This window comes from Heptranchias perlo, unplaced genomic scaffold, assembly GCF_035084215.1.
Source record: "Heptranchias perlo isolate sHepPer1 unplaced genomic scaffold, sHepPer1.hap1 HAP1_SCAFFOLD_60, whole genome shotgun sequence".
In the NCBI taxonomy this organism is placed as follows: Eukaryota; Metazoa; Chordata; class Chondrichthyes; order Hexanchiformes; family Hexanchidae; genus Heptranchias; species Heptranchias perlo.
This window is the reverse complement of record NW_027139623.1, coordinates 1,968,844-2,183,855: the sequence shown is the minus strand read 5'-3', so window position 1 is coordinate 2,183,855 and position 215,012 is coordinate 1,968,844. Positions and strand designations below refer to the sequence as shown.

The 215,012-nt window shown below is 44.4% G+C and overlaps 8 protein-coding genes, 3 long non-coding RNA genes, 11 other non-coding genes and 2 pseudogenes across 24 annotated transcripts; 10 read left to right on the top strand and 14 right to left on the bottom strand.

Moving 5' to 3' along the window:
• Nucleotides 1-2,578: 2,578 nt before the first annotated feature.
• Nucleotides 2,579-10,985, bottom strand: LOC137316711 (zinc finger protein 229-like). Of its 2 annotated transcripts, XM_067980556.1 has the most exons (3): nucleotides 10,751-10,985; nucleotides 10,063-10,149; nucleotides 2,579-4,099 (listed from the first exon to the last, which is right to left on the bottom strand). In XM_067980556.1, exon 3 carries the CDS (start codon nucleotides 3,835-3,837, stop codon nucleotides 2,743-2,745), a length of 1,095 nt encoding a protein of 364 aa, XP_067836657.1. In that variant the 5' UTR covers nucleotides 3,838-4,099; nucleotides 10,063-10,149; nucleotides 10,751-10,985; the 3' UTR covers nucleotides 2,579-2,742. The 2 variants fall into 2 exon arrangements, with proteins under 2 accessions (XP_067836657.1, XP_067836658.1); XM_067980557.1 differs by lacking the exon at nucleotides 10,751-10,985 and having other exon boundaries at nucleotides 10,063-10,258.
• Nucleotides 10,986-18,825: 7,840 nt separating this feature from the next.
• Nucleotides 18,826-88,281, bottom strand: LOC137316677 (zinc finger protein 585A-like). Its single transcript, XM_067980523.1, has 5 exons — nucleotides 87,132-88,281; nucleotides 82,165-82,314; nucleotides 60,022-60,142; nucleotides 57,868-58,011; nucleotides 18,826-20,390 (listed from the first exon to the last, which is right to left on the bottom strand). The coding sequence occupies exons 1-5, from the start codon at nucleotides 88,196-88,198 to the stop codon at nucleotides 18,990-18,992; spliced, it is 2,883 nt and encodes a 960-aa protein (XP_067836624.1). The 5' UTR covers nucleotides 88,199-88,281; the 3' UTR covers nucleotides 18,826-18,989.
• On the bottom strand, nucleotides 34,945-35,342 carry LOC137316749 (histone H2B 1/2-like). The gene has a single exon (XM_067980608.1). The coding sequence runs from the start codon at nucleotides 35,340-35,342 to the stop codon at nucleotides 34,968-34,970; it is 375 nt and encodes a 124-aa protein (XP_067836709.1). The 3' UTR covers nucleotides 34,945-34,967.
• On the bottom strand, nucleotides 43,044-51,926 carry LOC137316775 (uncharacterized). The gene is made up of 3 exons (XR_010961598.1): nucleotides 51,729-51,926; nucleotides 51,269-51,355; nucleotides 43,044-44,325 (listed from the first exon to the last, which is right to left on the bottom strand). It is a non-coding gene; the product is annotated as an uncharacterized lncRNA (long non-coding RNA).
• Nucleotides 55,269-55,340, bottom strand: trnaa-ugc (transfer RNA alanine (anticodon UGC)). Its single transcript has one exon. It is a non-coding gene; the product is annotated as a tRNA-Ala (tRNA).
• On the bottom strand, nucleotides 55,806-55,877 carry trnaa-cgc (transfer RNA alanine (anticodon CGC)). The gene has a single exon. It is a non-coding gene; the product is annotated as a tRNA-Ala (tRNA).
• Nucleotides 57,494-57,565, bottom strand: trnaa-ugc (transfer RNA alanine (anticodon UGC)). Its single transcript has one exon. It is a non-coding gene; the product is annotated as a tRNA-Ala (tRNA).
• trnaa-cgc (transfer RNA alanine (anticodon CGC)) lies at nucleotides 59,322-59,393 on the top strand. Its single transcript has one exon. It is a non-coding gene; the product is annotated as a tRNA-Ala (tRNA).
• trnaa-cgc (transfer RNA alanine (anticodon CGC)) lies at nucleotides 60,250-60,322 on the bottom strand. Its single transcript has one exon. It is a non-coding gene; the product is annotated as a tRNA-Ala (tRNA).
• trnaa-ugc (transfer RNA alanine (anticodon UGC)) lies at nucleotides 61,710-61,781 on the bottom strand. The gene has a single exon. It is a non-coding gene; the product is annotated as a tRNA-Ala (tRNA).
• trnaa-cgc (transfer RNA alanine (anticodon CGC)) lies at nucleotides 63,399-63,470 on the top strand. The gene has a single exon. It is a non-coding gene; the product is annotated as a tRNA-Ala (tRNA).
• On the top strand, nucleotides 65,642-65,713 carry trnaa-cgc (transfer RNA alanine (anticodon CGC)). Its single transcript has one exon. It is a non-coding gene; the product is annotated as a tRNA-Ala (tRNA).
• Nucleotides 66,166-66,237, top strand: trnaa-ugc (transfer RNA alanine (anticodon UGC)). The gene has a single exon. It is a non-coding gene; the product is annotated as a tRNA-Ala (tRNA).
• A 2,710-nt stretch (nucleotides 88,282-90,991) lies between the features above and the next one.
• LOC137316779 (uncharacterized) lies at nucleotides 90,992-92,416 on the top strand. Its single transcript, XR_010961603.1, has 3 exons — nucleotides 90,992-91,070; nucleotides 91,589-91,685; nucleotides 91,853-92,416. It is a non-coding gene; the product is annotated as an uncharacterized lncRNA (long non-coding RNA).
• Nucleotides 92,417-94,081: 1,665 nt separating this feature from the next.
• Nucleotides 94,082-94,153, bottom strand: trnag-ucc (transfer RNA glycine (anticodon UCC)). The gene has a single exon. It is a non-coding gene; the product is annotated as a tRNA-Gly (tRNA).
• A 2,991-nt stretch (nucleotides 94,154-97,144) lies between these two features.
• On the top strand, nucleotides 97,145-107,064 carry LOC137316776 (uncharacterized). Of its 2 annotated transcripts, none has more exons than XR_010961600.1 (3): nucleotides 97,145-97,311; nucleotides 97,686-97,772; nucleotides 104,907-107,064. It is a non-coding gene; the product is annotated as an uncharacterized lncRNA (long non-coding RNA). The 2 variants fall into 2 exon arrangements; XR_010961599.1 differs by lacking the exon at nucleotides 104,907-107,064 and adding an exon at nucleotides 104,456-104,530.
• Nucleotides 107,065-108,928: 1,864 nt separating this feature from the next.
• On the bottom strand, nucleotides 108,929-109,338 carry LOC137316735 (histone H3-like; annotated as a pseudogene).
• Nucleotides 109,339-118,864: 9,526 nt separating this feature from the next.
• LOC137316739 (histone H2A-like) lies at nucleotides 118,865-119,266 on the bottom strand. The gene has a single exon (XM_067980597.1). It carries the CDS (start codon nucleotides 119,252-119,254, stop codon nucleotides 118,865-118,867), a length of 390 nt encoding a protein of 129 aa, XP_067836698.1. The 5' UTR covers nucleotides 119,255-119,266.
• Nucleotides 119,267-119,540: 274 nt separating this feature from the next.
• On the bottom strand, nucleotides 119,541-125,895 carry LOC137316748 (histone H2B 1/2-like). The gene is made up of 3 exons (XM_067980607.1): nucleotides 125,724-125,895; nucleotides 125,145-125,360; nucleotides 119,541-120,996 (listed from the first exon to the last, which is right to left on the bottom strand). Exon 3 carries the CDS (start codon nucleotides 120,608-120,610, stop codon nucleotides 120,236-120,238), a length of 375 nt encoding a protein of 124 aa, XP_067836708.1. The 5' UTR covers nucleotides 120,611-120,996; nucleotides 125,145-125,360; nucleotides 125,724-125,895; the 3' UTR covers nucleotides 119,541-120,235.
• A 2,596-nt stretch (nucleotides 125,896-128,491) lies between these two features.
• Nucleotides 128,492-129,106, top strand: LOC137316730 (histone H1-like). The gene has a single exon (XM_067980589.1). The coding sequence runs from the start codon at nucleotides 128,492-128,494 to the stop codon at nucleotides 129,104-129,106; it is 615 nt and encodes a 204-aa protein (XP_067836690.1).
• Nucleotides 129,107-131,404: 2,298 nt separating this feature from the next.
• On the top strand, nucleotides 131,405-131,815 carry LOC137316734 (histone H3). The gene has a single exon (XM_067980592.1). The coding sequence runs from the start codon at nucleotides 131,405-131,407 to the stop codon at nucleotides 131,813-131,815; it is 411 nt and encodes a 136-aa protein (XP_067836693.1).
• Nucleotides 131,816-134,410: 2,595 nt separating this feature from the next.
• On the bottom strand, nucleotides 134,411-134,785 carry LOC137316751 (histone H2B 1/2-like). The gene has a single exon (XM_067980611.1). The coding sequence runs from the start codon at nucleotides 134,783-134,785 to the stop codon at nucleotides 134,411-134,413; it is 375 nt and encodes a 124-aa protein (XP_067836712.1).
• A 35,910-nt stretch (nucleotides 134,786-170,695) lies between these two features.
• Nucleotides 170,696-170,767, top strand: trnag-ucc (transfer RNA glycine (anticodon UCC)). The gene has a single exon. It is a non-coding gene; the product is annotated as a tRNA-Gly (tRNA).
• Nucleotides 170,768-174,676: 3,909 nt separating this feature from the next.
• LOC137316706 (zinc finger protein 135-like) lies at nucleotides 174,677-176,169 on the top strand (annotated as a pseudogene).
• The last annotated feature ends 38,843 nt before the right edge of the window (nucleotides 176,170-215,012 follow it).

Below are 215,012 nucleotides of genomic sequence, written 5' to 3'. Positions count from 1 at the left end.
TCAGGCAGTGGATTCCAGATCAGAACAACTCGCTGCCGAAAAACATTCTCCTCATCTCCCTCTGGCTCTTTTCCCAATTCCCTTCAATCTGTGTCCTCTGGTTACCGACCCTCCCGCCAGTGGCAACAGTTTCTCCCCATCGACTCCATCAAAACCCCTCCTCATTTTCAACCCCTCTATTAAATCTCCCCTTAACCGTCTCTGCTCGAAGGAGAACAATCCCAGCTTCTCCAGTCTCTCCCGGGAACTGAAGTCCCTCATCCCCGGGACCATTCTGGTAAATCTCCCCTGAACCTTCTCTGCTCCAAAGAGAGTAATCCCAGCTTCTCTATTCTCTCCACATAATTATTATTATTATTAATTGGGTTGTGCTGGGTATCTGGAAGCTGTAATTCGGTGAGTAGAAAGCAGTGGGAGGATAAGTCTGCAGATTGATTTTGGGAGATGGTGAAGACGGTGATCGTGGATTCAGACAATGGAGGGAGGTGGTCTTTGAGACCGTCCGTGCTCTGTTGTAAGATCTCACTGTGTGTCTTGTTCCAGCCGTTCCCATTTGTACCTGTGACCTGACTGGCGGAGTCTGCGACCTCAACTGCTGCTGTGACCCTGACTGTTCCCCCGCGGACATCAATGTCTTCCCCACCTGTCTGCCGGGCAGTGAACCGTAAGTTTCTGTTCATGTGTTACTACATTGGCACCCGGTCCGACAAAGCTTCGATTTTAAGACCCTCGACCTCGTTTTCAAATCCCTCCATGGTCCTCGCCCTCTCCATATCTCTGTAACCTCCTCCAACCGATTTAATCTCCACCGACAACCCCATGTCACTCCAACCTATCATGGAATCGAACCCACCCATTTATCTCCTCCCACACACCATCTACACTCTGCGCACAGTCAGTGCTGGGACACTCAATCCTGTTAGACACATAGTCAGTGCTGGGACACTCCGTCCTGTTATACACACAGTCAGTGCTGGGACACTCAGTCCTGTTATACACACAGTCAGTGCTGGGACACTCAGTTCTGTTACACACAGAGTCAGTGCTGGGACACTCAGTCCTGTGAATACACACAGTCAGTGCTGGGACACTCAATCCTGTTATACACAGTCATTGCTGGGAAAGTCAGTCCTTTTACACACACAGTCAGTGCTGGGACACTCAGTCCTGTTATACATACAGTCAGTGCTGGGACATTCAGTCCTGTTATACACACATTCAGTGCTGGGACATTCAGTCCTGTTATACGCACAGTCAGTGCTGGGACAATCAATCCTGTTATACACACATTCAGTGCTGGGACACCCTGTCCTGCTATCAACACAGTCAGTGCTGGGACACTCAGTTCTGTTATACACACAGTCAGTGCTGGGACACTCAGTCCTGTTTTCACACAGTCAGTGCTGGGACACTCAGTCCTGTAATACACAGAGTCAGTGCTGGGACACTCAGTCCTGTTATACACACAGTCAGTGCTGGGACACTCAGTTCTGTTATACACACAGTCAGTGCTGGGACAGTCAGTCCTTTTTCAACACAGTCAGTGCTGGGACACTCAGTCCTGTTATACACAGAGTCAGTGCTGGGACACTCAGTCCTGTTACACACACTCAGTGCTGGGACACTCAGTTCTGTTATACACACAGTCAGTGCTGGGACAGTCAGTCCTTTTTCAATACAGTCAGTGCTGGGACACTCAGTCCTGTTATACACAGAGTCAGTGCTGGGACACTCAGTCCTGTTATACACACAGTCAGTGCTGGGACACTCAGTTCTGTTATACACACAGTCAGTGCTGGGACAGTCAGTCCTTTTTCAATACATTCAGTGCTGGGACACTCAGTTCTGTTATACATGCAGTCAGTGCTGGGACACTCAGTCCTGTTATACACATTCAGTGCTGGGACACTCAGTCCTGTTATACACACAGTCAGTGCTGGGACACTCAGTCCTGTTCTTCACACATTCAGTGCTGGGACACTCAGTCCTGTTAAACATACAGTCAGTGCTGGGACACTCAATCCTGATCTACACACAGTCAGTGCTGGGACACTCAGTCCTGTGATACACACAGTCAGTGCTGGGACATATTGGATATATTGACCTTGGAGGGGGTACAGTGCAAATTCACCAGAATGACACTGGGGCTTGAAGGGTTCAATTATAAGGACCGGTTGCATAAACTTGGTTTGCATTCCCTTGAGTTTAGAAGGTTGAGGGGTGATCTGATCCAGATATTTAAAATTATAAAGGGATTCGATAGGGTCGAAATAGAAACTATTTTCTCTCGTCGGTGAATCCAGAACAAGAGGACATAAACTTAAATTTAGAGCTCGGGTGTCTTGGATTGAAATCAGGAAACTCTTTCCCACACAAGGGTAGTGGAAATCTGCTCAGCCTGATTGAAGTGGACCGTGTGATATAATAGAATTTTCTGTCCTGTCAGAGTTGGACATTTGTCGATCCATCTTTTAAAATGGTGGAGGAACTCAGTTCTAAGATGGATTCCACTCACTTCATCATGAGTCCTCAAACTGCTTCTCTTATCATCAAGATATCAAGGACTGGACACACTGTGTTTGAAAGAAAGCTGATTAATTTGACACTTGTACAGAATATTAATAATCCCTTTAACTGGGCTGGAGTTTAACATCAGAAACAAACCCCAACTGTCAGAATGAACATGGTTCAGTCCTGGATGTGATTAACATCAGCAATAACAGCAGAATCCATCCCCTGCAGTCACATGTGAACTCGCTGGTGACTCAGCAGGTGGGAAGACTGAGTGAATCCCATCCCACACACGGAGCAGGTGATCGGCCTCTCCCCAGTGTGAATACGTTCATGTCTCAGCAGATCCCAAGTTCTTTTAAAGCTCTTCTCACAGTTAGAACATTTAAAGGGTCTCTTATCAGTGTGAACAAGTTGGTGTTCAATGAGGCCGGATGAACAAGTGAATTCCTTCCCACACACGGAGCAGGTGAATGGCCTCTCCCCAGTGTGAACTCGCTGGTGTGTCAGCAGGGTGGATGATTGAGTGAATCTCTTCCCACATATGAAGCAGGTGAACGGCCTCTGCCCTGTGTGAACTCGCTGGTGTGTAAGCAGGGTGGATGACTGAGCGAATCCCTTCCCACATATGAAGCAGGTGAATGGCCTCTCACCAGTGTGAACTTGCTGATGTCTCAGCAGGTGGGATGATCGAGTGAAACTCTTCCCACACACGGAGCAGGTGAACAGCCTCTCCCCAGTGTGGACTCGCTGGTGTGTCAGTAGGCTGGATGACCGAGTGAATCCCTTCCCACACACGGAGCAGGTGAACGGCCTCTCCCCAGTGTGAGTGCGTTGGTGTGTCAGCAGATCACTTTTTCTTTTAAAGCTTTTCTCACAGACAGAGCATTTAAAAAGTCTCTTATCAGTGTGAACAAGCTGATGTTCAATGAGGTGGGAAGATTGAGTGAATCCGCTCCCACACACGGAGCAGGTGAACGGCCTCTCCCCAGTGTGAATTCGCTGGTGTGTCAGCAGGTTGGATGACTGAGTGAATCCCTTCCCGCACTTAGTGCAGGTGAACGGCGTCTCCCCAGTGTGAGTGCGTTGGTGTGTCAGCAGATCACTTTTTCTTTTAAAGCTCTTCTCACAGACAGAACATTTAAAAAGTCTCTTATCAGTGTGAACAAGTTGATGTTCAGTGAGGTGGGATGACTGAGTGAATCCGCTCCCACACACGGAGCAGGTGAACGGCCTCTCTCCAGTGTGTCTGCGTCGATGTGTTTCCAGCCGGGATGAGTAACTGAATCCCCTCCCACAGTCCCCACATTTCGACGGTTTCTCCATGGTGCGGGTGTCCTTCTTCAGGCTGTGTAACTGGTGAAAGCTCTTCCCACAGTCAGTGCACTGGAACACTCTCAATCGGGTGTGTGTGTCTCGCTGCTATTGCAGTCACAGTGATGTTTGAAATCTTTTCCACAGATAGAACAGATCAACATTTCTCCTATATTTTAAGGCCGATAATCTTCAGGTGCTGGTGAATGGAGTCAGATCTTGACGTGATGTTTGGTTTGAGTTTCTCGTCTGCAAATCCGCCCCTTGTAATACCCTGTAAAAGGAGATAACAAAAGTCCTCACTGTGAATACAGGATAGAAATTCAGAACAGGCAATTCCAGTTCCTGTGGAACATTCTTCCCGCTCATTCCCCCAGACTGTAAATCCCCGTCCCACACACTCACCCTCCTCCCTCTGCTGGAACCCAAACCCATCGCACCACCTCCAACATTTTTCCTTCTATTTAAGTTTTCTCTCTCTCCTGAAGATCCCGACTGTGACTGGGTTCAGTTCTGCACTCAGTGGTTCCCCTCCCTCTCCTCCCCTGAAGGTGCTGACTCTGACTGGGTTCAGTTCTACACTCACTGGTTCCCCTCCCTCTCCTCCCCTGAAGTTGCTGACTCTGGTTGGATTCAGTTCCACACTCACTGATTCCCCTCTCCTCTCCTGAATATGTTGACTCTGGCTGTGTGTATATGCTCTGCCCCTCATTTCCACACAATGTCCCTCCCTATAGCTGCCTGTATGCCGTCCATCTGTGATATCTCCCAATTTTGGCAAAAGACTCTCCCTGACCAGTCACCATTTCTCCTTCACTTAAAGATTTTCCTTGACCTATCACAATTTCTCCTTCATTTTCAGACGCTCCCTGATCAAACACAATTTCTCCTACATTTATAGACGCTCCCTGACCCTTCAGCATTTCTCCTTCATTTGCAAACTCTCCCTGACCCGTCAGCATGTCCCTTCATTAATAGACACTCCCTGACCCATCACTTTTTGTCCTTCAGATGTCGACACTCCCTGACCTGTCAACAATTCTCCTGCATTTACAGACACTCCCTGACCAGTCACCATTTCGCCTTCATTTACAGACACTCCCGCACCAGTCACCGTTCCTCCTTCATTTACAGACACCCCCTGACCAGTCACCATTTCTCCTTCATTTGCAGACACCCCCTGACCAGTCACCATTTCTCCTTCATTTACAGACACCCCCTGACCAGTCACCATTTCGCCTTCATTTACAGACACTCCCGCACCAGTCACCGTTCCTCCTTCATTTACAGACACCCCCTGACCAGTCACCATTCCTCCTTCATTTACAGACACCCCCTGACCAATCACCATTCCTCCTTCATTTACAGACACCCCCTGACCAATCACCATTCCTCCTTCATTCACAGAAACCCCCTGACCAGTCACCATTTCGCCTTCATTTTCAGACATTCCCTGATCAAACACAATTTCTCCTACGTTTATAGACGCTTCCTGACCCTTCAGCATTTCTCCTTCATTTACAAACTCTCCCTGACCCGTCAGCATTTCCCTTCATTAATAGACGCTCCCTGACCCATCACTGTTTCTCCTTCAGATATCGACACTACCTGACCTGTCAACAATTCTCCTGCATTTACAGACACTCCCGGACCAATCACCATTCCTCCTTCATTTACAGACACTCCCGGACCAATCACCATTCCTCCTTCATTTACAGACACTCCCGGACCAGTCACCATTCCCCCTTCATTTACAGACACCCTCTGACAAGTCACCATTTCTCCATCATTTACAGACTCTGCCTCATCTGTCACCATTTCTCCCTCCTTTATGGACACTCCGTCACCCGTCACCATTTCGCCTTCATTTTTAGACACTCCCTGACCTGTCACCATGTCTTCTCCCATTTATAATATTCCCTTACCAGAAACCATTTCACCTTCATTTTCGACAATCCCTGACCTGTCACCATTTCTCTTTCATTTATAGATATTCCCTGACCCTTCACCGTTTTTCCTTCATGTATAGACACTCCCTTACCAGACAACATGTTTCCTTCATTTACAGACACTCACTAACCAAACAATTTTTCCTGGCACTTTACATGATTGTGGGGTTTATTCTGTATCTGTCAGTCTCTGATCCTGTACAAGAGTTTGGTGTTTATTCTGTATTTTTCACTCTCTGGTACTGTGTGTGAGTGTGGGGTTTATTCTGTGCCTGTCTGTCTCTGGTACTGTGTGTGAGTGTAGGTTTTATTCTGTATCTGTCTGTCTCTGGTACTGTGTGTGAGTGTAGCTTTTATTCTGTGTCTGTCTCTGGTACTGTGTGTGAGTGTGGTGTTTATTCTCTATCTGTCTATCTCCGATACTGTAGATGTGTTTGGTGTTTATTTTGTATTTATCTGTCTCTGGTACAGTATATGAGGTTGGGCTTTATTCTGTATCTGTCAGTCTCTGGTATTGTGTGTGAGTATAAGATTCATTCTGTATAAGTCAGTCTCTGATACTGTACATGAGTGTGAGGTTTATTCTGTATCTGTCAGTCTCTGGAACTGTGTGTCAGTGTGGGGTTTATTCTGTAATTGTGTGTCTCTGATACTGTCGATGTGTTTGGGGTTTATTCTGTATCTGTCTGTCTCCGATACTGTGAATCCCAAATTCACACATTCCGTATCTGTCAGTCTCTGGTACTGTATATGAGTGTGGGGTTTATTCTGTATCTGTCAGTCTCTGGTGCTGCATATGAGTGTGGGGTTTATTCTGTATCTGTCAGTCTCTGGTGTTGTGTGTGTGTGGGATTCATTCTGTGCCTATCAGTCTCTCGTACTGTATATGAGTGTGGGGTTTATTCTGTATCTGTCAGTCTCTTGAGCTGCAAATGAGTGGGGGGTATATACTGTATCTGTCAGTCTCTGGTACTGGAAATGAGTGTGGGGTTTATTCAGTGTATGTCAGTCTCTGGTACCTTGTGTGAATTTGGGATTCATTCTGTATCTGTCAGTCTCTGGTACTGTGTGTGAATTTGGGATTCATTCTGTATCTGTCTGTCTCTGGTACTGCAAATGAGTGTGGGGTTTATTCTTTATTCGTCTGTTTCTGGTACTGTATATGAATGTGAGGATTATTCTGTATCTTTCAGTGTCTGGTACTGTGTGTGAGTGTGGGATTCATTCTGTGCCTGTCAGTCTGTGGTACTGTACGTGTGTGGGGTTTATTCTGTATCTGTCTGTAACGGGTACTGTATGCGAGTGGCAGGTTTATTCTGCTTCTGTCTGTCTCTGGTGCTGTATATGAGTGTGCGGTTTATTCTGTATTTTTCAGTCTCTGATACTGTATATAAGTGTGGGGTTTATTCTGTACCTGTCTGTATCTGGTACTGCACATGAGTATGGGGTTTATTCTGTATCTGTCTGCCTTTGGTACTGTGTGTGAGTGTGGGATTCATTCTGTTTCTGTCTGTCTCTGGTACTGTGTCTTAGTGTGGGATTCATTCTGTTTCTGTCTGTCTCTGGTGCTGCATGTGAATGTGGGCTTTATTCTGTATCTGTCAGTCTCTGATACTGTATATGAGTTTAGGATACATTCTGTATCTGTCAGTCTCAGCCAATTTATCTCAGTCTGGGTTTTATTCTATAATTCAGTCTCTGAGACAATGTGCAAGTCTGGATTCATTCTGTGTTCTTATTTCAGTTTATATTATTGTATTTGAAACTATATCTTTAATACTTTAAAGTATATGCCGTTTTTTATCAAGTGTTTAATTTGTAAATATTGATACACTTTTGGATTTTCTTTAATCAAACAATGTTTGTGAGTGTATTACATCTTCATCTCTGAACTCTGTTGTGAATGATAATGTACCTTTCAATCTCTCCATGGTGAAATTATTTAACTGGTATATAATGTGTAGCTCAGTCTATAATAATGGAATTAATTCTGTATCTCAGTCTGACACTGAGATTTTTGGACTGGAATGTAATATATAGCTCAGCCTGCACTAATAGAATTGATAATGTATCTATCAGTCTGTTACTGTATGAGATTTTTGGACTGGTGTGTAACATGTAGCTCAGTACATGCTAATGGAATTGATGTTGTATCTTTGAGTCTGATATGGTCTGACAGTGTTGGACTGCTATATAATGTTTGGCTCAGTCTGCACTAATGGAATTGATACATTATCTTTCAATCTGACACGAAGATTTTTGGACTGGCATGTTGTGTGTAACTCAGTCTGCAGTGATTTGACTTAGAGATTCATTCTGTATTTGTTTGACTGTGGTACTTTGTGATTCATTCTGATTCTGTCAGCCTGTGGTACTGTGTGTGAGTGTGGGATTCATTCTATATATGTCAGCCCCTTGAACTGTATCTGAATGAGATTCATTCTGTTCCTGTCAGTCTCTGGCACCATGTGTGAATTTGGGATTAATTCCATATCTGTCAGTCTCTGGTGCTGCATGTGAGTGAGACATTCATTCCATTTCCATCAATCTCTGATACTGTATATGAGTGATATATATACTGTATCTGTCAGTCTGTGCTACTGTATGTTAGTGTGGGATTCATTTTGTATCTGTCAGTCAGTGGTACATTGTATGAGTGAGGGATTCATTCTTTATGTCAGTCTCTGGCACTGGATCTGAGTATGAGATTCATTCTTTATCTGTATCTAATTTGTATCTCATTTCACAGCATGGCATTCAAACCTGTATCTTTAATACATAAATGTATAAATAATTTTTCCCAGTGTTTAAGTGGTAAGTAATTATATACGTTAAAATGTGATGCTGTAGGTTATAATCAGAGAATCACTGCACTTTTTGGCTACGATTAAATCTGCATCAATGTGAACACAATTGTGATACAGTGTATCTTCCAAACTGACATGGTGACATGTTGAACTTATATACAATGTGTTGCTCAGTCTGCATAAATGGAATACTGTATATTTCAGTCTGAATCTGCATTGGTCTTTTGTATTGGTAATTAATATGTAGCTCAGTCTGCACTAATGGAATTGGTACTGTATCTTTCAACCTGACACTGAGATTTGTGGACTGGTCCCTAATTTGTAACTCAGCCTGCACTAATGTAGGTGACTGAGAGATTCATTTTGTATCTCTCAGTCCGTGATACTGTGTGGGATTCATTGTGTATCTTGTCAGTAGTGTGTTTGAGTTTGCGATTCATTTGATATATACAGTCTCTGATGCTGTGTGAGTGTGGGATTCATACTTTATCTGCCAGTCTCTGGTACATTATGAGAGTTTGGGATACATTCTCTGTCAACATTGGTACCATAAGAGTGTGAGATTTATTCTGCATCTGTCTATAATTATTGTCTCAGATTACATTATGGTGTTCAATACTGCAGCTTTAATATCTTCATGTTTAAATAGTTTTTTTCATTTAATTGGTAAATATGGATATACTTTAGGATTTGGTGCTGGAGGTTTTTAATCAGATAATTTGTGTGCTTTTTGGACTACTATTAAATCAATATCTTTGTGTACTATTGTGAATGATAACATATATTTCAAACTGATATAGTGATTTTGGAATTGGTATATAATGTGCAGCTCAGTCTGTACTATTGTAATCGATACTGTGCCTTTCAGTCTAATATTGTATGAGATTTTTGGACTGGTATGTAATGTGTATCTCAGTGTGCACTAATAGAATTGATACTGTGTATTTACATCTCATACTATGTGTATTATAAACTGGTTTCTCATTTGTTTTTCAGGTTCGACTGTCACAACATTTCTCAGTCTGATACTCTACATGAGTTTTGGACATGTCTGCAGTTTGTACCTCATGATACATTAATCGAATGGATACTGCATGTATTAAACTCACATTTGTGAGTTGTGGGGTGGTATTCAATTGGAATCTCAGGGTACATTATTGGGGTTCATTCTGTCCCTTTCAATCGGGTACCATGTGTGATTTCTATCTGGTATTTAATGTTGCACAATTGTGAGATTGACACAGTGCCTTTCAATCTGAGAGTGTGATTTTGACTGGGATTTTTGTATTTCCCTGTCAGCGGAACTGAGTTTGGGAGAAATGGAACAGTATCTACTTCACCTGCTCTGTTTGATGGTTGGATTGAAAATGTGTCTCTGGGTCTTGGGATCAGTGTGGTACTGACTACTTCTGCTATCTGAGACTGTGGAACTGATGACCTGTCTGTGACTCCGTGCTCTGTGTGTGTGATAATGTACTTACTGTGTGTGAGAAGGAGCTGGCTGCACTGTTTCTTTTGCCTCGGGTGGAGGAAACATCACATTTATTCTGGATCCTTCAAGGATTTGCCTGTGGAAAGAAAATTATCTCTTATTACTCAGGAACAGGTGAGGTAGAAAATACAAAAGTGATCAGTTTAATATCTCTGTTAATGATCATTTTGAATATCCACAAATGAAAACCAGTGATACAAACAGTGTCAATGTCTGACTCCACTGCAGTACTGCAGCACTCAGCTTCTGCACACCCGGTGTGTTGGACGATTTTATAACAATTTAGTGACATCCAGACACAACACAACCCCTGCACTGATCCGTGAATTGGACTACCCGATGGGGCAGGGACCTTTGTACAGGTCAGGTTTCTCAACTCCTCTCCCATGGGACTAGCCGTTCACCCCAAACCAAACAACCGCTGTTTAAAATGTGTCCTTCACACTTCTCACCTGATGCCTGCAATAGATACTGCTTGTATAACTCCCCACATCCTGACTGTTCACTGTCCAGTAACAGGGTGAGACTGGAACTAAACCAGGAACATTCACTACTGATTTGGGGAGAGAAAGCAGCAATGATTTTAAATAGCAGGTTCTTCCCATTCTGTCTCCCTTACCCTGGACACACCCTGTACACACACAGCCCGAGAATGACCTCTCCCTTCCCCCGCTCACTCCATGTTCCAGGACCAGTTCCTGATCCACTCCGCCTCTTACAAACAGCCCCCGGACTCCCCCTGACCTTCCCCCGGACTCAATGCCGATCTCTGAGCCCATCTGCGGACACGGTCCCGAAGCGATGAGCTGCTGTAACGAGGCTGCTCTTTGCTCCCTTCCCCCGGGGGCCGTGATCTCTCCATTCCCGGCTGTTTTAAACCATCTTCTTCCGCTCACTGAGGGAATGGCGCCCACAGGCCGAGCTGGGGGAGGGGAGCGCGCATGCGCTCTTCCGTTCACCGACGACCAGCGCTGGGGGCGGGGCTGAGTCACGCATGCGCAGATATCTGGTTTAATTCCCAATACAAAAATCGATGGAAACTTTCCCCAATTGGAATTTTTCCGAGTCTGAGCAAAGGAAGTGGGTCTGGGGGAAAGGTCAGAGGGAATGGGGTCCACAGGCAGTGCAGGAACAGGCACCAGAATGGAAAACAGATGGGATTCCACCAGTGCCTAACGCTGGAAATCAGACTGACTTTCCAATCTCTAACTATTAAACTAGATGTTTCCATCCCTGCTGTTTCTCTCGGTATCTTTTGATGGAAAAGAGTCTTTCAGAGATAAAGTGGGCGGCTGTGAAATGAGCCAATTGGTTCTGTTCATTCTTGGTCCCGTTACTGATAAAGAAACTTGTGACTCCGTATCTGGAGGCCGGATTCCTCCAACCAATCCTGGAGAATTGTAAACAATTTTACAACACCAAGTTATAGTCCAGCAATTTTATTTTAAATTCACAAGCTTTCGGAGGCTTCCTCCTTCGTCAGGTGAACGATGTGAAAATGAAATCCTCGAAATGAGAGGATTTCATCCTGGAGAAACATGGGAGGAAAGTGGGAGTCGGTGTATTTGCTGGGACCGTGTCGGATTAATATCTGACTGCTACAGTCCCAGTTTATTTCAATCGGAGTGAAACTCTCGGTCACTGAGAGAAATACAGAAGGGCCCTGAGCTGCAAAATTGCAGAGGGTACAACATGCAAGAGAGGGTTAAATGCGTGACACTGTCCCTGAGAGTGGGATTAATAATGTGTCTGTCTCAGAAATAATATCAGTGAGAGATGAGACTGCATCTTCTGTCACTCCAGCTTGGAATGGCAATTGGAATGGAGTATTTTCCAATTTGTTACTGGGTGAAAACGGGACATTGCAGGTCAGTTTTTCTCTCTCTTTTGTGCAACATATGAAGGTGGAATACTGCTGCTGAGCGTGAAACAGAGACACTGATGGGAAGCGTATGGCTGATACTCTGCCTGTCTGTATCTCTCTGGCGCTGTACACGAAGGTGGGATACTGTTTGCTGAGTGTGAAACGGACACACTGAGAGGAAGTGTGAGAATGATACTTTGTCTGTGTGCCTGTCTCTGTCTGTCTCTTTATCTGTCCGTCTGTATTTCTCTATCTCTAGCGCTGTACATGAGAGCGGGATAGTGTTATTGAACGTAATATGAACATCCTGTTGGAAGGTAAAGACTGATTCTGTGTCTGTGAACAGACCTCCGGTGCTGTTGTTGAGACGGTCACTGTCCCTTCTATTCTGTATGAGCCGGTCTGACGGTGCATTTATCAGTCTCCAGTCGAGTAAGGAAAGGTGGAGAGAAACAGCCTGTAACTGTCTGAAACTGGACTGCCTATGAATGTTGAATTTATTCAGTAACTGGGTGTTGAGAATGGGACGGATAGGACACCAGTTCAGGAGGAGGGAAAGAAAGACAGAGAGACTGGAGGAGCCCAGAGCGGATAATTTGTATTATCGTCTCAACCAAACATATTGCTGTGTGTGAATAATATAATCATGTAAAACCAGATATGGATAATCACATCCACAGCTGTGATTGGCTCCTGTCCCTGAATCTGGGGACCAGACACTGTGAGGAGCGCCGGCCTCAGAGTGTTTAACAGTTACTGAGCTGGGAAACTACAACTAACCCCCGAGAATCTGCAGCACAGGCCGAGCGGGGAGGTAAGCCGGTCCCGGGAATTGTCAATCTGGCGAACAGTTTGTCCTGTGAATGTGAAAATGTGAACATTGTGTCAGAGAGAGTGTGTTAAACGGGCGGGCGGGTTAGATTAATGTCACTGTGTTTGTGTGGCCGGTCTCATCGCCGGATTTCCAAGTCTATTTGGAGTAAAATAAAAAAAAATCCCTGTGAAAGGATCGCCCTCCTCCCCTGCCGAGCTCCGAAGTGGAAATTTAAGGTAAAGTTTCAGATCAATTCAAGATTTCAGCCGAAAAACGGAGATCATGTCAGCGATCGGGTGAGAGAGCGCGATCAGTGCAGCAATGAAACGGGTTTAAATCGAAACTGGTGCTTTTAATTCCGGTGAAAGTTTATCGACAGCAAACATACCGGTGTTAGAGATAGGAAGGGGCTAGTCTGGGACTCTGGAGTGCCCGATTTGAATTGGAATCGGGGAGTTTAAGAGGAGAGAGAAACACAGAGAGGCTGGAGGGGCCGGGAGCTGACAGCAGGATGTCTCCGCCCCGTCCGCTCTGTGCCTTTAAGTTGCTCTGTGCCGCCGCCTCTCGTTTCATTTCTGACCCAGCTCTGACTGTCAGAGAGATTTTCGACAGAGTCCCGGACATGACAGACACTGCAGCCGCAGAAACGGCTCCTCCTGCCGCCGCCGCCGCTCCACCCAAGGCTCCGAAGAAGAAGAAGGCGGTTCCCCGACCCAAGTCCACCGGTCCCCCGTTGGGAGAACAGATCCTCAAGATTGTGGGGGATTGCAAGGATCGCAAGGGGATATCCCTGGCCGCGATAAAGAAGGTTCTGGCTACCAAAGGCCTGAATGTGGAGAAGCTCCGGTCCCAGATCAAATTAAGTATCAAGAGAAATGTGGAAAAAGGCTCCCTGGTGCAGATCAAGGGCACGGGCGCCTCGGGCTCCTTCAGAGTCGCTAAGAAGGAAACCCAGGCAAAAGTGTTAAAGAAGGTGAAGAAACAAGTGACCAAGAAATCTCCCGGAAAGAAACCAGCGGCCAAAAAAACAGCCGTCAAGAAATTAACGGCCAAGAAACCAGCGGTCAAGAAATCGACCACGAAAAAGGCGGCGAAATCACCAATTAAGAAGAAAGCGGCGGCTAAGAAGCCCAAGACCCCCAAGCCAGTGAAGGCGAAGGCGAAGAAGGTGGAAAAACCGAGGGCCAAGCCCAAGCCGAAGTCAGCAAAGCCCAAGAAAGCAGCGGGCAAAAAGAAGTAAAAAGTCAAGTGCAACTTGTGACCATCTGAACCCAACGGCTCTTCTCAGAGCCACCCACGTCTCTCAGAAAAGAGCTGATCCCGGAATCAGATGATTCCTGTCCCGGGGCCGGGCTCAGATTTCAGATAGAAATCATTTCAAATAAACCCAGGGTCCTGGTGACTCGCTGACATTCGCTATTCCCGCCCCACCCCCACTGTCTGAAATAAAATAATTTTACAACACCAAGTTATAGTCCAGCAATTTTATTTTAAATTCACAAGCTTTCGGAGGCTACCTCCTTCCTCAGGTGAACATTGTCTCAAACTACACCGGTTCACAACACGTGGAGGGAAATTTTCACCATCGCTGGGGGCTGAACTGATAGAGCGCATCACCCGCCCCTTATAGAACATTCCCGATTTTAATTTCTGCTCCGTCAGTTTACCGCCCAAGCAGTGAAGGTAAAATTACCCCCTCCTTCTCTGACCCCAAGGTTCCACTGGTGTGTGGAAGACATCAGACAGTTTTTGCCAAACACTAACATGAATGTGGGTGAATGGATCGATGATTTCGAGTAAAAAGTGATAACGTCCCTCCACAGAGGCAGGACCTCTATACCATGGAGTCGAAGAGGAGTTCACCCCCAACAGCTCGGAAACAGAGGATGCTGTGCTGTGCGGGCAGTTCCTCTGAAACACACCGAGACAGATATCAACTGCTGCTGTAAGACAATCAGCTCGGTGAAGAAGGCCATTTGGTCCACCCGAAACCGACTGGTCTTCCAGCTGGAGGAGCACACTCCAAGGTCCAGGAATTCGTGCCATGGGACGCACTGAAGTGAGATGCGGCCTGTGACAAGGCTCCATGTTGGAAAGTCCACCTTGTAAGGCCATCCCACCTTGTATTGTACAGCATGTATTCGAAAATATTTTCTGTGTTTTCAATTTTAATAATGGAATCGGAGTGTTAACGATATCTATTCTATTGTTTTGAATTGGAATTGTGATATTTTGTGCACCCATGAATTTTATGAAATATAGTATATCTTCAAATATTGTAAACATTTTCTAGTCTCACCGCGTCTGTTATTGGACTGTGAACATAGGAAACATTGGCGGAGAGTAAAGATGAGGGGAGCTGTCGAAATAGCATCTATTGCAGGCACCAGGTGAGAAATAGGATTATTTTCTCAATGATGAGAAACTAGGGACTGCAGAGGAGCAAAGGGACTTAGGTGTCCAGGTACACCAATCACTAAGAGTTAGTGCACATGTAGAAAAAATATCCCAATTTGTGCTCATCCTGTGCCCCAGGAAGGGAAGACTCATCGTGGCGGGAGGACCCAAAACATCAGCTTTATGTGAGTTTGGACATTTCTGTTTTTCATTTCGAATATTGCATTTGCAATTTTTCTTTCTTTTTGTACATTTCCATTTTTATTTTATTCTTGCAGACTTTGCATTTTTAAACCAATTCTCCAAACCTTGTGAGCAGTGAGTGCTGAAGCCGCGCGCTTTGATTGACAGCTCTCACCTCCCAGCCACGCTCCCGGGCTGACACTTCCCATCACGTGCCACGCGGCAGCGTCACTCCTCTTTACGCGGTATCGTCATGACGCGAACGTCCGCTCCGGGCCGTGCGATGCCGCGCATGCGCCGTGTGGTCAGTGTGCCGCGTTCCCTCAGCAACAGGCGGCGCCGGGGGGAGGATGATGATGGCTGACTTGGGCCGGCGGGCGGGCGCTGCTGTGGGCGGGGGCGAGGCCGAGAGAGGGGAGGGCCCGCACCCGGGAGTGGCCTGAGAGGGGAGAGCGGGGGCGGGGGGGGGGGGAGACGGGGGGGAGTTACTCGGGGCCTCCTAAATCTCCACTCTGTCAGCGCCCGGTGTCGAGCTGGGCTCGGGGGGGAGTCATCCTCCCGCCTCCCCGTCAAACGGGCCGTGGGTCGGAGTCCAAAAGTGAGCGAGAATCAAACAGCACAGAGAGAGGCCGCTCGGCCCATCGCGCCTGTGCCGGCCCAGTGAAAGAGGCCGCTCGGCCCATCGCGCCTGTGCCGGCTCTGTGAAAGAGGCCGCTCGGCCCATCGCGCCTGTGCCGGCTCTGTGAAAGAGGCCGCTCGGCCCATCGCGCCTGTGCCGGCCCTGTGAAAGAGCGATCCCATTAGTCCCACTCCCCCTGCTCTTTCCCCACAGTCCCGCAAATTTCCCCCCTTCAAGGATTGAGCCGATTCCCTTTTGAAAGTTATTATTGAATCTGCTCCCACCGCCCTTTTAGGCAGCGAATTCCAGATCAGAACAACTCGCTGCCTAAAAACATTCTCCTCATCTCCCTCTGGCTCTTTTCCCAATTCTCTTCAATCTGTGTCCTCTGGTTACCGACCCTCCCGCCAGTGGCAACAGTTTCTCCCCATCGACTCCATCAAAACCCCTCCTCATTTTCAACCTCTCTATTAAATCTCCCCGAAACCGTCTCTGCTCTGAGGAGAACAATCCCAGCTTCTCCAGTCTCTCCCGGGAACTGAAGTCCCTCATCCCCGGTACCATTCTGGTAAATCTCCCCTGAACCTTCTCTGCTCCAAAGAGAGTAATCCCAGCTTCTCTATTCTCTCCACATAATTACTATCATTTATTAAGTGGGTTGTGCTGGGTATCTGGAAGCTGTAATTCGGTGAGTAGAAAGCAGTGGGAGGATAAGTCTGCAGATTGATTTTGGGAGATGGTGAAGACGGTGATCGTGGATTCAGACAAGGGAGGGAGGTGGTCTTTGAGACCGTCCGTGCTCTGTTGTAAGATCTCACTGTGTGTGTCTTGTTCCAGCCGTTCCCATTTGTACCTGTGACCTGACTGGCGGAGTCTGCGACCTCAACTGCTGCTGTGACCCTGACTGTTCCCCCGTGGACATCAATGTCTTCTCCACCTGTCTGCCGGGCAGTGAACCGTAAGTTTCTGTTCATGTTTTACTACATTGGCACCCGGTCCGACAAAGCTTCGATTTTAAGACCCTCGACCTCGTTTTCAAATCCCTCCATGGTCCTCGCCCCCTCCCTATCTCTGTAACCTCCTCCAACCGATTTATTCTCCACCGACAACCCCATGTCACTCCAACCTATCATGGAATCGAACCCACCCATTTATCTCCTCCCACACACCATCTACACTCTGCGCACAGTCAGTGCTGGGACACTCAATCCTGTTAGACACATAGTCAGTGCTGGGACACTCCGCCCTGTTATACACACAGTCAGTGCTGGGACACTCAGTCCTGTTATACACACAGTCAGTGCTGGGACACTCCGTCCTGTTATACACACAGTCAGTGCTGGGACACTCAGTCCTGTTATACACACAGTCATTGCTGGGAAAGTCAGTCCTTTTACACACACAGTCAGTGCTGGGACACTCAGTCCTGTTATACATACAGTCAGTGCTGGGACATTCAGTCCTGTTATGCACACAGTCAGTGCTGGGACATTCAGTCCTGTTATACACACAGTCAGTGCTGGGACACTCAATCCTGTTATACGCACAGTCAGTGCTGGGACAATCAATCCTGTTATACACACATTCAGTGCTGGGACACCCTGTCCTGCTATCAACACAGTCAGTGCTGGGACACTCAGTTCTGTTATACACACAGTCAGTGCTGGGACACTCAGTCCTGTTTTCACACAGTCAGTGCTGGGACACTCAGTCCTGTTATACACAGAGTCAGTGCTGGGACACTCAGTCCTGTTATACACACAGTCAGTGCTGGGACACTCAGTTCTGTTATACACACAGTCAGTGCTGGGACAGTCAGTCCTTTTTCAATACAGTCAGTGCTGGGACACTTAGTCCTGTTGTACACACAGTCAGTGTTGAAACACTCTGTCCTGTTTCCACACAATCAGTGCTGGGACACTCAGTCCTGTTATACATACAGTCAGTGCTGGGACAGTCAGTCCTTTGACACACACATTCAGTGCTGGGACACTCAGTTCTGTTATACATGCAGTCAATGCTGGGACACTCAGTCCTGTTATATACACAGTCAGTGCTGGGACACTCAGTCCTGTCATACACACAATCAATGCTGGGACATTCAGTCCTGTTTACACAGAGTCAGTGCTGGGACACTCAGTCCTGTTATACACATTCAGTGCTGGGACACTCAGTCCTGTTATACACACAGTCAGTGCTGGGACACTCAGTGCTGTTCTTCACACATTCAGTGCTGGGACACTCAGTCCTGTTAAACATACAGTCAGTGCTGGGACACTCAGTCCTGTTATGCACACAGTCAGTGCTGGGACACTCAGTCCTGTTAAACACACAGTCAGTGCTGGGACACTCAGTCCTGTTATACACACAGTCAGTGCTGGGACATATTGGATATATTGACCTTGGAGGGGGTACAGTGCAAATTCACCAGAATGACACTGGGGCTTGAAGGGTTCAATTATAAGGACCGGTTGCATAAACTTGGTTTGCATTCCCTTGAGTTTAGAAGGTTGAGGGGTGATCTGATCCAGATATTTAAAATTATAAAGGGATTCGATAGGGTCGAAATAGAAACTATTTTCTCTCGTCGGTGAATCCAGAACAAGAGGACATAAACTTAAATTTAGAGCTCGGGTGTCTTGGATTGAAATCAGGAAACTCTTTCCCACACAAGGGTAGTGGAAATCTGCTCAGCCTGATTGAAGTGGACCGTGTGATATAATAGAATTTTCTGTCCTGTCAGAGTTGGACATTTGTCGATCCATCTTTTAAAATGGTGGAGGAACTCAGTTCTAAGATGGATTCCACTCACTTCATCATGAGTCCTCAAACTGCTTCTCTTATCATCAAGATATCAAGGACTGGACACACTGTGTTTGAAAGAAAGCTGATTAATTTGACACTTGTACAGAATATTAATAATCCCTTTAACTGGGCTGGAGTTTAACATCAGAAACAAACCCCAACTGTCAGAATGAACATGGTTCGCTCCTGGATGTGATTAACATCAGCAATAACAGCAGAATCCAACCCCTGCAGTCACATGTGATCCCGCTGGTGACTCAGCAGGTGGGAAGACTGAGTGAATCCCATCCCACACACGAAGCAGGTGATCGGCCTCTCCCCAGTGTGAATACGTTCATGTCTCAGCAGATCCCAAGTTCTTTTAAAGCTCTTCTCACAGTTAGAACATTTAAAGGGTCTCTTATCAGTGTGAACAATTTGGTGTTCAATGAGGCCGGATGAACAAGTGAATTCCTTCCCACACACGGAGCAGGTGAATGGCCTCTCCCCAGTGTGAACTCGCTGGTGTGTCAGCAGGGTGGATGACTGAGTGAATCTCTTCACACATATGAAGCAGGTGAACGGCCTCTGCCCTGTGTGAACTCGCTGGTGTGTAAGCAGGGTGGATGACTGAGCGAATCCCTTCCCACATATGAAGCAGGTGAATGGCCTCTCCCCAGTGTGAACTTGCTGATGTCTCAGCAGGTGGGATGATCGAGTGAAACTCTTCCCACACACGGAGCAGGTGAACAGCCTCTCCCCACTGTGAACTCGCTGGTGTGTCAGTAGGCTGGATGACCGAGTGAATCCCTTCCCACACACGGAGCAGGTGAACGGCCTCTCCCCAGTGTGAGTGCGTTGGTGTGTCAGCAGATCACTTTTTCTTTTAAAGCTTTTCTCACAGACAGAGCATTTAAAAAGTCTCTTATCAGTGTGAACAAGCTGATGTTCAATGAGGTGGGAAGATTGAGTGAATCCGCTCCCACACACGGAGCAGGTGAACGGCCTCTCCCCAGTGTGAATTCGCTGGTGTGTCAGCAGGTTGGATGACTGAGTGAATCCCTTCCCGCACTTAGTGCAGGTGAACGGCGTCTCCCCAGTGTGAGTACGTTGGTGTGTCAGCAGATCACTTTTTCTTTTAAAGCTCTTCTCACAGACAGAACATTTAAAAAGTCTCTTATCAGTGTGAACAAGTTGATGTTCAGTGAGGTGGGATGACTGAGCGAATCCCTTCCCACATATGAAGCAGGTGAATGGCCTCTCACCAGTGTGAACTTGCTGATGTCTCAGCAGGTGGGATGATCGAGTGAAACTCTTCCCACACACGGAGCAGGTGAACAGCCTCTCCCCACTGTGAACTCGCTGGTGTGTCAGTAGGCTGGATGACCGAGTTAATCCCTTCCCACACACGGAGCAGGTGAACGGCCTCTCTCCAGTGTGTCTGCGTCGATGAGTTTCCAGCCGGGATGAGTAACTGAATCCCCTCCCACAGTCCCCACATTTCCACGGTTTCTCCATGGTGCGGGTGTCCTTCTCTCTCTCCACGTTGGAGATCAGTGGAAGTCTCGTCTGCACAGAGAACACGTGTCTCGTTTCTCCCCACTGTGAATGGTATGATGTTTCTTCAGGCAGTATAATTGGTGAAAGCTCTTCCCACAGTCAGTGAACTGGAACACTCTCAATCGGGTGTGTGTGTCTCGCTGCTATTCCAGTCACAGTGATGTTTGAAATCTTTTCCACAGATAGAACAGATAAACATTTCTCCTATATTTTAAGGCCGATAATCTTCAGGTGCTGGTGAATGGAGTCAGATCTTGACGTGATGTTTGGTTTGAGTTTCTCGTCTGCAAATCCGCCCCTTGTAATACCCTGTAAAAGGAGATAACAAAAGTCCTCACTGTGAATACAGGATAGAAATTCAGAACTGGCAATTCTAGTTTCAATAGAACATTCTTCCCGCTGATTCCCCCAGACTGTAAATCCCCGTCCCACACACTCACCCTCCTCCCTCTGCTGGACCCCAAACCCATCGCACCACCTCCAACATTTTTCCTTCTATTTAAGTTTTCTCTCTCTCCTGAAGATCCCGACTGTGACTGGGTTCAGTTCTGCACTCAGTGGTTCCCCTCCCTCTCCTCCCCTGAAGGTGCTGACTCTGACTGGGTTCAGTTCTACACTCACTGGTTCCCCTCCCTCTCCTCCCCTGAAGTTGCTGACTCTGGTTGGATTCAGTTCCACACTCACTGATTCCCCTCTCCTCTCCTGAATATGTTGACTCTGGCTGTGTGTATATGCTCTGCCCCTCATTTCCACACAATGTCCCTCCGTATAGCTGCCTGTATGCCGTCCATCTGTGATATCTCCCAATTTTGGCAAAAGACTCTCCCTGACCAGTCACCATTTCTCCTTCACTTAAAGATTTTCCTTGACCTATCACAATTTCTCCTTCATTTTCAGACGCTCCCTGATCAAACACAATTTCTCCTACATTTATAGACGCTCCCTGACCCTTCAGCATTTCTCCTTCATTTGCAAACTCTCCCTGACCCGTCAGCATGTCCCTTCATTAATAGACACTCCCTGACCCATCACTTTTTGTCCTTCAGATGTCGACACTCCCTGACCTGTCAACAATTCTCCTGCATTTACAGACACTCCCGGACCAATCACCGTTCCTCCTTCATTTACAGACACCCCCGGACCAATCACCATTTCGCCTTCATTTACAGACACTCCCGGACCAATCACCGTTCCTCCTTCATTTACAGACTCTCCCTGACAGTCACCATTTCGCCTTCATTTACAGACACCCCCTGACCACTCACCATTTCTCCTTCATTTACAGACACCCCCTGACCAGTCACCATTTCGCCTTCATTTACAGACACTCCCGCACCAGTCACCGTTCCTCCTTCATTTACAGACACCTCCTGACCAATCACCATTTCTCCTTCATTTGCAGACACCCCCTGACCAATCACCATTCCTCCTTCATTTACAGACACCCCCTGACCAGTCACCATTTCGCATTCATTTACAGACACCCCCTGACCAATCACCATTCCTCCTTCATTTACAGAAACCCCCTGACCAGTCACCATTTCGCCTTCATTTTCAGGCATTCCCTGATCAAACACAATTTCTCCTACGTTTATAGACGCTTCCTGACCCTTCAGCATTTCTCCTTCATTTACAAACTCTCCCTGACCCGTCAGCATTTCCCTTCATTAATAGACGCTCCCTGACCCATCACTGTTTCTCCTTCAGATATCGACACGACCTGACCTGTCAACAATTCTCCTGCATTTACAGACACTCCCGGACCAATCACCGTTCCTCCTTCATTTACAGACACTCCCGGACCAATCACCATTCCTCCTTCATTTACAGACACTCCCGGACCAGTCACCATTCCCCCTTCATTTACAGACACCCTCTGACAAGTCACCATTTCTCCATCATTTACAGACTCTGCCTCATCTGTCACCATTTCTCCCTCCTTTATGGACACTCCGTCACCCGTCACCATTTCGCCTTCATTTTTAGACACTCCCTGACCTGTCACCATGTCTTCTCCCATTTATAATACTCCCTTACCAGAAACCATTTCACCTTCATTTATGGACAATCCCTGACCTGTCACCATTTCTCTTTCATTTATAGATATTCCCTGACCCTTCACCGTTTTTCCTTCATGCATAGACACTCCCTTACCAGACAACATGTTTCCTTCATTTACAGACACTCACTAACCAAACAATTTTTCCTGGCACTTTACATGATTGTGGGGTTTATTCTGTATCTGTCAGTCTCTGATCCTGTACAAGAGTTTGGTGTTTATTCTGTATTTTTCACTCTCTGGTACTGTGTGTGAGTGTGGGGTTTATTCTGTGCCTGTCTGTCTCTGGTACTGTGTGTGAGTGTAGGTTTTATTCTGTATCTGTCTGTCTCTGGTACTGTGTGTGAGTGTAGCTTTTATTCTGTGTCTGTCTCTGGTACTGTGTGTGAGTGTGGGGTTTATTCTCTATCTGTCTATCTCCGATACTGTAGATGTGTTTGGTGTTTATTTTGTATTTATCTGTCTCTGGTACAGTATATGAGGTTGGGCTTTATTCTGTATCTGTCAGTCTCTGGTATTGTGTGTGAGTATAAGATTCATTCTGTATAAGTCAGTCTCTGATACTGTACATGAGTGTGAGGTTTATTCTGTATCTGTCAGTCTCTGGAACTGTGTGTCAGTGTGGGGTTTATTCTGTAATTGTGTGTCTCTGATACTGTAGATGTGTTTGGGGTTTATTCTGTATCTGTCTGTCTCCAATACTGTGAATCCCAAATTCACACATTCCGTATCTGTCAGTCTCTGGTACTGTATATGAGTGTGGGGTTTATTCTGTATCTGTCAGTCTCTGGTGCTGCATATGAGTGTGGGGTTTATTCTGTATCTGTCAGTCTCTGGTGCTGTGTGTGTGTGGGATTCATTCTGTGCCTATCAGTCTCTCGTACTGTATATGAGTGTGGGGTTTATTCTGTATCTGTCAGTCTCTTGAGCTGCAAATGAGTGGGGGGTATATACTGTATCTGTCAGTCTCTGGTACTGGAAATGAGTGTGGGGTTTATTCAGTGTATGTCAGTCTCTGGTACCTTGTGTGAATTTGGGATTCATTCTGTATCTGTCAGTCTCTGGTACTGTGTGTGAATTTGGGATTCATTCTGTATCTGTCTGTCTCTGGTACTGCAAATGATTGTGGGCTTTATTCTTTATTCGTCTGTTTCTGGTACTGTATATGAATGTGAGGATTATTCTGTATCTTTCAGTGTCTGGTACTGTGTGTGAGTGTGGGATTCATTCTGTGCCTGTCAGTCTGTGGTACTGTACGTGTGTGGGGTTTATTCTGTATCTGTCTGTAACGGGTACTGTATGCGAGTGTCAGGTTTATTCTGCTTCTGTCTGTATCTGGTACTGCACATGAGTATGGGGTTTATTCTGTATCTGTCTGCCTTTGGTACTGTGTGTGAGTGTGGGATTCATTCTGTTTCTGTCTGTCTCTGGTACTGTGTGTGAGTGTGGGATTCATTCTGTTTCTGTCTGTCTCTGGTGCTGCATGTGAATGTGGGCTTTATTCTGTATCTGTCAGTCTCTGATACTGTATATGAGTTTAGGATACATTCTGTATCTGTCAGTCTCAGCCAATTTATCTCAGTCTGGGTTTTATTCTATAATTCAGTCTCTGAGACAATGTGCAAGTCTGGATTCATTCTGTGTTCTTATTTCAGTTTATATTATTGTATTTGAAACTATATCTTTAATACTTTAAAGTATATGCCGTTTTTTATCAAGTGTTTAATTTGTAAATATTGATACACTTTTGGATTTTCTTTAATCAAACAATGTTTGTGAGTGTATTACATCTTCATCTCTGAACTCTGTTGTGAATGATAATGTACCTTTCAATCTCTCCATGGTGAAATTATTTAACTGGTATATAATGTGTAGCTCAGTCTATAATAATGGAATTAATTCTGTATCTCAGTCTGACACTGAGATTTTTGGACTGGAATGTAATATATAGCTCAGCCTGCACTAATAGAATTGATAATGTATCTATCAGTCTGTTACTGTATGAGATTTTTGGACTGGTGTGTAACATGTAGCTCAGTACATGCTAATGGAATTGATGTTGTATCTTTGAGTCTGATATGGTCTGACAGTGTTGGACTGCTATATAATGTTTGGCTCAGTCTGCACTAATGGAATTGATACATTATCTTTCAATCTGACACGAAGATTTTTGGACTGGCATGTTATGTGTAACTCAGTCTGCAGTGATTTGACTTAGAGATTCATTCTGTATTTGTCTGACTGTGGTACTTTGTGATTCATTCTGATTCTGTCAGCCTGTGGTACTGTGTGTGAGTGTGGGATTCATTCTATATATGTCAGCCCCTTGTACTGTATCTGAATGAGATTCATTCTGTTCCTGTCAGTCTCTGGCACCATGTGTGAATTTGGGATTAATTCCATATCTGTCAGTCTCTGGTGCTGCATGTGAGTGAGACATTCATTCCATTTCCATCAATCTCTGATACTGTATATGAGTGATATATATACTGTATCTGTCAGTCTGTGCTACTGTATGTTAGTGTGGGATTCATTTTGTATCTGTCAGTCAGTGGTACATTGTATGAGTGAGGGATTCATTCTTTATGTCAGTCTCTGGCACTGGATCTGAGTATGAGATTCATTCTTTATCTGTATCTAATTTGTATCTCATTTCACAGCATGGCATTCAAACCTGTATCTTTAATACAGAAATGTATAAATAATTTTTCCCAGTGTTTAAGTGGTAAGTAATTATATACGTTAAAATGTGTTGCTGTAGGTTATAATCAGAGAATCACTGCACTTTTTGGCTACGATTAAATCTGCATCAATGTGAACACAATTGTGATACAGTGTATCTTCCAAACTGACATGGTGACATGTTGAACTTACATACAATGTGTTGCTCAGTCTGCATAAATGGAATACTGTATATTTCAGTCTGAATCTGCATTGGTCTTTTGTATTGGTAATTAATATGTAGCTCAGTCTGCACTAATGGAATTGGTACTGTATCTTTCAATCTGACACTGAGATTTGTGGACTGGTCCCTAATTTGTAGCTCAGCCTGCACTAATGTAGGTGACTGAGAGATTCATTTTGTATCTCTCAGTCCGTGATACTGTGTGGGATTCATTGTGTATCTTGTCAGTAGTGTGTTTGAGTTTGCGATTCATTTGATATATACAGTCTCTGATGCTGTGTGAGTGTGGGATTCATACTTTATCTGCCAGTCTCTGGTACATTATGAGAGTTTGGGATACATTCTCTGTCAACATTGGTACCATAAGAGTGTGAGATTTATTCTGCATCTGTCTATAATTATTGTCTCAGATTACATTATGGTGTTCAATACTGCAGCTTTAATATCTTCATGTTTAAATAGTTTTTTTCATTTAATTGGTAAATATGGATATACTTTAGGATTTGGTGCTGGAGGTTTTTAATCAGATAATTTGTGTGCTTTTTGGACTACTATTAAATCAATATCTTTGTGTACTATTGTGAATGATAACATATATTTCAAACTGATATAGTGATTTTGGAATTGGTATATAATGTGCAGCTCAGTCTGTACTATTGTAATCGATACTGTGCCTTTCAGTCTAATATTGTATGAGATTTTTGGACTGGTATGTAATGTGTATCTCAGTGTGCACTAATAGAATTGATACTGTGTATTTACATCTCATACTATGTGTATTATAAACTGGTTTCTCATTTGTTTTTCAGGTTCGACTGTCACAACATTTCTCAGTCTGATACTCTACATGAGTTTTGGACATGTCTGCAGTTTGTACCTCATGATACATTAATCGAATGGATACTGCATGTATTAAACTCACATTTGTGAGTTGTGGGGTGGTATTCAATTCGAATCTCAGGGTACATTATTGGGGTTCATTCTGTCCCTTTCAATCGGGTACCATGTGTGATTTCTATCTGGTATTTAATGTTGCCCAATTGTGAGATTGACACAGTGCCTTTCAATCTGAGAGTGTGATTTTGACTGGGATTTTTGTATTTCCCTGTCAGCGGAACTGAGTTTGGGAGAAATGGAACAGTATCTACTTCACCTGCTCTGTTTGATGGTTGGATTGAAAATGTGTCTCTGGGTCTTGGGATCAGTGTGGTACTGACTACTTCTGCTATCTGAGACTGTGGAACTGATGACCTGTCTGTGACTCCGTGCTCTGTGTGTGTGATAATGTACTTACTGCGTGTGAGAAGGAGCTGGCTGCACTGTTTCTTTTGCCTCGGGTGGAGGAAACATCACATTTATTCTGGATCCTTCAAGGATTTGCCTGTGGAAAGAAAATTATCTCTTATTACTCAGGAACAGGTGAGGTAGAAAATACAAAAGTGATCAGTTTAATATCTCTGTTAATGATCATTTTGAATATCCACAAATGAAAACCAGTGATACAAACAGTTTCAATGTCTGACTGCACTGCAGTACTGCAGCACTCAGCTTCTGCACACCCGGTGTGTTGGACGATTCTGTAACAATTTAGTGACATCCAGACACAACACAACCCCTGCACTGATCCGTGAATGGGACTACCCGATGGGGCAGGGACCTTTGTACAGGTCAGGTTTCTCAACTCCTCTCCCATGGGACTAGCCGTTCACCCCAAACCAAACAACCGCTGTTTAAAATGTGTCCTTCACACTTCTCACCTGATGCCTGCAATAGATACTGCTTGTATAACTCCCCACATCCTGACTGTTCACTGTCCAGTAACAGGGTGAGACTGGAACTAAACCAGGAACATTCACTACTGATTTGGGGAGAGAAAGCAGCAATGATTTTAAATAGCAGGTTCTTCCCATTCTGTCTCCCTTCCCCTGGACACACCCTGTTCACACACAGCCCGAGAATGACCTCTCCCTTCCCCCGCTCACTCCATGTTCCGGGACCAGTTCCTGATCCACTCCGCCTCTTACAAACAGCCCCCGGACTCCCCCTGACCTTCCCCCGGACTCAATGCCGATCTCTGAGCCCATCTGCGGACACGGTCCCGAAGCGATGAGCTGCTGTAACGAGGCTGCTCTTTGCTCCCTTCCCCCGGGGGCCGTGATCTCTCCATTCCCGGCTGTTTTAAACCATCTTCTTCCGCTCACTGAGGGAATGGCGCCCACAGGCCGAGCTGGGGGAGGGCAGCGCGCATGCGCTCTTCTGCTCACCACAATCAGCGCTGGGGGCGGGGCTGAGTCACGCATGCGCAGATATCTGGTTTAATTCCCAATACAAAAATCGATGGAAACTTTCCCCAATTGGAATTTTTCCGAGTCTGAGCAAAGGAAGTGGGTCTGGGGGAAAGGTCAGAGGGAATGGGGTCCACAGGCAGTGCAGGAACAGGCACCAGAATGAGAAACAGATGCTGACTTTCCAATCTCCAACTATTAAACGAGATGTTTCCATCCCTGCTGTTTCTCTCGGTATCTTTTGATGGAAAAGAGTCAGAGATAAAGTGGGCGGCTGTGAAATGAGCCAATTGGTTCTGTTCATTCTTGGTCCCGTTACTGATAAAGAAACTTGTGACTCCGTATCTGGAGGCCGGATTCCTCCAACCAATCCTGGAGAATTGTAAACAATTTTACAACACCAAGTTATAGTCCAGCAATTTTATTTTAAATTCACAAGCTTTCGGAGGCTTCCTCCTTCGTCAGGTGAACGATGTGAAAATGAAATCCTCGAAATGAGAGGATTTCATCCTCGAGAAACATGGGAGGAAAGTGGGAGTCGGTGTATTTGCTGGGACCGTGTCGGATTAATATCTGACGGCTACAGTCCCAGTTTATTTCAATCGGAGTGAAACTCTCGGTCACTGAGAGAAATACAGAAGGGCCCTGAGCTGCAAAATTGCAGAGGGTACAACATGCAAGAGAGGGTTAAATGCGTGACACTGTCCCTGAGAGTGGGATTAATAATGTGTCTGTCTCAGAAATAATATCAGTGAGAGATGAGACTGCATCTTCTGTCACTCCAGCTTGGAATGGCAATTGGAATGGAGTATTTTCCAATTTGTTACTGGGTGAAAACGGGACATTGCAGGTCAGTTTTTCTCTCTCTTTTGTACAACTTATGAAGGTGGAATACTGCTGCTGAGCGTGATACAGAGACACTGATGGGAAGCGTCTGGCTGATACTCTGCCTGTCTGTATCTCTCTAGCGCTGTACACAAAGGTGGGATACTGTTTGCTGAGTGTGAAACGGACACACTGAGAGGAAGTGTGAGAATGATACTTTGTCTGTGTGCCTGTCTCTGTCTGTCTCTTTATCTGTCCGTCTGTATTTCTCTATCTCTAGCGCTGTACATGAAAGCGGGATAGTGTTATTGAGCGTAATATGAACACCCTGTTGGAAGGTAAAGACTGATTCTGTGTCTGTGAACAGACCTCCGGTGCTGTTGGTGAGACGGTCACTGTCCCTTCTATTATGTATGAGCCGGTCTGACGGTGCATTTATCAGTCTCCAGTCCAGTAAGGAAAGGTGGAGAGAAACAGCCTGTAACGGTCTGAAACTGGACTGCCTGTGAATGTTGAATTTATTCAGCAACTGGCCGTCTCTGGGTGTTGAGAATGGGACGGATGGGACACCAGTTACTATTGTCTGTCAGTCAGTTTAGGAGGGAGGGAGAAAGACAGAGAGACTGGAGGAGCCCAGAGCGGATAATTTGTATAATCGTCTCAACCAAACATATTGCTGAGTGTGAATAATATAATCATGTAAAACCAGATATGGATAATCAGATCCACAGCTGTGATTGACTCCTGCCCCTGAATCTGGGGACCAGACACTGTGAGGAGCGCCGGCCTCAGAGTGTTTAACAGTTACTGAGCTGGGAAACTACAACTAACCCCCGAGAATCTGCAGCACAGGCCGAGCGGTGAGGAAAGCCTGTCCCGGGAATTGTCAATCTGGCGAACAGTTTGTCCTGTGAATGTGAAGATGTGAACATTGTGTCAGAGAGAGTGTGTTAAAGCGGCGGGCGGGTGAGATTAATGTCACTGTGTTTGTGTGGCCGGTCTCATCGCCGGATTTCCAAGTCTATTTTGAGTAAAATTTTAAAAAATCCCTGTCAAAGGAACGCCCTCCTCCACTGCCGAGCTCCCAAGTGGAAATTTAAGGTAAAGTTTCAGATCAATTCAAGATTTCAGCCGAAAAACGGAGATCATGTCAGCGATCGGGTGAGAGAGCGCGATCAGTGCAGCAATGAAACGGGTTTAAATCGAAACTGGTGCTTTTAATTCCGGTGAAAGTTTTTCGACAGCAAACATCCCGGTGTTAGAGATGGGAAGGGGCTAGTCTGGGACTCTGGAGTGCCCGATTTGAATTGGAATCGGGGAGTTTAAGAGGAGAGAGAAACACAGAGAGGCTGGAGGGGCCGGGAGCTGACAGCAGGATGTCTCCGCCCCGTCCGCTCTGTGCCTTTAAGTTGCTCTGTGCCGCCGTCTCTCGTTTCATTTCTGACCCAGCTCTGACTGTCAGAGAGATTTTCGACAGAGTCCCGGACATGACAGACACTGCAGCCGCCGAAACGGCACCTCCTGCCGCCGCCGCCGCTCCACCCAAGGCTCCCAAGAAGAAGAAGGCGGTTCCCAGACCCAAGTCCACCGGTCCCCCGTTGGGCGAACAGATCCTCAAGATTGTGGGGGATTGCAAGGATCGCAAGGGGATATCCCTGGCCGCGATAAAGAAGGTTCTGGCGACCAAAGGCCTGGATGTGGAGAAGCTCCGGTCCCAGATCATATTAAGTATCAAGAGAAATGTGGAAAAAGGCTCCCTGGTGCAGATCAAGGGCACGGGCGCCTCGGGCTCCTTCAGAGTCGCTAAGAAGGAAACCCAGGCAAAAGTGGTGAAGAAGGTGAAGAAACAAGTGACCAAGAAATCTCCCGGAAAAAAAACAGCGGCCAAAAAAACAGCCGTCAAGAAATTAACGGCCAAGAAACCAGCGGTCAAGAAATCGACCACGAAAAAGGCGGCGAAATCACCAATTAAGAAGAAAGCGGCGGCGAAGAAGCCCAAGACCCCCAAGACAGTGAAGGCGAAGGCGAAGAAGGTGGAAAAACCGAGGGCCAAGCCCAAACCGAAGTCAGCAAAGCCGAAGAAAGCAGCGGGCAAAAAGAAATAAAAAATCAAGTCCAACTTGTGACCATCTGAACCCAACGGCTCTTCTCAGAGCCACCCACGTCTCTCAGAAAAGAGCTGATCCCGGAATCAGATGATTCCTGTCCCGGGGCCGGGCTCAGATTTCAGATAGAAATTATTTCAAATAAACCCAGGGTCCCGGTGACTCGCTGACATTCGCTATTCTCGCCACACCCCCACTGTCTGAAATAAAATAGAGAGAATGGGATGTCCGGGCCGGGCCTCACTGGAACTGGCGTGTGTTCGGCTCCAGTCCCAGTTCATTTATTCTCACAGATTCAGGGCGAGAGTCGGTGACAGGGTAAAACTGGCGGAGATCCGCCGCTATCACAATTCAAACCCCAACACAAGAGATTCTTCAAATCAGCTGGAATAAAGTGTTTGTAAACTGCTGAACCCGTCTGGGAGGGGATGTGTGGGGAGATCGAATCGGGTCTGGGACTGAAATGGAACGAGGCGGGTTGACTTATTATAGAAAGGACTGTATTTAGGCAGGAATATTACTGACTGTTAATTGTAACGGGGCTCATTTAAAAGCTCCGGGTTTCTGGGAATCCTTGAATATGAAGCCCGAGTCTGTAAGGGTTTGTGCAGAGCGCCGTGTTTCGGTTCAATTATCGATAAACGGTTTGAAATTGGCGGGTGGAGAAAGCTGGAGGTGGAGCTGGAAGATCAGTGGCCGCTTGCGGCTCTGTCCGTCACTCTGAATCTCTCCTCCCCTCTCTGTTTAATATCTCACTCTGTCTCCTCCCCTCTCTGTTTAATATCTCACTCTGTCTCCTCCCCTCTCTGTTTAATATCTCACTCTGTCTCCTCCCCTCCCTGTTTAATATCTCACTCTGTCTCCTCCCCTCCCTCTCTCACCCTGTGTCTGTTTCAGTCAGGTCGGCGCAGGCTGCATAAAAACGGAAGCAGCATAAGTTTGTTATTCATTCAGCAACGATTTGAGTGAAGAATCAACATGTCTGGCAGAGGTAAAGGAGGCAAAGGACTGGGCAAAGGCGGAGCCAAGCGGCACCGGAAAGTGCTTCGTGATAACATCCAGGGGATCACGAAACCAGCCATCCGCCGCCTGGCTCGCCGTGGCGGTGTCAAGCGGATCTCGGGTCTGATCTACGAGGAAACCCGCGGGGTGCTGAAGGTTTTCCTGGAGAATGTGATCAGGGACGCGGTCACCTACACTGAACACGCCAAGCGCAAGACGGTCACTGCCATGGATGTGGTGTACGCTCTGAAACGGCAGGGCCGTACTCTCTATGGATTCGGCGGCTGAACAACTCGACCCTTTCAAACCGGACACAAAACAAAGGCTCTTCTAAGAGCCACCCACCGCCTCACAGAGAGAGCACTGACCTGGGAACGGGAAGAGGAAAGATCTCGGGGTGGGGAAGCAGTTTCCGATATTTAATTAGTTTGGGGAGATTCCCCAACACTCGGTACAGGGAGATCAGAAACAACGGCCGGGGTTCTCGGCTATCCGGAGAGAAGGAGCGGAATTCCCGGTTTCACGGTATAAATGAACAGGCGGGGATACAGAGTCTTTCATCAGACATTACATTCTCCGCTCAGAGTAAAATCCCTCCTCACTCCCTCTCCCGCTGTGTCCTCTCTGCTCGGTCTTTATTTCCTGCCCTCATTCAATTATCAGTTCGATGTGAAGTTTCTGTTTGAGGAGCGGTTCACCGGGCCGGAACTGGCGGGATTTTTGAAATTGAAGCTGGACTTTGTCCCGTTCCGGAAAGCAATGACCGGGGCTTTATTCCCGCCCGTTTACAGACAGATCAGAGAATGAACCGGAATGTGAAACAGCCTGAGATTTGAGCTGAGGAGTGGGAAATAATGGAGATTATAAAGAGAGAGATTCTTAAATTGCTGGAGGGAAATTAGATTTTCTTGAAACTGTTATTTGATGCTCTGAAATTGCCGGGCTTTTTGAAATTGAAGATTAATTTCAGCTCAGCCAATTGGGGCCCAATACCTCCCGCCGTTTCGGTCTGACTGTTGGAGCTCGGATCAAACCTGCGAATCACAGTCCCTCCCTGACAGGGTGTGGGACTGAAGCCAATCAGTGGCCAGGGGCGGATCCCCTTAGACACTTTATAAGGCGGCCCCAGAGCTGACTCCGTATTAACAGTCTTTGTGTCTCAGGTTGTGTTGAGATCTGTTCAGAAAATGGCCAGGACCAAGCAGACGGCGCGTAAATCGACCGGCGGGAAAGCTCCTCGCAAACAGTTGGCGACCAAAGCGGCCCGGAAGAGCGCTCCAGCCACGGGCGGAGTGAAGAAGCCTCATCGCTACAGACCCGGCACTGTGGCTCTGAGGGAGATCCGCCGCTACCAGAAATCCACCGAGCTGCTGATCCGCAAACTGCCCTTCCAGCGCCTGGTGCGAGAGATCGCTCAGGACTTCTGACAGACCTGCGCTTCCAGAGCTCGGCCGTCATGGCCCTGCAGGAGGCCAGCGAGGCTTACCTGGTGGGGCTGTTTGAGGACACCAACCTGTGCGCCATCCACGCCAAGCGAGTCACCATCATGCCCAAAGACATCCAGCTGGCCCGCCGCATCCGCGGGGAGCGCGCCTAAACCCGACCCGGCTTCAGCACCAAGTGCAACAAAGGCTCTTTTCAGAGCCACCAAATCGGCGATGGAAAGAGCTGTGATCTCCTGGGTTGAAATGGCAGGGCCGTGAGCAATTTGCTTAAACGGGAAATGTATAAATGGGAGGGAGCAGATGTCAGACTGACAGGGACAGAATAAATACCTCACTCACATCCAAACACAAATTTCACACATTCTTTATTCAGTAATCGCTGACACAATAAACAACTGATCATTCAGCATCTGTTGTATACATCTGGGTAAAATAACAAACCGAGGCAGACTTGTCCGAGGATGGGACGGTAAATAATGACAAGCGTCCCTGGTATTTCTGCATCCCACCCACCCAGTTAACAATTCTGACGGTTCTGGTATTTTGTCTCATTCACCAGACAAACTGCAAATTTCAATCTATTGGAGGTTGGCGACATCTGCGGTCCGGAAGCGAATACTGCAACAGACCGATATGGATCATTTGTGTTTAACAAGTTATTGTTAGTTTCGCGAATCGGAATCAAGTCCTTTGACTGACAGTAACCAGCCCTTTCATAAATACAGTGGGTGGCTCTGAAAAGAGCCTTTGGGTTATCAGATTAAATCTTGGTCGCTTTATTTGCTCTTGGAGCTCACAGTGCTGGTTTTCTTCGGCAGCAGCACGGCCTGGATATTAGGCAGCACCCCGCCCTGAGCGATGGTCACCCGTCCCAGCAGCTTGTTGAGCTCCTCGTCGTTGCGGATGGCCAGCTGCAGGTGTCTGGGGATGATGCGGGTCTTCTTATTGTCCCGGGCCGCGTTGCCGGCCAGCTCGAGGATTTCAGCCGTCAGATACTCGAGCACAGCAGCCAGATAGACCGGGGCTCCGGCACCCACACGTTCAGCGTAGTTCCCCTTTCGCAGGTGCCTGTGAACACGGCCCACAGGGAACTGCAGTCCGGCCCGGGATGAGCGAGACTTGGCCTTGGCCCGAGCTTTACCGCCGGTTTTTCCTCTTCCAGACATTTCCACAATCTCACAAACACTTTCACAAAGAATGAAGAATGATTTCCGTATTTACCCTTCTTGTAGACTGAAAGGTCATCTGATTGGTTGTTCTTTAATACACCTCATTTGCCTATTTCATTAACCAATCAGATAGCTGGGAATCAGAAGAGGGCGGGATTTACCGGCCTCAACGGTCAGACAAGGAATTTGATGAATTTCAAAAAGCCCGCCAATTTCAGTGTAGTAAAGGACCGGATTTCGATCAATGTTCTCCCTGAGCACAAGATTTTAAACCCGTTCTTTTTATCTTGTCTTATTCAGCGCTACCCGTCACCAATCGCTGGCGCTGTTTTAAAATCTGCTTTAAATTATCGCTAATTTTATCATCGCTTTCAAACTGTACCGTTCGGGACGAAATCCCCATTCACAGCATTCCGTGAAGGGACACGTTTCAATTTAGTCTTTATAAAAGTGACACGTTATAGATTGGTCCCTTCTCACAGAGCCGAGAGTGTTTCTGTGAAAAGACGGACCCGGACGGAGTTCTCATTCTGCCCCGACTCCGCTGTGTTACTGCAAGGGGTGGGTTTGCTTTTAATGTGGGGAGACTGAATTCATAGAGATAATGGAAATGCTAAGGGGTCATTCAGGGTGTGTTCGTCGCCGGAATAGTAACGCTTTAAGAACAAAGCGAATGGGAAGGAGCGGATCAGAAACTCGTGTTCAGTTTATGGGTCAGAAATTTCAACGGCGTAGAGTATCAGTTTTCGATTGGAATAATATCGCGGTATTAAAAACATACTATGTAAATATATCGGAAATGCAGCTCCTTCAGAGAGGTTGTGGGTGGCTCTTAAAAGAGCCTTTGTGTTTATTTTTTTTCAGTACATTGTAGAGTTTTACTTGGAGCTGGTGTACTTGGTCACCGCCTTTGTCCCTTCCGACACGGCGTGCTTGGCCAGTTCCCCGGGCAGCAGCAGGCGCACGGCGGTCTGGATCTCGCGGGAGCTGATGGTCGCCCGTTTATTATAATGGGCCAGGCGGGAAGCCTCACTCGCGATGCGCTCGAAAATATCGTTCACAAAGGAGTTCATGATGCTCATGGCCTTGGAGGAGATGCCGGTGTCGGGGTGAACCTGCTTCATCACTTTGTAGACGTAGATCGAGTAACTCTCCTTCCTCGACTTTCTCCGCTTCTTGCCGCCCTTGGCTGGTGCTTTATTCAAGGTTTTCTTGGCGCCCTTCTTGGGAGCTGCTTTCTTGTCCTCAGGCATTTTCAAACTCAATTTCAGACCCAGAAATGACCCAAATCCGCTCCGAGCTCGGATTAAATAGGCAGCCCCACAGCCCTATGGTAATGAGGGATGGGGGAAGGTAATGATTGTGATTGGGTCACTGGGAGTGAAGTCACGATAATTATTAACTGTAACTCTCTGACTGGATATCTGAAGAAACCAATCAGATTTAATACCTGCCACCAATCACAAACACGCTCACACTGCACATTGTCCGGTTTCAGCAATTTGTTCCGAACTGTTGCAGTTCTGCTTCCGGCCAGTAGATGTCCCCAAACCCCGGGTCATTGAAGTTTGCAGATGAGAGAGGGACAGAAGATAAACTCATTCTTCACATTATATTGCACGAGTGGGGTTTAGAAAAACTGGGAATGGAGAACATTTTGTTGGACCAAACATGAGTTGGAATGCTGTATTAAATGCTTGTAATTAATTTTGGGGGTATAGCCTAAACTGAGGAAGAATGCAACAAAATACAAGAAGATTTAATAAGCTTGCTGAAAGGCGGAGGAAATGGACATTCAGTTACCAAATAGAAAGTTGTGAGGTGGTGCATTTTGCTCGGGGTAATAAGGAGGCCAAACACTGCTTGGAAAATAAGAGTCTAAATGGTGTAGAAGAGCAAAGTGATTTAGGGGTACAGATTGACAAATCGTTAAAAGTAGCAACACAGGTTGATGAGGCCACAGAAAGCAAACACAGCACTGGGGTTTATTTCTAGAGGAATAGAATTGATAAGCAGATAAGTTATGTTGAACTGTAATTTAAACTGTCAAACCTTCTGCCAAACTGTTAAACCTTCCCTTTCTGAAATCCGTGCTGACTATTCTTTGTTATATTTTCGGTTTCTAGATGTTTTTCTATTGCTTCATTGAGTAAAAGATTCCATGATCATTCCTACCACCGACCTTTAGTTAACTGGTCTATAGTTCCCTGGAATTGTTCTATCTCCTGTTTTAAATTATAAGAATCACATTAACTGTCATTCAGTCCTCTGGCACTATTCCTTTTTGTGATGATTTATTTCTATGTATGTAACAGTGCCTCTGCTATCTTTTCCCTTGCTTCATTTGATATGTGCAGATGGAATCCATCTGGACCAGGAGTTTAACCACCCTTTCTAACTTAAATGTCTTGATATCTTTATTGACCCCTTCCTCTAATATCATGTTCACCCTGTTAATCTCCCGGGTAAATACTGAGGCAAAGTAATAATTCAATATTTCTGGCATTTCACTGACGTTACCTATGAGTTTATTTTGTGAACACTTTGTGGCACTGAAGCTATTCTGATTGTCCTTGTATTATTTATGCATCTGTAGAATAATTTACTGTTTCTTTTGATATTCCTTGATAATTTAATTTCGTCGTTCCTCTTTGCTTCCCCAATTGTTCTTGTGAAATCTTCCTGACCGTTTCCTATTCTCTTTTGTCATCCTCTAATTTAATATTTATAAATGAGCAATTCCACCAGCTTGTTGTGTCTGTTCAGGGGCTGGTGTTTGGGAACTATTTATTGTCTGTGATTAAAGTACCAGAAACTCAAAACCCAAACTCCACAGAAACATTCTATTTGTCCCTCGTAGTGAACAAAGTGCTACAATGGTGAGCAGAGCTGCCTTCCAAACAGTTTTTTTTTATTCGTTCACGGGATGTGGGCGTCGCTGGCAAGGCCGGCATTTATTGCCCATCCCTAATTGCCCTCGAGAAGGTGGTGGTGAGCCGCCTTCTTGAACCGCTGCAGTCCGTGTGGTGACGGTTCTCCCACAGTGCTGTTAGGAAGGGAGTTCCAGGATTTTGACCCAGCGACAATGAAGGAACGGCGATATATTTCCAAGTCGGGATGGTGTGTGACTTGGAGGGGAACGTGCAGGTGGTGTTGTTCCCATGCGCCTGCTGCCCTTGTCCTTCTAGGTGGTAGAGGTCGCGGGTTTGGGAGGTGCTGTCGAAGAAGCCTTGGCGAGTTGCTGCTGTGCATCCTGTGGATGGTGCACACTGCAGCCACAGTGCGCCGGTGGTGAAGGGAGTGAATGTTTAGGGTGGTGGATGGGGTGCCAATCAAGCGGGCTGCTTTATCTTGGATGGTGTCGAGCTTCTTGAGTGTTGTTGGAGCTGCACTCATCCAGGCAAGTGGAGAGTATTCCATCACACTCCTGACTTGTGCCTTGTAGATGGTGGAAAGGCTTTGGGGAGTCAGGAGGTGAGTCACTCGCCGCAGAATACCCAGCCTCTGACCTGCTCTCGCAGCCACGGTATTTATATGGCTGGTCCAGTTAAGTTTCTGGTCAATGGTGACCCCCAGGATGTTGATGGTGGGGGATTCGGCGATGGTAATGCCGTTGAATGTCAAGGGGAGGTGGTTAGACTCTCTCTTGTTGGAGATGGTCATTGCCTGGCACTTATCTGGCGCGAATGTTACTTTCCACTTATCAGCCCAAGCCTGGATGTTGTCCAGGTCTTGCTGCATGCAGGCTCGGACTGCTTCATTATCTGAGGGGTTGCGAATGGAACTGAACACTGTGCAGTCATCAGCGAACATCCCCATTTCTGACCTTATGATGGAGGGAAGGTCATTGCTGAAGCAACTGAAGATGGTTGGGCCGAGGACACTGCCCTGAGGAACTCCTGCAGCAATGCCCTGGGGCTGAGATGATTGGCCTCCAACAACCACTACCATCTTCCTTTGTGCTAGGTATGACTCCAGCCACTGGAGAGTTTTCCCCCTGATTCCCATTGACTTCAATTTTACTAGGGCTCCTTGGTGCCACACTCGGTCAAATGCTGCCTTGATGTCAAGGGCAGTCACTCTCACCTCACCTCTGGAATTCAGCTCTTTTGTCCATGTTTGGACCAAGGCTGTAATGAGGTCTGGAGCCGAGTGGTCCTGGCGGAACCCAAACTGAGCATCGGTGAGCAGGTTATTGGTGAGTAAGTGCCGCTTGATAGCACTGTCGACGACACCTTCCATCACTTTGCTGATGATTGAGAGTAGACTGATGGGGCGGTAATTGGCCGGATTGGATTGTCCTGCAATCAGAGAGCTGTTTTATTCACCAATCAACAGCCGGCAATGAGAAAAGGCGGAAAATCCCGAAGTGAACCGTTTTTTTGAAATTTGAAAAGCCCGCCAATATATTTGTAACACAAGAAGCGGATTCAGTAAATAATGTCGCCTTAAGACAAAAGTTGAATAATTTCTCTCGTTTTACTCTGTTTTTCCACATTTCCCGTCACAACTTCCAGAATCTTTTACAATCCGGTTAAAATCCGCCTTCTTTCACCGTTCGCTTTCAATCCGGCGGGAATAAAGTCCCATTTTGAAACGGGACAGATTCCAGCTCAATCTTTGTAAAAGTAACAAACCACAGATTGTGGATTGATCCCTGTTCACAGGAGCTGCAGCGCGATCGAAACCGGAGCCGAGACTCCTGGTGTAAGAAGTCGAACAGTGACAGAGCCTTTAGACTATTCTGTACTCGGTGTGAATTCCCTTTCAGGGCTGCTGTTTTACAAAGGATTGCGGTTCTGAAAGTGATATTCCCGAATAATGAACAAACAAACGTGAAAAGGAGAATGAAATGACTGAAGTCTCATCCACCGCCTTAAAACGGCTCTGAAGGGGCAGATGCGGAGGAAGGGGTGGAAAATGAACGGGAATGAGAGGATCAGGGACACGTTTTTGGTTATTGGGACTAAATAAAAAAGCGACACACAGATTAAACCGGGCTGTGATTATGAGAATTTTCCAGAATTCAAGAGAAACTACAAAAACACAAGAGTTATCGAGAGACAGTTAGTATCAAACTATCTACAGTAAAATGATTCCATACAGGTGTCGGTACAGCGTCTTCAGAGAGACTGTGGGTGGCTCTTAAAAGAGCCTTTGTGTTTATTTTTTTTTCAGTACATTGTGGAGTTTTACTTGGAGCTGGTGTACTTGGTCACCGCCTTTGTCCCTTCCGACACGGCGTGCTTGGCCAGTTCCCCGGGCAGCAGCAGGCGCACGGCGGTCTGGATCTCCCGGGAGCTGATGGTGTGCCGTTTATTATAATGGGCCAGGCGGGAAGCCTCACCCGCGATGCGCTCGAAAATATCGTTCACAAAGGAGTTCGTGATGCTCATGGCCTTGGAGGAGATGCCGGTGTCGGGGTGAACCTGCTTCATCACTTTGTAGACGTAGATGGAGTAACTCTCCTTCCTCGACTTTCTCCGCTTCTTGCCGCCCTTGGCTGGTGCTTTACTCAAGGTTTTCTTGGCGCCCTTCTTGGGAGCTGCTTTCTTGTCCTCAGGCATTTTCAAACTCAATTTCAGACCCAGAAATGACCCAAATCCGCTCCGAGCTCGGATTAAATAGGCAGCCCCACAGCCCTATGGTAATGAGGGATGGGGGAAGGCAATGATTGTGATTGGGACTGATGTCACAATATTTTTCCTTTATCGATCTGATTGGATATCTGAAGAAACCAATCAGATTTAATACCTGCCACCAATCACAAACACGCTCACTCTGCACCTTGTCCGGTTTCAGCAATTTGTTCCGAACTGTTGCAGTTCTGCTTCCGGCCAGTAGATGTCCTCAAACCCCGGGTCATTGAAGTTTGCAGATGAGAGAGGGACAGAAGATGAACTCATTCTTCATATTATATTGCACGGGTGGGATTTTCAAAAACTGGGAATGGAGAACATTTTATGGATAAAACATTAGTTGTAATGCTGTATTAAATGCTTTTAATGAATTTAGAGGGTATTATCTATACTGACTTTAATAAGCTTGCTGAAAGGCGGTGCAAATGGCCTTTGAATTTCCATATAGAAAGGTGTGAGGTGGTGCATTTTGCTCGGGGGAATAAGGAGGCCACATACTGCTTGGAAAATAAGAGTCTAAATGGAGTCGAAGTGTGAAGGGATTTAGGGGTACAGATTGACAAATCTTTAAAAGTAGCAACACAGGTTGATAAGTCCATAAAAAGCAAACACAGAGGTTTGTTTCTGGAGGAGTAGAATTGAAAAGCAGATAAGTTATGTTGAACTACAATTTAAACTTTCAAACCTTCTGTCAAACTGTTAAACCTTCCCTTTCTGAAATCCGTGCTGACTATTCTTTATTATATTTTCGGTTTCTCGATGTTTTTCTATTGCAGTCATGATGTGGAGATGCCGGTGATGGACTGGGGTTGACAATTGAAAACAATTTTACAACACCAAGTTCTGGTCCAGCAATTTTATTTCAAATTCACAAGCTTTCGGAGGCTTCCTGCTTCGTCATTTTCACATCGTTCACCTGACGAAGGAGGAAGCCTCCGAAAGCTTGTGAATTTAAAATAAAATTGCTGGACTATAACTTGGTGTTGTAAAATTGTTTACAATTTTTCTATTGCAGCATTGAGTAAAAGATTCCATGATCATTCCGACCACCGGCCTTTAGTTAACTGGTCTATAGTTCCCTGGACTTGTTCTATCTCCTGTTTTAAATTATAAGAATCACATTAACTGTCATCCAGTCCTCTGGCACTATTCCTTTTTGTGATGATTTTTTCTATATATGTAACAGTGCCTCTGCTGTCCCTTCCCTTGCTTCATTTAATATGCACGGATGCAATCTATCTGGACCAGGATTTTACCCACCCTTTCTAACTTAAATGTCTTGATATCTTTATTGACCTCTTCCTCTAATATCATGTTCACCCTGTTAATCTCCCGGGTAAATACTGAGGCAAAGTAATAATTCAATATTTCTGGCATTTCGCTGACGTTATCTGTTAGTTTATCTTGTGCATCCCTTCGTGGCCCTCAGATATTCTGATTTTCCTTTTGTTATTTTTGTGCCTGTTATTTTGTGCCTATACTATTTCTTTTTGTATTCCTTGATAATTTGATTTCGTAGTTCCTGTTTGCTTCCCTAATTGTTTTTGTGACTTCTTCCTAACCTCTTTCCATTCGCTTTTGCCATCACCTTATTTAATATCAAAGAATGAGAAATTCCATCAGCTTGTTGTGTCTGTTCAGGGGCTGATGTTTGGGAACTATTTATTGTCTATGATTAAAGTGCCAGAAACCAAAAGGGAGCAATTCAGTCCGAAACTCCACAGAAACACTCTATTTCTCCCTCCGAGTGAACTAAGGTGCTATAATGGTGAGTAGAGCTGCCTTCCAAACAGTTAATTCCAACAGGTTTGAATCCCAGTTCGCTGAATTCAGAAACACCAAGACTTGAACCGAATTTGATGATGTTCAGAGCGATAGTGTTTCCAAAACACAAACGGGTCAAATTTACATAAAAATACTTTTAAAATTCATTTATTTCTCCCATAACGTTGAATTTAACTCTGATCCTTTGTATTATTATGTGCCCTGATCTGTACAGTGGATACGGAACACAATTGCCCGGATTCAGTGAAATTAATTGATTTTCTGAAGTCTTTCCCTCTGCTGATTCCCGTTCCTTGTTTCAATTATGTCGGATTAACCTTTCTGATCTATAGAAGGGTCATAGTCCTGAACCGTTAACCCGAGCTTCCCTTCTCCACAGATGCTGCCGGACCTGCTGAGTCTTTCCAGCATTTTCGGTTTTAATTTTTTCTATATTTTATCCCTTTCACTTTTGACGGTCGCCGTTGAAACTTGCAGATTTGCGCTCAGTTTTTATTTTGTGTTTCAGTTCGGTTTATTTGAATTAATATAAATCGAGTCCTGAGAAATCAGACAGAAATCTTGTGCAATGTCGAGTGAAACATAATGGGGCAACTTTCGAATGAGCAAAACAAAAACTTTATTATGAATCAATTGTCTAATTTTTCACGGACAAAATATGAAAAAGTACGAGAGTAGAAGTTACAGAGAGAAACTATTTCCTCACATTGCACATTGTCCTGAATCTGGAACGACGAAAGATAATGTGAATTTGTTCCACTCTGTTACAGTTCTCACTTATGGCCAGTAGATGTCAGACTGCATGTGAGTTTGGGATTAATTCTCTGTCCGTCAGTCTCTGTTACTGTATGTGAGTGTGATATTCATTCTGTATCCGTCAGTCTCCAGTACAGTCTGTGAGTGTGGGATTCATTCTGTATCTGTCAATCTCTGGTATTATATGTGAGTGTGATATTCATTCTGTATCCGTCAGTCTCCAGTACAGTCTGTGAGTGTGGGATTCATTCTGTATCTCTCAGTCTCTGGTACTGTATGTGAGTGTGGGATTCATTCTGTGACTGTCAATCTCTGGGAATGTGTGTGAGTGTGGGATTCATTCTGTATCTGTCAATCTCTGGTGCTATCTGTGAGTGTGGGATTCATTCTTTGACTGTCAGTCTCTGGTATTTTATCTCAGTTTGGATTCATTCTGTAACTCAGTCTCTGGGCAAAGTGCAAGTCTGGATTCGTTCTATATCCTTATTTCAGGTTACAGTATGGTGTTTCAAACTGTATCTTTAAGTCATTAATGTATGCAAATCTTTCATCTAGCATTAATTTGTAAATATGGATACAGTTTCGGATTTTATTTTAATCAAACAACGTGTGTGAGTTTTGTTGTCGGATTACATTTTAATCTCTGTGAAGATAATGTACATTTCAATCTTTTACTGTGAAATTATTGGACTGGTATTTATTGTGTAGCTCAGTCTGGGCTAATGGAATTGATATTGTATCTTTCAGTCTGACACTGTATGAGATTTTTCGACTGGTATGAAATGTGTGGTTCAGACTGTACTAATGGAATTGACACTCTAACTTTCAGTCAGACACTGCGAGAGATTTTTGGACTAGTTTCTGATGTGTAGCTGAGACTACACTAATGGGATTCACACTGTCTGTTTCAGTATGATGATGTATGTGAATTTTGGACGGTATATAATGTGTAGCTCAGTCTGCACGAATGGAATTCAGACTGTACCTTTCAGTCTGACACTGCACAATATATTTAGACTGGTTTGTAAGGTATAGTTCAGTCTGCACTAATGGAATTGATACTGTATCTTCCAGTCTGACACTGTGTGAGATTTTTGTACTGGTATGTAACGTGTCGGTCAGTCTGTACTAATCAAATCGATACTATATATTTCAGTATGATACTGTATGTGATTTTTGGACAGGTATCTAATGTGAACCTCTGTCTGCAGTAAAGGAATTGATATTTTATCTTCCAGTACGATACCTTATGCGAATTTTGGACTGGTATATAATGTGTAGCTCAATCTGCACTAATGGGATTGATACTGTATCTTTCAACTTGACACTGAGATTTTTGGACTGGTATGTGATGTGTAGCTCAGTCTGCAATAATGGGATTGATACAGTGTCTTTCAATCTGATACTGTATGAGAATTTTCGACTGGTATCTAATGTGTACCTCAGCCTGCAGTAAAGGAATTGAAACTGTACATTTCATTCTGACACTATGAGGTTTTTGGACATATGTGAGTCAAATATGGGTAACATCTGAACTGGTATCTAATTTATATCTCAGTGTACACTATTGTCATGAATATGGCATCTTTAAACTCATAATGTGTGTGAGTTGTGGGCTGGTATTTAATTTGAATCTTGGAGTACACTATTGTGATTCATTCTGTATCTATCGATCAGTACCATGTGTCAGTTCTACCTGGTATTTAATTTGCAGCTAAGGCTGAACGAATGTGAGATTAACACCGTGCCTTTCAATCTGATACTGGGTGTGATTTTGGACTGGGAAATATTTATCTGCCGGTCAGCGATACTGAGTCATTGTGAAATGGGAATTATGTCTTTCTCTCCTGCTCTCTTTGACTGTTGGATTGGGATCAGTGCGCGACTGACTATTTCTGCTGTCTGAGACTGTGGGACTGATGACTTGTCTGTGTCTCTGTGCTCTGTGAGTGATAAGGTACCTACTGTGTGTGAGAAGGAGCTGGCTGCACTGACTGCTCTTTGTGCCCCGGGTGGAGTAAACATCACACTGATTCTGGGTCCTTCAAGGATTTAACTGTAGGAAGAAAAAGTATGTCTTGTAATTCAAGAACAGGTGAAGTAGAAAATAGAAAACTGATCAATTGAATCTCTGTTAATAATCATTGTAATAACCACAAATGAAAACCAGCGATACAAAGTGTCAGTGTCTGACTCAACTGCAGTACTGCAGCACTCAGCTTCTGCACACCAAGTGTGTTGGGCTGTTTTACAACAATTTAGTGACATCCAGACACAACCGAACCCCTGCACTGATCCATGAATGGGACTACCGATGGGGACGGGACCGTTGCACACATCAGATTTCTAATTCCCTCTCCCTTGGAATGAACAGTTCAACCGAAACAAAACAGCCGCTGTTTAAAATGAGTCCTTCAAACTTCTCACCTGATGCCTGCAATAGGTGCTCTTTGTATAACTCCCCACATCCTTTCTGTCCGGCTCTGTTTACTGTTCAGTAACAAACAGTAAAGTTTAATGGACAGGTATAAAAAAATCAGATTTAATACCTGCCACCAATCACAAACACGCTCACACTGCACATTGTCCGGTTTCAGCAATTTGTTCCGAACTGTTGCAGTTCTGCTTCCGGCCAGTAGATGTCCCCAAACCCCGGGTCATTGAAGTTTACAGATGAGAGAGGGACAGAAGATAAACTCATTCTTCACATTATTTTGCACGGGTGGGATTTAGAAAAACTGGGAATGGAGACGAGCTCCAAGTACATTTTGTTTGACCAAACACTACTTGTAATGCTGTGTTAAATTCTTGTAATTGATTTCGGGGGTATTGTCAATACTGAGGAAGACTGGGACAAAATAAACTTGCAGAACGGCCGTGTAAATGGCCATTGAATTTCAATATAGAAAGGTGTGAGATGCTGCATTTCGCTACGGGGAATAAGGAGGCCACATACTGCTTGGAAAATACGAGTCTAAATTGGGTAGAGGAGCAATGTAAATCATCCTGAGAAATCAGAGAGAAACACTGCGCAATGTACAGTGAAATATAATGGGGCAAATTCACAACTATCGAATGAGTGAAAGAAAAACATTATTATGAATCAATTGTCTTCATGTTTCACCGTCAAAATGTGCAAAAATACGAGAGTAAAATTTACAGACAGAAACTTTCCTCACATTGCACATTGTCCTGTTTCTGTAACCATGACAGATAATGTGAATTTGTTCCGCTTTTTTACAGTTCTCGCTTACGTCCAGTAGAGGTCAGTTTTTGGTACTGTATATGAGAGTGGGGTTTATTCTGTATCTGACAGTCTCTGGTACTGTATATGAGAGTGGGGTTTATTCTGTATCTGACAGTCTCTGGTACTGTATATGAGAGTGGGGTTTATTCTGTATCGGACAGTCTCTGGTACTGTATATGAGAGTGGGGTTTATTCTGTATCTGACAGTCTCTGGTACTGTATATGAGAGTGGGGTTTATTCTGTATCTGACAGTCTCTGGTACTGTATATGAGAGTGGGGTTTATTCTGTATCTGACAGTCTCTGGTACTGTATATGAGAGTGGGGTTTATTCTGTATCTGTCAGTCTCTGGTACTGTATATGAGAGTGAGGTTTATTCTGTATCTGTCTGTCTCTGGTACCGTTTTTGAGAGTGGTGTTTATTCTGTACCTGTCTGTCTGTCTCTGGTACTGTATATGAGAGTGGGGTTTATTCTGTATCTGTCTATCTCTGGTACTGTATATGAGAGTGGGGTTTATTCTGTATCTGTCTATCTCTGGTACTGTATATGAGAGTGGAGTTTATTCTGTATCTGACAGTCTCTGGTGCTTTATGTCAGTGTGAGGTTAATTCCATCACTGCCAGTCTCTGGTGCTGTGTGTGAGTGTGGAATTAACTATGTACCTGTCAGTGTGAGTGGGATTCATTCTGTATCTGCCATTCTCTGCTGCTTTATCTCAGTGTGGGATTCATTATGTAATTCAGTCTCTGAGACAATGTGCAAGTTTGAATTAATTCCATATTCTTATTTCAGTTCAGAGTATCGTACTTGAAAATGTATCTTTAACACTCCAAATTATATACAGTTCTTTGTCGAGTATTTGATTTGATAATATGGATGCACTTTTCGATTTTCTTTAATCAAACAATGTGTGTGAGTTTTGGAGTGGTATTACCTCTTAATCTCTGAAATCTATTGTGAATGATAATGTACCTTTCAATCTGTTCACGTTGAAATTATTGGACTAGTATGTAATGTGTAGTTCAGTCTGCAATAATGTGATTAATTCTGTGTCGGAGTCTAACACTGTGAGAGACTTTTGGACTGGTGAGTAACATATAGCTCAGTCTAGGCTAATGGAATTGAAATTGTATCTTTGAGTCTGATATGTTGTGACATTGTTGGACTGCTATATAATCTGTGGCCCTGTCTGCACTCACGGAATCGATACTGTATCTTTCAGTCTAATATTGTATGAGATTGTTGGGCTGTTATTTAATTTTAGCTCAGGTGGTGTGAATAGAATTTAAACTATACCTTCCAGTCTGATCATTTATGGGGTTTGTGGACTCGAATGTAATGTGTAGCTCAGTCTGTACCAATGGTATTGATAATGTTTATTTCAGTATAACATGAGTATTACCAATATATCGAATATGCAGCTCAGTCTGCACCAATGGAATTGACACTGTATCTTTCAATCTGACACGATGAGATTTTTGGACTGGTATGTAATGCGCAACTCAGTCTGCAGTAATGTCATTGTGAGATTCATTCTGCATCTGTCAGTCTCTGGTACTGTTTGTGAGTGTGAGATTCATTCGGTATCTGTCAGTCTCTGGTACTGTATGTGAGTGTGAGCTTCATTCTGTATCTGTCAGTCTCTGGTACTGTCTGTGAGTGTGAGATTCATTCTGTATCTGTCAGTCTCTGGTACTGTTTGTGAGTGTGAGATTCATTCTTTATCTGTCAGCCCCTGGTACTGTGCATGAGTGAGATTCATTCTGTTCCTGGTATGGTGTGTGAGTGTAGGATTCATTCTATATCTGTCAGTCCCTGATACTGTGCGTGAGTGAGATTCATTCTGTTCGTGGTACTCTATGTGAGTGTAGGATTCATTCTATATCTGTCAGTCTCTGGTACTGACTGTGAGCTTGGTGTATATTCTGCATCTGTGAGTCTCAGGGGTACTATATATAAGTGATGGATTCATTCTGTATCTGTCAGTCTCTGGTGCTGTATGTGAATGTGGGATTCATTCTGTATCTGCCATTCTCTGCAACTTTATCTCAGTGTGGGATTCATTCTGTAATTCAGTCTCTGAGACAATGTGCAAGTCTGAATTCATTCTGTATTCTTATTTCAGTTTACAGTATCTTATTTGAAACTGTATCTTTAATACTTTAAATTATATATAGTTCTCTGTTGATTATTTAATTTGTAAATATGGATTTCTTTTGATTTTCTTTAATCAAAGAATGTGTGTGAGTTTTGGAGTAGTATTACATATTAATCTCTAAACTCTATTGTGAATGACAATGTACCTTTCAATCTGTTCATGGTGAAATTACTGGACTGGTATGTAATGTGTAGTTCAGTCTGCAATAATGGGACTAATTCTGTATCGGAGTCGAACACTGTGTGAGATTTTTGGACTGGTAAGCAATATGTAGCTCATCCTGAACTAAAGGAATTGATACTCTATCTATCAGTCTGATACTGTATGAGATTTTTGGACTGGAATGTGATGTGTAGCTCAGTCTTCAATAATGGAAGTGATACTGAATCTTTCAATCTGATTCTCTAAGATTTTAGGACTGGTGAGTAACATGTAGCTCAGTCTGTGCTCATGGAATTGATGTTGTATCTTTGAGTCTGATAGGATATGAGATTGTTGGACTGCTATATAATGTGTGGCTCAGTCTGCACTAATGAAATCGATACTGTATCTTTCAGTCTAATGTTGTATGGGATTTTCAGTCTTGTATGTATTGTACAGCTCAGGCGGTACTAATAGAATAGAAACTGTATCTTCCTGTCTGCTCATTTATGAGGTTTTTGGACTGGTATATAATGTGTAGCTCAGTCTGTACCAATGGTATTGATACTATTTATTTCAGTATAATACTGAGTATTTACCAATATATCTAATATGTAGCTCAGTCTGCACTAATGGAATTTATACTGTATCTTTCAATCTGGCACCAGGAAATCTTTGGACTGGTCTGTAAAGTGTAACTCAGTCTGCAGTAATGTGACTGTGATATTCATTCTGTATCTGTCAGTTTCTGCTACTGTATGTGAGTGAAATTCATTCTGTTCCTGGTACTCTATGTGAGTGTGGGAATCATTCTGTATCTGTCAGTCTCTGGTATTGTGTGTGGATGAGGGATTCCTTCTGTATCTGTCAGTCTCTGGTATTGTGTGTGGGTGTGGGATTCATTCTGTATCTGTCAGTCTCTAGTATTGTGTGTGGGTGAGACATTCATTCTGTATCTATCAATTTCTGATGCTGTATGTGAGTGATATCAATTCTGTATCTGTCAGTCTGTGCTACAGTGTGTGAATGTGGGATTCATTTTGAATCTGTGTCTCTGGTACATTGTATGAGTTTGGGATTTATTCCATATATCAGTCTCTGGCACTCTATCGGAGTGTGAGATTCATTCTTTATCTGTATCTAATTTGTATCTCCATTTACAGTATGGCATTCAAAACTGTATCTTTAATACCTTAATGTATGAATATTATTTCCCAGTCTTTAATTGGTAGATAATGATATATTTTAAAATGTAATGCTGTCAGATATATTCAGATAATGTGGGCACTTTTTGGACTTCTATTAAATCTGTATCGATGGGAACACAATTGTGAATTAGTGTATCCTCCAAACTGATATGGTGACATTTTTGAACTTGTATATAATGTGGAGCTCAGTCTGCATGAATAGAATACTGTATATTTCAGTCTGAATCTGTGTCAGTTTTTTTGTAATGGTTTTGAATGTGTAGCTCAGTCTGCACTAATGGAATTGATACTGTATCTTTCAATCTGACACTATGAGATTTTTGGACTGGTATGTAATGTGTAACTAAGCCTGCATTGATGGAATTGATACGGTATCTTTCAGTCTGTGACTGTGAGATTTTTGCACTGGTAAGTAATTTGTAACTCAGCCTGCACTAATATAGGTGACTGTGAGATTCACTTTGCATCTCTCAGCATCTGGTACTGCATGTGAGTGTGGGATTCATGCTGTATCTGTCACTCTCTGGTACTCTATTTGACTGTGGGATTCATTCTGTATATACATACTCTGGTACTGTGTGTGGGTTTTGAATTATTTCCATATATGCAGTTTCTCATAATGTTTGTTAGCGTGGGATTCATTCTGTTTCTGTCAGTCTCTGGTGCTGTGTGTGAGTGTAGGATTCATTCTGTATCTGTCAGTCTCTGGTGCTGTGTGTGAGTTTAGGATTCATTCTGTATCTGTCCGTCTTTGGTACTGTGTGTGAGTGTGGGATTTATTCTGTATTTGTCAGTCTCTGGTGCTGTTTGTGACTGTGGGATTCATTCTGTGTCAGTCAGTCTCTGGTACTGTGTGTGAGTGTGGGATTCATTCTGTATTTGTCAGTCTCTGGTGCTGTTTGTGACTGTGGGATTCATTCTGTGTCATTCAGTCTCTGGTACTGTGTGTGAGTGTGGGATTCATTCTGTATTTGTCAGTCTCTGGTGCTGTTTGTGACTGTGGGATTCATTCTGTGTCAGTCAGTCTCTGGTACTGTGTGTGAGTGTGGGATTCATTCTGTATCAGTCAGTCTCTGGTACTGTGTGTGAGTGTGGGATTCATTCTGTATCTATCAGTCTCTGGTACTGTATGCCTGTGTGTGATTCATTCTGTATCTGTCATCTCTCGTACCATACTTGAGTGTGGGATTGAATTTATGTCTGGCAACCTCTAGTACTGTATGTGAGTTTGGGATTCCTTCTGCCATCTGTCAGTCTCTGGTACAGTATGGTGAGTGTGGGATTCATTCTGTGTCTGTGTGTCTCTGTCCTGTATTTGAGCGTGACATTCATTCTGTATCTGTATGTAATTATTCTCTCAGATTATATTATGGTATTCAATACTGTCGCTTTAATATCTTAATATTTCAGTAGTTCTTCTCATTATTTAATTGGTAAAAATGGATACACTTTAGGATTTGATGCTGGAGGTTTTAATCAGATAATTTGTGTGCTTTTTGGACGAGTATTAAATGTGTATTTCTGTGATTACTATTGTGAATGATAATGAATCTTTCAAAATGATTTGGTGAATTGGTATGTAATGTGTAGATCAGTCTGCACTAAAGGAATTGATTCTGTAACTTTAAATTTTATTTTATAAGATTTTTGGACTCGTGTGTAATGTGTATCTCAGTCTGGACTAATAGAATTGATACAGTATCTTTAAATCTCATACTATGTGTATATTATAAACTGATATCTAATTTGTTTCTCAGGTAACACTGTCACAGCATTTCTCAATCTGATACTGTACGTGAGTTTTGGACCAGCAATTTGTATTCGAATGGTACACTATTTGAATGGATACTGCATGTATTAAACTCACATGTGTGTGAGAGTTCTGGGCTCGAATTCAATAGGAATCTCGAGGAACGTTATTGGGATTCAACCTGTACCTTTCAATCGGGTACCATGTGTGATTTCTATCTGGTGTTTAATGTTGCCCGATTGTGAGATTGACACAGTGCTTTTCAATCTAAGAGTGTGATTTTGGACTGGGATTTTTGTATCTCCCTGTCAGTGGGACTGAGTTAGGGGGAAATGGAACAGTGTCTGCGTCACCTGTTCTGTTTGACTGTGGATTGAAAATGTGTCTCTGAAACTTGGGATCATTGTGGGACTGAGTACTTCTGCGGTGTGAGATTAAGGAACAGATGACCTGTCTGTGTCACTGTGCTCTGTGTGTGTGATAATGTACTTACTGTGTGTGAGAAGGAGCTGACTGCACTGTTCCTTGTGCCTCGGGTGGAGGAAATATCACATTTATTCTGGCTCCTTCGAGGGTTCGCCTGTAGAAAGAAACGTATGTCTGGTAACTCAAGAACAGGTGAGGAAGAAAATACAGAAGTGATCAGTTTAATATCTGTTAATAATTATTTTGAATATCCATAAATGTAAATGAGCGATTCAAACTGTGTCAGTGTCTGACTCCACTACAGTACTGCAGCACTCAGCTTCTGCATAACAGGTGCGTTGGGCTGTTTTACAACAATTTATTAAATCTGGACACAACCCAACCCCTCCACTAACACATAAATGGGACTACGCGATGGGGCAGGGACCTTGGCACAGGTCAGGTTTCTCATCTCCTCTCCCAGGGGACTAACCGTTCAACTGAAAGCAATCTGCCGCTGTTTAAAATGTGTCATTCACACTTCTGACCTGGTGCCTGCAATAGACGATCTTTGTAGAACTCCCCACATCCTTCCTGTCCGGCTCTGTTTCCACTCTTCACTGTCCATTAACAATGAACAAGGTGAGACTGGAACTAAACCAGGAACATTCACTGCTGGTTTGGGGAGAGAAAGCAGCAATGATTTTAAATAGCAGGTTCTTCCCATTCTGTCTCCCTTCCCCTGGACACACCCTGTTCACACACAGCCCGAGAATGACCTCTCCCTTCCCCCGCTCACTCCATGTTCCGGGACCAGTTCCTGATCCACTCCGCCTCTTACAAACAGCCCCCGGACTCCCCCTGACCTTCCCCCGGACTCAATGCCGATCTCTGAGCCCATCTGCGGACACGGTCCCGAAGCGATGAGCTGCTGTAACGAGGCTGCTCTTTGCTCCCTTCCCCCGGGGGCCGTGATCTCTCCATTCCCGGCTGTTTTAAACCATCTTCTTCCGCTCACTGAGGGAATGGCGCCCACAGGCCGAGCTGGGGGGAGGGCAGCGCGCATGCGCTCTTCTGCACCCCACGTGTCAGCGCAGGGGGCGGGGCTGAGTCGCGCATGCGCAGATATCTGGTTTAATTCCCAATACAAAAATCGATGGAAACTTTCCCCAATTGGAATTTTTCAGAGTCTGAGCAAAGGAAGTGGGTCTGGGGGAAAGGTCAGAGGGAATGGGGTCCACAGGCAGTGCAGGATCAGGCACCAGAATGGGAAACAGATGGGATTCCACCAGTGCCTAACGCTGGAATCCAGACTGACTTTACAATCTCGAACTATTAAACGAGATGTTTCCATCCCTGCTGTTTCTCTCGGTATCTTTTGATGGAAAAGAGTCTTTCAGAGATAAAGTGGGCGGCTCGGAAATGAGCCAATTGGTTCTGTTCATTCTTGGTCCCTTTACTGATAATGAAACTTGTGACTCCGTAACTGGAGGCCGGATTCCTCGAACCAATCCTGGAGAAACATGGGAGGAAAGTGGGAGTCGGTGTATTTGCTGGGACCGTGTAGGATTAATATCTGACGGCAACAGTCCCAGTTTATTTCAATCGGAATGAAACTCACGGTCACTGAGAGAAATAGAGAAGGGCCCTGAGCTGCAAAATTGCAGAGGGTACAACACGCAAGAGAGGGTTAAATGCGTGACACTGTCCCTGAGAGTGGGATTAATAATGTGTCTGTCTCTGAAATAATATCAGTGAGAGATGAGACTGCATCATCTGTCACTCCAGCTTGGAATGGCAATTGGAATGGAGAATTTTCCAATTTGTTACTGGGTGAAAACGGGACATTGCAGGTCAGTTTCTCTCTCTCTTTTGTACAACATATGAAGGTGGAATACTGCTGCTGAGCGTGATACAGAGACACTGATGGGAAGCGTATGGCTGATACTCTGCCTGTCTGTATCTCTCTAGCGCTGTACAGAAGGTGGGATACTGTTTGCTGAGTGTGAAACGGACACACTGAGAGGAAGTGTGAGAATGATACTTTGTCTGTGTGCCTGTCTCTGTCTGTCTCTTTATCTGTCCGTCTGTATTTCTCTATCTCTAGCGCTGTACATGAAAGCGGGATAGTGTTATTGAGCGTAATATGAACACCCTGTTGGAAGGTAAAGACTGATTCTGTGTCTGTGAACAGACCTCCGGTGCTGTTGGTGAGACGGTCACTGTCCCTTCTATTATGTATGAGCCGGTCTGACGGTGCATTTATCAGTCTCCAGTCCAGTAAGGAAAGGTGGAGAGAAACAGCCTGTAACTGTCTGAAACTGGACTGCCAGTGAATGTTGAATTTATTCAGTAAATGGCCGTCTCTGGGTGTTGAGAATGGGACGGATAGGACACCAGTTACTTTTGTCTGTCAGTCAGTTTAGGAGGAGGGAGAGAAAGACAGAGAGACTGGAGGAGCCCAGAGCGGATAATTTGTATTATCGTCTCAACCAAACATATTGCTGAGTGTGAATAATATAATCATGTAAAACCAGATATGGATTATCACATCCACAGCTGTGATTGTCTCCTGTCCCTGAATCTGGGGACCAGACACTGTGAGGAGCGCTGGCCTCAGAGTGTTTAACAGTTACTGAGCTGGGAAACGACAACTAACCCCCGAGAATCTGCAGCACAGGCCGAGCGGGGAGGAAAGCCTGTCCCGGGAATTGTCAATCTGGCGAACAGTTTGTCCTGTGAATGTGAAGATGTGAACATTGTGTCAGAGAGAGTGTGTTAAAGGGGCGGGCGGGTTAGATTAATGTCACTGTGTTTGTCTGACCGGTCTCATCGCCGGATTTCCAAGTCTATTTTGATTAAAATTTAAAAAAAATCCCTGTCAAAGGATCGCCTTCCTCCCCTGCCGAGCTCCGAAGTGGAAATTTAAGGTAAAGTTTCAGATCAATTCAAGATTTCAGCCGAAAAACGAAGATCATGTCAGCGATCGGGTGAGAGAGCGCGATCAGTGCAGCAATGAAACGGGTTTAAATCGAAACTGGTGCTTTTAATTCCGGTGAAAGTTTATCGACAGCAAACATACCGGTGTTAGAGATAGGAAGGGGCTAGTCTGGGACTCTGGAGTGCCCGATTTGAATTGGAATCTGGGAGTTTAAGAGGAGAGAGAAACACAGAGATGCTGGAGGGGCCGGGAGCTGACAGCAGGATGTCTCCGCCCCGTCCGCTCTGTGCCTTTAAGTTGCTCTGTGCCGCCGCCTCTCGTTTCATTTCTGACCCAGCTCTGACTGTCAGAGAGATTTTCGACAGAGTCCCGGACATGACAGACACTGCAGCCGCCGAAACGGCACCTCCTGCCGCCGCCGCCGCTCCACCCAAGGCTCCCAAGAAGAAGAAGGCGGTTCCCCGACCCAAGTCCACCGGTCCCCCGTTGGGAGAACAGATCCTTAAGATTGTGGCGGATTGCAAGGATCGCAAGGGGATATCCCTGGCCGCGATAAAGAAGGTTCTGGCTACCAAAGGCCTGGATGTGGAGAAGCTCCGGTCCCAGATCAAATTAAGTATCAAGAGAAATGTGGAAAAAGGCTCCCTGGTGCAGATCAAGGGCACGGGCGCCTCGGGCTCCTTCAGAGTCGCTAAGAAGGAAACCCAGGCAAAAGTGGTAAAGAAGGTGAAGAAACAAGTGACGAAGAAATCTCCCGGAAAGAAACCAGCGGCCAAAAAAACAGCCGTCAAGAAATTAACGGCCAAGAAACCAGCGGTCAAGAAATCGACCACGAAAAAGGCGGCGAAATCACCAATTAAGAAGAAAGCGGCGGCGAAGAAGCCCAAGACCCCCAAGACAGTGAAGGCGAAGGCGAAGAAGGTGGAAAAACCGAGGGCCAAGCCCAAGCCGAAGTCAGCAAAGCCGAAGAAAGCAGCGGGCAAAAGGAAATAAAAAATTAAGTGCAACTTGTGACCATCTGAACCCAACGGCTCTTCTCAGAGCCACCCACGGTTTTTCTCGAGGTGAAGAAACCCTTTCCTGTCCTTGTGTGTGAAGGTGATGTGAGGACAAGAGGGTCTTTTCAAAATTCGAAACATAAAGCGTTTGGAGATGCCGGGGATTAAACCCGGGACCTCATACATGCAAAGCATGCGCTCATCCACTGAGCTACACCCCCACGAAGAAAGCCCCTCCACTTTAGAATAAAAAGTGGGCTTTCCGCTCTGTCTCTCCCGGAGAACACGATGCCCAGTCGTTCCACGTGCTCACAATGTTCAACCTCTGCTTCAGTTCACGGGGTTTCTGCTCCTCTTTACATTGAACTTTCCAAAAAAAGTCAGTGGAAATAAAAAAAAAAAATCGCCAATAGTTCGTGACGAGGCGGACATCCAATCTCTGAATCATGAAGTGAGATGGATGAATGACACATTGTCAAACAAGAGCTGGGACTGCTCGCTCGGCATTGCACCGTCACACATTCTGGTCAACCGGCGGCGACCGTGAGCTGAGCTGCTGAGGGGACCGTGAGATGAAGTCCTGCTCCGGGACAATTTAATGTTTGTGGAGCCTCAAAAGTTGGAACTCGCTGCGCTTCGAAAGCGCGATTCGCCTTTCCGTGCGTAATTCTGATGAAAATTTTTTATGGAGATGCTGGGGATTGAACCCAGGACCTCATACATGCGAAGCATGCGCTCTACCACTGAGCTACATCCCCAGATGAAATAAATCGCTACCCAAGGAAAGAAGAACTGATTGTCATCATTTTATGAGACCACCCATGGTGGGTCTGCCACGTGATAGATTATTTCCAGTTTCAAAGATTGGGGAGGAGCGGGGAACAGGCGTTCAGACCACACAGAGGTAAGAATAGTCTGGATGTTCGGCGGTTCGTTATTTCCCAGAGAATAGTGAGTCTCTGGAATGCATTGCCGGCTGGTGTGTTGGTTGCTGGCACTTTTTAGACTTGTCTTAAATTCGTCTCGTTTTCTGATGCTAGCAGACAATTTCAGGTGAAGTATGCGGACCTGATGCAACTGTGGGTGAACGGAAGAAACCAGGCCTCGGCACTTAGTCTGAAAAGAAAGCGGGAGTTGAGAAGAAAGGGTGGGAGAGGGGGAGAGACTCCTTTGGCTGTGCTGTCACCATCCTTACTATTTCAGGGCGCATTTTTCGAACGCTCCCGTTATCAGTCACTTTGCTTACGGTTGGACGGGACTAGAAATCCTCAGGCACATTGTGGCAGAGGCCGGCAAGAATATTTCGAGACCCTGAGCTTCAGAGCAGGGTAAGGTGCGACACAGACAGCATTGAGGATAATTTCACTGTCGACGGATGCAGGACTTGTCCCAGGTGTGGTTTTGTGTTGAAAGATCACTTCACTGAAAACACCTTGAGGATCTGGGGCTACAGACGGACATGATGGTCAGGAAAAGACCAGTCGGTTCATCAATCCTGTCCCACATGCCTGGAGCATCGTGACCAGACACTTCCTACCGACACCACCTGCCCCACCCACCGGAAACATGTAATCGCCTGGGAGCGGCGACAAACTAGAAACAAATCCAGCGCCAATAAGGAGGGGCAATTCTGGGAAATTCCTCCCCGACTCCTTCAGGCGATCGAATCGAGTTCAGTGGATCACACTGACCATGTGTAGGTTAACTGTAAAACCACTCACCTTCTATATGATGCGATCACTGCCTCAGTCAAGAACTGGTCCAGATCCATCCAGAAGGCAAAAAGACAGTCAGCACCCACCGCACCAGCCGGCAATGCATTCCAGAGACTCAGTACTCTCTGGGAAAATACGAACCGCCTCACATCCAGACTATTCCCACCTCTGTGTCGTCTGAACGCCCGTCCGCTGCTCCTCCCCGATCTGTGAAACTGGGACTAATCTATTTTTTCACTCAGAGGGTGGTGAACCTGTGGAATTCTCTACCACAGAAGGCTGTGGAGGCCAAGTCACTGAATATATTTAAGAAGGCGATAGATAGATTTCCAGACGCAGAAGGCATCAAGGGGTATTGAGAGAGAGCGGGAATATGGGGTATTGAGATAGAGGTTCAGCCATGATCATATCTAACGGCGGAGCAGGCTCGAAGGGCCGAATGTCCGACTCGTGATCCTATTTTCTCTGTTATTATGACTGGGCCCGCTCTCCAGCCCCGGGATGGGAGCCATTTCAAAGGCGCGTGCGTGCTTCCGTTGAATTTTACCGTGTGCAGAGCGTTCGGTTTTTCTCGAGGGAAAGAAACCCTTTCCTGTCCTTGTGTGTGAAGGTGAGGTGAGGACAAGAGGGTCTTTTCAAAATTCGAAACATAAAGCGTTTGGAGATGCCGGGGATTGAACCCGAGACCTCATATATGCAAAGCATGCGCTCTACCACTGAGCTATATCCCCACAGCCAAACTAGCTTCACTTTAGAATAAACAATTGAGATTTCCGCACCATCTCCCCGGACAACGAGATGCTCAGTCATACCACGTGCTCACAATGTTCAACCTCTGCTTCAGTTCACGGGGTTTCTGCTCCTCTTTACTTTGAACTTTCCAAAAAAAAAGTCAGCGGAAATAAAAAAAATACAATTGCCAATAGTCAGTGACGAGGCGGACATCCAACCTCTGAATCATAAAGTGAGATGGATGAATGACACAGCGTCAAACAAGAGGTGGGACTGCTCGCTCTGCATTGCACTTTCACACATTCCGGTCAGTCGGCGGCTGCTCTGAGCTGAGCTGCTGAGGGGACCGTGAGATGAAATCCTGTTCCGGGACAATTTCATGCTTGTGGAGCCTCAGAAGTTGGAACGCGAAGCGTAATTCTGATGAAAAATATTTTTGGAGATGCTGGGGATTGAATCCAGGACCTCATACATACGAAACATGCGCTCTACCACGAAACTACATCCCCAGATAAAATCAATAGCTACCCAAGGAAAGAAGAACTGATTGTCCTCATTTTATGAGACCACCCAAGTTGGGTCTGCCAGGTGATCGATTGTTTCCAGTTGCACAGATTCGGGAGGAGCAGGGAACAGGCATTTGGACCACACAGAAGTAAGAACAGTCTGGATATTAGGCAGAGAGATTCATTTCCCAGAGAGTAGTGAGTCACTGGAATGCATTGCCGGCTGGTGTGGTGGGTGCTGACACTTTGTATACTGGGCTTAAAATCATCTAGTTTTCTGCTCCAACCAGTCAATTAAAGATGAAGTATGCGAACCTGATACAACTGTGGGTGAACGGAAGAAACCAGGCCTCAGCACTTAGTCCAATGAGAAAGGGGGAGTTGAGAAGAAAGGCCGGGAAAGTGGGGAGAGACTCCTTGAACTGTGCTGTAACCATCCTTCCCATTTCAGGGCGCATTTTTCGAACGCTCCCGTTATCAGTCACTTTGCTTACGGTTGGACAGGACCAGAAATGCTCAGGCACATTGTAGCAGAGGCCGGCAAGAATATTTCGAGTCCTCCAGCTTCAGAGGAGGGCAAGGTGAGGCACGAACAGCATTGAGTCTCATTTCACTAGAGACGGCCAGGTGTGAGTTTGTGTTTGAAGATCACTTCACAAAAAACACCTTGACGAGCTGAGGTTACTGACGGACATGATGGTCAGGAAAAGACCAGCTGGTTCATCAATCCTGTCCCACATGCCCGGAGCATCGTGACTGGACACTTCCGACCGACACCACCCGCTCCACCCACCGGAAACATGTAATCTCCTGGGAGCGATTACAAACCAGAAAAAAATACAGGCCCAATTTTTGGAAAGTTCCTTCCCGACATCTTCAGGCGATTGAAACCAGTCCAGGACATGACAGTGACCATGTGTCGGTTAACAGTAAAACCACTAACCTTCGATATGATGCGATCTCTGTCCCAGTCAAGAACAGATCCAGATCCCTCGAGAAGGCAGAGAGAGAGCCAGCACCCACCACACCAGCCGGCAATGCATTCCAGAGTCTCACTACTCTCTGGGAAATGAAGAACCGCCTGACATCCAGACTATTCTTACCTCTGTGTAGTCGAAACGCCTGTTCCCTGCTCCGCCCCAATCTTTGAATCTGCAAATAATCTATCAAGTGGCAGACCCACCTTGGACGGGCTCATAAAATGAGAACGATCAGTTCTTCTTTCCTTGGGTAGCTATTGATTTTATCTGGGGATGTAGCTCAGTGGTAGAGCGCATGCTTCGCATGTATGAGGTCCTGGGTTCAATCCCCAGCTTCTCCAAAAATATTTTTTCATCAGAATTACGCACGGAAAGGCGAATTTCGCTTTCTGAGCGCAGTGAGTTCCAACTTCTGAGGCTCCACAAACATTCAATTGTCCCGGAGCAGGACTTCATCTCACGGTCCCTTCAGCAGCTCAGCTCATAACAGCCGCCGACTGACCAGAATTCAAAAGGTAAAGTGCTTGGGCATAGAAACTGAGACCTCATACACGCGAAGCATGCGGTTTATCACTGAGCTCCAACACCAGATAATAACGACCTCTAACCAAGTGTGAAAGGACTGAGTGCCTCACTTTCCTTAGGCTACCCGAGGATTTACTCTGCTGAAAAGCATTTCCTCTTTTCAGCATAGGAGATACCTGAGGTCTTCGGACCTGATACTAGTATTTTAATTCCAGATTTTATTCAATTAATTCAATTTTTAATTAATTGAAATTGAATTCCCCAGCTGCCGTGGCGGGATTATTAGTCCAGGCCTCTGGATTACCAGTCCAGTAAACTAACCACAATAATACCGTACCCGCTGGGTAAACAGAAGAAACCAGGTCTCGTCACTCAGAGAAATGAGAAAGGGAGCGTTGCGAAGAAAGTCTGGGGGAGAGGTGAGTCTCCTGGGGCTGTGCCGACCAGCACTTTTGTTTCAGGTCGCTGTTCTTCCAACTGCTCGCTGGACATTGCACCGTCACACATTCCGATCAGTCGGCGGCTGCTGTGAACTGAGCTGCTGAGGAGACCGTTGGATGAAATCCTGCTCAGGGGCAATTTAATGATTGTGGGGCCTCAGAGGATGGAATGAGCGGCACATCGAAATCAAGATTTGCCTTTCTGTGGGTAATTGTGGTGAAAAAATAGCTGCGAAGATGCTGGGGATTGAACCCAGAATCTCATGCATGCGAAGCGACGCGCTCTACCACTGAGCTACATCCCCAGAGATGAGCGAATTTCAACGAAGAGCTGATCTCCTTCATTTTATGAGGTCACATAAGTTTTTTTCTTGGGCTTCAATTCATCTCCTTTCCTGCTCCAACCAAACATTTAAACATGAAGTTTGCGGACCTGATATAATTGTGGGTGAACGGAAGAAACCAGACCTCAGCACTCAGAGCAATGAGAATGGGGGCGTTGAGAAGAAAGGGTGGGAGAGGGGGAGAGACTCCTTTGGATGTGCTGTCACCATCCTTCCGATTTCAGGGCACATTTTTCGAACGCTCCCGTTATTAGTCACTTTGCTTACGGTTGGACGGGACTAGAAATCCTCAGGCACATTGTGGCAGAGGCCGGCAAGAATATTTCGAGTCCCTGAGCTTCAGAGGAGGGTAAGGTGAGACACAGACAGCATTGAGTATAATTTCACTATAGACGGATGCAGGACTTGCCCCAGGTGTGGTTTTGTGTTTAAAGATCACTTCACTGAAAACACCTTGACGATCTAGGGTTACAGCCGGACATGATGGTCAGGAAAAGACCAGTTGGTTCATCAATCCTGCCCCACATGCCCGGAGCATCGTGACCAGACACTTCCTACCGACACCACCCGCCCCACCCACCGGAAACATGTAATCTCCTGGGAGCGGCGACAAACTAGAAACAAATCCAGCGCCAATAAGGAGGGGAAATTCTTGGAAATTCCTCCCCGACTCCTTCAGGCGATCGAATCGAGTTCAGTGGATCACACTGACCATGTGTAGGTGAACTGTAAAACCACTCAACTTCTATATGATGCGATCTCTGCCTCAGTCAAGAACTGGTCCAGATCCATCCAGAAGGCAAATTGAGAGTCAGCACCCACCACACCAGCCGGCAATGCATTCTAGAGACTCAGTACTCTCTGGGAAATGAAGAACCGCCAAACATCCAGACTATTCCCACCTCTATGTCGTCTGAACGCCCGTCCGCTGCTCCTCCCCGATCTGTGAAACTGGGAATAATCTATTTCTTCACTCAGAGGGTGGTGAACCTGTGGAATTCTCTGCCACAGAAGGCTGTGGAGGCCAAGTCACTGAATATATTTAAGAAAGACAGATTTCTACACAAAGAAGGCATCAAAGAGGATGGAGAGAGAGCGGGAATATCGTCTTGCGATGGAGGATCAGCCATTGCCGACTCGTGATCTGATTTTCTCTGTTATAATGACTGGGCCCGCTCTCCAGCCCCGGGATGGGAACCATTTCAAAGGCGCGTGCGTGCTTCCATTGAATTTTACCGTGTGCAGAGCGTTCGGTTTTTCTCGAGGTGAAGAAACCCTTTCCTGTCCTTGTGTGTGAAGGTGAGGTGAGGACAAGAGGGTCTTTTCAAAATTCGAAACATAAAGCGTTTGGAGATGCCGGGGATTGTACCCGGGACCTCATACATGCAAAGCATGCGCTCTTCCACTGAGCTACATCCCCTCACCGGAACTACTTCAAATTTAGAATAACAAAAGTGGGCTTCCCGCTCTGTCTCTCCCGGACAACGCGATGCCCAGTCATCACACGTGCTCACAATTTTCAACCTCTGCTTCAGTTCACGGGGTTTCTGCTCCTCTTTACTTTGAACTTTCCAAAAAAAAAGTCAGCGGAAATTAAAAAAAATACAATTGCCAATCCTCAGTGACGAGGCTGAAATCCAACCTCTGAATCATAAAGTGAGATGGATGAATGACACAGCGTCAAACAAGAGCTGGGACTGCTCGCTAGAAATTGCACTGTCACATATTCCGGTCAGTCGGCGGCTGTTATGAGCTGAGCTGCTGAGGGGACCGTGAGATGAAGTCCTGCTCAGGGATAATTTAATGCTTGTGGAGCCTCAGAAGTTGGAACTCGCTGCGCTCAGAAAGCGTCATTCACCTTTCCGTGCGTAATTCTGATGAAAAAATATTTTTGGAGATGCTGGGGATTGAACCCAGAGTTCTCATACATACGAAACATGCGCTCCACCACTGAGCTATATCCCCAGACTGCAGCCTATACTAACCAAGTAAAGAAGAACTGATTATGAGGCTACCCATGGTGGGTGTGAAACGTGATGGATTATTTCCAGTTTCAAAGATCGGGGAGGAGCAGCGGACAGGCGTTTTCGACCACACAGAGGTAGCAATAGTCTGGATGTTCGGCGGTTCTTCTTTTCCCAGAGAGTACTGAGTCTCAGGAATCCATTGCCGGCTGGTGCGGTGGGTGCTGACTCTCGGCCATCTGGATGGATCTGGACCAGTTCTTGACTGAGGCAGAGATCGCATCATAGAGAAGGTGAGTGGTTTTACAGTTAACCTACACATGGTCAGTGTGATCCACTGAACTCGATTCGATCGCCTGAGGGAGTCGGGGAGGAATTTCCCAGAATTTCCCTTCCTTCGTGGACCTGGATTTTTTCCTGGTTTGTCACCGCTCCCAGGAGATTACATGTTTCCGGTGGGTGGGGCGGGTGGTGTCGGTAGGAAGTGTCCAGTCACGATGCTCCAGGCATGTGGGGCAGGATTGATGAACCAACTGGTCTTTTCCTGACCATCATGTCCGTCTGTAGCCCCAGATCGTCAAGGTGTTTTCAGTGAAGTGATCTTTAAACACAAAACCACACCAGGGGCAAGTCCTGCATCCGTCTGTAGTGAAATTATACTCAATGCTGTCTGTGCCTCACCTTACCCTCCTCTGAAGCTGAGGGACTCGAAATATTCTTGCCGGCCTCTGCCACAATGTGCCTGAGGATTTCTAGTCCCGTCCAACCGTAAGCAAAGTGACTGATAACGGGAGCGTTCGAAAAATGTGCCCTGAAATCGGAAGGATGGTAACAGCACAGTCCAAGGAGACTCTCACCCTCTCCCAGCCTTTCTTCTCAACGCCCCCTTTCTCATTGCTCTGAGTGCCGAGGCCGGTTTCTTCCGTTCACCCACAATTACATCAGGTCCGCAAACTTCGTGTTTAATTGTCTGGTTGGAGCAGAAATGGAGATGAATTGAAGCCCGAAATAAAACCTTATGTTGCCTCATAAAATGAAGGAGATCAGCTCTTCGTTGAATCGTTTTCCAATCTGGGGATTTAGCTCAGTGGCAGAGCGCGTGGTTCGCATATACGAGGTCCTGGGTTCAATCCCCAGGATCTCCAAAGCTATTTTCTCACCACAATAACCCACAGAAGGGCGAATCTTGATTTCGATGTGCCGCGAATTCTCACCTCTGAGGATCCACAAGCATTAAATTGCCCCTGGGCAGGATTTCACCTCACGGTCTGCTCAGCAGCTCAGCTCACAGCAGCCGCCGACTGATCGGAATGTGTGACGGTGCAATGGCCAGCGAGCAGTTCGAAGAACAGCGACCTGAAACAGAAATGCTGGTCGGCACAGCCCGAGGAGACTCACCTCTCTCACAGACTTTCTTCGCAACGCTCCCTTTCTCATTTCTCTGAGTGACGAGACCTGGTTTCTTCTGTTTACCCAGCGGGTACGGTAGAATAGTGGTTAGTTCACTGGACCAGTAATCCTGAGGCCTGGACTAATAATCCCGCCACGGCAGCTGGGGAATTCAATTTCAATTAATTAAAAATTGAATTAATTGAACAAAATCTGGAATTAAAATACTAGTATCAGGTCCGAAGACCTCAGGTATCTCCTATGCTTAAAAGAGGAAATGCTTTTCAGCAGAGTAAATCCTCGGGTGGCCTCAGGAAAGTGGGAGACTCAGTCCTTTGACACTTGGTTAGAGGTCGTTATTATCTGGTGATGGAGCTCAGATGATAAACCGCATGCTTCGCGTGTATGAGGTCTCAGGTTCTATGCCCAAACACTTCACATTTTGAATTCTGGTCAGTCGGCGGCTATGATGAGCTGAGCTGCTGAGGGGACCGTGAGATGAAGTCCTGCTCCGGGACAATTGAATGTTCATGGAGCCTCAGAAGTTGGAACTCGCTGCGCTCAGAAAGGGAAATTCGCCTTTCCGTGCGTAATTCTGATGCAAAAATAGCGTTGCAGATGCTGGGGTTTGAACCCAGGACCACAGACATGCGAAGCATGCGCTCTAACACTGAACTACATCCCCAGATAAAATAAACCGCTCCGCAAGGAAAGAAGAACTGATCGTTCTCATTTTATGAACTGTCCAAGGTGGGTCTGCCACGTGATCGATTATTTGCAGTTTCAAAGATTGGGGAGGAGCAGGGAACAGGCGTTTGGACAACACAGAGGTCAGAATAGTCTGGATGTCAGGCGGTTCTTCATTTCCCAGAGAGCAGTGAGTCTCTGGAATGCATTGCCGGCTGGTGTGGTGGGTGCTGACTCTCTTTCTGCTTTCTTGAGGGATCTGGATCTGTTCTTGACTGGGACAGAGATCGCATCATATAGAAAATGAGTGGTTTTACAGTTAACCTACACATGGTCACTGTCATGTCCTGGACTGGTTTCGATCGCCTCGAAATGTCAGGAAGGAACTTTCCAGAAATTGGCCCTGTATTTTTTCTGGTTTGTAACCGCTCCCAGGAGATTACATGTTTCCGGTGGGTGGGGCGGGTGGTGTCGGAAGGAAGTGTCCAGTCACGATGCTCCAGGCATTTGGGACAGGATTGGTGAACCAGCTGGTCTTTTCCTGACCATCATGTCCGTCAGTAACCTCAGCTCGTCAAGGTGTTTTTTGTGAAGTGATCTTTAAACACAAACTCACACCTGGCCCTTTATAGTGAAATGAGACTCAATGCTGCCTGTGCATCACCTTACCCTCCTCTGAAGCTGGAGGACTCGAAATATTCTTGCCGGCCTCTGCCACAATGTGCCTGAGCATTTCTAGTCCCGTCCAACCGTAAGGAAAGTGACTGATAACGGGAGCGTTCGAAAAATGCGCCCTGAAATAGTAAGGATGCTTCCAGCACGGTTCACGGAGTCTCTCCCCCCTTTTCCAGCCTGTCTTCTCAACTCCCCCTTTCTCATTAGACGAAGTGCCGAGGCCTGGTTTCTTACGTTCACCCACAGTTGTATCAGATCCGCATGCTTCACCTTAAATTGTCTGGTTGCAGCAGAAAACTAGACGATTTTAAGCCAGGTATAAAATGTGTCAGCACTCAGCACACCAGCCGGCAATGCATTCCAGAGACTCCCTACTCGCTGGGAAATGAAGAACCGCCTAACATCCAGACTATTCTTACCTCTGTGCAGTCTGAACGCCTGTTCCCTGCTCCTCCCCAATCTGTGGAACTGGAAATAATCGATCACCTGGCAGACCCACCTTGGATGGTCTCATAAAATGAGGACAATCAGTTCTTCTTGAATTGGGTAGCGGCTTGCTTTATCTGGCGATGTAGCTCAGTGGTAGAGCGCGTGCTTCGCATGTATGAGGTCCTGGGTTCAATCCCCAACATCTCCAAAGATATTTTTTCATCAGAATTAACCACGGAAAGGCAAATCTCGCTTTCTGATCGCAGCGAGTTCCAACTTCTGAGGCTCCACAAGCATTGAATTGTCCCGAAGCAGGACTTCATCTCACGGTCCCCTCATCATCTCAGCTCATCGCCGCCGCCGACTGACCGGAATGTGTGACAGTGCAATGTCGAGCGAGCAGTCACAGCTCTTGTTTGACGCTGTGTCATTCATCCATCTCACTTTATGATTCAGAGGTTGGATTTCAGCCTCGTCACTGACTATTGGCAATTGTATTTTTTTATTTCCGCTGACATTTTTTTTGGGAAATTTCGAAGTGAAGAGGAGCAGAAACCCCGTGAACATTGTGAGCACGTGGAACGACTGGGCATCGCGTTGTCCGGGAGAGACAGAGCGGAAAGCCCACTTTTTATTCTAAAGTGGAGGGATGTTTTTTGTGGGGCTGTAGCTCAGTGGAAGAGCGCATGCTTTGCATGTATGAGGTCCCGGGTTCAATCCCCGGCATCTCCAAACGCTTTATGTTTCGAATTTTGAAAAGACCCTCTTGTCCTCACCTCACCTTCACACACAAGGACAGGAAAGGGTTTCTTCACCTCGAGAAAAACCGAACGCTCTGCACACGATAAAATTCAATGGAAGCACGCACGCGCCTTTGAAATGGCTCCCATCCCGGGGCTGGAGAGCGTGCCCAGTCATAATAACAGGGAAAATAGGATCACCATTCGGCCCTTCGAGCCTGCTCCGCCATTATTTATGATCATGGCTGATCCTCTATCTCAATACCATATTCCCGCTCTCTCTCCATATTCTTTGATGCCTTCTGTGTGTTGAAATCTGTCTTTCTTAAATATATTCAGTGACTTGGCCTCCACAGCCTTCTGTGGTGCAGAATTCCACAGGTTCACCACCCTCTTGAGTGAAGAAATAGATTATTCCCAGTTTCACACATCGGGGAGGAGCAGCGGACCGGCGTTCAGACTACACAGAGGTAGGAATAGGCTGGATGTTAGGCGGTTCTTCTTTTCCCAGTGAGTACTGAGTCTCTAGAATGCATTCCCGGCTGGTGTGGTGGGTGCTGACTCTCTCTCTTTGCCTTCTGGATGGATCTGGACCTGTTCTTGACTGGGACAGAGCTCGCATCATATAGAAGGTGAGTGGTTTTACAGTTAACCTACACATGGTCAGTGTGATCCACTGAACTCGATTCGATCGCCTGAGGGATTCGGGGAGGAATTTCCCAGAATTTCCCCTCCTTATTGACCCTGGATTTGTTTCTAGTTTGTCGCCGCTCCCAGTTGATTACATGTTTCCGGTGGGTGGGGCGGGTGGTGTCGGTAGGGAGTGTCTGGTCACGATGCTCCGGTCATGTGGGGCAGGATTGATGAACCAACTGGTCTTTTCCTGAACATCATGTCCGTCTGTAGCCCCAGATCGTCAAGGTGATTTTAGTGAAGTGATCTTTAAACACAAAACCACACCTGGGGCAAGTCCTGCATCCGTCTATAGTGAAATGAGACTCAATGCTGTCTGTATCTCACCTTACCCTCCTCTGAAGCTCAGGGACTCGAAATATTCTTGCCGGCCTCTGCCACAATGTGCCTGAGGATTTCTAGTCCCGTCCAACCGTAAACAAAGTGACTGATAACGGGAACGTTCGAATATTGCGCCCTCGAATAGGAAGGATTGTAACACCACAGCCCATGGTGGCTCTCCCCCTCTCCCAGCCTTACTTCTCAACGCCCCCTTTCTCATTACTCTGAGTCTCTGAGTATATATCAGGTCCGCATACCTCAGGTATAGTTGTCTGCTTGGAGTACAAAAGGAGATGCTTTTCAGCCCAGTAAATCCTCGGATGGCCTTAGGAAAGTGAGGCACTGAGTCCTTTTATATTTAGTTAGAGGTGTTCACTATCTGGTGATGTAGCTCAATGATAGACAGTATGCTTCGCGTGTATGAGGTCCTGGGTTCTCTCTCCAAGCACTTTATGGTTCGAGTTTTGAATTCTGGTCAGTCGGCGGCTGTTATGAGCTGAGCTGCTGAGGGGACCGTGAGATGAAGTCCTGCTCCGGGATAATTGAATGTTTGTCTCAGAAGTTGGAACTCACTTCCCTCTGAAAGCACGATTCGTCTTTCTGTGGGATATTCTGATAAAAATAAATGTTGGAGGTGTTAGATATTAAACCCAGAAATTTATACACGCAAAGCAGGCGCTATACCACTGAGCTACAACCCCGAATCCAATAAACCTATAAGCAAAGGTAGAAAGACTGTGTGCTTACTGTCTTAAGACCACCCAATGATTTACTGGGCTTAAAATCATCTCCTCTTGTGCTTCAAGCAGACAACAGCCACGTAGTCCCGTAGCGACGGTTGGACGGGACTAGAAATTCTCAGGCACATTCTAGTAGAGGCCCGCAACAACATTTGGCGTCCTTGAGCTTCAGAGGAGAATAATGTAAGACGCAGAGACATTGAGACTCGTTTCAGTAAAGACGGACGCAGGCATGCCCCAGGTGTGGGTTTGTGTGAAGATCGCTTCATTGAAAATACCTTGACGAGCTGGGGATGTGGAGGAATAAACGGAAATGACGGGCAGTAAAAGACCAGCTGGTCCATCAAGCCTGCCCCTCACTCGTGATGGCTGGAGCATCATTAATGACACTTACTCCCCCTCACCCCGCCCGCAGCCATGGAATATCCTGGGAGAGACAAAGATCCTGAGAAAAATCCTGTGCCTTTATGGGATAGAATACAGTGGAAAATTCCTCCCTGACCTCCTCAGGTGATCGAAACCGGTCCAGGAGATCACATTGATCGTAAAAAAGTAAACTGTAAATCCTCTTACCTTTTATATGTTACGCCCTCTGTCCCCGCCCAAAAATCGGTCCAGCTCCATGGAGAAGGCAGACTCCCTGGAGAGTCAGCACCCCCACGCCAGCCAGCAACGCATTCCAGAGGCTCACTACTCACTGGGAAAAGAAGAACCGCCTAAAATCCAGCCTATTCCTACCTCTGTGCAGTCGAAACACTTGTCCCAGGTCCTCCCCAATCTGTCAAATTGGAATAATCTCTCACTGGGCCCACAATCCAGCCCTGGGTTCGGAACCATTGATACGGCGCGTGCGCTCTTCCATTGAATGCTATCCTGTGCCGAGCATTAGGTTTTTCTCCAGGTAACGAAAGTCTAGCCTGTCCTTGTGTTTAAAGGTGAGGCGAGTCCAAGCGGATCTTTTCACAATTGTATCCAAAATTCGAAACATAAATAGTGAGCAGGATAATAGCAGACTTCAGGAGGACATAGACAGACTGACGAAATGGGCAGACACATGGCAGTTGCAATTTAATTTGGATAAGTGTGAATTGATTCACTTTAGGAAGAACCACATGTAGAGGCAGTAGACTCTAAATGGTACTATTTAAAGGGGGGTGCAAGAGCAGAGGGACCTAAGGGTACATATTCATTAATCTTTGAAGTTGACTGGGAAAATTGATAAGCTTGTTAAGAAAGTGAATGGGACTTTGGTTTTGTAAATAGGGACATTGAATACATAAACAGGGAAGTCACGCTGAACCTTTACAAATCACTGGTTAGGCCTCAGCTGGAGTATTGTGTACAATTCTGGGCACCACACTTTAGGGAGGATGTCAAGGCATTAGAGAGGGTACAGAGGAGGTTTACTGGGATGAAACCAGGGATGAGGGACTTCAATTACGTGGAGAGATTGTAGAATCTAGGATTGTTTCTCTTTAGAGCAGTGAAGTTTAAGGAGAGCCCTGATAGAGGTATTCAACATAATAAAGGGGTTTTGGTGGAGCAATTAGGGAGAAACTGGTTTTTACTGGCAAGTGGGTCCCAAACCCTGGATTGAGATCTAGCTGGAAGGCCATAGGCTGAAAATAGTTATAGATGGATTTGGATCTGTTTGGAGACCGGTCACCAGTGGTGTCCGCAGGGATCGGTGTTAGGACCAATGCTCTTTACTATTTTTATTAATGATCTCAATGTAGGTGTTGGGGGCACGATTTGCAGATGATACTAAGATTTGTACGAGTGTCAGGCCTGTAGACGATTCTCGACTGTTTCAGTTGTACCTTGATGTGTTGGGTGTTTGGGCTCCTGACTGGTTCTAAATAGAGCATAGAGGTCTATTTATACCCCAGCTCCCTATTCTCTTTACCTATCATATCACGGCACATATGAGCACTGCCGTGATGTGATAGTTAAAGAGAATAGGGATCTGGGGTCTATTTGTAGGACATAGGGACAAAGGAACAGAGGAACCAGAGTGGGCATTCAGCCGCACGGACCTGTTCCGCCATTCCATTACATCATGGCTGATCTGTATCTTAACTCCATCTACCCGCATTGGTTTCAGATCTCTGAATACCCTTGCCGAACAAAATTCTATAAATCTCAGCTCTGAAAGTTTCAATTGACCTCCATCGTCAACAGCTTTTGAGAGAGTTCCTGATTTCCACTACCCTTCTTGTGAAGAAGTGTTTCCTCACATCACCCTGAGCAGCCAAGCTCTAATTTTAAGGATATGTCCTTGTTCTGCATTCCCCCCACCCTGAGGAATGCAGCATGTCTATTTATCCTATCGCATCCGTTAATCATCTTGAACATCTCAATTAGATCTCCCCTTCATCTTCTATATTCAAGGCAATACAAGCATCGCTTATGCAACTCATCATTTAATACTTTGAGCCACGGTATCATTCTAGTGAATTTGCCCCGCACCCCCTCCAAGGCCAATATATCCTTCCTGAGATTCGGTGCCCATTACTGAATGCAGTACTCCAGATGGGGCATCACCAGATCTCTGTACGGCTGTGACATAACCTCCACCCTTTTGTATTCCAGCCCCTTTGAGATAAAGGCCAACATTCCATTAGCCCTTTTAATTAATTTTTGTACCTGTACACTAGCTTTTACTGATTCCTGTACTTGGACCCCAAAATCTCTCTGCTCATCCACAGTTCCTAGCTTCTCGCCATTTAGAAAATACTCTGATATATTTTTCTTAGGTCTAAAGTGGATGACCTCACACTTTCCTACGTTGAACTCCAATTGATTACAAAACAACACCTACTATTTTGTCTTTGTACTAGACCTTGGTCAGGACTCTGTTTGAATACTTTGTTCAGCTTTGGTCTTCTCACACGGTGAGTGATATTGAGGCGTTGGAAAGGGTGCAGAGGAGGGCCACTAGATTACTTCCCAATATGAAGTATCTTAGTTGTCAAGATAGGCTAAAGGAGCTGGGATTCTACAATATAGAGAAGCGTAGACTCAGTGGTGATTTTATCGAGGTGTATAAGATGATAAAGGGAACATATTTTGCTCGAGTAGATAGTTTGTGCCAACTAAATAGGTTTGGGAGGATCAGGGGTCACAATTTTAAGTTGTACAAAGTCAGATCGAGGTTAGATTGTCAGGAAATGATTCTTTTCCCAGAGAATAGTGAACTTCTAGAACAGACTGCCGGCTCGTGTGGTGGACGCCGATTCGCTGAATTCCTTCAAGCGAGAGCTGGGCCTATTCCTGGTTGGGGTGGAGATCACCTGGTCCAAAAAAGTAGGTACTGCAGAGAACTATCAGGGCCACATTGATCTCCGGGGAGGACAAGCTTTCACAGACTCAAAGGTTAGATAACAGGAGGACAGGCAGAAGACATTTTGTTTAAGTCAATCAAAGCGACCCGCTGATGTGGGGAAGTGCTGTATATATTTTATTTTATATTGATAAGATTGAACTGGTGAAGCCAATAATACCGATTGATTAGTGAGTTTACTTGGTGTGAAATGAAGCAGTTTATCGATTGGGATCAGCTTCATCGTAACAAGTGTTTCCTTTCTCCGATTATTGAAAGATTCGTGAGGCGTGTGACACATGTACAGAAACACGAATATCCAGTTCGGATATCAAGGGGAACTATTGTTACATCTCGGGGTTACACTGTTACATTGTTAGATATTGGATAGGGCAGAAGCAATTATATCCAGTTCAGATTATTAGGGGGAACTTTTGTTACATCTCGGGGTTACACTGTTACATTGTTAGATATCGGACAGGGCAAAAACAATTATACCCAGTTCAGATTATCAGGTGGAACTATTGTTACATTCCTGGGTTACATCACCGTAGTGTTGGAATTGATGCAGTGCAGAAACATGTATATACGGTTCAGATTTTAACGGGGGACCATTGTTACATCCCTGGGTCACACTATCGAATTGTTTGATATTGGACAGTGCAGAAACAAGAATATCATGTTCAGAGTATAAGGGAAATTATTGTCACATCCCTGGTTTACATTGTCGTATTTTTAGATAAAGGGCAGCTCAGAAACACGAATATCCAGTTGAATTTAAAACTGGAACCATTGATGCATCCCTGGGTTACACTATCGTATCGATAGATAGGGGGTAGTGAATAAAAAAGAATATCCAGTTTAGATAATCCTGGGAAATATTGTTAGATCTTTGGGTTATTATTAGATATTGGACAGTGCAGACACACGAATATCCAGTTCAGATTATAAGGGGGAACTTTAATTACATCCCTGGATTACAGTGCCGTATTGTTAGATATGGGGCAGTGCATCGGCCTCTAGGATCTGTACCTATCAGAATAAAATAAACTATATGCAGCACTTCTCTACATCACCGGGTCGTTTGGATTCAAGCAATTCAAAACGTATGCCATGGCAAATATTTTCCAAATGCCCTTTATCTTCATCAATTTCAAATAATATATTCAATTTTCTCTTAAACGATGCAATGGTATAAGTTACAATTGTCTTTTTTCTGCTTTTTCCACTCCTTTTCGTAACACATTCCACGCTCCAAAAAAACTCTGCGTGAAGAATTTACACTTCAACTATTTCATGATGAGCTGAAATTGATGACCCCTTGTCACTGATCCTCACAACTAGAGGAAACATAATTCTCTATTACTCTATCACTGATCCCCACAACCAGAGGATACAGTAATTCTCCATTACTCTATCACTGATCCTCACAACCAGAGGATACCGTAATTCCCTATTACTCTAGCACTGATCCTCACAACCAGACGATACAATAATTATCTATTACTCTATCACTGATCCTCATAACCAGAGGATACAGTAATTCTCTATTACTCTATCACTGATCCTCACAATCAGAGGATACAGTAATTCCCTATTACTCTAGCACTGATCCTCACAACCAGAGGATACAATAATTATCTATTACTCTATCACTGATCCTCATAACCAGAGGATACAGTAATTCTCTATTACTCTATCACTGATCATCACAACCAAAGGATTCAGTAATTCTCTATTACTCTATCACTGATCCTCATAACCAGAGGATACAGTAATTCTCTATTACTCTATCACAGATTCTCACAACCAGAGGATACAGTAATTCTCTATTACTCTATCACTGATCCTCACAATCAGAGGATACAGTAATTCTCTATTACTCTACCACTGATCCTCACAACCAGAGGATACAGTAATTCTCGATTACTCTATCACTGATCCTCATAACCAGAGGATACAGTAATTCTCTATTACTCTATCACTGATCCTCACAACCAGAGGATTCAGTAATTCTCTATTACTCTATCACTGATCCTCACAACCAGAGGATACAGTAATTCTCTATTACTCTATCACTGATCCTCACAACCAGAGGATACAGTAATTCTCTATAACTCTATCACTGATCCTCACAACCAGAGGATTCAGTAATTCTCTATTACTCTATCACTGATCCTCACAACCAAAGGATACAGTAATTCACTATTACTCTATCACTGATCCTCACAACCAGAGGATACAGTAATTCTCTATTACTCCATCACAGATCCTCACAACCAGAGGATACAGTAATTCACTATTACTCAATCACTGATCCTCACAACCAGATGGCACACTAATTCTTAATTACTCTATCAAACACCTTCATATTTAAAATTAAAGTCTCTTGTCTATTTCTGTTGAAATAATCCCGGTATTTCAAATCTTTCCACCTATCGTTTCCCTTCCCGGGCCTCATTCGAGAGAATCTGCATTGTGCTCTCTGTGGGTTTAATCTTGTTTCTATAAGGAGGCGTCGAAACTACAGACTGTCCTCTGGAACTACGGGCTTTAACCAAAGATAATAAATAAAAAAGCTTCATCCCAGTCTTCAGCCCGACAGAGCTGTGAAACGGGTTATAACCAAAGAGACAAAAGACAGATAACTGATAAATCTTCATTCTAGTCATCAGCCCGAGAGAGCAGTGAAACTGGATATAAACAAACAGAAAAAAGGCAAATAACTAAATAAGCTTCACCCTAGTGACTGTCGCTGGTCTCATCGTAAATAGAGAACTCTGTAAAGGCTGCCTCCGCTGTAATTTGCTCCACTTTTGACAGCCGTGCCTTGAGACATATCCAAGCTCCAGAATGCCCTCTATTTCAATGCGATGTCCGTTGATAAACCGAGTTATGATGTTCGAACAAAACAGTGTCCACAAGTACTTGCTAATGTTGATTTATCTCAACAAGTCCGTCTATTATATTAATCTCTTTCTGGTGCAAGAATATTCGCCCAAAAATTACATTTGTTCTTACAGTGGACAACTAATGAACACATTCGAAAGAAAGTCAACAACAACTCGCATTCACAGACCGCCTTTAATGTAATAAACATTCCCAAGGGGCTTCACGGAGTGATGGTTAAACACGGGCACTAAAGTAATAAGAAGATATCAGGAGGACTTGCGAAAATATTGGTCAACGAGTGCGTTTAAGGAGGGTGTTAAAGGAGGAGAAACAAATGGAGAGACGGAGGGGATAAGGTTGGTTTTCTAGAGTAGGATTTAGCTGTCTGAAGGAGTGGTCACCAATGGTGGGATGAAGAGAGTGGAGGATGGTAAAATATAACAATAACTACTTGTATTTATATAGCGGATTTAACATAGATAAATATCCTGAGCGGATTTACTGAGGTTTAATCAGACAAAAATGGACCCCCAGCCAAATAAGGAGATATTAAGGGGATGACAAAAGCATGAAGCAAGAGATGGCTTTCATGGAGGGTCTGAAAGAAGGAATGAAGTTGCCTTTATGTAGAGCCTTGAAAGATCTCAGGACGGCCCAAAGCGCTTTCCTGTCAATGAAATACATTGTGAAGTGCAGTGACTGTGGTAATGTAGGAAAATGGCTCCAGCCAATTTGCCCCTACGACAGTACAGCACTCCCTCAATACTGCACTGCAATGACCGCCTGGTTTATGCGTTCAAGTCTCTGGGGTGATATTTGAACTCACAACTTTCTAATTCAGAAGCCGAGACTGCTACCTCAGAGCCACGGCTGACGCCTGAAAGAGGGAGAGGGAGATGGAGTGGCATTGGGAGGGAATTCTGGAGCGTGGCTATGGCTGAAAGCATGGCTGTCAAAAGCAGGGCAAATGGACTAAGGAGTCACAAGCGGCCAGAGGTGGAGGAGCAGAGTGTTTGGCAGGGGCTGCAGGTCAGGAAGAGGTTATCGAGATAGGGAGGGGTGAGACCCTGGTGGATTTAAGTGCAAGAAAGAATAAAACTAAACTACAAGCTTAGGAGACTGGAAGCCACTGCAGGACAATAAGGGCTTGGATAATTGGTGAGGGACTCGCTAATCAAAACGAAAGGGGTGACGATGGACCCTGTGCCAAGGATGTGGAGATTGTCTTCCCAATTTTTAACTGGATGAAATCGTGGTTCATGAAGAAGAAAATAGCGCTCTGACAACACAAAGACATTGGAAGGGTGAAGAGAGGCGGTGGATTTGTCAGCATCCATCTGAAAGCTGGTCCATTTCTGTGGACAATGTCACCAAAGGGCAGCATGTAGATGAGGAAGAGGAGGGAGCCAAGGATTAAGCCTTTAGAGACATCAGAGATAACGGCGATAGGGTGGGAAGAGAAGCTTCTCCTGGCTATGACCAGATCGGTGAGTGGAACCAAGCGAGTGCAGTCCCAGCAAAAGAGGTCAGTGATCGATGAATGACGAGGTAGTTGTGGACGAGAGGGCGGAGCTGGGGAGGGGTGGGCCATGGAGGGATTTAAACACCAGGATGAACAATTTAAATATTAGGTGATGGGGAACTTGGTGTCAGTGAGGGTCAGTGAGGCCGAGAAGAACCTGGTTCTGAATGGAGGTGGAGTTTGGGTGGCCGGCCAGGAGTGCATTAGAGGAATGGAGTCTTGAGGGGACAGAGGCATTGATGAGGGTTTCAATGGCAATGGGCTGAGATTGGAACGGAGAGGAGTGAGGGAAGCATGGGGGCCTTTGTGGAGGTCAAATTGGGTCATGAGCTCAGCTTGCCGTTACACGGGAGCAATTTTACTGGAGTCGTCAACCAATTTAAAATAAACAGGTAAACATTTGCAGTAAAATAACGGAGAGAGGTATGGCAATGAAGCTCGTTCAGTGTCCGACCCCCAATATCACCCACTGTCATTTCTCGGCTGCAATCCCCAACGTGACCTTTAACTGTCCCCGTGTCAGAGACTCAAAATTCATATTTTAACTGGGAAACTGCAGGAACGGAGTGAAACGGGTTTGCTTGTGTCCCTGGATTCAGTGTATACGGGGCGAAATCGGTAAAATGTATAAATGAATCGGCAGGAGTGAACATGGTCAATACAATTATAAGAAAACTGTAAATGAAGCCATTCATTGTTGTTGGACCAGTCCTTTCTGAGCACAGCTTTTAACTTTATTCCTGAGAGAGGTCTCATTAAGATAATGCCCTGGACTTTGAGATTTTTGTTAAAAATCCACGTCATCATTTACATTGGAGACAAAGCTGCTGATGCAATGTGTTTGTTCAGGTGACTGTAACTAATAGCAATGATCAGGGGTATTGCCGTGTCAGTGGAGATTTAGCCCCTGTATAAATCAGAGCTAGTTGTAATGTACCAGCTCAGAGTCCCTGCCAGAGCTGCGGTTTTCAGATCAGCAGAAGTCACTGCTTCTCACAGAAATGGGATATTCAGTAATGTTTCAGATAGAACGCATTTACTATCCTGTTCTTGCAGCCATTGGAGTTCCAGGTAAGCTGTTAACTCACCTGTGAATACTATAAATAGGTGTTAACTCTGCTGCCGTACTTGGCTAATTATTTTTACTCGCACCATGTTTTACACAGCCGCCTGTTCTGTTCTATCAGTTGAATGATGGATTGTTTAAAGTCTCTGTTATTTCGGTATTGCATTATACCTGTAATGATCTTTGTATATCCAACTCTGGCATTGTTACTGGATAATTTGCTGTAATGAATGTGTTGTTGCTTAATGGTGTGTCCTTAACTTCAAAACTTTCGGTCTTGTAACAATTGCATTATATCTGTAGTGACCTTTTTTATCCAACCTTGGCATTGTTACTGGATTATTCTCTGCACTGAATGTATTGGAATCAGGTGTCTGGGCGAAGAGCTGGTATCAGACCATGAGGAGCTGTTAACCGTTTCGTGTTGTGAAAGTAACCTGTCCTGGAACATTTTTCTATAAATGTGTTTGCAGTGATTGATAATGAGACAGCTCACGGTCTCAGTGTTACAAGGAGGGAGTGCAATGTCCTCCCTCCAAGATAACATGATTCAGTTTAACTGGGATTTCAATGTATTTATTGGTTATCACTTTTATAAAATATTCTTTCATTGTGTGTGTATCTGACGTAGCTCCAGAGGTCTGGCTACTGAACTGAGTTTGCTGATTCTTTCACATCTCATTCTCTGCTTCACTGTGGATGAATTCACTGTAAAATGCAATGTTTTGAGGTTAGGTTGTATCAGTTTGCAATTTATCCGTTAGAATCATGAGCCCTTCTATTTATCTGTCGATTAAATGCAGCAGCGGTGATGTTGGCGTTTTGTTAATTGAACAATGCCGCCAACTAACGCTGTACTTTGTAATTACAGGAGAAGGAATTTCAATTGTTGTGAGGTGTGTCTGGAAGAAGCATTCGATTCTGTTTATTCCATGATGTGGAGATGCCGGTGATGGACTGGGGTTGACAATTGTAAACAATTTTACAACACCAAGTTATAGTCCAAAGATGTTATTTGAAATTTACAAGCTTTCGGAGGCTTCCTCCTTCCTCAGGAGGAAGGAGGAAGCCTCTGAAAGCTTGTAAATTTCAAATAAAATCGTTGGACTATAACTTGGTGTTGTAAAATTGTTTACAACTGTTTATTCCATGCATTGTGGATGAAGTGAACAGTGTAGGTGAACAGGTGGAGACTTCGATGATCTGTAGAAAAATTAAACTTATCACAGAGGCTTCACCGTTTTAACAAGTTGACACTAAGAATAGGTTCGTTCGAACACGGGGCTGCTGAACAGAATGCAGGCGCAGGATTTACGCGGATGTGAACAGAGGCATTGAGAAAGAGAGTAGAGAGAGTGCGGAGAGGGAGAGAGGAGCGTTAGAGAAAGAAACTGAGAAGCAAACGAGAGGGAGGGGGAGAGGAACGCGAGAAAGATAGAGACAGACACATACACGCACACGCACACACACACACACACACAATGAGATAGAGGGAGAGAGCGGCAGCGGTGTAAATAATTCATCGAAATGAACTGCTGAAAATTCCAGTTCAATTATTAAGTGGAAATGTGACTTGAAGGTGTTATTAGGATGTTGTCAGATTGTGAGAGTTTTATTGTACTCTCTCCGGGTGTGTTTATCACTATCAGGTCCTCAGTCTGTTTATGTGAATGTTCCGTTTACTTGTTTACTGATTGAATAAATAAACATAATTCAAATGTATTTAAAGAATAAAATCAGTGACTTCTTGATCGCATTGATTTATTAGGATACTGTCAACTTAATTCAATAAAGGAGGCTAATTTCATTCATGCTTTTTTATGTAATGTTAATTGAATGTGCAAAGTAAATTTACTGAACACAGTACGTAGCCAACCAGCTATTCACTGACACGAATAAACATAGAAATTATTTTATTGAATTTATTAATTGGCTTAGATTAGATTATAGATTAGATTTCCTCCAACATTCTGCGGCAGTCTCTCCCTGTGAATCCCAGCCTGTCCTCCCACTGCATTCAATCCTCTGTCTCCACATCCGTTGCTTCTGTTTATCCGCTTTCCCATACCATCTGCTCCAGACTCCCCTCCATCTCCTACATGTCCTTTTCCTTGTCTCCCTCCCTATCTTACTCACTAGCTTGGCCTTCAGCTGCATTTTCCAATCCGATGCGAAGACTTAAACTCACCGCAGCGGATCTCTGGTCCTTTTCCGTTTTGTGCCAGCCACTGTCGGCTCCCTTAACCCAGAGCAACAAACCAATAGCACATGACCCTGTCCCCTCACCTTCCCGGCCCTCGCTCACTTCCCCGACAACCAGGAGCCCAAATCCGGATTTAATCCGCTGGATTCCCGCTCAGCAAAACCCATTTCTCTTCCCCAGTGGCACTGCGCCCTCACTCGGCCCTTCCAGTGGATCTGGTGCTTACTTTATTCACTTTCTGTATCAATTTCCCAATTCATTATTGACAACTATATTCAAGAACATTTCTCTGCCCGGAAGCGCTGCGAAGGCCAGTTAATCATTTTCCAACGTTTGATGCAGAAATAAGGCTGGAAATTTTACCCCAGATCCTGGAAAACTGTTGCTTTGTCTCCAAGTCTGATCAGTAATTTCTCTGCTTCCTTTTCTCTCTCTTACAGTTAACTTGGTGGCGATTGTGATCCTGTCCCGAGGAAAGTGCGGACTCTCCAAATGTATCACTCGCTACCTGGTGGGAATGGCGGCGGCCGATCTCCTGGTCGTTATCACTGATGTAATATTGAGGTGGATTGATGGGATTTATTTCCCAGTTTCATCTTTGATCATTACCCCCGTGTGCAGTCTCATTGTCATCCTGAGTTTAACAGCCACAGCGGCTTCTGTGTGGTTCACAGTGGTTTTCACCTTTGATCGATTTGTGGCCATTTGTTGTCAGAAGCTGAAAACAAAATATTGCACCGAGAAAACGGCGGCTGTTGTTATCGGGGTGGTGAGTGCGCTGAGCTGTTTACTAAACATTCCCTGGTACTTTGTATTTGACCCGGAATATATAATGGACAATGTACCCCGGGGTTGCGTCTGGAAAATGGCCTTTTTCACTTCACCCGCTTGGGCAGCGTTTGACTTGTTTAATCTTGTGTTAACTCCTTGTCTCCCATTCATTCTGATTTTACTGTTCAATGTTCTCACCGCCAGGCACATTTTAGCGGCCAGTATCGTCCGCAGGGGACTCCGGAAAAGTAGCAATGGAGAGAATCACAAGGATCCAGAGATGGAGAACCGAAGGAAATCCATCATTTTACTCTTCAGTATATCAGCCAGCTTGATATTTTTATGGAGCCCACAAGTTTTTTATGTTATCGCTCTGCACATAACAAACGCACAGTACGATGCAGCCAGTGATATGCAGTCAGCCGGATTCATGCTTCAACTTCTCAGTTCCTGCACCAACACGTGTATTTATGCTGTTACCCAGACTAAATTCAGAGAGGAGCTGCAGAAAGGGGTGAAATACCCACTGAATCTAATTGTTAGATTAGTTAAATCATAGAAACATCTCAAGGCATTGCATCCGAAATTAAACAAAAAGTCAATGAGAGTAGATTTTGCGGTTTGGCGGAGGCGTAAGACGGGCGGTAGCGGATTGGGCGCTTGTTATTCACCGCGCCTGATTTTACCATCCATTGACACAATGTGTTCACTAATGTAACTGATATCAATCCAATACTTTAATTACATTTCGAAATACCAAACAGGAATTAAATTTTACCCGACAAATGCGGTGCTGTGAAATGATACAAGATGTGATTCTATCGTGAAATGGTTTACTGTTATTAGTCTGGAAATAATATGATTTCAATATTAAATGTTTAATCCTGAAATGAATAAAATCAAATCCTCCTTTTCGGTTGATGATTATTTCCCATCACACACACTGCCCGGGGGGATGGACTGAGGGTGAGCTGTCAGGGTCAGACAGCGCCCTGTTCATTGGGACATTTGTTTTGACCGGAACAGAATAATAATGGTCTAACAACCGGACCGTTACTAACTGGTAAAATATTAATGTAATTTCAAACTCCAGTGGGGAGTTCCGGAGCTCGTTTCCTCTCTGAGCTGTTGTGCAGCAATGTTTACTCACTGCAGGGAGTTTAATGGGACATGAGGCTGGGCCTGGTTACACATATTTTTAAGGAAACCCCCTTGTCCATTTCCGAGACGATCAGGGGGCTGGAGATTTCTCACGGCCGCAGCAGGCCAAGGAAAAGCTCTCCTGCTCCTCCTTGCCCCATCAAATATATGATGTGGAGATGCCGGTGATGGACTGGGGTGTACAAATGTAAGGAATCTTACAACACCAGCTTATAGTCCAACAGTTTTATTTGAAAATCACAAGCTTTCGGAGATTATCTCCTTCGTCAGGTGAGTGAGTGAATGAGAGGTTCTCAAATCGCATATCTTATATTAGGCTGGGAATCAAAGGTGTCGTTGGTGTTCAGACAGGTTAGCCACGGAAAACAGTATGTCCCAGTATACTGAATGCACAAGCGTCAAATTACACAGACATGGAGAGAAAGAGTCCCGAAAGGTAGAGAGAGAGAGAAAGAATGTCCAGTTATATTAAAAACAGATAACTTATTATTAACTTATATAAGTTAAAAATAAACTTCTCAGTGTTCTGGACCACTCAATGCCCATCGAAAGGGCGACTCCTCCACCCATTTGTCACCAAAATTTAATGGTGCCCCGATCCTCTGATTTACATATTACACGTGGCATGACCGGAAACAGGTGGGTGTTGCTCCGGCCCCTCTTCTCAGGACCCTTCCCACCATGACGGAGGCAGGAACGCCAGCGTTAAAGGGGCGGTAAGTGACCTGACACCATTTACTAGCCTCTACCACCCTATTTCCGCCAGACGGGAATGCTTAAAATTGGCCACACCTTTCCTGACCTACGATCGAGTTTCAATCTTGGAAGCTCACAAGCTGGTCCAATTTCTTAAACTCCTTCGGTTCGCAACACGTGGAGGGAAATTTTCACCATCGCTGGGGGCTGAACTGGTAAAGCGGATCACCCGCCCCTTATGGAACCGGCCCGATTTTTATTTCTGCTCCGTCAGTTTACCGTCGAAGCAGTGAAGGTGAAATTACCCCTCCATCTCTGACCCCAAGGTTCGACAGGTGTGTGAAAGACATCAGGCAGTGTTTGCAAACACTGACATGAATGTGGACGAATGGATCCGTGTATTCGGGTAAAAGGTGACAACCTCTCTCCACAGAGACCAGGACCTCGATACCGTGGAGTCGAAGAGGTTTCACCCCCAACAGCTCGGTAGCCATAAGACACTGTGCACTATGGGCAGTTCCCCGGGACATACACCAAGACAGATATCAACTGCTGCTGGTAGACCATCATTTCCGTTAAGGTGCCCCCATGGTCCGCCCGAAACCGGCTGGTCTTCCAGCTGAAGGAGCTGTCCACGACCGAGTACTGCCGACTGGTACACTCCAAGGTCCAGGAGTACGTGCTGTGGGATGCAGTGAAGCGAGGTGCGGTCTGCGTAAAGGCTCTATGGGGAAAGGCCACCGTGTAAGGCCATTTCACCTTGTATTGTGCAGCATGTATTAGACGATATGTACTGTGTGTTGAATTGTAATAATGGAACCGTAGTTTGTACGATCTGTATTGTGTTGTTTTGAATTGTAACTGTGATATTAACATTGAACTGTGTGTATCCATCAATTTTATGAAATAAATATATTTTGAATTTTTTTTAAAAGATCGAGTCTCACCGTGTCTGTTGTTATTGAACAGTGAAGAGTGGAAATAAAGCCGGACAGTAAAAATGTGGGGAGTTAAACAAAGACCATTTATTGCAGGCACCAGGTGAGAAATTGGATTAATTTCTTCATGATGAGAAACTAAAGACAGAAGAGCAGCAATGGGATTCGGGTGTCCAGGTACACCAATCAGTAAAAGCTAGTGCACATGTACAAAAAAAATAAAGATCCCAATTTCGAGGTTGTCATATCCCAAGGTATCGCTATCAGATACCTAGCCAACTCGCTGGAATTTGCTGATACAATCAGGCCCCACTGCTTCCTTTGTTGGTCCATTCCATATATCTGCATTAAAGAAGTTGTTCAAACATTCTGCTCATCCTATGCCCCAGGTAGAGAAGACTAATAGTGGCATTATGTGAGTTTGGACAATTCTGTTTTTATTTGCAATTTTTTCCCTTTTTTTCTACATTTCTATTTTAATTTAAATCTTCCAGATTTGGCATTTTTAAACAAATTCTACAAACCCTGTGCGCAGTGAGTGCTGACTCCGAGCAATTTGATTGACAGCTCTCACCTCAGCCCCCTCCCACTCCTCTTGGATTGACTCCTCACATCACGTGACACGCGACAGCGTCACTCAACGTTGCGCGCTGACGTCAAGCCGCGTACGTGCGCTGCGGCCAGGGAAGCCGCGCATGCGTCGCGCGGGTCCTGTGCCACGTTCCCTTAGCAACAGGCCGGCGCCGGAAGATGACGGCGGGCGGGCGGTGCAGTGGGCGGGGGCGAGGCCGACAGAGGGAGGGCCCGCACCCGGGAGTGGCCTGAGAGGGGAGGGGGGGGTGACGGGGGGAGTTACTCGGGGCCTCCTGCGGGCCCCGTGAATCTCCACTCTGTCAGCGGCCGGTGTCGAGCTGGGCTCGGGGGGGAGTCACTCTCCCGCCTCCCCGTCAAACGGGCCGTGGGTCGGAGCCCAAAAGTGAGCGAGAATCAAACAGCACAGAGAGAGGCCGCTCGGCCCATCGCGCCAGTGCCGGCCCTGTGAAAGAGGCCGCTCGGCCCATCGCGCCTGTGCCGGCCCTGTGAAAGAGGCCGCTCGGCCCATCGCGCCTGTGCCGGCCCTGTGAAAGAGGCCGCTCGGCCCATCGCGCCAGTGCCGGCTCTGTGAAAGAGGCCGCTCGGCCCATCGCGCCTGTGCCGGCCCTGTGAAAGAGGCCGCTCGGCCCATCGCGCCAGTGCCGGCTCTGTGAAAGAGGCCGCTCCGCCCATCCCGCCTGTGCCGGCTCTGTGAAAGAGGCCGCTCGGCCCATCGCGCCTATGCCGGCTCTGTAAAAGAGGCCGCTCGGCCCATCGCTCCTGTGCCGGCCCTGTGAAAGAGGCCGCTCGGCCCATCGCGCCTGTGCCGGCTCTGTGAGAGAGCGATCCCATTAGTCCCACTCCCCCCTGCTCTTTCCCCACAGTCCCGGAAATTTCCGCCCTTCAAGGATTGACCCGATTCCCTTTTGAAAGTTATTATTGAATCTGCTCCCACCGCCCTTTCAGGCAGTGAATTCCAGATCAGAACAACTCGCTGCCGAAAAACATTCTCCTCATCTCCCTCTGGCTCTTTTCCCAATTCCCTTCAATCTGTGTCCTCTGGTTACCGACCCTCCCGCCTGTGGCAACAGTTTCTCCCCATCGACTCCATCAAAACCCCTCCTCATTTTCAACCACTCCATTAAATCTCCCCTTAACCGTCTCTGCTCGAAGGAGAACAATCCCAGTTTCTCCAGTCTCTCCCGGGAACTGAAGTCCCTCATCCCCGGTACCATTCTGGTAAATCTCCCCTGAACCTTCTCTGCTCCAAAGAGAGTAATCCCAGCTTCTCTATTCTCTCCACGTAATTATTATTATTTATTAAGTGGGTTGTGCTGGGTATCTGGAAGCTGTAATTCGGTGAGTAGAAAGCAGTGGGAGGATAAGTCTGCAGATTGATTTTGGGAGATGGTGAAGACGGTGATCGTGGATTCAGACAAGGGATGGAGGTGGTCTTTGAGACCGTCCGTGCTCTGTTGTAAGATCTCACTATGTGTGTCTTGTTCCAGCCGTTCCCGTTTGTACCTGTGACCTGACTGGCGAAGTCTGCGAACTCGACTGCTGCTGTGAACCTGACTGTTCCTCCGCGGACATCAATGTCTTCCCCACCTGTCTGCCGGGCAGTGAACCGTAAGTTTCTGTTTGTGTGTTACTACATTGGCTCCCGATCCGACAAAGGCTCGATTTTGAGACACTCATCCTCGTATTCAAATCCCTCCATGGTCCTCGCCCCCTCCCTATCTCTGTAACCTCCTCCAACCGAATTAATCTCCACCGACAACCACATGTCACTCCACCCTATCATGGATTCTACCCCACCCATTTATCTCCGCCCACAGCCCATGTACACTCGACGCACAATCATTGCTGGGACACTCAGTCCTGTTATACACACAGTCAGTGCTGGGACACTCAGTCCTGTTATACACACAGTCAGTGCTGGGACACTCAGTCCTGTTATACACACAGTCAGTGCTGGGACACTCAGTCCTGTTATACACACAGTCAGTGCTGGGACACTCAGTCCTGTTATACACACAGTCAGTGCTGGGACACTCAGTCCTGTTATACACACAGTCAGTGCTGGGACACTCAGTCCTGTTATACACACAGTCAGTGCTGGGACACTCTGTCCTGTTATACACATTGTCAGTGCTGGGACACTCATGTCTGTTATACACACAGTCAGTGCTGGGACACTCAGTTCTGTTATACACATTGTCAATGCTGGGACACTCATGTCTGTTATACACACAGTCAGTGCTGGGACACTCTGTCCTGTTATACACATTGTCAGTGCTGGGACACTCATGTCTGTTATACACACAGTCATTGCTGGGACACTCAGTCCTGTTATACACACAGTCAGTGCTGGGACACTCTGTCCTGTTATACACATTGTCAGTGCTGGGACACTCATGTCTGTTATACACACAGTCAGTGCTGGGACACTCAGTCCTGTTATACACACAGTCAGTGCTGGGACAATCAGTCCTGTTATACAGTCAGGGCTGGGCCATTCAGTCCTGTTATACACACACTCAGCGCTGAAACACTCAGTCCTGTTATACACAGTCATATAAATAAATAACTGGAAAAAAAGAATGAAATCTCCAGGACCTGATGGTTCCCACCTCACGGTATTAAAGGAAACGGGTGGGGAAATTGCAGATGCATTCGTCATAATTTCCCATAGCTCTCTAGACTGAGGAATTGTGCTTTTGGATATGAAATTTGAAAATGTCACTCCGTTATTTAAGAAAGGAGGGAGGGAGAAACCAAGAAAATATAGACCTGTCAGTTTAAAGTCAGTTGTTGGGAAATTACTGAAATCTATCATCAGAAACAAAATGAGCTGTTCAAAGAGAGTGAAGATGGATTGTGAAGGGCAGCTCATGTCTGAGTAATCCAGTTGAACGTTTTGAGCTCTCTAACAAGGTGGACAGGGGATTGAATATGGATGTTGTCTATATGGACTTCCAGAAAGCATTTGATAAGGTTCAGCACAAGAGATGAATGAATAAAAGTGCACAAAATTGAAAGTTGCTTTGTGACTTGGGTTGGAATTGGTTGGGTGGTCGGAGAAGAGAGTAGGAATAAAGGGAATGTTCTTTGATTGGCGAATTTTAAAAATCGTATCCCCAGGGATCTGTACTCAGCTTTTCACCATATTTATCAATAACTTGGATGAAGGAATAGAGAGTTGTAGATCCAAGTTTCCAGGTGACACTAAGTTAGGAGGCACAGGAAGTGCTGTAGATGGGAGCAGGAAGTTACAAAGAGACAGTTTAAGTGAATGGACAAACTGTGGCAGATCGAGTACAATGTGGGGAAGTGTGAGATCATTCACTTTGGATGCAAAAAGGAAACATTGGAGTATTTTTTTAAAGTGAGAGACTGGGAACGGTGCAGAAGCAAAGGGATTTGGGTGTCCATGTACACAAATCACTAAAAGCTCGGGCACAGATAAAAAATCACAGACTAATGGAATGTTGGCCTTTATCTCGAGGACTGGAATACAAAGGGGAGGAAGTGACGCTTCGGAACAAGAGGGCATAAGCTTAAATTTAGAGCTAGGGCGTCTAGCATTGAAATCAGGAATCTCTTTTTTACTCAAGGGTAGTGGAAATCTGCTCAGGCTGATTGAAGTGGACCCTGTGATATAATAGAATTTTCTGTCCTGTCAGACTTGGACATCTTGTAGATCCATCTTTTAAAAAGGTGGAGGAACTCAGTTCAAAGATGGATTCCACTCACTTCATCATAAGTCCTCAAACTGCTTGTCTTATCATCGAGCTATCAAGGACTAGAAAAACTGTGTTTAAAAGAAAGCTGATTTATTTGACACTTGTACAGAATTCTGATACTGCAGTCCAGTGAAATGGATTATTAACATCAGAAACAGCCCCCAACTGCCAGAATGAACACGGTTTACTCCTGAATGCGATTAACAGCAGTGATAACAGCAGAATCCAACCAATGCAGTCACATGTGAACTCGCTGGTGTATTAGTAGGCTGGTTGACAGAGTGAATCCCTTCCCACACACGGAGCAGGTGAACGGCCTCTCCCCAGTGTGAATACGTTGGTGTCTCAGTAGATCTCTTGTTCTTTTAAAGTTCTTCTCACAGTCAGAACATTCAAAGGGTCTCTTATCAGTGTGAACATGTTGATGTTCAATGAGGTAGGATGAACGAGTGAATCTCTTCCCACACACGGAGCAGGTGAACGGCCTCTCCCCATTGTGAATATGTTGGTGTGTTTGCAGGTTGGATGACTGACTGAATCTCTTCCCACACTCAGTGCAGGTGAACGGCCTCTCCCCAGTGTGAGTACGTTGGTGTGTCAGTAGATCCTTTTTTCTTTTAAAGCTCTTCTCACAATCAGAACATTTAAAAGGTCTCTTATCAGTGTGAATAAGTTGATGTGTCAGAAGGCTGGATGAATGAGTGAATCCCTTCCCACACACGGAGCAGGTGAACGGCCTCTCCCCAGTGTGAATTCGCTGGTGTCTCAACCGGTGGGATGATCGAGTGAATCCCTTCCCACACACGGAGCAGGTGAACGGCCTCTCCCCAGTGTGAACTCGCTGGTGTATCAGGAGGCTGGATGACTGAGTGAATCCCTTCCCACACACGGAGCAGGTGAACGGCCTCTCCCCAGTGTGAGTGCGTTGGTGTTTCAGCAGATCACTTTTTCTTTTAAAGCTCTTCTCACAGTCAGAACATTTGAAAAGTCTCTTATCAGTGTGAACAAGCTGATGTTCAATAAGGCTGGATGACTGAGTGAATCCCTTCCCACACACGGAGCAGGTGAACGGCCTCTCCCCAGTGTGAACTCGCTGGTGTGTCAGCAGGTTGGATGACTGAGTGAATCCCTTCCCGCACTCATTGCAGGTGAACGGCCTCTCCCCAGTGTGAGTGCGTTGGAGTTTCAGCAGCTCATTTCTGCTTTTTAAACTCTTGTCACAGTCAAAATATTTAAGAGGTCTCTTATCAGTGTGAACAAGTTGATGTTCAATGAGGCTGGACGAGAGAGTGAATCTCATCCCACACATGGAGCAGGTGAATGGCCTCTCCCCAGTGTGAACTCGCTGGTGCGCCTGCAGGTGGGATGACTGAGTGAATCCCTTCCCACACACGGAGCAGATGAACGGCCTCTCCCCAGTGTGTCTGCGTCGATGAGTTTCCAGCTGGGACGGGTAATTGAATCCCTTCCCACAGTCCCCACATTTCCACGGTTTCTCCATCCTACGGGTGTCCATGTGTCTCTCCAGGTTGGACGATCAGTTGAAGCCTCGTTCACACACAGAACATGTGTCCGGTTTCTCCCCGCTGTGAATGGCGCGATGTTTTTTTCAGGTTGTGGAACTGGTTAAAGCTCTTTCCACAATCAGTGCACTGGAGTTTACAAAAGTCCTCACTGTGAATACAGAATAGAAATTCAGAACAGGCAATTCTAGTTTCTATGGAACATTCTTCCTGCTCATTCCCCCAGACTGTAAATCCCCGTCTCACACACTCACCCTCCTCCCTCTGCTGGAACCCAAACACATCGCACCATCTCCAACATTTGGGTTGGGTTGGAGGCCTTGAATCTGAGTTGGGAAATATAATTGGAGAAACATGATTCAATTTAGAAACTAAACTATTCAAAATCAAAGAACATGGATTATTGTAATTATATAGTCCTTTCACGCCTGGAGGGAAAGAAGTGATGTCTGGGCTGCGGATGAGTGTTTGCGCCCGGTTACACAGCGTGTCCCTCTCTCTCCGCTTCAAATTCGCTTCCTTTGGCTCACGGCCTCATTCACGCATCCAGCTGACTGCAGCCCTTTAAAGCTCGACTGGAGTCATCCTTTGTTTATTGACGTGACCCATTGCCACCCACCTTGCCTTGCAGCATCATCCCTTTTTTTGCTTTATCACTCCTGCCCTCCACCCGATCACAGACCTTCCCTTTTGTTCTTTCCCTCCCCGCCCCCTCTTTCCCTGCCTCTCTACTTGCTCAAAAACTGTTAATTCTTTCACTTCTTCAAGTTCTGACAAAACCTTAACACTAATCTGAAACGTTAACTCTGTTTCATTCTCCGCGGATGCTGCCTGACTTGCTGAGGATTTCCAGCATTTTCTCTTTATGTTTCACATTTCCAGCATCCGCAGTCTTTTGCTTTTGATTGGTAAACCTCGCCCTTTGACACCCCATCACAGAAATATCGGCAAGAGGGTTTTACAATGGCGATAATCTTACCCAAAATGCCCCGCGCGGTAGAATACGTTCTATCTGAATTCGAAGGGGATCAGCGCGCAGGCGCGGGAAGGGCCCATGGCCAGAGCATGCGCGGTTCTGGTCGGAGACACTGAGCGGGGCCGAGCGGAGTCTCAGCAACACCGAGTGCGGCTCAGAACCCGAATCAGAGCCGGGGGGCCCGGCGGACGGGCGGCCCGGGTGCCCTTAGCACCATTAAACCCCTCATCCAGCGCCTCCCTCGTCCCACCCGCCGCTTCCCGGTTTCTTCTCCTGTTTCCACCGAGTCCGACTCGCGACAAACTACAGGACCGAAGCGCTCCCAGAATGCAGGGCGGGCCTGGGGAGCATGCGCAGTCTGATCGCGAAATCAGCGCCTTGGAGAGATAGAGGGTTTTCTAGGTCGCGGGGGATTGTGGGGCTTCCGGCCGCCATTAGTCACCGGGAGTCGGTCAGTGTTTTTTTGCCGGCGTCGCGCACAGAAGCGTTTCTCGAAATACGGACTGAGGAATTGAGGGTCGGTTTGCTGAACAGACACTGACCGTACAATGTGGAACAGTGTTTCACAAACATTTTTCCTCGTGACCCAGTGGAAGGAAAACACTTCCCCCAGGGACACAAAACAATAATATCTTCTGACTGGAGTTTTCATCAAATCCCAATAAAGGTCAGTCCATGCTCTTTACTTCATTTCAAGTAATAACTAAAATTAGACATCGACGTTACTTGAAAAACATTTGAAATATTGTGTAAATACAGTAAATAAGAGTTCAGGTTGAGTTTCACTTACTTAATGTGACGGATGGGTCTGCCTGTTGTTCATGATCTCGTTCCAATCTGGATCACAAGATGAAAGCGCTCCACGCATATCAGGTGCGCTGTTGTGTCGGTTTCTTTCTCTTGTTTTTAACGTTCTCAAAGTCGAAAATCCCAGTTCGCACATGTAAGTTGTTATGAACGGCAGCAACAACAGAACACTAATCTTACGCAACAGAGAATATTCTTTGAAAGCACTGATCGAAAAAAAGTGATAAACTAAATGACTTGTGGCGTGCTTTCAGTCTGCCATCACAGGTGAGTCGCACCAGCTCGTTTTCTTGCTCAAGCATCAAGTTTAGCTTCATTACCTATTCAGGATTTTCGAAAGCAAAAGGATCTTTCACCCAACGCTCTTCCATCAAATTTTCAAATCCCTCTGCAGGGAAGTAACGACTTAAATTGTCAGACAGAGCAGCGAGATGTAACTGTATGACACATTTCATTTCATTCCCTTTATCTTCATTGATGCTGTTCTTCTCAATGTGTTGTAACAGTGCTGGGAACATGGAATATATCGGGTGATTACTTTTCAGTGGGACTTGCTGCAGTTCTAATGAATTTTGGAATGCTTGTATCTGTTCACAGTGTCGAAACAAATCATTGCCTCTTCCTTGTAACTTCAAATTCAGATCGTTTAAAATTGAGAACATGTCAGCCAGGTAAGACAACTTCATTAACTAACTGTCATCGTAAAACAAATTTGCCAAGTTAGACTCTTTCTCTTCCAGAAAAATGTGAATCTCTTTCCTGAGGCCATACACCCTTTTAAGCACCCTGCCACGTGACAGCCATCGTACTTCAGTGTGAAACAGTAAATGAGTAAGCTCAGCTCCCATTTCTGAGCATAACGCTTCAAAAAGCAGGTCAGTGAGCTTCCTTTATTTAAATTAACAATTTTCACTACTTCCTACAGGACTGCCATAAAATCAGGCGGAATACACCAAACCTTCACGGTGAATGAAACAATGATTCCAAGCAACATCATTACCAGCTGCCTCAGATATTCTTCTCACGACTCCGCTATTTCTACCTGTCATATTTGCTGCTCCATCACTTTTAACTCCTTTGCAATTAGCACAGTCCAATTTGTATTTTCCATCCACACAGTCATGCAGTGCTTCGAATATCTGTGCTCCTGTTGTATTTGTTGGTAAAGTTATACAACACAACAAAACCTCTGTAAAGTCATCTTGCCCGACATATCTCACAGAAACTAACAGTGTTGCACAATTTCAAATATCAGCACTCTCGTCAAGTTGGATTGCAAAATGCCCGGCTGACTGTAACCGAGTAATAAGCTTGGCTTCTAAATGCTCAGCAATAGAACATATTCGCCGAGACATTGTGTTATCACTGAGAGGAATGTTTCTCAATTTTTCAGCAGGCTTCTCGACGAAGATTGTCCGCACCATATCCAGAGATGCTGGAAGAATAAACTTTTCGCCAACTCTAAGGGCCATTTTCTCTTTTTCCACACGGTATGTGACCAAATATGACGCCACTTGTGCCTTATCATTCAGAGTAGTTGACCGACTAAGAACTTGTGCTGATAACTTTAATCCCTGTTTCTTCCTTTGAAAATATTCAAGCGGGTGATCAACGAGTTCCCCATGTTTTGTTTCTAAATGTCTTTTTAATTTTGAAGGTTTTAAACCCTTATATACAAGCCCCGCGCTGCAAATAACACACTGGGGCTTTGGATCTTGGTTTGCGTTGCACAACTGATGAAACCTCATTTCAAAAAAGCCTCACTATACTGCTTCATCCTCAATCTGGTACGTGATTCGGAGGTGGTTCAGACCCGGTCGAAATGGCAGAAGAGCGTCCATCATTAATTGAACTTTCTGTTGCAGAAGAACTTCTTTCTCTTATTAAAAAACGATCCATTTTTGGGAATTAAAGTTTGATGATTAAGCCGCCCCCGACTCCTTTCCCCTTGATACTGAACTTAGACCAGCACCACACACCGTGGCTTTGGCGGCGAGGAAGAGCGTGTCCTGGTTGATGCTCGGAAACACTAAACATAACAGCAAGAGTATTCGACCGGAAAAAGGCCATCGCTCCACAGAATGAAATGACTGACTGCCATCTGCCCAACGGAAATTACCTGTGAAATGACTGCCTGCCATTTGCCTAACGGAAATTACCTGTGAAATGACTGCCTGCCATCTGCCCAACGGAAATTACCTGTGAAATGACTGACTGCCATCTGCCCAACGGAAATTACCTGTGAAATGACTGACTGCCATCTGCCCAACGGAAATTACCTGTGAAATGACTGCCTGCCATCTGCCCAACGGAAATTACATGTGAGATGACTGCCTGCCATTTGCCCAACCGAAATTACCTACTACAGATGTGAATGTAAACTTCAGTCCAACATTCAACCAATCAATTTCACGCAATCACAAGTTCTGACTGCAAAACTGCCTGTGACATATCATCTCCTTATGAAATAAATGTTTGCCCTTTTCTCATTTGATGTCCAGTTTTGCTTCATTTGATTTTCCTGGGTTTGTATTGTGACCGTACCCATTTAGTGGCAGTCAGCTGATATTGCCAATCGGGCTCAGCATTCTCTGGCGAGCAGCTACCGGCCTTATAAGCTCCGCTGATAACCTGATATCTGACGAATTTCCTTTCCATGTTTCATTACATTTATACTTTTCTATTTAGGGTAAAACGAGGGTGCACAAAGTTAAAAACAAAGCAATTTGGCAACATACAGGTCTCCCCAGTAAACGCAAGAGCACGTGGAAGGAATCCCAATTGAACAAATCCCTTCTCATTCACTCCCACTGGAAAAAAATCTGAAAAGACCAAACCCTTTCTTATTCCCTCCCATTGCATCGAATCCCAAAGTGAAAAACCCCTTCTCATTCCAAGCCATTATAGAGAGTGCGGTGCCCAGAACTGAACACAATGCTCTAAATGAGGACTAACCAGAGCTCTGTATAACTGTGATGTGGAGATGCCGGTGATGGACTGGGGTTGACAATTGTAAACAATTTTACAACACCAAGTTATAGTCCAGCAATTTTATTTTAAATTCACAAGCTTTCGGAGGCTTCCTCCTTCGTCAGGTGAACGATGTGAAAAATTTAAAATAAAATTGCTGGACTATAACTTGGTGTTGTAAAATTGTTTACAACTGTATAACTGTGACATCACTTCCAGTCCTTTTTATTCCCGTTCCCTTGAGATAAAGATCATCTCCATTTTAACTTTCTTTTAGTGATTCATCAATCACTGTTAGTGATTTCTGCACTTGGATCCCCATATGCCTTGATTCCTCCAGAATGCAAAAATCTATCGATCTCAGCTTTGAATATACTCAACGACTGAGCATCCACAGCCCTCTGGGGTGGAGAATTCTAAAGATTCACAACACTTTCAACGAAGAAATTCTTCCTAATTTCGATCCTAAATGGCCGGTCCCTTATCTTGAGACGATGACCTCTAGTTCTTGATTCTCCAGCAGGGGAATCAGCCTCTCCTCACCTGCCCTGTCAAACCGCCTAAGAATTTTATACGTTTCAATGCGATCACCTCTCATTCTTCTAAACTCCAGCGAATATAGGCCAACTTTACACAATATTTCCCCATAGTTCAATTGCTGCAAGACCTCCTTACACTTATATTCCAACACCCTTGCAATAAAGGCTAACATATCATTTACCTTCCTCACTCTCATTAGCCCCTTGGTAACTCACCATTCCCAGTATGTTTTTCCTCTGTTCCTTCGAAAGGGAAAATAAATGAACGTTGAAAACATTTTAACATAATTACAGCGGTTTATATTTTCGAAACAATATCCAGCTGACTGCATCAAATTCGAAAACAAACTTTCAGTTTCTGAAGGAAGCAAATTAACTGCGATGGCCGGGAATCGAACCCGGGTCAACTGCTTGGAAGGCAGCTATGCTCACCACTATACCACCATCGCTGACTATCAACCATGATAAAATAGCTCCTAAACATCAGACCCTGAACAGACACTGCAGGCTGTTGGATTTTGTTCTTCATTTGAACTGGTTTCTGACGGATCCTTTCTCGCTCTGTTGCAGTTCCCGTTTCCGCCCAGAAGATGACGCCAACCCCCAATCAATGGAAATTACACAACAGCCAGTAATTCTTCACCTGATATCGGACTGAAGAGACAGTCGATACCTGCAATACTTGGCCAGATGGAAATACATTTTGCCGCAGCTCACATCAGCCATTGAGTAAAGTTAAATAATTATATTAAATCATTACAGAGACCTGACTACAAGCTGGGCACGAATGGCAGCTTAATATTCAAGTCTGTAAGATCTTATGAAAGGACAGGGAAATAGGGAAAGGAGGATGAGTAGCAATATTATTAAAGGACAATATTACAGCAATTGAAAGATAGAATATCAGCGAGGGTGAGCGGGCAGTGTAAACACTCAGAGAGACCCATCACAATTGCCCCCACTGTACTCCTCCAGAAGGTATAAGAAGGGCGAGTGCGGGAGGATTTCTTCATTCTTTTTGAAAGTGTTTGTGAGATTGTGGAAATGTCTGGAAGAGGAAAATCCGGCGGTAAACCTCGGGCCAAGGCCAAGACTCGCTCATCCCGGGCCGGACTGCAGTTCCCTGTGGGCCGTGTTCACAGGCTCCTCCGAAAGGGGAACTACGCTGAACGTGTGGGTGCCGGAGCCCCGGTCTATCTGGCGACTGTGCTCGAGTATCCGACGGCTGAAATCCTCCAGCTGGCCGGCAACACGGTCCGCGACATCAAGAAGACCCGCATCATCCCCAGACACCTGCAGCTGTCCATCCGCAACGACGAGTAGTACAACAAGCTGCTGGGACGGGTGACCATCGCTCAGGGCGGGGAGCCGACTAATATCCAGGCCGTGCTGCTGCCGAAGAAAAGAGCTGGGGACATCAAGAGCAAGTGAAGCGGCCAGGATTTAATCTAATAACAGGACAAGGACAGGACCAACCTTATTAAATCCTTTGAAGAAGTAATTGAAAGCGGAGACAAAGTTAATGTAGTAGATGTAATGCATTTGAATCTTCAGAAGGTCTTCGATTGTGGACTCATGGCAAAGTTCAGAGCACGTGGAGTCGGGGACAGGCGGCGAAATGGATAGCAAGCTGGCTACAAAACAAAAAAAGAGAACAGGAGTTAAGGGTAGCTAATTAGAGTGGCTAAAATTGAGAAGTGGTTTAACACAGGGATCATTGCTGGGACCACTGTTGTTCACAATTTAAAATTACGATTTGGATTCGGGAATCGGAAGGACAATTTCAAAATTTGACGATGACACCACATTGGGGAGTACAGTTAATACAAAGGTAGAATGTGTCAAAATGCAAGAGGACACGAATAAACTTACAGAATGAAGAATAAGGAGATCACACACTGCCTGGATCAGGATAGAGGAGCAAAGGGATCGAGGGGTGCAGATACACAAATTACTGAAAGTACCGACTAAAAGTTTATCCGCCAGTGTTACCGTCTCTCAGAGACTCTCGCCCGGAATCTGTGAAAAGATAATGACGACGAACAGGGACCGAAGCCGACCACATCCTCAGTTACAGTGAGACCCGGCCCGGACATCTCATTCTCTCTGTTTTATATCAGAACGTATCCCATCTTCATGTCCAGCACCAGGGAGAGAGAGAGAGAGAGGGACAGTATCAGTCTTACACTTCCTATCAGTGTGTCCATATCACGCTCAATAGCAGTATCCCACCTTCATATACAACACCAGAGAGTGAGAGGGGGCAACACACGGCGAGAGAGAGATCGAGCGGAGGGACGCATTGACAGGCAGACGTAAACAGTATTAGTTTTAGAATGACCGGTAAAGTTCCGTTTTATCGAGAAAGATCCCGTTGGAGAGACAGAAGATGCAATCTCATCTCTCACTGATATTGTACAAGGGACAGACACATTATTAATCCCACACTCAGGGACAGTGCAGACATTGACAGAAACAATGGGCCACATTTAACCCTCTTTTCCTGTTGTATCACCTGGAGTTTTGCAGCTCAGGGCTGTTCGATATTACTCTCAGTGACCGAGAGTTTCACTCCAATTAAATAAATCTGGGTCTGTTGCTGTCAGACACACCGACTCCTACTTTCCTCCACTGTTTCTCCAGGATTGGTTTGAGAAATCCTCCCTCCAGTTTCGGAGTCACACATTTATTTATCAGCAGAGGGGCCAAGAATGAGCAGGATACTTTGGCTCATTCCACAGCCGCCCACTTTACCTCTGGAAGGCTCTTTACCATCAAAAGATACCGAGAGAAACAGCAGGGATGGAAACATCTAGTTTAATAGTTAGAGATTGTAAAGTCAGTCTGGATTCCAGCGTTAGGCACTGGTGGAATCCCATCTGTTTTCCATTCTGGTGCCTGTTCCTGCACTGCCTGTGGACCCCATTCCCTCTGACCTTTCCCCCAGACCCACTTCCTTTGCTCAGACTCGGAAAAATTCCAATTGGGGAAAGTTTCCATCGATTTTTGTATTGGGAATTAAACCAGATATCTGCGCATGCGTGACTCAGCCCCGCCCCCAGCGCTGGTTGTTGGTGAGCAGAAGAGCGCATGCGCGCTGCCCTCCCCCAGCTCGGCCTGTGGGCGCCATTCCCTCAGTGAGCGGAAGAAGATGGTTTAAAACAGCCGGGAATGGAGAGATCACGGCCCCCGGGGGAAGGGAGCAAAGAGCAGCCTCGTTACAGCAGCTCATCGCTTCGGGACCGTGTCCGCAGATGGGCTCAGAGATCGGCATTGAGTCCGGGGGAAGGTCAGGGGGAGTCCGGGGGCTGTTTGTAAGAGGCGGAGTGGATCAGGAACTGGTCCCGGAACATGGAGTGAGCGGGGGAAGGGAGAGGTCATTCTCGGGCTGTGTGTGTCCAGGGTGTGTCCAGGGTAAGGGAGACAGAATGGGAAGAACCTGCTATTTAAAATCATTGCTGCTTTCTCTCCCCAAACCAGTAGTGAATGTTCCTGGTTTAGTTCCAGTCTCACTCTGTTTATTGTTATTGGACAGTGAAGAGTGGAAACAGAGCCGGACAGTCAGGATGTGGGGAGTTTTCCAAAGAGCATCAATTGCAGGCATCAGGTGAGAAGTGTGAAGGACACATTTTGAACAGCGGCTGTTTGGTTTCATTTGAACGGTTAGTCCCATGGGAGAGGGGATTAGAATCCTGACCTGTACAAACGTCCCAGCCCCATCGGGTAGTCCCATTCATTTGTTAGTGGAGGGGTTGGGTTGTGTCTGGATGTCAATACATTGTTGTACAACAGCCCAACAAACCTGGTGTGCAGAAGCTGGGTGCTGCAGTACTGCAGTGGAGTCAGACACTGACACTGTTTGAATCGCTGATTTACATTTATGGATATTCAAAATAATTATTAACAGATATTAAACTGATCACTTGTGTATTTTCTTCGTCACCTGTTCTTGAGTTACCAGACATACGTTTCTTTCTACAGGCAAACCCTTGAAGGATCCATAATAAATGTGATGTTTCCTCCACCCGAGGCACAAGGAACAGTGCAGTCAGCTCCTTCTCACACACAGTAAGTACATTATCACACACAGAGCACGGAGTCACAGACAGGTCATCAGTTCCACAGTCTCAGACAGCAGAAGTACTCAGTTCCACAATGATCCCAAGTTCCAGAGACACATTTTCAATCCACAGTCAAACAGAACAGGTGAGGCAGACACTGTTCCATTTCCCGCTAACTCAGTCCCGCTGACAGGGAGATACAAAAATCCAAGTCCAAAATCACACTCTCAGATTGTCTATCTCACAAAGGGGCAACATTAGCCATGAATTAAATACCAGATAGAAATCACACATGGTACCCGATTGAAAGGTACAGAATGAATCCCAATAACGTTCCTTGAGATTCCTATTGAATTCGAGCCCAGAACTCTCACACACATGTGAGTTTAATACATGCAGTATCCATTCAAATAGTGTACCATTCGAATACAAATTGCTAGTGCAAAACTCACGTACAGTATCAGATTGAAAAATGCTGTGACAGTGTAACCTGAGAAACAAATTAGATACCAGTTTATAATACACTCATAGTATGAGATTAAAAGATATAGTATCAATTCTGTTCATCCAGACTGAGATACACATTACACACGAGTCCAAAAATCTTATGAAACAAAGTTTAAAGTTACAGTATCAATTCCTTTAGTGCAGACTGATCTACACATTACATACCAATTCACAATATCATTTTGAAAGATTCATTATCATTCACAATAGTAATCACAGAAATACACATTTAATACTAGTCCAAAAAGCACACAAATTATCTGATTGAAACCTCCAGCATCAAATCCTAAAGTGTATCCATTTTGACCAATTAAATAATGTGAAAAACTATTTAAACATTAAGACATTAAAGCTACAGTATTGAACGCCATAATGTAATCTGAGAGAATAATTACATACAGATACAGAATGAATCTCACACTCAGATACAGTACAGAGACACACAGACACAGAATGAATCCCACACTCACATACAGTACGAGAAGTTGCCAGACATAAATTCAATCCCACACTGAAGTACGGTACAAGAGATGACAGATACAGAATGAATCCCACACTGGCCATACAGTACCAAGGACTGACAGATATCAAGTTCATCCCACACTCTCATAAAGCACGAGAGACTTACAGGTAAAGTATGAATCCCACACTCACACATGGTACCAGAGACTGACAGATACAGATTGAATCTCACACTCACACACAGCACCAGAGACTGACAGATACTGAATGAATCCCACACTCACACAGCACCAGAGACTGACAGATACAGAATGAATCCCACACTCACACACAGTACCTGAGAACTGCAGATATAGAATGAATCCCACACTCACACACAGTACCAGAGACTGACAGATACAGAATGAATCCCACACTCACACACAGTACCAGAGACTGACAGATACAGAATGAATCCCACACTCACACACAGTACCTGAGAACTGCAGATACAGAATGAATCCCACACTCACACACAGCACCAGAGACTGACAGATACAGAATGAATCTCACACTCACACATAGTACCAGAGACTGACAGATACAGAATGAATCCCACACTCACACACAGTACCTGAGAATTGCAGATACAGAATGAATCCCATACTCACACACAGCACCAGAGAATGACAGATACAGAATGAATCCCACACTCACACACAGTACCAGAGATTGACAGATACAGAATCAATCCCACACTCACATACATTATGAGAAACTGCTTATATGGAAATAATTCAACACCCACACACAGTACTAGAGAATGTATATACAGAATGAATCCCACACTCAAATTGAGTACCAGAGAGTGACAGATACAGCATGAATCCCAAACTCACATGCAGTACCAGAGACTGAGAGATGCAAAGTGAATCTCACAGTCACCTATATTCGTGCAGGCTGAGTTACAAATTACTTACCAGAGCAGAAATCTCACAGTCACAGATTGAAAGATAACGTATCAATTCCATCAATGCAGGCTTAGTTGCACATTACGTACCAGTCCAAAAATCTCACAGTGTCAGATTGAAAGATACAGTATCAATTCCATTAGTGCAGACTGAGCTACACATTAGAAACCACTACAACAAAACTGTTACAGATTCAGACTGAAATATACAGTATTCTATTCATGCAGACTGAGCTCTACATTAAATACAAGTTCAAAAATGTCACCATATCAGTTTGGAAGATGCACAAATTCACAATTGTTTTCCCATCGATACAGATTTAATAGTAGTCCAAAAATAGATGCGCACATTATCTGATTATATCCGACAGCAATACATTTTAAAATATATCATTATCTCCTAATTAAAGACTGGGAAATAATATTCCAACATTAAGGTATTAAAGATACAGATTTGAACACCATACTGTAAACGGAAATACAAATTAGATACAGTTAAAGACTGAATCTCACACTCCGATAGAGTGCCAGAGACTGATATATGGAATGAATCCCAAACTCATACAATCTACCAGAGACTGACAGATTCAAAATGAATCCCACACTCACACATTATCGCACAGACTGACAGATACAGAATTTCTCTCACTGATCCACAGCATCAGAAATTGTTAGATACAGAATGAATGTCTCACCCACACACAATACTAGAGACTGACAGATACAGAAAGAATCCCACACCCACACACAATACCAGAGACTGACAGATACAGAAGGAATCCCTCATCCACACACAATACCAGAGACTGACAGATGCAGAATAATTCCCACACTCACATAGAGTACCAGGAACAGAATGAATTTCACTCACATACAGTAGCAGAAACTGACAGATACAGAATGAATATCACAGTCACATTACTGCAGACTGAGTTACACTTTACAGACCAGTCCAAAGATCTCCTGGTGCCAGATTGAAAGATACAGTATAAATTCCATTAGTGCAGACTGAGCTACATATTAGATATATTGTTAAATACTCAGTATTATACTGAAATAAATAGTATCAATACCATTGGTACAGACCGAGCGACACATTATATACCAGTCCAAAAACCTCATAAATGAGCAGACAGGAAGATACAGTTTCTATTCTATTAGTACCGCCTGAGCTGTACAATACATACAAGACTGAAAATCCCATACAACATTAGACTGAAAGATACAGTATCGATTTCATTAGTGCAGACTGAGCCACACATTTTATAGCAGTCCAACAATCTCATATCCTATCAGACTCAAAGATACAACATCAATTCCATGAGCACAGACTGAGCTCCATGTTACTCACCAGTCCTAAAATCTCAGAGAATCAGATTGAAAGATTCAGTATCACTTCCATTATTGAAGACTGAGCTACACATCACATTCCAGTCCAAAAATCTCATACAGTATCAGACTGATAGATAGAGTATCAATTCCTTTAGTTCAGGATGAGCTACATATTGCTTACCAGTCCAAAAATCTCACAGTGTTCGACTCCGATACAGAATTAGTCCCATTATTGCAGACTGAACTACACATTACATACCAGTCCAGTAATTTCACCATGAACAGATTGAAAGGTACATTGTCATTCACAATAGAGTTTAGAGATTAATATGTAATACTACTCCAAAACTCACACACATTCTTTGATTAAAGAAAATCAAAAGAAATCCATATTTACAAATTAAATAATCAACGGAGAACTATATATAATTTAAAGTATTAAAGATACATTTTCAAATAAGATACTGTAAACTGAAATAAGAATACAGAATGAATTCAGACTTGCACATTGTCTCAGAGACTGAATTACAGAATGAATCCCACACTGAGATAAAGTTGCAGAGAATGGCAGATACAGAATGAATCCTACATTCACATACAGCACCAGAGTCTGGCAGATACAGAATGAATCCATCACTTATATATAGTACGCCTGAGACTCACAGATGCAGAATATACACCAAGCTCACAGTCAGTACCAGAGACTGACAGATATAGAATGAATCCTACACTCACATATAGTACCAGGAACAGAATGAATCTCACTCACGCACAGTATCAGGGATTGACAGATATAGAATGAATCCTACACTCACATATAGTACCACGAACAGAATGAATCTCACTCACGCACAGTATCAGGGACTGACAGATATAGAATGAATCCCACACTCACACACCATATCAGGAACAGAATGAATCTCACTCATGCACAGTACCAGGGGCTGACAGATAAAGAATGAATCTCACACTCACAAACAGTACCAGAGACTGACAGATACAGAATGAATCTCACACTCACTAACAGTACCAGAGACTGACAGATACAGAATGAAGCTCACACTCACATACAGTACCAGAGACTGTCAGAGACAGAATGAATCTCACAGTCACAAACAGTACCAGAGACGAACAGACACAGAATGAATCTCACAATCACATTACTGCAGACTGAGTTGCGCATTACATACCAGTCCAAAAATCTCATAGTGTCAGATTGAAAGATACAGTTTCAATTCCATTGGTGCAGACTGAGCTACATATTCGATATGTTGGTAATACTCATGTTATACTGAAATAAACATTATCAATACCATTGGTACAGACTGAGCTACAAATTGCATTCGAGTCCACAAACCCCATAAATGATCAGACTGGAAGGTATAGTTTAAATTCTATTCACACCACCTGAGCAAAAATTATATAACAGCCCAACAATCTCATACAATATTAGACTGAAAGATACAGTATCGATTCCGTGAGTGCAGACAGGGCCACAGATTATATAGCAGTCCAACAATGTCACAACATATCAGACTCAAAGATTCAATCTCAATTCCATTAGCCTAGACTGAGCTATATGTTACTCACCAGTCCAAAAGTCTCTCACAGTGTTGGACTCTGACACAGAATTAATCCCATTATTGCAGTCTTAGCTACACATTACATACTAGTCCAATAATTTCAACGTGAACAGATTGAAAGGTACATTATCATTCACAGTAGAGTTCAGAGATTAAGATGTAATACCACTCCAAAACTCACACACATTGTTTGATTAAAGAAAATCGAAAAGTGTATCCATATTATCAAATCAAATACTCGACGAAGAACTGTATATAATTTGGAGTGTTAAAGATACAGTTTCAAGTACGATACTCTGAACTGAAATAAGAATATGGAATGAATTCAGACTTGCACATTGTCCCAGAGACTGAATTACATAATGAATCCCACACTGAGATAAAGCAGCAGAGAATGGCAGATACAGAATGAATCCCACTCACACAGACAGTACCAGAGACTGACAGGTACATAGTTAATTCCACACTCACACACAGCACCAGAGACTGGCAGTGATGGAATTAACCTCACACTGACATAAAGCACCAGAGACTGTCAGATACAGAATAAACTCCACTCTCATATACAGTACCAGAGATAGACAGATACAGAATAAACCCCACTCTCATATACAGTACCAGAGATAGACAGATACAGAATAAACCCCACTCTCATATACAGTACCAGAGATAGACAGATACAGAATAAACCCCACTCTCATATACAGTACCAGAGACAGACAGACAGGTACAGAATAAACACCACTCTCAAAAACGGTACCAGAGACAGACAGATACAGAATAAACCTCACTCTCATATACAGTACCAGAGACAGACAGATACAGAATAAACCCCACTCTCATATACAGTACCAGAGATAGACAGATACAGAATAAACCCCACTCTCATATACAGTACCAGAGATAGACAGATACAGAATAAACCCCACTCTCATATACAGTACCAGAGACAGACAGACAGGTACAGAATAAACACCACTCTCAAAAACGGTACCAGAGACAGACAGATACAGAATAAACCCCACTCTCATATACAGTACCAGAGACAGACAGATACAGAATAAATCCCACTCTCATATACAGTACCAGAAACTGACCTCTACTGGACGTAAGCGAGAACTGTAAAAAAGCGGAACAAATTCACATTATCTGTCGTGGTTACAGAAACAGGACAATGTGCAATGTGAGGAAAGTTTCTGTCTGTAACTTTTACTCTCGTATTTTTGCACATTTTGACGGTGAAACATGAAGACAATTGATTCATAATAAAGTTTTTCTTTCACTCATTCGATAGTTGTGAATTTGCCCCATTATATTTCACTGTACATTGCGCAGTGTTTCTCTCTGATTTCCCAGGACACGATTTACATTGCTCCTCCACCCCATTTGGACTCTTATTTTCCAAGCAGTATGTGGCCTCCTTATTCCCCCTCGCGAAATGCCCCACCTCACACCTTTCTATATTGAAATTCAATGGCCATTTACACGGCTGTTCTGCAAGTTTATTTTGTCCCAGTCTTCCTCAGTAGTGACAATACCCCCGAAATCAATTACAATAATTTAACACAGCATTACAAGTAGTGTTTGGTCAAACAAAATGTACTTGGAGCTCGTCTCCATTCCCAGTTTTTCTAAACCCCACCCGTGCAATATAATGTGAAGAATGAGTTTATCTTCTGTCCCTCTCTCATCTGTAAACTTCAATGACCCGGGGTTTGGGGACATCTACTGGCCGGAAGCAGAACTGCAACAGTTCGGAACAAATTGCTGAAACCGGACAAGGTGCAGAGAGGGCGTGTTTGTGATTGGTGGCAGGTATTAAATCTGATTTTTTTATTCCTGTCCATTAAACTTTAGTGTCTGTTACTGAACAGTAAACAGAGCCGGACAGAAAGGATGTGGGGAGTTATACAAAGAGCATCTATTGCAGGCATCAGGTGAGAAGTTTGAAGGACTCATTTTAAACAGCGGCTGTTTTGTTTCGGTTGAACTGTTCATTCCAAGGGAGAGGGAATTAGAAATCTGATGTGTGCAACGGTCCCGTCCCCATCGGTAGTCCCATTCATTGATCAGTGCAGCGGTTGGGTTGTGTCTGGATGTCACTAAATTGTTGTAAAACAGCCCAACACACCTGGTGTGCAGAAGCTGAGTGCTGCAGGACTGCAGTGGAGTCAGACACTGACACTTTGTATCGCTGGTTTTCATTTGTGGATATTACAATGATTATTAACAGAGATTCAATTGATCAGTTTTGTATTTTCTACTTTACCTGTTCTTGAATTACAAGACATACTTTTTCTTCCGACAGTTAAATCCTTGAAGGACCCAGAATCAGTGTGATGTTTACTCCACCCGGGGCACAAGGAGCAGTCAGTGCAGCCAGCTCCTTCTCACACACAGTAGGTACCTTATCACTCACAGAGCACAGAGACACAGACAAGTCATCAGTCCCACAGTCTCAGACAGCAGAAATATTCAGTCGCGCACTGATCCCAATCCAACAGTCAAAGAGAGCAGGAGAGAAAGACATAATTCCCATTTCACAATGACTCAGTATCGCTGACCGGCAGATAAATAATTCCCAGTCAAAATCACACCCAGTATCAGATTGAAAGGCACGGTGTTAATCTCACATTCGTTCAGCCTTAGCTACAAATTAAATACCAGGTAGAACTGACACATGGTACTGATCGATAGATACAGAATGAATCACAATAGTGTACTCCAAGATTCAAATTAAATACCAGCCCACAACTCACACTCATTATGAGTTTAAAGATGCCATATTCATGACAATAGTGTACACTGAGATATAAATTAGATACCAGTTCAGATGTTACCCATATTTGACTCACATATGTCCAATAACCTCATAGTGTCAGAATGAAATGTACAGTTTCAATTCCTTTACTGCAGGCTGAGGTACACATTAGATACCAGTCGAAAATTCTCATACAGTATCAGATTGAAAGACACTGTATCAATCCCATTATTGCAGGCTGAGCTACACATCACATACCAGTCCAAATATCTCAGTGTCAGGTTGAAAGATACACTATCAATCCCATTAGTGCAGTTTGAGCTACACATTATATACCAGTCCAAAATTCGCATAAGGTATCGTACTGGAAGATACAATATCAATTCCTTTACTGCAGACAGAGGTTCACATTAGATACCTGTCCAAAAATCATATACAGTATCATACTGAAATATATAGTATCGATTTGATTAGTACAGACTGACCGACACGTTACATACCAGTACAAAAATCTCACAAAGTGTCAGACTGGAAGATACAGTATCAATTCCATTAGTGCAGACTGAACTATACCTTACAAACCAGTCTAAATATATTGCGCAGTGTCAGACTGAAAGGTACAGTATGAATTCCATTAGTGCAGACTGAGCTACACATTATATACCGTCCAAAATTCACATACATCATCATACTGAAACAGACAGTGTGAATCCTATTAGTGTAGACTCAGCTACACATCAGAAACCAGTCCAAAAATCTCTCGCAGTGTCTGACTGAAAGTTAGAGTGTCAATTCCATTAGTACAGTCTGAACCACACATTTCATACCAGTCGAAAAATCTCATAGTGTCAGACTGAAAGATACAATATCAATTCCACTAGCCCAGACTGAGCTACACAATAAATACCAGTCCAATAATTTCACAGTAAAAGATTGAAATGTACATTATCATCACAGAGATTAAAATGTAATCCGACAACAAAACTCACACACGTTGTTTGATTAAAATAAAATCCGAAACTGTATCCATATTTACAAATTAATGCTAGATGAAAGATTTGCATACATTAATGACTTAAAGATACAGTTTGAAACACCATACTGTAACCTGAAATAAGAATACAGAACGAATCCAGACTTGCACTTTGCCCAGAGACTGAGTTACAGAATGAATCCAAACTGAGATAAAATACCAGAGACTGACAGTCAAAGAATGAATCCCACACTCACAGATAGCACCAGAGATTGACAGATACAGAATGAATCCCACACTCACACACATTCCCAGAGATTTACAGTCACAGAACGAATCCCACACTCACATACAGTACCAGAGACTGAGAGATACAGAATGAATCCCACACTCACAGACTGCACTGGAGACGGACGGATACAGAATGAATATCACACTCACATACAGTACCAGAGATTGACAGATACAGAATGAATCCCACACTCACAGACTGTACTGGAGACTGACGGATACAGAATGAATATCACACTCACATACAGTAACAGAGACTGACAGACAGAGAATTAATCCCACACTCACATGCAGTCTGACATCTACTGGCCATAAGTGAGAACTGTAACAGAGTGGAACAAATTCACATTATCTTTCGTCGTTCCAGATTCAGGACAATGTGTAATGTGAGGAAATAGTTTCTCTCTGTAACTTCTACTCTCGTACTTTTTCATCTTTTGTCCGTGAAAAATTGGACAATTGATTCATAATAAAGTTTTTGTTTTGCTCATTCGAAAGTTGCCACATTATGTTTCACTCTACATTGCACAAGATTTCTGTCTGATTTCTCAGGACTCGATTTATATTAATTCAAATAAACCGAACTGAAACACAAATAAAAACTGAGGGCAAATCTGCAAGTTTCAACGGCGACCGTCAAAAGTGAAAGGGATAAAATATAGAAAAAATTGAAACCGAAAATGCTGGAAAGACTCAGCAGGTATGGCAGCATCTGTGGAGAAGGGAAGCTCGGGTTAACGGTTCAGGACTATGACCCTTCCATAGATCAGAAAGGTTAATCCGACATAATTGAAATAAGGAACGGGAATCAGCAGAAAATCAATTAATTTCACTAAACCGGGCAATTGTGTTCCGTATCCACCGTACAGATCAGGGCACATAATAATACAAAGGATCAGAGTTAAATTCAACGTTATGGGAGAAATAAATGAATTTTAAAAGTATTTTTATGTAAATTTGACCCGTTTGTGTTTTGGAAACACTATCGCTCTGAACATCATCAAATTCGGTTCCAGTCTTGGTGTTTCTGAATTCAGCGAACTGGGATTCAAACCTGTTGGAATTAACTGTTTGGAAGGCAGCTCTACTCACCATTATAGCACCTTAGTTCACTCGGAGGGAGAAATAGAGTGTTTCTGTGGAGTTTCGGAGTGAATTGCTCCCTTTTGATTTCTGGCACTTTAATCATAGACAATAAGTAGTTCCCAAACATCAGCCCCTGAACAGACACAACAAGCTGATGGAATTTCTCATTCTTTGATATTAAATAAGGTGATGGCAAAAGCGAATGGAAAGAGGTTAGGAAGAAGTCACAAAAACAATTAGGGAAGCAAACAGGAACTACGAAATCAAATTATCAAGGAATACAAAAAGAAATAGTGAATTATTCCACAGGCACAAAAATAACAAAAGGAAAATCAGAATATCTGAGGGCCACGAAGGGATGCACAAGATAAACTAACAGATAACGTCAGCGAAATGGCAGAAATATTGAATTATTACTTTGCCTCAGTATTTACCCGGGAGATTAACAGGGTGAACATGATATTAGAGGAAGAGGTCAATAAAGATATCAAGACATTTAAGTTAGAAAGGGTGATTAAACTCCTGGTCCAGATGGATTGCATCCGTGCATATTAAATGAAGCAAGGGAAGGGACAGCAGAGGCACTGTTACATATATAGAAAAAATCATCACAAAAAGGAATAGTGCCAGAGGACTGGATGACAGTTAATGTGATTCTTATATTTTAAAACAGGAGATAGAACAAGTCCAGGGAACTAAAGGTCGGTGGTAGGAATGATCATGGAATCTTTTACTCAATGCTGCAATAGAAAAAACATCGAGAAACCGAAAATATAATAAAGAATAGTCAGCACGGATTTCAGAAAGGGAAGGTTTAACAGTTTGACAGAAGGTTTGAAAGTTTAAATTATAGTTCAACATAACTTATCAGCTTTTCAATTCTACTCCTCCAGAAACAAACCTCCGTGTTTGCTTTTTATGGACTTATCAACCTGTGTTGCTACATTTAAAGATTTGTCAATCTGTACCCCTAAATCCCTTTACTCTTCGACTCCATTTAGACTCTTATTTTCCAAGCAGTATGTGGCCTCCTTATTCCCCCGAATTATTCTGTCCCTATCCGTCTGATATCTGCTCCCTCCCCTTTGTACATTTCCCGTTTAAGCAAATTTCTCAAGGACATGCCATTTCAACAAAGGAGATCACAGCTCTTTCCATCGCAGATTTGGTGGCTCTGAAAAGAGCCTTTGTTGCACTTGGTGCTGAAGCCGGGTCGGGTTTAGGCGCGCTCCCCGCGGATGCGGCGGGCCAGCTGGATGTCTTTGGGCATGATGGTGACTCGCTTGGCGTGGATGGCGCACAGGTTGGTGTCCTCAAACAGCCCCACCAGGTAAGCCTCGCTGGCCTCCTGCAGGGCCATGACGGCCGAGCTCTGGAAGCGCAGGTCTGTCTTGAAGTCCTGAGCGATCTCTCGCACCAGGCGCTGGAAGGGCAGTTTGCGGATCAGCAGCTCAGTGGATTTCTGGTAGCGGCGGATCTCCCTCAGAGCCACAGTGCCGGGTCTGTAGCGATGAGGCTTCTTCACTCCGCCCGTGGCTGGAGCGCCTTCCTCGCCGCTTTCGTCGCCAACTGTTTGCGAGGAGCTTTCCCGCCGGTCGATTTGCGCGCCGTCTGCTTGGTCCTGGCCATTTTCCGAACAGATCTCAACACAACCTGCGACACAGAAACTGTTAATACGGAGTCACCTCTGGGGCCGCCTTTTATGGAGTCTATGGGCTCCGCCCATGGCCTGTGATTGGCTGAAGTCCCACACCCTGTCAGGGAGGGACTGCCCCGGGAATTTGATTGGCAGGTTTAAACCGAGCTCTGTCAGTCAGACCGAAACGGATGGAGATATTGGGCCCCAATTGGCTGAGCTGAAATAAATCATCAATTTCAAAAAGCCCGCCAATTTCAGAGCATCAAATAACAGTTTCAAGAAAATCTCATTTCCCTCCAGCAATTTAAGAATCTCTCTCTTTATAATCTCCATTATTTCCTTCTCCTCAGCTCAAATCTCAGGCTGTTTCACATTCCGGTTCATTCTCTGATCTGTCTGTAAACGGGCGGGAATAAAGCCCCGGTCATTGCTTTCCGGAACGGGACAAAGTCCAGCTTCAATTTCAAAAATCCCGCCAGTTCCGGCCCGGTGAACCGCTCCTCAAACAGAAACTTCACATCGAACTGATAATTGAATGAGGGCAGGAAATAAAGACCGAGCAGAGAGGACACAGCGGGAGAGGGAGTGAGGAGGGATTTTACTCTGAGCGGAGAATGTAATGTCTGGGGAAAGACTCTGTATCACCGCCTGTTCATTTATACCGTGAAACCGGGAATTCCGCTCCTTCTCTCGGGATGGCCGAGAACCCGGGCCGTTGTTTCTCATCTCCTTGTACCGAGTGTTGGGGAATCTCCCCATACTAATTAAATATCAGAAACTGCTTCCCCACTCCTTGATCTTTCCTCTCCCCGTTCCCAGGTCAATGCTCTCTCTGTGAGACCTCCTTTACCTCTGCCAGACATTATGATTCTTCACTTAATTTGCTGATGAATTATTAAAGAACTGATGCTGGTTCCTTTTTTATGCAGCCTGCCCCGACCTGACTGAAACAGGCACAGGGAGAGAGAGGAAGGGGGGGAGACAGAGTGAGATATTAAACAGGGAGGAGAGGAGACAGAGTGAGATATTAAACAGGGAGGGGAGGAGACAGAGTGAGATATTTAACAGGGAGGGGAGGAGACAGAGTGAGATATTAAACAGGGAGGGGAGGAGACAGTCAGAGTGACGGACAGAGCGGAGAGCGGCCTCTGATCTTCCAGCTCCACCTCCAGCTTTCTCCACACGCCAATTTCAAACCGTTTATCGATAATAGAACCGAAACACAGCGCTCCGCACAAACCCTTACAGACTCGGGCTTCATAGAATCCCGGAGCTTTTCAATAAACCCCGTTACAATCAATAGTCAGTAATATTCCTGCCTAAATACAGTCCCTTCTATAACAAGTCACCCGCCTCCTTCCATTTCAGTCCCAGACCCGATTCGATCTCCCCACACATCCCCTCCCAGACGGGTTCAGCAGTTTACAAACACTTTATTCCAGTTGATTTGAAGAATCTCATGTGTTGGGGTTTGAATTGTGATAGCGGCGGATCTCCGCCAGTTTTACCCTGTCACAGACTCTCGCCCTGAATCTGTGAGAATAAATGAACTGGGACTGGAGCCGAACACACGCCAGTTCCAGTGAGGCCCGGCCCGGACATCCCATTCTCTCTATTTTATTTCAGACAGTGGGGGTGGGGCGCGGATAGCGAATGTCAGCGAGTCACCAGGACCCTGGGTTTATTTGAAATGATTTCTATCTGAAATCTGAGCCCGGCCCCGGGACAGGAATCATCTGATTCCGGGATCAGCTCTTTTCTGAGAGACGTGGGTGGCTCTGAGAAGAGCCGTTGGGTTCAGATGGTCAAAAGTTGCACTTGCTTTTTTACTTCTTTTTGCCCGCTGCTTTCTTAGGCTTTGCTGACTTCGGCTTGGGCTTGGCCCTCGGCTTTTCCACCTTCTTCGCCTTCGCCTTCACTGTCTTGGGGGTCTTGGGCTTCTTCGCCGCCGCTTTCTTCTTAATTGGTGATTTCGCCGCCTTTTTCATGGTCGATTTCTTGACCGCTGGTTTCTTGGCCGTTAATTTCTTGACGGCTGTTTTTTTGGCCGCTGGTTTCTTTCCGGGAGATTTCTTGGTCACTTGTTTCTTCACCTTCTTTACCACTTTTGCCTGGGTTTCCTTCTTAGCGACTCTGAAGGAGCCCGAGGCGCCCGTGCCCTTGATCTGCACCAGGGAGCCTTTTTCCACATTTCTCTTGATACTTAATTTGATCTGGGACCGGAGCTTCTCCACATCCAGGCCTTTGGTAGCCAGAACCTTCTTTATCGCGGCCAGGGATATCCCCTTGCGATCCTTGCAATCCCCCACAATCTTGAGGATCTGTTCGCCCAACGCGGGACCGGTGGACTTGGGTTTGGGAACCGCCTTCTTCTTCTTGGGAGCCTTGGGTGGAGCGGCGGCGGCGGCAGGAGGTGCCGTTTCGGCGGCTGCAGTGTCTGTCATGTCCGGGACTCTGTCGAAAATCTCTCTGACAATCAGAGCTGGGTCAGAAATGAAACGAGAGGCGGCGGCACAGAGCAACTTAAAGGCACAGAGCGGACGGGGCGGAGACATCCTGCTGTCAGCTCCCGGCCCCTCCAGCCTCTCTGTGTTTCTCTTTCCTCTTGAACTCCCCGATTCCAATTCAAATCGGGCACTCCAGAGTCCCAGACTAGCCCCTTCCTATCTCTAACACCGGTATGTTTGCTGTCGAAAAACTTTCACCCGAATTAAAAGCACCAGTTTCGATTTAAACCCGTTTCATTGATGCACTGATCGCGCTCTCTCACCCGATCGCTGACATGATCTCCGTTTTTCGGCTGAAATCTTGAATTGAACTCAAACTTTACCTTAAATTTCCACTTCAGAGCTCGGCAAGGGGAGGAGGGCGATCCTTTGACAGGGATTTATTTAAATTTTACTCAAAATAGACTTGGAAATCCGGCGATGAGACCGGCCACACAAACACAGTGACATTAATCTAACCCGCCCGCCCCTTTAACACACTCTCTCTGACACAATGTTCACATCTTCACATTCACAGGACAAACTGTTCGCCAGATTGACAATTCCCGGGACAGGCTTTCCTCCCCGCTCGGCCTGTGCTGCAGATTCTCGGGGGTTCGTTGTCGTTTCCCAGCTCAGTAACTGTTAAACACTCTGAGGCCGGCGCTCCCCACAGTGTCTGGTCCCCAGTTTCAGGGACAGGAGTCAATCACAGCTGTGGATGTGATTATCCATATCTGGTTTTACAGGATTATATTGTTGGCACACAGAAATATGTTTGGTTTCGATGAAAATACAAATTATCCGCTCTGGGCTCCTCCAGTCTCTCTGTGTTTCTCTCTCCTCCTAAACTGACTGACAGATAATAGTAACTGGTGTCCTATCCGTCCGATTCTCAACACCCAGAGACGGCTCGTTACTGAACAAATTCAACACTCACAGACAGTCCAGTGTCAGTCAGTTACAGGCTGTCTTAGTCGACCTTTCGTTACAGGATTGGATGCAGATAAATGCACCGCCAGACCGGCTGATGCAAAATAGAACGGACGGTGACCGTCTCAAAATCAGCACACAGACACAGAATCAATCTTTCACTTTCTATCAGCGTGTATTTATTGCGCTCAGTAACAGTATGACAACTTCATGTACAGCACAAGAGAGAGAGAAATACAGACAGACAGATAAACAGACAAACAGAGACACACTCAGAAAGACACAATATCAGTCTCGCACTTCCCATCAGTATGTCCGTTGCACGCTCAGTAACAGTATCCCACCTTCATGTACAGCGCTAGAGAGAGAGATACAGACAGACATATTATCAGCCTTACGCTTCCTATCAGTTTGCCTGTATCACGTTCAATAACAGTATCCCTCCTTCATATACAGTAGAAAAAGAGAGAGAAACTGACCTGTAATGTCCCGTTTTCACCCAGTAACACATTGGAAATTATTCCGTTCCAATTGCTAATCCACTGTGGAGTGACAGAAGATGCAGTCTCATATCTCACTGATATTATTTCAGAGACAGACACATTATTAATCCCACTCTCAGGGACAGTGTCACACATTTAACCCTCTCTTGCATGTTGTACCCTTTGCAATCTTGCAGCTGAGGGCCAATTGGTATTACTCTCAGTGACGGAGAGTTTCACTCTGATTATATTAATCTGGGACTGTTGCCGTCAGATATTAATCTTACACGGTCCCAGCAAAGACAACAACTCCTACTTTCTCCCCTGTTTCTCCAGGATTGGTTTGAGAAATCCTCCCTCCAGTTACTAAGTCAAACGTAAGTTTTGTCAGTGGAGCGGCCAAGAATGAACAGAAGCCATTGGCTCATTTCACAGCCGCCCACTTTATCTCCGAAAGGCTCTTTATCATCAAAAGATACTGAGAGAAACCGAGAGGGGATTAGAAACCTGACTTGTGCAAAGGTCCCTGCCCCATCGGGTAGTCCCATTCATGGATCAGTGAAGGGGCTGGATTGTGTCTGGATGTCACTAAATTGTTTTAAAACAGCTCAACACACCTGGCACATTTAGAACCGAGATGAGGAGAAATTTCTTCACTCAGAGGGTGGTGAACCTGTGGAATTCTCTACCACAGAAGGCTGTGGAGGCCAAGTCATTAAATATATTCAAGAAGGAGATAGATATATTTATTAATGCTAAAGGGATCAAGGGAAATGGGGAAAAAGCAGGAACAGGGTACTGAGTTGGACGATCAGCCATGATCATTTTGAATGGTGGAGCAGGTCCGAAGGGCCGAATGGCCTACTCTTGCTCCTATTTTCCTTGTTTCTATGGTGTGCAGAAGCTGAGTGCTGCAGTAATTCAGTGGAGTCGGACACTGACACTGTTTGTATCATTGGATTTCATTTGTGGATATTCAAAATGTTCACTATCAGAGATATTAAACTGATCACTTTTGTATTTTCTACCTCACCTGTTCTTGAGTTACAAGACATACTTTTTCTTTCTACAGGCAAATATTTTAAGGAGCCAGAAAAAAATGTGATGTTTCCATCACCGGAGGCACAAGGAACAGGGCAGCCATCTCCTGCTCACACACGGTAGGTACATTATAACTCACAGAGCACAGAGACACAGATAGGTCATCCGTTCCACAATCTAAGACAGTCGAAATAGTCAGTCCCACACTGATCCCAAGTACCACAGACACACTTTCAATTCAACAGTCAGAGGAGGAGAGGCAGATGTTGTTTCTATTTCACCCCAACTCAGTACAACTGCCAGGGAGATCCATAAATCCCAGTCCAATATCACACCACCATCAGATTGAAAGGCACTGTGTCAATTTCACAATAGTGCAGCCAAAGCTAGAAATTAAATAACAAATAGAACTGACACACGGTGCCCGATTGAAAGATACAACATTAGTCCCAATAATGTAAACCAAGATTCATCTCAAATAACGAGTAGAACTCACACACATTATGATATTAAAAGACGCAGTATCCATCCCAATTCTGTAACCTGAGATACAAATGACAGACAAGTCCAAAACTCACATACAGTATCAGAGTGAGAGATGCTGAAAGATAGTATAACCTGAGAAACAAAATCAGATACCAGTTCAGAACTCACCCATTTTATGAAACTGAAAGTTACAATTTCAAATCGATTAGACCCAGAGCAACACATTACGGAGAAGTGCTAAAGTCTCTCACACTGACACCCTGAAAGATACAGTATCAATTCCATTAGTGCAGACTGAGCCACACATTACATAGCAATTCAAAAATCTCTCAGTATCAGACTGAAAGATACAGTATCAATTCCATAAGTGCAGATTAAGCTACATATTACATGGCAATCCAAAAATCTCTCAGTATCAGACTGAAAGAAACAGTATCAATTCCATTAGTGCAGACTGAGCTACACATTACATAGCAATCCAAAAATCTCAGTGTGAGACTGAGATCCAGTATCAATTCCATTAGTGTTTGCTGTGATACAGGTTTAATATCAGTCCAAAGGGTACACAGCTTTTCTCATTAAAACCAGCAGCAAGAAATTCCAATGTGCACAATATTAAAAAAATTAACTTCTAAGGGGAAAACTATTTATAGGTATATATATAAAGGAGAGAGTTTAAAACACCAAACTGGAAACTGAGTTCCAATTAAAATACAGACAAGGAATTAATCCTGACTTGTGTCCTGTTCCAGAGACTGACAGATCCCCAATGAATCCCCAGATTCTCACACTGTACCAGAGAGTGAGAGATACACGATGAATCCCACACTCACACACAGTACCAGAGACTGACAGATACAGAATAAATCCCACACTCACACACAGTACCAGAGACTGACAGATACAGAATGAATCCCACACTCACACACAGTACCAGAGACTGACAGATACAGAATGAATCCCACACTCACACACAGTACCAGAGACTGACAGATACAGAATGAATCCCACACTCACACACAGTACCAGAGACTGACAGATAAAGAATGAATCCCACACTCACACATAGGACCTGAGACTGACAAATTCAGAATTGCTGCTTTACTCGGCCATCATCCTTTGAATCTGGTGGGGAAATTGAAAGAAAGTCAGTCAAACTGCCCCATTTTAATGTTTGTCTCTGTAGAATTTACGACCCAATAAAGTGAAGACGGGTCCGGGGTCCGTTCAATTCCCTTTTGCTTTGCTCTCGCTCTCATTCAGATTTACACCGCCCCCGGTTTTCCCGTTAACCACCACTTTCAGGGCTAAGAATCAGAATTCAGTTCCTTCCTCTTTCTCACTGCGCAGCCAGTCTCTGAAATAATTAATTACTGATGTTAATATCCCACATATTAGCAGCACGTTCCCCGCAGTGTAACAATCCAGAATGAACGCCTCGGGGAAAAGAACAGGCTCATTTTCAGGCTTCGTCAATGATTCCGTTTTCAGGACACACGGCTCCTGTTCAGTCCCTGCAACGGAATCAATCGATAACCTGGAATTTGTTATTTTTACAGGTAGAAGTGAAATTTGTCCATATCAGCAATCTATGAATGGGGTTTTATTCCGCAAGTTATGGACAATGTGTTTTTAAACAGCGCTAGGAATCTGGGACGTGTAATACGGAATAACATTATTACAAAGAGATTTTAAGTCTTTGTCTGAAAACGACATGTCCGAGTAATTCACTGATTTCATTCACTGAAATTGGCGGCCTTTTTCAAATTTTAAAAAATCGGTCAATTCTGGCCAATAATTTGCTCTGTTTTCTTATTGACGTCTCTCCGATTGGTTAAGGAAATTAGTTTTCAAGCAAAGCAACCAATGAGAAGTAGCCTCAGTTTGGAGCGGGCTTTGAGAGTTGGGCCTGTGGTAATTCCAGGTCCCCAATGACTGAGCTCAAACGGTTCAATTTCACAAACCCTCTCAGTATCAGTGTCAGAAACAACCGTCAGAGGGAAAATCCATATCACAAGCTGGACCCTTATCACAGCGGCTCAGCATAACCTGTTCTCCCATGGAAACCCCCGGTCCCACATCACAACATCTGACTGATAAATAGAACCAAAACAGAGCGAATGGAGTGAAGGAGCATTTCACTGAGGGGGGAAATGCAGGTCCGGGTAAACTCACTTGTAACGTTCCCTGGACAATTCAGTGCACTCATTAAGGGAAATTTTCCTCTCAGTAACCGGTGCAGCACGCCGCCGATCCCACGTCACCGTACTGTGTGTTCCAGAAAACTCCCTAATTATAAAACTATTCCCGAGCCCCATATATCCCGCACCAGTTCCCAGGTCAGTGCTCTCTCTGTGAGGCGGTGGGTGGCTCTTAGAAGAGCCTTTGTTTTGTGTTCGGTTTGAAAGTGTCGAGTTGTTCAGCCGCCGAATCCATAGAGAGTGCGGCCCTGCCGTTTCAGAGCGTACACCACATCCATGGCAGTGACCGTCTTGCGCTTGGCGTGTTCAGTGTCGGTGACCGCATCCCTGATCACATTCTCCAGGAAAACCTTCAGCACCCCTCGGGTTTCCTCGTAGATCAGACCCGAGATCCGCTTGACACCGCCACGGCGAGCCAGGCGGCGGATGGCTGGTTTGGTGATCCCCTGGATGTTATCACGAAGCACTTTACGGTGCCGCTTGGCTCCTCCTTTGCCCAGTCCTTTGCCTCCTTTACCTCTTGTAAACAATTTTACAACACCAAGTTATAGTCCAGCAATTTTATTTTAAATTCACAAGCTTTCGGAGATTTTCTCCTTCCTCAGGTAAATGTTTCATTTACCTGAGGAAGGAGAAAATCTCCGAAAGCTTGTGAATTTAAAATAAAATTGCTGGACTATAACTTGGTGTTGTAAAATTGTTTACAATTGTCAACCACAGTCCATCACCGGCATCTCCACATCCTTTACCTCTGCCAGACATGATGATTCTTCGCTCAGATCGCCGCTGAATGAAAAACTCTCGCCTTTCTTCTCTATTTATAAAGCCCGCCCCGACCTGGTTGAGAAAGGCACATTATCGGAGAGATCGGGGAGGAGTGTTTGAATGACAGACAGAGCATGAAGTGCGGGAGGGAAGGAGACTGGCTCAGAATGACGGACAAGCTGACGTGAAACTTCAAGCTCCGCCTCCAGGAATCAGTTACCGTATTTATAAAATTTTCACCAGCATCAAATGCGAAATATAAATTCAGACACAATCCTGACAGACTCCGGCTTAATATTCAAGGATTTCTGGGGAAAAAAGGCGGAAAATACAATTTAAATTCAATAAATGAGGCACACTACAGTTCCAATACAATCACTATCATAACAGAATCAATCAGTGCCGCTCCGGGACCGTTGGAAGAGGGAGTTTTAGTTTTCAGATTTGTAGCTGACAGAAGGCGCCCAATAGTTCAATAAACATAAATCGGTGTGGAAGGCACCCGATACCTTTCCGTGCTTGGGTCAGTGTGGGACTGGATAGATTCAGGCACCGGGATGGATGGAGAATTATCCTGTGTGGGGACTGGATTCAGGGACCGGGATGGACAGAGACTTGTCCTTAGCCACTGTGTGAAGCGGAATCTTGAACTTCGCAACCTTAGCGTCCAATTTGACCCTGAGATAAGCATCTGATCCCATTTCCGCTCCACCACCAAGACCGCCAAATTCCACCCCCGAAACATCGCGTGTCTACCGCCCCCCGCCTCAGCTGTTCTGGTGCTGAAACCCGCATCCACGCCCTTGTTACCTCCAGACTTGGCTCTTCCGATGCTCTCCTGGTCAGCCTCCTATTTTACGCCCTCTGAAATCTTCAACTCCTCCAAAACTCCGTTCCCCTATCCCAACTCGCACCAAGACCCGTTCACCTATCACCCATGTGCTCGGTGACTTACATTGGCTCCCATTCCTTTACCCGCAGTCGTGATGTAATATATTAACGTAGACCGGGGATAACTGTAATCAATAGGTCAGTCTCTTCAGACAGTAACCAGCCCTTTCACAGATACAGTGGGTGGCTCTGAAAAGAGCCTTTGGGTTATCAGATTAAATCTTGGCCGCTTTATTTGCTCTTGGAGCTCACAGTGCTGGTTTTCTTCGGCAGCAGCACGGCCTGGATATTAGGCAGCACCCCGCCCTGAGCGATGGTCACCCGTCCCAGCAGCTTGTTGAGCTCCTCGTCGTTGCGGATGGCCAGCTGCAGGTGTCTGGGGATGATGCGGGTTTTCTTGTTGTCGCGGGCCGCGTTGCCGGCCAGCTCGAGGATTTCAGCCGTCAGATACTCGAGCACAGCAGCCAGATAGACCGGGGCTCCGGCACCCACACGTTCAGCGTAGTTCCCCTTTCGCAGGAGCCTGTGAACACGGCCCACAGGGAACTGCAGTCCGGCCCGGGATGAGCGAGACTTGGCCTTGGCCCGAGCTTTACCGCCGGTTTTTCCTCTTCCAGACATTTCCACAATCTCACAAACACTTTCACAAAGAATGAAGAAATCCTCCCGCACTCGCCCTTCTTATACCTTCTGGAGGAGAACAGTGGGGGCAATTGTGATTGGTCCATCTGTCCTCAATCTCATTGGTTCAACGGATAGCCCTTTCAGAGAGCTGTTTCATTCACCAATCAACAGCCGGCAATGAGAAAAGGCGAAAATACCGTTTTTTTGAAATTTGAAAAGCCCGCCAACATATCTGTGACACAAGAAGCGGATTTAGGAAAAAAAACTCGCCTTAAGACAAAGATTTAAAAATCTCTCTCCTTTTACTCTGTTGTTCCACATTTCCCATCACAACTTCCAGAATCTTTTACAATCCGGTTAAAATCCGGCTTCATTCACCGTTCGCTTTCAATCGGGCTCCAATAAAGTCCCATTTTGTAACGGGACAGATTGTGGATTGATCCCTGTTCACAGGAGCTGCAGCGCGATCGAAACCGGAGCCGAGACTCCTGGTGTAAGAAGTCGAACAGTGACAGAGCCTTTAGACTATTCTGTCCTCGGTGTGAAGTCGCTTTCAGGGTTGCTGTTTTACAAAGGATTGCGGTTCTGAAAGTGATATTCCCGAATAATGAACAAACAAACGTGAAAAGGAGAAAAAAATGACTGAAGTCTAATCCACCGCCTTAAAACGGCTGTGAAGGTGCAGACGCGGGGAAAAGGGCGGAATATGATTGGAAATGAGAGGATTATGGAGACGTTTTTGGTTATTGGGACCAAATAAAACAGAGACACACAGATTATAACGGGCAGTGATTATGAGAATCTTCCAGATTTGAAGAGAAATTACAATAGCACATGAGTTATAGAGAGACAGTTAATATCAAACTATCTACAGTAAAATGATTCCATGCAGAGGTGTCGTTACAGCGTCTTCAGAGAGACTTTGGGTGGCTCTTAAAAGAGCCTTTGTGTTAATTTTTTCCAATAGATTGTGGAGCTTTACTTGGAGCTGGTGTACTTGGTCACCGCCTTTGTCCCTTCCGACACGGCGTGCTTGGCCAGTTCCCCGGGCAGCAGCAGGCGCACGGCGGTCTGGATCTCCCGGGAGCTGATGGTGCGCCGTTTATTATAATGAGCCAGGCGGGAAGCTTCACCCGCGATGCGCTCGAAAATATCGTTCACAAAGGAGTTCATGATGCTCATGGCCTTGGAGGAGATGCCGGTGTCGGGGTGAACCTGCTTCATCACTTTGTAGACGTAGATGGAGTAACTCTCCTTCCTCGACTTTCTCCGCTTCTTGCCGCCCTTGGCTGGTGCTTTACTCAAGGTTTTCTTGGCGCCCTTCTTGGGAGCTGCTTTCTTGTCCTCAGGCATTTTCAAACTCAATTTCAGACCCAGAAATGACCCAAATCCGCTCCGAACTCGGATTAAATAGGCAGCCCCACAGCCCTATGGTAATGAGGGATGGGGGAAGGCAATGATTGTGATTGGGTCATTGGGAGTGAGGTCACAATAATTATTAGCTGTAACTCTCTGATTGGATTCTTCAAATATCCAATCAGATTTAATACCTGCCACCAATCACAAACACGCTCACACTGCACATTGTCCGGTTTCAGCAATTTGTTCCGAACTGTTGCAGTTCTGCTTCCGGCCAGTAGATGTCCCCAAACCCCGGGTCATTGAAGTTTACAGATGAGAGAGGGACAGAAGATAAACTCATTCTTCACATTATATTGCACGGGTGGGATTTAGAAAAACTGGGAATGGAAAACATTTTGTTCGAACAAACGTTAGTTGTAATGCGGTGTTAAATGCTTGTAATTAATTTTGGGGGTATTGCCTATACTGAGGAAGAATGCAACAAAATACAAGAAGATTTAATAAGCTTGCTGAAAGGCGGTGTAAATGGCCATTGAATTTCCATATGGAAAGGTGTGAGGTGGTTCATTTTGCTCGGGGGAATAAGGAGGCCACATACTGCTTGGAAAATAAGAGTTTAAATGGGGTAGAAGAGCAAAGGGATTTAGGGGTACAGATTGACAAATCATTAAAAGTAGCAACACAGGTTGATGAGGCCACAGAAAGCAAACACAGCACTGGGGTTTATTTCTGGAGGAATAGAATTGAAAAGCAGATAAGTTATGTTGAACTGTAATTTAAACTGTCAAACCTTCTGTTAAACTGTTAAACTTTCCCTTTCTGAAATCCGTGCTGACTATTCTTTATTATATTTTCGGTTTCTAGATGTTTTTCTATTGCATCATTGAGTAAAGGATTCCATGATCATTCCTACCACCGACCTTTAGTTAACTGGTCTATAGTTCCCTGGATTTGTTCTATCTCCTGTTTTAAAATATAAGAATCACATTAACTGTCATTCAGTCCTCTGGCACTATTCCTTTTTGTGATGATTTTTTCTATATATGTAACAGTGCCTCTGCTATCTCTTCCTTTGCTTCATTTAATATGTGCAGAAGCAATCCATCTGGACCAGGAGTTTAACCACCCTTTCAACTTAAATGTCTTGATTTCTTTATTGACCTCTTCCTCCAATATCATGTTCACCCTGTTAATCTCCCGGGTCAATACTGAGGCAAAGTTATCATTTAATATTTCTGGCATTTCACTGACGTGACCTGTGAGTTTGTTTTGTGCATCCCCTTGTGGCACTCAAGCTATTCTGATTTTCCCTGTTTTATTAATGTGTCTGTCGAATAATTTAATATTTCATTTGATATTCCTTGATGATTTGGACTGGTATGTAATGTATAGCTCAGTCTGTACCAATGGTATTGATACTGTATGTTTCAGTATAATATTGGATGAGTATTTAGAAATTTATATAATATGTAGCTCAGTCTGCACGAATGGAATTGATACTCCATCTTTCAATCTGACACTGAGATTTTTGGACTGGTATCTGATGTGTAACTCAGTCTGCAGTAACATGAATCTGAGATTCGTTTTGTATCTGTCAATCGGTGGTACTTTGTGTGAGTGTGTGATTAATTCTGTATCTCTCAGTCTCTGGTATTGTGTGTGAGTGTGGGATTCATTCTGTATCTGTCATTCTCTGGTACTGTGTGTGGAATTCATTCTGTACCTGTCACTCTCTGGTACTGTGTGTGTGTGTGTGTGTGTGTGTGTGCGAATCATTGTGTAACTGTCAGTCTCTGGTACTGTGTGTGAATGTGGGATTCATTCTGTGTCTATCAATCTCTGGTACTGTTTGTGAGTGTGGAATTCATTCTGTTCCTGTCAGTCTCTGGTACTGTGTGTGAGTGTGGGATTCATTCTGTTCCTGTCAGTCTCTGGTACTGTCTGTGAGTGTGGGATTCATTCTGTTCCTGTCAGTCTCTGGAACTGTGTGTGAATTTGGAATCATGCTACATCTGTCAGTCTCTGGTTCTGTGTGTGTGTGAGAGGGTTTTTTTCTGTTTCTGTCAATCTATGGTGATGTATGTGAGTGAGACATTCATTCCGTATCTATGAATTTATGATACTGTATGTGAGTGATATAAATTCTGTATCTGTCAATCTGTGCTACAGTGTGTGAGTGTGGTAATTTATTCTAGATTTGTCAGTCACTGGTACATTGTGTGAGCATCATTGAGTGTGAGTGGGATTCATTGTATATGTCAGTCTCTGGCACTGTATCTGAGTGTGAGATTCATTCATTATCATTATGTAAATTTTATCTCCATTTATAGTATGGCGTTCAAAACTTTATTTTTAATCCCTTAATGTATGAATATTTTTCCCAGTCTTTTATTGGTAGATACTGATACACTTTAAAATGTAATGCGGTAGGTTATAATCAGATAATGTGGCCACTTTTTGGACTTCTATTAAATCTGTATTGATGGGATCACAATTGAGATTTAGTGTCTCTTCCAAACTGATATGGTGACATTTTTGAACTTATATATAATGTGTAGCTCAGTCTGCATGAATGGAATACTGTATATCTGAGTCTGAATCTGTATCAGTTTTTTGTAGTTGTTCATAAAGTGTAGATCAGTCTGCACCAATCGAATTGATACTGTATCTTTCAATCTGACACTATGAGATTTTTGGACTGGTATGTTATGTGTAACTCAGCCTGTACTAATGTAGGTGACTGTGAGATTCATTTGGGATCTCTCAGTCTCTGGTACTGTGTGTGAGTGTGGGATAGATTCTGTACCTGTCACAATCTCGTACTCTATGTGATTGTGGGATTCACTCTGTATATACCTTCTCCAGTACTGTGTGTGGGATTCACTCTGTATATACCTTCTCTAGTACTGTGTGTGGGATTCACTCTGTATATACCTTCTTTAGTACTGTGTGTGGGATTCACTCTGTATATACATTCTCTAGTACTGTGTGTGGGATTCACTCTGTATATACCTTCTCTAGTACTGTGTGTGGGATTCACTCTGTATATACCTTCTCTAGTACTGTGTATGGGATTCACTCTGTATATACCTTCTCTAGTACTGTGTGTGGGATTCACTCTGTATATACCTTCTCTAGTTCTGTGTGTGGGATTCACTCTGTATATACATTCTCTAGTACTGTGTGTGGGATTCACTCTGTATATACCTTCTCTAGTTCTGTGTGTGGGATTCACTCTGTATATACATTCTCTAGTACTGTGTGTGGGATTCACTCTGTATATACCTTCTCTAGTTCTGTGTGTGGGATTCACTCTGTATATACCTTCTCCAGTACTGTGTGTGGGATTCACTCTGTATATACCTTCTCCAGTACTGTGTGTGGGATTCACTCTGTATATACCTTCTCCAGTACTGTGTGTGGGATTCACTCTGTATGTACCTTCTCCAGTACTGTGTGTGGGATTCACTCTGTATATACCTTCTCCAGTACTGTGTGTGGGACTCACTCTGTATATACCTTCTCTCGTGCTGTGTGTGGGATTCACTCTGCATATACCTTCCCTAGTACTGTGTGTTTGTTGAATTATTTCCATATATGCAGTTTCTCATACTGTATGTTCATTTGGGATTCATTCTGTATCTCTCAGTCTCAGGTAGCTTGTGTGAGTGTGGGATTAATACTTTTCCTGTCAGTCTCTAGTGCTTTATGAGAGTGTGGGATGAACTCGGTATCTGTCAGTGTCTGGTACTGTGTGAGAGTCTGGGATTCCATCTGCACGTGTCAGTCTCTGGTACGGTATGCGAGTGTGGGATTCATTTTGTGTCTGTGTATAATTATTCTCTCAGTTTATATTATTGCGTTCCATACTGTAGCTTTCCTATCTTAATGTTTAAATAGTTTTTCTCATTACTTAATTGGTAAATATGGATGCACTTTAGGATTTGATGCTGGAGATTTTTAAACAGATAACTTGTGTGTGCTTTTTGGGCTATGATTAATTCTGTATCTCTGTGAACACAAATTTGAATGATAATGTATCTTTCAAACTGATATGGTGACATTTTTGGACTGCTGTGTAATGTCTATCTCAGTCTGCACGAATAGAATTGATACTGTATCTTTAAATCTCATACTATGAGTGTATTATAAACTGGTATCTAATTTGTTTCTCATGTGACGCTGTCACAGCATTTCTCAATCTGACACTGTATGAGAGTTTTGGACCTGTATGCAATTTGTATCTCATGCTGCACTATTCGAATGGATACTGCATGTATTAAACTCACATGTGTGAGAGAGTTCTGGTCGCGTATTCAATTTGAATCTCCGGTTATATTATTATAATTCATTCTCTACCTTTCAATCGGGCACCATGTGTGATTTCTATCTGATATTTAATTCGTAGCTACTGTTAACCTACTGTGGGATTGACAATCTTAAAGCATGACTTTGGACTGGGATTTTAGTATCTCCCTCTCAGTGGAACTGAGTGAGGGTGAAATGGAAACAGCGTCTGCCTCACCTGCTCTGTTTCCCTGTTGGATTGAAAATGTGTCTCCGGATCTTGGGATCAGTTTGGGACTGAGTACTTCTGCTGTCTGAGAATGTGGAACTGATGACCTGTCTGTGTCTCTCTGAATGATAACGTACTTACTGTGTGTGAGGAGCTGGCTGCACTGTTCCTTGTGCCTCGGGTGCAGGAAGCATCACATTGATTCTTGGCCCTTCAAGTATTTTTCTGTCAGAAGAAAAAAGTAACTGTTTTAACTCCAGAACCAGTGAGGTAGAAAATACAAAAGTGATCAGTTTAATATCGCTGTGAATGATCATTATGAAAACCAGCCATACAAACAGTGTCAGTGTCTGACTCCACTGCAGGACTGCAGCACTCAGCTTCTGCACACCAGGTGTGTTGGGCTGTTTTACAATAATTATTGACATCCAGACTCAATCCAACCCCTGCACTGATCCATCAATGGGACTACCCGATGGGGCAGGGACCTTTGTGCAGGTCAGGATTCTAATTCCCTCTCCCAGGGGAATAACCGTTCAATAGAAATATAACAGCAGTTGTATAAAATGTGTCCTTCACACTTCTCACCTGATGCCTGCAATAGATGCTCTTTGTATAACTCCCCACATCCTCACTGTCCAGCTCTGTTTCCACTCTTCACTGTCCAATAACAATAAACAGGGTGAGACTGGAACTAAACCAGGAACATTCACTACTGGTTTGGGGAGAGAAAGCAGCAATGATTTTAAATAGCAGGTTCTTCCCATTCTGTCTCCCTTCCCCTGGACACACCCTGTTCACACACAGCCCGAGAATGACCTCTCCCTTCCCCCGCTCACTCCATGTTCCGGGACCAGTTCCTGATCCACTCCGCCTCTTACAAACAGCCCCCGGACTCCCCCTGACCTTCCCCCGGACTCAATGCCGATCTCTGAGCCCATCTGCGGACACGGTCCCGAAGCGATGAGCTGCTGTAACGAGGCTGCTCTTTGCTCCCTTCCCCCGGGGGCCGTGATCTCTCCATTCCCGGCTGTTTTAAACCATCTTCTTCCGCTCACTGAGGGAATGGCGCCCACAGGCCGAGCTGGGGGAGGGCAGCGCGCATGCGCTCTTCTGCACCCCACGTGTCAGCGCAGGGGGCGGGGCTGAGTCGCGCATGCGCGGTTATCTGGTTTAATTCCCAATACAAAAATCGATGGAAACTTTCCCCAATTGGAATTTTTCAGAGTCTGAGCAAAGGAAGTGGGTCTGGGGGAAAGGTCAGAGGGAATGGGGTCCACAGGCAGTGCAGGAACAGGCACCAGAATGGAAAACAGATGGGATTCCACCAGTGCCTAATGCTGGAATCCAGACTGACTTTACAATCTCTAACTATTAAACTAGATGTTTCCATCCCTGCTGTTTCTCTCGGTATCTTTTGATGGAAAAGAGTCTTTCAGAGATAAAGTGGGCGGCTCTGAAATGAGCCAATTGGTTCTGTTCATTCTTGGTCCCTTTACTGATAAAGAAACTTGTGACTCCGTAACTGGAGGCCGGATTCCTCGAACCAATCCTGGAGAAACATGGGAGGAAAGTGGGAGTCGTTGTATTTGCTGGGACCGTGCAGGATTAATATCTGACGGCAACAGTCCCAGTTTATTTCAATCGGAATGAAACTCACGGTCACTGAGAGAAATAGAGAAGGGCCCTGAGCTGCAAAATTGCAGAGGGTACAACACGCAAGAGAGGGTTAAATGCGTGACACTGTCCCTGAGAGTGGGATTAATAATGTGTCTGTCTCTGAAATAATATCAGTGAGAGATGAGACTGCATCATCTGTCACTCCAGCATGGAATGGCAATTGGAATGGAGAATTTTCCAATTTGTGACTGGGTGAAAACGGGACATTGCAGGTCAGTTTCTCTCTCTCTTTTGTACAACATATGAAGGTGGAATACTGCTGCTGAGCGTGATACAGAGACACTGATGGGAAGCGTATGGCTGATACTCTGACTGTCTGTATCTCTCTGGCGCTGTACACGAAGGTGGGATACTGTTTGCTGAGTGTGAAACGGACACACTGAGAGGAAGTGTGAGAATGATACTTTGTCTGTGTGCCTGTCTCTGTCTGTCTCTTTATCTGTCCGTCTGTATTTCTCTATCTCTAGCGCTGTACATGAAAGCGGGATAGTGTTATTGAGCGTAATATGAACACCCTGTTGGAAGGTAAAGACTGATTCTGTGTCTGTGAACAGACCTCCGGTGCTGTTGGTGAGACGGTCACTGTCCCTTCTATTATGTATGAGCCGGTCTGACGGTTCATTTATCAGTCTCCAGTCCAGTAAGGAAAGGTGGAGAGAAACAGCCTGTAACTGTCTGACACTGGACTGCCAGTGAATGTTGAATTTATTCAGTAAATGGCCGTCTCTGGGTGTTGAGAATGGGACGGATAGGACACCAGTTACTTTTGTCTGTCAGTCAGTTTAGGAGGAGGGAGAGAAAGACAGAGAGACTGGAGGAGCCCAGAGCGGATAATTTGTATTATCGTCTCAACCAAACATATTGCTGAGTGTGAATAATATAATCATGTAAAACCAGATATGGATTATCACATCCACAGCTGTGATTGTCTCCTGTCCCTGAATCTGGGGACCAGACACTGTGAGGAGCGCTGGCCTCAGAGTGTTTAACAGTTACTGAGCTGGGAAACGACAACTAACCCCCGAGAATCTGCAGCACAGGCCGAGCGGGGAGGAAAGCCTGTCCCGGGAATTGTCAATCTGGCGAACAGTTTGTCCTGTGAATGTGAAGATGTGAACATTGTGTCAGAGAGAGTGTGTTAAAGGGGCGGGCGGGTTAGATTAATGTCACTGTGTTTGTCTGACTGGTCTCATCGCCGGATTTCCAAGTCTATTTTGAGTAAAATTTTAAAAAAATCCCTGTCAAAGGATCGCCTTCCTCCCCTGCCGAGCTCCAAAGTGGAAATTTAAGGTAAAGTTTCAGATCAATTCAAGATTTCAGCCGAAAAACGAAGATCATGTCAGCGATCGGGTGAGAGAGCGCGATCAGTGCAGCAATGAAACGGGTTTAAATCGAAACTGGTGCTTTTAATTCCGGTGCAAGTTTATCGACAGCAAACATACCGGTGTTAGAGATAGGAAGGGGCTAGTCTGGGACTCTGGAGTGCCCGATTTGAATTGGAATCGGGGAGTTTAAGAGGAGAGAGAAACACAGAGATGCTGGAGGTGCCGGGAGCTGACAGCAGGATGTCTCCGCCCCGTCCGCTCTGTGCCTTTAAGTTGCTCTGTGCCGCCGCCTCTCGTTTCATTTCTGCCCCAGCTCTGACTGTCAGAGAGATTTTCTGCAGATTCCCGGACATGACAGACACTGCAGCCGCAGAAGCGGCTCCTCCTGCCGCCGCCGCTCCACCCAAGGCTCCCAAGAAGAAGAAGGCGGTTCCCCGACCCAAGACCACCGGTCCCCCGTTGGGCGAACAGATCCTCAAGATTGTGGGGGATTGCAAGGATCGCAAAGGAATATCCCTGGCCGCGATAAAGAAGGTTCTGGCTACCAAAGGCCTGGATGTGGAGAAGCTCCGGTCCCAGATCAAATTAAGTATCAAGAGAAATGTGGAAAAAGGCTCCCTGGTGCAGATCAAGGGCACGGGCGCCTCGGGCTCCTTCAGAGTCGCTAAGAAGGAAACCCAGGCAAAAGTGTTAAAGAAGGTGAAGAAACAAGTGACCAAGAAATCTCCGGGAAAGAAACCAGCGGCCAAAAAAACAGCCGTCAAGAAATTAACGGCCAAGAAACCAGCGGTCAAGAAATCGACCACGAAAAAGGCGGCGAAATCACCAATTAAGAAGAAAGCGGCGGCTCAGAAGCCCAAGACCCCCAAGACAGTGAAGGCGAAGGCGAAGAAGGTGAAAAAACCGAGGGCCAAGCCCAAGCCGAAGTCAGCAGAGCCTAAGAAAGCAGCGGGCAAAAAGAAGTAAAAAATCAAGTGCAACTTGTGACCATCTGAACCCAACGGCTCTTCTCAGAGCCACCCACGTCTCTCAGAAAAGAGCTGATCCCGGAATCAGATGATTCCTGTCCCGGGGCCGGGCTCAGATTTCAGATATAAATCATTTCAAATAAACCCAGGGTGCTGGTGACTCGCTGATATTCGCTATCCCCGCCCCACCCCCACTGTCTGAAATAAAATAGAGAGAATGGGATGTCCGGGCCGGGCCTCACTGGAACTGGCGTGTGTTCGGCTCCAGTCCCAGTTCATTTATTCTCACAGACTCCGGGCGAGAGTCTGTGACAGGGTAAAACTGGCGGAGATCCGCAGCTATCACAATTCAAACCCCAACACATGAGATTCTCCAAATCAGCTGGAATAAAGTGTTTGTAAACTGCTGAACCCGTCTGGGAGGGGATGCGTGGGGAGATCGAATCGGGTCTGGGACTGAAATGGAAGGAGGCGGGTTGACTTGTTATAGAAGGGACTGTATTTCGGCAGGAATATTACTGACTGTTAATTGTAACGGGGCTTATTTAAAAGCTCTGTTTTTCTGGGAATCCATGAATATGAAGCCCGAGTCTGTAAGGGTTTGTGCGGAGCGCTGTGTTTCGGTTCTATTATCGATAAACGGTTTGAAATTGGCAGGTGGAGAAAGCTGGAGGTGGAGCTGGAAGATCAGCCGCCGCTCTCCGCTCTGTCCGTCACTCTGACTCTCTCCTCCCCTCCCTGTTTAATATCTCACTCTGTCTCCTCCCCTCCCTGTTCAATATCTCACTCTGTCTCCTCCACTCCCTGTTTAATATCTCATTCTGTCTCCTCCCCTCCCTGTTTAATATCTCACTCTGTCTCCTCCCCTCTCTGTTTAATATCTCACTCTGTCTCCTCCCCTCCCTGTTTAATATCTCACTCTGTCTCCTCCCCTCCCTGTTTAATATCTCACTCTGTCTCCTCCACTCCCTCTCTCACCCTGTGTCTGTTTCAGTCAGGTCGGGGCAGGCTGCATAAAAACGGAAGCAGCATAAGTTTGCTGTTCATTCAGCAGCGATTTGAGTGAAGAATAATCATGTCTGGCAGAGGTAAAGGAGGCAAAGGACTGGGCAAAGGCGGAGCCAAGCGGCACCGTAAAGTGCTTCGTGATAACATCCAGGGGATCACCAAACCAGCCATCCGCCGCCTGGCTCGCCGTGGCGGTGTCAAGCGGATCTCGGGTCTCATCTACGAGGAAACCCGCGGGGTGCTGAAGGTTTTCCTGGAGAATGTGATCAGGGACGCGGTCACCTACACTGAACACGCCAAGCGCAAGACGGTCACTGCCATGGATGTGGTGTACGCTCTGAAACGGCAGGGCCGCACTCTCTATGGATTCGGCGGCTGAACAACTCGACCCTTTCAAACCGGACACAAAACAAAGGCTCTTCTAAGAGCCACCCACCGCCTCACAGAGAGAGCACTGACCTGGGAACGGGGAGAGGAAAGATCTCGGGATGGGGAATCAGTTTCTGATATTTAATTAGTATGGGGAGATTCCCCAACACTCGGTACAGGGAGATCAGAAACAACGGCCGGGGTTCTCGGCCATCCCGAGAGAAGGAGCGGAATTCCCATTTCACGGTATAAATGAATAGGCGGGGATACAGAGTCTTTCCCCAGACATTACATTCTCCGCTCAGAGTAAAATCCCGCCTCACTCCCTCTCCCGCTGTGTCCTCTCTGCTCGCTCTTTATTTCCTGCCCTCATTCAATTATCAGTTCGATGTGAAGTTTCTGTTTGAGGAGCGGTTCACCGGGCCGGAACTGGCGGGATTTTTGAAATTGAAGCTGGACTTTGTCCCGTTCCGGAAAGCAATGACCGGGGCTTTATTCCCGCCCGTTTACAGACAGATCAGAGAATGAACCGGAATGTGAAACAGCCTGAGGTTTGAGCTGAGGAGTGGGAAATAATGGAGATTATAAAGAGAGAGATTCTTAAATTGCTGGAGGGAAATGAGATTTTCTTGAAACTGTTAATTGATGCTCTGAAATTGGCGGGCTTTTTGAAATTGATGATTAATTTCAGCTCAGCCAATTGGGGCCCAATATCTCCCGCCGTTTCGGTCTGACTGTCAGAGCTCGGTACAAACCTGCCAATCACAGGCCCGGGACGGTCACTCCCTGATAGGGTGTTGGACGTCAGCAAATCACAGGCCAGGGGCGGATCGCCTTAGACAGTTTATAAGGCGGCCCCAGAGCGCAGTCCGTATTAACAGTCTTTGTGTCTCAGGTTGTGTTCAGATCTGTTCAGAAAATGGCCAGGACCAAGCAGACAGCGCGTAAATCGACCGGCGGGAAAGCTCCTCGCAAACAGTTGGCGACCAAAGCGGCCCGGAAGAGCGCTCCAGCCACGGGCGGAGTGAAGAAGCCTCATCGCTACAGACCCGGCACTGTGGCTCTGAGGGAGATCCGCCGCTACCAGAAATCCACCGAGCTGCTGATCCGCAAACTGCCCTTCCAGCGCCTGGTGCGAGAGATCGCTCAGGACTTCAAGACAGACCTGCGCTTCCAGAGCTCGGCCGTCATGGCCCTGCAGGAGGCCAGCGAGGCTTACCTGGTGGGGCTGTTTGAGGACACCAACCTGTGCGCCATCCACGCCAAGCGAGTCACCATCATGCCCAAAGACATCCAGCTGGCCCGCCGCATCCGCGGGGAGCGCGCCTAAACCCGACCCGGCTTCAGCACCAAGTGCAACAAAGGCTCTTTTCAGAGCCACCAAATCGGCGATGGAAAGAGCTGAGATCTCCTGGGTTGAAATGGTGCGACAGTGCCGATAAAAATATACTAAAACGGGAAATTTATGAAGGGAGGTAGCGGATGTCAGGCGGGGCACGACTTTTATTTGTTAACTGTCCATATTATAGCCCGTTATAACACCAGAGAGAGTTCGGAGTAGAGCTGATCTGTGAAGTTTCGGGCAGGTAAAGTAGCAGTGTTAAATTTACACAAACAGACAAGGGTGACAATTCCAGAATGACCAACATCAGGAATTTGAAACGGACGCAGTTTAATTTCCACACATCACACCCAGGATTGGAGGGAGGTGAATTCCACTCATACAGCGCAGACTGAGTGCCATCATCACATCCAGTGCCACAATTGGACAGGGAAAGTGCTGGCAAACAGGTAAAGAAAGATCTGATTTTGATCCTACTCTTTCACATCAGGTATCCACACCCCCAGTGTCACTCCAACTCGGACATATACACAGGGAGAGGCTCGGGCACTCGTGCAAAGTATAAGAAATGCAAGTTCTCATTTCCGATATAGTATCAGCTTGGCTCTGTTGGAAATATTTTAATCTCTAAAGAACCAGACTCGGATCAAATGAAGTTTGTCTATTATCCCTCTCCAGCTGTAGAATCAGTGTAAAACTTAGTGTCACATTCACTGCGGTACTCGTCACTGACACAGGAACAGACTGACAGGGACAGAATAAATCCCTCTCACAGCCAATAACGGATAAATTTCATTCACTGATTCAGCAATCGCTGACACAATAATCAACACATCCGTCACCTTCTGGCGGACAAGTCTGGGAAATGGAAGTCAGACCGAGTAAGTGTTGTGGGAGGATGAGACTGTAAATCACACTTACAATAATGGCCGGAACACAATAGAGTGCCTCTTGTTGCCGATGATCAAACTGACCTGGTATTTCTGTATCCCACCCGCCCAGTTTCATGAACTGATTATTTTGTGTCTCATTTCCGATACAATCTGCAAATTTCAAACTATTGGAGGTTGGCGACATCTACTGTCCGGAAGCGAGTACTGCAACAGATCATTTGTATTTAAGAAGATATCGTTAGTTTCTAACTAATGGGAGGCAGTTAGATCTAGAATCGGAATCAAGGAACGTAAAATCACCAGAACTGAAACAGATTGTTTATTTATAAATTAATTTCTAACTCCGTTCATAGAGTAACCAGCCCTTTCATCGATACAGTGGGTGGCTCTGAAAAGAGCCTTTGGGTTATCAGATTAAATCTTGGCCGCTTTACTTGCTCTTGGAGCTCACAGTGCTGGTTTTCTTCGGCAGCAGCACGGCCTGGATATTAGGCAGCACCCCGCCCTGAGCGATGGTCACCCGTCCCAGCAGCTTGTTGAGCTCCTCGTCGTTGCGGATGGCCAGCTGCAGGTGTCTGGGGATGATGCGGGTCTTCTTGTTGTCCCGGGCCGCGTTGCCGGCCAGCTCGAGGATTTCAGCCGTCAGATACTCGAGCACAGCAGCCAGATAGACCGGGGCTCCGGCACCCACACGTTCAGCGTAGTTCCCCTTTCGCAGGTGCCTGTGAACACGGCCCACAGGGAACTGCAGTCCAGCACGGGATGAGCGAGACTTGGCCTTGGCCCGAGCTTTACCGCCGGTTTTTCCTCTTCCAGACATTTCCACAATCTCACAAACACTTTCACAAAGAATGAAGAATGATTTCCGTATTTCCCCTTCTTATAGACTAAAAGATCATCTGATTGGTTCTTCTTTAATACACCTCATTTGCCTATTTCATTAAACAATCAGATAGCTGGGAATCAGAAGAGGGCGGGATTTACCGGCCTCAAAGACCAGGAATTTGATGAATTTCAAAAAGCCCGCCAATTTCAGTGCAGTAAAGGACCGGATTTCGATCAATGTCGCCCTGAGCACAAGATTTTAAACCCGTTCTTTTTATCGTGTCTTATTCAGCGCTACCCGTCACCAATCGCTGGCGCTATTTTAAAATCTGCTTTAAATTTTCGCTAATTTTATCATCGCTTTCAAACTGTACCGAACGGGACTAAATCCCCATTCACAGCATTCCGTGAAGCGACACATTTCAATTTAGTCTTTATAAAAGTGACACGTTATAGATTGGTCCCTTCTCAAAGAGCCGAGAGTGTTTCTGTGAAAAGAGGGACCCGGACGGAGTTCTCATTCTGCCCCTATTCCGCTGTGTTACTGCAAGGGGTGGGTTTGCTTTTAATGTGGGGAGACTGAATTCATAGAGATAATGGAAATGCTAAGGGGTCATTCAGGGTGTGTTCGTCGCCGGAATAGTAACGCTTTAAGAACAAAGCGAATGGGAAGGAGCGGATCAGAAACTCGTGTTCAGTTTATGGGTCAGAAATTTCAACGGCGTAGAGTATCAGTTTTCGATTGGAATAATATCGCGGTATTAAAAACATACTATGTAAATATATCGGAAATGCAGATCCTTCAGAGAGGTTGTGGGTGGCTCTTAAAAGAGCCGTTGTTTTTTTTTCAGTACATTGTGGAGTTTTACTTGGAGCTGGTGTACTTGGTCACCGCCTTTGTCCCTTCCGACACGGCGTGCTTGGCCAGTTCCCCGGGCAGCAGCAGGCGCACGGCGGTCTGGATCTCCCGGGAGCTGATGGTCGCCCGTTTGTTGTAATGGGCCAGGCGGGAAGCCTCACCCGCGATGCGCTCGAAAATATCGTTCACAAAGGAGTTCATGATGCTCATGGCCTTGGAGGAGATGCCGGTGTCGGGGTGAACCTGCTTCATCACTTTGTAGACGTAGATGGAGTAACTCTCCTTCCTCGACTTTCTCCGCTTCTTGCCGCCCTTGGCTGGTGCTTTACTCAAGGTTTTCTTGGCGCCCTTCTTGGGAGCTGCTTTCTTGTCCTCAGGCATTTTCAAACTCAATTTCAGACCCAGAAATGACCCAAATCCGCTCCGAGCTCGGATTAAATAGGCAGCCCCACAGCCCAATGGTAATGAGGGATGGAGGAAGGCAATGATTGTGATTGGACGATTGGGCGTGAGGACACAAAACATTTACGTTCACTCTCTGATTGGTTTCTTCAGATATCCAATCAGATTTAATACCTGCCACCAATCACAATCACGCTCACACTGCACATTGTCCGGTTTCAGCAATTTGTTCCGAACTGTTGCAGTTCTGCTTCCGGCCAGTAGATGTCCCCAAACCCCGGGTCATTGAAGTTTGCAGATGAGAGAGGGACAGAAGATAAACTCATTCTTCACATTATATTGCACGGGTGGGATTTGGAGAAACTGGGAATGGAGAACATTTTGTTGGACCAAACATGAGTTGGAATGCTGTATTAAATGCTTGTAATTAATTTTGGGGGTATAGCCTAAACTGAGGAAGAATGCAACAAAATACAAGAAGATTTAATAAGCTTGCTGAAAGGCGGAGGAAATGGACATTTAGTTACCAAATAGAGAGTTGTGAGGTGGTGCATTTTGCTCGGGGGAATAAGGAGGCCAAACACTGCTTGGAAAATAAGAGTCTAAATGGTGTAGAAGAGCAAAGTGATTTAGGGGTACAGATTGACAAATCATTAAAAGTAGCAACACAGGTTGATGAGGCCACAGAAAGCAAACACAGCACTGGGGTTTATTTCTAGAGGAATAGAATTGATAAGCAGATAAGTTATGGTGAACTGTAATTTAAACTGTCAAACCTTCTGCCAAACTGTTAAACCTTCCCTTTCTGAAATCCATGCTGACTATTCTTTATTATATTTTCGGTTTCTAGATGTTTTTCTATTGCTTCATTGAGTAAAAGATTCCATGATCATTCCTACCACCGACCTTTAGTTAACTGGTCTATAGTTCCCTGGAATTGTTCTATCTCCTGTTTTAAATTATAAGAATCACATTAACTGTCATCCAGTCCTCTGGCACTATTCCTTTTTGTGATGATTTTTTCTATATATGTAACAGTGCCTCTGCTATCTTTTCCCTTGCTTCATTTAATATGTGCAGATGCAATCCATCTGGACCAGGAGTTTAACCACCCTTTCTAACTTAAATGTCTTGATATATTTATTGACCTCTTCCTCTAATATCATGTTCACCCTGTTAATCTCCCGGGTAAATACTGAGGAAAAGTAATCATTCAATATTTCTGGCATTTCACTGACGTTACCACTGAGTTTATTTTGTGCATCCCTTTGTGGCACTGAAGCTATTCTGATTTTCCTTGTTTTATTTATGCATCTGTAGAATAATTTACTGTTTCTTTTGATATTCCTTGATAATTTAATTTCGTAGTTCCTCTTTGCTTCCCCAATTGTTCTTGTGAAATCTTCCTGACCGTTTCCTATTCTCTGTTGTCATCCTCTTATTTAATATTTATGAATGAGAAATTCCACCAGCTTGTTGTGTCTGTTCAGGGGCTGGTGTTTGGGAAATATTTATTGTCTGTGATTAAAGTACCAGAAACTCAAAACCCAAACTCCACAGAAACACTCCATTTCTCCCTCTGAGTGAACTAAGGCGCTATAATGGTGAGTATAGCTGCCTTCCAAACAGTTAATTCCAACAGGTTTGAATCCCAGTTCGCTTAATTCAGAAACACCAAGACTGGAACCGAATTTGATGATGTTCAGAGGGATCGTGCTTCCAAAACATAAACGGGTGTAATTTATATTAAAAAATACTTTTAAAGCTCATTTATTTCCCCCATAATGTTGAATTTAACTCTGTCCCTTTGTATTATTATTTCCCCTGATCTGTACTGTGGATATTGGACACAATTGTCCGGATTCAGTGAAATTAATTGATTTTCTGAAGTTTTTCCCTCTGCTGATTCCCGTTCCTTATTTAAATTATGTCGGATTAATCTTTCTGATCTGTAGAAGGGTCATAGTCCTGACCCGTTAACCCGAGCTTCCCTTCTCCACAGATGCTGCCGGACCTGCTGAGTCTTTCCAGCATTTTTGGTATTTTTTTCTCTCTATTTTATCCCTTTCACCTTTGACGGTCGCCATTAAAACTTCCAGCTTTGTGCTCAGTTTTTATTTCTGTTTCAGTTCGGTTTATTTGAATTAATCTAAATCGTGTCCTGAGAAATCAGACAGAAATATTGCGCAATGTCGAGTGAAATATAATGGGGCAAATTCACAACTATCGAATGAGTGAAACAAAAACTTTATTCTGAATCAATTGTCTTAATATTTCACTGTCAAAATATGAAAAAATACGAGAGTAGAAGTTACAGAGAGAAACTATTTCCTCACATTGCACTTTGTCCTGAATCTGTCACAACGACAGACAATGTGAATTTGTTCCACTCTGTTACAGTTCTCACTTCCGGCCAGTAGATGTCAGACTGTATATTCATTCTTTATCTGTCAGTCTCCAGTACTGTCTCTGAGTTTGAGATTAATTCTCTCTCTTCAGTCTCTGGTACTGTGTGTGAGTGTGAAATTCATAATATATCTGTCAGTCTCCAGTACTGTATGTGAGTGTGGGATTTACTCTGTATCTGTCAGTCTCCGGTACTGTGTGTGATTGTGGGAATAATTCTGAATTTGTCAGTCTCTGGTACTCTGTGTGAATTTAGGATTAACTCTGTATCTGTCAGACTCAGGTACTGTGTGTGAGTGTGAGATTCATAATATATCTGTCAGTCACCAGTACTGTATGTGAGTGTGGGATTTACTCTGTATCTGTCAGTCTCCGGTACTGTATGTGAGTGTGGGATTTACTCTGTATCTGTCAGTCTCTGGTACTGTGTGTGATTGTGGGAATAATTCTGAATTTGTCAGTCTCTGGTACTCTGTGTGAATTTAGGATTAACTCTGTATCTGTCAGACTCAGGTACTGTGTGTGAGTGTGAGAATCATAATATATCTGTCAGTCTCCGGTACTTTATGTGAGTGTGGGATTTACTCTGTATCTGTCAGTCTCTGGTACTGTGTGTGAGTGAGGGATTAATTCTGAATTTGTCAGTCTTTGGTACTGTGTGTGAATGTAGGATTTACTCTGTATCTGTCAGTCTCAGGTACTGTGTGTGAGTGTGGGATTCATTCTGAATCTGTCAGTCTCTGGTGCTGTGTGTGAGTGTGGGATTCATTCTGAATCTGTCAGACTCTGGTGCTGCCTGTGAGTGTGGGATTCATTCTGCGACAGTCAGTCTCTGGTATTATATCTCAGCGTAGGATTCATTCTGTAACTCAATCTCTGGGACAAAGTGCAAGTCTGGATTCGTTCTGTATTTTTATTTCAGTTTGCAGTATGTTGCATGAAACTGTGTCTTTAATGCATGGTCCTTTGTCTAGCGTTAATTTGTAATTATGGATACACTTTTGGATTTTGTTTTAATCAAACAATGTTTGTGAGTTTTGATGTAGGATTATATCTTAATTTCTGTGAAGACTATTTTAAATGATAATGTACATTTCAATACCTTACTGTGAAATTATTGGACGGGTATTTATTGTGTAGCTCAGTCTGGGCTAGTGGAATTGATACTTTATCTTTCAAGCTGACACTGTGTGATTTTTGGACTGGTATTTAATGTGTAGTTCAGTCTGCATTAATGGGATTGATACTGTATCTTTCAGTCTGACACTGTGTGCTGTATTTGGACTTGTGTGTAAGGAATAACTCAGTCTGCAATAATGGTATTGATGCCGTACCTTTCAGCATGAGTTGATCTGATTATTGGACTGGTTTGCAATGCGTAGCTTAGTCAACATGAATAGGATTGATACTGTATCTTTCAGTACGATAATGTATTCGAATGTTGGACCATATATAATATGAAGCTCAATCTGCAATAATGGAATTGATACTGTATCTTTCAATCTGACACTGAGATTTTTGGGCTGGTGTCTGTTGTGTAGCTCAGTCTGCACAAATGGAATTCAAACTGCATCTTTCAGCATGACCCTGAATGTGATTTCTGGACTGGTATCTAATGTGCAGCTCAGTCTGCACTAATGGGATTGATACTGTATCTTTCAGTCAGATACTGTGTGAGATTTGTATACTGGTATGTAACGTGTGGGTCAGTCTGTACTAATCAAATCGAAACAGTATCTTTCAATCTGACACAGAGATTTTTAGACTGGTATGTGATGTGTAGCTCAGTCTGCATTAATGGAATTGATACTGTATCTTTCAATCTGATACTGTATGAGAATTTTTGACTTGTATCTAATGTGCAACACAGTCTCCGGTAAAGGAATTGAAACTGTACATTTCATTCAGACACTATGAGATTTTTGGATATATATGTGATTCAAATATGGGCAACATCTGAACTGATATCTAATTTATATCTTAGTGTCCAATATTGTCATGAATACTGCATCTTTAAGCTCATAATGTGTGAGTTGTGGGCTGGTATTTAATTTGAATCTTGGAGTACACTATTGGAATTCATTCTGTATCTATCGATCAGTACCATGTGTCAGTTCTATCTGGTATTTAATTTGTAGCTAAGGCTGAACTAATGTGAGATTAACACAGTGCCTTTCAATCTGATACTGGGTGTGATTTTGGACTGGGAATTATTTATCTACCGGTCATCGGTACTGAGTTGTTGTGAAACGGAAATTCCGTCTGTCTCTCCTGCTCTGTTTGACTGTTGGATTGGGATCAGTGTAGGATTAAATATTTCTGCTTGTCTGAGACTGTGGGAGTGATGACCTGTCTGTGTCTCTGTGCTCTGTGAGTGATAATGTACATACTGTGTGTGAGAAGGAGCTGGCTGCACTGTTCCTTGTGCCTCGAGTGGAGGAAACATCACACTGATTCTGGGTCCTTCAAGGATTTGCCTCTGGAAGAAAAAGTATCTCTTGTAATTCAAGAACAGGTGAGGTAGAAAATACAAAAGTGATCAATTGAATCTCTCTGTTAATAATCATTGTAATATCCACAAATGAAAACCAGCGATACAAACAGTGTCAGTGTCTGACTCCACTGCAGTACTGCAGCACTCAGCTTCTGCACACCAGGTGTGTTGGGCTGTTTTACAACAATTTAGTGACATCCAAACACGGCCCACCCCCTGCACTGATCCATCAATGGGACGACCCGATGGGGCGGGGAGCTTTGCACATATCAGATTTCTAATCCCCTCTCCCTTGGGATGAACCATTCAACCGAAACAAAACAGCCACTGTTTAAAATGTGTCCTTCAAACTTCTCACATGATGCCTGCAATAGATGCTCTTTGTATAACACCCCACATCCTTACTGTCCGGCTCTGTTTACTGTTCAATAACAAACAAGAAATGTTAATGGGCGGGTTTAAAAAAAAATCAGATTTGATACCTGCCACAAATCACAAACACGCTCACACTGCACATTGTCCGGTTTCAGCAATTTGTTCCGAACTGTTGCAGTTCTGCTTCCGGCCAGTAGATGTCCCCAAACCCCGGGTCATTGAAGTTTACAGATGAGAGAGGGACAGGAGATAAACTCATTCTTCACATTATATTGTACGGGTGGGATTTAGAAAAACTGGGAATGGAGACGAGCTGTAAGTACATTTTGTTGGACCAAACACTACTTGTAATGCTGTGTTAAATTCTGTAATTGATTGAGGGGATACTGTCTATACTGAGGAAGACTGGGACAAAATCAGCTTGCAGAACGGCCGTGTAAATGGCCATTGAATTTCAATATAGAAAGGTGTGAGATGGTGCATTTCGCTGGGGGGAATAAGGAGGCCACATGCTGCTTGGAAAATAAGAGTCTAAATGGTGTAGAAGAGCAAAGTGATTTAGGGGTACAGATTGACAAATCATTAAAAGTAGCAACACAGGTTGATGAGGCCACAGAAAGCAAACACAGCACTGGGGTTTATTTCTAGAGGAATAGAATTGATAAGCAGATAAGTTATGGTGAACTGTAATTTAAACTGTCAAACCTTCTGCCAAACTGTTAAACCTTCCCTTTCTGAAATCCATGCTGACTATTCTTTATTATATTTTCGGTTTCTAGATGTTTTTCTATTGCTTCATTGAGTAAAAGATTCCATGATCATTCCTACCACCGACCTTTAGTTAACTGGTCTATAGTTCCCTGGAATTGTTCTATCTCCTGTTTTAAATTATAAGAATCACATTAACTGTCATCCAGTCCTCTGGCACTATTCCTTTTTGTGATGATTTTTTCTATATATGTAACAGTGCCTCTGCTATCTTTTCCCTTGCTTCATTTAATATGTGCAGATGCAATCCATCTGGACCAGGAGTTTAACCACCCTTTCTAACTTAAATGTCTTGATATATTTATTGACCTCTTCCTCTAATATCATGTTCACCCTGTTAATCTCCCGGGTAAATACTGAGGAAAAGTAATCATTCAATATTTCTGGCATTTCACTGACGTTACCACTGAGTTTATTTTGTGCATCCCTTTGTGGCACTGAAGCTATTCTGATTTTCCTTGTTTTATTTATGCATCTGTAGAATAATTTACTGTTTCTTTTGATATTCCTTGATAATTTAATTTCGTAGTTCCTCTTTGCTTCCCCAATTGTTCTTGTGAAATCTTCCTGACCGTTTCCTATTCTCTGTTGTCATCCTCTTATTTAATATTTATGAATGAGAAATTCCACCAGCTTGTTGTGTCTGTTCAGGGGCTGGTGTTTGGGAAATATTTATTGTCTGTGATTAAAGTACCAGAAACTCAAAACCCAAACTCCACAGAAACACTCCATTTCTCCCTCTGAGTGAACTAAGGCGCTATAATGGTGAGTATAGCTGCCTTCCAAACAGTTAATTCCAACAGGTTTGAATCCCAGTTCGCTTAATTCAGAAACACCAAGACTGGAACCGAATTTGATGATGTTCAGAGGGATCGTGCTTCCAAAACATAAACGGGTGTAATTTATATTAAAAAATACTTTTAAAGCTCATTTATTTCCCCCATAATGTTGAATTTAACTCTGTCCCTTTGTATTATTATTTCCCCTGATCTGTACTGTGGATATTGGACACAATTGTCCGGATTCAGTGAAATTAATTGATTTTCTGAAGTTTTTCCCTCTGCTGATTCCCGTTCCTTATTTAAATTATGTCGGATTAATCTTTCTGATCTGTAGAAGGGTCATAGTCCTGACCCGTTAACCCGAGCTTCCCTTCTCCACAGATGCTGCCGGACCTGCTGAGTCTTTCCAGCATTTTTGGTATTTTTTTCTCTCTATTTTATCCCTTTCACCTTTGACGGTCGCCATTAAAACTTCCAGCTTTGTGCTCAGTTTTTATTTCTGTTTCAGTTCGGTTTATTTGAATTAATCTAAATCGTGTCCTGAGAAATCAGACAGAAATATTGCGCAATGTCAAGTGAAATATAATGGGGCAAATTCACAACTATCGAATGAGTGAAACAAAAACTTTATTCTGAATCAATTGTCTTAATATTTCACTGTCAAAATATGAAAAAATACGAGAGTAGAAGTTACAGAGAGAAACTATTTCCTCACATTGCACTTTGTCCTGAATCTGTCACAACGACAGACAATGTGAATTTGTTCCACTCTGTTACAGTTCTCACTTCCGGCCAGTAGATGTCAGACTGTATATTCATTCTTTATCTGTCAGTCTCCAGTACTGTCTCTGAGTTTGAGATTAATTCTCTCTCTTCAGTCTCTGGTACTGTGTGTGAGTGTGAAATTCATAATATATCTGTCAGTCTCCAGTACTGTATGTGAGTGTGGGATTTACTCTGTATCTGTCAGTCTCCGGTACTGTGTGTGATTGTGGGAATAATTCTGAATTTGTCAGTCTCTGGTACTCTGTGTGAATTTAGGATTAACTCTGTATCTGTCAGACTCAGGTACTGTGTGTGAGTGTGAGATTCATAATATATCTGTCAGTCACCAGTACTGTATGTGAGTGTGGGATTTACTCTGTATCTGTCAGTCTCCGGTACTGTATGTGAGTGTGGGATTTACTCTGTATCTGTCAGTCTCTGGTACTGTGTGTGATTGTGGGAATAATTCTGAATTTGTCAGTCTCTGGTACTCTGTGTGAATTTAGGATTAACTCTGTATCTGTCAGACTCAGGTACTGTGTGTGAGTGTGAGAATCATAATATATCTGTCAGTCTCCGGTACTTTATGTGAGTGTGGGATTTACTCTGTATCTGTCAGTCTCTGGTACTGTGTGTGAGTGAGGGATTAATTCTGAATTTGTCAGTCTTTGGTACTGTGTGTGAATGTAGGATTTACTCTGTATCTGTCAGTCTCAGGTACTGTGTGTGAGTGTGGGATTCATTCTGAATCTGTCAGTCTCTGGTGCTGTGTGTGAGTGTGGGATTCATTCTTAATCTGTCAGACTCTGGTGCTGCCTGTGAGTGTGGGATTCATTCTGCGACAGTCAGTCTCTGGTATTATATCTCAGCGTAGGATTCATTCTGTAACTCAATCTCTGGGACAAAGTGCAAGTCTGGATTCGTTCAGTATTTTTATTTCAGTTTGCAGTATGTTGCATGAAACTGTGTCTTTAATGCATGGTCCTTTGTCTAGCGTTAATTTGTAATTATGGATACACTTTTGGATTTTGTTTTAATCAAACAATGTTTGTGAGTTTTGATGTAGGATTATATCTTAATTTCTGTGAAGACTATTTTAAATGATAATGTACATTTCAATACCTTACTGTGAAATTATTGGACGGGTATTTATTGTGTAGCTCAGTCTGGGCTAGTGGAATTGATACTTTATCTTTCAAGCTGACACTGTGTGATTTTTGGACTGGTATTTAATGTGTAGTTCAGTCTGCATTAATGGGATTGATACTGTATCTTTCAGTCTGACACTGTGTGCTGTATTTGGACTTGTGTGTAAGGAATAACTCAGTCTGCAATAATGGTATTGATGCCGTACCTTTCAGCATGAGTTGATCTGATTATTGGACTGGTTTGCAATGCGTAGCTTAGTCAACATGAATAGGATTGATACTGTATCTTTCAGTACGATAATGTATTCGAATGTTGGACCATATATAATATGAAGCTCAATCTGCAATAATGGAATTGATACTGTATCTTTCAATCTGACACTGAGATTTTTGGGCTGGTGTCTGTTGTGTAGCTCAGTCTGCACAAATGGAATTCAAACTGCATCTTTCAGCATGACCCTGAATGTGATTTCTGGACTGGTATCTAATGTGCAGCTCAGTCTGCACTAATGGGATTGATACTGTATCTTTCAGTCAGATACTGTGTGAGATTTGTATACTGGTATGTAACGTGTGGGTCAGTCTGTACTAATCAAATCGAAACAGTATCTTTCAATCTGACACAGAGATTTTTAGACTGGTATGTGATGTGTAGCTCAGTCTGCATTAATGGAATTGATACTGTATCTTTCAATCTGATACTGTATGAGAATTTTTGACTTGTATCTAATGTGCAACACAGTCTCCGGTAAAGGAATTGAAACTGTACATTTCATTCAGACACTATGAGATTTTTGGACATATATGTGATTCAAATATGGGCAACATCTGAACTGATATCTAATTTATATCTTAGTGTCCAATATTGTCATGAATACTGCATCTTTAAGCTCATAATGTGTGAGTTGTGGGCTGGTATTTAATTTGAATCTTGGAGTACACTATTGGAATTCATTCTGTATCTATCGATCAGTACCATGTGTCAGTTCTATCTGGTATTTAATTTGTAGCTAAGGCTGAACTAATGTGAGATTAACACAGTGCCTTTCAATCTGATACTGGGTGTGATTTTGGACTGGGAATTATTTATCTACCGGTCATCGGTACTGAGTTGTTGTGAAACGGAAATTCCGTCTGTCTCTCCTGCTCTGTTTGACTGTTGGATTGGGATCAGTGTAGGATTAAATATTTCTGCTTGTCTGAGAATGTGGGAGTGATGACCTGTCTGTGTCTCTGTGCTCTGTGAGTGATAATGTACATACTGTGTGTGAGAAGGAGCTGGCTGCACTGTTCCTTGTGCCTCGAGTGGAGGAAACATCACACTGATTCTGGGTCCTTCAAGGATTTGCCTCTGGAAGAAAAAGTATCTCTTGTAATTCAAGAACAGGTGAGGTAGAAAATACAAAAGTGATCAATTGAATCTCTCTGTTAATAATCATTGTAATATCCACAAATGAAAACCAGCGATACAAACAGTGTCAGTGTCTGACTCCACTGCAGTACTGCAGCACTCAGCTTCTGCACACCAGGTGTGTTGGGCTGTTTTACAACAATTTAGTGACATCCAAACACGGCCCACCCCCTGCACTGATCCATCAATGGGACGACCCGATGGGGCGGGGAGCTTTGCACATATCAGATTTCTAATCCCCTCTCCCTTGGGATGAACCATTCAACCGAAACAAAACAGCCGCTGTTTAAAATGTGTCCTTCAAACTTCTCACATGATGCCTGCAATAGATGCTCTTTGTATAACACCCCACATCCTTACTGTCCGGCTCTGTTTACTGTTCAATAACAAACAAGAAATGTTAATGGGCGGGTTTAAAAAAAAATCAGATTTGATACCTGCCACAAATCACAAACACGCTCACACTGCACATTGTCCGGTTTCAGCAATTTGTTCCGAACTGTTGCAGTTCTGCTTCCGGCCAGTAGATGTCCCCAAACCCCGGGTCATTGAAGTTTACAGATGAGAGAGGGACAGAAGATAATCTCATTCTTCACATTATATTGTACGGGTGGGATTTAGAAAAACTGGGAATGGAGACGAGCTGTAAGTACATTTTGTTGGACCAAACACTACTTGTAATGCTGTGTTAAATTCTGTAATTGATTGAGGGGATACTGTCTATACTGAGGAAGACTGGGACAAAATCAGCTTGCAGAACGGCCGTGTAAATGGCCATTGAATTTCAATATAGAAAGGTGTGAGATGGTGCATTTCGCTGGGGGGAATAAGGAGGCCACATGCTGCTTGGAAAATAAGAGTCTAAATGGTGTAGAAGAGCAAAGTGATTTAGGGGTACAGATTGACAAATCATTAAAAGTAGCAACACAGGTTGATGAGGCCACAGAAAGCAAACACAGCACTGGGGTTTATTTCTAGAGGAATAGAATTGATAAGCAGATAAGTTATGGTGAACTGTAATTTAAACTGTCAAACCTTCTGCCAAACTGTTAAACCTTCCCTTTCTGAAATCCATGCTGACTATTCTTTATTATATTTTCGGTTTCTAGATGTTTTTCTATTGCTTCATTGAGTAAAAGATTCCATGATCATTCCTACCACCGACCTTTAGTTAACTGGTCTATAGTTCCCTGGAATAGTTCTATCTCCTGTTTTAAATTATAAGAATCACATTAACTGTCATCCAGTCCTCTGGCACTATTCCTTTTTGTGATGATTTTTTCTATATATGTAACAGTGCCTCTGCTATCTTTTCCCTTGCTTCATTTAATATGTGCAGATGCAATCCATCTGGACCAGGAGTTTAACCACCCTTTCTAACTTAAATGTCTTGATATATTTATTGACCTCTTCCTCTAATATCATGTTCACCCTGTTAATCTCCCGGGTAAATACTGAGGAAAAGTAATCATTCAATATTTCTGGCATTTCACTGACGTTACCACTGAGTTTATTTTGTGCATCCCTTTGTGGCACTGAAGCTATTCTGATTTTCCTTGTTTTATTTATGCATCTGTAGAATAATTTACTGTTTCTTTTGATATTCCTTGATAATTTAATTTCGTAGTTCCTCTTTGCTTCCCCAATTGTTCTTGTGAAATCTTCCTGACCGTTTCCTATTCTCTGTTGTCATCCTCTTATTTAATATTTATGAATGAGAAATTCCACCAGCTTGTTGTGTCTGTTCAGGGGCTGGTGTTTGGGAAATATTTATTGTCTGTGATTAAAGTACCAGAAACTCAAAACCCAAACTCCACAGAAACACTCCATTTCTCCCTCTGAGTGAACTAAGGCGCTATAATGGTGAGTATAGCTGCCTTCCAAACAGTTAATTCCAACAGGTTTGAATCCCAGTTCGCTTAATTCAGAAACACCAAGACTGGAACCGAATTTGATGATGTTCAGAGGGATCGTGCTTCCAAAACATAAACGGGTGTAATTTATATTAAAAAATACTTTTAAAGCTCATTTATTTCCCCCATAATGTTGAATTTAACTCTGTCCCTTTGTATTATTATTTCCCCTGATCTGTACTGTGGATATTGGACACAATTGTCCGGATTCAGTGAAATTAATTGATTTTCTGAAGTTTTTCCCTCTGCTGATTCCCGTTCCTTATTTAAATTATGTCGGATTAATCTTTCTGATCTGTAGAAGGGTCATAGTCCTGACCCGTTAACCCGAGCTTCCCTTCTCCACAGATGCTGCCGGACCTGCTGAGTCTTTCCAGCATTTTTGGTATTTTTTTCTCTCTATTTTATCCCTTTCACCTTTGACGGTCGCCATTAAAACTTCCAGCTTTGTGCTCAGTTTTTATTTCTGTTTCAGTTCGGTTTATTTGAATTAATCTAAATCGTGTCCTGAGAAATCAGACAGAAATATTGCGCAATGTCGAGTGAAATATAATGGGGCAAATTCACAACTATCGAATGAGTGAAACAAAAACTTTATTCTGAATCAATTGTCTTAATATTTCACTGTCAAAATATGAAAAAATACGAGAGTAGAAGTTACAGAGAGAAACTATTTCCTCACATTGCACTTTGTCCTGAATCTGTCACAACGACAGACAATGTGAATTTGTTCCACTCTGTTACAGTTCTCACTTCCGGCCAGTAGATGTCAGACTGTATATTCATTCTTTATCTGTCAGTCTCCAGTACTGTCTCTGAGTTTGAGATTAATTCTCTCTCTTCAGTCTCTGGTACTGTGTGTGAGTGTGAAATTCATAATATATCTGTCAGTCTCCAGTACTGTATGTGAGTGTGGGATTTACTCTGTATCTGTCAGTCTCCGGTACTGTATGTGAGTGTGGGATTTACTCTGTATCTGTCAGTCTCTGGTACTGTGTGTGATTGTGGGAATAATTCTGAATTTGTCAGTCTCTGGTACTCTGTGTGAATTTAGGATTAACTCTGTATCTGTCAGACTCAGGTACTGTGTGTGAGTGTGAGATTCATAATATATCTGTCAGTCACCAGTACTGTATGTGAGTGTGGGATTTACTCTGTATCTGTCAGTCTCCGGTACTGTATGTGAGTGTGGGATTTACTCTGTATCTGTCAGTCTCTGGTACTGTGTGTGATTGTGGGAATAATTCTGAATTTGTCAGTCTCTGGTACTCTGTGTGAATTTAGGATTAACTCTGTATCTGTCAGACTCAGGTACTGTGTGTGAGTGTGAGAATCATAATATATCTGTCAGTCTCCGGTACTTTATGTGAGTGTGGGATTTACTCTGTATCTGTCAGTCTCTGGTACTGTGTGTGAGTGAGGGATTAATTCTGAATTTGTCAGTCTTTGGTACTGTGTGTGAATGTAGGATTTACTCTGTATCTGTCAGTCTCAGGTACTGTGTGTGAGTGTGGGATTCATTCTGAATCTGTCAGTCTCTGGTGCTGTGTGTGAGTGTGGGATTCATTCTGAATCTGTCAGACTCTGGTGCTGCCTGTGAGTGTGGGATTCATTCTGCGACAGTCAGTCTCTGGTATTATATCTCAGCGTAGGATTCATTCTGTAACTCAATCTCTGGGACAAAGTGCAAGTCTGGATTCGTTCTGTATTTTTATTTCAGTTTGCAGTATGTTGCATGAAACTGTGTCTTTAATGCATGGTCCTTTGTCTAGCGTTAATTTGTAATTATGGATACACTTTTGGATTTTGTTTTAATCAAACAATGTTTGTGAGTTTTGATGTAGGATTATATCTTAATTTCTGTGAAGACTATTTTAAATGATAATGTACATTTCAATACCTTACTGTGAAATTATTGGACGGGTATTTATTGTGTAGCTCAGTCTGGGCTAGTGGAATTGATACTTTATCTTTCAAGCTGACACTGTGTGATTTTTGGACTGGTATTTAATGTGTAGTTCAGTCTGCATTAATGGGATTGATACTGTATCTTTCAGTCTGACACTGTGTGCTGTATTTGGACTTGTGTGTAAGGAATAACTCAGTCTGCAATAATGGTATTGATGCCGTACCTTTCAGCATGAGTTGATCTGATTATTGGACTGGTTTGCAATGTGTAGCTTAGTCAACATGAATAGGATTGATACTGTATCTTTCAGTACGATAATGTATTCGAATGTTGGACCATATATAATATGAAGCTCAATCTGCAATAATGGAATTGATACTGTATCTTTCAATCTGACACTGAGATTTTTGGGCTGGTGTCTGTTGTGTAGCTCAGTCTGCACAAATGGAATTCAAACTGCATCTTTCAGCATGACCCTGAATGTGATTTCTGGACTGGTATCTAATGTGCAGCTCAGTCTGCACTAATGGGATTGATACTGTATCTTTCAGTCAGATACTGTGTGAGATTTGTATACTGGTATGTAACGTGTGGGTCAGTCTGTACTAATCAAATCGAAACAGTATCTTTCAATCTGACACAGAGATTTTTAGACTGGTATGTGATGTGTAGCTCAGTCTGCATTAATGGAATTGATACTGTATCTTTCAATCTGATACTGTATGAGAATTTTTGACTTGTATCTAATGTGCAACACAGTCTCCGGTAAAGGAATTGAAACTGTACATTTCATTCAGACACTATGAGATTTTTGGACATATATGTGATTCAAATATGGGCAACATCTGAACTGATATCTAATTTATATCTTAGTGTCCAATATTGTCATGAATACTGCATCTTTAAGCTCATAATGTGTGAGTTGTGGGCTGGTATTTAATTTGAATCTTGGAGTACACTATTGGAATTCATTCTGTATCTATCGATCAGTACCATGTGTCAGTTCTATCTGGTATTTAATTTGTAGCTAAGGCTGAACTAATGTGAGATTAACACAGTGCCTTTCAATCTGATACTGGGTGTGATTTTGGACTGGGAATTATTTATCTACCGGTCATCGGTACTGAGTTGTTGTGAAACGGAAATTCCGTCTGTCTCTCCTGCTCTGTTTGACTGTTGGATTGGGATCAGTGTAGGATTAAATATTTCTGCTTGTCTGAGAATGTGGGAGTGATGACCTGTCTGTGTCTCTGTGCTCTGTGAGTGATAATGTACATACTGTGTGTGAGAAGGAGCTGGCTGCACTGTTCCTTGTGCCTCGAGTGGAGGAAACATCACACTGATTCTGGGTCCTTCAAGGATTTGCCTCTGGAAGAAAAAGTATCTCTTGTAATTCAAGAACAGGTGAGGTAGAAAATACAAAAGTGATCAATTGAATCTCTCTGTTAATAATCATTGTAATATCCACAAATGAAAACCAGCGATACAAACAGTGTCAGTGTCTGACTCCACTGCAGTACTGCAGCACTCAGCTTCTGCACACCAGGTGTGTTGGGCTGTTTTACAACAATTTAGTGACATCCAAACACGGCCCACCCCCTGCACTGATCCATCAATGGGACGACCCGATGGGGCGGGGAGCTTTGCACATATCAGATTTCTAATCCCCTCTCCCTTGGGATGAACCATTCAACCGAAACAAAACAGCCACTGTTTAAAATGTGTCCTTCAAACTTCTCACATGTTGCCTGCAATAGATGCTCTTTGTATAACACCCCACATCCTTACTGTCCGGCTCTGTTTACTGTTCAATAACAAACAAGAAATGTTAATGGGCGGGTTTAAAAAAAAATCAGATTTGATACCTGCCACAAATCACAAACACGCTCACACTGCACATTGTCCGGTTTCAGCAATTTGTTCCGAACTGTTGCAGTTCTGCTTCCGGCCAGTAGATGTCCCCAAACCCCGGGTCATTGAAGTTTACAGATGAGAGAGGGACAGAAGATAAACTCATTCTTCACATTATATTGTACGGGTGGGATTTAGAAAAACTGGGAATGGAGACGAGCTGTAAGTACATTTTGTTGGACCAAACACTACTTGTAATGCTGTGTTAAATTCTGTAATTGATTGAGGGGATACTGTCTATACTGAGGAAGACTGGGACAAAATCAGCTTGCAGAACGGCCGTGTAAATGGCCATTGAATTTCAATATAGAAAGGTGTGAGATGGTGCATTTCGCTGGGGGGAATAAGGAGGCCACATGCTGCTTGGAAAATAAGAGTCTAAATGGTGTAGAAGAGCAAAGTGATTTAGGGGTACAGATTGACAAATCATTAAAAGTAGCAACACAGGTTGATGAGGCCACAGAAAGCAAACACAGCACTGGGGTTTATTTCTAGAGGAATAGAATTGATAAGCAGATAAGTTATGGTGAACTGTAATTTAAACTGTCAAACCTTCTGCCAAACTGTTAAACCTTCCCTTTCTGAAATCCATGCTGACTATTCTTTATTATATTTTCGGTTTCTAGATGTTTTTCTATTGCTTCATTGAGTAAAAGATTCCATGATCATTCCTACCACCGACCTTTAGTTAACTGGTCTATAGTTCCCTGGAATTGTTCTATCTCCTGTTTTAAATTATAAGAATCACATTAACTGTCATCCAGTCCTCTGGCACTATTCCTTTTTGTGATGATTTTTTCTATATATGTAACAGTGCCTCTGCTATCTTTTCCCTTGCTTCATTTAATATGTGCAGATGCAATCCATCTGGACCAGGAGTTTAACCATCCTTTCTAACTTAAATGTCTTGATATATTTATTGACCTCTTCCTCTAATATCATGTTCACCCTGTTAATCTCCCGGGTAAATACTGAGGAAAAGTAATCATTCAATATTTCTGGCATTTCACTGACGTTACCACTGAGTTTATTTTGTGCATCCCTTTGTGGCACTGAAGCTATTCTGATTTTCCTTGTTTTATTTATGCATCTGTAGAATAATTTACTGTTTCTTTTGATATTCCTTGATAATTTAATTTCGTAGTTCCTCTTTGCTTCCCCAATTGTTCTTGTGAAATCTTCCTGACCGTTTCCTATTCTCTGTTGTCATCCTCTTATTTAATATTTATGAATGAGAAATTCCACCAGCTTGTTGTGTCTGTTCAGGGGCTGGTGTTTGGGAAATATTTATTGTCTGTGATTAAAGTACCAGAAACTCAAAACCCAAACTCCACAGAAACACTCCATTTCTCCCTCTGAGTGAACTAAGGCGCTATAATGGTGAGTATAGCTGCCTTCCAAACAGTTAATTCCAACAGGTTTGAATCCCAGTTCGCTTAATTCAGAAACACCAAGACTGGAACCGAATTTGATGATGTTCAGAGGGATCGTGCTTCCAAAACATAAACGGGTGTAATTTATATTAAAAAATACTTTTAAAGCTCATTTATTTCCCCCATAATGTTGAATTTAACTCTGTCCCTTTGTATTATTATTTCCCCTGATCTGTACTGTGGATATTGGACACAATTGTCCGGATTCAGTGAAATTAATTGATTTTCTGAAGTTTTTCCCTCTGCTGATTCCCGTTCCTTATTTAAATTATGTCGGATTAATCTTTCTGATCTGTAGAAGGGTCATAGTCCTGACCCGTTAACCCGAGCTTCCCTTCTCCACAGATGCTGCCGGACCTGCTGAGTCTTTCCAGCATTTTTGGTATTTTTTTCTCTCTATTTTATCCCTTTCACCTTTGATGGTCGCCATTAAAACTTCCAGCTTTGTGCTCAGTTTTTATTTCTGTTTCAGTTCGGTTTATTTGAATTAATCTAAATCGTGTCCTGAGAAATCAGACAGAAATATTGCGCAATGTCGAGTGAAATATAATGGGGCAAATTCACAACTATCGAATGAGTGAAACAAAAACTTTATTCTGAATCAATTGTCTTAATATTTCACTGTCAAAATATGAAAAAATACGAGAGTAGAAGTTACAGAGAGAAACTATTTCCTCACATTGCACTTTGTCCTGAATCTGTCACAACGACAGACAATGTGAATTTGTTCCACTCTGTTACAGTTCTCACTTCCGGCCAGTAGATGTCAGACTGTATATTCATTCTTTATCTGTCAGTCTCCAGTACCGTCTCTGAGTTTGAGATTAATTCTCTCTCTTCAGTCTCTGGTACTGTGTGTGAGTGTGAAATTCATAATATATCTGTCAGTCTCCAGTACTGTATGTGAGTGTGGGATTTACTCTGTATCTGTCAGTCTCCGGTACTGTGTGTGATTGTGGGAATAATTCTGAATTTGTCAGTCTCTGGTACTCTGTGTGAATTTAGGATTAACTCTGTATCTGTCAGACTCAGGTACTGTGTGTGAGTGTGAGATTCATAATATATCTGTCAGTCACCAGTACTGTATGTGAGTGTGGGATTTACTCTGTATCTGTCAGTCTCCGGTACTGTATGTGAGTGTGGGATTTACTCTGTATCTGTCAGTCTCTGGTACTGTGTGTGATTGTGGGAATAATTCTGAATTTGTCAGTCTCTGGTACTCTGTGTGAATTTAGGATTAACTCTGTATCTGTCAGACTCAGGTACTGTGTGTGAGTGTGAGAATCATAATATATCTGTCAGTCTCCGGTACTTTATGTGAGTGTGGGATTTACTCTGTATCTGTCAGTCTCTGGTACTGTGTGTGAGTGAGGGATTAATTCTGAATTTGTCAGTCTTTGGTACTGTGTGTGAATGTAGGATTTACTCTGTATCTGTCAGTCTCAGGTACTGTGTGTGAGTGTGGGATTCATTCTGAATCTGTCAGTCTCTGGTGCTGTGTGTGAGTGTGGGATTCATTCTGAATCTGTCAGACTCTGGTGCTGCCTGTGAGTGTGGGATTCATTCTGCGACAGTCAGTCTCTGGTATTATATCTCAGCGTAGGATTCATTCTGTAACTCAATCTCTGGGACAAAGTGCAAGTCTGGATTCGTTCTGTATTTTTATTTCAGTTTGCAGTATGTTGCATGAAACTGTGTCTTTAATGCATGGTCCTTTGTCTAGCGTTAATTTGTAATTATGGATACACTTTTGGATTTTGTTTTAATCAAACAATGTTTGTGAGTTTTGATGTAGGATTATATCTTAATTTCTGTGAAGACTATTTTAAATGATAATGTACATTTCAATACCTTACTGTGAAATTATTGGACGGGTATTTATTGTGTAGCTCAGTCTGGGCTAGTGGAATTGATACTTTATCTTTCAAGCTGACACTGTGTGATTTTTGGACTGGTATTTAATGTGTAGTTCAGTCTGCATTTTTGGGATTGATACTGTATCTTTCAGTCTGACACTGTGTGCTGTATTTGGACTTGTGTGTAAGGAATAACTCAGTCTGCAATAATGGTATTGATGCCGTACCTTTCAGCATGAGTTGATCTGATTATTGGACTGGTTTGCAATGCGTAGCTTAGTCAACATGAATAGGATTGATACTGTATCTTTCAGTACGATAATGTATTCGAATGTTGGACCATATATAATATGAAGCTCAATCTGCAATAATGGAATTGATACTGTATCTTTCAATCTGACACTGAGATTTTTGGGCTGGTGTCTGTTGTGTAGCTCAGTCTGCACAAATGGAATTCAAACTGCATCTTTCAGCATGACCCTGAATGTGATTTCTGGACTGGTATCTAATGTGCAGCTCAGTCTGCACTAATGGGATTGATACTGTATCTTTCAGTCAGATACTGTGTGAGATTTGTATACTGGTATGTAACGTGTGGGTCAGTCTGTACTAATCAAATCGAAACAGTATCTTTCAATCTGACACAGAGATTTTTAGACTGGTATGTGATGTGTAGCTCAGTCTGCATTAATGGAATTGATACTGTATCTTTCAATCTGATACTGTATGAGAATTTTTGACTTGTATCTAATGTGCAACACAGTCTCCGGTAAAGGAATTGAAACTGTACATTTCATTCAGACACTATGAGATTTTTGGACATATATGTGATTCAAATATGGGCAACATCTGAACTGATATCTAATTTATATCTTAGTGTCCAATATTGTCATGAATACTGCATCTTTAAGCTCATAATGTGTGAGTTGTGGGCTGGTATTTAATTTGAATCTTGGAGTACACTATTGGAATTCATTCTGTATCTATCGATCAGTACCATGTGTCAGTTCTATCTGGTATTTAATTTGTAGCTAAGGCTGAACTAATGTGAGATTAACACAGTGCCTTTCAATCTGATACTGGGTGTGATTTTGGACTGGGAATTATTTATCTACCGGTCATCGGTACTGAGTTGTTGTGAAACGGAAATTCCGTCTGTCTCTCCTGCTCTGTTTGACTGTTGGATTGGGATCAGTGTAGGATTAAATATTTCTGCTTGTCTGAGAATGTGGGAGTGATGACCTGTCTGTGTCTCTGTGCTCTGTGAGTGATAATGTACATACTGTGTGTGAGAAGGAGCTGGCTGCACTGTTCCTTGTGCCTCGAGTGGAGGAAACATCACACTGATTCTGGGTCCTTCAAGGATTTGCCTCTGGAAGAAAAAGTATCTCTTGTAATTCAAGAACAGGTGAGGTAGAAAATACAAAAGTGATCAATTGAATCTCTCTGTTAATAATCATTGTAATATCCACAAATGAAAACCAGCGATACAAACAGTGTCAGTGTCTGACTCCACTGCAGTACTGCAGCACTCAGCTTCTGCACACCAGGTGTGTTGGGCTGTTTTACAACAATTTAGTGACATCCAAACACGGCCCACCCCCTGCACTGATCCATCAATGGGACGACCCGATGGGGCGGGGAGCTTTGCACATATCAGATTTCTAATCCCCTCTCCCTTGGGATGAACCATTCAACCGAAACAAAACAGCCACTGTTTAAAATGTGTCCTTCAAACTTCTCACATGATGCCTGCAATAGATGCTCTTTGTATAACACCCCACATCCTTACTGTCCGGCTCTGTTTACTGTTCAATAACAAACAAGAAATGTTAATGGGCGGGTTTAAAAAAAAATCAGATTTGATACCTGCCACAAATCACAAACACGCTCACACTGCACATTGTCCGGTTTCAGCAATTTGTTCCGAACTGTTGCAGTTCTGCTTCCGGCCAGTAGATGTCCCCAAACCCCGGGTCATTGAAGTTTACAGATGAGAGAGGGACAGAAGATAAACTCATTCTTCACATTATATTGTACGGGTGGGATTTAGAAAAACTGGGAATGGAGACGAGCTGTAAGTACATTTTGTTGGACCAAACACTACTTGTAATGCTGTGTTAAATTCTGTAATTGATTGAGGGGATACTGTCTATACTGAGGAAGACTGGGACAAAATCAGCTTGCAGAACGGCCGTGTAAATGGCCATTGAATTTCAATATAGAAAGGTGTGAGATGGTGCATTTCGCTGGGGGGAATAAGGAGGCCACATGCTGCTTGGAAAATAAGAGTCTAAATGGTGTAGAAGAGCAAAGTGATTTAGGGGTACAGATTGACAAATCATTAAAAGTAGCAACACAGGTTGATGAGGCCACAGAAAGCAAACACAGCACTGGGGTTTATTTCTAGAGGAATAGAATTGATAAGCAGATAAGTTATGGTGAACTGTAATTTAAACTGTCAAACCTTCTGCCAAACTGTTAAACCTTCCCTTTCTGAAATCCGTGCTGACTATTCTTTATTATATTTTCGGTTTCTAGATGTTTTTCTATTGCTTCATTGAGTAAAAGATTCCATGATCATTCCTACCACCGACCTTTAGTTAACTGGTCTATAGTTCCCTGGAATTGTTCTATCTCCTGTTTTAAATTATAAGAATCACATTAACTGTCATCCAGTCCTCTGGCACTATTCCTTTTTGTGATGATTTTTTCTATATATGTAACAGTGCCTCTGCTATCTTTTCCCTTGCTTCATTTAATATGTGCAGATGCAATCCATCTGGACCAGGAGTTTAACCACCCTTTCTAACTTAAATGTCTTGATATATTTATTGACCTCTTCCTCTAATATCATGTTCACCCTGTTAATCTCCCGGGTAAATACTGAGGAAAAGTAATCATTCAATATTTCTGGCATTTCACTGACGTTACCACTGAGTTTATTTTGTGCATCCCTTTGTGGCACTGAAGCTATTCTGATTTTCCTTGTTTTATTTATGCATCTGTAGAATAATTTACTGTTTCTTTTGATATTCCTTGATAATTTAATTTCGTAGTTCCTCTTTGCTTCCCCAATTGTTCTTGTGAAATCTTCCTGACCGTTTCCTATTCTCTGTTGTCATCCTCTTATTTAATATTTATGAATGAGAAATTCCACCAGCTTGTTGTGTCTGTTCAGGGGCTGGTGTTTGGGAAATATTTATTGTCTGTGATTAAAGTACCAGAAACTCAAAACCCAAACTCCACAGAAACACTCCATTTCTCCCTCTGAGTGAACTAAGGCGCTATAATGGTGAGTATAGCTGCCTTCCAAACAGTTAATTCCAACAGGTTTGAATCCCAGTTCGCTTAATTCAGAAACACCAAGACTGGAACCGAATTTGATGATGTTCAGAGGGATCGTGCTTCCAAAACATAAACGGGTGTAATTTATATTAAAAAATACTTTTAAAGCTCATTTATTTCCCCCATAATGTTGAATTTAACTCTGTCCCTTTGTATTATTATTTCCCCTGATCTGTACTGTGGATATTGGACACAATTGTCCGGATTCAGTGAAATTAATTGATTTTCTGAAGTTTTTCCCTCTGCTGATTCCCGTTCCTTATTTAAATTATGTCGGATTAATCTTTCTGATCTGTAGAAGGGTCATAGTCCTGACCCGTTAACCCGAGCTTCCCTTCTCCACAGATGCTGCCGGACCTGCTGAGTCTTTCCAGCATTTTTGGTATTTTTTTCTCTCTATTTTATCCCTTTCACCTTTGACGGTCGCCATTAAAACTTCCAGCTTTGTGCTCAGTTTTTATTTCTGTTTCAGTTCGGTTTATTTGAATTAATCTAAATCGTGTCCTGAGAAATCAGACAGAAATATTGCGCAATGTCGAGTGAAATATAATGGGGCAAATTCACAACTATCGAATGAGTGAAACAAAAACTTTATTCTGAATCAATTGTCTTAATATTTCACTGTCAAAATATGAAAAAATACGAGAGTAGAAGTTACAGAGAGAAACTATTTCCTCACATTGCACTTTGTCCTGAATCTGTCACAACGACAGACAATGTGAATTTGTTCCACTCTGTTACAGTTCTCACTTCCGGCCAGTAGATGTCAGACTGTATATTCATTCTTTATCTGTCAGTCTCCAGTACTGTCTCTGAGTTTGAGATTAATTCTCTCTCTTCAGTCTCTGGTACTGTGTGTGAGTGTGAAATTCATAATATATCTGTCAGTCTCCAGTACTGTATGTGAGTGTGGGATTTACTCTGTATCTGTCAGTCTCCGGTACTGTGTGTGATTGTGGGAATAATTCTGAATTTGTCAGTCTCTGGTACTCTGTGTGAATTTAGGATTAACTCTGTATCTGTCAGACTCAGGTACTGTGTGTGAGTGTGAGATTCATAATATATCTGTCAGTCACCAGTACTGTATGTGAGTGTGGGATTTACTCTGTATCTGTCAGTCTCCGGTACTGTATGTGAGTGTGGGATTTACTCTGTATCTGTCAGTCTCTGGTACTGTGTGTGATTGTGGGAATAATTCTGAATTTGTCAGTCTCTGGTACTCTGTGTGAATTTAGGATTAACTCTGTATCTGTCAGACTCAGGTACTGTGTGTGAGTGTGAGAATCATAATATATCTGTCAGTCTCCGGTACTTTATGTGAGTGTGGGATTTACTCTGTATCTGTCAGTCTCTGGTACTGTGTGTGAGTGAGGGATTAATTCTGAATTTGTCAGTCTTTGGTACTGTGTGTGAATGTAGGATTTACTCTGTATCTGTCAGTCTCAGGTACTGTGTGTGAGTGTGGGATTCATTCTGAATCTGTCAGTCTCTGGTGCTGTGTGTGAGTGTGGGATTCATTCTGAATCTGTCAGACTCTGGTGCTGCCTGTGAGTGTGGGATTCATTCTGCGACAGTCAGTCTCTGGTATTATATCTCAGCGTAGGATTCATTCTGTAACTCAATCTCTGGGACAAAGTGCAAGTCTGGATTCGTTCTGTATTTTTATTTCAGTTTGCAGTATGTTGCATGAAACTGTGTCTTTAATGCATGGTCCTTTGTCTAGCGTTAATTTGTAATTATGGATACACTTTTGGATTTTGTTTTAATCAAACAATGTTTGTGAGTTTTGATGTAGGATTATATCTTAATTTCTGTGAAGACTATTTTAAATGATAATGTACATTTCAATACCTTACTGTGAAATTATTGGACGGGTATTTATTGTGTAGCTCAGTCTGGGCTAGTGGAATTGATACTTTATCTTTCAAGCTGACACTGTGTGATTTTTGGACTGGTATTTAATGTGTAGTTCAGTCTGCATTAATGGGATTGATACTGTATCTTTCAGTCTGACACTGTGTGCTGTATTTGGACTTGTGTGTAAGGAATAACTCAGTCTGCAATAATGGTATTGATGCCGTACCTTTCAGCATGAGTTGATCTGATTATTGGACTGGTTTGCAATGTGTAGCTTAGTCAACATGAATAGGATTGATACTGTATCTTTCAGTACGATAATGTATTCGAATGTTGGACCATATATAATATGAAGCTCAATCTGCAATAATGGAATTGATACTGTATCTTTCAATCTGACACTGAGATTTTTGGGCTGGTGTCTGTTGTGTAGCTCAGTCTGCACAAATGGAATTCAAACTGCATCTTTCAGCATGACCCTGAATGTGATTTCTGGACTGGTATCTAATGTGCAGCTCAGTCTGCACTAATGGGATTGATACTGTATCTTTCAGTCAGATACTGTGTGAGATTTGTATACTGGTATGTAACGTGTGGGTCAGTCTGTACTAATCAAATCGAAACAGTATCTTTCAATCTGACACAGAGATTTTTAGACTGGTATGTGATGTGTAGCTCAGTCTGCATTAATGGAATTGATACTGTATCTTTCAATCTGATACTGTATGAGAATTTTTGACTTGTATCTAATGTGCAACACAGTCTCCGGTAAAGGAATTGAAACTGTACATTTCATTCAGACACTATGAGATTTTTGGACATATATGTGATTCAAATATGGGCAACATCTGAACTGATATCTAATTTATATCTTAGTGTCCAATATTGTCATGAATACTGCATCTTTAAGCTCATAATGTGTGAGTTGTGGGCTGGTATTTAATTTGAATCTTGGAGTACACTATTGGAATTCATTCTGTATCTATCGATCAGTACCATGTGTCAGTTCTATCTGGTATTTAATTTGTAGCTAAGGCTGAACTAATGTGAGATTAACACAGTGCCTTTCAATCTGATACTGGGTGTGATTTTGGACTGGGATTATTTATCTACCGGTCATCGGTACTGAGTTGTTGTGAAACGGAAATTCCGTCTGTCTCTCCTGCTCTGTTTGACTGTTGGATTGGGATCAGTGTAGGATTAAATATTTCTGCTTGTCTGAGAATGTGGGAGTGATGACCTGTCTGTATCTCTGTGCTCTGTGAGTGATAATGTACATACTGTGTGTGAGAAGGAGCTGGCTGCACTGTTCCTTGTGCCTCGAGTGGAGGAAACATCACACTGATTCTGGGTCCTTCAAGGATTTGCCTCTGGAAGAAAAAGTATCTCTTGTAATTCAAGAACAGGTGAGGTAGAAAATACAAAAGTGATCAATTGAATCTCTCTGTTAATAATCATTGTAATATCCACAAATGAAAACCAGCGATACAAACAGTGTCAGTGTCTGACTCCACTGCAGTACTGCAGCACTCAGCTTCTGCACACCAGGTGTGTTGGGCTGTTTTACAACAATTTAGTGACATCCAAACACGGCCCACCCCCTGCACTGATCCATCAATGGGACGACCCGATGGGGCGGGGAGCTTTGCACATATCAGATTTCTAATCCCCTCTCCCTTGGGATGAACCATTCAACCGAAACAAAACAGCCACTGTTTAAAATGTGTCCTTCAAACTTCTCACATGATGCCTGCAATAGATGCTCTTTGTATAACACCCCACATCCTTACTGTCCGGCTCTGTTTACTGTTCAATAACAAACAAGAAATGTTAATGGGCGGGTTTAAAAAAAAATCAGATTTAATACCTGCCACCAATCACAAACACGCTCACACTGCACATTGTCCGGTTTCAGCAATTTGTTCCGAACTGTTGCAGTTCTGCTTCCGGCCAGTAGATGTCCCCAAACCCCGGGTCATTGAAGTTTACAGATGAGAGAGGGACAGAAGATAAACTCATTCTTCACATTATATTGCACGGGTGGGATTTAGAAAAACTGGGAATGGAGACGAGCTGTAAGTACATTTTGTTGGACCAAACACTACTTGTAATGCTGTGTTAAATTCTGTAATTGATTGAGGGGATACTGTCTATACTGAGGAAGACTGGGACAAAATCAGCTTGCAGAACGGCCGTGTAAATGGCCATTGAATTTCAATATAGAAAGGTGTGAGATGGTGCATTTCGCTGGGGGGAATAAGGAGGCCACATGCTGCTTGGAAAATAAGAGTCTAAATGGGGTAGAGGAGCAATGTAAATCATCCTGAGAAATCAGAGACAAACACTGTGCAATATACAGTGAAATATAATGGGGCAAATTCACAACTATCGAATGAGTGAAACAAAAACTTGATTATGAATCAATTGTCTTCATTTTTCACCGTCAAAAAATGCAAAAATACGAGAGTAAAAGTTACAGACAGAAACTTTCCTCACATTGCACATTGTCCTGTTTCTGCAACCATGACAGATCATGTGAATTTGTTCCCTCATTACAGTTGTCGATTACCGCCAGTAGAGGTCAGTCTCTGGTACTGTATATGAGAGTGGGATTTATTCTGTATCTGTCAGTCATTGTTACTGAGTGTGAGCATGGGGTATATTCTGCATCTGTCAGTCTCCAGGTACTATATATAATTGATGCATTCATTCTGTATCTGTCAGTCTCTGGTACTGTATATGAGACTGGGATTTATTCTGTATCTGTCAGTCATTGTTACTGAGTGTGAGCATGGGGTATATTCTGCATCTGTCAGTCTCCAGGTACTATATATAATTGATGCATTCATTCTGTATCTGTCAGTCTCTGGTACTGTCTGTTGTAGGATACATTCTGTATCTGCCATTCTCTGCTACTTTATCTCAGTTTGGGATTCAATCTGTAATTCAGTCTCTGAGACAATGTGCAAGTCTGGATTCATTCTGTATTCTTATTTCAATTTGCAGTATCGTATTTGATACTGTATCTTTAACACTTTAAATTATATACAGTTCTTCATCGAGCATTTAGTTTGTTAATGTGGATACATTTTCGATTTTCCTTAATCAAACGACGTGTGTGAGTTTTGGAGTAGTATTACATCTTAATCTCTGAACTCGATTGTGAATGATAATGTACCTTTCAATCTGTTCACAGTGAAATTACTGGACTGGTATGTAATGTGTATTTCATTCTGCAATAATTCTGTATCTGAGTCTAACACTGTAGGTGATTTTTGGACTGGTATGTAATATGTAGCTCATCCTGCACTAAAGGAATTGATACTGTATCTATCAGTCTGATACTGTGTGAAATTTTTGGACTGATGAGTAACATACAGATCAGTCTGTGTTAATGGAATTGATATTGTATCTTTGAGTCTGATACGGGATGAGATTCTTGGACTGCTATATAATGTGTGGCTCAGTCTGCACTAATTGAATCGATTCTGTATCTTTCAGTCTAAAATTGTATGAGATTGTTGGACTGATATATAATGTTGAGCTCAGGCGGTGCTAATAGAATTTAAATTATATCTTCCAGTCTGGTCATTTGTGAATTTTGGACTCGTATGTAATGTATAGCTCAGTCTGTACCAATGGTATTGATAATGTTTATTTCAGTATCACACGAGTATTTACCAATATATCTAATATGTAGCTCAGTCTGCACCAATAGAATTGATACTGTATCTTTCAATTTGCCACAATGAGATCTTTGGACTGGTCTGTAAAGTGTAACTCAGTCTGTAGTAATGTGACTGTGACATTCATACTGTATCTGTAGTCTCCAGTACAGTCTGTGAGTGTGGGATTCATTCTGTGTCTGTCAGTCTCTGTTACTGTGTGTGTGTGGGATTCATTCTGTATCTGTCAGTCTCTGGTACTGTGTGTGAGTGTGGGATTCATTCTGTGTCTGTCAGTCTCTGGTACTGTGTGTGAGTGTGGGATTCATTCTGTATCTGTCAGTCTCTGCTCTGTGTTTGAGTGTGGGATTCATTCTGTATCTGTCAGTCTCTGCTCTGTGTGTGAGTGTGGGATTCATTCTGTATCTGCAGGTATCAGGCACTGTGTGTGAGTGTGGGATTCATTCTGTATCTGTCAGTCTCTGCTCCTGTGTGTGAGTGTGGGATTCATTATCTATCAGTCTCTGGTACCGTGTGTGAGTGTGGGATTCATTCTGGATCTGCCATTCTCTGCTACATTATCTGAGTGTGGGATTCATTCTGTAATTCAGTCTCTGAGACAATGTGCAAGTCTGAATTCATTCTGTATTCTTATTTCAGTTTACAGTATCGAATTTGAAACTGTATCTTTAATACTTTAATTTATATACAGTTCTTCATCTCGTGTTTAATTTGTAAATATAGATACACTTTTCGATTTTCTTTAATCAAACATGTGTGAGCTTTGGAGTAGTATTACATTTTTATCATTCACAATAGAGTTAAGAGATTATGTACCTTTCAATCTGTTCACAGTGAAATTATTGGATTGGTATGTAATGTTTAGCTCAGTCTGCAATAATGGGATTAATTCTGTATCTCAATCTGTTATTGTATGAGATTTATGCACTGGTATGTAATATGTAGCTCAGCCTGCACTAAAGGAATTAATACTGTATCTATCAGTCTGACACTGTATGAGATTTTTGGACTGGAATGAGATGTGTAGCTCAGTCTTCAATAATGGAAGTGATACTGAATCTTTCGATCTGATATTCTCTGTGATTTTTGGACTGGTGAGTAACATGGAGCTCAGTACGTGCTATGGAATTGATATTGTATCTTTGAGTCTGATAGGGTATGAGATTCTTGGACTGCTATATAATGTGTGGCTCAGTCTGCACTGATGGAATTGATAATGCATCTTTCAGTCTAATATTGTATGGGATTTTCAGTCCGGTATGTAATGTACAGGTCAGGCAGTGCTAACAGAATTGATACGGTATCTTCCAGTCTGATCATTTATGAGGTTTTTGGACTCGTATGTAATGTGTAGCTCAGTCTGAAACAATGGTATTGATAATGTTTATTTCAGTATAATACTCTATGAGTATTTACTAATATATCTAATATGTAGCTCAGTCTGCACTAATGGAATTTATACTATATCTTTCAATCTGACACAATGATATCTTTGAACTGGTATGTAAAATGTAACTCAGTCTGTAGTAGTGTGATTGTGAGATTCATTCTGTGACTGTCAGTTCCTGATTCTCTTTGTGACTGTGGGATTCATTCTGTATCTGTCAGCATCTGGTACTGGTTGTGAGTGAGGGATTCATTCTGTATTGGTCAGTCTCTGGTACTGCATGTGAGTGTTGGATTCTTTCTGCATCTGTCAGTCTCTGGTGCTTTATGAGAGTATGGGATGAACTCATATCTGTCAGTCCTTGGTATTGTATGTGAGTGTGGGATGAACTCAGTATCTGTCAGTCCTTGGTACTGTCAGCCCGTTTGGGATTCATTCTGTTTCTGTCATCTCTGGTTCCATACTTGAGTGTGGGATTCACTCTGTGTCTGGCAACCTCTAGTACTGTATGTGTGCTTGGGATTCCTTCTGCATCTGTCAGTCTCTGGTACGGTATGTGAGTGGGAGATTCATTCTGTGTTTGTGTGTCTCTGTACTGTATCTGAGTGTGAGATTCATTCTGTATCTGTCCATAATTATTCTCTCAGATTACATTATGGTATTCAATACTGTAGCTTTAATATCTTAATGTTAAAGTAGTTTTTCTCATTATTTAATTGGTAAATATGGATACACTTTAGGATTTGATGCTGGAGGTTTTAATCAGATAATTTGTATGATTTTGGACGACTATTAAATCTGTATCTCTGTCAGTGTTGTTGTGAATGATAATATATCTTTCAACCTGATATGGTGACATTTTTGAATTGGTATATAATGTGTAGATCAGTCTGCACTGAAGGAATTGATACTGCATCTTTAAGTTTTATTATAAGATTTTTGGACTCGTGTGTAATGTGTGCTCACAGAATTGACACTTTATCTTTAAATCTCATACAATGAGTTTATTATAAACTGGTATCTAATGTGTTTCTCAGGTTACACTGTCACAGCATTTCTCAATCTGATACTGCACATGAGTTTTGGACTTGCAATTTGCATTCGAATGGTACACAATTCGAATGGATACTTCATGTATTAAACTCACGTGTGTGTGAGAGAGTTTTGGGCTAGCATACAATTGGAATCTTGGGGTAACTGAGATTTAATTCATGGCTAAAGTTATCCTTTGTTGAAATTGACAATCTGAAAGCATGACTTTGGACTGGGATTTTTGTATCCACCTGTCAGCGGGACTGAGTGAGGGGGAAATGGAACAGTGTCTGCCTCACCTGCTCTGTTTGACTGTTGGATTGAAAATGTGTCTCTGGAACTTGGGATCAGTGTGGGACTGAATACTTCTGCTGTCTGAGACTGTGGAACTGATGACCTGTCTGTGTCTCTGTGCTCTGTGAGTGATAATGTACTTACTGTGTGTGAGAAGGAGCTGGCTGCACTGTTCCTTTGCCTCGGATGGAGGAAACTTCACATTCATTCTGGCTCCTTCAAGGGTTTGACTGTAAAAAGAAACATATATCTTGTAACTCAAGAACAGGTGAGGTAGAAAATACAGAAGTGATCAGTTTAATGTCTCTGTTAATAATTATTTTGAATATCCACAAATGAAAACCAGTGATACAAACGGTGTCAGTGTTTGACTCCACTGCAGTACTGCAGCACTCAGCTTCTGCACACCCGGTGTGTTGGGCGATTTTAAAACAATTTCGTGACATCGAGACAAAACTCAACTCCTGCACTGATCCATGAATGGGACGACCCGATGGGGCAGGGACCTTTGTACAGGTCAGGTTTCTAATCCCCTCTCCCATGGGACTAACCGTTCAACTGAAAGCAAACAGAAGCTGTTTAAAATGTGTCCTTCACACTTCTCACCTGGTGCCTGCAATAGATGCTCTTTGTATAACTCCCCACATCCTGACTGTCCGGCTCTGTTTCCACTCTTCACTGTCCAATAACAATAAACAGGGTGAGACTGGAACGAAACCAGGAACATTCACTACTGGTTTGGGGAGAGAAAGCAGCAATGATTTTAAATAGCAGGTTCTTCCCATTCTGTCTCCCTTACCCTGGACACACCCTGGACACACACAGCCCGAGAATGACCTCTCCCTTCCCCCGCTCACTCCATGTTCCGGGACCAGTTCCTGATCCACTCCGCCTCTTACAAACAGCCCCCGGACTCCCCCTGACCTTCCCCCGGACTCAATGCCGATCTCTGAGCCCATCTGCGGACACGGTCCCGAAGCGATGAGCTGCTGTAACGAGGCTGCTCTTTGCTCCCTTCCCCCGGGGGCCGTGATCTCTCCATTCCCGGCTGTTTTAAACCATCTTCTTCCGCTCACTGAGGGAATGGCGCCCACAGGCCGAGCTGGGGGAGGGGAGCGCGCATGCGCTCTTCTGCTCACCAACAACCAGCGCTGGGGGCGGGGCTGAGTCACGCATGCGCAGATATCTGGTTTAATTCCCAATACAAAAATCGATGGAAACTTTCCCCAATTGGAATTTTTCAGAGTCTGAGCAAAGGAAGTGGGTCTGGGGGAAAGGTCAGAGGGAATGGGGTCCACAGGCAGTGCAGGAACAGGCACCAGAATGGGAAACAGATGGGATTCCACCAGTGCCTAACGCTGGAATCCAGACTGACTTTACAATCTCTAACTATTAAACTAGATGTTTCCATCCCTGCTGTTTCTCTCGGTATCATTTGATGGTAAAGAGTCTTTCAGTGATAAAGTGGGCGGCTGTGAAATGAGCCTGTGGCATTCTGTTCATTCTTGGACTCTTTACTGATCAAACTGACGCGTGGCTACGAAACTGGAGGGAGGATTTCTCAAACGAATCCTGGAGAAACATGGGAGGAAAGTGTGAGTCGGTGTGTCTGTTGGTACCGTGTAGGATTAATATCAGACAGCAACAGTCCGAGATTAATTTAATCAGACTGAAACTCTCGATTACTGAGTGTAACACCGAACGTCCCTGTGCTGCAAAACCGAATATAGTAGAAGAGGCAAGAGAGGGTTAACTGTTGCCCATTGTTATTGTCGTTCTCTGCACTGTCCCTGAGTGTGGGTTTAATAGTGTTTCTGTCTCTGGTACAATATCAGTGAGAGATTAGATTACATCTTCTCTCTCTCCAAAATTTTTTTTCTGGATAAAGCTTAACTTTGCAGGTCAGTCTGATACTGTGGCACTGTGTCTCTCCGCTCTCTCTCACCGTGTCTGTCGTCCCCTATCTCTCTGGTGCTATATATTAAGGATGACACTACTATTGCGCGTGATATGAGAACACTGATAGGAAGTGTAAGACTGACAGAATGTGTGTGTCTCTTTCTTGTGCTGGAAATGATGGTGGGATTCTGTCTGATAACCCAAAGGCTCTTTTCAGAGCCACCCACTGTATCTGTGAAAGGGCCGGTTACTGTCTGAAGAGAGTCAGGAATCAATTTAATAAGGACTTGATTCCGATTGCAGAACTAACAATAACTTGTTAAATACAAATGATTCATATCGGTCTGTGGAAGTACTTGCTTCCGGACAGCAGATGTCGCCAACCTCCAATTGATTGAGATTTGCAGTTTGTGTGGGGAATGAGACAAAATACCAGAATTGTCATTAAACTGGGCGGGTGGGATACAGAAATAACAGGGACGTTTGATCAACGGCATCAAGCCGGGCCGGGCTTCACTGTAACTGGGGGTGTGTTCGGCTCCAGTTCCAGTTCGTGGTCATTATCTTTTCACAGATTCAGGGTGAGCGTCTCTGTGAGACGGTAACACTGGCGGAGAAACTCCGCGTCACAACTCAAACCCCGACACATGAGATTCTCCAAATCAGCTGGAATAAAGTGTTTGTAAACTGCTGAACCCGTCTGGGAGGGGATGTGTGGGGAGATGGAATCGGGTCTGGGACTGAAATGGAAGGAGGCGGATTGACTTGTTATAGAAGGGACTGTATTTAGGCAGGAATATTACTGACTGTTAATTGTAACGTGGTTTATTTAAAAGCTCCGGGTTTCTGGGAATCCGTGAATATGAAGCCCGAGTCTGTAAGGGTTTGTGCGGGGCGCTGTGTTTCGGTTCTATTATCGATAAACGGTTGTGTTCGGTGCCCCGACTCCAGCCCCATTAATACCTCATCTCGTCCACAACGAGACAAAAGCAGCTCAAAGCCACGCTGGTAGCATGATATCAGCGTCTCCCTTCAGACAGTAACCAGCCCTTTCACACATAAGGTGGGTGGCTCTGAAAAGAGCGTTTATATCGAGTTACATCGAAACTACGGCACAGAAAAAGGCCATTCGGCCCAACTGGTCTGTGCCAGCGTTTATGCTCCACACGAGCCTCCTCCCTCCCTTCTTCATCTAACTCTATCAGAATACCCTTCGATTCCTTCCTTCCTCATGTGTTTATCTAGCTTCCCCTTAAATGCACCTGTGCAATTTGCCTGAGCTGCTCCTTGCGGTAGCATTTTCCACATTCTAACCACTCTTTGGGTAAATCAGTTTCTCCTGAATTCCCTATTGGATTTATTAGCGACTATTTTATATTTATTACCTCTGGTTTTGGACTCCGCACAAGTGGAAACATTTTCTCTATGTCTACTCTATGAAACCCTATCGTAAGACCTCCATCAGGTCAACCCTCAGCCTTCTCTTTTCCAGAGAAAACACACCCAGTCTGTTCAGCATTTCCTCATAAGAATCTTCTCTCATTTCTCGTGTCATGAGATTCATTTTCCACCTTCTCCAATCCCTCTCCGTCCTTTCTATAATATGGAGACCAGAACTGTGCACAATACTCCAAGTTTGGTCGAAGCAAGGTCCCATACAAGTTTAAGATAACTTCTTTGCTTTTCAATTCTATCTTTCAATAAGTGAATCCTAGTGTTTGAGTTTCCATTTTATGAACTTTTTGAGCTGCGTCGCTACTTCTAGTAATTTTTATATCTGTACCACCAGATCCCTTTGCTCCTCTATCCCGTTCAGACTCTTATTATCCAAGCAGTGTGTGACCTCCTCATTCTTCATTCTGCAAGTTTATTAATGTCCTCTTGCATCTTCCTTTGTATTAACTACATCCCCCAATTTGGTATCGTCCACAAATTTTGGAATTGTTCTTCCGATTCCCGAATCCAAATCGTTAATGTAAATTGTGAACAACAGTGGTCCCAGCAACTGAAACATCACTTCCCACCTTTTGCCAGTCTCAGTAGCGACCCGTAACCTCCATTCTCAATTTCCTGTTTTGTAGCCAACTGACTATCCATTCTGCCACCTGACCCTGACTCCACGTGCTCTGAACTTAGCCATGAGTCCACAATGCGGTATCTTATCGAAGGCCTTCGGAAAATCCAAATATATTGCATCTACTGCATTAATCTCGTATTCAATTTATTTTCCTTCTACAAAGATTTCTATAAAGTTGGTCCTGTCCTTTGGGTTATCAGATTAATTCTTGGCCGCTTTACTTGCTCTTGGAGCTCACATTGCTGGTTTTCTTTGGCAGCAGCACGTCCTGGATATCAGGCAACACCCTGAGCAATGGTCACCCGTCCCAGCAGCTTGTTGAGCTCCTCGTCGTTGCGGATGGCCAGCTGCAGGTGTCTGGGGATGATGCGGGTCTTCTTGTTGTCCCGGGCCGCGTTGCCGGCCAGCTCGAGGATTTCAGCCGTCAGATACTCGAGCACAGCAGCCAGATAGACCGGGGCTCCGGCACCCACACGTTAAGCATAGTTCCCCTTACGCAGGAGCCTGTGAACACGGCCCACAGGAAACTGCAGTCCGGCTCGGGATGAGCGAGACTTGGCCTTGGCCCGAGCTTTACCGCCGGTTTTTCCTCTTCCAGACATTTCCACAATCTCACAAACACTTTCACAAAGAATGAAGAAATCCTCCCCCACTCGCCCTTCTTATACCTTCTGGAGTAGTACAGTGGGGACATTTGTGATGGGTCTCTCTCAGAGTGTTTACACTGCCCGCTCACCCTCACTGATATTCTATCTTTGAACTGCTGTAATATTGTCCTTTAGCAATATTGCTGCTCCTCCTCCTTTCCCGACTTCTCTGTCCTTTCTAAAGATCTTATAGACTTGAATATTAAGCAGCCATTCGTGCCAACTGGTAGTCAGGTCTCTGTAATGATTTAATATAATTATTTAACCTCACTGAATGGGTGATGCGGCCGATATCAGGTGAAGAATGACTGGCTGTTGTGTAATTTCCATTGATTGGGAGTTGGCGACATCGACTGGGCGGAAACGGGAACTGCAACAGAGCGAGAAAGGATCCGTCAGAAACCAGTTTAAATGAAGAACAAAATCCAACAGCCTGCAGTGACTGTTCAGGGTCTGATGTTTATCAACTATTTTAGTAACGTGCATTGTCAGCGATGGTGGTATAGTGGTGAGCATAGCTGCTTTCCAAGCAATTGACCCGGGTTCGATTCCCGGTCATCGCAATTAAGTGTTCTTATTAGTTTGTTTCCTTCAGAAACTCTAAAGTTTATAATCGAATTTGATGCAGTTCAGTTGGATATTGTTTCCAAAACATAAACGGGTGTAATTATGGTAAAATGATTTCAGTCTTCATTTCTTTTCCCTGCAGAAGGAATAGAGGAAAAATATGCTGGAAACAGTGAGCTACAAAGGGTCTAATGCGAGTGAGGAAAGCAAATGATATGTTAGCCTTTATTGTAAGGGTGTTGCAATATCAGAGTAAGGAGGTCTTCCTGTATGAGGAAATATTGTGTAAAATTGGCCTATATTCTGTGGAGATAGAAAAATGAGAAGTATTCTCATTGAAATGTATCACATTCTTAGTCGGCTTGGCAGGGTGGATGCTGAGAGGCTGATTCCCCTGGCTGGAGAGTTAAGAACTGGAGCTCATAGTCTCAAGATAAGGGGTCGGCCATTTAGGATCGACATGAGGAAAAATTTCTTCACTCAAAGGGTTGTGAATCTTTCGAAGTCTCTACCCCAGAGGGCTGTGGATGCTCAGTCGTTGAGGATATTCAAGGCTGAGATCGATAGATTTTTGGACGCTCGGGGAATCAAGGGATATGGGGATCGGGAGGGAAAGTGGAGTTGAGGTCGAAGATCAGCCATGATCTGATTGAATGGCAGAGTGGGCTCGTGGGGCCGTATGGCTTCCTCCTGCTCCTATTTCTTACGTTCTTATGTAGAGAGCCTTATATCCAAATGTGCTGACGACACTAAATTATGTGGCACAGTAAGCATTATAGATGGAAGCAGAAAGTTGAAAAGGGACATTGATAGATTCAGTGAGTGATTGAAACTGTGGCAGATGGAGTTCTACGTGGGGAAATGTGAGGTCATCCACTTTGGACCATAAAAAGATAGACAGAGTATTTTCTAAATGGCAAGAAACTAGGAACTGCGGATGAGCAGCGAAATTTATGGGACCAAGTACAGAATTCACGAAAAGGTGCAAAAAAAAGTTAAAATAGTAATGGAATTTTGATCTTTATCTCAAGGGATCTGGAATAAAAAGGATTGGAAGTTATGTCACAGTTATACAGAGCTCTGGATAGACCTCATTTAGAGTACTGTGTTCAGTTCTGGGCACCGCACCTCTGGCAGGATAAGAACATATGAAATGTGAGCAGGAGTAGGCCATACGGCCCCTCGAGCCTGCTCTGCCATTCAATAGATCATGGCTGATTTTTTAACTCAACTCCACTTTACCGCCCTATCCCCATATCCCTTGATTGCCTTGTCCAAAAATGTATCAAACTCAAGCTTGAATACACTAGCGACTGAACATCCACAGCCCTCTGGGGTGGAGAGAACAGCCTCGACGAAGATAAAGGGAATGCAATGAAATATGTCATACAGTTACATCTCGCTGCTCTGTCTGACCATTTTGATCGCTACTTCCCTGCAGAGGGGTTTGATGGAGCCCGGGGAGCCCGCCCGCCCGTCCCCCCGGTTCCCCGGCTCTGATTCGGGGCCTGAGCCGCACTCGGTGTTGCTGAGACTCCGCTCAGTGCAAATGCAGGTTGTTGTTGATCTGCTCCCATTGGCCTCAGCTTTGGCGGACGGAATCAGACAGGGACTCTGGCTGTGCTGCTCCCCATGGTTGAAATACCGATAGCTCGGTGTATAGGTTCACAGGTGCAGAATTAACACTTGGCCGGGTACTGGAGGGTAAACAGTGACTGGGCCCGAACCCCACCATCACGCAGCACCTTCAGGAGAGAAAGGGAGAAAAATAGAGGCTGCGATGAATCTGGATTTCAAACAGTGAGGACGTGTCAAGGAGGGAGAGTGTGTGGGACGGGGGATTTACAGCTTAATAGGGGCAAGGAGGGAGAGTGTGTGGGACGGGGGATTTACAGATTAATAGGGGCAAAGAGGGAGAGTGTGTGGGACTGGGCATTTACAGCTTAATAGGGGCAAGGAGGGAGTGTGTGTGGGAAGGGGGATTTACAGATTAATAGGGGCAAGGAGGGAGAGTGTGTGGGACGGGGGATTTACAGCTTAATAGGGGCAAGGAGGGAGAGTGTGGGACGGAGGATTCACAGATTAATAGGGGCAAGGAGGGAGAGAGTGGGACGGGGGATTTGCAGCTTAATAGGGGCAAGGAGTGAGAGTGTGGGACTGGTGATTTTCAGTTTAATAGGGGCAAGGAGTGAGAGAGTGTGGGACGGGGGATTTACAGTTTAATAAGGGCAAGGAGCGAGAGTGTGTTCGATGGGGGATTTACAGCGCAGTATGGTCAAAGGAGAAATAATGTTTCAGAGAAACTCAAACTGTCTGTTCTGAATTTCTATCCTGTGCTTACATAGATCACTTACGTAAATGATGAGGATAGATTGCACAGACAAGGCTTGTATTCTCTTGAATATACAAGATTAAGGGGTGATCTATTTGAGCTGTTTAAGATGATGAAAGGATTTAATAGAGTAGATGGAGGTAAACCACTTACTATGGTGCGAGAGTCTGGACCAATGCTGGGATCACCTTAAAATTAAATCTTGGCCATTGAGGGGTGATGTCAGGAAGCAATTCTTCACACAAAGGGGAGTGGAAATCTGGAACTCTCTTCACTCCAAAAAGCTGTTGAAACTGGGGGTCAATTGTAAATTTGAAAATTGAGACTGATAGATTTTTGTTTGGCCAGAGTATTAAGGGTTATGATACCAAGGAGGGTAGATAGAGTTAAGATACAGATCAGCCATGGTCTAATTGAAAGACGGAACAGGCTCCTGGGGTTGAATGGCCGACTGCTGTTCTAGTATTGTTAATGCAGCCATCCGCAATAAGACTGTGGGAGGCAAGGGCCTTGTTCACAATTGAACGGACGAGGGAGATGCTGAGAGGGATGGTGATTAGTCAGGGAGTGTTTGTAAATGAAGGAGAAATGGTGACTGGTCAGGGAGTGTCTGTAAATGAAGGAGAAATGGTGACGGGTCAGCGAGTGTCTGTAAATGAAGCAGAAATAGTTACAGGTCAGGGAGAATCTGCAAATGAAGGAGAAATAGTGACAGATCAGGGGCCGTCTTTAAATGGAGGAGAAATGGTGACTGGTCAGAGAGAGTCCGTCGCCAAAATTGGGAGATATCACAGATGGACTGCTGACAGGCAGCACTAGGGAGGGATATAGTATCGAAATGAGGGGTCGAGGATAGACACCCAGCTAGAGTCAGCATCTTCAGGGGAGGAGAGGGAGAGGAACCAGTGAGTGTAGAACTGAACCCAGTCAGAGTCAGCACCTTCAAGGGAGGAGAGGGAGGTGAACCAGTGAGTGTAGAACCGAACACAGTCAGAGTCAGCTCCTTCAGGGGAGGAGAGGGAGGGGAACCAATGAGTGTGGAACTGAACCCAGACAGAGCCAGCACTTTCAGGAGAGGAGAGGGAGGAGAACTAGTGAGTGCAGAACTAAACCCAGCCAGAATCAGGACCTTCAGGGGAGGAGAGGGAGGGGAACCAGTGAGTGTAGAACTGAACCCAGCCAGAGTCAGGACCTTCAGGGGAGGAGAGGGAGGGGAACCAGTGAGTGTGGAACGGAACCCAGTCAGAGTCAAGGCTTTCAGGGGAGAAGACAAGCTTAAATAGAAGGAAAAATGTTGGAGATGGTGCGATGGGTTTGAATTTCAGCAGAGGGAGGAGGCTGAGTGTGTGGGACGGGGATTTACACTCTGGGGGAATGAGCGGGAAGAATGTTCCATAGAAACTAGAATTGCCTGTTCTGAATTTCTATCCTGTATTCACAGTGTAAATCCTTTTACAGGGTATTAGAAGGGGAGGATTTGGAGACAGGAAACTCAAACTAAACATCACGTCAAGATAAGACAGTCACTCAATTCACCAGCACCTGAAGATCATCGGGCTTTGAATATAGAAGAAGCAATGTTTGTCTGTTCTGTCTGTGGGAAAAGATTTCATAAATCAGTTTAACTGGAAAAGCACCGAGAAACACACACCCGAATGAGAGTGTTCCAGTGCACTGACTGTGGAAAGAGCTTTAACCAGTTACACAGCCTGAAAAAAGCATCACACCATTCACAGCAGGGAGAAACCATACACGTGTTGTGTGTGTGGACGAGACTTCCACTGATCGTCCAACCTGGAGAGAGACAAAGACACCCGCACCACGGAGAAACCGTGGAAATGTGGGGACTGTGGGAAGAGATTCAATTACCCGTCCCAGCTGGAAACTCATCGACGCAGACACACTGGAGAGAGGTCGTTCCCCGGCTCCGTGTGTGGGAAGGGATTGAATGCGTCATCCAGCCGACTGAAACACCAACGAGTTCACAATGGGAAGAGGCCGTTCACCTGCAATGAGTGTGGGAAGGGATTCACTCGATCATCCCACCTGCTAACACACCAGCAAGTTCACACCGGGGAGAGGCCGTTCACTTGCACTGAGTGTGGGAAGGGATTCACTCAGTCATTCAACCTGCTCACACACCAACGAGTTCACACTGGGGAGAGGCCGTTCACCTGCTCTGTGTGTGGGAAGGGATTCACTTGTTCATCCAGCCTTCTGACACATCAACTTGTTCACACTGATAAGAAACCTTTTAAATGTTCTGACTGTGAGAAGAGCTTTAAAAGTACCAAGGATCTACTGGCACACCAACGGATTCACACAGGGGAGAGGCCGTTCACCTGCACTGAGTGTGGGAAGGGATTTACTTTGACATCCAACCTGCTGACACATCAACGTACTCACACTGGAGAGAAGCCGTTCACCTGCACTGAGTGCGGGATGAGATTCACCCAGTCAGCCCACCTGCTGACACACCAGCGAGTTCACACTGGGGAGAGGCCGTTCACCTGCTCCAAATGTGGGAAGAGATTCACTCGTTCATCCTACCTCATTGAACATCAACTTGTTCACACTGGTGAGAGACATTTTAAATGTTCTGACTGTGAGAAGAGTTTTAAAAGTAAAAGACATCTTCTATCACACCAACGTACTCACACTGGAGAGAAGCCGTTTACCTGCTCTGTGTGTGGGAAGCGATTCACTCGGTCATCCCACCTCATTGAACACCAAATTGCTCACACTGATAGGAGACCCTTTACGTGTTCTGACTGTGAAAAGAGTTTTAAAAGAATGGGGGAGCTGCTGAGACATCAACGCACTCACACTGGGGAGAGGCCGTTTACCTGCTCCGTGTGTGGGAAGGGATTCACTCGATCATCCCACCTGCTGAGTCACCAGAGAGTTCATGAGTGAGTCCAGGGGTTGGATTCTGCTGTTAATCATATCCAGGACTAAACCACGTTCATTCTGACGGTTGGGGTTTGTTTCTGATGTTAATAATCCCTTTAACTGGGCTGGAGTTTGGTATTCTGTAAAAGTGTCAAATAAATCAGCTTTCTTTTAAACACAATGGGCTCAAAATTGGCTCGTGTCGCGCCCGTTGTTTCTGCGCTCCGTGGCGTCTCGAAGTGCCAGGATAGCGTCAAGGCTGCGTGCGCACATTCCCAGCGTGACGTGCGCCGGTCGCCGTCTTGGACTCGGTATTCGCACATGCGCAAATACCGAACGCCGGCAGCCCGTAAAGTAAGGAGAAAATGGATACAATCAGTGTGCAACGCTGATTTAAAGTGATAGACACCATTTTGGAAATTAAGGCTCAACTCAATGCAGTCATAACCATGACCATCTGAACATGGCTTAGAGTGCTTGGAGGACCCCCGACCAACGCTTTTTAAAGGGACCATGTAGGATGTGCAGGATCGCTGCTGGATTATTGATTCTGGCTACTGATGCATTTGTGACTGTTTTTGGAGATCTCCTATGCTTGAATACAAGGACGTGGGGACATAGTCTAACATTTAGAGCCAGGACTTGCAGGAGTGAAGTTAGGAAACAATTCTACACGCAAAGGGTGGGAGAAGTTTGGAACGCTCTTCTGCAAATGGCAGTTGATGCTCGCTCAATTGTGAATTCTAAATCGGAAATTGATCGAATTCTGTGAATCAATGGTATTAAGGGATATGGGGCTAAGGCAGGTATACGGAGTAAGGTCACAGGTCAACCATGATCTCATTGAATGTCGGAACAGGCTCGAGGGGCTAAATGCCACTGCTAAGTGTTGCCTTCTGGTATGCGCCACCTTCTCCTGCGAGAAAGCGGGACATGTATCTGGGTGATGTGCCTGTCATGGGTGAATAGCTACCAGTATGTGTGTCCTGTGGCTTGTAACATGGTAATGTGTAAGGGTGAGAGGAAGCATCTGACTGGAAGGGTTGAGTACTGATTGAAATTGTTTGTTGGTATGTGGGTGATGGGGGGTACAGTGCCTGATGCAGTTGGTAGGAGACGCCACTTGACCGTTGACCTTACTCACTTTGACCACTCGTGTCAAAGTATTGAACTTCTTCCTGCACGGCATCCATGTTCGTGGTGTTGTGCGCCTGGCATTGACTTCGTCCCCTGCTGCCTCCCACTGCCTTTTGGGCATTTGTCTGGAGGGCGTCTTGCCCCCCTGCGGATAAAGGATGTCCCTCCTTCTGTCCACCTCCTGCACCAAGGTGCATCAACAGAGAGCCTTGGTGCACGCACTCTTTCAGGCACAGATTGGCAGATCGGAGAGGTCTGACATACAGATTGGAGAATGTGGGATTTAGTAGTGCACAACCTTTATTCAATGTTTCAACATAACTCATCAGTTTGTAAACATAGGGTTAGGGTAACACAGGGTAAAGCATCTGTGCTTTACATATGTGATGTCTGATATCCGTGCAGACAGCAAACTTATTTTTAGCAAGTAACAGGTACCGGCTACCTTTAAGAGACTTTAAGAGACATCCTCCCTTTAAGAGTTAGGAGCCACTGCCCCGCCACCCCCAGCCCCCCACCACCCACACCCCGCTGGTGGAAAATGCGCATTTCTATTTCTACCCAATCGAATCCCATCATAATTTGAAATATCTGGATCACATCACCCCTCAACCTTCGAAACTCAAGTGAATGCAAATCAAGTTTATGCAACCGGTCCTCATAATTCAACCATTCAAGCCCCAGTGTCATTCTGGTGAATCTGCACTGTCCCCCCTCCAAGGCCAATATATCCTTGGTGAGGATCAATACTCCAGAGGGGCTCTGACCGAGGCTCTGTAGAACTGAAGCATCACTTCCTCCCCTTTGTATTCCAGGCCTCGAGATAAAGGCCAACATTCCATTAGTCTGTGGTTCATTTTTGTATCTGTGCACTTGATTTAGTGATTTGTGTACATGGACACCCAAATCCCTTTGCTCCTCCACCGTTCCCAGTCTCTCAGTTTAAGAAAATACTCCAATGTTTCCTTCTTGCATCCAAAGTGAATGATTTCACTCTTCCCCACATTGAACTCCATGTGCCACAGTTTGTCCATTCACTTAAATTATCTCTTTGTAACTTCCTGCTCCCATCTACACCACTTACTGTGCCTCCTAACTTAGTGTCACCTGGAAACTTGGATCTACAACTCTCTATTCCTTTATCCAAGTTATTGATAAATATGGGGAAAAGCTGAGGCCCCAGTACGGATCCCTGGGTTCACCACTTGTCACATCCCACCAATCAAAGAACTTTCCCTTCATCCCTACTCTCTTCTCCGACCTCCCAACAAATTGCAACCCAAATCACAAGGTCACTTTCAATTCTGTGTATTTTTATTGATTCTATTAATCTCTTGTGCTGAACGTTATCAAATGCCTTCTGGAAGTCCATATAGACAACATCGATAGACACTCCCCTGTCCACCTTGTTAGTTACCTCAAAATATCCAACTAGATTAGTCAGACATAACCTGCCCTTCACAAATCCATGTTGACTCTCTTTGATCAGCTCAGACTTGTTCAAGTGCTCAATCATTTTGTCTCTGATGATAGATTCCAGTAACTTCCCCACAACTGACCTTAAACTGACAGGTCTGTATTTTCCTGGTTTCTTCCTCCCTCCTTTCTTAAATAACGGAGTGACGTTTTCAATTTTCATCTCCAAAGGCAGAATTCCTCAGTCTGGAGAGCTTTGGAAATTATGACCAATGCATCTGCAATTTCCCCACCGGTTTCCTTTAATACCCTGGGATAGAAACCATCAGGTCCCGGAGATTTCATTCTTTGTTTGCAGTTATTTATTTATCAGATTGTGTACAACAAGACTGAGTGTCCCAGCACTGACGGTGTGGATAGCAGGACCGAGTGTTCCAGCACTGACAGTGTATAAAACAGGATCGAGTGTTCCAGCACTGACTGTGTATATAACAGGACTGAGTGTCCCAGCACTGACAGTGTATGTAACAGGACTGAGTGTCCCAGCACTGACGGTGTGTATAACAGGACTGAGTGTCCCAGCACTGAATGTGTGTATAACAGGACTGAGTGTCCCAGCACTGACTGTGTGTATAACAGGACTGAGTGTCCCAGCACTGACAGTGTATGTAACAGGACTGAGTGGCCCAGCAGTGATTGTGTGAATAACAGGACTGAGTGTCCCAGCACTGACGATATAACAGGAATCTGTATCCCAGCACTGACTGTGTGCATAAGAGGACTGACTGTCCCAGCACTGACCGTGTGTCTTACAGGACTGACTGTCCCAGCAGTGACTGTGTGGATAAGAGGACTGAATGTCCCAGCACTGACTGTGTGTATAACAGGACTGAGTGTCCCAGCACTGACTGTTCTTCCAGTGTACATGATTGTGCGTAGAATGTACATGGGCTGTGGAGGAGATAAATGGGTAGGGTAGACTCCATGATAGGGTGCAATGAAATGCGGTTGACGGTGGAGATGAAATCGGTTGGAGGAGGTTACAGAGATAGGGAGGGGGTAAGGACCATGGAGGGATTTGGAAACCAGAATGAGGATTTTAAAATCGAGACGTTGCCGGATCGATAACCAATGTAGTAACACACGAACATAAACTTACGGTTCACTGCCCGGCAGACAGGTGGAGAAGACATTGATGTCCACGGAGGAACAGTCAGGGTCACAGCAGCAGTCGAGTTCGCAGAATCCGCCAGTCAGGTAACAGGTACAAATGGGGACGGCTGGAAGAAGACACACACAGAGATCTTACAACAGAGCACGGATGGTTTCAAAGACCACCTCTAGAATCTTAGAATCATAGAATCATAGAAGTTACAACATGGAAACAGGCCCTTCGGCCCAACATGTCCATGTCGCCCAGTTTATACCACTAAGTTAGTCCCAATTGCCTGCACTTGGCCCATATCCCTCTATACCCATCTTACCCATGTAACTGTCCAAATGCTTTTTAAAAGACAAAATTGTACCCGCCTCTATTACTGCCTCTGGCAGCTCGTTCCAGACATTCACCACCCTTTGAGTGAAAAAATTGCCCCTCTGGACCCTTTTGTATCTCTCCCCTCTCACCTTAAATCTATGCCCCCTCGTTATAGACTCCCCTACCTCTCTCCCTTGTCTGAATCCACGATCGCCGTCTTCACCATCTCCCAAAATCAATCTGCAGACTTATCCTCCCACTGCTTTCAACTCACCGAATTACAGCTTCCAGATACCCAGCACAACCCACTTAATAAATAATAATAATTATGTGGAGAGAATAGAGAAGCTGGGATTACTCTCTTTGGAGCAGAGAAGGTTCAGGGGAGATTTACCAGAATGGTACCGGGGATGAGGGTCTTCAATTACCGGGAGAGACTGGAGAAGCTGGGATTGTTCTCCTGAGAGCAGAGACGGTTAAGGGCAGATTTAATGGAAGGGTTGAAAATGAGGAGGGGTTTTGATGGAGTCGATGGGGAGAAACTGTTGCCACTGGCGGGAGGGTCGGTAACCAGAGGACACAGATTGAAGGGAATTGGGAAAAGAGCCAGAGGGAGATGAGGAGAATGTTTTTAGGCAGCGAGTTGTTCTGATCTGGAATTCACTGCCTGAAAGGGCGGTGGGAGCAGATTCAATAATAACTTTCAAAAGAGAATCGGGTCAATCCTTGAAGGGGGAAAATTTGCGGGACTGTGGGGAAAGAGCAGGGGAAGTGGGACTAATGGGATCGATCTTTCACAGGGCCGGCACAGGCGCGATGGGCCGAGCGGCCTATTTCACAGAGCAGGCACAGGCGCGATGGGCCGAGCGGCCTCTCTCTGTGCTGTTTGATTCTCGCTCACTTTTGGGCTCCGAACCACGGCCCGTTTGACCGGGAGGCGGGAGAGTGACTCCCCGCCCCGAGCCCAGCTCGACACCGGCCGCTGCCAGAGTGGAGATTCACGGGGCTCGCAGGAGGCCCTGAGTAACTCCGCCTGTCTCCGTAAACCGAGGGGCTGCAATCAGGGAAAACCCCCCTCGGGCAGAATGTAAAATTCAAATTGCTGTAATGTACCTGTAATGAATCTGAAATGGATCTGTAAGCAATAATCTGTGTTGAGTATGATGCAATGAGACACCCTAGAGTGTCATGAACTGTAATTATGTCCAATGTGTTCATTGAACTGTACTTGACGTAACCTGCAAATTGTATAATCTGTATTGTGTACGTTTGGAAAGTGATATGACAACTGTATTGTATGTACTGCTGCAAATTTTATGAATAAAGTATATTTTTTGAAAAAAAAACTCCGCCCGTCTCCCCCGGACCGCCCCCTTTACCCCCGCTCTCCCCTCCCAGGCCACTCCCGGGTGCGGGCCCTCCCTCTATCGGCCTAGCCTCCGCCCACAGCAGCGCCCGCCCGCCCGCCCGCCGGAACACGCCATCCTCATGCTCCCGACGTCGGCCTGTTGCTGGTGGAACGCGGCACAGCGACAGCGCGGCGCATGCGCGGCGTCCCTGGGGCCGGTGCGGCACGTACGCGTGTTGACATCAGCGCGCAAATGCGAGTGACGCCGCAGCGTGTCACGTGACGGGAGGACTCAGCCCAGGAGCATGGGGGGAGGGGAGAGCTGTCAATCAAAGGACCCGGAGTCAACACTCACTGCGCACAGAATTTGTTTAAAAATGCTAAATCTGCAAGAATGAAATCAAAATACAATTGAACAAAAAAAGGAAAAAACTGTAAATGAAAAATTCGGAATTAAAAGCTGAAATGTCCAAACTCACATCAGGCTGATGGTCTGGGTCCTCCCGTCAATATTCGTCTCCTTAACCTGGGGCACAGGATGAGCAGAATGTTTGAATGTCACTTTTTTAATGCAGAGGGCGCTGGATGGATGGAATGGACCAGCGAGGGAGGCAGTGGGGCCTGATTGTATCAGCAAATTCCAGAGAGTTGGCTAAGTACCTGATAGCGGTACTTTGGGATATGACAGCCGAGAAATTGGGATCTTCAAAATTATTTTGGTGCATGTGCACTAGTTTTTAGTGATTGGTGTACCTGGACACCCAAACACCTTTGCTCCCCTGCAGTTCATAGTTTCCCAATCTTATGAAAATACTCCTATTTCTCACCTGGTGCCTGCAATCGATGCTCTTTGTATAACTCCCCACATCTTTACTGTCCGGCTATATTCCCACTCTTCACTGTCCAATAATAACAGACACGGTGAAACAGGAACATTGTTTTTTGTATTTCAAAGTGTAGTTTATTTCATAAAATTTATGGATACACACAGTTCAATGTAAATATCACAGTTACAATTCAAAAATACACAATACAGATCGTATACACTAAGACTCCGTTATTTCATTTCAAAACACAGTACATATCTTCTAATACGTGCAGTACAATACAAGGTGAAATGGCCTTATACGGTGTCCTTTCCCCATAGAGCCTTTGCATCGGCCGCACCTCACTTCAATATGTCCCACAACACTTACTCCTGGACATTGGAGTGTGTCAGTGGGCAAGACTCAGTCGTGGACAGCTCCTTCAGCTAGATGACCAGCAGGGTTCTGGTGGTCCAAAGGACCTCCTTCACCGAGTTGATGATCTTCCAGCAGCAGTTGATATCTGTCTCAGTTTGCGTGCCAGAAAACAGCCCGTCGAGCAGAGCGTCCTGTGTCACCAAGCTGTTGGGGATGAACCAGGACAGATACCAACGCATCTCTCTCCACACATTCTGCAGGGAGGGGCAGTCCCCCAGGAGATAGACGATGGTCTCGCCCCCCTGCAACCTCGTGGGAAGCTCACGGTGGCGCTGAGATGCTGTGTGCTGGAAAGACGGCACTGGGAGGGCCCTTCTCACCACCATCCAGGCTACATCCTGGTGCCTGTTGGTCAGTTCCGGCGATGAGACGTTCCACTAAATAGTTTCAACCGTCTGATCAGAGAACTGACCAACCGGATCTACCCTCCCCTTTCCCTGCAGGACACTCAAAACATTCTGTGCCGTTCACTGTTTGATGGCCTTGTTGTATAAAGGGTTAACTTCACGACAAGTGGTGGGGTACGGTCTCGCTGGACGAGACATCCTGCATCTGCTCGGCCAGCGTGGCCAGACCCAACCTTCTCAGTGTGGGGACTGTCACTACCTTTGGTATCAAACCCCAAACTTGCTCCATTTGATTACACGGCTTGTGGGTGTAACAGGCAGAGCTGCAGCCTTTCAATTTACACTCATCTGAAGTTCCCTTGAACCATCCCTTTATATAACTATCTTGCCTCAAAGTTGGAATTTGACTACTTTCTGTGGGATTTAAACCTTTTTGGATCCGGGTCAGTAAAAATTCTCCGAACACCTTCTGCTGGTGGGACCTCGAGGTTATCGGTGAACATGGCAGCCAATCAGTGATTCGGGCCAATCAGTGATTCGGGCACGAGACACATTTACGTCTTTAATTCGGTCTTTTGTTTGGAAGAGCCCTGGACTGTGATGGGTGTAAACTTTAACCTTCTGACCTCCAATGATGTGGAGGGACTTAGAGTGGGCGCAATACAGTGGAAGTACCTGCCTCTCTCATTCTGTGCAGATTAGCTCAGCTCCCTGGAGACGAGTTGATGTAAAATTAATGGGATTAGTCTTAGCATGATAGACTGGCCCAAGCATGGTGACGGAACTCTCTGATGAGGAAGGGGTAAAGGGCACAGTACTTTGTATAATGGGGGCGGCAAGCATCGGACCAGTAACAAGTCTAGTATTAAGGGTGATGATGGTATTGGTGTGGCTCTCCGTTCACTGCCGTTCGACTCCCTCCCGAAGTAGCCCATACAGGGGAGCAGCAATTTCTGTATAGTAAGAGATACAATCCCCACACAATCCTGTCATACCCAGAAACAAATACAGGGAGGTCTCATCATTGGACCGTGGTAAGGAGGTGATAACCTTGACTTTATCCTGGTCCACAGACCGGGACCTTGCCTCTAGGATGACACCAAGGAACTTGATATGAGGTTTCATCAACTGCAGCTGAGTAACATTGATCCTAAGTCCAGAGGATTCCATTCGATGGGAAACCTCACTCACCATTCGCAGGTGCTCTTCCCGTGTCTCGGTATGTATTAGGATTTCATCCACATATTGGATGACAGCCCGGGGATTCCCGGCCCTGTCGAAGCTCTTTTCATGTGAGCAGGGAAAATAGCGGGGCTGTTGTGGGAACGTTGAGGGAGGACGGTCCCAGTGTACTGATGTCCTTCGAAAGTAAAGGCGAATTTGTACTGTGAATCGGGTTAGAGCGGGAGATTCCAGAACCCGTTCGAGATATCTGTCACTGAATACCAGTGAGACCGATGGACCGTTCGAGATATCTCTCACTGAATACCAGTGAGACCGATGGACCGGTCGAGATAACTCTCACCGAATACCAGTGAAACCGATGGACCGTTCGAGATATCTCTCACCGAATACCAGTGAAACCGATGGACCATTCGAGATATCTCTCACCGAATACCAGTGAGACCGATGGACCATTTGAGATATCTCTCACGAATACCAGTGAGACCAATGGACCATTCGAGATATCTCTCACCGAATACCAGTGAGACCGATCGATCAGCTTGACTAACATCTCTGGGTATGAGGCCAAAATAGGACTCATTGTTGGAGTATATTTGATTAATTGCTTGTAATTATCTTTTGCTCACAAAGCACCATTTGATTTGCACAGAGTTCCCCCCTGATACACCATAATTTCCTGAACACCCCTGGTGCTCTAAACTTATTTTTGTCGTTCGCAAGCTCTCCACTGCCTCTCTCAGATAGGGGGTCCTGTCTCTATAGAGGGGGTTATCACCTTTTACCCGAATACACTGAACCATTCGCCCACGTTCATGTCAGTGTTTGGAAAACACTGCCTGATGCCTTTCACACACCTGTCGAACCTTGCGGTCAGAGACGTAGAGGGTAATTTCACCTTCAGTGCTTGGGCGGTAAACTGACGCAGCTGAATTTAAAATCGGGCCGGTTCTATAAGGGGCGGGTGATCCGCTCTCCCATTTCAGTCCCCAGCGATGGTGGAAATTTCCCTCCACGTGATGTGAACGGATGCAGTTTGAGACAAAGCACGACTTGTGGGGTTCGAAGATTAATACTAGGGCGTAGGTCAGGAAAGGTGTGGTCGATCTTATGTATCTCGGCCTGGCGGGAATGGGGTGGAAGAGGCTAGTAAATGATGTCAGGTCACTTACCGCCCCTTTAATACTGTCGTTCCTGCCTCCGCCATCGTGGGTAGGGTCCTGAGAAGAGCGGCCTGATCAACACCCACCTGTTTCCGGTCAGGCCACGTGTTACATGTAAATCAGTGTATTATGACTTACGGGGAACTTCATTTAATGTTGGGCACAAATGGTTGGAGGAGCCGCCCTTTCGATGGGCATTGACTGGTCCAGAACACTGAGAAGTATCTTTTTAACTCATATTTTTTGGAGTAAGGATGAGCCGGAGAGCTTTCCCTTGGCCTGCTGCGGCCGTGAGAAATCTCCCGGCCCCTGATTGTCTCAGAAATGTATCAGGAGGTTTCCTTATAGATCTGTGTAACCAGGCCCAGCCTCATGTCCCATTAAACTCCCTGCAGTGAGTAAACATTGCTGCACAACAGCTCAGAGAGGAAACGATCTCCGGAACTCCCCACTGGAGTTTGAAATTACATTAATATTTTACCAGTTAGTAACGGTCCGGGTGTTGGTCCATTATTATTCTGTTCTGGTCAAAACAAATGTCCCAATGAACAGGACGCTGTCTGACCCTGACAGCTCACCCTCAGTCCATCACACCGGGCAGTCTGTGTGATGGGAAACAATCATCAACCGAAAAGGAGGATTTGATTTTATTCATTTCAGGATTAAACAGTTAATATTGAAATCATATTATTTCCAGACTAATAACAGCAAAAAATGTCATGTTAGAATCACATCTTGTATCATTTCACAACACCGCATTTGTTTGATAAATTATAATTTCTGTCTGGTATTTCCAAATTTATGTGAAGTATTAGATTGATATCAGTTACTTCAGTGAACTCATTGATGTCAATGGAGAGTAAAATCAGGCGTGGTTAATAAAGGGCGCCCGATTGCCTACCGCCCGTCTTATGCCACCGAAAAACGTGAAAACCTACTCGAATGGACTGTAATTTTTGAGGAAATGTATTCAGATGTTTCTATATTTAAAAAATGTAACAATTAGATTCAGTGGGTATTTCAGCCCGTTCTTCAGCTCCTCTCTGAATTTAGTCTGAGTCACAGCATAAATACACGTGTTGGTGCAGGAACTGAGAAGTTGAAGCATCAATCCGGCTGACTCAATGTCACTGGCCGTATAGTACTGGGCGTTTGTTACACGCAGAGAGATAAAATAAAAAACTTCTGCGCTCCATAACAATATAAAACTGCCTGATATACAGAAGAGTAAAATAATGGATTTCCTTCGGTTCTCCATCTCTGGATCATTGTGATTCTCTCCATTGCTGCGTCCCCGGAGTCCCCTGCGGACTCTATTGGCCGCTAAAACGTGCCTGGCGGTGAGAACATTGAACAGTAAAATCAGAATGAATGGGAGACAAGGCATTAATGCAAGATTAAACAAGTCAAACGCAGCAAATGTGGGTGAAGTGAAAAATGTAGGTTTGAAGACACAACCCCGGGGTACATTGTCCATTATATATTCCGGGTCTACTGCAAAGTACCAGGGAATGCTTAGTAAACAGCTCAGCGCACTCACCACCCCGATAACAACAGCCGCTGTTTTCTCGGTGCAATATTTTGTTTTCAGCTTCTGACAACAAATGGCCACAAATCGATCAAAGGTGAAAACCACTGTGAACCAGACAGAGGCCGCCGTGGCTGTTAGAATCAGGAAGAAAATGAAACGACACACGGGGGTAATGGTCAAGAATGAAACTGGGAAATAAATATCAGCAATGCGCCACATTATGACATCAGTGATAACGACCAGGAGATCGGCCGCCGCCATTCCCACCAGGTAGCGAGTGATACATTTGGAGAGTCCGCACTTTCCTCGGGACAGGATTACAATCGCCACCAAGTTAACTGTAAGAAAGAGAAACAGAAGCAGAGAAATTACTGTTCAGACCTGGAGACAAAGCAGCAGTTTGACAGGATCTGGGTGAAATTTCCAGCTTTGTTGCTGCATCAAACGGTGGGAACTGATTTACTGACCTGGGCTGCGCTTTCGGGCAGAGAAATGTTTTTAAATACAATGATCAATAAGGAATTGGGAAATTGATACAGAAAGTTAACAAAGTGAGCATCGGATCCACTGGAAGGGCTGAGTGAGGGCGCAATGCCGGTGGGAAAGGGTGAGGTGTTTTACTGAGTGGGAATCCAACGGGTGAAATCCAGATTTGGGCTCCTGATGGACGGGAAAGTGAGCGAGGGTCGGGAAGGTAAGGGGACAGGGGGAGGTGCTGCTGATTTGTTGCTCTGGGTTGAGAGAGCTGACAGGAGCTGGCTCAAAACGGGAAAGACCGAGATCCGAGTCGGTGAGTTTGAAACTTCGAATACGCATGGAAAAGGCAGCTGGAGGCGGAGCCAGTGATTGAAATTGGGAAGGAGACAAAGAAAAATGACACGTCGGAGGGGGCGGGGGGAGTCAGGAGCAGTTGGTTTGGGAAAGAGGATAAACTGAAGCAACAGATGAGATGAGAGTGGGAGGAGAGGCGGGGATTCACAGGGAGAGACTGCAACAGAGTGTTAGAGGAAATCAAGTCTACAGGTCTCAGTAACACAAAGCAATTAATAAATTCAACTTTTAACGTCCGTGGTTATTGGTGTCAGGGAACAGCTCGTTGGTTACATAATGTTTCAATAAATTTACTTTTCACATTCAATTGCAATTAAACTCGAATGTATTCTTTAAGTTAGCCTCGTTCTTTATTGAACTAAGTTGACATATAGCTTCCAGAGTATAGTATCCTAATAAATCAATGCGATCAAGAAATCACTGATTTTATTATTTAAATACATTTCAATTATGTTTATATATTCAATCAGTAAACAAGTAAAAGGAACATTCACATAAACAGACTGAGGACCTGATAGCGATAAACACACCCGGAGAGAGTACAATAAAACTCTCACAATCTGACAACATCCTGATAACACTTTCAATTCACATTTCATCTTCATAATTATACTGGAAGTTTCAGCAGTTCATTCCGATTAATTATTCTCAACGCTGCCGTTCCCCCTCTCTCCACATCTCATTCTCTTTGTTTGTGTGTCTCTCTCTGTCTCTTTCTCTCCCGTCCCTTCTCCACCTCCCTTCTCGTTTTCCTTCTCAGTCGCGTTCTCGATCGTTCCTCTCTGTCTCTCCGCACTCTCTCTACTCTCTTTCTCAATGTCGCTTTTCACACCCGAGTAAATCCTAACATCCTGCGCCTGCTTTCTCTTCACCAGCCCCGTGTTCCAACGATCCTATTCTTAATGTCAGTTTGTTCAATGGTGAAGCCTCTGTGAACAGTTTAATGTTTCTACAGATCATTCAAGTCTCCACCTGTTCACCTACACTGTTCACTTCATCTACAATGTGAGGAATGAAGAGAATCGAATGCCTCTTCCAGACACACCTCACAATAATTGAAATTCCTTCTCCTGAATTACAAAGTAAAGCGTTAGATGGCGGCATTGTTCAATTAACAAAACGCCAACATCACCGCTGCAAAAAAATCTACAGATAAATAGAAGGGCTCATGATTCCAACAGATAAAGTGCAAACTGATACAAAATAACCTCAAAACATTGCATTTTACAGTGAATTCATCGACAGTGAAGCAGAGAATGAGATGTGAAAGAATCAGCAGCAAACTCAGTTCAGTAACCAGAACTCTGGAGCTTCTTCAGATACACACACAATGAAATAATATTTCATAAGAGTGATAACTAATAAATACATGGAAATCCCAGTTAAACTGAACCATGTTATTGTGGGGGGAGGACATTGCGCTGCCTCCTTGTAACACTGAGACCGTGAGCTGTCTCATTACCAATCACTGAAAACACATTGATGAAAAAAATTCCAGGTCAGATTAGTTCCACAACATGAAACTGTTAACAGCTCCTGATGGTCTGATACCAGCACTTGGCCCAGACATCTGATTCCAATAATTCAAGTGCAGAGAATAATCGAGTAACAAAGCCAGGGTTGGATAAACAAAGTTCACTATAGATACAATGCAATTGCTACAGGTCCGACCGTTTGAAGCGTCGACCATTACTCCACAATAAATTCAGTGCACAGAATAATTCAGTAACAATGCCAGGGTTGGATATGCAAAGATCATAAAATCATGCAGAACCCTGGTTAGAGCGCACCTGGAGTACTGTGAGCAATTCTGGGCACCGCACCTTCGGAAGGACATATTGGCCTTGGAGGGAGTGCAGCGTAGGTTTACTGGAATGATACCCGGACTTCAAGGGTTAAATTACGAGGAGAGATTACACAAATTGGGGTTGTATTCTCTAGAGTTTAGAAGGTTAAGGGGTGATCTGATCGAAGTTTATAAGATAATATGGGGAACGGATATGGTGGATAGAGAGAAACTATTTCCGCTGGTTGGGGTTTCTCGGAGTAGGGGGCACAGTCTAAAAATTAGAGCCAGACCTTTCAGGAGCGAGATTAGAAAACATTTCGACACACAAAGGGTGGTAGAGATTTGGAACTCTCTTCCGCAAACGGCAATTGATACTAGCTCAATTGCTAAATTTAAATGTGAAATAGATAGCTTTTTGGCAACCAAAGGTATTAAGGGATATGGGCCAAAGGCAGGTATATGGAGCTAGATCATAGATCAGCCATGATCTGATCGAATGGCGGAGCAGGCACGAGGGGCTGAATGGCCTACTCCTGTTCCTATGTTCATATAATAGATAGAATGCAGCTCCTACAAGACCAAGCGTTTTGAATTTAATGACATACCATTATTCAACAATATATTCAGTACAGAGAACAATCCAGTAACAGTGCAAGGGTTGGATATACAATGTTCATTACAGATATAATACAGCTCCTGCAAGACTGAAAGAGCAGAGACTTTAAACAATCACTCATTCAACTGATATAAGAGAAGAGGTGACTGCGCAAAACATAGTGGGAGAAAGAATAATTAGTCAAATACAGCAGCACAGTTAACACCGATTTGCAATATTCACAGATGAGATGACGGCTTACCTGGAACTCCAATGGCTGCAAGAACAGGATAGTAAATGCGTTCGATCTGCAACAATACTGGATATTCCATTTCTGTGAGAAGCGGTGACTTCTGTTGATCTGAAAACCGCAGCTCCAGAAGGCACTCTGGGCTGACATATTGCAACGAGCTTAATTTATACAGGGGATTAATGTCCACTGACACGGTTATACCCCTGATCATTGCTATTAGTTACAGTCACCTGAACAAACACATTACATCAGCAGCTTTGTCTCCAATGTAAATAATGACGTGAATATATCACAAACATCTCAAAGTCCAGCACATTATCTTAATGAGACCTCTCTCAGGAATAAAGTTAAAAGCTGTGCTCATAAAGGACTGGTCCAACAATCATGAGCGGCTCCATTTACAGTTTTCATATAATTGTATTGACTATGTTCACTCCTGCCCATTCATTTATAAATTTTACAGATTTCACCGCGTCTACACTGAATCCAAGGACAAAAGCAGACCCGTTTCACTCTGTCCCTGAAGTTTCCCAGTTAAAATATGTATTTTGAGTCTCTGACACGGGGACAGTTCAAGGTCACGCTTCGGACTGTGCGTGATATCAGGGGTCACTAAACGAGTTTCATTGCCATTCCTCTCTCCGTTATTTTCCTGCAGATATTTACCCGTTTATTTTATATTGGTTGAAGGCTGCAGTAAAATTGCTCCCGTGCAACCCCGAGCTGAGCTCATGACCCGATTTGACCTCCTTCACAAAGGCCCCGTGCTTCCCTCACCCGCCTCCATTCCTTCCTCAGCATATTGCCATTCAAACCCTCATTAATGTCTCTGACCCTCCAGACTCCATTCCTCCAATGCACGCCTGTCCGGTCATTCAGCCTCCTCCTTCCAACCAGCACCAGGTCCTGCTTGGCCTCACGGACCCTCACTAACTCCCAGTTCCCGATTGCCTAAAGTTTAACATTTTCAGACTGGGGTTTGAATCCCTCCATGGCCCACCCCTCCCCATCTCCACCCTCTCCTCCGCACCTACAGGAAACCCACCCGTGACCTCCTCATTCATCGATCATTGGCCTCTTTTGGTGGGACATCCCTCGCTTGGTTCCACTCACCTATCTGATCATAGCCAGGAAAAGCTTCTCTTCCCACCCTATCGCCGTTATCTCTGATGTCTCTAAAGGTTCAATCCTTTGCTCCCTCCTCTTCCTCATCTACATGCTGCCCTTTGGTGACATTGTCCGCAGACATGGACCAGCTTTCAGATTTACGCTGACAAAACCACCGCCTCTCTTGACCCTTCCAATGTCTTTGTGTTGCCATAGCAGCATTCTGTTTTAGAGGAGCCATAATTTACTCATGTTAAAAATTGTAAAGTCAAGATCTTTGACCTCCCAATCTCCACATCCTTGCCACTGATTCCATCTCCAACCCTCTCTTTTTGATTGGTGAGTCCCTCACCAATCACCCAATCCTTACTGACCTGCATTGGCTTCCAGTCTCCTAAGCCTGTAGTTTATTTTTATTGTTCCTTACACTTAAATCGACTAGGGCCTCACCCCTCCCTATCTCTGTAACCTCCTCCAGCCCCTGCAAAATACTCCATTCGCCCACCTCACGCGCTTGTGCATCCACAGTCCATTTGCCCTACTGTTGACAGCCGTGCCTTCAGCCATATCCACACTCCTCAATGCCCTCCCTCTGCCTCTCCATCTCCCTCTACCCCTTTCAGGTATCAGGCGTGGCTCAGTGGTAGCGGTCTCACTTCTGCGTTCGAAAGTTGTGAGTTTTAGTCCCACTCCAGAGACTTGAACACATAATCCAAGCTGACACTGCAGTGCAGTACTGAGGCAGCATTGCACTGTCGGACATATCGACTTACGTAAGACACGTTGAACGGAGGGTCCATCTGCCCTCTCAGGTAGATATAAAAGATCACACGGCAATATTCGAGAATAAACAGAGGAGTTCTCCCCATTGATCTGGGCAATATTTATCCCTCAACTAATATAACTGAAATCGATTTTCTGGTCATTTATCTCATTGCAGTTTGTGTGAGCTTGCTGTGTGCAAATTTGCTGGCGCGTTTCCCACATTACCACAGTGACTACACTTCAAAGTGCATTTCATTGACTGTAAAGCATTTTGGGACGTCTGGGGGTCTTGAAAGGCGCTGTATAAAGGCAAGTCCTTTCCTTCTTTCAGACCTTCCATGAAAGCCATCTCTTGTGTCAGGATTTTCTCATGGCGCCTAATATCTCCTTCTTCAGCTGGAGTTCCATATTTGTCTGATTATACCTCAGTAAATCGGATTGGTCTATTTATCTATGGGGGGTTAAATGCGCTGTTTAAATGCAAGTAGTTATTTCTATGAGTTGTAAATTTTCAGTGCATTTGCTACTAACAGCCAATCGAAACCTTATAGTAGTGTCATCACTGTTGCCCACGTGTTCCCCCACACAGAAGCCTGATACGAGCTCAGGCTCATAATAAACACTGGATTAAATATATGGTTACCTCGTGAAGGATTTTGGACTTTTCAATATGGATCTTTCACTTGCTAAAGGAGCAGAGTTTGGTTCAACACAGGATGGAACACAGAGCTGTTAGACTTGACTGTTCAAGACTGCATTCTGAGAAGATTGAACAAGTTCGATAGGTTTTATTATTGCTTCAGATTGTTTAGAAGTCTAACTGAGACGATGTACTTGCACTGAGGTAAGCGGCGAGGTTAAAGTTAAGACAGCTGCCGAGCTCGGAATTGAAAGTCTGTGGGAAACTGTCGTAAACTTCAGATGCTGCAGCATCAGTTTGTTTGAACCATGGGAAAGAGAGAGAGGGAAAGGAGAGAGAGTGAAAAGTTCCAGCAGCTTGTTTTTACCAGCGAGGATGGGAAAACATTTCTCCTCATTTCCGCTCCAGTTCTTTTGCCAATTATTTTAAATCTCTGACCTTTGGTTACTAACCCACTTGTCAGCGAAAACAGATTCTCCCCATTTGGCTGCCCAAACCCCTCATTATTTTGAATACCTCTATTAGGTCTCCCCTTAAGCTTCTCTGCTCCAAGGAGAACAAACCCAGATTCTCCAACCTCTCCACATAACTGAAGTCCCTCTTCCCTGGCATCATCCTGATCAAGCTCCTCCGTACCCTCTCCAAGGCCTTGCCATCTTTCCTAAAGTGCACTGTCCAGCATTGTACACAACACTCAAGCTGAGGCCTAACCAGTTCAGCGTGACTTCCTTGTGTTTGTTTTCAATGCCACTATTTAGAAAGCCAAGTGTCCCATTCACTTTCTTAACCACCTAATCAACTGGCCCTGTCACCTTCAACGATTTGTAAATATGCACACACAGGTCCCTCTGCTCTTCCACCCCCTCAAAATAGTACCATTTTGATGCTACTGCCTCTACACGTGGTTCCTCCAAAAGTGCATCAATTCACACTTATCCGCATTAAATTGCAACTGCCATGTGTCTGCCCATTTTGTCAGTCTGCCTACGTCCTCCTGAAGTCTGCTACTATGTTGTTCACTATTTATGTTTCGAATTTTGGATACAATTGTGAAAAGATCCTCTTGGACTCGCCTCACCTTTAAACACAAGGACAGGCGAGACTTTCGTTACCTCGAGACAAACCTAATGCTCGGCACAGGATAGCATTCAATGGAAGAGCGCACGCTCCGTATCAATGGTTCCGAACCCAGGTCTGGATTGCGGGCCCAGTGAGAGTTTATTCCACTTTGACAGATTGGGGAGGATCTGGGACAAGAATTCAGACTGCACAGAGGTAGGAATAGGATGCATGTTGGGCAGTTCTTCTTTTCCCAGTGAGTAGTAAGCCTCTGGAATGCGTTGCTTGCTAATATGGTGGGTATTGACTCTCTGTCTGCCTTCTCCAGGGAGCTGGACCAGATTTCAGCTGGGGTCGTAACATATAAAAGGTAAGAGGATTTGCAGTTAACATCCGTAAAATCCATGTGATCTTCATAGATCACCTGAGGGGGTCGGGGAGGAATTTTCCAGTGTATTGTATCACTTAAAGGCTCTGGCTTTTTCTCAGGATCTTTACCTCTCCCAGGATATCCCATGGCTGCGGGCGGGGTGAGGGGGAGTTAGTGTCAGTAATGATGCTCCAGCCATCATGAGTGAGGGGCAGTCTTGATGGACCAGCTGGTCGTTTACTGCCCGTCATTTCCGTTTTTTCGTCCACATCCCCAGCTCGTCAAGGTCTTTTCAATGAAGCGATCTTCACACAAACTCACACCTGGGGCATGTCCTGCGTCTGTCTTTAGTGAAACGAGTCTCAATGTTTCTGCTTCTGGCATTATTCTCCTCTGAAGCTCAAGGACGCGAACTATTCTCGCAGGCCTCGACTACAATGTGCCTGAGAATTTCTAGTCTCGTCCAACCGTCCGCTCCCTGACTACGTGGCTGTTGTCTGCTTGAAGAACAAGAGGAGATGATTTTAAGCGCAGTAAATAATTGGGTGGTCTTAAGACAGTGAACACTCAGTCCTTATACCCTTGGTTAGAGGTCTATTGGATTCGGGGTTGTCGCTCAGTGGTATAGCGCCTGCTTTGCGTGTATATATTTCTGGGTTCAATATCTAACACCTCCACCGTTTTTTACACCAGAATGTCCCACGGAAAGACGAATCGGGCTTTCAGAGGGAAGCGAGTTCCAACTTCAGAGACAAACATTCAATTGTCCCGAAGCAGGACTTCATCTCACGGTCCCCTCAGCCTTAATGCCTGAGGAGCCTCGGATATTAGAATTCGCGGCGGACCGAAATCAAGGTTTGACTTTCTGTGGGTAATTCTGGTGAAAAAATAACTTTGGAGATGCTGGGGATTGAACCCAGGACCTCATATAAGCAAAGCACGCGCTACATCCCCAGACACAAGCGAATTCCAGCGAAGAGCTGATCTCCTTCATTTTATGAGGCACATAAGTTTTTTTCTTGGTCTTCGATTCATCTCTTTTTCTGCTCCAACCAAACAATTAAACATGAAGTTTGCGGACCTGATGTAATTGTGGGTGAACGGAAGAAACCAGATCTCGGCACTCAGAGGAATGAGAATGGGGGCGTTGAGAAGAAAGGGTGGGAGAGGGGGAGAGTCTCCTTTGTATGTTCTCTAATCATCCTTCCGATTTCAGGGCACATTTTTCGAACGCTCCCGTTATCAGTCACTTTGCTTACGGCTGGACGGGACTAGAAATCCTCAGGCACATTGTGGCAGAGGCCGGCAAGAATATTTCGAGTCCCTGAGCTTCAGAGGAGGGTAAGGTGAGACACAGACAGCATTGAGGATAATTTCACTATAGACGGATGCAGGACTTGCCCCAGGTGTGGTTTTGTGTTCAAAGATCACTTCACTGAAAACACCTTGACGATCTGGGTTACAGACGGACATGATGGTCAGGAAAAGACCAGTTGGTTCATCAATCCTGCCCCACATGCCTGGAGCATCGTGACTGGACACTTCCGACCGACAACACAAGCCCCTCCCACCGGAAACATGTAATCTCCTGGGAGCGGCGACAAACGAGAAACAAATCCAGCGCCAATAAGGAGGGGAAGTTCTGGGAAATTCCTCCCCGACTCCTTCAGGCGATCGAATCGAGTTCAGTGGATCACACTGACCATGTGTATGTTAACTGTAAAACCACTCACCTTCTATATGATGCGATCTCTGCCTCAGTCAAGAACTGGTCCAGATCCATCCAGAAGGCAAAGAGAGAGTCAGCACCCACCACACCAGCCGGCAATGCATTCCAGAGACTCACTGGGAAACAATCGCCAAACAGGAGGGTTCTCTCCCTGTCGGGGAACACTTCAGCAGTCATGGACATTCAGCCACCGACCTTCGGGTGAGCATACTCCAAGACGGCCTTCGAGACACACAACAACACAAAATCGTCGAGCAGAAATTGATAGCCAAGTTCCGCACCCATGAGGACGGCCTCAACCGGGATCTTGGGTTCATGTCACACTACACGTAACCCCACCAGCGAACAAATGTTATCAGTTTTTAATATAACGAGTCATTGACTGTCTTCCTTCTCTCTCTCTCTCTCTCTTTTTGGGGGGGTTTGTATATTCAGTGGCCTTTTAGGTGACACCTTTCTGTCTGCTCACTGTGATTGCCTTGGCAACGGGCAGTAATCACCAGGCATTGTTCTGTGTTTTTCAAATGCGAAGTATTCGAAAATATCATTTCCACACCTGACGAAGGAGGAAGCCTCCGAAAGCTTGTGGTATTTAATTTAAAATAAATTTGTTGGACTATAACTTGGTGTTGTTAAATTGTTTACAATTGGGAAAAGAAGAACCGCCTTACATCCAGACTATTCCTACCTCTGTGTATTCTGAACGCCTCTCCGCTGCTTCTGTGAAACTGGGAATAATCTATTTCTTCACTCAGATGGTGGTGAACCTATGGAATTCTCTATCACAGAAGGCTGTGGAGGCCAAGTCACTGAATATATTTAAGAAAGACAGATTTATACACACAGAAGGCATCAAAGCGTATGGAGAGAGAGCGGGAATGTGGTATTGAGATGGAGGATCAGCCATGATTATACATAATGGCGGAGCAGGCTCGGAGGCCGAATGGCAGACTCGTGATCCTATTTTCCCTGTTATTATGACTGGGCCCGCTCTCCAGCCCCGGGATGGGAGCCATTTCAAAGGCGCGTGCGTGCTTCCATTGAATTTTATCGTGTGCAGAGCGTTCGGTTTTTCTCGAGGGAAAGAAACCCTTTCCTGTCCTTGTGTGTGAAGGTGAGGTGAGGACAAGAGGGTCTTTTCAAAATGTGAAACATAAAGCGTTTGGAGATACCGCGGATTGAACCCGGGACCTCACGCTCTTCCACTGAGCGACATCCCCTCACCGCAACTACTTCAAATTTAGAATAACAAAAGTGGGCTTCCCGCTCTGTCTCTCCCGGACAACGCGATGCCCAGTCGTCACACGTGCTCACAATTTTCAACCTCTGCTTCAGTTCACGGGGTTTCTGCTCCTCTTTACTTTGAACTTTCCAAAAAAAAAGTCAGCGGAAATAAAAAAAATACAATTGCCACTCGTCAGTGACGAGGCTGAAATCCAACCTCTGAATCAAAAAGTGAGATGGATGAATGACACAGCGTCAAACAAGAGCTGGGACTGCTCGCTCGACATTGCACCGTCACACATTCCAGTCAGTCAGCGGCTGTGAGCTGAGCTGCTGAGGGGACCGTGAGATGAAGTCCTGCTCCGGGGCAATTGAATGCTTGTGGAGCCTGAGAAGTTGGAACTCGCTGCGCTCAGAAAGCGTCATTCACCTTTCCGTGCGTCATTCTGATGAAAAAATATTTTTGGAGATGCTGGGGATTGAATCCAGAGCTCTCATACATACGAAACATGCGCTCCACCACTGAGCAATATCCCCAGACTGCAGCCTATACTAACCAAGTAAAGAAAAACTGATTATGAGGCTACCCATGGTGGGTGGGAAACGTGATGGATTATTTCCAGTTTCAAAGATCGGGGAGGAGCAGCGGACAGGCGTTTTGACCACACAGAGGTAGCAATGGTCTGGATGTTCGGCGGTTCTTCTTTTCCCAGAGAGTACTGAGTCTCAGGAATGCATTGCCGGCTGGTGCGGTGGGTGCTGACTCTCGGCCATCTGGATGGATCTGGACCAGTTCTTGACTGAGGCAGAGATCGCATCATACAGAAGGTGAGTGGTTTTAAAGTTAACCTACACATGGTCAGTGTGATCCACTGAACTCAATTCGATCGCCTGAGCGAGTCGAGGAGGAATTTCCCAGAATTTCCCTTCCTTCGTGGCCCTGGATTTTTTCCTGGTTTGTCACCGCTCCCAGGAGATTACATGTTTCCGGTGGGTGGGGCGGGTGGTGTCGGTAGGAAGTGTCCAGTCACGATGCTCCAGGCATGTGGGACAGGATTGATAAACCAACTGGTCTTTTCCTGACCGTCATGTCCGTCTGTAACCCCAGATCGTCAAGGTGTTTTCAGTGAAGTGATCTTTAAACACAAAACCACACCTGGGGCAAGTCCTGCATCCGTCTATAGTGAAATGAGACTCAATGCTGTCTGTATCTCACTTTACCCTCCTCTGAAGCTCAGGGACTCGAAATATTCTTGCCGGCCTCTGCCACAATGTGCCTGAGGATTTCTAGTCCCGTCCAACCGTATGCAAAGTGACTGATAACGGGAACGTTCGAATATTGCGCCCTCGAATAGGAAGGATTGTAACAGCACAGCCCATGGAGGCTCTCCCCCTCTCCCAGTCTTATTTCTCAACGCCCCCTTTCTCATTACTCTGAGTCTCTGAGTATATATCAGGTCCGCATACCTCGGTATAGTTGTCTGCTTGGAGTACAAAAGGAGATGCTTTTCAGCCCAGTAAATCCTCGGATGGCCTTAGGAAAGTGAGGCACTGAGTCCTTTTATATTTAGTTAGAGGTGTTCACTATCTGGTGATGTAGCTCAATGATAGACAGTATGCTTCGCGTGTATGAGGTCCTGGGTTCTCTCTCCAAGCAGTTTATGGTTCGAGTTTTGAATTCTGGTCAGTCGGCGGCTGTTATGAGCTGAGCTGCTGAGGGGACCGTGAGATGAAGTCCTGCTCCGGGATAATTGAATGTTTGTCTCAGAAGTTGGAACTCACTTCCCTCTGAAAGCACGATTCGTCTTTCTGTGGGATATTCTGATAAAAATAAATGTTGGAGGTGTTAGATATTAAACCCAGAAATTTATACACGCAAAGCAGGCGCTATACCACTGAGCTACAACCCCGAATCCAATAGACCTATAAGCAAAGGTAGAAAGACTGTGTGCTTACTGTCTTAAGACCACCCAATGATTTACTGGGCTTAAAATCATCTCCTCTTGTGCTTCAAGCAGACAACAGCCACGTAGTCCCGTAGCGACGGTTGGACGGGACTAGAAATTCTCAGGCACATTCTAGTAGAGGCCCGCAACAACATTTGGCGTCCTTGAGCTTCAGAGGAGAATAATGTAAGACGCAGAGACATTGAGACTCGTTTCAGTAAAGACGGACGCAGGCATGCCCCAGGTGTGGGTTTGTGTGAAGATCGCTTCATTGAAAATACCTTGACGAGCTGGGGATGTGGAGGAATAAACGGAAATGACGGGCAGTAAAAGACCAGCTGGTCCATCAGGCCTGCCCCTCACTCGTGATGGCTGGAGCATCATTAATGACACTTACTCCCCCTCACCCCGCCCGCAGCCATGGAATATCCTGGGAGAGACAAAGATCCTGAGAAAAATCCTGTGCCTTTATGGGATAGAATACAGTGGAAAATTCCTCCCTGACCTCCTCAGGTGATCGAAACCGGTCCAGGAGATCACATTGATCGTAAAAAAGTAAACTGTAAATCCTCTTACCTTTTATATGTTACGCCCTCTGTCCCCGCCCAAAAATCGGTCCAGCTCCATGGAGAAGGCAGACTCCCTGGAGAGTCAGCACCCCCACGCCAGCCAGCAACGCATTCCAGAGGCTCACTACTCACTGGGAAAAGAAGAACCGCCTAAAATCCAGCCTATTCCTACCTCTGTGCAGTCGAAACACTTGTCCCAGGTCCTCCCCAATCTGTCAAATTGGAATAATCTCTCACTGGGCCCACAATCCAGCCCTGGGTTCGGAACCATTGATACGGTGCGTGCGCTCTTCCATTGAATGCTATCCTGTGCCGAGCATTAGGTTTTTCTCCAGGTAACGAAAGTCTAGCCTGTCCTTGTGTTTAAAGGTGAGGCGAGTCCAAGCGGATCTTTTCACAATTGTATCCAAAATTCGAAACATAAATAGTGAGCAGGATAATAGCAGACTTCAGGAGGACATAGACAGACTGACGAAATGGGCAGACACATGGCAGTTGCAATTTAATTTGGATAAGTGTGAATTGATTCACTTTAGGAAGAACCACATGTCGAGGCAGTAGACTCTAAATGGTACTATTTAAAGGGGGGTGCAAGAGCAGAGGGACCTAAGGGTACATATTCATGAATCTTTGAAGTTGACTGGGAAAATTGATAAGCTTGTTAAGAAAGTGAATGGGACTTTGGTTTTGTAAATAGGGACATTGAATACATAAACAGGGAAGTCACGCTGAACCTTTACAAATCACTGGTTAGGCCTCAGCTGGAGTATTGTGTACAATTCTGGGCACCACACTTTAGGGAGGATGTCAAGGCATTAGAGAGGGTACAGAGGAGGTTTACTGGGATGAAACCAGGGATGAGGGACTTCAATTACGTGGAGAGATTGTAGAATCTAGGATTGTTTCTCTTTAGAGCAGTGAAGTTTAAGGAGAGCCCTGATAGAGGTATTCAACATAATAAGGGGTTTTGGTGGAGCAATTAGGGAGAAACTGGTTTTTACTGGCAAGTGGGTCCCAAACCCTGGATTGAGATCTAGCTGGAAGGCCATAGGCTGAAAATAGTTATAGATGGATTTGGATCTGTTTGGAGACCGGTCACCAGTGGTGTCCGCAGGGATCGGTGTTAGGACCAATGCTCTTTACTATTTTTATTAATGATCTCAATGTAGGTGTTGGGGGCACGATTTGCAGATGATACTAAGATTTGTACGAGTGTCAGGCCTGTAGACGATTCTCGACTGTTTCAGTTGTACCTTGATGTGTTGGGTGTTTGGGCTCCTGACTGGTTCTAAATAGAGAATATAGCTCTATTTATACCCCAGCTCCCTATTCTCTTTACCTATCATATCACGGCACATATGAGCACTGCCGTGATGTGATAGTTAAAGAGAATAGGGATCTGGGGTCTATTTGTAGGACATAGGAACAAAGGAACAGAGGAACCAGAGTGGGCATTCAGCCGGACGGGCCTGTTCCGCCATTCCATTACATCATGGCTGATCTGTATCTTAACTCCATCTACCCGCATTGGTTCCAGAACTCTGAATACCCTTGCCTAACAAAATTCTATAAATCTCAGCTCTGAAAGTTTCAATTGACCTCCATCGTCAACAGCTTTTGGGAGAGAGAGTTCCTGATTTCCACTAACCTTCTTGTGAAGAAGTGTTTCCTCACATCACCCTGAGCAGCCTAGCTCTAATTTTAAGGATATGTCCTTGTTCTACATTCCCCCCACCCTGAGGAATGCAGCATGTCTATTTATCCTATCGCATCCGTTAATCATCTTGAACATCTCAATTAGATCTCCCCTTCATCTTCTATATTCAAGGCAATACAAGCATCGCTTATGCAACTCATCATTTAATACTTTGAGCCACGGTATCATTCTAGTGAATTTGCCCCGCACCCCCTCCAAGGCCAAAATATCCTTCCTGAGATTCGGCGCCCATTACTGAATGCAGTGCTCCAGATGGGGCATCACCAGATCTCTGTACGGCTGTGACATAACCTCCACCCTTTTGTATTCCAGCCCCTTTGAGATAAAGGCCAACATTCCATTAGCCCTTTTAATTAATTTTTGTACCTGTACACTAGCTTTTACTGATTCCTGTACTTGGACCCCAAAATCTCTCTGCTCATCCACAGTTCCTAGCTTCTCGCCATTTAGAAAATACTCTGATATATTTTTCTTAGGTCTAAAGTGGATGACCTCACACTTTCCTACGTTGAACTCCAATTGATTACAAAACAACACCTACTATTTTGTCTTTGTACTAGACCTTGGTCAGGACTCTGTTTGAATACTTTGTTCAGCTTTGGTCTTCTCACACGGTGAGTGATATTGAGGCGTTGGAAAGGGTGCAGAGGAGGGCCACTAGATTACTTCCCAATATGAAGTATCTTAGTTGTCAAGATAGGCTAAAGGAGCTGGGATTCTACAATATAGAGAAGCGTAGACTCAGTGGTGATTTTATCGAGGTGTATAAGATGATAAAGGGAACATATTTTGCTCGAGTAGATAGTTTGTGCCAACTAAATAGATTTGGGAGGATCAGGGGTCACAATTTTAAGTTGTACAAAGTCAGATCGAGGTTAGATTGTCAGGAAATGATTCTTTTCCCAGAGAATAGTGAACTTCTAGAACAGACTGCCGGCTCGTGTGGTGGACGCCGATTCGCTGAATTCCTTCAAGCGAGAGCTGGACCTATTTCTGGTTGGGGTGGAGATCACCTGGTCCAAAAAAGTAGGTACTGCAGAGAACTATCAGGGCCACATTGATCTCCGGGGAGGACAAGCTTTCACAGACTCAAAGGTTAGATAACAGGAGGACAGGCAGAAGACATTTTGTTTAAGTCAATCAAAGCGACCCGCTGATGTGGGGAAGTGCTGTATATATTTTATTTTATATTGATAAGATTGAACTGGTGAAGCCAATAATACCGATTGATTAGTGAGTTTACTTGGTGTGAAATGAAGCAGTTTATCGATTGGGATCAGCTTCATCGTAACAAGTGTTTCCTTTCTCCGATTATTGAAAGATTCGTGAGGCGTGTGACACATGTACAGAAACACGAATATCCAGTTCGGATATCAAGGGGAACTATTGTTACATCTCGGGGTTACACTGTTACATTGTTAGATATTGGATAGGGCAGAAGCAATTATATCCAGTTCAGATTATTAGGGGGAACTTTTGTTACATCTCGGGGTTACACTGTTACATTGTTAGATATCGGACAGGGCAAAAACAATTATACCCAGTTCAGATTATCAGGTGGAACTATTGTTACATTCCTGGGTTACATCACCGTAGTGTTGGAATTGATGCAGTGCAGAAACATGTATATACGGTTCAGATTTTAACGGGGGACCATTGTTACATCCCTGGGTCACACTATCGAATTGTTTGATATTGGACAGTGCAGAAACAAGAATATCATGTTCAGAGTATAAGGGAAATTATTGTCACATCCCTGGTTTACATTGTCGTATTTTTAGATAAAGGGCAGCTCAGAAACACGAATATCCAGTTGAATTTAAAACTGGAACCATTGATGCATCCCTGGGTTACACTATCGTATCGATAGATAGGGGGTAGTGAATAAAAAAGAATATCCAGTTTAGATAATCCTGGGAAATATTGTTAGATCTTTGGGTTATTATTAGATATTGGACAGTGCAGACACACGAATATCCAGTTCAGATTATAAGGGGGAACTTTAATTACATCCCTGGGTTACTGTGCCGTATTGTTAGATATGGGGCAGTGCATCGGCCTCTAGGATCTGTAGCTATCAGAATAAAATAAACTATATGCAGCACTTCTCTACATCACCGGGTCGTTTGGATTCAAGCAATTCAAAACGTATGCCATGGCAAATATTTTCCAAATGCCCATTATCTTCATCAATTTCAAATAATATATTCAATTTTCTCTTAAACGATGCAATGGTAAAAGTTGCAATTGTCTCTTTTCTGCTTTTTCCACTTCTTTTGGTAAAACATACCACGCTCCAAAAAATCTCTGCGTGAAGAATTTACACTTCAACTGTTTCATGATGAGCTGAAATTGATGACCCCTTGTCGCTGATCATCACAACCAGAGGAATCAGTAATTCTCTATTACTCTATCACTGATCCCCACAACCAGAGGATACAGTAATTCTCAATTACTCTATCACTGATCCCCACAACCAGAGGATACAGTAATTCTCTATTACTCTATCACTGATCCTCACAACCAGAGGAATCAGTAATTCTCTATTACTCTGTCACTGATCCTCACAACCAGAGCAAACATAATTCTCTATTACTCTATCACTGATCCTCACAACCAGAGGATACAGTAATTCCCTATTACTCTGTCACTGATCCTCACAACCAGAGCAAACATAATTCTCTATTACTCTATCACTGATCCTCACAACCAGAGGATACAGTAATTCTCTATTACTCTATCACTGATCCTCACAACCAGAGGATACAGTAATTCTCAATTACTCTATCACTGATACTCACAACCAGAGGATACAGTAATTCTCTATTACACTATCACTGATCCTCATAACCAGAGGATACAGTAATTCTCTAATACTCTATCACTGATCCTCACAACCAGAGGGCACACTAATTCTTGATTACTCTATCACTGATCCTCACAACCAGAGGATACAGTAATTCTCTATTACTCTATCACTGATCCTCACAACCAGAGGGCACACTAATTCTTGATTACCCTATCACTGATCCTCATAACCAGAGGATACAGTAATTCTCTATTACTCTATCACTGATCCTCACAACCAGAGGATACAGTAATTGTCTATTACTCTATCACTGATCCTCACAACCAGAGGATACAGTAATTCTCTATTAATCTATCACTGATCCTCACAACCAGAGGATACAGTAATTCTCTATTACTCTATCATTGATCCTCACAACCAGACGGAACACTAATTCTTGATTACTCTATCAAACACCTTCATATTTAAAATTTAAGTCTCTTGTCTATTTCTGTTGAAATAATCCCGGTATTTCAAATCTTTCCACCTATAGTTTCCCTTCACGGGCCTCATTCGAGAGAATCTGCATTGTGCTCTCTGTGGGTTTAATGTTGTTTCTATAAGGAGGCGTCGAAACTACAGACTGTCCTCTGGAACTACGTGCTTTAACCAAAGATAATAAATAAAAAAGCTTCATCCCAGTCTTCAGCCCGACAGAGCTGTGGAACGGGTTATAACCAAAGAGAAAAAAGACAGATAACTGATAAATCTTCATTCTAGTCATCAGCCCGAGAGAGCAGTGAAACTGGATATAAACAAACAGAAAAAAGGCAAATAACTAAATAAGCTTCACCCTAGTGACTGTCGCTGGTCTCATCGTAAATAGAGAACTCTGTAAAGGCTGCCTCCGCTGTCATTTGCTCCACTTTTGACAGCCGTGCCTTGAGACATATCCAAGCTCCAGAATGCCCTCTATTTCAATGCGATGTCCGTTGATAAACCGAGTTATGATGTTCGAACAAAACAGTGTCCACAAGTACTTGCTAATGTTAATTTATCTCAACAAGTCCGTCTATTATATTAATCTCTTTCTTGTGCAAGAATATTCGCCCAAAAATTACATTTGTTCTTACAGTGGACAACTCATGAACACATTCGAAAGAAAGTCAACAACAACTCGCATTCACAGACCGCCATCAATGTAATAAACATTCCCAAGGGGCTTCACGGAGTGATGGTTAAACACGGGCACTAAAGTAATAAGAAGATATCAGGAGGACTTGCGAAAATATTGGTCAACGAGTGCGTTTAAGGAGGGTGTTAAAGGAGGAGAAACAAATGGAGAGACGGAGGGGATAAGGTTGGTTTTCTAGAGTAAGATTTAGCTGTCTGAAGGAGTGGTCACCAATGGTGGGATGAAGAGAGTGGAGGATGGTAAAATATAACAATAACTACTTGTATTTATATAGCGGATTTAACATAGATAAATATCCTGAGCGGATTTACTGAGGTATAATCAGACAAAAATGGACCCCCAGCCAAATAAGGAGATATTAAGGGGATGACAAAAGCATGAAGCAAGATATGGCTTTCATGGAGGGTCTGAAAGAAGGAATGAAGTTGCCTTTATGTAGAGCCTTGAAAGATCTCAGGACGGCCCAAAGCGCTTTCCTGTCAATGAAATACATTTTGAAGTGCAGTGACTGTGGTAATGTAGGAAAATGGCTCCAGCCAATTTGCACCTACGACAGTACAGCACTCCCTCAATACTGCACTGCAATGACCGCCTGGTTTATGCGTTCAAGTCTCTGGGGTGATATTTGAACTCACAACTTTCTAATTCAGAAGCCGAGACTGCTACCTCAGAGCCACGGCTGACGCCTGAAAGAGGGAGAGGGAGATGGAGTGGCATTGGGAGGGAATTCTGGAGCGTGGCTATGGCTGAAAGCATGGCTGTCAAAAGCAGGGCAAATGGACTAAGGAGTCACAAGCGGCCAGAGGTGGAGGAGCAGAGTGTTTGGCAGGGGCTGCAGGTCAGGAGGTGGTTATCGAGATAGGGAGGGGTAAGACCCTGGTGGATTTAAGTGCAAGAAAGAATAAAACTAAACTACAAGCTTAGGAGACTGGAAGCCACTGCAGGACAATAAGGGCTTGGATAATTGGTGAGGGACTCGCCAATCAAAAAGAAAGGGGTGACGATGGACCCAGTGGCAAGGATGTGGAGATTGTGGGGTCAAAAATCATATCTTCCCAATTTTTAACTGGATGAAATCGTGGTTCATGAAGAACAGAATATCGCTCTGACAGCACAAAGACATTGGAAGGGTGAAGAGAGGCGGTGGATTTGTCAGCGTCCATCTGAAAGCTGGTCCATGTCTGCGGGCAATGTCACCAAAGGGCAACATGTCGATGAGGAAGAGGAGGGAGTCGAGGATTGAACCTTTAGAGACATCAAATATAACGGCGATAGGGTGGGAAGAGAAGCTTCTCCTGGCTATGACCAGATAGGTGAGTGGAACCAAGCGAGGGATGTCCCAGCAAAAGAGGTCAGTGATCGATGAATGACGAGGTAGTTGTGGACGAGAGGGCGGAGCTGGGGAGGGGTGGGCCATGGAGGGATTTAATGACCCGGATGAACAATTTAAATATTAGGTGATGGGGAACTGGGAGTCAGTGAGGGTCAGTGAGGCCGAGAAGAACCTGGTTCTGGTTGGAGGTGGAGTTTGGGTGGCCGGCCAGGCGTGCATTGGAGGAATGGAGTCTGGAGGGGAAGAGGCATTGATGAGGGTTTCAATGGCAATGGGCTGAGGAAGGAATGGAGGTGAGTGAGGGAAGCACAGGGCCTTTGTGGAGGTCAAATTGGGTCATGAGCTCAGCTCGCGGTTACGCGTGAGCAATTTTACTGGAGCCGTCAACCAATGTAAAATAAACGGGTAAACATCTGCAGTCAAATAACGGAGAAAGGAATGGCAATGAATCTCGTTCAGTCTCCGACCCCAAATATCACCCACAGTCATTTCTCGGCTGCAATCCTCAACGTGACCTTTAACTGTTTCCGTGTCAGAGACTCAAAATTCATATTTTAACTGGGAAACTGCAGGAACAGAGTGAACCTGGTCTGCTTGTGTCCCTGGATTCAGTGAACACGCGGAGAAATCTGTAAAATTTATGAATGAATCGGCAGGAGTGAACATGGTCAATACAATTATATGAAAACTGTAAATGAAGCCGCTCATTGTTGTTGGACCAGTCCTTTCTGAGCACAGCTTTTAACGAAGAGAGGTCTCATTCAGATGATACCCTAAACTTTGAGATTTTTGTTAAAAATCCACGTCATTATTTACATTGGAGACAAAGCTGCTGATGTAATGTGTTTGTTCAGGTGACTGTAACTAATAGCAATGATCAGGGGTATAACCGTGTCAGAGGAGATTTACCCCCTGTATAAAGCAGATCTCGGCGCAATGTATCAGCTCAGACTGCCTGCCGGAGCTGCGGTTTTCACATCAACAGAAGTCACTGCTTCTCACAGAAATGGAATATCCAGTAATGTTTCTGATAGAACGCATTTACTATCCTGTTCTTGCAATCATTGGAGTTCCAGGTAAGCCGTTATCTCATCTGTGAATATTGTAATTTGATGTTAATTCTGCTGCTATACTTGGCTAATTATTTTTCTTTTACCATGTTTTACACAGCCACCTGTTCTATTCCATCAGTTGGATGCTGGACTATTTAAAGTCGCTGCTCTTTTGTCTTGTAGGAGCTGCATTGTATCTGTAGTGAACGCTGTGTATCCAACCCTGGCACTGTTACTGGAGTATTCTGTATACTGAATGTGTTGTTGAATAATGGTATGTCCTTAACTTCTAAACGTTCGGTCCTGTAGCAATTGCGTTACATCTGTAGTGAACATTGTTTATCAAACCTTGGCATTGTTACTGGATTATTCTCTGCACTGAATTGATTGTGGAATAATGGTCTATCCGTCGGTCCTGTATCAAATGCATTTTATTTGTGGTGAACTTTGTTTATCCAATCCTGGCATTGTTACTGGATTATTCTCTGTACTGAATGTATTGGAATCAGGTGTCTTAGCTAAGAGCTGGTATCAGACCATCAGGAGCTGTGAACAGTTTCATGTTGTGGAACTAACCTGTCCTGGAATATTTTTACATGAATGTGTTTTCAGTGATTTATAATGAGACAGCTCACGGTCTCAATGTTACAAGGAGGCAGCGCAATGTCCTCCCTCCACAATAACATGGTTCAATTTAACTGGGATTTCAATGTATTTATTGGTTATCACAGTTATGAAATATTATTTTATTTTGTGTGTATCTGAAGAAGCTCCAGATTTCTGGTTACTGAACTGAGTTTGCTGTTGATTCTTTCACATCTCATTTTCTGTTTCACTGTGGATGAATTCACTGTAAAATGCAATGTTTTGAGGTTATGTTCTATCAGTTTGCACTTTATCTGTTGGAATCAGGAGCTCTTCTATTTATCTGTAAATTATAAGCAGCAGCGGTGAGGTTGGTGTTTTGTTAATTGAACAATGCCGCCATCTAACGCTGTACTTTAAAGACAGGAGGAGGAATTTGAATCGTTTTGAGGTTTGTCTGGAAGAGGCATTCGATTCTGTTTATTCCATGCATTGTAGATGAAGTGAACAGTGTAGGTGAACAGGTGGAGAACGGGATGATCTGTAGAAATATTAAACTGTTCACAGAGGATTCACCATTTAACAAACGGACACTGAGAATAAGATCGTTGGAACACGGGTCTGGTGAAGATAAAGCAGGTGCAGGATTTGAGGATTTACTCGGACGTGAACAGGGAAATTGAGAAAGTGAGTAGAGATAGAAAGGAGCGATAGAGAGGAGCGATAGAGAAAGAGGTTGTGAAGGAAAACGAGAGGGAGGGGGAGAAGGAACGAGAGAAAGAGAGAGACACAAACACAGAGAATGAGAGAAAGAGAGAGAGAGCAGTAGCGGTGTGAATAATTCATCGGAATGAACTGCTGAAACTTCCAGCACAATTATGCAGAGGAAATGTGACTTGAAGGTTTTATTAGGAAGTTGTCAGATTGTGAGAGTTTTATTGTACTCTCTCCGGGTGTGTTTATCACTATCAGGTCCTCAGGCTGTTTATGTGAATATTCCTTTTACTTGTTTACTGAGTGAAAACATGAAGATAATTGAATTGTATTTAAATAATAAAATCAGTGTTATTTTGATCGCATTGAAATATATGTCAGCTTAATTCAATAATGAACGAGGTTAATAGAATTAATACATTTTAATTTAATTTTAATTGAATGTGCAAAGTCTATTTATTGAAAACATTGTGTAACCAATGAGCTGTTCCCTGACACCTATCACCACAGAAATTAAAGGTAGAATTTCTTAATGGGATTGTGTTACTTGGACCTAGAGATGAGATTTCCTCTAACACTCTGCTGCAGTCTCTCCCCATGATTCCCAACCTCTCCTCCCACTGCATTGAATCCTCGGTCTCCTCCTCCATTGTTTCAGTTGATCCGCTTTCTCAAACCTTCTGCTCCTGACTCCCCTCCACCTCCTACATGTCCTTTTCTTGTCTCCCTCCCAATCTCACTCACTGGCTCGGCCTCCAGCTGTTTCTTCCAATCCGATCCGAAGCCTCAAACACACCGCTGCGGATCTCGATATTTCCCGTCTTGTACCGGCAACTGTCGGCTCTCTTAACCCAGAGCAACCAATCAGCAGCACCTCACCCTGTCCCCTCACCTTCCCGGCCCTCGCTCACTTTCCCGTACATCTGGAGCCCAAAACCGGATTTAACCCGTTGGATTTCCGGCCCGTAAAACCTCTTCACCTTTCCCCACCGGCACTGCGCCCTCATTCGGCCCTTCCAGTGGACCCGGTGCTCACTTTATTCATATTCTGCATCGATTTCTTAATTCATTATTCATAATTGTGTTTGAAATATTTCTTTGCCTGAAAACGCTGCCCAGATATATGGTATTAACCATTTGGATTTTAATGTGGGGGGATGATCAAGAAGTTTGCAGATGATACAAAAATTGGCCGTGTGGTTGATAGTGAGGAGGAAAGCTGTGGACTACAGGAAGATATCAATGGACTGGTCAGGTGAGCAGAAAAGTGGCAAATGGAATTCAATCCAGAGACGTGTGAGGTAATGCATTTGGGAAGGGCGAACAAGGCAAGGGAGTACACAATAAATGGGAGGATACTGAGAGGTGTCGATGAAAAATGGGATCTTGGAGTGCATGTCCACAGATCCCTGAAGAACTGAAAAATAAGGTGGTTAAAAAGGCATAGGAAATACTTTCCTTTATTAGCGGAGGCATAGAATCGAAGAGCAGGGAGGTTACGCTCGAACTGTATAAAACATTGGTTAGACCCAGATTGAGTACTGGCTACAGGTCTGGTTACGACATAACAGGAAAGATGTGATTTGACTAGAGAGGGTACAGAGGAGATTGACGAGGATGTTGCCAGGACTGGCGAATTTTAGCTATGAGAAAAGATTGGATAGGTTGGGGTTGTTTTCTTTGAAACAATGGAGGCTGCGGGGAGATTTCGGTGAAGTATACAAAATGATCATGGCACGAGATAGAGTTAGTAGGGAGGACTTATTTCCCCTAACAAGGGAGGTCAATGACAATGAGGCATAGATTTAAAGTAATTGGTAGAAGATTAGACGGGAGGTCAGGAGAAATGTTTTCACCCAGAGGGTGGTGGGGGTCTGGAACTCAGTGCCTGAAAGGGTGACAGAGGCAGAAAACCTCAACTCATTTAAAAAGTACTTGGATGTGCACCTGAAGTGCCGGAAGCTACAGGGCTACGGACCAAGAGCTGGAAAGTTGGATAAATGTGGATAGCTTTTTTTCGGCCGGCACGGACACGATGAGCCGAATGCTCTCCTCCTATTCCGTAACTTTCTATGATTTCAAGATTCAGATTAGCGAATCAGTTTCCACCATTTGATGCAGCAACAAAGCTGGAAATTTCACCCCAGATTCTCACAAACTGCTGCTTTGACTCCAGGTCTGATCAGTAATTTTTCTGCTTCCGTTTCTCTCTCTTACAGTTAACTTGGTGGCGATTGTGATCCTGTCCCGAGGAAAGTGCGGACTCTCCAAATGTATCACTCGCTACCTGGTGGGAATGGCGGCGGCCGATCTCCTGGTCGTTATCACTGATGTCATAATGTGGCGCATTATTGATATTTATTTCCCAGTTTCATTCTTGACCATTACCCCCGTGTGCCGTCTCATTGACACCCTGATTTTAGCAGCCACAGCGGCCTCTGTCTGGTTCACAGTGGTTTTCACCTTTGATCGATTTGTGGCCATTTGTTGTCAGAAGCTGAAAAACAAATATTGCACCGAGAAAGCGGCGGCTTTTGTTATCGGGGTGGTGAGTGCGCTGAGCTGTTTACTAAACATTCCCTGGTACTTTGTAACTGAACCGGAATATATAATGGACAATGTACCCCGGGGTTGTGTCTTGAAACCGACCTTTATCACTTCACCCGCATGGGCAGCGTTTGACTTGTTTAATCTTGTGTTAACTCCTTGTCTCCCATTCATTCTGATTTTGCTGTTCAATGTTTTCACCGCCAGGCACATTTTAGCGACCAGTGGAGTCCGCAGTGGACTCCGGGGCCGCAGCAATGGAGAGAATCACAAGGATCCAGAGATGGAGAACCGAAGGAAATCCATCATTTTACTCTTCAGTATATCAGGCAGTTTTATATTGTTATGGACCGCAGAAGTTTTTTATGTTAGCTCTATGCGTATAACAGACGCCCAGTTGTTTCGGGCCAGTGACATTGAGTCAGCCGCATTCATGCTTCAACTTCTCAGTTCCTGCACCAACACGTGTATTTATGCTGTGACCCAGACTAAATTTAGAGAGGAGCTGAAGAACGGGGTGAAATATCCACTGAATCTAATTGTTGGATTAGTTAAATCATAGAAACATCTGAAGACTTTTCATCCGAAAAAGTCAATTGGATTCTCATGTTTGGCGGTGGTGTAACAAGGGCATCAGCGGATCGGGAACCGTTATTCACTGCGCCTGATTTTAATATCCATTGAGATCAATGTGTTCACTAAAGTAACTGATATCAATCCAATACTTTAAATTAATTTGGAAATGCCGGACAGAAATTATGTCTCACTTAATAGCCGTGGTGTTATGAAATGATACAAGATGTGATTCTAACATGAAATGGTTTACTGTTATTAGTCTGGAAATAATATGATTTCAATATTAAATGATTAATCCTCAAATTAATAAAATCAAATCCTCCTTTCCGGTTGATGATTATTTCCCATCACACACACTGCCCGGTGGGATGGACTGAGGGTGAGCTGTCAGGGTCAGACAGCGCCCTGTTCATTGGGACATTTGTTTTGACCAGATCAGAATAATAATGGGCCAACACCCGGACCGCTACTAACTGGTAAAACATTAATATAATTTCAAAGTCCAGTGGGGAGTTCCGGAGATCCTTTCCTCTCTGAGCTGCTGTGCAGCAATGTTTACTCACTGCAGGGAGTTTAATGGGACATGAGGCTGGGCCTGGTTACACAGATCTATGAGGAAACCTCCTGATACATTTCTGAGATGATCAGGGGTCTGGAGATTTCTCACGGCCGCAGCAGGCCAAGGGAAAGTTCTCCTGCTCCTCCTTACTCCAAAAAATATAAGTTAAAAAGAAACTTCTCAGTGTTCTGGATCACTCAATGCCCATCGAAAGGGCGGCTCCTCCTCCCATTTGTAACCAACATTAAATGGTGTCCCGTGTACGTCATAATACTCTGATTTACATATTACACGTAGCCTGACCCGGAAACAGGTGGGTGTTGCTCCGGCCGCTCTTCTCAGGACCCGACCCACGGTGGTGGAGGCAGGAACGCCAGTGTCAAAGGGGCGGAAAATGACCTGACACCATTTACTAGCCTCTACCACCATACTTCCGCCAGGCTGGGATGCTTAATATCGGCCACACCTTTCCTGACCTACGCCCTAATATCAATCTTCGAAGCCCACAAGCTGGTCCATTGTCTCAAACTGCACCGGTTCACAACACGTGGAGGGAAATTTTCACCATCGCTGGGGGCTGAACTGATAGAGCGCATCACCCGCCCCTTATAGAACATTCCCGATTTTAATTTCTGCTCCGTCAGTTTACCGCCCAAGCAGTGAAGGTAAAATTACCCCCTCCGTCTCTGACCCCAAGGTTCCACTGGTGTGTGGAAGACATCAGACAGTTTTTGCCAAACACTAACATGAATGTGGGTGAATGGATCGATGATTTCGAGTAAAAGGTGATAACGTCCCTCCACAGAGGCAGGACCTCTATACCATGGAGTCGAAGAGGAGTTCACCCCCAACAGCTCGGAAACAGAGGATGCTGTGCTGTGCGGGCAGTTCCTCTGAAACACACCGAGACAGATATCAACTGCTGCTGTAAGACAATCAGCTCGGTGAAGAAGGCCATTTGGTCCACCCGAAACCGACTGGTCTTCCAGCTGGAGGAGCACACTCCAAGGTCCAGGAATTCGTGCCATGGGACGCACTGAAGTGAGATGCGGCCTGTGACAAGGCTCCATGTTGGAAAGTTCACCTTGTAAGGCCATCCCACCTTGTATTGTACAGCATGTATTCGAAAATATTTTCTGTGTTTTCAATTTTAATAATGGAATCGGAGTGTTAACGATATCTATTCTATTGTTTTGAATTGGAATTGTGATATTTTGTGCACCCATGAATTTTATGAAATATAGTATATCTTCAAATATTGTAAACATTTTCTAGTCACACCGCGTCTGTTATTGGACTGTGAACATAGGAAACATTGGCGGAGAGTAAAGATGAGGGGAGCTGTCTAAATAGCATCTATTGCAGGCACCAGGTGAGAAATAGGATTATTTTCTCAATGATGAGAAACTAGGGACTGTAGAGGAGCAAAGGGACTTAGGTCTCCAGGTACACCAATCACTAAGAGTTAGTGCACATGTAGAAAAAATATCCCAATTTGTGCTCATCCTGTGCCCCAGGAAGGGAAGACTCATCGTGACGGGAGGACCCAAAACATCAGCTTTATGTGAGTTTGGACATTTCTGTTTTTCATTCCGAATATTGCATTTGCAATTTTTCTTTCTTTTTGTACATTTCCATTTTTATTTTATTCTTGCAGACTTTGCATTTTTAAACCAATTCTCCAAACCTTGTGAGCAGTGAGTGCTGAAGCCGCGCGCTTTGATTGACAGCTCTCACCTCCCAGCCACGCTCCCGGGCTGACACTTCCCATCACGTGCCACGCGGCAGCGTCACTCCTCTTTACGCGGTATCGTCATGACGCGAACGTCCGCTCCGGGCCGTGCGATGCCGCGCATGCGCCGCGTGGTCCGTGTGCCGCGTTCCCTCAGCAACAGGCGGCGCCGGGGGGAGGATGATGATGGCTGACTTGGGCCGGCGGGCGGGCGCTGCTGTGGGCGGGGGCGAGGCCGAGAGAGGGGAGGGCCCGCACCCGGGAGTGGCCTGAGAGGGGAGAGCGGGGGCGGGGGGGGGGGGGAGACGGGGGGAGTTACTCGGGGCCTCCTGAATCTCCACTCTGGCAGCGCCCGGTGTCGAGCTGGGCTCGGGGGGGAGTCACTCTCCCGCCTCCCCGTCAAACGGGCCGTGGGTCGGAGTCCAAAAGTGAGCGAGAATCAAACAGCACAGAGAGAGGCCGCTCGGCCCATCGCGCCTGTACCGGCCCTGTGAAAG

Coding starts and splice junctions, on each gene's coding strand:
- LOC137316711 (XM_067980556.1), bottom strand. CDS start 3,837: ATGGAGAAACCGTCGAAATGTGGGGACTGTGGGAGGGGATTCAGTTAC.
- LOC137316749 (XM_067980608.1), bottom strand. CDS start 35,342: ATGCCTGAGGACAAGAAAGCAGCTCCCAAGAAGGGCGCCAAGAAAACC.
- LOC137316677 (XM_067980523.1), bottom strand. CDS start 88,198: ATGTGTGGGATGAGATTCACTCTCTCGTCCAGCCTCATTGAACATCAA. Junction 82,315..87,131: donor ATACACCAGCGAGTTCACAT/GTGACTGCATTG, acceptor TGCATCCCACAG/CACGTACTCCTGGACCTTGG. Junction 58,012..60,021: donor GACCTGAAACAAAAGTGCTG/GTCGGCACAGCC, acceptor TTCAATCCCCAG/CATCTCCAAAAATATTTTTC.
- LOC137316739 (XM_067980597.1), bottom strand. CDS start 119,254: ATGTCTGGAAGAGGAAAAACCGGCGGTAAAGCTCGGGCCAAGGCCAAG.
- LOC137316748 (XM_067980607.1), bottom strand. CDS start 120,610: ATGCCTGAGGACAAGAAAGCAGCTCCCAAGAAGGGCGCCAAGAAAACC.
- LOC137316730 (XM_067980589.1), top strand. CDS start 128,492: ATGACAGACACTGCAGCCGCAGAAGCGGCTCCTCCTGCCGCCGCCGCT.
- LOC137316734 (XM_067980592.1), top strand. CDS start 131,405: ATGGCCAGGACCAAGCAGACAGCGCGTAAATCGACCGGCGGGAAAGCT.
- LOC137316751 (XM_067980611.1), bottom strand. CDS start 134,785: ATGCCTGAGGACAAGAAAGCAGCTCCCAAGAAGGGCGCCAAGAAAACC.